Source organism: Orcinus orca, chromosome 6, assembly GCF_937001465.1.
Source record: "Orcinus orca chromosome 6, mOrcOrc1.1, whole genome shotgun sequence".
Lineage (NCBI taxonomy): Eukaryota > Metazoa > Chordata > Mammalia > Artiodactyla > Delphinidae > Orcinus > Orcinus orca.
The window spans coordinates 100,803,386-101,054,227 of record NC_064564.1 but is presented as its reverse complement, the minus strand read 5'-3'; the positions used below and the strand labels follow the sequence as shown (position 1 = coordinate 101,054,227).

At 48.3% G+C, this 250,842-nt stretch overlaps 3 protein-coding genes across 26 annotated transcripts; 2 read left to right on the top strand and 1 right to left on the bottom strand.

Moving 5' to 3' along the window:
* Positions 1–21,350: 21,350 nt before the first annotated feature.
* Positions 21,351–29,166, top strand: KIF12 (kinesin family member 12). Of its 2 annotated transcripts, none has more exons than XM_049711095.1 (18): positions 21,351–21,514; positions 21,585–21,650; positions 21,749–22,105; positions 22,199–22,274; positions 22,641–22,775; positions 22,950–23,085; positions 23,839–23,930; positions 24,112–24,259; positions 24,949–25,067; positions 25,150–25,254; positions 25,823–25,925; positions 26,008–26,098; positions 26,282–26,368; positions 27,198–27,288; positions 27,360–27,464; positions 28,097–28,197; positions 28,294–28,412; positions 28,742–29,166. In XM_049711095.1, the coding sequence occupies exons 1-18, from the start codon at positions 21,351–21,353 to the stop codon at positions 28,849–28,851; spliced, it is 2,205 nt and encodes a 734-aa protein (XP_049567052.1). In that variant the 3' UTR covers positions 28,852–29,166. The 2 variants fall into 2 exon arrangements, with proteins under 2 accessions (XP_049567052.1, XP_049567051.1); XM_049711094.1 differs by having other exon boundaries at positions 24,109–24,259.
* Positions 29,167–40,489: 11,323 nt separating this feature from the next.
* On the top strand, positions 40,490–54,730 carry AMBP (alpha-1-microglobulin/bikunin precursor). The gene is made up of 10 exons (XM_004269305.4): positions 40,490–40,927; positions 42,131–42,273; positions 43,836–43,912; positions 44,856–44,972; positions 45,451–45,552; positions 46,323–46,369; positions 51,827–51,908; positions 53,016–53,183; positions 53,510–53,683; positions 54,396–54,730. Exons 1-10 carry the CDS (start codon positions 40,811–40,813, stop codon positions 54,425–54,427), a joined length of 1,059 nt encoding a protein of 352 aa, XP_004269353.1. The 5' UTR covers positions 40,490–40,810; the 3' UTR covers positions 54,428–54,730.
* Positions 54,731–58,255: 3,525 nt separating this feature from the next.
* ZNF618 (zinc finger protein 618) lies at positions 58,256–242,626 on the bottom strand. Of its 23 annotated transcripts, XM_049711837.1 has the most exons (17): positions 242,207–242,302; positions 203,508–203,791; positions 147,218–147,261; positions 124,269–124,528; positions 111,476–111,553; positions 110,802–110,840; positions 105,878–105,967; positions 104,956–104,991; positions 104,787–104,864; positions 97,644–97,703; positions 97,013–97,102; positions 87,174–87,413; positions 83,430–83,513; positions 81,319–81,363; positions 80,268–80,345; positions 66,716–66,817; positions 58,256–66,031 (listed from the first exon to the last, which is right to left on the bottom strand). In XM_049711837.1, the coding sequence occupies exons 4-17, from the start codon at positions 124,435–124,437 to the stop codon at positions 64,515–64,517; spliced, it is 2,706 nt and encodes a 901-aa protein (XP_049567794.1). In that variant the 5' UTR covers positions 124,438–124,528; positions 147,218–147,261; positions 203,508–203,791; positions 242,207–242,302; the 3' UTR covers positions 58,256–64,514. The 23 variants fall into 23 exon arrangements, with proteins under 23 accessions (XP_049567794.1, XP_033283267.1, XP_049567779.1 ...); XM_033427376.2 differs by lacking the exon at positions 203,508–203,791 and having other exon boundaries at positions 242,207–242,626; XM_049711822.1 differs by lacking the exons at positions 124,269–124,528; positions 203,508–203,791; positions 242,207–242,302 and adding an exon at positions 155,483–160,380 and having other exon boundaries at positions 66,716–66,814.
* Positions 242,627–250,842: the final 8,216 nt, after the last annotated feature.

Here is a 250,842-nt window from a genome sequence, read left to right as displayed (position 1 = left end):
TTCAAACTACGTACGGATAAAAATGGGGGGGGGGGGTAATCAGCCAGGCCTGGCGGAGGTGAGGGGCAGCGCAAGCAGAAATCAATGACTCTTTGGCAGGGGCTTGAGGGGAAACTTCTGGCCCGGTTGGGAGACTGGATCAGAATCCAGGGCCAAGTGAGGTCTACAGATGTTGTCACACTCAGGATCCTGGCAGGAGGCAGCACACACTGCTAAAGGGGTCAACTGAGACAGCATTCAACGCTCCAGGCAAAAAGACTAGCTGATAACTAGTGATACTACTGCTAGTGACAGTGACAAAAAAAAAAAAAAATTAGAATGGAACTCCTCCTTGGAAATACTCAAAACAAGGCATCCACAGAGGACTGGGCAGGGTTGTGGGAATCGGCGGGGCTGGTGAAGAGCCGGGGGCAGTGAGAAGCTCTTGCCATCCCAGCCTGAAGGGGCAAGGGGAGGGAATGGGTTAGGGGAGCCGGGCAGGAGGTGCAGCCTTAGGAACGCAGCCATCGCAAAGCTACAGTAGCTCAGGGCAGAGAGGTTGCAAATACCCCAGCCTCTCTACCCTCCTGCCCTCTGATAGCGGTGTCCCCACAAACCAAACCCATTCAGAAGTTAGGGGGCAAGGGAGCCAAGGTGAGGCTGTGCAGCATGTAGAGGTGAGCCTCCTGGGGCACAGGGCAGGGCAAGGAAGGGCAGGGAGTGGAGGGAGGACCAGAGAGGGGGAGGAAATAACAAGATGAGACATGTTTTGATTGGTTGTTCATGTGTCCATCTTTTAAAAAAATGTCTTGGGTGGTAGGGCAATTTCCAGACGGCCACAGGCCTCAGCACTCCCAACTGCCTTACAGTTCAACCGGCCCAGTTTATATACGTTCCCACCTGGCTGCTGTAGGCAATTGAGTCTGTGAGCCCCAGGAAGAGGAACTCAGAGGTGCCTTCCAAACTCCCTCTGACTTCACGATTCTCGAGGAGGAAGGAGTTAGATGGAGAAGAGAGTCACTTGTTCAACGTGTACTGAGCCCCTCCGCTGTGTTGGGACCCAGCTGGGGTTCTGGGAAACCGGTGTTTGTCAAGACAGACTGGTTTTTAACCTCAGGGATCTTACAGTCTGATGGGGGTGACGTGAATTTGTTGAACAAGCATCTGGTAGGCATGGTTGGGTGTCGGGGACATAGCAACAAGTATTAATTCCCCCGCTCTTATGTTCCAGTTAGGGGAGACAGAAAATAGATCAGGAAACCCATGAACGTATAAGCTAATTTTATAAGTACTGTGAAAACAACCAAAGCAGGCTAAGTGGTTTGAATACGATGAGAACAATGAGATTGTTAAAGTTCCCCGTTGCTGCGTAAAAGACAATCGCAAGCTCGGTGGTTCACACAACAACCGTTTTTATGCTCACAGATTCTGTGGGTCAGGAATTTGGGCCGAGCACAGCGGGGAGGGCTTGCCTCAGCTCCTTGAGGTCTGGGGCCTCGGCTGGGAAGACTCAAATGGCCGTGGGGGGGGTGTGAGCAGGTGGGGGCTGGACTCGTCTGGAAGCATCTCCACTCCTGCGTGTGGTAGGCACAAGAGTGCCCGTTGCCCCCAACCAAAGATGTGGCATGTCCCAATGCCTGGAGCCAGTGAGCATGCTACCTTATGTGGTAAAAAGGCTCTGAAGATGTGATTAAATTCAGGATTTTGAAGGGGTGAGGGTATCCTTGGTTACTCAGACAGGGCCAACGGAATAGTAAGAGTCTTTATAAGGGAAAGAGGGAGGCAAGAAAGTCAGAGAAAGAAATGTGACAAGGGAAGCAGGGGCCATAGTCAGAGAGGTTAGAAGATGCTACTCTGTCAGCTTTGAAGGTGGAAGAGGGGCCATGAGTCAAGGAATGCAGGCGGCCTCTAGAAGCTGAAAAAAGGCAAGGATTTCCCCCAGAGCCTCCAGAAGGAACGCAGCCCAGCCAGCAGGTTGATTTTAGCCCAGTGAGATCCATTTGAGACCTGACCTCCAGAAGTGTTAAGAGAACAAATTTGCATTATCGTCAGCCACTGAGTTGGAGGTAATCTGAAAACACAGTAGCAATTAGAAGCTAATATAACATGTCTGGTGTCTTGGCTTTAGGTAACTGGAAAGTGGGCTCAGCCAGGACAGTTGACCAGATCACCCCCGTATGGCCTCCCCATGCGGCTTGGCTTTCCTCACAGCATGGCGGCCTCAGAGCGGTGGTGCTTCCCATGGTGGTTCAAGGCTCTCTTGTTCCAGCAAGAAGGCAGAAGCCCCATGGCCTGTCACAGCCTAGCCTCTGAAGTCCCGTCGTGTCACTTCCACCGTACACTATGGGTCAAAGCAGTCCCAAGCCCACCCAGAATCAAAGAGAAGGGACAGAGACCCCACCTCTTGCTAGGAAGAGGGTCAGAAAATTTGCAGCCATGTTTTTAAAATCACCACAAGCCTAGTTTAGATAGGGTGGTCAGGGGAGGCCCTTCTGAGGAGGTGACATTTGAAGAGAGCCTGGATGAGGTGAGGGAGCTGAACAGGGAGTTCCAAGGAGAGGAAACAGAAGCACCAAAGCCCAGAGGTGAGAATGGGGCAGGGAAATAACCGGGCAGTTCTGGTCCGTGTGACAAGCGATCAGTAGGGGCTCAAGGGGCTGTGGGAACACAGTTGAGGGCCCTGGAACCAGTCTGAGAAGGTTCTAGAAGGAAGGGATATGTGAGCAGAGGGCTGATGATTGGGGCTGAGACGACCCACGTTGGAGGACTTGGCAACCCCTCTTACATGCTCCCACCCCACCTTGCAGAGGACTGAGGACTGGTCCAGGCTCCTCTCACTCCGGCCCCCCAGGGACCCCCACAGGCACAAGCAGACCTTGGTAAAGGCGTCTGCTTCCTGGGCCTTGGGTCTTCTCTTTCCGTGCCCCCTGTTGCCCATCCCTTTCCTCCCAGACATCCTTCCACAGGATCCACTAGATGAAGTCTTACCTCATTAACCCAGGGCTGGACAAGTGCACTTTCTCATGAAGGTAAACACAGCCGGTGGGACACAGAGGGAGGCTGTGTGTCACAGGCAGGGAGCCTGCCTCCCAACCGATACCTCCCATGCCTGTCCCCCGCCCACCTTTCAGGGCCCAATCAAAGCTTTCTTCCCTTTGCAGCTGCAGCCAGGGAGGTGGGAGGAGGCCCAGGTCCAGCCAGTCAGAATGGAGCAGAAAACATTTCTCTGGTCTCCGGGGTCAGCACAGGAATTCCAGCCCCAGCACAGGACTTGGCATGTAGAAGATGCTCAATAAATATTCCTTGAATAAAGGAAAGAAAGAAAGAGAGAGGGAGAGGGAGAGAAAAGAAAGGGAGGGAGGGAGGGACGGAGGAAGGAAGGAAGGAAGGACAGAAGGGAGGAAAAGAGAAAAAGAGAGGAAGAGTTTTTTCTCTGACACACAAGATGGTTAAAAACACAGGCCATGTTTCTACGGTCTTGGGTTCAACTCTTAGTTCAGCCTTTTACTAATTTGCTGCAAGTCATTTTACCTTTCTGGGCCTCAGTTTCCTCATCTATAAGACGGGGATAATCATGCCAACCTTACAGAATTACTGGGATGATTAAACAGGATGGTCTCCAAAAAGTGCTGGTAGAGAAGATGATGATGGTGATGAAGAAGATGGTGGGTAACAGGCCTAAGCCCTCAGCACATGCCAGGTACGGCTCTGAGACCCCTCTAAGAATCAGTATGTTTCATCCTCACAGCAACTCAAGGAAACATTTTACAGATGAGGAAACTGAGGCACAGAGAGGTTAGGTAACTTGCCAAAGGTCACAGAGCTGATAAGTCGTATATCACGAATCCAAACCCAGGCAATGTGCCGAGCCTGTACTTGAGCTGCGTTCCACAGAGGCTGGCATGTAGTAGGTGCTCATTAAGGGGCAAGTCCTCTGCCCATTGGGTAACTGTCTTTGCTCTCATTGGGTGGTGAGCACTTAAAGGTGGGACTGCCTCCTGGTCCCCAGCCCCGGGCTGGGCCCATAGCAGTGTTGCTTGGGCATCACTCTTTTCATGCCCTTTAAAGGGATAAGAGTGCTCTGAAGTCTGGCTGTCTGGAGTTGAATGTCACCACCATTTACTGGCCCCAAGCCTCAATCTCCCTAACTCTCAGCAGGGAGAATCTGAGCACCCATGTCGCATGGTCTTGTGACTGAGACCAGGATGGACAATGCTAATCAGAATAGCAGGTGAGAGGTCAGTGGATGCTAGCTATTGTTACAATTATTTTTGTTGTTCTTCCATACTCCTGCCAAGTTTCCCAACAGGACCCTGGCTTTGCAAGGACCAGGCCATCCTCCTGGGCAAAGAACAGTTAACCAGGCTCTTTCTGGCGACAGGTAACTTAATTCCCATCTCAGATGCTGAGGCGGAGACCAACGCAGAGGTGAAGCTGGAATGTGAGATCAGCCCGGGGCCGCGTGCTCCCCAGGGAAACGGCCAGAGCTTTCACCCCAACTCTTTCTTCTCCCGCCTTCCAGAGCAGTGGTCATAGATACGGTGAAACAAGATCAGCCTCAAGTGGGACTGGGGTTGGGAGGGAGTTGGGAGCAGGTGGGTTGAGAGGGTGTAACACAAGCCCTCTCAATGTCCCTCACAGACAACACTGAATCTGCCCTTTGACTCCCCCAGAGGCCCAGAGAGGTTAAGGTCCTGGGCCAGTATCACACAGCTTATCTGGCAGCCAGTTGGACTTTCTGAACCTGGAGGTCCCTAAATTCTAAAACGCTGTGATACCCCCAGCCCAGCCCACGGTCACTTCTTAAGGGACAGAGAGTTGGAGGGTGATGATGGGGGAGTCCTTTACATGTGCCTTAGGGAGCCAGGCCAGAGCCTCCAGTGTGGGGAGGGCGGGGAGCCACCAGGCGGCAGGATCGGGTACCAGGCCCCGCTCCTTTGCTCCCCAGTGAGGGTCAGTTGCTCTGAGCCGGGGAGGAGAAGCAGGACTCCAGGGATGGAAGGCACTGGAAAGCCACTTCTCTAGCGCCGGCCGAGGGCACCCCCGGGCTCAATCTCCTTTTCTCTCTGCCTGGCTCCTGGCTCCAGCCCTCTCTGGCTGCGGTCTCTGTATTTCTCTATCCCTGTCTCTGCTGGCCTTGCTTTGCATCTCTCTGTCTCTCACTACATAGCTCCCTGTGTCTCTATATCCTGTTTCCTTCCCTTTCTTCTCTTGTCAGTCTCTCCCCATGTATCTCTCCCTGTTTCTGCCTCTCCTGCATGTCTCTCTCCTGTGCAAGGCCTCTCTCTCTCCCTGCCTGTTTCTCTCTCATTTCTCCTCTCCCTCCTCTTCCTCTCCCTCTTCCCCTTCCTCCTTCTCCATTTCCCCTCTGCCCTGTCATCCAACTCATCTGGGACAGAGAACGGATCTGGGTAGGAGAGTGACACAGCAGGGCTGGCAGGTAGGCTGGAGGAGGGGAGGGCAGGGCAAGCACACAAGAGGCTACTGCAAAGGTCCGGGCAGGCAGGGGCCAAGTCTAAGCCCCGTGAAAGCCATGGGTGGAGGAGAGGACGGTTCTGAGAACCGCTGTAAGGGAGGGGGCCTCGATGATGCTGTGGGGCCTGGGAGAAGGGCCAGTAGCCGGGAAAACTTCCAGGAGGGGAGACGAGGAAGGGAGGGCGGGGAGTGGAGTGGAGGGACAAGAAGGGGCAGATGTTGAGACCTGAGGCCAGCTTGGAGAGAGCTTTGAATGCTGACCAAGAGCCTGGGCTTCAGCCCGTGGGGCGGTGGCTTTTTATGTGAATCTGATGAAACTCCAGAACTCTCCCCTGACAAATGTGTATGCCCGATGTCTGGCACCCAGGTCAAGGCTTCTGGGACACTTTGAAGTTCTTCCATGAGCCACAGAGACCCCAGAATATGAAGCTGGTTCCAGGCACTGGGGAGCCATTGAGGGTTTTTGAGCTGAGGAGATGGCAGACATGGAGCTGCACTGTAGGAAGGTGACTCTGCAGCAGTGTGGCCTTAACTGTGCAGCAGAGAGGCCTCTGGCAGCCTGGCCCACTAGGCCTAGGGCCTCCCAGAGTGTCCCCTGCTTCCTGGAGACCCTGCAGGCTGCTTGGACCTAACACAGGGGAGTGGGTCCAAGCCCTGAGCCAGGGTAGCTGCAGCCCAGGACGCTAAGCCTCAGAGGGAGGGGCTGAGGCCCTCTCCACACTGCTGCCAAGGACCCTTGGTCCTAAGTGCCTGGGCCTGGCCCAGGGAGACGGGGCCCTCACAGCTACCCACAGTAGCCCTGCTCTGCCAGGCTCAGCCTAGTCCGGTCCCTTCGTACCCGCCCGCTCACCTGCCTCCTGTCTTGGGTTGAGTCTCTACCTCCTCAGACAATGTCCATTGAGGCAGGAAGCGGGCCCAGTGTGGGTGTCATCCTCACCCTGCCAGCTGGGCCAACCTGGAGTTTTCAGCAGCGACCTTAGTTTGCTGTTCCAACACCCGCTGCACAGATAGGGAGCCTGAGTCCAAGAGAGTGCTGAGATTTGCCACTCATTCTCCTGCAGGCTGGTGACCCAGGCAGGCCCCCAGGCTTTCAGCCCCAGGGCTCTCCTGCCTGTGCTGAAAGGACAGTCCTCCAGTCCTCCAGTGCCTGCACATCACCTTAGTGCCCCATCACCTAAAAAGCCCAGGTCCTGTCCCAGTTATGCCCTCCACTGAGGCTGCCTGAGCCACTTGGAGCGGAACTCATTGCTATTGCCATAGCTACCATTTATTAAGCTATTGCCATAGCTACCATTTATGAAGTGCCTACGATGTGCCAGACACTTGACATCATGACCCACCGTGTAGGTGACAAGTTACCACGTTGTGTAGATGAGGAAGCCGAGGCTCAGAGGAGGTGAGTAAGTTGCCTGTGCTTATCCTGCTAGTAACTGACAGAGCCGAGATCAGGACCCAGGTGTGCCCAGCTGCAAAGCCCAGGCCTTTCTTCCATGCCATATCCCTTTCTCTTCCTGTCATACAAAAGGGGCATCAATTTGGCTTCCCTAGAAACTTGGGAGACCCAGGAATCTGTCCCTAAAACCAGAGGTCCAGGCACCCTCCTGGCTCCCAGAAGACTAGCCAGGAGTCAACTTTAGCAGCCAGGGAGGTCCTCAGCTGCTCTCTTTCCTTTAGCAGAAGAACCGCAGGGGAGCAGGAGATGCCCGTGAACCTGGTCTCCAGGGTTCTAGCTCTGCCATTGACAGAGATATGTGTCATGGCCTCATTGACTCCCCTCTCGGGCTAAGCCTCTGTCTCCCCCTCTCAATCTGGAGGAGCTGGGATCACGGCTCCCAGAGGACCATGCCAGCCCAGTGCCTGCCATTCCTTGGCTAGAAGGAGGTACCTCGGTGCCCTCTGGGCAGAAGCTTTGCCAAGCTAAGGGTTTGGCATGTCATGTTTGCCTGCTCTGTTCAAAGGTCTTATTCCAGCAAGGAGCCACCCCAAGGGTGGCCCACTCCAAACCCCAGTGACTCACTTACAGAGTGAGGGGCAGGCGGGCGGGAGCGCTCTCTGTGGCTCTTGGCGTCTGGTGGAGCCCACGGTCCCACGAGCCCACGCCGGGCGGGAACTTGTGTCAACCACTGGCTCCTGTAAATCGCAGGGCTAGGACAAGGTGGGATTGTCGGCGGCCCTCAGAGAGAAAACTCAGCCTGTGTGCTCCGGGGAGCTGACCCGGGGGGACCCTGGGCCCTGCTCGGTGGCATTAACGAGCCCTCCATCTGGTACCATCGTCAACCACTAGCTGATGCTGACACAGAATTTCGGCTGCGCGAGAGAGTGCGTGTGTGTTCCAAGGCCAGCAAAGGCTCAATTCTTCCGATTCGGAAAAATCCGTTCAAAGGAAGGAAAATTGAGGATGAGGAACTGAAGATAGCTTGATTCGTGTTTCCTCAGTCTGAGACTCAGCTGGTTCACAGCAGATTATCTCCCTGGATGTCTAACAGAGGAAACCCAGGCTCAAAGAAGGCTGGGCCCCAGGAGGGAGGGCCATGGCTGGGCCAGAATGGACATGTGACCTTTTATCTCCCAGCCCAGAGCTCTGACCATCCTGCCGTCCTGCCCCCCTCAGCCAGGGGCCGGCTCTACCCTTGGCCCCGGTGGAGTGTGGACCCTGGACTCCTCTGACCTTGATTTGGACTCAACAGCTTCCCCTCTTTGAAGCACAGCATCAACAGACGCTTCTACTAGGAGGCTTCCCAGGTGGGGCACCCAGAGCCCTGCCTTCAAAGAATTTATCATCTTCCTAAGGAGACAGAAGGGAATTCAGGAGTAAAACCAGAAAAATAATAATGACCAATGCTTACATGGTACTGACTCTGCACCAGACAGTTCTGTTCTAAGGGCTTTTCATGTGTTAACTCATTTGATCCTCACAACAACCTATAAAGTATTGTCAGTCCCATTTTACAGATAAAAAAGCTGAGGCACACTGAGGTTAAGTAACTTCCCCTTGGTCACACAGCTAGAAGTCTGTGTAGCCTGTTTCTTGAGTCCACACCACCAAAGAAGATATCACGTGACAAGTTTTAGCTCCTCCTCGGTGCTAGGCACCATCCTCAGTATTGGGGACACAGTGGTGGAAAGAAGAGACAAGGATCCTGTCCTCAAGGAACTTGCCACTCTTCCTCCATTCACTCATCCATCCATCACCCATCCACCGCCCATCTATCGTCCATCCATCATCCAAATATCACCCATCCACCATCAGTCTATCATCCACTCACCCAACTGTCATCCATCCATCTGTATCTATTTTTACTCACTACAGTATCCCTCATGCTCAGCACAGTGCCTGGCACATAATCCTCAACCAATATTTGTTGAAGGAATGAAGAGATGAAGACAGATTGGGGCCATGCCCAGGAGCTCTGGGCTCCAGTCCTTTACCCTCTCTCAGTCCAGCCCAGTGGGTAGTGAACACTGCCCTACTCACCTCACAGGATTCTTGCGAGGCTCTAATGGTGAGTAGACAAGTGCTTTGCAAACTGTAAAGGGCTGTGAAGACATAGCATCAGGCTGTTGAGCTGCTGTGCGGGCGCCGAGGCCTGCAGAGCTGGGTCTCCCTCAGGTCTGGCTGGTGAGCCCTGTCAGACGCTTCCCCTTGGTCTGCCAAGAGGCCCAGAAAGGAAAGGAAATTGACATTTAACGAGCATCCGCAATGTGCCAGGGCTTCACACACTTTAACCCTCTCTTCCCTTTTCTTGTACAGATCAAAGAACTGGAAGCCCAGAGAGGTCTGTCATTTGTGTAAGGTCACACGGCCGATGAGGAGCAGAGGCCAGGTTTGAACCTGAGGCTGTGAGCCCCAAAACTTGTGCTTGTGACGGTCGCCCACACCACCTCCCTTTAAAGGGATGTTGCTGCCTCCCTGCATTCCAAATATCCTTAAGTTCCCCACTGTTCAAGGTCACAGAGCAAGCTCCTGGCAGAGTCTTTTACAAAATGTTTCCATTCAGTTTTTGCATTGATTATTTCCTTTTTGCTTTATAGGAATTTCCCCCCTTTTATTTGTAAAGAAAAGCCAATGTAAATGTTCTCCCACACATAGGTTAACTCTTGTCTGACAGAGGTGGATTCTGGGTAGCCATTTCGGAGAGGGGATGGAAGGTCAGCCTCTTGCCAGGGCTTCCTGCAGGGCCTTTTCTCAGACCCTCGCGATAGTTCACACTCAGGTGTGGCTGTGCTGCCTGACATCACCCGTGGCAGAAGCCCCTGACTCCCAATTTACCAGCTTCCTATGACCCTCAGCACGGGGCAGGCTTCTAGGACCCAAGAAGAAACCATGCCCTGAAACCTAGAGGCCAGGGAACAGTCTTCCTGGAGACTCTACTCGTGTACCGCAGGCTGGGACAGAAAAAGAAACACAGCCACTGTCCTGGGCCACCCACCGAGGGCCCGGCACAGCACCGGGCAACGCACCAACATCCTCTCTTCGTGTCTTCTCAGCAGGAGGGGTTGGTCTCAATAACCCCATTTTACAATGGAAAGGGAAGCTGAGGCTCAGAGAGGCAAAGTCATCTGCCCAAGGCCGCACAGCTGGCCAGGGGCAAATTGGGCGTAAGACAGGACCCTTGTTTATAAGTTGCTTTAAGTCAGGGGCTAAAAATAAAACATTGTGCACTTGAAATGACAAGGTACCTCCTCTGGGCCAGGCACAAACCGCAGTCCTGGGGACCTGGTGCAACAGGGAACTGGTGGAAGAAAGCCCCAGTTCTGCTAAAGACTTGCCGCGTGACCTTGAGTGGGTCACTCTCCTTCTCTGAGCCCAGCATTTGCCCTGTGTGAGTGAGTGGATTGAGGGTCTGAGTCTTTTATACTCTTTCTCATATGCTGTTTGGGTACCAATTTGCAAGGTAGAATTTAGGGGGCGGGGAAGATGGCTGTGCTTTGTGGAGCAGTGCTGCAGTACGGCTGAAAGTTACTAAAAAGCTCTCTTCCTGCCACTCAGAGACCCCATTACCAACACCCCAAGGGGCAAAATTCCCAGAGGAGTTAAGGTAGCTGGGATTAAAACACCCCATTCCTGACCCGCATCACCATGTGGGGGGCCGAACAGAAGAACTGCAAGCCCCGGGCCAGATACCAACGGGAAGCAGGGACGGCACCAGGCCTTCCACGCCAGTGGACGGTGGACGGTGGACGGTGGGTGGGATGCTCTCTGAGCTCCGCACACCAGCGGCCTCTGCCCCGCCCTTCTCCTGGACAGCCCCTCACCCCTCACCCCAAGACACATCGCCCCGCTGCCCCCAGCCCCTCAGCAGAGGCTCCTCCTGTCGTTGGCTCCAGTTCCAGCAGGCTGGCCATTTAAGGCTCCACCTCACCCCTTTAAATTCTATTTTTTCAAACCACATTCTTGAACTTGGCAGATAACGTGGCAGCCCGACAAGAGCCCTATTTACTCGGAGAGCCGTGAATGGGCCCTTTATAACAAGCTTCATTAATATTTCTACCTATTGGCCAGCTCTCCATTTCCTCCCCCTATACAAACAGATTCTCCACACAGAAAGACTTTTCAAATGCTCTTGTTGACTTTCCCCAAATAGGGAGGGCAGCCGGGCTGACCAGGGTGTGTGAGTGTGTGTGAGTATGTGTGCAGGGGAGGGGGCGTCTGTGGGCGTGCGCCCGCCAGCCTGGTGCAGGAAGGAAAGAGGCCCACTATTCATGGGCAGGGGCGGGCAGCCCGGGTGAGTCCAGGTATGCTGCGTCTCACAAAGACACACTGAGTCCAGCCTGCACCGTGAATTCCAGAGCCCTGGCCGGGGGAGCCGGACGCTCCCTCCTCAGTCCCTGCTGCCGGGCTGGGTGACTCTAGGCAAGTCCCTTACTCACTCTGGGCCTCACCGTTCCTATTTGTCAGTTGGGTCTACACCCTGTCACTCAAAGTGTGGTCCATGCACCAGAGCAGCAGCATCGCTTGAGAGATGCAGATTCTCTGGCCAGATGCGCTGGAGCAGAATCTGCATCTCGAGATCCCCGGGGGATATGCGTGCACAATGAGGTTTCAGAAGCATCAGATCTACGGCACGTGCCCCTCCGCCACCACCAGCGCTGTTCTATGGCTCACAGGCCATCACAGACCTTAAACATCATTGAGCCACCAAGGGTATTTTGTTCCCTACTTGGTGACCACAGGCCTGGCCCGTGGTTAGGGCTCAGGAAATAAATGAACGAACAGAAAAGTGCATTGTCAAAGTCCAAAGCCTTGTGCTAGTGACAGAAATTCTTCCTCTTCAGCATTTGAGAACTTGTGAAGAACAGCCTGCTCTGTCATTCGGAAGGTCACACGGCATTGAAAGGGATCGCCTAATATTGCAACGGATGGGGTGAGCTCGCTGTCTTTTGGCGATATGCAAACAGAGGCTGGAGGGTCTGTGAGGGCGCGGAGCCCCACATGTAAAGGACGTGCCTCTGGGGCTGAGGAAGAACCGCTGCAGAGAATGTGGTGCGATCACTGCGCTTGCTTACGGGGGCATGGTGGCAACTTGGAGAGAGGCAGAGCCACATCTTCAACTGATGCTGCCCCCAGTGAGGACGTGGCAAATGGCTTCACTTCCTTTCCATTTGTTCATGTGATGAATGTTTTTCCAAACTGTCTGGCTGTCTGCTGGACCTTGGGGACATGACGGTTAATAAAACAGACTTTGTCCTTGCCCTCATGGGGGAGAGAGACCATCAACAAGTAGATTAAAAATTAAATTCAAATTATGAGGAGGAAGCAGAGGAGGGTGAGAGACAAGTTGTGGGGGGGAGTGGGGGGGAGTTGGAGGGAACTTATTAGCCAGGGGAGTCAGGGAAGACATCACTGAAAGGTGAGCTTTTAAATTTAAACCTGAAGACAGAGGAGCCAACCATGTGAGGAGCTGAAGGAAGGGTGCTCTCAGCAGAGGGAACAGCACATGCTAAGGTCCTGAGGCAGGAAGTATTTAGTGCTTTGCAAGGGGTCAGGGTGGCAATAGCATTCCACATGCAAGGGGGAGAGGGATCTGTGATGGGTGGCAATTTCTCAGACCTGCTGGGAGGAAGGATGGCACAGAGTAGGTGCTCAGAGCATAACGTGTTGGCTTTTAATCGATCTTCAGGCCTCTGTGGCTGCTTCAGGCCCCTATCAGGATGGCTGCCTGCTCTTTCCATCTCTCGGGAGCAGCCCAGGAAGTACCCAGCCTGGGCCACGGCCCAGGATGGGGCCAGCTGAGCTGGAGGGGGTTGAATGAGCTGCCTGTGTGTGTCTTGGCTACCTACATCTTACCTTTTGGGGGAGGGGTGGCCTGCCCAGCTTTGGCTAGCCTAGATGGCTTGGACAGAAATCCCTGATGTCCTGCCTAGGTCTCAGCAGCAAAGGCAAGACCCTCTCAGGAACACAGAAGCCTCTGGCCAGCCCTTAAGTACCAGGCTGGAAATAACCAGTTCTCTCCGCCCCTAGGGGCCATGGGCTCACCCACCACAGGGGCCGGAGTGGCTGGACAGAGTAAGGCAGGATGGCTGCCCCGAGAGAGGCCTCTTGGATTCTCCCAGCTGGGAGGCCCCTACTCTCAGGCTCTGGGGGGTGGGGAATTCAAATCCTGGATTTGCCACTGACCCCCCAGGAGTGCTTCAAAAGCTGCCTTAGCAATCTGAGCCTCAGCTTTCTCATCCATGAAACGGAGGTGATCACTCCCTCTGAGGCTCACTGTGAGAAACAACATAATAGATGTGTGAGTTTTGTAAACTGGAAAGTGCAATGCACATCGAAGAGTTCATGGCTGGGAGGAACAGTTCACGTCATATTCGAGGTCATGAAAAGACAGTTCTGGCGTACAGTCCCAACTCTAACCTCTGGATAGATCACAGCACTTCTGAGAGTCTCAGTTTCCCCAGCTGTGACATCTGGACCCTTGTCCTGACCTCAGTGTTGTTACGAGAATCCAATTAGTTCAAACGATGTAGACACTGAGTACCTACTATGTACCTTGTTCACAGCATTCTAGATGTCTCGCAGAGGGGAAGGGCCCCTTTCCTTCTTCAACTTCAGGGAATCCTTTCCTGAGGCTTCCAGATAATCCAAGATGTACTCAGGAAACCATCAAAGGACGGGAAGAAGAAGACGTCTAGGTCTCAAACTTGGCCCCCAGAGTCAAGTTGCTGGTCAAGAACCTGTCTCATTTTCTTACTGTCCCTGTGACTTTGGCCAAGTTACTTAGCTTCTGCAAGCCTCAGTTTCCCCATCCATAAAGTAGGGAGATTATGAATACCACAGTGGCTGTTGCTGTGATGAAATTACATCAATTGAGAGCTGAGCTCCGTTCTTGGCCCATTGTGTTTGATTCATCATGTTTGCTGCTATCAAGAGTAGGAGCAAATAGAAGTTGGTTTTTGTAGTAACAGTCATAAAATAGTAGTAGTATAAATACCAGTAGTAGCAGTAGAGGTGATGATATAAGGAATAATAGTCATAGTAGTCACAGTACTGGTAGTAGCAATAGTATTAAGAAGTGCCAGTAGCACTAATAGTAGCAGTAGCAGAAGTACTGGTACTGCAAGGACTGGTAGTAGTAGTAGAAGTGCTGGTTGTACAAATAAACAGTGGTAGCAATAGTGGTAGAAGTAGTAGTGGACGTACTAGTATGATGCTAGTAATAGGAGTGCCAAAAGAGAGAGGTAAGACTGAGAGAATTCAGCCCCTTTTAATTCTGGGGAGATGGGACAGGGTGTAGTTTATGGAAATTGGAAAGGAGAAGGGTCCAGAGAGATGAGGTTGACAGAAATGAAGGGGTGCAGGGCCCCAGAAACTGGTGCTCATCAAATCCTCTTAGGCTTGGTGGGGGAATATGATTCTGTTTCAGGGACAGCGTCTTGGGGTGGGGGGCCGGGCTGTGTCTCCACCTCCCGCTCCCCCAGGGAGGCAGGGACAGTGTTTGCTCCCAGAAATCCCAGAGACCTGAAGGAAGCAGGGTCTTGGGTGCCTCTGGTCCACTGTCCTCTACACACACTGAGGCTCCGTGTGTGTGTGTGTGTGCGCGTGTGTGCGCGCACGCGTGTGTGTCTCCCTTGGGTCGCAGAGTAGGGAATGATGACTTTGTGGCCTCGGGAGACGTGCTTCCTGCTGCTCCAGCGGGCCAGCTTTGAGGGTTTGGCGGCTGGGCTTATGTGGAAGCTGCAGCTTCGCGTTCCAGCTCCTCAGCTGCCAGAGGGGCGAGTCAGCAGTGGGGCCTGGCACCCACCCAGGCAGGAACTCAGCGGCCTCATGCTGATAAGGTGGGTGGGGCTTCCTGGGAAGAGCTTGAATAATTACAAGGAGGGGCACTAGGGCATCATCCCCAGGCTCTGCTCATCTGGAAGAGTGAGTGAAGATGAGTTTCTAGCCAGAACCATTACCAGGGCTTCCATGGAAATTTCTACCTTCTGGCAGTTTGAGTATGATCCCACTAAGCAACAGTTTGCTCTTCAACTTGTCCCACTGCTGGGCCTTTGTTCGTGCTGTTCCCTTTGCCTGAAATGCTCTTCCTCTCCCTTCTGCCTGTCCCAATTTCTACCCATTTTTAAAGCCTGTCTGAATGCTACCTCCTCCAGGAAGTCCTTCCAGATTCCCCAGCCCTTGCTCTCTGGTCAGGATTCACTTTCCTCACTGGTGTTCCCATGGCATTCGGTTCCAGCTGCTATGGGTAGTTCAGTTTAAGAGACATGCCCTGATTCACCAACCAGTCCCTGCCATCAGAGAACTTAGAGTTCTCCCAGGCAGACAGATGTTGCTGCCCCATCACTACCCCCACTAGATGGGTTCAGGTCCTGGGGCTGGTAGTTGTGGGAGGGTGTGGGTCCTTAGAGGAGGGCTCCCATGCCAATCCAGGAGGACTTCCTGGGAGAGGATGCAGCTTCTCTAGGCTCAACCAAACAACACCCACGACACAGTGGATCGTTAGCACCTAGTTTGTGGCCTGGCACACAGTGGGTGCACACAGTGGGTGCTCTGAATGTGCTTAATTCACATTCAAATTGAATGTGCAGCTTCGCCTCACACACTGGACAGCTTTCTGTCACCTGTGTAGAGGAAATCTAGAAAGGAAGAAAAATCTGGAAAACTGTTAATGGATCCCACGGTCCCTGCAGGCAGGGCCTGTGGACAGTTCTGCTCTTTTCCATGAGTTCAGTGGATTCTAAGCCAAACAAAAGGGAATCTCGGGCAGCAATGAGATGGCTTATCCGGAAGTCTGGTCCCAAGAGAAGTGTAGATGTTCTAGATAAAACAGACACAAGGTCTCAAAAGGCCCATCAGATCTGAGAAATCACTCTACCAGAACATAGCCCAACACACACACTGAGTGGGATGACTTGGTCATCAAGAACAACTGAAAGCCGAAGTTGTCAATCCTGGCTGTGCATTAAAACCATCTGGAGTGCTTTGGAAACACTGATGCCTGGTTCCCACCCCCAAACCAATTAATCAGAATCTCTGTGGGTGCGGCCTGGAGTCCCCAGGTGATTTTGATGCCAGGGGAGGAGCTCCACTGCCTTAAAGTATCACTCAAGATTCCCCAGGGAAGAAGGCAGGGGGGGTATGAAAGCCCATAGGGGAGCATGTTGCAAGAGAGACGGTAAAGTTCAGACATATTGTGTAGGTAAAAGGTCAACTTCAGTCAGCCAAGTTCAGCTTTGCAGAACAGCTCACAGGAAGAGGCTGCAGAGAGTAGAGGACAGAGCACAAGTTCTGGCGACTGACAGATCCCCACTATACCACTTAGTGGGTGGAGATCCCTACTACACCACTTGGGCAAGTTACCCAACATCTCAGAGCCTCAGTTTTCTTATCTGTAAAATGGGCACAATTATAGTGCCAATCCAGAGGATTGCTTTGAAAACTACTTAAAGTAGAAAAAATAACCAGTGTTCAATAAATATTAACTCCCAGCCCTCTGACCCATGAAGGTTCCAGACACATGAGGCATCATTGTGCAAGAGAAGGTCCTTAACGCCCCTTAACTTTCTTACATATTAACATTATTGCTTTTAGGAGAAGATATCCAGCTCACAGGTAAGTCGTTTCTGGGTGAGCAGTGGGCGGACTGAGGCAGGGGAAAGCTGTTTCTGTTTCTAGGGAGAAGAGCTGAGATCCTGGAAACAACAGGAGGTTCAACAACCCTGGGTCCTTTGATTTCTCAACCACCCTTCAGGCAGTATCATTTCCTCTTGCTGGACTTTCATGCCTTCATCAGACAGACAGACAGACAGTGAGTGTGCCTCTGTGCCAGGCCCTGTGCTGGGCATGGGGATGGGATCCCTACCCTCACCAAGCTCCTTGTCTAGCAGGAAGCCTGGCATGGCTGCCGGTACCTACCACACACAGCAGAGAAGCCACGTGAGGCTTTGGAGGAGAGGAGCCAGGCATTTAAGGGGAAAGAGTGATGGCCTGGGTGTGCCAACAGGTTACTCTCTCCATCTTGTCCTAAAATCATTACTCTTGATCACGAACGCAACTGTTGCTCTAGCCCGTGCTGGCCCCCTTCAGTTTTTCCATCTGCAAAATGGGCTAGGGGGCCAGAGAGACATTCATTCAGTGATCCCTTAAGGTTCCTGTTTTGGAGAATTTTGTGAAATGAGTCCTGTGGCCCACATTGATGTTTTAATGAAAGATTACAGCAAGCTCTGTTTGGAAAATTTCACAACAGGCCTTGGACCCATCTGGCTTTTCCTCCATGGGGGATACAAGTGGAGCAATGACAGATGGGTGTCGTGTGATAAAGGGAGACCATCCTCCTCACTGATCTTCTTTATCATCTTTCTTCCACCTCAATCCAATGCAAGTCTGTCTGGCAGGGTGAGCCCCAGGCTGGGCTCAACCTCTTCCCACAGAGCCTCAGTCTCTGTACCTCACAAATGGGGACCAGCCCTCCTGTGTAATGTGTCAGGGGGAGCAGAGGGCACTGACACTCGGGCTTACCAGGGCCCCCTAGAGCCTGTCCTCCACCCTCTGCGAACTCCAAATTTGTAGCACACGGTTGGGTCCAAGAGGCTAGCTTGGGGAGAGTGTCATTCAGCTTCTGGGCACATCTGAGAGTAGCTTTGTGGCAGGAGTTGATGATCTCTATGATAAATGGGTCTCTAAATGAGTCCTTACATCATGAAGCTGAGAGTCTGTGGTTAGGAGAGGAAGGGAGGGAGGAGAGACGGAGGTCAGGGAGGGATGGAGGGATACATCCAGCAGCCCTCGCGCCAGCCTCCCTTCCTCCTTCCCGGCTCCTTCCCTTCTTCCGACCAACATCTGTTACATTCCTACTGCATGCAGGGCCCTGGCTCGGAGGCCCTAGGGATGAAGCCCACAGAGTCCCTGCTTCCCGACAGAGAGGAAGAGCAACGCAGTGTGGTCAGCACTGTAACGGGGTGGGGGAAGCCAGGAGGTTGTGAGGACACGGATGTGGTTCCAACCTGACCTCATGGGGCGGGGGGTGTGAGGGAAGGCATTCTATGGATGGGAAGGCTTGCAGGACAAATCCACCAGGGAGAAGTGAGTGCTCCTGGCAGAGGGAACAGCAGGGGCAAAGGTTTAAAGGGATCAAAGAAAAGCCTAGGAAAGCTTTGGGCTGGAGCACAGGATGCAGGCGTTGGGGGCTGTGGGGAGTGGAGACGGACAGCCAGAGGGGGCAGCTGGAGAAAGAGCCCAAATGGCCTTGAGTCTGAATGGCCTTCAGTCCCAGCCAGGGGACCTCAGACTTCATTCTGAGGCCCCAGGGATGAGGGTAGGGTTTTCTCAGGGCGGGGGATGGCTGGGGCTGAAGGGAGGACAGTGGACTGAAGGAGCTAGAACCAGGAGCAGGGTGTGTGTGGGCGGGTCCCCTGATTGCTCAATGTGGCTTTTATTCATTGCCTCGAGAAGCACTTCTTGAGGGCCTGCTCATCCCCGTGCACAGCACAAGGCCGGCCAGCCCCTCCACAGTGCACAAGCTCAGGAGAAAATGTATAGAAAGAGCGTTGACAAAGCCTCCTTTGTGATGAACCCTGGGGCCGTGTTGGCATGATGCTCTGCTGCCCTCTAGCGAGGCCTGGCGATGCACCCCTGCAGGGTCCAGCCAGCTTCTAAGATGTGCTGAGCTTCTGTACATGCCTTCTCTCTATCCCTCCCTCAACCACAGGAGTCCCACTGCTCCCTAGGAAAAGGGGCGGTCTGGAAGTGGAGGACAAGCTCAAAACAGGGTGATGAGGGGAGGTGGACACAGAGGGACTCAGTCCCAGCTGTGGGAACAGGCAGCATCAGGGTCAATGAGGGGCTTGGGGCCCAGGTACTGCATCTTGAATTTTCTCAAGTGAATAAACACAGACTACATACAATGGTAACAATGATGATGGTGGTGGAGACGGTGGTTGCAGTGACTAATGATTATGGGCACTGCTGGTTATTGGCAGTGCTGATTACGCACACTGCTGGTAGGTATTGGTGATGGGGTGATGGTGGCAGTCATGATGACAAAGACAGAGGTAGAAATAGTGGTAGCGGTGATGGAGGTGGGGGTTAAAATGACTATAAAGCTACACAGAATGTTCTTGTATATGTCTTTAGGTGGAAGTATGCACTCATTTCTATTGGGCACAGACCTAGGAGTGGAATTGCTGGGTCATAGGACAGGTATATGTTTAGCTTTAGTAGATGTTGCCAAACAGTTTTCCAAAAAATGGTCGTATTTACACTTGTCATGTGTAAGTTCCTGGTGCTCCACAAACACTTAGCGTTGTCTGTTTTGTTCCCTAGAGTATCTCAAATGCCTGGAAGCCTGGCATAGAGAGGAGGCTTAATAAAAATCTGCTGCATGAATGTTCCATGTGAGGGTGGCAGATGTTCACATTCACCATGAGAGACCAGAACCAGAACTCTGCTCCTGCTTGTAGACATCCAGTGACGGCCACATTCGGATCCAGGTTGGGAGCCTGGTGTATAAGTCCTGACCAAACAGCTCGTCACACCCCAGGTGCACATGTCCCTTGTCTCTGCACATTTCTCAAAATCCCTTCGGTGTGGCTCCCCTCACTCCAGTTTGAGGAGGAACAGCAATCTGATCAAACCAATGCACACTAAGATGAGTGACTCATAGACCTTAACCCTTGTTCACTTACTGGGTTTACGACATGAAAAAAAGGCAACCTGCCACAGCAGACAGCAAAGAACTTAGAGTTCCTGGTTTTGGATTTAAACTCTCTCAGTTGGGCCACTTACAGCTATTTTCTCCTTAGACAACTTCCCCTGCCTATCTCTATGTTCCTGTTATGTTTTATTCCGTTTTCATTTGAAAAACAGGAATGGTAATTCTTGTCTTATCCACCTCAAGGATTCAAAAAATATAATAGATTAAGGAACTTCAGAGTTGAAAAGACTCTTGGAGATCATCTAGGGATTTTAATTTTGCTTTTAAATAATTCTTTGCAATATATGAATCATTTTCAATTATAGTTTCACTGAAATCACAGAACTATATAAAATAAGGGCAGGATCATTAATCTCTTTTCGTAGGAAGGAAACAGGCTAAAAGGGGAAATGACTTGCCCAGGGCTCTGCGGTTTGTTAGTGGCAGAGCTGGAGGCAGTGGCTCGTTGCTCTACCTAATTCTCCCTGCAGATCTAGCTAGAAGGCCCTATAAAACCAAAAGGTCAAAACAAACAAACAAACAAAAAACAAAAAAAAAACCCAAAAGGTCAACTGGGCTCTTGCTTGCATGCCTCCAGTGCATGGGGAACTCACTGCCACCCAAGATAAATCATTTGCTACTTGGGTGGCTCTGATAGTTGGCTGTCATTTGTGGTGGTATAGAGCGTGTTTCGTCAAGAGGGGGTGATTATTAGAGCTTTCATTCTAATGTTTCTTTGAAGGAAGAGGAATTTACAGAAATATTCAGAGAACATGCAGAGGTAGCCAGAATGGCAATAATTATAACAATCGATACCTACTGATGGTGTCACTTCCCTGTTGGTAACCCTTCATGGGCTTCCTGATTCTCTGAGGAATGCGTCCAGATTCTTTGATGTGCCTTTCAGTGAGCTGAGTCCAGCCTCAAACCAGCTCTCAATGCCGCACACATCTCCCCACCCCATCCTGGCCTTCCTGCAGGATATGCTCCCTCTGCCTGGAACACCCTCACCCACCACTCTCACCTCCCTGCTCCTACAGGCCTCTGAATCCCACCCCCTCCTCCAAACCCCTGCACATCAGATTGCACTTACCTGTCTCCGTAGCGCGACTATGAGCTTGGAAGGGGCAGGATCTGCATGTGATTCCTCCACCCGGTGCCCTGCATGAAGAATGGCACTGAATGGGTGATTGCCCCGGCCCAGCATGTTCACAGACGTCTCTGCTGCTCTCATCAGCCAGGCCAGGAGAGAGTTAAATAGCCTCCCTGGCCTTGGATCAGCTCCGGCATTGGAGAGGCAGGTGGCCCAAAGTTTAACCAGATGCTTCAGAGCCTGTTGTCAGCTCAGCTCAAGGAATTCAGTCCAGCCACATCTTCCTGGTACTGAGACCTGGGCCCCTCCCACCCCTCTAGACCCCTTTCCCCTCCTGGGGCTCTGAGCTAGAGGAAGCTGGAACTGCTGGGGAGGGGTAAGGTGGGGAGGAAGATTACAAAACTGGAGGAGTAGGCAGAGAAAGTAGGAAGAGCCTGGTCCATGCTCTGCCCAGACTTGCTGTGTGGCCCTGGCTGAGTCCTTCCCATCCCGGCCTCAGTTTCCCCATCTGTGCACAGAGGAGGCTGGTCTGGGTGGTCCCTCCTGATGGGACTGGCCAAGGGCAAGTGATCCTCAGACTCCAGAGTCCCCTAGCTACAGACTCTCTCCACCACAGAGGTGGCTGTGGGTAAATCTTTAACTAGCTAGCCCTGGGTAGGCCCAGCCTTTCCGGATGGATGGCTGCCTGGGAAGGGGGGGATGAGGGTGGAGGATGTAAGGTGTGTATAGCCAGTCCCAGTGTGGTGAAGGGGGAGGGTACTGGGGAGGGAAAAGAACGAGACTCGGGCGGAGCTAACCCGTGTGCAAAGCAGAACATGGAGGAACGCGGGTCCCCCGACGGGTAAGTACAGATTTAGGGAGGTTCAAGGAGCCGCTGGCGCAGGGATGGTTAACTCGCGTTGCTGCCACAGGGACCCCGCGCGGAACCTGGAGCAGGGACCAGAGGGGCCAGAAACGCCCATCCAGGTGGTGCTCAGGTGGGTATAGGTTGGCTAGGAGGGGTCCAAGCGAGGAAGGCACTGACGGAGATTTCAGGATGGACCATCCACCCCCTCCCTGCCTCTTCGGACCACAGGGTGCGTCCCATGAGCGCGGCGGAGCTGCGTCGAGGGGAGCAGAGCGTGCTGCACTGCTCAGGGACCCGGACTCTGCAGGTGAGGACCTCCCACGCACTCCCCCAAAAACACCTACCGGGAAGATGCCAGGTCCCTCCAGGCCAATTTCCCCCAGGCCCCGCACTCCCCCAGGTGAGCCCCGCCCTCCCCAGAGTGCCCCGCCCCCTTCTCCACGGCCCCCTCTCCCAGGTGAGCCCCCCAGGCGGGGGCCCCGACGTGGCGTTCCGCTTCGGCGCAGTGCTGGACGGGGCGCGCACGCAAGAAGACGTGTTCCGGGCCTGCGGCGTGCGGCGCCTGGGCGACCTGGCGCTGCGTGGGTGAGTGAGGCCTGGTGACGCCCCGCCCCCACACGGCCCCGCCCCCCGCCCCCCACCCCTCCCTGGGTACAGCCACACCCCTGCGGCCCGCAGCTTCTCCTGCACCGTCTTCGCCTTCGGCCAGACCGGCTCTGGGAAGACCTACACCCTGACCGGACCTCCTCCCCAGGTGGGCCGATCGCATTCGGAGCCCGCAGGGGTCAGGGGTCGGTGGGCGAGAAGCCCTGGGGAGCCGCAGGCAGCGCAGACTCCCAGAGGGGAGCGACGTGGACGATGGGGCCCAGCCCCATTTATTTGCAGACAAGGAAACTGAGGATCAGGGAGGTGAAGGGACTTGGCCAGTCTAGAGCACCTGGGTTCAAATTGTGTCCCCTTTATTTACTAGCTCTCAGTTTCTTCATCTGTAAAATGGAAGTGATAGTACTGACTGAGAATTAAATGTGATGTTGTATGGGAATTGGGCACAGTGCTCTACAAAGGGTAATTATAACTGCGGCGGTGGTGGTAAGCCAGCCCCAGCTGTTTCTTCCCCCAGGGGGAGGGCGTGCCCGTACCCCCCAGCCTGGCCGGCATCACGCAGAGGACCTTCGCCTGGCTGTTGGACCGCGTGCAGCACCTCGGTGCCCCTGTCACTCTCCATGCCTCCTATCTGGAGATCTACAATGAGCAGGTGGGGGACTGAGAAGGCTAGAAAGACAGCCCACAAGGAAAAGGAGGCATTTCTTTCCAAGGAGGCTGGGTCAAGGGGCAGAATAGATGGGGGACTGTCGACCATGAGGTCTCGGGGTGGATGAAGCAAGAACTCAGAGAGGCCCCTCCCTCACCCTCCACCCTCCTCTCTCAGGTCCGAGACTTGCTGAGCCTAGGGGCTCCCCGGCCCCTCCCTGTTCGCTGGAACAAGACGCGGGGCTTCTACGTGGAGCATCTGCGGGTGGTGGAGTTTGGGAGTCTGGGGGCCCTGATGGAACTTCTGCAAATGGGTGCGTGCTTTTTCAGGGGAGCTTTGGGGTACGAGAGATGCCCTCGGGGCCCCAGCCTGGAGCTGTGGGTTCAGAGATGACCCTTGGGGGAGAAAAGAGCCAGCAAACCAACAATTCAGATACAGCCCAAGAATGTCCCTCACCCGTACCCCCCAGGCCTCCTGATTTTGCCTTCCAGACTCTTCCCACCCTCCTCTCCAGCCCTAGGCTTCTGCCTCAGTCAGGCCTCATTTTTCCCCCCTGGAAGGGTCTCCTCCTTTCAGTCCATGGTTCTCCATGTAGCAAACCACATCCCGCTTCCCTTCCAGACCTTTCCAGTGCCACGAGACTAAAGGCCATACCTCCTAGCCTAGCCTAAAGGCCCTTCAGTTCCACTCTCATCCATCCATTCATCAGATTTTTATTGAGCACCTACTGTGGCCGGCATCAGGGACACTGAGACCCTGGGCTCGGGCCGAGCATTGTGCTGTGCCTCCCAGCTGACCTCTTTGCCTGAGTTTCTCTCCGTCCACACAGCAGTGGGAGAGATGTTGATAAAATGTGAATCAGACTGACATTCTTCCACTCAGTTCTCTCCAGCCCCCTTTCACTGATCTGTGCTAGAGCCCGACCCAGCACCCATCATTCTACTCTCCTGCCTCTGTGCCTTTGCACTGGTTGGGCCCTCTACCAGGATGCCTTTTCTCCTTTTTCTTTGTTGGTGACCACTTGCTCTTCCTACCACGTCCAGCTCCATATGTTTTTCCCCTCTAGGTCTTAGCCGTAGAAGGAGCTCAGCTCACACCATGAACCAGGCCTCCAGCCGAAGCCATGCCCTGCTCACACTATACATCAGCCACCAAACTGTGAGTGCCCCAGCTTGGGGAAAGAGCTGGCCCAGGGCCACCCAGCAAGGGTCTGCCTCTGGCTGTATAAAACAACTTGGGCATTCACAGGAGGTAATGGTGAAAACCCTTGGCCTTGTGGCTTTGATGGGGACAGCCCCGCCCACGTCCCCATCAAGCCCTGCTCCCCCAACCCCAGCAGATGCCTCCTGTGGATCCCGGGGAGCCCCCTGCCGGGGGGAAGCTGTGCTTTGTAGACCTGGCTGGCAGTGAGAAGGTGGCGGCCACAGGATCCCGTGGGGAGCTGATGACTGAGGCCAACAGCATCAACCGCAGCCTGCTGGCCCTGGGTAAGATCTGGGGCCAGCTGGACTGACTTCCTGAATCCCTCCTCTGTGCCTTACCCATAGCTGTCCGCAGTGAGGGAAACCAGAGGAGTTGTAGGGCATGGAGGAGAGTTAAAGAGCTGTGATTCAGAAGCCACAGGCCTCCCTCCGGCCTCGGCTGGCTGTTGTCTCATGCTTTTTCCCTCTTAGAACTTTGTTTATAGATCTATAAATACTGAGGATACAGTTACATTCTAACTGAGGAGGTAGAAACACTCAAGTGCAGAGTGTGAGCCCTCAGACATTCAACCTGTCCCTTGTTGCATTTGGGAAGACTGAGGCCCAGTGAGGGGAAGGGCACTAACATGTCTTCCCTCTTCCCCATCCCCCAGGTCATTGGGCCTTGAGGTCCTTAACAGCTGGGGCCTTGGCCTTCCTCTGTGCATGCATGGGGAGACGCATAGGGAATGCCTCTTCATTTGATTTATTTGTCAGACATTTCCTGAGCCCCTGCCAGGTGCCAGGCCCTTCAGTGGGCCCTGGGGATCAGGGATGGAGCCCCGTCTGGTGGCAGAAGCCAGTCTGAACGGGTAATGAGATCACGTGGAAAGAGATATCTTAGAGACCTACAAGCCTGGGTGGAGATCCTGGCTCTGCAGAGTACCCGCTGGGTGGCCTTGGACATGAAGGGTAACCTTGCCTTCCCCACCCAGGTCACTGCATCTCCCTGCTGCTGGACCCACAGCGGAAGCAGAACCACATCCCCTTCCGGGACAGCAAGCTCACCAAGCTGCTGGCGGACTCGCTGGGGGGGCGTGGGGTGACCCTCATGGTACCTAAGGGGGACTGGCGGGGAGGGCTGGGTCCTGAGGGAGGGCTCCCAGAGAGGAACACTCAGGGGCAGTCCTCCCCAGGTGGCCTGCGTGTCCCCCTCAGCCCAGTGCCTTCCCGAGACCCTCAGCACCCTGCGATATGCAAGCCGAGCTCAGCGGATCACCACTTGGCCCCAGGCCCCCAAGGTGAGTGGAGAGAGACCCAGGCAGAGGGCTGGGCAGGGCAGAGGGTGGGGGATCAGGCAATAGCTGGGGACTGAGTTGGTGTCCCGTTGAAGTCTGGGACTGAGTCAGGGTTGGGATTAGGGTCGGAATCTTGATGATGGGGTTATGGTTGGGGGCAGCGGGGGCGGGTCACAGTCAGGGTTATGGAGGGTCTAGGGTGGGAGTCTGATTAGGAACATGATTCAGGGTCTGGCCAACATCCGAGCTGCTATCATGATAGGTCTGAGTTAAGTTGGAGTCTGACGTGGGGTCTTATTTGGGGTCAGAATCTGGGCCAAGGTTTGAACAGAGCTGAGTCTGGGGCTGGACAGGGAGTGGGGCGTAGCTTCGAGCGGGCCCTCCAGGCGCTTCAGTGCTGTTAGGACAAGGTGCCGCCTCCAGATGGATGCAGCCTCGGGCCAGGACTCAAGGCTGACGAGTGGGGCATGGGCTGGATTCTAAGCTCCACTCAGTCTGCAACCCCAGAGCCCTTGTGCAGCGTGAAATGTTTACAACCACAAGCAGCAGCTCTGGGTCTGTTTCTCTGCAGTCCCCTGTGGCAAAGCCACCCCAGCATCTGGAGACTGAGCTATTGCAGCTCCAGGAGGAGAACCATCGCCTGCGGTCCCAACTGGGCCAAATGGACCCCAAAGGTATGAGCTCCCTGGGGGTGGAGTGAGATGAGGATAGGGTCTGGGGCTCCTGGGGCTCCAGCTACCTCCCTCTTTCCTGCAGCCTCTGGACTCACTGCGGCCCGGGTGTCCTGGGCTCAGCGGAACCTCTACGGGATGCTGCAGGAGTTCATGCTGGAGAACGAGAGGCTCAGGTAGGGCCCTGCCCACCCCCGTGCCCCGCCCCTCACTGCTGGGCTTCCTCCTTTCCCTGGTCCCTGGCTCCCCTTCTGTCCCCACCTGCCTCCTGGGGCTCCTGCTGTGCTGCAGTGAAGAGAGGCTGACTGATACCCGACAGCCCTGCCTCCTGTCATGGTCCCGGGACCTGCTCTTCTTAGGAAAGAGAAGAGGCAGCTGCAGAGCAGCCGGGACCTGGCCCAAGATGAGCAGCGCATCCTAGCTCAGCAGGTCCACGAGCTGGAGAGGTGAGCGCGGCCGGAGACAAGCCTTTGGATGGAGGGCAGGTGGGAAAGGGGTGGCTCAGTGAAACGGCTAGGTCTGATCTCTGGATCCAGACCCCCTGGGTTCTGATTCCAGCTCTGCCACCAGCTGTGTGGCCTTGGGTGAGTCATTTAGCCTCTCACTGCCTGGGTTTCCTCTTCTGTAAAATGGGAATGATATAGTACTTGCCTTCCAGGGTTTTTGGGGGGTTTTTTATAAATGTTTTTTTCAGGGCACGAACCCGTGTCCCCTGCATCGGCAGGTGGACTCTCAACCACTGCGCCACCAGGGAAGCCCTATAAATTTATTTATTTATTTATTTTGGGCTGCGTTGGGTCTCTGTTGCTGCGTGCGGTTTTTCCCTGGTTGTGCTGAGCAGGGGCTACTCTTTGTTGCGGTGCGCGGGCTTCTCACTGCAGTGGCTTCTCTTGTTGCGGAGCACGGCCTCTAGGCACACGGGCTTCAGTAGTTGTAGCACGTGGGCTCAGTATTGTGGCTCGCGGGCTCTAGAGCACAGGCTTAGTCGTTGTGACTCACGGGTTTAGTTGCTCCACGGCATGTGGGATCTTCCCGGACCAGGGATCGAACCCGTGTCCCCTGCATTGGCAGGTGGATTCTTAACCCCTGCACCACCAGGGAGGTCCTCCAGGGTTGTCTTAAAGATCAGATTGAATAAGTTCATGTGTAAAGCATTGAGAACAGTGCCTGCATATAGTAAGCACTCCATGAGTGTTTGTTAAAAGCAGGACGTTGGTGCCAGCCTGCTGGTAGCATTGAGGACTACAGACAGCCAGACCCCACTGTTCTTTCCAGGCGCCTCCTCTCTGCCTGCTACCTTCACCAGCCGGGCCCTGGCCCAGCCCCACCGTGTCCCTGTGTGATGGTGCCACCTGCCCCCTGCCACGTGAGTCTCTGCCCAGCCCGGAGAGGGGAGGAGCAGGAATGTCACAGAGCCCCTGACTCAGCCTCTTGCAGGCCCTGCCGCCTCTCTGCCCCTGCCCCTGCTGCCACCTCTGCCCCCTGTGCCAAGCGCCACTGGCCCTCTGGGCCTGCCCACGGAGGGAGCTCCACCTGCCCCAGGTAGGAAAGGCCGAGGTGGGGGGAGGGAAGGCTGGCAATCTGGAGACCTGGATCTAGGGAGTCTGTAGTCTGGAAAGCTCCAGAACTCCGGGGACTCTGATGTGCCGGGCTGGGTCATAGTGGGGAGTGGCTGGCTTTGGGTTCTCTCTGCCCAGGGTTCAAAACAGCTACTTACTCTCCTGCCCCTTCTCCCCATCCTACCTTCTTTCGGGAACGTGCTCTGCTGTTTGCGTACTCATTCATTCACTTAACTTGTTACTCATTTATGCATTTACTTAATGAATGAGTTAATGGATGCATTTATGTAGTGAATGAGTGTTCACTTCCTCATTCAATAACCCTCCTTAAGCTCCTTGCTTCGTGGCAGCCCCTGTTCTGGGCACTGAGGATTCACAGACCTGACATGGTTCCTGCCCTCATGGAGTTCCTTGTCTCCAGAGAGGACATCACAAGGGCCACGCACTGCCCACAGAAAAAGTGACCATGACCCCACCCCTTTATGCCCACCTGACATTCTTAGTGCCCCATGGGGCAGGTACGGCAGGGATGGTGGTGACATGGTCGGCGCCAGGGAAGTGGGGCACAGAAGCAGGGCTGGGGTCACCCAGTGCGGGCTCTGGTCTTGCCTGCAGGTGTTTGGCTCTAAGGCCCCAGCTGACATGCCCCTGTCTGCCCGGCCCCCACCCTGGGTGCCCCCATGTAGCCCTGGCTCCGCCAAGTGTTCAAGAGAGAGGTGGGTCCAGCTCTGGGGCACTGGGGGGTGGGGGTGGGGGAGGAGGCCCGGGAACGCGAAGGCTCGCTTCCCACCACCCAACCCACCCTGGCCCAGGAGTCACAGCGACTGGATTCAGACCCAGGTCCTGGCAGAAATGCTGACCAAGGAGGAAGTGGTACCCTCTGCACCTCCCCTGCCCATGGGGCCCCTGAACACATCGCCAGTGCTTAGAGGTGAAGAAAGGAGCAGGGGAAGGGCTGCCAGTGTTTTCTGTGATCTTGGGCCAGAACCCACCTTCTCCAAACCTTAGTCCTCTCATTTCTGAAATAGGGGGCATATTAAGAGGTGAGAGTTCTAAGATCTTTCTATTTCTGGAACTTAGGATTCTCTTCCTAGGGCCACCTGCGCTCCCAGATGTATGCTGGAGCCCATGGGGTACATGGCAGGGGGAGGGGAGTGGGTGCCACCTGAGGTTTCCCCAGAGGATGTTGGGACCCTGATGGGCCTGGGTGAGGCAGGGTCCAAGGGGGTGCTGGCCTCAAGTCTCACTGTTGTCCCTCAGGTGGGGCTGCAGTTCCAAACCTGGCCCGGAGACTGGAGGCCCTCAAAGATCAAATCGGCAACTCCCTTGGACGTGGCCGGAGCCAGCCACCCCCCAGTGAAGGCACTTGAAGCCCCAGGCCGGAGCCAGCCACCCCCAGCGAAGGCACTGGAAGCCCCAGCTGGGTCCTCCCTTCCTGCTGAGGGCAAAGTGCGAACCCAGGAGACCACCATGTGACCTAGAGCTGTGCTCTGCACTCCTGGGCCTCAGTCTCCCCATCTGTTAAATGGGTTATAGCAGCTGCTGCTCCAGTTTGCAGCTGGGCTGGGCGGAAGGCAGTTCCTGAGGCATGGGGGTGGGGGCTGATGGGGCAGTCTGGGGAAGCAAAGGGAGGGTGCCAGCCTAGACCAGGAGAAATGACACCGGATTCAGGAGAAACCAGGTAGCAGTGGTGAAATAAATGAATAAAGAGAGGCATCCCCTCTAAGTCTGGTTGGTCCTGTCCTCTGACTTGCCCTTGAGGGAATCCCAGAGAGATTGGGGGGTTGGGGAGTTCTGAGGAAGAGAAGGCAAGGACTCCTGGCAGAGGTGTGTGTCCCCTTGCCCTCTGATGAGGAATATTTCAGGTTCCCATCTCCTTTCATGTATTATACAAGTTTTCATTGAGCAACTACTCTATGCCGCTGGGCAGGCACGGGGCAATTGAATGGTGAGCACTCCTCCATGGAGGAGGCCTGGGGGAAACTGATTTGGCCTTGAGCTGGGGCAGGTGGTGGACCGAGGGGCTCACACTCTCTGTCCCAGCTGCATGTGTCCTGGTGCTGGAGGGATCATGAAGCCTGAATTCTGATGCCGCAGATCGGCTCTGAGACCCTGGGCAAGCCCTGCATCCTCCCTGGACCACTTTCTGGTTTTCAGTCCATTAGACATGGCTTCCTGTCCTGTTGATCTCTAAATGAGGGTCAAGGAGGTTATGAATATCATGATTCCCAGCACAGTGCCCAATAGGATGCAGTGAGTCTACAATCAGGGGTAACTCCAGATGTGACATGAGAAACTGGGGGTGTGCGTGGGAGGACCTCAATGCAGAAAGAGCCACGAGGCTAACCTAACTCTCACATTTTATAGTTAGGGAAACTGAGACCCACATGGCTCATTCCTTTGTTTGTTCATACATTCACTCATTCATTCAGCAGACACCACTGGCAACAACTGTAAATCAAGGTGGCAAAGAAGACAGACAAGGGACAGGCTGGCTTTGCCTGGGGAGCTCACAGTCTGGTGGGGGACAGACAGACAGACACTTACAACCTCACACATGTGCTTTGATGGGGGAATCCCAGGGCAGTGGAGGCACAGAGGGTCACCCAATCAGAAATTGTCAGGGAAGGTTTGCCAAAGAGAGACATGATTAAGTTTCAGAGGGTGAACAGCATTTGGCCCAGGGCAGGTGGAGGGGCTGCAGAGGCAAAGGCTCAGAGTTCCAAAGGTTGCCTGGACCACGAAGTGCATGGCCTTGTCTGCCACATCGGGAGTTGGGGTTTGTCCCGAGGATGGCAGGGAACCACAGAAGAGTCTTAAGGAGTCACCAGCTTAGGTCTGCATTTAGGTCACACTGGCCACTGTGGCAGTTGGACTAACTGGTAAGGATGAGCTGGAGGTGGAAGACCAATGAAATGATCAGTGCAGGGAGAGGTGAGATGCCCCAACCAGTGGTACCTGAGCCAGCCTCAGGCTGGGTATCCCCAGAGACCTGGGCGCTGGGTACTGGGCTCAGACAAGACCCTAGGCGGGGACCCCTCACTACGGGCTTGGGGAGCACTGGGGAAGGGGCAGGCGGAGGCCGGAGGACAAGCCAGGGAGCCGCTGGGGAGAATCAGGGCGCCTGGGGATGCGCCTGGGGAGGGGTTGCATCCGTCATCTGGAACAGTGCTTGGACCTGCCCACAGGCCTGGCCTGAGAAAATCAACTCCGACTGCCCCCACCCCACTCCCCAGCGCCAGACCAAGCAAGAAAAGACCCAACACTCTTTTACCCACCGCTGTGGAAACTAGCCCAGGGAATGTTCCCTAATTATGCCCTATTTTCCAGGGGGAAGTAAGTAAAGACCCAAAGATAAATGCAAGGTGTCTCCAGGCTACACTTGAGTGTGCGGTGTGACCTGGGGCAGGCTCATGGGACTCTCGGAGGCTTCCCCACTCCCAGGGCCCTGACTCCTGAGCCCCTCTCTGCAGAGCTGGGCCCTGAAGCTGGTTGTGTCAGGGTCATCCCTGGCTGGAGCCCCCAGTGGCCACGGATTGAAAGGCAAAACCTGTGACTGTGAATAGAGGTGTTTGTAGAAGGCTGGAGTCCATGGAGGCAGAACCCAGGGTGGTGGGGTGACAGCCAGACACCACAGACACTGGGCCAGGCAGGGTGGGCGGGTTCAGTCCGTAGACAGAACAACACAAGTTCAAGTCTCAACATCATCACTTACCACGAGTGATCCTGGGCAGGTGACTTAACTGCGCTGGCCCGAGTCACCTCATCTGCAGAATAGATACATGAATAGTAGCCCCTCATGGGACAGTCATGAGGATTAAATCCACTGACATTTGGGAAGATTTTAGCACGAGGCTTCGCCTGTTGTGGGTAATTTAGCCAAAAGCAACTTTTAGTCGACGTGACAATTTGACAGAATTGACAATCTGGGTTCCGAAACAATTTGCTCAACAAATATTTAATTGAGAAACAACTTTGGGCCAGCACTGAACAAAGCATAGGAAGCCTTACCCTCAACACAGACAAGAAACAAGAAATTGGGCAAAACACATGGGAAGTCAGATAGTGATAAATGCCATGGAGCGAAACAGAGCAGGGAGGTCCATCTGTCAGGGCGGGTGCAGTTCTATACAGGGGGGTTAGGAAAGGTCTCACGCAGGGGACATTTTTGCAGAGACCTGAAGGGTAGAAGGAGGGCAAGCCGGACTAATGCTGTAAAGCCACTTTTTTCTGCTCTAGGTGCTTTTGATGTTACATCAGCTTGCGTGGCTCGGCAGGTTTGAGCCTGGGCTCCTCCGTTCCCCAGAGCCCTTTTCTCACTCTAATGTGGCCCTGCTTGCTGGGAGGTCTCTAGCCTCAGGCAGAGGAGGCCCCTGGCACTGAGCGTGAAAGCTTTCCTTGGCTGCCTTGGGAAGAATGGACAGGGAACACCCAGGGGGACCTTGGCTGTTGCCGGTCCATTCTTGTTTGGACGATTCCTTCTCCCACTGGAGCCACCCACGATTTTCCAGTTTCCTGGGTCCAGCTCAGCAAAATCCCTACTTGCTTTCCCAGAGATAGATTCAGGACTCAAGGTGAATAGTCCCCACTACCCCCATCCCATGAACCATGTGTCCATCTCCCAATCGGCATCCTTACTCAAGAACTGCAGCTTATCCAGAATCCCTAGCCCTGGAGGAATTCCATCGGACCCCAGTAATGTATCAAGACTCTTCAAATCCTGTGGTTTTAACTGAGAACAGTAGATTCCACAGGAAAGCTTTCTACAGAATGCCGGAATTGGAGGAATTTCTCTGGCCCCATGAAATAGGGTAGTAGTTCTCCAGGACTGTCCAACTTTGAAGAGGAGCTCTGGTACATTAGAGTTGGGGGCAGCTCTTGGAAAACCTGAAGCACTGAGGGAAATTCCCAGAATTCCAAATCTCTAGCAGAGTTCTCTGAAATTGTAAACATTTGCGTAGAAGTTGGGAGGGATTCTCCGGAATCTTTGGCTGGGGGTGAGGATGGTCACCAGTGCTTGGAAGGCCATCATTAGTTTCCAGAATGCCGACAAGTCTAGAGATCAACCTAGGTGTCTGGAAGCCTGGCTGAGTTCTCCAGATCCTTGGGGACTCCAACTCTTAGCCAGTGCAGAATGGGGAGCATGGCTGAAAGCATTACGGTAGGACAAGAGAAGCTTCAGGAAAAGCAATCCTGTGGGTGCTTGTGTTTAAGAGGCTCTAAGGTCTCCTCTCGATGACCAACCCCAAGATAAACCCCGAGAAGTGGAGAGAACATAAAAGTTTATTCCAACCAAAGATGCAACTGCCCAGAACATCTTACCCACATCCCTCTGTCTGCTTCAGCCTTCTCTCGCATCCTGCTTTCTCCCTCTCTCTGCTTCAGCCTTCTCTCGCATCCTGCTTTCTCTCACTCAAGGTCTTTCCTCCCTTTGTCTAATGACACATTTGCCCCAATTCATAGTTATTCAGTTTTGTGCACAACAGGTCGATTTCAGCCCCTTTGAGGGATATTTTGTGTCCTCTTACGTTTTCCATTGCCATCTCCTTGTTGAGCTTCCAAAGACTTGTCTTCCTTTATTTTAAGCAAACAAACGTGGCAGAGCGGGGTTGGGCAGGTGGGGGTGGTCTTGCTGTGAAACAAGGAGCAGCAGCTACTGGAACTTGTAAACAAGTTGATGCTGTGGTTGGAGACCAGGACTGGCGTCAGGAGATCTGGGTTCTAAGCCTGCTCTGCAACAGACCTACAGGTCCCCTGGCCATCACTGACATCTGTACTTGCTGGCCAACAAAGAAAGATCTTTAATAGTTGGCCATAGGTGTCTTCCTCACGAACCTTCCTTCAGCCCCTGGCTCTGATCACACTATCTCTCACTCATCACACATGAAGGTCAGGCCTGGTCTACTAGGCATGAGGACACTGGCCTGAGCTTGAGCCACTGCTCTGTTCTCCAAGAGCTTCCAGCCAAGTGGGGGAAAAGAACAATCAAAGTGACAGTTGCTCTGCAATGGAATAAATAATAACAATCAACAAATTTATCTGTCGCCAAGCATCCTTCCAGCACTGGCCATGTAGTAATGCATTCATTTCTCATAACAACTCTGTGAAGTAGGTACTACTGTTATCCTCATGTTACGGTGAGGAAACCGAGACAAGAAGAGGCTCAGAATTTTCCCAAGGTCACACAGCTAGTAAGTGGCAAAAGTTGGATTTGTTATAAGGTGGTCTGGCTCTTGAATAGATGATTTCAACCATCATGCCAAGTGCCACACAGTAGGACCACAGAGGAAGGGAAAATAGAGGAGCAGTTTTTATCCAACCAGGAACCACTGAGCAGAATAGAGCAGCATCCTTGGAGAAGTCAGTCTCCATCAAATCCCAGCACAGCCCAGCAAAGCCAGACCATACAGAGGTCTTTAGTGAGGCAGAGAAATGGACTTCCCAAGCTATTTTCCCCCATGTAAGAAACTTCACCACCTCCGAAGATAAAATAATTTTTCACAGACTACCCAATGAAGGAGGATTCTGTGCAGCCTAGCCAGAAACGAGAGAATTAGAAATGGACCCCTGAAGTCCCGCTTTTATGTGGTGCACAGGGCTCTGGGTGGTCTCCAGGCTATATAGAACCTTGTCGAACCCATCCTCTCAGCCTGTCTGCCCAGCTTACGGCTGTGGGAACCTGGGCAAGGTAGTTAACCTCTCTGAATCTCAGTCCTCCTCTGTAAAGTGGGGATACGATTGGTTTACACGACGAGAAGTTAATGTGCTCATGGGGAATGATACGAGGATTGAAAGAGTGAAACTATGTAGACTGTTTAGGACAGAGCCTGGCATGTGGTCAGTGCTAAATACATACTGGTTGTTATTACTATTTTTATTACTAATGAATGCTTTCAGCACAAACATTCTACCAGTCCTGTTTTCCAGGAGAGGAATTGCATCAATATCTGGACTCTGATTATACAGACTCATGAACTTGACATCCAGCTCTGCTGACTCCTTCCTGCAAGGTGCGCCTTCTAATACGGATTCTTCCAGGGAGAGAGTGGCCATTCAGGACTGGGTCACCCAGTGGAAAATCCAGGGAAGTGTTCCCACTGCCCTTCCAGGGAAGCTGACTGGGAGAGATTCATTTGTCTTCATTGAAGAAAGGCCAGTGGGACCTTCCAAGGAGTCTGGCTTGCCTCGTGATTTCAGAAAAGAGCTGTTTTAGTCCCTCCAAGGATATTGGGTGATGTCAACTCGGTCAGCCAGGAGTCGGGCAGGCCTCCTGAGGTCTTGCTTTAATGCAGGACAGATAAGACCAGTCTGCAAAGAGTAGGAAAACGCCTGTGTCCTCTTCCTGAATGCAGACAGGACTTTGGAAGTTTATTCCTTTGGGAGCCCTTTCTTCTGGGGTACAAAGGGAGCCAGGCTCTGGGCCACAAGCTCTGTTCCAGGGGCAGCTGGATCTCAAGAACACTGAGCTCCAAAGTGTCTCACTTTCTGGGCTGCTTCTGCAGGCTAAGCCACCCGCTTCCACATTGACAACATCTAAGGGCACCCTCCACCCTGGGCTATCACTTCTTATTTGCTGAGCTCTCTGCAAGCAGCAAGAACGTGACATGTTGCTCATCATTTAATTCTTCTACACCCCTATGAGCTCTTATTAACTCCATTTAACAGGGGAAGACTCAGGTTGAGAAAGTTGAAGTCAATTAAGATCAAACAGGCAGGAAGGGGTCACAGCCATGACTGGAACCCAGGACTGTCTGGGTGCAAAGTTCAGTTGCTCAACCATCACACTGCTGGACAAAGCCTTGGGGATCCTCCCAGCCACGATACACAGACTAATTCAAAGTCGGTGATGCAAGGGAACAGGTATCTTTGCCTTTTAAGTCGTGCCAATGAGTATCCCGGTCACTCGTTCATTTGCTCATTCATTGATCGTGATTCAAGGATTTGGCCATGGTGATTTCAATCTCCCAGTCTCCCTCAGCTGTCTTCTAGTTAGGTGGTCCTTTTTGGGGGTCTGACCTACATTTCCACTCACAGTTCTAAGTCAGTCAATTAGTATGTGGTTGTTGAGCACCTAAGTGCCCAGCACAGTGCTGGGAAAAAGGGAAGGGTCAGGTCTCATGGGAGAGACAGAGCATGCCCTTGGCCAGGGAAGGGAGAACCAGGCTCACTCCTGCTGTGAGGGGTCCAGTGAAGGGAGACACCCACCCCTCTGCTCCAGGTGTCTGAAAGAACACAGCCAAGGGCCCACTGTTTATCAGGGGACAAGGGGCTGGGAGGCCAGCAGAGTGACCTGGGTGTCAGGGAGACAGATCTGGGTTTGGATCACTACTCACTGGCTGGGTGACCATTGACACTAGGTCACCTGATCGCTCAGCCTCAGTTTCCCTATCTGCAAAGTAGGACTAGCATTGTAGTAAAATGATTGAACCTTAACGGGAGGATTCAGTAAGCCATGCTGTAGAGTGCTCAGCGTGGGGCCTGACACACAGTACGAGCTTAATCAAGTGGTTATTCGGGTTATCACCGCCCTTGCTGTCTATAGCAGCGACTCCCAATTCTGGTTCATCAGGAGAACTGAATTCACTGGGCAGCGAACGATTTTTCAAAGGGCCCTGTCTAAGCATCCAGCTCTGGGGATAGGCGAGGCAGAAGCTGAGTGTTTTACACTCACCAGGGGGGTGTAAGCAGGCTTGGGGCAAGGAAGGCTGGGTTCCAGCCCCGGTTCTACCACTTCCGTGGGCCTTTGCTCTAGGCCTCTGCCTCCTGCCTGTACGGAGGAATGGGGACAAACCCCAGTGGTCTTTCTAGAACTTCTCTGCTGCCCTCTAGTGGCCACGGGATGCCCACACCTTCTTGCGTGTAATTTCTGCTGTGTAGGGAGCCCTTACCTGGTGCCACGCGCTGGGCTAAGTGCCTGTGACGACATCGATACCTCCGGCATGTACACTGGGGAGCACTTTCACAAATGTCCCTCCTCCAGTGCTTACTTCAGCCCTGTCACATGAGTTATTTTACCTTGATTTGGAGGCCCAGATGAGGAAGATGAGGCCAGGGAGGGATAGGACTGCCCCACAGTCACCCAGCAAGTCACGAGGACCGGAACTCAAGTCTCTGGGTGGCCTGGCTCTTTGGGACCGGGGTGGGGAGTGAGGAACAAAGCCTGGACAGAGCTGGGCAGTGAGAAACACCCCTTCCCCATCACTGTCATGGCGTCTGGTTGCTACCGCCTCCAGCTTCCCCATGAAGGGATGGGGCTGTGGCTCTGAGTCTGAGGGAACTGGGCAGGGTCAGGCACTGGGGCGAGGCCCGCAGCTGGATGCCTCCTTGTGAGGAGGTGAGGTCTCCCTGCCACCCTCTTCCACCATGAGCAGAGGAAGGCCCCAACCTTGACCACGTCCACCCATGTCTTTGATGTCCCTGCTTGTCCAGTTGCTGGGTCCCAGTGTCGCGGCCCCTTCCTTCTTCCTGGCGAGTCTCTAGAGAGTTGCTTTCCTGGGCCTCCCACTTGCACAGCTTCCTCTCTCACCTCAGCCGATTTTAAAATCTGAAAGCACTTCTGTTTTTTTTTTTTTGCGGTACGTGGGCCTCTCACTGTTGTGGCCTCTCCCGTTGCGGAGCACAGGCTCTGGACGCACAGGCTCAGCGGCCATGGCTTATGGGCCCAGCTGCTCCGCGGCATGTGGGATCTTCCTGGACTGGGGCACGAACCTGTGTCCCCTGCATCGGCAGGCGGACTCTCAACCACTGTGCCACCAGGGAAGCCCTGAAAGCACTTCTGAAAACTCTCTAGGGCTCCCCACATACTCTAGATAACAAGCAAGCCCCTTGACCTGGCGTCAGAGTCCTCCCTGCTGGACCTCAGCCACCTCCCCGGCCTGGCTCTCCCCATGTGCCTCTGTCTCCCAAGCTGCAGACCTATGGTTTTGCTTGTTTGCTTGTTTTTGCATTCCAAATACACTTCTCTCTGCATCTTCCTCCACTAAGCCTTCGCAGCTGCTGTTCCCTCTGTCTGGAATACCCTCTCCTCCTCCAACCCCACCCTCGCCCCACGCATGCGCTTTTGTCTGGCTAATTTCTACTACTCAGGTCAAAGTCTCTCCCCTGGCCTCTGCTGCTTCCCCCATCACTGCAGGGACCATCCTGTCTTATTACCTTCTTCTCACTCCCCTGCCCCCCATCCTGGCAGGGAGAACTGGGGAGTCTGTCATGCTTTCCGTCCTACCCTCAGCACCGAGCATGGAGTGCATGTTTGGTGAATGAATGAGTGGATGAATAAATGATGGGGGAAAGCCTGGGCACTGCAGTCAGGCCTATTTGGCCCCCAACTCGGCCCCAAGCTGGGTGACCTTGAACAAGTCCCATTCCTTCTCTGAGCCCCAGAGTGTTCACCTGAAACAGGCCTCTATTCCTTCCTGCACACTGGGCACCTCTGAGGCTCAGCGGCCTCTTGCACAGGCAGGACCTCGCCCTCCCCTTGAAATGGTTCTGGGACCTGGCCAATTCCAGTGGACACTTGGACCCCTGGGTCCCCTAGGAGGACAGGGGCCCCAGAGCCCCGATCCTTCCACCCCGATGGCCAGAAGGGGAAGAGGGGTCAGTACCCCGGATCACTGCCGGCCTTCCATCCTTGGGCCCAGGGTTAATTTTTAAAAAGCAGCTCAAAGTCCAGGTGGGCTTTGGCAGAGTTTGCTCTCTCTGTTTGCTCTGGTTAATAATCTGAGGAGAGCAAACATCGCTGGAGGCGGGAGAAGAGATCAACATCCCGGGCCCATCCTCTGGGCCTCTTCCCACCCACCACCCCCCCCCACTGCATCCCCCCACCCTCAGGAGAGGCTGTGTGGCTGGATGAGCAATCCTATCCAAAGGAGGCCGGGATTCTTCCACACCCCCGTGGGCCTCAGGCTTCCCCTGGGGCCAATGGGATTGACAACCCTAATAACGTAGACCCTCTATGAAGATCGGTCGAGCCATCACGGTACACTGTAGGCAACCTTAGTAGGGTGGCACTGCTCCTATTCATGATTCATTGTTATTTTTTCATTCTTATATCAGGTCTGGTCTCTCCAAAGACAGACCTCCTGAGACCATCACGCAGGTGAGGCAGTGGACTGTTTACAGAGCACTTTCACACACATCGCTCACTTGACCTCTTGGCAGACGCGTCAGGGATTGTTTTCTTCCATTTACAGGTGAGGAAAGTGGGCTTCAGAGAGCGAAGGCCATACCCAAAGTCATGCAGAGCGAGTCAAGCCTTCTGGCTGCCAGTTGTCTGCACACCTCTTAATTCAGACTCTGCCTTCTTACTACCACCACGAACCAAAGCATAAAAGCCTGCGAAACTTGGTGAACAAGAGGGAAGATAAGTGTTTCAGAAATCTAAGCCAAGATACTTGCTATGATTAAATTTGTCATATGGCTTTGAGCTTCCTGGCAGCCAAAGTGAAAAGGGAATGTCATCACTAGCCAAGCTGCCAGTGACAGAGCAGAGGAAACACATTCACTTATTATGACTAGAGACACACTTGTTCCTGATACTGGAAAGATGAATGTATTGATGACTCTTACAGAGGGACATGACTCACCAGTTTTTGGGGCAACTCTGTGGGGGAACTGCCGGATCCTCACATGAGCAGGGGTCTTTCTTGTGGACCTGCCTGTCTGAAGGGGTCATTCCCAGCTGTAGCAAGGAGGCTACTGTGTGTGTGGAATGTTCTGTGCCAAGGGCAGGGAGGAAATGAAGACAGAAGTTCTGACCACTGGAGAAGGGCTCTTCCTAGAGAGGGCCTGCAGTATCACTGGCAAGAGTTTGATCTATGGAGACAAACAGACCTGGGTTTTTAAAAAATTCCCATTTAAATATTTTAATGCAATGGATACTGTCTAGTTTCCTAAGGCTGCCATTAATAAACACCACAAACTGGGTGGTATAAAACAACAGAAATGTATTTTCCTCACAGTTCTGGAGGTTACAAGTCCAATACCAAGTTGTCAGGAGGGCCGCATTCTTCCTGGAGGTTCCAGGGGAAAATCCTTCCTAGCTTCTGCCAGCAGCCCTTGGCTTACTGCTGCCTCATTCCAAGCTCTGCCTTGGTCTTCGCGTGGCCGTCTTCCTTGTGTGTCTGTGTGTCTCTGTATCAAAATCTCACCCCCCCCCCCACTTTCTCTTCTGAAGACATCAGTCCTTGGGTTTAGGTCCACCCTCCTCCAGTATGACCTCACCTGAACGAATTATGCAAATAAGGCCACGGTCTGAGGTCCCGGGTGCACATGAATTTGGGGGAGACACTATCCAACCTGTTACATACACATTCCGCTCTTACCATTGCCAGCTACTGTCCTAGTGCTTTACAAGCGTAACTCCATCAATCCTCGTGACAATGTTCTGAACCAGGAACTATTATCCCCATTTGCAGATGAGGGCACGGAGGCACTGAGAGGGAAAGTCACTCACCCAAGGCCACACAGCCAGTGAGTGGCACAGAAAGCAGTCTGGCTCCCGAGTCCACGCTCTCAGCCACCACCAGATGCTGCCTCTCCCAGCAATGCTGCTTCCCAGCTGGGAGACCCTAGGCAAGTCACTTTACCTCTTGGAGACTCAAACTCCCTACCTATAAAGGGGAGTAATAGCACCTACTTGACGAGGTTGTTGTGGGGATGATCAATTCCGTGGCCGGTGTGAAGTGCTGGTAGACAGCTGGCACACAGCAGGTGCTCACGGAATGGAAGCTGTGAACATCATCATCATCATTTCTACTATTATTTGCTAGGGCTGTGGGAAGCCACGGGTCAGAGAAGGAACTCTGGGGACAGGACGCCCGAGCTCTCGTCTCAGCTCTGCCACAGACCTCCCTATTGTCTCTGCTGAGTCACTTCCTCTCCCCGGGCCCCAGTTTTCTCATGTGAGAAATGGGCCAGTCAGGCTTGTCCTCCTGGCTCCCAGGTGGAACGACCCAGCGGGAAGGGCCAGGGGCTGCCCGTCTCTTCATCCCACCTGGGACAGGTGAGGAGTTTCTGGGGAAGCCTTCATGGGGCCTGAACCTAGCGCCCGGCTGCACCAGGACCGGGTTGCATTTGGCCAGCAGCTCCTCTGAAGCAGCCACCCTGGCCCCTCGGGACCCTGACCCCGGCCTGGGCACTACAAGGGATCGATTGGCCCTGGCCTTGGGGCCCTGATTGGTCCCGGCTGAACAGAGCAAACAGCAAGGTCATCTACAGCCACAGGCCCGTTCCCCAGCCTCAGTCCATAGCTGCCTCGTGCAGGCAGGTGGTGGCTCTTCTGTCCCCAGACGGAGCCCGTGAGTGACACCCCAGGCGGAGGAGCCCGGAGCCATGCAGAGTCTTGGGGCCCTGCTCTTGCAGCTGACCGCCTGCCTGGCGGTAAGTGCCAGCCCTGTGACGACGTTGCCCGACGACATCCAAGTGCAGGAGAACTTCGACCTGTCTAGGGTAAGGCTGGCCTCTCTGGCAGCGATGGCAGGGTGTCCGAGCGGCTGGGCCTTGCTGCGGGGGAGGGGCAAGTCCTAGGCCCCGGGCTCTCAGTCTCGCATCTGGAACTCCACGCGTGGGTCCCTCAGGGCCCTTGCTGCTGCCCAGACTCTCAGGGATCTGCTGAAGCTACAATTCTGCATGCACCGTTCTGTGGGCCTCCAGGCTGACATTCTGAGTCAAAGGTCCTCACGTCTGAACCTGCCCTCTCGGGTTCCCAGGGGAACCCATGCTCTGATTAGAACCCACCCAGAAAAGGCTCGGTGCAGACTGCTGCCCTGCAGCCCCCAGCAGCACCGAGGTTTTTGTGACCCTCCATCCCGCAGCCCTTCAACCTTCAAGTCCTCACCTCCCTCGTAGCATCTCTGTTAGCCCGTCCTGGGTGCTCCGCCCTACGTGTGGGATTATGGGGAGATGAGAAGCACGACAGAGGTCAGGCTGGTGGGATTAAGAGGCCCAGGCAGGGCGCTGTGTGTGGGGAGTCTGCCCTCCGGCCCCAGCTCTGCCCGAAGCGCTGGGTGACCTTGAACGGGGCCTGCCCCTCTACCACCATCCTGGGTTCCGTCAGACCCTTGTAGCCGTGCTGGCCTGAGGACTTTGCTTATGTTCAGGGATGAGGAAGGTTGTGGAGGAGAGGCATGAGGAGAGGGCCTCTGGTGGTCAGGGATGGCAAAAGGTCTGCGGGGACCTGAGGGCCCTTTCAGGAGAAAGAGGCGGCAGGCTTGCCCTGGGTCAGACGCAGCTTAGGGAAAGGAGATACTTTCTGACACGGAGGTATGGGCTGTGTGCAAGGCGGTGAGCAACCTGTCCCCAGAGGAGTAGAAGACAGGACTCCTGCTTTTGGGGAGCGGTGGTTGATGGTGACCTTAAGGCTTGGAGATATGGACCCCGTCCAGGTGAGCAGCCCAGATCCTACATCTCAGCAGAGTCAGGCCCTCTGCCAGTGAGGTGGGGCCCACCTGCACATCTCCGTCCTAAGCTGGCTGCAATGCCTGGAGTTCCTCCATCAGGGCTCCATCCTCCCTGGAAGCCCTGTAGCCTCCAATTACCTGTAAGACAAGGATGATCACTTAGGAGGAGAAGTCACTGAGAGGAGGGAGGGGACAGATATCCTCCAAATCTTCCTCGAGGTCCAGATCCTCAGAGCTTGTGGCTGCCTCCTAGATCTACGGGAAATGGTTCCACGTGGCCGTGGGTTCCACCTGCCCGTGGCTGAAGAGGTTCAAGGACAAGATGACCATGAGCTCGCTGGTGCTGGGAGAGGGAGCAACGGACAGGGAGATCAGCGTGACTAATACTCACTGGCGGTGAGTGGGGACCCACCTCCACCCCACCCCCTGCCCTGGCTTCAGTCACCACCCCATCCTAGAAAGTGACAGGTCTCCACTTCCAGCCAGGACTCGGCCCTGAGCTCCAGACCTCTCTGCTGCCCTCCACCAGGGCAGCCCTTTCTAGTTGCCCCACCTCCACCTCAAGGGCAACGCCCCCAACACTGTGCCTGCTTTCCAACCTGCTCTTTCTCCTTGGGTGCCCTTAGTTCAGTAAGGGCCCTTCTCCCCCGCCCCCATCTTGGAAAGCTGGGTGGGAGGCGGCTGTCCTAGACTCCTCTTTCCACTGCCACGGCCATTCGATCCATCATCAAGCCCTGTCCCTGCCCTTCCTAAATCCCTCCAGTCTGTTCACTTGTCTCCTCTTCACCGCCACCACCCTGGACCAAGCCACCACCCTTTCTTTCCTGGTTGTCTACAGTAGCCTCTCTACACTTCTCCCCACCTCTAATCGCCAACTTTCCATCCAATCCTTTCGTCACCCAGCAACCAGAAAGACCTTTCAAAAACTCAAATCTGCTTAAACCTTTCCAGAGCTCCCTATTGCCCTTGGGAATAAAATTCAACTCTTCAACGTGGCCTTTCAGCACCCCCTGCCCCCGACCCCCAAGCACTCACTGTTCCCTGCCCCACTCTCTGCCATGTACTCTGTGACCCACACAAGTGGACCTTCTTTCAGTCCCTGGCACCCTCCATCCTCTGGACCTTTGCATTGGATGTTTCTTCTCTCCGAAAACCTCTCCCCACCTCCCTGCGCTAATTCCTATGGATCCTTCAGGACTCAGGTTCTTTGTCACTTCCTCCAGGAAGTCCTCCCTGACTCCCCCCAACCCAGGTTGAGGTTACATGCCTTCTTCTGTGTTCTCGGAGCACCTCGGGCTCCACCCCGCCCCTTGTGGCAATTCTCACACTGACTGTATCTGCCCCTGGCCTGCCCACCTCACTCGATTATAAGCTCTATGAGGGGACAGGGTCTGTCCTGCCCTCCTCTGTATCCCCAGCATGTAGCACAGTGCCTGGCACATAGATGCTGCTCATTAAATATTAACAAGATAAATAATAATCATAGTAACAATAATACCTAATAAGTGCATAGTGTTTACTCTAAGCTTTTTGCATATAATATCTCAGTTGATCCTCACAACCACCATGTGAGGTAGAAGCTATCATTATCCCCATTTCTCAGATGAGGAAAATAAGAGAGACAAAAAGTAATACATGAATTAATGTGTTAATTCATCATCCTGACTTCATGGTGTCTAAGTCTGATGTGCAGATTTGCTTAAGGAAGTTGATTTTTAGTGCTGGGTTTACCAACAGGTTAGCATGGATTAGTTCCTTTTTTTCTCTGTCCCTCTGTTCCCTCATGTGAAATTTGTGTCTCCCAGGGCTGGTGTGAGAATTAAACCAGATATTTGGAAATGTTACTTTCTAAATTAAAAAAAAAAAAAAGGCATTTAGAAGGACCCTGCAGGAGAGTGGGGTGTCAGGACCATGGTCTCAGCCAGAAGTTACCTTCCTTTTGGTTTGTTCATTTCCAGGAAAGGTGTCTGTGAGGCGATCTCTGGGGCTTATGAGAAAACAGGCACTGACGGAAAGTTCCTCTATCACAAACCCAGTAAGTTGAGTCAAAGGAGACATCTACAGTTCCCTCCTTTGCTAAAAGATACCTGCTGTCTTAAGCTCTCTTTCCTTCTGCCTCAGCCCTCTCTGCCCCTACAACTTTTCCTCCCACTTTTCTGCAGTCATCTAGCCTCCCTCCAAATTTCCGCCTCCTCCTTCTCTCTCTCCTTCTTTCTTTTTCTCTCTCTATCCCTCCCCCCACCCCTGCCCTGCCATGCACGTGCTCATCCAGAATTTGAGTGATGGTGCTGAATGCTAAGGATAACATCAAGATTTCATCAGACCTCGTGTTAGGCACCTGCAGTCAGCTGATAAAAATTTGCTAGGCATCTACCATATACAGTGTGTGTGGTGCCAAGTGATAGAGGGACTTGGACATGAATTTAATCATTAATCCAGCAGATGTTTACTGAATTTGCTCTATGCATCAAATAATCATGTCAGGGGTTGAATGTTTGGGGTTGGATAAATAAATGAGTGAGAGAATTAAAAAAATGGTAAGTGAATACACGTATGATGGTAGATTAGGGGGGTAGTCAATCAATCATTTAATAGATAAATTGATGGATTAATGGATGGAGGAAAGAAGGAAGGAAAGAGGGAGGGAAGGGAGGAAGGAAAGAAGGAAAGAAGGAAAGAAAGAAAGAAAGAAAAAGAAAGAAAGAAAGAAAAAGAAGGAAAAAGAAAACGGATGAATTTATGGATTGATATATGATGAGGATGGATGGATGGAATGATGGTGGTTGAATTAATGATGAATATATGGAGGAGATGGATGGATGGAGAGGGAGAGAGTGAAGACGGATAATAAATATATGGAAGGGATGGGTGAACAGAAGGATGGATGAATAGATGATGTGTGGGTGAATAGGTGAAGGATCTCAGGCTAGAAACCTTCTGACCACTGATCTTTTTGTCTTCCTGAATCTTCCATGCAGAATGGAACATCACCATGGAGTCCTATGTGGTCCACACCAACTATGATGAGTATGCCATTTTTCTGACCAAGAAATACAGCCGCCGCCATGGACCCACCATTACTGCCAAGCTCTATGGTAAAGGCCTGGAACATGATACACTCGTTGGAGCTGGGCGTGGGAGGAGACCCGGGATTTAGGGAAATGGAGTGGGGAAGAGCAGGGAGTTTTGCTTTTTCCTTCTGACAAACCTCCAGTTAAGGGAAAGGTGAAAACATTTACTCTCCCTAGAGGAGGTAGAGCTCAGTCTCCCATTTGAGGTAGAATCCTCTTCTTTTGATCTTGAAAATTCCAGAGAATTCCAGAGCCTTCGGGTTCTTAAAAGAACCAGTGGAAAGAGAGCTGTGTGGGGAGTTGGGAGACCCAGATGGGGAGCCTGGGAGGGACACCTCATCCTCTTCTGGGGCTGAGGTTTCCATAAGGGTATCGAAGAGATGGAATTGGGCCAACAGTTTTCAAACTTCCCCGAAATGAAACTCCCTGGGCAAAATAACCTCAGGCCCTGACGGCCCAGGTACCTGTGGTTCTAGGAGTCTCCCCTGCTTCCTACTTGCAGGACGGGAGCCACAGCTTCGGGAAACCCTGCTGGAGCAGTTCAGGGAAGTTGCCCTGGGTGTGGGCATCCCTGAGGACTCCATCTTCAGGATGCCCGACAGAGGTAAGTGACACCTCCACCCCACCTCCCATTTCTGATACCCGTCTTATCCTTCATGACCCCCAGAGCACATCTTCCCAGTCCCTGGGTCTTTCCCATAACCCTCTGAGATAAGCTGAGCTACGATCCCCCTCCCCTCTTTATAGAACAGGCAGCTCAGGCCTCTGGATTTGCTCCAAGTCGCACAGAGCGTACCTGGCGAAGCTGAGAGTAGACCCAATTCAGCGTTCCCTCTGCTGCCACCTGTCTAAGTTTGGTTATAGCCAGAATCCATGGCTACCTCTTGGGAGGCAATAGAGTGTTGGGGTTAGGAGCCTGGGCTCTGGAGTTAGAGCACCAAGGTTCAGATTGAGCTGGGTGGCTTCTGGCTGGTCACCCTTCCAGAGCCTCATTTCCTCATCTGTAAAATGGGGATAATAATGCCTCCTTTAGAAGTTGCTGTGAGGAGTCAATGAAATAAAGCAATTAAATACAATAGCGCCGCACTTGGTGTCTAGCAAGTGCTCAATAGATATCAACCGTGAAATGCTGGTTGTGGGTGGAGACGATGCAGGTTGTGACAGTGGTGCAGCCACCAGTCTATCACTTTTCCAACAAGTGACCTGCAGCAAGCCATGGGGGTGGAGCCATCCACGAAGTGGGCTAATGCACAAGACAGGTCCCAGCGCACGTCCCGCCTGACACGTAGTCGTTAGCTCTATGGAACAAACAAAGCCTGCCTGGGTCTGGGATGTCTGGGTCTCATTCACTCTCTCTCCTGTCCTCTGCCCTAGGTGAGTGTGTCCCTGGGGAGCAGGAACCAGCGCCCACTCCACTCTCGGTGAGTACCTCTGCCCCCCACCCCATCCCCACCCTGCCCACTTAGGCCCTGCTGAGCTGGTAGGTGGGGTCGTTGAGAGAAGGCAGTGATGGGCATGTTCTGCCATTGGGCTAACTGCTGCCCCATCTGGATGTCACTTTCCTCATCTGCGAAACGGGGTAATTACCTTTACCTTCCAGGTGTTAGAATCCAGTGACATGTTAGAAAAGGTCTTAGCATAATGCCTAAAAGCAGTGACATACTCAATAATGAGATAATGATACTCGATATGCAATAAATGAAAATAAAGTCAATTGATCCCCCCAAAATGCAAATCCGAGAGCAAAGCAGCTTCTCAAACCAGTGAGACTCTCCTGTGCTGACTTTTGATTTGTGGGGCTTCCTTCTTCTGTTTTATTTTCCTGCCTTTTGCCATATTAAGTCTTCATTCTTTCTTTCTCTGATTATTTGGAAATTATATATCCTAATTTAGTCTACTGCTGTGTGTGTATATATCTATATATGTGTATGTGTATATAAGTACATATATACACGTAATATTTATTTTAGAAACATATTCTTGAAAATTTGAAAAAATACAAGAAAGCAAAAAAAAAAAAGACAATAATGTCCTTATTCCTACATAGAATTAACACTGCTAACACATTATTTGTTTGCTTACATATTTTTTAGAAAAAAATTACCATTGTTATTATAAAACTAACATACGATCAATATAAAGAATCAAAACAGTGCAGTATAAAGGTATAAAAAATAAGTTTTAAAAAATTCCACCACCCAACACCTACCAACAGTCACATTACTCCGGTAATTTGACCTGCATACACCTGGAGAGGGGCAGATAGAAGGAAGGTTGGATAGATAGAGGAACAGATTTAAATATGCTATTATTAAATGGAATTACATTACAGATGCTATTTCTAAATTTTAAAAGGCATTCCTTGTAGTTTTACTCGAATTTAAAAGGGCCCTGGGGAATTCCCTGGTGGTCTAGTGGTTAGGACTCCACACTTCCACTGCAGGGGACCCGGGTTCGATCCCTGGTCAGGGAACTAAGATCCCGCAAGCCGTGCGGAATGACAGGGGGAAAAAAAGCCCTGAAGTTTGAAGGTTTTAAAAAAAACTTCAAATAAATATTTATTATCCACAAGAGATTTACTCCTTAAAGACTGCTCTAGATAAAGTCAAGGTTATGAACTAATATTTAAGAGGCTGGCATCGCTATGGATACTTTTAGAGAATATCTGCTCTCTGCAAGATTTGGGAGACAGACATCCTCACTCCCAAACTTGGTTCCATCTTCTCTTCCCTTTTGCTTTTACGTTTTCCAGACTGATACCATCCCCATTCTGCTCTGTCACCATGATTCCCAGACATCTAGTAATAGTTCTATATTTTAGTGGAGTCTACATTCACCCTTAGTGAATATAACACAGCTTCTCCATTCCTGAGTTATTCTTTCTATTAATCTCTTAGTGCCATTTTTTTTTACCAAGTGCTGTTTTCAAGGAAGGTTCATGGGTGTTTTAATCCCAGAATTCTTCCCTGTTTGAGAATGTCTGCCCATTTCCTTCCTCCTTGAAGGGTATTTCGCTTGAGTGTCAAATTCTAAGGTCATGTTTTCTCACCCTCAGAAGAAGCTTTGTGTGCACTGCTCCATTGTTCTTCCACACTGATGACCGCGGCAGGGAAGCCTGAGGCCAGCCTGCTATTTCTTCTCCTTGGAAGCAATTTGTTTCTTCTTCTCAGATGCCTGGACAGACTTTCTCCTTGATAAGAAGTCAGCATCTTAACAAGGACATGTCTTGGGGTTGAGAGTCTATATCAAAACTTCCTGGAATACACCATGCTCTTTCCATCCACAGATGACATTTCTACTGTATTTCAGGAAACTCTCTCTCATGATATGGAATTCATATTCTATTCGCTTTGTTGAGTTTTGCCATCTGGCGAACACTTGTTCTCTCATCCTGGAGCATCTTTATCCTCCATCATGCACTAGCTTTTCTCAAATTGCTTTTATTTGCATCCACTGGGACTGTCTCGTCTATGACAATCTTCTATTTAGCAGCATCTATTCTTTCTGCTCCTCACTATTCCTAATTTATTCATGAGCCCTGAACCGATGTTGTTTTGCTTCTCGTTTATTTAGGCCTGGGTTCTCTCTTCGTCTTATTCTGTCAGCGTTTACCATTTCATCTTTGAATCTTGTCTTAATACATGCATGTTCTTATTATGTAATTCCATAACTCGAGGCCAAAGAGGGATTTCCTTCTGCTTCTTGAGTTATGTTTTCTTCTAGGTTGGGTTCCCTACATCAACATACATGGACGGAAGAGACAAAGGGAAGATTGGGCAGAGGCAGAAGGAGAGCTGCAGGGCCGTCACAACAATGGCTCAACCAACCCTATAGGGAGTTCTGGAACCAGGACCACCCTTGGGAGTTGTCCCATGATGGGGCCAAGGGACGGAGCCTTAATACCCTATGTTGATCAGTCTGGGAAGGGAGCATGACCTTGAATGAGAGGGCTCCCTTAGCTGAGGTGGTCTCCAACAGGGGCTGACAGTGGGTAGCTGGGAATATAAATCCATTGCTGATGGGAGGACTTGGCAGTTCATGGCCATGTCCACCACTGGACTCTTGGGCTCTTCCTCTAGTTCAGGCTACTTATTCATTCATTTCTGAAGTGGGTCTGCATAGTTTCTGTATCACTTCTTTTTCTCTGACTCCTGCTTAGTCCGTTTTAGATAGACTTTCTGTTTATTCTGATATGGTGGCGTGGAGGTTTCCTTATTCCTTGGCTCTCTTCCTGCAAATATAAGCTTAGTCCCCTCCCACCCGAACTTAGAGTAAGGGCTGGGTTTTTTGTGTTCCATCCACTTTTCTGAAGTCCAGAGCTGGCTGGAATACACTCGCTTTGCATTCTCTTTGGAAGGACTGATAAATACCCTATGGGGATTCATTCCACCTAGTCGGGGCTGGCAGCAAGGTACATCTGCCCCCAGTGACACGCCCTGGAGCATTGACTGTGTAGCCCCAGAACCTTCCCTTAGAAAGAGTCAGGCTCTAGTCTATTTTCCTCTTTTTTTCCCCAGAAGTCATTTTCACTACTCCTCTATCAGAAGAGGAAGAAGATAGGGTTCCCCACAGTTTTCTTCTCTCAGGACTTGGGAGTATTAGGGAGAGCTATCAGAAATTTGATGCCTTGCCAGGACTGGGAGTTGGAGGGCAGGTCAGGAGCTGAACCTTGCTGACCTTCCTGTTCAGCTCCAGATTAGTGGATCGAGAGCTTTAGTTTTTCCTTTAAATTGTGCCCCTTTCCTCATTTCAGTGGTCTTGAGCAATACTTGGGGGCTGGGATTTCTGAATTCATTCTTTGCTGATGGCTCGGTATTGGAGAGGGTAATTTTGAGGGAAATTTCTATCTGCCATCTTAATCCAGATCTCAGCTGAATCTGTGCTTCTTCATCCATGTCAAGAATGAAACAATAGGGCTTCCCTGGTGGCGCAGTGGTTGAGAGTCCACCTGCCGATGCAGGGGACACGGGTTGGTGCCCTGGTTCGGGAAGATCCCACGTGCCGCTGGGCCCGTGAGCCATGGCCGCCGAGCCTGCGCGTCCGGAGCCTGTGCTCCGCAACGGGAGAGGCCACAACAGTGAGAGGCCCGCGTACCAAAAAAAAAAAAAAAAAAAAAAAAAGAATGAAACAATAACTGATGACTTCCCTTGCAAAAGAGAGAAAGGCAGCTTACTTTTTATTTCTTCCTTCCAGGCTTCCCACATCCTCATTTTTGTGGATAGAATCTGAGATTGATGTTTATATTTTCCACCTTTTGTTTGGAGAATTACTTTTAACATTTACATTAAGTTGAATGACGATTTTAACAACAATTTAACCTCAACTCTCTATTTTACTGGCTTTCTAGTTTACCATCATTTCTTTTCTACCACATCATGCATCTTCTTGTATTTAGGTTCCCTTCTCAAGTGTTGGGAATATTTCTGTAAGTAATTTTTTTCTGGAAAGGTACATGGTGGAGAACTACAGGATCTTTGCATGTCTGAGAATATCTTTCTGTGTTTATATCACATGATCAACAGCCTGGTTGAGTGGAGAATCCCTGGGTTACAACCTTTACCCTCTTACAACCTTTAGATATTGCTCTGCCGCTTCTGTTATTAAATGCTCTCGTTTACTCTGAGGGCCACTGCTAGGCTCTTTATCCTTTGTCTCTAGGAAATGTCGAGATAGGACTCTTCATTAATTTTCTCTCTTTCCCTTTGAGCCCTTATAATTGAACAACTCAAGTCTCTCTTCAACTTGGAAAACTTTTCTTCTATTATTTCTATATTGTTTGCCTCTCCTTCTAGAATTCCTATTCTGTGAGTTTATTTCTCATAATCTTTAAACTGCAGTTTATTATCCCTACCGTGTGGTTAAATTTAACAAAATCCTTTTCACCTCCAGTAACTTTCTACTTCTCCCATATTATTCATCTGCATAACTGTGGGCTCCTGTTAACGTTGATGCAATGCCATCTCGAATTTCATTGATGGTTTTAGTTTTCTTCTGTTTCTTACCTACACCCTGTGTTTAGTGGAGATATTTCTCCAGCTCAGTGTGATTCTTCTGAGCAGTTGCATTATTTAATTCGTTCCATGATTTTTCTCTTTTCCTTCATCCTCACCAAGCAAGACCTATGTGCAACCAGCTTGAGATGGGTTCTGGTAGACAGTGGGAGTCCCTGATCACAGCTTCAGTTGCACCTTCAAAGGAGAAGGGAAAAGTTGAAGGTTACTACAGTTTTACCTTTTCAGATTCCAGGTCTCACCTGTGGGCAGGAAGACTGCCTGATGGCCGGCAGTGTCCCTGCTCATCCTTCTGTAACTGTCCCGGGACTGTGCCTCAGTGGACTCTACTCCCAGAGATCCTTTTGACAGCTTTGGCAGCCTGCCCTGCTCTGCAGTCCCCACCCCCACCCCCATATCTAGGAGTATTAGGGTCAATTTCGGGGTCCCTTCTTACTCTCCACATGACTTTTCCGCTGTAAGCAGTTAACGATGGTCTGGTCAGCCCTTCCTGCAAGTCACTCCCGCTCCCACTCCGTTGTGTAGAAATGCCTTTTAGTTTCTAGTATGGGAATGCTGCTCTTCCCTGGTTCCCAACTCTGGGTTAGGTTTCTTTTCCATTATTATATTCCTCTGGGCATTTCAGCTGGAAGCTGGATATGTAGGTATTGTTCTGATTTGTCATTTCAGACCAGAAATCTATCTTGTGATGCCTATTCTGGAATTCAGGTTGAAGCTTTTGGGAAAACAGGCCATTAACCAATCTAGTAGTGTTTCTGTCTACACCCTGATCCCCAAAGCAAGTGGTTTGTTTATATATTCCAGGGGTATATAGGGGAGCAGCAGTGGCTAGATCCCTGCAACGGCTTCTTCTCTTTCTTCCCCCAGAGAGCCCGGCGGGCTGTTCTGCCCCAGGAAGAGGAAGGATCAGGGGCTGGACAACTAGTAACTGATTTCGGCAAGAAAGAAGGTGATGATCACCCCCCTTTTTTTAATCCCCTTCTGCCACACTCCAGAGAGGAAGGGTCCACAGTTGGCTCACCCCAGCTGCCCTCATCACCGTGAAGTCTTTCTTATTTTTCTGCTAGAATCAAGGACTGAGCCTAGAAAGGGCAAATCCAGTACTCTGCCCTGGGCCAGCGGTTATGGGGGAAGAGAGAGGAGTGTAAGGCATGGTCCCTGAGCTTAGCAAGTCTCAGCTCCACGATGAGAAGCGAGTTCTTGGCTTGTCTGTACCACTAGGTGGCCTCCTAGACGTGGCTTTCTCATCTGTACAATGGGATAACAGCCTGCTGAGCTGCCCTTCAGGGCTGCTGGGGGAGCACATGGGCAAGAACGTGAGAATGCTTTTTGTGATTGATAAAATGATCACTCTCCAAATCTCTCAGCAAACACTGAACCCCGACCCTGCTCCACCGCAGACTCTGCGCTGGGCATTGGGGTCATGGGGATGAACCACCATCTTTTTGGACCTTCTTGTCTAGTAGAGGAGGCAGTCAAGGAAGAAAGTGAGGGACCCAAAAGGGAGGGTCAGCTAAAAGGCTGAGGGAGTTCAGAAAATGGAGGATGAGGTGATCAAGGAGGACTTCCTGGATGAAGGGGAATTCATGCTGTGTCCAGATATGGTTTTAAGAAGGAAGGCATTCTGGCATTCTAGGGGCAGGAATGACGACAGCAAAGGCACGGTGGTGGGACATAAGGCAGAGGTCAGGCTGGCTGGCATGGGTGCTGGTGAATGTACCATCAACTACTATCCTTACCGAGTCTTTGGGCAGACAAGACCAACACAGGGGGTGTTGGGTCTCTGGGTCGTTGGTAACTCCCCATGTTATGGAATGGAATGAGCATGGGTTTTTGGAATCCAGCAAATATGGCTTTGAATTTCAGCTCTATGTAACTCTGGGCAAGTCACTTTACCTCTCAGGGAGTCAATTTCCTTACCTTTAAAATGAATTGAGAATCGTTCCTCTTAATGCAGAGATGAAAACTAAATGAGATGATACCTGTTAAAGTATCCGGCCCGGTGACAGGTACACAGTCAGCATTCAGTGAGCACTGCTGTTCTGCCCCTCCCCAGATTCCTGCCAGCTGGGCTACTCACAAGGTCCTTGCCTGGGGATGATTCAGAGGTATTTCTATAACGGCTCATCCATGGCCTGCGAGACCTTCCACTATGGCGGCTGCATGGGGAACGGCAACAACTTTGTCTCAGAGAAGGAGTGTCTGCAGACCTGCCGGACCGTGGGTGAGTGTGGCCCCACCTCTCCACCTCCCCCTGCGCCCCCCAACCCTGTCCTTCAGACAGACCACCTGCCCATTGAACAGGTAGCTAAGAGAGGATGCTCCAGTGGTGGAATTCCAGGGCAGGTTTCCTGAAGTCATAGGAATTGCACACTTGGGTATGGGTGACCCTCGGCACGTATGCCTTCTTGTGGTCCCATTTCTCAATCTATAAAAAGGGGTCCAGGTGTTGTGGATGAGCAGGGTCCCTGGCTCAGGCCCTAAGATGGGTGTCTTAGGTCAGCAGTCCTAAAGACTTCCAATGCTCTGCACCTCCCTCCCCCTCCACAGAGGCCTGCAATCTCCCCATAGTCCCTGGCCCCTGCCGAGGCTCCACCCAACTCTGGGCATTTGATGCTGTCAAGGGGAAGTGCGTCCTCTTCATCTACGGGGGCTGCAAGGGCAACAGCAACCAGTTCTACTCAGAGAAGGAGTGCAAGGAGTACTGTGGCATTCCTGGTGAAGGTAGGAGGCCCGACAATGCCAGGCTGGGCCTGGGGGATATCGGGGTCCAGGTGGGGGAGCCCTGGTAGGAGGTGAGGGTCTGGAAAGCTGAGTTCTGTACTCTGTACCAGGTGACCAGCCCATCCACTCTCTGGGCCTCAGTTTCCCACCTGTAAAATGGGGCCAAGCCTGAGGCCTTACCCCAGCTGGGATGGGGCATCTGGGCCCAGGCAGAGGGAAGGCAGGACATGAGTGGGGCAGAACTGGGCTCCAATCCCGGCATTGCCACATTTGGGCTGGCCACACTGAGTGTCAATTTGAGCCTCAGTTTTCTCTTTTGTAAAATGGGACAAAGTACCTACTTCACAGAGCCTCGCACGGTCTACATCCACCTAGCGGCAGCCGTTACTAATAATGGTGGTGATGCTATAATGATAACAGGAATAGCATTCCAGGGAACAGCAGCCGTTAAAGATTTCTGTGCCTTATCTCCCCACTGGGAAAATGGTACCTAAGGTAAATCAGGAGGCAAAAAATCAGATCATTCCGTGGAACGCACTCTGGAGATAATCGAGTCACTCCGCAAGCAGAAGTTTCTGGCCTCAGGCTCCGGCTTAAGCTCAGCCCAAGCTGCCGTCCCTCCTCTATGAGGCATCCCCATCCCCTGACCGTCCCCACCCACAGACCCCTGGACGACCCCACACCTACTCCCCGAGCCTCTCTGTGTCCACAGGGGAGGAGGAGTTGCTGCGCTTCTCCAGCTGAACGGCCCACAGGCCAGAGGTCCACAGGCCACAGGGAGCGCGAGGGCCAGTGTCCGCCCCAGGGTCCCGCGGCAGGTTCCAATAAAAAGCAAATTGTAGACTCCTGAAATCCCATGTCCTGACGATTCATCACGAAGTATAATGAGATGGGGGGAGGGGAGGGGGAGACAAGCTGGGGAGCGGGCATGAGTAACCCAGCTTTCCCCACATGTGAAAAATGTATGTGTTGGCAATGTAACAGAGCCGTCTTCAGGACATGAAATTGGCTATGCAAATTATGAAACATAAATCTCAGCTCTGTATACAATGGGACTGTTTTGTCTTAATAAAGCTAGAAGAGAAAAGAGGGGAAAACTCTGGGTACTTGTTTCTGGGAGAGGTTTGACAGGGCTTATCAGAGACCCAGGGTCAGAAGAAATCACGTGCCCTAGTGTGTGCCCAACTGGGTCTGGGCAAATGCCCCACGAGCGCCTGAAAGGATTCCCCTGTCCTTGGCCGCACAGAACCAGACGCCAGCGTTTACTTTGCTCACAGCTGCATCCCCAGCAGTAGCTGCCAGGGGCTGGAAGGCCTCGGGCTGTTTCTCCACAAGGGTCCTGGAGATCCCATCTCCTGGGATCCTTGCTCTGGCCCTTTGGCCCGGAAGAATGGTCACCGCCCTTTGCGCTGTGCCCAGAACAGCCAGCTGGCCCCGGACCGGAGCTGAAAGCCCCGGGTCTGGCCCGGCTTCTGCTCCCTGGAGGAAGAGAGCAGGTAGGCTGCCCAGGGTGGCTCAGGCACCGACTTGGCCCAAGCGCACAACTCCGGGAGCCTCCAGCTCGCACACGCCCGATTTACAAACATCGGACTTGTAAACACCTCTTTCGGGCTCCATCCACCCAGAGGCCTGACAGCTGCCGCTGCAAGAGTCCAAACCCCAGCCTCCTGGGCTCTGAGGTGGAATGCTGTGTTGAGGGGACGAAACCCAGAGGCAAGGATTCGGGTGGAGAGAGCTTTGCAGCCCCCTTGGTCAGACCACATAGAGATTCCCCGCCTTACGCACCCCGGAAGTCCCAACCTTGGGGCTTCCAGGTTTCCATAGAGAGGACAGTCCTGAGGGACAGCGTTTGTGGGCCTGGCTGGGAGTCACTGGGCAGAAGTGGGTGGGGGCGGGGACACAGGGAGAAGTGACAGGCACTCCAGCCTGGAACTAACAAATGTCATCACGTCCTGCGTCCATACCTTGCCCCCTCCATGCATGATTCACACAGTGGGGCTGCCACCTATGGGAGTTGGAAGGTGCCATGCTGAAGAAAGAGATTTTGAAGGGACCTGAAGGACAAATACCTAAACCGGACAGTGCAAGCCACAGGTGGGCTGGCCAGCCTCAGCTCAGCTGGTGGATGGGAGTTTGGCTCCTAGAGTATTTTACAGTTCTGAGTTCACCATTAAAAAATGCACCTCCCGGATTTCCCTGGTGGTGCAGTGGTTGAGAATCCGCCTGCCAATGCAGGGGACGCGGGTTCGATCCCTGGTCCAGGAAGATCCCACATGCCGCGGAGCAGCTAAGCCCATGCGCCACAACTACTAAAGCCCGCGTGCCCTAGGGCCCGCGTGCCGCAACTACTGAAGCCCGGGTGCCTACAGCCCGTGCTCTGCAACAAGAGAAGCCACCACAATGAGAAGCCCGCGCACTGCAACAAAGAGTAGCCTCTGCTCGCCGCAACTAGAGAAAGCCCGGGCACAGCAACAAAGACCCAAGGCAGCCAAAAAAAAAAAAAAAAAAAAAAAATGGACCTCCCATATAAAACTCTAGGTTTCTCAATTCTCTTGAAAAATAAGTTCTGGCAGCCTTGGGCCTGCATCCTGCACCCAAGACACCCCTCCAGCTGGGGCCTCCCCTGTGGGTCACCAGCCCTGCCTGCCACCCTCCCTGGTCCTGAAGGCTTTTATCTCCATGACAGTTACTAAAACTTTCCCTACAAAATCCCTTGGATCTTGTCTTACCCCTCAAGGGTGGGATGGGGTTGAAGCACATCTGTGACCTCCAGTCAGGAGTCCACTCATCCCAGAAGGGACCAGAATCTTTCTCAGCGAAGCGGCTACCCTGATGACTCATCTGATTCTTAAACAGTCTCACCTCAAATTCTCTCTTAAAGATACTGGTCATGCTCATCTCTGTCACAAAATACATGTGGCTGCTTAATAAACAAACATGCTTTCTTTAAAAATTTTTATTTTAAAATCCAGAGGCTGGCCCTTCAGTCGTACGGAGGCTCTGGCCACGCCCTGACCTCATTGGATCCCGACGTTCCCAGCTAGCGGGGGAGTCTTCCCGCTCCAGCAGGACTCTGGACTTTTGTTTTAGAGCCAATAGAAACTCCTTGATTAAACTTCAACCGCTGGCTCAGGAATGTCCACACGGTACACCGAACAGCAGGAAACTCCCACTGAAGGGGGGTTCTGAGGGCAGGGCTGATGCCCCCGGGAGGCTGGCCCAGACTCGGCCAATGTGTGCCGTCATCCTTGCGATTGGATGGAATTTGTTCGGCTGATCGAGCAGCACGTCCTTTTGGAGGAGAGCACCCGTTTCTGGTTGAGGACAGGGATAAAGCCGGACGTGGTTCTACCTTTGAACGGCTGTTCTGGCAGGAGCAGGCCTGCTTTAGGAGAAGCTGCCACCCTCCCTGCCCACTCTGGCCACAGCTGTCTTCTGGTGGCGTCTTCTCTCCACGACTTGCCTTCAGTTCGACTCTCCAAGCCAAGTGTTGATGTGCGTGTCTGGAGTGTGAGGCTCGGGTCGAGGCCAGCAGAGGGGCAAGTCCACCCGGCTGGGCCCCCGCAGCCCACCGTGGAGGGCACTGGCTAGAGTCACGGATGCCACTGGCAAAGCCACAGATGCTCTCCCCCGGACAGACAGTACACAACACTTCAAACTTCACACACGTGACCACTGGGCAAGACGAACTTGGACGTGTGCTTTACTTAGGAGACGGGTGTGCTGACTCCAGGCAGGTGGGGCAGGAAGGCCACACCGTCTTGAAGGGAGTGGGAGAGCTGTCTGGGGTGCTGGCTCGGAGGATGGCAGCAGGTCGGTGGCCAGCAAATGGGGAGGAAGCATCAGAGAAGGGGACACTGCGGGAAAGCCACGCAGAGCTTCAGAAGGACAGAGGAAGAAGGGCACCCGAGCTACCTGGTCTGGCTGCCCGGCGGGCCCACCAGTCGCTTGGTTCACACCCACTGCGGGCATCTGAGCTTTGCCTGAACCTCTCCTGGGATGGAGAGAGCCTTTCCTCCCAAGGCAGGCTTTCCACTCTGACCTGTGTTGGGGACAGTGTGTCCAGACACTGGGCTGAAATGTGTCTCCACAGTTCCCACTAATTCTTAACTTTCTGAGTCACAGATGCCATCAGGAATTTGGCACAATCTACGGGCACTCTTCCCCAGAACACGGACGGTTGACACAACACACATCACATAAATGATGGTGGCCAAGGCGAACTTGGATGTGTCCCTTGGGCACTGGGCCTGTAGGACTCGGACCAAATCCATCCTTCCTCCGCTGGGACAGTGTTTCACAACAAGGCCCACGGAGACCACGTCTTCTTGTGGCCGTGTCCCTCCCTTATGTATCAGACACCACCCACCTGGGTCTGGTGCCTGAGGTCAGCAGGGAGCTCCGAGGAGCTGACTAACCCCAACCTCACGTAGTATCCCCTCGGGATGGACTCCAGCTCTGTCACCCCCAGGTGACATCTCTGCCTCTGTCCATCTCTACTCCCCAGTGCCCTGCTCCTACCTGGATGACATGGCCCAATGCCAACCCAAGAAATCACACCACGCACTGCCATCTTCCTAAAGGTTGTTTTATTGTAAAACCATAAATACAACACTGACATGAAATCATTTAAGCAACTGATCCTCTCTAACCATTAAAAGGATGTCTTTTTACCTTGGCATCAACCAACCAGGAAATAATGTTGCAAGAATTCGGGGGGGTAGGGGGTGCTGATTTCTGGGTGGGGGCTTTTGGCGATTTAAAGAACCAAGTGGAACCTTCCTCTTCTCCCTGGGAATGTCCCACTTTTGGACAAGAACAGACAGGTAAAAACAGCAACATTTAAACAGCTCAGTTTTAAATTTTATTACTTTGTAAAAATCTTTTTTTTTTTTTTTTTCCTGTTCCTTTCCTCCATTTGACATCAGTAAAAGTTTTAAACACCAGAAAACTGATTTGGCCGTAAATGGAGAAACGGTACCAAAACGAAATGAAACCAAAAATCCAAAGGACAAACAGAAAAGCCTAAATAAACCCTCAAGTTTGGTCTCGGGGGTTTACATATCACAAGAACTGTCAACTCAACCCCCATGCAATGTGACTCCTTGGAGAACTGTTGGGTCCACACCAACGACACAGGAGACCGCAAACAACATCTTTTGTTAATTAACACAGCAAGGGTGACACTAGGTAACTTTTTTTTTAAATACAGTACATGGTACACAGGGTCCCAAGATAACCCTGCATAAACCCCTTGTGGAAACTTGAGCCAAAGCACTGGCTGTTTATAAAAATATTGTGTTGCTACAAAAGTATAAATTAATGCTACCGGTATTAAGAAATATTAAACACATAAAACTTATAAGGATTAAGAAAAATATTCATTAATACCTGTAGAAAACTCTGGCCTAAAAAAGATATTTTTTTTGTGTTTGTTTTTTTGTAAATTTTTTTTTTTTGTATTTTTTTAAGATGACTTGAGTTTCTTGCACTCGAAGACAGAGACACAGTCAGCTGTGCCTATGGTATTGCCTAGAACGTCTTAACTACTGAGAAAGGATGAGGGTGCACACGCATGGGTACCGAGTGGGGCCTGGGAGGGAGGGGCACCAAGGCTTTCTCAAGATTTACCTGATGTGAAAGAATCACCGACGCAAAGTTACGGGGAAAAGAAAAAGGAAGGATCATCAGAAAACAACTGGAAATAATTTATGCTTTTTAAAAAATATCTCTGCTTCAGGTGGTTGTACAAAATGATTTCCTGATGCTCGGCATCTGAACGGCCCTGGACGCACTGCCCGGCGGGTCTGGGAGCCCCCAGCCCCGCAGGTCCCTCTGTCTCCAGCCCCCGTGCCAGTCCACGAGCTCGCTCACCGCTTTGGGACCCGGCCACCCTGGCTGGGTGGGAGGGAAGGGTCCCAGGCAGGGACCGGCTGGCACCTGGGTTGTGGGAGGAGCCCCCCTTTCCAGCTGGCCTCAGACCCCATGGTCTCTTGCCAAGCTGGACTTCAGGAAGCGCCACAGGGATCCCAGGCCCCTGAGGTTGCGGACCAGGCTGGGCTGTGCCCCTTTAAAAGGAACTTTGGTTCGAAGAGTCAAGGTGCCCAGTGGGACGCATGGGTGGGGAGGGCCCCTATGCTGACACCCAGCTGCAAACTCAGCAAATCCTTCTCTGTACAGCAGTTGAACCTTTAAAGCAACGCCCGTGGTGGTGGAGGGGCATGAATATTAACAGACAGCAACCCGATGCCCTTCACCCTCATCAAAGCAGGAGCAGGTGCCTCTCCGCACAGAAACTACAGGGCCCCTCCAGGGAACGGCGGGGCTCCGCGGACCACGATCCTTAAACGCAAAGGACAGAGGAAGAAATACAACGACAACAAAATTCTCCAGAAAACCCTGAAAAGGGGAAACCCGGTGGGAAACAGAAAAGGGAAAACACTGTATCATTGGTTCACCATAACTGGCCTAGCAAACGTTAGCCACAGTGAAGAGGGGGCAGGCCCCTTCCCAGTTCTCCCACTGGCCCGGCCGGATACAGGGGGGCCGAGACAGGAGCCCTCCACCCACTGTCTCCAGGGGACAGCCTGAGCCTTACTTGGCCTCTGGGTTTCATCTAAACCAGCAGCCTTTCTAGAAGCCCTCCCTCAGGTACGTCCCAGGGACAGAGGCGCTGTCGCTGTGCCCAAGGCAAGGGGCAGATCTATGAACTTGCCCGGCTCAGGGGGCAGGAGGAGACCGCCGGCCGTGCTTTGGGTGCCTCCTCTTCCTGTCTCTGCAAACACATCCATCGTCATGGCAACATCCAGGTACTGTCCCCTTCTGGGCCATGGCTCACAGGACCTCCCTTCTCCATCCGCATCCCAGGTTCATTCCAAACCTTTCTTGTGAACCTGTGGCCCCCAAGAATGCACGCTGCATCCCTGACAGCTCTTCAGGTGCCCACTTTCCAAGGAGTCTAGTCCAAGTCCAGGCGCAAGCCTAGAGGACCCCTAAAGGCAGGGGGTCTGCTTCACAGTGGAAAACACGCCTTGCAGAGTTTTTCTCTGGTGTTTCTCGAAAGTGCAGGAGAGAAAGGAGCAAACTGAAGGAGAAGACGCTTGCCAGCCTACAGAGCTGGTGTCAAAAAAAGTCCTTCCCAGACATCTGGAGACGCAGAACTTCTCAACTGTGTCATCGGACTGTCCTCTCCTCACCAGGAAACCTCAACATCCTTTTCCCAGACAAGAGCCAAACCCCGAACGCCAAGCATGAGGCTGTCAGGCAGGTTGGTGGCGAAGCGCCCTCGCCCGTGGACACAGTAGGTGGCTTCCTATGCCGTGAACCCCGAGATGAAGTGTGGCCAGAAAGGAGCTTTGCCCAGTGGCCCCTCTGTTTCGTTTCCTGGTTTCTAACTACCATCTGGAGGGAGGCCCGGCTGGTGGACCTGGGCACGGGGAAAAAGAACCATGTCGGCACAAGAGCATCCACTCACAGCGACTGGGACGGCACCGCTGCTCTTGGTGGAGCTGAGACCCCCCAGTTACTTCAAATCTGAGGGACCACCCACGAGGCTATGGTCCTTGGCTTGGGCTTTGGTGGTGAAGCCAACTGACCTCAGATGAGGGGGAAAACCCTGCAGAGTGGAGGTGTGTTTTCTCCACCTCCCCTCTGGAGTCCGTGTATGTCAACGCAAAGGCCATTTCTATCCTGGGAATCACATGGTTCAGGCAAGTTGTGTCCAAGTCAGCAGGCAACCGCCTTGAGCTGTAAAGTCCCATAGTGGTCACAGAACTGGGAGGCAGAAGACAAAAACTTTCCGAAGGTCGATGCCAGGCTAGGGGCCGGGAGATGAACTGGAAGCGCCGACCTCAATCCTTTGGCTGAACTAGAATTTGGGTAGGGTGGATATTGCTGGAGATGTGGGGCCAGTGGCTGGGCCTGTGAGATCTTTGGGTTTTATTAAGCTGTTCACTGCAACGGGCTCTGCACTATGGGAGCTGTCTGCTGTCTGAGTAAGCACATGGAGGGGGCACCTTGGTACAGCCTTTCCTGTTGGCAACGAGTTTCTGAAGAACCAGAGGCTGCAAGAGAGAAATGACTACCTGCCACCTTGTTCCCACATCTGGATGAGGCAGCCCCAGGAGACAGCTTTCCGAGACCTAGTGGCACTCACAACAGATCTGCAGAGCACGCCAAGCCCTAAGGATTGAACTGAGGTGGAAAGGAGCAACAGGACAGGAGGTGACACATATGACTAGATAACTGCAATTTAGTTAAGACTTAAATTTTTCTGAAGAGAAGAACGCTGATACCAGGGCTTGGTCCTGATGGCTCTGCAAGAAAGTGAAATGCCTATTTGCTAACTGAGTGGCCCCATAATGAGGCAACACCAGCACAGCTCCGCTCTAAGAGGGAGGATGGGCTCCAAGGCTTGGCTCCCACTGACCACACAGAACGGGTAGCTCCCATCCTCCGCGTGTGGTTCAGAGTGCCAGGTCGTGAACCCTTCCCCAGCAGCAAAGCAAAGCTGGAGGCCTTTTGCTGTAGGCATCTGTCACCCATCAGCAACCCCGCAGCCACCTTCTGGAACGCCCCCAAAAGTCTCATCGAAAAGTCTGCGGATGCTCCCATATACTCTAGGAAGCGACACGAGGTGACTGTCCAGTGCAGACGGAGGCTCTTCTGACGGTGTGACCCCAACTGGAAGTGCCGTGGAGTTAATACCCAGAACTTCTCCGGGAGAGGAAATGGCGTGGTGGTTCCTGAGACCATGGCTTGCTGGAGTGAATGGGGAAACGGCCCACTTTGATGCCTTTCAGTGTGTCCAAGACTCGGGAGGGTTAGTTCTCACGAGGCAAAGTGAGCAGGCTTGACACTTGGGACAGTGTTCTGGTCCATGATCCTAAGCCTTGAGCTTTCAAATCAACTTTACTTCCCCAACTTTACTGCCACGGACCGGGGGGAGAGGGCCGTTGTACAGTGCTTTTTGTAGTCGAGGTATCTCACAGTTGAACAATGTTTTGTTACTAGGAAGGGATGGAGTGGACGTGGTCAACCCCCAAGATGGTAGAATGTGCCCCCCACGATGGCAGGCATCCTCAGCCTTGGTGTAACTATCTCTATCCCACAGCCGTGGGCACGGGGGGATATGGGACCACCAGCACTTCATTCACTGAGAGGTGGGGTGGGAGGCTGAGCACTGATCCTGACGGAACCACCTCTTCAGAGGGGAAAGGGTCACCCTGTTGGCATTTAGGCCGTGTGTGGAATCTAAACTGCTCACAGAGAAACAAAGCCTGAAAACCTCTTTCACAGCATCAAGTTGAATGTGGCCTAATGCCATTTCACCCTCAAAACATCCATCATTTGGCCCACAAGGCACTGTGCTCAACTACTGTCCTAGAAGGAGGGCTGAGGCTCGCGTGGGGACCCCCCAGGGCTGTGGGCAGCGGACCCGCCGGAATCCCCGGGGTCCTGGGGAGAGGAGGCCGTGGGTCTGAGGTGCGATGGACGTGAACATGGATCAACTCAGGAGTCCCTGCTGAGCTGGAAGGGTCAGTGACGTGGCGAGTAGTGTAGTGCACTCTGGGTATAGAAATCAGACATTCGCAGGACCAGACACAGCGAGCCAGGAGGGCGGTCTTCCGCTTACATTCAGGAGAACTCCTAAGCCACGTGCTTCCCTATGGCTTCCACCGAGCCCCACGTCTGTGAAACCTGTGACTCCAACCTCACTCCTCGTCTCCAAACAGCACAACCAAGTTCATGGTCCTGGCTGTTCGAATACAGGAAAACTGGACTGTACAGGGAAGTCTAATGAAAACCTTAGGATACTGAATATACCACTGAGATGAGCTAGTTTACAGTGTGACTTGAGGAACAAAAAGGGCAATCAAAAAACAAACCAAAAAACCCCCTCCAAAATATAAGTTACAGACATTCAGTGCCTCCTAGCAGAGCCTAAATCAAATTTGAATAAAAAAAAGTAAAAACTGCTAAAATGTTAGGAAAAAAATTATTAAGGAGTGGAGACAGTATCTATACTTCTTTGAAAAATGTCTTTTTTTTCTATCTTATATTAAAAAGCAAAAGGTCAGCTTTATATTCTTAAAGTCTCCTTTCCTGATTTGGGGAGATAGATAGGTGTGTTTCTAAGGCGGCTGCCCCATGACACCCAAGGGTATCACAAAGGCAGCAGCTCAATGCCCTGAAGGTGAACGAGAACAAAGTCCAGTGCAGAAGCTGTCCATCTGATGCAGTTTGGAGAATCCATGGCAGGGCAGCCGGGGAGGGGTGGGGTGCAATAGGGTCAGGAAGGCTTGGGGAGGGGGACGGAGGGCAAGGGGGACCACAGAGTGAAGGACAGAGAGCGTCAAGTCACTTCAGATCTCAGCTGCCTGAACGTTTTACATCAGTTTTCTACCAACCTGCGCACCTGAACATGGAGTCTTTTAAAGCCCCCTTACTGAGAAAAGGAGGTGAAACATCTTCCCTCTTTCCCAAACACTCAGCTTTCCTGACACGCCCAGTTTAATGCACACGCGCCCACGAGCAGGCGTGCGTACATGCACCAGGGGAGTGTATGTGTGCATGCGTGTGCGACACTTCTGCGGCCACACGGATGAGCACAGAGCCGCCCACGCCCAAAGTGCGCACGCGTGCTTGTGTACACACATGCACACACACACTGAAAAAAGCACTTAAGTTTCCAGGGGGCATTTATAATGAGGTCCACAGTGTTTAGAACTTAAATTCCTTTTTCTTTGTTTGCGACAGTGTTGTGTGGTTTTTTTTTTTTTTCCTAACGTCCTCTTCTTTTTTCTTTGTTCTTTCTTTTCATCCGGAAGTCTTAAAGCATGTTGGATTTCAGAAACATGAGTTTGTTCATATCTTCTGGACTGAGCAGTCGCCTCCTTTTGATGAGAAGTGCTTGTTCACACATATTTACACACCCGCTCCTGGCCCCCACGGCCGGCACCGCGAGGAGCCAGAAGGCGAGCTTGGCGAGTTTTGTGTGCTTTTGGGTCACGCACGACCAGTACTGGAAGAGATCCGGGGTGGCCTGGAAGAGGGGTTCCTGCAGGTAATCGTACACTTCCTTCTTCCCGAGCCGGTCGTCCTCCTGGGCGGCGGGGTTCTCGCCGGGGGCGGAGCGGGGCTTCTTGGCGGCGGGCTCGAAGTCGGCCTCCTCGGTCCAGGACTCCTTGACCTCGTTGATGAGCTCGCACACCTTGCCGATGATCTCCTCGTGCTGGTAGGGCGGGACGGGCCGCAGCTTCTGCTGTGGGTCCAGGATCATGGCCACCTTGTGCGCCGGGTGCACCTTGAAGTTCTCCTTGAGCGCCTCCAGGAAGAGGTGGCAGAGCTTGCTGACGGTGCCCGCGTCATTGGCCTTGGCCGTGAACAGCTTCTCCAGCCTGACGTAGGTGGGCAGCACCAGCTGCAGGGTGGGCTGGCTCTCGTTGCTCAGCTCGATGACCGCCTGCTTCACCGGCGTCAGGATGGCGGCCAGGTTGCTGAGCAGGTGCTTGTTGAGGCTCTGGATGAGGTTCATCTTCTTGGCCCGGCTGTAGAACTCGCAGATCTGCTCGTAGCGCTCGTGCACCAGCAGCAGCGAGTCCGTGACCGAGTTCCAGCAGGGCGGCGGCGAGGTCTCCTCCAGCGAGCCGAAGGTCTCCTTGGCGAGCCCGGTAGAGCCCGCCAGGTCCTCGCACACGTTGAGCAGCTCGATGACCTCGTGCATGCTGCGGGCCTGCAGCGTCCGCTTGCTCAGCACGCTCTGCACCACCGAGTTCAAGGCACAGGCTGAGCAGCGAAGGCACATGCCGGCCTTGGAGAAGGCGGATGCGCTCACCCGGCAGTCTGTCACGTACACTGTCCTGATCTCCGACATCACGAACTCCGACAGCACATTCTGCACCCAGTGGTGCACCAGGTCGCCGCTGTCGCGAATGTCCGCGCCCTTCACGCCCAGCACGTAGCTCTTGATGTGGTTGCCCTCTGCCTGGTAGGCCGTGAGGATGTAGCAGGAGTCAGGGCCGACGCTCTGCGAGTGACAGGTGACGCCGATGCCCAGGCAGGCGTTGCTGCCCAAGGCGCACGTCACCTTCACCTTCACCTGGTTGTACATGCGCGGCAGGTGCTTCAGCGCCAGCGTGTTGAAGTTGCCCAGGATCTCGGTGACTGAGAAGGCCCCGTAGCGGGCGCCGCTGTCCACCAGCGTCTGGGCCAGCTTCAGGAACTCCTTCCCGCTCACAACGCTCAGCGCGCCCAAGTCGGCACACATGACCCGCAGCAGCCGCTCTGCGATGTTCTGCCGCTCCTTCTCGGGGATCATGCTGTTAGGTGTTAAACCACTGGTCGTGGCTGGCAGGGGACACAAAGAGAGGTGTGATTAACCCTGCCAGTCAAGGCTCCTTGGTCTGGCAGTGGCCTAATACTCAAGCATCTAGTATTAGGAATTATGAACAGATTTCATCTTCCACACAAACTGATGGTCTTGGCAGTCTTTAATATGTGACAGTCTCACAGGAATAAAGTTCTGTGATTGATTAGTAATGCCTGCCGTGAGCATGGGAATAGACTGTAGTGATACGTGTGCAAATACTTGTTGCATGTCATTCACCTTGACCTCTGAAGCCAACCAGTCTAACCTCTTCCTCAATATAGGAATGGCCTCTAACACAGGAGTCGCTAGTGAATAAGGTACACGAGGCCACAGTGTCAGGAAAAAGCAGACAAGAGAAATCGTGGAGAGTGGATTTGGATTCTAATTCTGATTGTCACTAATCTGTGTTCTCTGACCACAAACAGATCACCTCTCCCCAGGCTGCCTCTGTCCATCCCACGAGGTCAGAATTCCCACCAATGAGGTCTCAGGCATGAAAGTGCTTTGGAAACCATGATGCGTGGTCTTGCACCACCATGGGAGACACACAGGGGTGGGGATGTGGGAGCAGAGGGGAACAAGCTGGGGTTGAGGGGGGAGGCCTCTGGAGGTGGGTGTAGTAGACTTCCACCAGTCCCCGGGTCCTCCCAGGAAAGACCTACTGTTGTTGGCACTGTTCCTCTGGGCCTGGGGCTTCCACTTCTCCTCCACGACAGCAGGGGGCGATCGGGACTGGTTGGAGGCGATGTTGTTCTCGTTGTCTGCTGCGGGCACAAAGGGGACAGTGTGTTTCCCTGTAGTGCAAGAGGCCTGCCGGCTCACCAGGCGAGAAGAACTAGAGCATGCGGGTGGAGGCAAGACTGGCCTCTGGGACTCAGGCCTGGGTTCAAATCCGGGCTCCTAAGACAACTATCTGAGGCCCGCAAAGCCTCATTTTCATCACTCGGAAGAATGAAGATAATCACAAATTGCCAGAAGGACTAACAAGAGATAATACAGGAAAAGAGCTGGGTACAGTGCTCAGCACGGAGTAAGCACTCAGGGAATGGGAACCGCTGTGTCCCGAGTCTGGCTGGGAGGCACCCCCCAACACCCCCGAGCACAAAGTTCTAGCTCTGAGACCCGGGAGGGGGTGCCCATTACACTCCAAGAGGCCAAAAGCATCTCACACTCTTGCTTCTTTAAAGTGTGCCTTTTCGTCTTTTTAGTATATTTTAAACTTAAATGAACACAACAAAACCAAAGCCCTATATGACATAAAATATACAATTCTCAAACCCCTCGCTACATGTAGGAAGTGAAAACCAAAGTCTAGATACAGGAAAGGATTTGCCCAGGAAAACACAGAAAACCAGCAGCAGAGCTGGGACGGACATCCCAGGTCCCCCGGTCCCTAGCTGCCTCCTCCCCGCACTTCCCTAATTTTTGTTAACGTGTGCAGCCGTTTTCAGTTTTAAGTAATGGGCAGGTACCATCCTCTATGCACGGTTACTCCTTGACATTTCTGTAAGATCATATCTGAGTGGAAATGGTCTGAGTTACATGCCTGCCATCACAAATGGCCACACAGTCTTTTATCACACAATATTCCACAAATTGCTTAACTACACTCCAAGTCCTAAGTTTCTGGGCTGTGCCGTTTACAATATTACTATTCTGCTACGAACCTACTTGCCTAATATTCTCATATTGTTTCTCTGTGCTCTTTGGCTGTTGTTGTGGGTGTATTTCCTTGAGACATCATCTTACAGGTAGAATTCACAACCTGAGGATATGAATGGGTCAGTGGCCTCTGTTCAGGGTTGCCAGACATCCTTCTTCCATTCTTCTCAGTTAAAGGAATCAGGCCTTAGAGGTCAAGGCCACACTATTCATACCTAGAGAAGAGGCTTCCCCAACTTCTACATATTCAGTCAGCCCTGCAAGACTAGTCAAGAGACTCTGGGATGTGCACTCAAGGAATATTTTGCAGCCACTAGAAAGGTGGTCATGTAGACTGGAGCAACATGGGAAAATGCATAAGATAATGAAAAGCAAGCTCTAATCATCATGTCATATGTATTATTTATAGATACATACTTTAGACTCACAAGTCAAATAACGAACAAATCTATGCATCAAAAAAAGATGGGGAGGGGACTTTCACTTCTGCCCTCCACATGCAAACAACTGCTAATCATGATGATATATGACTGCTTTCATACAGGCAACCCAGGGTCTGATCCCAGAAAAAGAAACAAATGCGGTGAGCTCTCTGACTGTGCAACTTACTGCCCGGAAGCGGTTTTCAAGCTGCTGCATAGGACCAGGGAACTGAACAGAGCCCAGCGGTCCCCTTGAAGAGACAGAGATTAAAGTTCAGGCAGGCCCAAGACAGCTAGAATTTACAGGGAAAAGTACCAAAGAGGAGGGAGTTACAAAAAGAGAGAGCTCTGGAGATTTCAATGGGGTTCCCTGGAGCCTTTGCTGTAGCTAATCTGCCTATGCATAGGGTCAAATTCCACAGGACTAGGGCAAGAAACACTAAAATGCAGTAGGCTGATCACTCCCAGGGCTCCCACGTGGGGGAAATCATCTGCATCCCCTCCACCAGAATGGAAAGACCTCAATGCATGAGAAATACTATGGGGCTAAATTAGCCATAGACTAAGCCACTAGATCTGCCCTAATACATTGAAAGAGCAAGCCTCCAAAGTATTAAGGTGATCCCAGGTAACAAACTGTAAGCCAAGCTTAATACTCCTAAAAAATACAACATCTAGCATCTAACACCATAAAATCACAATGTCATTCATCTAATAAGTACCAGACATTCAAAATAGTAGGAAAATATGACCTATAACATAAGGAGACAAACCAATCAATAGAAACAGATCTAGAAAGGACAGAGATGATGGAATTAGCCAATAAGGAGCTTACAACAGCTGCTGAAAAAAAATCAGTGAAGCTGGAGACAGAGCAAAAAAACTACCCAATGAAAACCAGAGAGAGTAAAAGACTGAAAATAAATAAATGGAGCATGGACAATGTTAAGTAGTCTAACATAAATATAATTGGAGTCCCAGAAAAAGGGGGTGAGGCAGAAAAGATATTTGAAGAAATGGCCAGAATCTTTCCAAATTGGAGGAAAACCATAAACCCAGGTTCTAAAAGCTCAACTGACCCCCAGCAGAAATACATAAAGAAAACACCACCAAGGCACAGTATCATAATCCAATTGTTGAAAACCAATGACAAGAGAAACTCTTAAAAGCAGCCAGAGAGGGGGAAAAGTTAAGTACAGGGGAACAAAAATAAGAATAACAACAGACCCAGCAGGTAACAGAACAAACTATTAAAAGAGAATGTCAACCTAAAATTCTAAATGTCCATCAATAGATGAATGCATAAAGAAGATATTTATATTATATTTATAATCTAAATTTATATAATATAAATTATATTTATACAATGGGATATTACTCAGCCATAAAAAAGAATGAAATAGTGCCATTTGCAGCTACATGGATGGACCTAGAGATGATCATACTAAGTGAAGCGAGCCAGACAAATACCATATAATATCGCTTATATGTGGAATGTAAAATAATGATACAAATGAACTTATATATCAATACAAAACAGAAACAGACCCACAGACACAGAGAACAAACTCATGGTTACCAAAGAGGAAAGGCGGGGAGGGATCAATTAGGAGTTTGGGATTAACATATACACACTACTATATATAAAACAGACAAACAACAAGGACCCACTGTATAGCACAGGGAACTATACTTGATATTTTGTAATAACCTATAAGGGAAAAGAATCTGAAAAAAAGATATGTATGTATGTATAACTGAATCACTTTGCTGTGCACCTGAAACTAATGCAACATTATAAATCAACTATACTTCAATTTAAAAAAAACACACAAAAAAATTAAAAATAAAATAAGGGAATTCTAAATCCAGTGATACTATCTTTCACAGATGGAGGTAAAATAAGGACCAAAAAAAAAAAAAAAAATCATACCTGCAACTATAAGAAATGTTAAAGGAAGTTCTTTAGGTATTAAAAAAAAAAATGACATCACCCCCCCCAAAGAGAAAATAACATCAAATAAGAATCTGGATCTAGAGAAAGAAATAAAGAGTTCTGGAAATTGTACATGAATGGATATAAAAAGTGTTTTCCCTCATTTTTAATCTCTTTAACAAGATAACTGACTGCTCACTGGAAAAAAATAACAATGAATTGTGGTAATTATATGTAGAAATAAACCATATGTTAACAATAGAAGAAAGACTAGGGAGGGGAAATAGAAGATTGTGTTGAAAGTTTTTCACACAATATGAAAAGGATAATAGCCTTTAAATGTAGACTTGATAAGTTAGAAATGCATAGTTCAAAACCCAAATAGACTATAAAAAAAACAACAGTTATAGCAAATAAATCCATTGTAGAGATAAAAATGGAACCATAAAAAATTCTCAGTCCAAAATAAGGCAAAAAATTAGAGAAAAAGGAATAAGCAACAAGTGAAACAATTAGTAAACAAATACGAAAATGGTAGATTTAAACCCAGTAATACTGAAATCACATTAAATTTAAATGGTCTCCACATTTCAAATAAAAGTAGACTTTGTCATACTTAATAAAAAAGCAAGACCCCATGATATGCTATCTATAAGAAACCTATTTAAATATGAAGACATGGATAAGTTAAAAGTAAAAGGTTAAATAAAGGTAAAACATACAAACAGTAATGAAGAGAAAGGTGGAGATGCTTGTGACAGTATTACAGAAAGAACAGACCTCAGAACAAGAAATATGATCAGGGGTAACAAGAGACCCTACATAATGATAAAGTGGTCAAATCACCAAGAATATATACTAATCCTAAGTGTGTGTGCAAGTGATAAAAGAGCATTAAAACACATGAAGCAAAAGCTGAGAAAACTGAAAAAAGAAACAGATAAACCTAACAACTGGAAATTTCAACTGTCTTCTCTCAGTAATTGCTACTCTCATGAGAAAAGAGAAAAAAGGACTGAATATAAATGAACAGAGTGGACAACACCAAGCAGTCCCATATACATATAACTAGCTTACCAGAAAAAGGAGGTGGAACAGAAAAATACTGAAATCATATAAAGTATAGCCTCTGACCATAACTGAATTAAATTAGAAATCAACAACAAAAAGACATTTGGAGAAATTTCAACTATTTGAATATTAAACATCACAGTTGTAAATAACCCATAGGTCAGAGAAACATAAGGGAGATCAGAAAATGTTCTGAACTAAACATTAAAACATAACGTTTCAAAATTTGTGGGATACATCTAAATAAATGTTATTTATAACATTAAATAATTATATTAGAAAAGAATAAACATTTAAAATCAGTGTTATAAAGCTTCTACACTAAGAGATCTGAAGAGTAAGTTTAAAGAGTAAGTTGAGTCTAACATAAGCAGAAGAAAGGAAATAATACAGATAAAAGCAGAAATTAATGAAACAGAAGATGGATAAACACAATAGAGAAAAATCAATGAAACTAAAAGCTAATTTTTTGTAGAGATCAGTAAAATTGATAAACCTCTAACAAGAAACATTAAAAAAAGAAAAAGAGGACACAAATTATTAGTAGCAGGAGTAAAAGAAGGGGACATCACTACAGATGCTACACATATCAAAGGGATTAAAATGATTATGAATAACTTTAGGCCAATAAATTCAACAATTTAAGTGAGGCAAAAACAAACAAACAAAAAACCCCCCTAAAAAACATAAAGTACCAAAGTTCACTCCAGAAGAAACAGGTAACCTCAAATCTCTTAAGTTCTATAACTATTAAGAAATTCAGTTCATAGTTTACATAATTTCCCACAAAGAAAATTCCCATATGGGTTCACTGGAAAGTTTGACCACATATTTAAGGCAGGAATAATACAAATTCTAAACAAATTCTCCCAGAATTAGAATAGGAAAGAACATTTCCCAAATCATTTTATAAGGCTGTCACTACCCTGATCCAAAACTAGAGAAAAAAATTACAAGAAAAGAAACTACAGACCAACATCCTTCATAAACATATACACAAAAATCCTTAACAAACTATTAGCAAGCCAAATATAGTAATATATAAAAATAACAACACATCATGGGAGTTCCCTGGCAGTTTCAGTGGTTAGGACTCAGCACTTTCACAGCTGTGGCCCGGGTTCAACCCCTGGTCAGGGAACTAAGATCTCGCAAGTCATGTGGCCAAAAATAAAAAATATAAAAATAAAAAATAACATATCATGAATAAATGAAGCTTATCCCAGAAATAGAATAGTTACAGAAAACCAATCAGTGTAATTCCCTATACTAAGAGGAAAACAAAAATACGAAAAATCATCTCCATAGATATAAATGCACTTTAAAATGTGATAAAATTCAATACCCACCTATGATACAAAATCTCAGCAAACTAGGAAGAGAAGGAAACTTTCTCAACCTCATAAAGGACATCAAAAACAAAAAACAAAAAAAAAACAAGTTTACTGATCTGATAGAAATAAAAAGGATTATAAGGAAATACTATGAACAGTAGTATTCCAACAAATTAGATGACCTGGATGAAATAGACAAATTCCTAGAGAGACATAAACTACTAAAACTGATTCAAGAAGTAGAAAATCTGGATAGATCTATTAAAAAGACTGAATTAGCAGTCAAAACACCGACCATAAAAAAGAAAAGGAAAGCCCAGGCTCAGATAGCTTCATCAGTGAATTCTATAAAAAGTTAAAAGAACACTTCACAAATTCTTCTGTGAATTTGAGAGGAGGGAACACTTCTCAATTCATTCTATGAGGCAGGTATTATTCTGATACCAAAACATGACTGAGAAGTCACAAGAAAAAACAAACTATAGTCCACTATGCCTTATGAATATAGATACAAACATCCTTAATGAAACAGAGCAGACCAAATCCAGCAACATATACAACAGGTTATACACCATGATCAGGTGGTATTTATTCCAGGAATACAAGATTAGTTCAACACACAAAAATCAATACCATATTAAAAGAATAAAGGACAAAAACCACACGATAATTTCAATAGATGCAGAAAAATTATTTGACAAAAATCCAACACCCTCTCATGATAAAAACACTCAACAAACTAGGAATTGAAGGGAACTTTTTCAACTTGACAAAGGGCATCTATGAAAAACCCACTGCCAACATCATAGTTAATGGTTAAACATGAAAAACTTTCCTCTTAAGATCAGGAACAAGATAAGAATGTCCACTCTCTTTTATTCAACATGTATTAGAGGTTCTAGCCAGGTCAATGAAAGAAAAAAAAAAGAAAGAATAAAAAAGAAAAGAAAAATAAAGGGCATCCACATGAATGGAAGAAGTAAAATGATCTCTACTTACAGATTACAGATGACATGACTGTGTGTATAGAAAATCCTATGGAATACACACACACACACACACACAACTATTAAAACTTATAAATAAGTTCAGCAAGGTTTCAGGATATGACATCAATATACTAAAAAAAATCAATTATATTTCTCTACGTTAGCAATGAACACTCCAAAAATTAAATTAAGGAAATAATTCCATTTATAAAAGCTTCTAAAAGAATAAAATACTTAGGAATAAATTTACAAAAGAAGTATAAGACTTGTACACTTAAAACTAAAAACATTATTGAAAGAACTCAAAGAAGACTTAAATAAATGAAGAGGCATCCCATGTTCAAAGACTGGAAGACAATATTGTTAAAACGGCAATATTCCGCAAATTGATCTAGATTCAACACAATCCCTATCAAAAGTCCTGCTGTCTTTTTTGCAGATATTGACAAGTTGAGCCTAAAGTTTATGTGACACAGAATAGCCAAAACACTCTTGAAGAAGAACAAAGTTGGGGGGCTTAGACTTCCCGATTTCAAAGCTGTTATAAAGTCACAGTAATCCAGACAGTGTGCTTCTGGCACAAACACAGACGTACAGATCAATGAAATAGAATTCAGAATCCAGAAATAAACCCTCACATTTACAGTCAATTGATTTTTGACAAGGGTGCCAGGATAATTCAATGGGGGAACAAAGAGTCTTTTTAAAAATGGTGCTGAGATAACTGGATATCCACATGCAAAAGAATGAAGCTGGGCCCCTACCTCATACCACATACAGAAATTAACACAGAATGGAATACAGGCCTAAATGTAACAGTGAAAACTACAAAACTCTTATAAGCAAACAGAGGAGTTAAGTCTCTGTGACCCTGGGTTAGGCAATGATTTCTTACATATGACATCAAAAGCATAAACAATGAAAGAAAAAGTAGGCAGTCGTCATCAAAAATCTTTGTGCTTCAAAGGACAGCATCAAGAAAGTGAAAAGACAACCTACAGAATGGGAGAAGATATTTGTAAATCGTGTATCTATAGAGCCCTCGTATATAAAGATAAAAAGATCTCTTACAACTCAATAATAAAAAAACAAAAAAACCCAATTAAATAATGGGCAAAGGATGTGAATAGACATTTCTCCAAAGAAGATATTTAAATGGCCAATAAGCACATGGAAAAGTGTTCAACATCATTTGTCATCAGGAATACACAGATTAAAATCACAATGACATATCCCTTAATGCACTAGAAGGGCTATAATCAAAAAGTCAGATAATAACGAGCGTTATCAAGGATGTGGAGAAACCGGACCCCTCACACACTGTTGGTGGAAATGTAAACATGGTGTAGCCACTTGAGGAAACAGTATGGCAGTTCCCTAAAAGGTTAAATACAGAGTGACCAAATGACCCAGTATTTCTACTCCTAGGTATCTACCTAGTAGTTAAAAACATTGTAAAGCAATTATACTCCAATAAAGATGTTAAAAAAATTTTTTTTAAACAGGGACTTGCACTTGGGCATTCACAGCAGCTTTATTCGTAATAGCCCCAAACTGGAGACAGCCTAAATGTCCATCTGTAGGGGAATAGATAAACAAATTGTGGTATATCCAAACAATGAAATATTACTCAGAAATAAAAAGAAATACTGGTATCACAGGACAACGGGGATGAGCCTCAAAAGGATGCTAAAGTGAAAGAGGTGAGACACAAACGACTAAATATCATCTAATTCCATTTATACAGAATTCCAGTAAAGGCAAAACTATAACAGAAGAAAGCAGACAGTGGTTGCCAGGGTGGGGGCCTGGGAAAGGGACTTGCTGCAAAGGGAACTTTTTGGGTTGATGGTAACACTATACATTGTGCTTGTGATAGTGGTTAAATGACTATACGTTTATCAAAACCCATCAGACTGTACTCTTAAAATTGGTGAATTTTATTTATGTAAATTATATCTCAATAAATCTGATTTGAAAATAGACTGAAAAGAAGCCATTAAAAGAGTAACAGTTGGGCTTCCCTGGTGGTGCAGTGGTTAAGAATCTGCCTACCAATGCAGGGGACACGGGTTCGAGCCCTGGTCCGGGGGGATCCCACATACTGCAGAGTGGCTAAGCCTGCGCACCACAACTGCTGAGCCTGCGCTCTGGAGCCTGTGAGCCACAACTGCTGACCCTCGCGCCTAGAGCCCGTGCTCCTCAACAAGAGAGGCCACTGCAGTGAGGGGCCCGCGCACTGTGGCGAGGAGTGGCCCCCGCTCGCCTCAACTAGAGAAATGCCCACGCGCAGCAACGAAGACCCAGCGCAGCCAAAAATAAAAAAACAAAAAAAACATTCACTTTATAGCAGTACACCATATATATGCAATAAATATTTGTAAAAAAAAAAAGTAACAGTGGCTGACTTTGAGTAGTGAGATTATGGCTGAGTCTTCATTTTGTAATTTCTCTGCATTTTCTCAATTTCCTTTAATGAATAGACCTCACGTGTAAAAAAGAGAAACACAAATTTTAAAACGGAAACCAGCAGCATTCTTACTGACTTTCTCTGCTAGAGTACAGAGATTTGGAAGCCCGGGATTTGAACCAGGCTTTGGCTGAGTATTATAACCTTGAGTTAGGCACTTCAATTCTCTAGGGCTCAGTTTCCCCTCCTCCTTCCAAAATCCCGGGGCTGAGCAAGCTGCAGGGCGATTCCCTCATTCTCTGCCTTTCTGCAAGGCTTTGAAATTGGGATTACTCAACCTCTAATTAGATAATGATGTCTAGCATGGTTTATTAAAAAAACTTTTTTTCTCCTTATCTCACAGATAACGCTGCTAAATGGGTGAGGTACTCAGTAAATGATCTATAGCTTGAGCTGGAAACAAGGTTTACTCAGTGTGGCTAACGCTGCGTACCACAGATACACGTGCTCACACACGTACAGATACACAGACATCGGTAAAGGGCGGGATGCAAAGCTGGAATAAAGGCTGTCTCCCAAGGAGGGACCAGTTGCAGAAAGAAGAAAGCAGTTGTTTCTAGCAGGGGATGGAAAAAGAGAAAAGTGCATTATTCAGTCTTATTTTAGAACGTGCTATAGCCCTTAATACTTTACATACATCATCTCCAGAACCCTCACCCAGCCTGTGGAGAATGGTGACGAGCCTACTTTACAGATGAGAAGATCGATGCCCAGAGAGGTGAAGTAGCTCAAAGGGATCAGAAATTAAATGTGGCCATTCCCAAATCCTACCACTCTGAGTTACCAACTTGTTTGCCCCCTGGGAAAGTCCCCAGGCCTCACTTAGCTGCAGTCCCCCGACTACTTGAAAAGAGGCTAGAAGAGATGACCTCTGAGGGGGCTTCCCCCACCCCTAACCCTCCACCCCATCTACCCTGCTGAAGAGGGCGTTGTTCAGAGCACCGGCTCTGGAGTTCACGGGAGGGTCAGAATCCTGGTCTGATACTGTGGCGGCAGTGCCTTGGGGCAAGTTACTTAGCCACTTTATTTTATTTTGAAATTTACACATTTTACTAAAAGAACAAAAAATAAACAACACAGAAACAGCACACTAAAATGAACTGCATAATGCACACTTCTAAACACAAACAAGCCAAACAGCACTATAACTTGGGAAAAACCAAAGCATCTGCCCTACTGATAGCAGTTGAGGAAACGAGCTATTGCATTCTGGAGGCAAAACATTATGGAAACAGTGTATATTTCTTAAATATTATGATCATTATTTAAATCATTAATTGTTGTACAGGACTAATAATTTTCTTATTGATAAGTAATTTTTAAGTGACATTTTTCTGCCCAAAATATGTGCTTCCATTTTCTATACTTAGCCCCTTTCACCTCAGTTTCCTTATCTATAAAGGCGAGCTAATGTGGACACAACTCAGAGGGATGTTCTGAGGATCAAATGAGCTAATACGTAAGAACTCAAACGATGTGAGGTACTTTTTACGAGCCATGCAACTTTGGGCCAGCGATTATGTTCTCTGAGCCTCAGTTTCTTCATCTGTATAATGGGGATGATAATGCCAGCCAGCTTGTTGAGGAGCCCGCCCTGACACACGGTAATCGCTCACTAAGTGTTAGCTATCTTTAGTATTACTGCCGCCAAAACCTGCTCCTAAGCTGTCACCGGGGGCCAGGCAGGTTCTCCTACAGCGCAGACGGGAAGTTTATTAGCGGGAATTACCCTGTGCCATTCAGCAGCCTCTTAATGAGATTGCTGTTATTCGAGGCTGATCCCCCTTATCAGCGGCGCTGTGAACTGCGCAGATCATGACGCTTAATTTCTCTCTATGGAGTCAATCCTTTAATCCCGACTCAGCCTGGCTGGGATTCAGCCTGGCTTTGCACTGGATTGCCGGCAAGGCATTCTCTGCCAGCACTGAACCAGAACAAAGCAGCCCACAGCTCTTCTCGGAAAACAAGTTGGGATGCTTGGGGGAGGTGGGGCGCCCGCAGGCGCACCCTTGATTTGCACGTTAATGGCCTCCGCCCAACTGCCTGAGGGACAGAGAGGCACTGGCACCCAGACTCTTCCCTAATTAGGGCTCAGCTTTCAGAGCCGGCAGAGGGGCAGAGGGTTTCAGAGGAGAAGGGAGCAGAGACGGGGCCGTGGGGGTCTCGGGCCCAAGCGCTGTGCTCAGGCAGTGGTCCCCGGCATCCTTCTAACTTTGGCTACTGGTTCCCCACGGGGTCAAGTCTAAGTGCTCTGAGTGCGTTCAAGGCCTTCCCTGGTGCAGGATGGCTGACAGCAAAGGCAAGCAGGAGCTGTGAGACACGTGAAGACAGAACCCTGGTGTAAGGAGGGCAGCTGGAGATTGCAGGTCTGTGTGCCCTTGTTTTAGAATGGAGACTCAGAGTGGGGGGGCACGACAAAGCTTCCTGCCTGAGGTCACATCGGTTAGAGAGGACTGGAACTCACGTGTCATGGCAGCCAATCCAGCTCTGCACTGATTTTATTATTATTTTTAAATTTTTGGGCCGTGCTGCGCAGCATGTGGGATCTTAGTTCCCCGACCAGGGATTGAACCCGCACCCCTTGCATCAGGAAGCACATATTCTTAGCCACTGGACCACCAGGGAAGTCCCTGCACTGATTTGAATGAGTACATTAGAAATAAATTATCTCCCTCCCACCCAAAATCATGCGAGTTGGTGCCTAGTGTACAGCAGATACCCAATAGATATACGCTGCATAAATGAAGAGGGGTCACACTAACAGAACAGCACCTGCCTGGAGAGCGTCTCGCCCCGTAATACTCTGTGCTAGTCAGGCCAGACCTGGAAGGTGATATGAAAGATTCAGAAACCTAAGAGAGAGACAAGCAATAACTAACAACAACCACCACCGTGACAGCAGAAGTGACAGCAGCTAAGCGAACACTCAGTCTCTTTCCTGGTCAGCTCCTCTTTGGCCTTTACTGAGCCACCGTCTGTGTCAGGCGCTTTTCTCACATCACCTCCAATGCCTCCAGAGGATCACCCTACGGGAAGGGTGGCAGGGTCAGCGAGCTGTCTCCCCCATGTTCCCGTTTCCCTTGTCAGGCTGTCCCTGGGCAGGGCTCTGGAATTTGAGCATATATGTGTCCCTTGTGGCCTGAAGTGGTAAAGAAGGAAGTGTGCCTCTCTCCCCGCCCATCAGTCAGAGAGAGAGGACTCCGTGATCCAGGGGAGGATGGAAACACAGGAAGGAAGGAGTCTGGGTCCCTGAATCTCCACCTGGAAGGCCGCGTGCATTAGGCTGTGATGTGGCTGAGAAGGAAGTGGTTATGTCAAACCACTGAGAATTTGGGATTTACCTGTTACAGCAAACAGTGTCTGCCTGCCTAAAACAGAGATCAGATCAGAAATCAGATCAGCTCGGTGCTTTGTGACCACCTAGAGGGGTGGGAGAGGGAGGGTGGGAGGGAGGGAGACGCAAGAGGGAGGAGATACGAGGATATATGTATATGTACAGCTGATTCACTTTGTTATACAGCAGCAACTAACACACCATTGTAAAGCAATTATACTCCAATAAAGACGTTAAAAAAAAGAAAAAAAGAAATCAGTGCTACTATGACCAAAACCTAAAATTGGAGGCTGGTGGTCTAGTGAGGGAGCTGACATTGTAAGCCGGACAGATGGCAAAACAGCTGATAAAAAGGGTGTCCAGACAGCAGACTCCTAGCTGTGGCGCTACAGCAGCAGTTCTCAAAGTGTGGTCCCGGACAAGCCGGGTGTGTGTGGCCTGAGGACCTGTCAGAAATGCGAGTCCTGGGCCCCGCCCTAGACCCACGTGTCTGAAGTTCAGAGTGCGGCCTAGAAATCTGTGCTGTCACCAGCCCTCCCGGTGACTGATGCACGCTCACGTGTGAGGACTGCTGCTTCGGGGGTATGACCGCGAAAGCAATGGGGCTCGCCGCAGGCTGCCCCGGGCTGAGCCCTCTCCACTGCCCTCCCCTTCCTCCGCTCACCTGGGTCTCAAACCACACTCAACCCTCCACACGCCCACGACTCTGTCCTGCTCAGCTCCTCTTTGGCCTCTAGGCTCCGGGCAGAGGTCACAATTTCTGGAAGCCTTCTCCAGCTCCGACCCCCTCTCTGGCTACGCTGCCAGCAAGCCAGCTGCCCCCGCAGGGCACAGACCACCCTGGCTTACAACGGAGTAACCAGGGCTCCCACGTCCTGGGACTGTTTTTTGGCTGCAGGCTGGCCCTGGCCGTCCCTGCCTTTCGCAGGATCTGAGGGTGGGAGGGATAAGGGGTGGGCTTCAGTACCCCGCCCCCGTCCACCGTGGGGCCCTTACCCGCGTGGGACTGCATGTGCTCCAGCAGGTTGTTGTAGAACTGGAACTGGATTCCACAGGCGCCGCACGTGTAGGGCTCTGCAGGGAGAAACGGAGCAGCCGTTTCAGGGGCAGCACGAACCCGGATGCCTTTCTGCTGGGCCGCAGGCAGCTTTGGAACTGGGCACCCAGACACACATGGGGGCTGTGCCCTCAGGGCTCTGGGCCTGTCTGCCCCCCTGTCACTAGCTAGTGAGGGAGAGGCTGCGGGGGAAGGAGCAATGGAGAGAGGAAGACTGGCAGATCAAGACCGCCGAGTGTAGTCAAGCGGCATTTATCGAGTGTTCACTGTGTGCCACACTGTTCCGGGCGCCGGGGATAACACTAAGGGACAAGAGCTCTCTCGGGGCGGAGACCACGTCTTATTCGTTCCACAGCCCACCTCTCAGCCAGTGGAAGCACACAGACAGCACTGTTTGCTGAGTGAACAAATGAATGAACGTATGAATGAACCAAAAACAACATAATGGACGTGGAGGGCAGTAAAGAGAAGGAGAGAAGGGGTGAGAGAAAGGGTGAGAAGTGGAGAAACACAGAAGAGCTAGAGAAGCAGGGATAAGACAGGAAAGGGAAGAGAAGCGGGCCGGAGGGTGGCAAGAATGAGAGCACATAGGAACGCGAGCACGCGTGCCCAGCAGAGGGACGTGGAAGGAAAAAGAAAGAGAGAAGAGAGCAAAATCGAGTAGGGAAAAGACGGCAGGAGGATGGCGGAGATGCGCTCGGAAGAGGCGTCCTGAGGCTGCCCCCGTGAGCAGGAAAGGGTGGCTTTGTTCCTGCAGGGCTGGGGGTGGCAGAGTCAGGACGCCCATGGTCACAGCTCCACCCGACACCTGTCCAAACTCCTCCACCCGCCTGGGCTGGGTCTCCCTGTGCCTCCACCTCCTCCAACTGGGTCTACCTGGGAGGGCGGCCCAGGTCTGATGCTCTGGGGAGGTCCCGAACGTGTGGCTGGCTGAGTTCATTCCCTACCCTGCCTCGCCCTCTCCAGCCCCCCGACGGGACCATCACTTACTCTGTAGGAGAGGGAAAGGATTGGAAATCAGGGGACTTGCAGTTTCTGCAAAAGAGAAACAGTTTAGCTAAGTCTCTTCTGGTTCTGGTGCTCGGAGATGACAGTCATTACTTCTGTCCTTAAGAAGTAGTGAGCCAGATGGGCTCTCGGAGGAGGAGGGGGCAGCTGGGGTGGGGCTGGGGCACGGGCAGGGTGAGATCAGCCGGGGCCATCCCTCCAGGACACCCCCAACTTTCAAAAAGTCAGCCCACAGAGCGCCAAGGAGAAAATATCCACGTGTGGCCGCCTGGTTCAGGACAGGGAGCTGGGAGCTGCTTCTAGGTCCTGGCACCGGGGTGGTACTGTCTGGCACCAAACACCAGAGAGGCCAAGGGAGGGCTGCGCTTTGAGGGCTTTTCTGTCTGCTGGCAGCTCCCCGCGCCTCCTGGCATGGCCAGCTGAGCCTCACAGGCAGGAGGCGGCAGAACGGGGCCAGACGGACTACACCGGGAATCCTGGCTCCACCACTCACAAGCTGGGCACCTGGGGCAACAATCAACGTCACCTGAGCCTCAGTTTCCTCATCCAAAAAGTGGGGATAATAATAACACTGACCCTCACTGGGCTGTGGTAAGGATGAAAACAGGTTAAGACACATACAGCTCTGAACACGTGCCAGGCACACAGTAAGCGCTCAATAAATGGTGGCTGCCGGCGGGAGCAGCGCTTCACACCGTCATTCCCAACTCTGAACATTGGCTCTGGTGGAAGGAGAGGCAGGGGGTGCAGCCTGGCTGGCTGGGAACAAAGGCTCCTGGGAGACCGCGGTTTCAGTCCTGGCTCTGCTGCTTATTCCTGTGTGGCCTTGGGCCAGTCACTCCAGTTCTTTAAGGCTCGCCTTTTGGAGGGGCTGAGTGGGTTATAGCTTCCAAAAGGATGAAGCAGTTTGGAAAAGTCGACATGCTCTCTACGGTTTAAAGGATCGTGGCAACATTCTCGGGGCTCCCACGGCACACCTCACTCCCTTCCTCGGAGCACTTATTCATCAAATCACTTGGTTTACTTAAAAACACCACCACCTCCCAAACAGCCTACCATGTGAGTGTGTGAACTCTGCAGGGCACCCTCTGAATCCTCCCCACCACAGGGACGTGTGTGCCATGCCCATTCCACAGCAGAGGTGAGACTGAGAGGCGAGCTCAAGTCACCGGCTTGTGGATGGTGGAGCTGGGGTCGAGCCTCGGCTGGAGCGCGGATCACTGAGGAAGCTTGCATGCGCACGTCTGCGCTCCTGGATGTTTCATAAAGCCCCTGACTGGTGGTCAAGCCACGTGCATCATCTGTCTGCACCCAGGCAGTGCCCAGCACGGCGCTGACCACAGGCCAACACCTAATCTGGTGGATTAAACTTTAATTGAGCAGGAAAGTGAGTGATGGCTTACCTTAGCATAAAGGAAGTATCAAAATCTTTTTTACACCCTGCCCTGGCTGGCACTGTGTAGACCAGATTGCTGTGCCTTTCTCGGGCAGAGGCTGCTTGTTAACACGCATGGCTCCGCCAGGCTGGCCCCAGGTCTGGCTGGGGACAGTGGCTTTCGGCTGCTCTAAGGTGCTCTAGGGTTCCACTAGAGTCCTGCAGGAGGCAACCACCAGGGGGCGCCAAAACACCACTGGGAACCTCAGGCAAGCCTACTTGGGCTGGTAGGGGCTGGAAGGGAACCTTTGGATGTTCCCAGGTCCAAAAGGGGACCAGAACTTGGGGCCTCCGGCTCTTAGGCCACAGCTCTCTCTACTGTACCCGCTTTGCTTCTTCTGGAAAAAAAAAATGGCTGTGATGTTCATCCTATAAACATAGCAATGGCTCAAAGGGGGCCATCCAAGTCAGTATATCACACAGGTCATGGGGCAGGGGAGTTCCTCTCTCCATGCGGAAGAGACAAAGAGGATCCACAGTCCCGGAGATGCTCCTGAGGCCCGGAGGGATGTCCCTCCCGCTTCTGCCTGAGGGCTCTGGCCGCCCTCTAATGCTCTGCTCTCAGCCTCCTCCCGACACCCTGCCCCATCACGCACCACAAAGGTCCCGGAGCGGACTGAGGCGGCAGCACAGGGTGACTGTCACGGGGCACACTCACCGCTGGAGTTTTGGGAACTGCTATTCGTCTCTTCAAAGTGGTTTTGTGCTTTGCCTTCTACCCTCCGACTGAAAGCGCTTTCTGCTGGGTGGGGAGAGGAGAGAGCAAGGAAACACCACGGTGATGGGTCAGCAACAGGTCCAAAGGGAGGGGCATGCCAGAGGGGGCTCGGGAGGCCAGGGACGTGGGAACTGCCCCGGCCCCTGGGCTGGGTGAGTGCCTGAGGCTTTATGCTGGGGAACCAGCAGAGGGATGGGCTCCAGAACCCCAAACCCCAAACCTGCAGTTCCTCAGGCTCACCTGAATTGCCTGATACCTCGTCAGGGTCCCAGGAGGTCCCCGACAGTGCCCAGGGTGGGTGGAGGTCCAGGCACGGGGGGGATGTGTGTGGGATGTGGGCGCACTCCTGAGCTCCAACTGATCGAGTAGATGGTACACAGGCCAGGGTCTCCCATCTCTGACCCCTGGGGAGCCACACGTGACACTAAGTCATCTGGATCTGCCACTCGCGACTTGCTCTGCCCGATTCTGCTGACACAGGCCCCACCAAGGAGCAGGGAGGGTGACAGACTGCTTCCTGGGGGTGGCTCCGGCAGAGAGGAGGGCCAGAGGGTGGAAGGGGTCCCTGGGTGGCAGAGATGTCATGATAGGCTGAGCCGGGTAGCCCCACACCCTGGGAGGCCAAGACCAGGTGAGGTCTGGTTGGGGTTCACCGGGAGCAAGGGACTGGCTCCCTGAGTGATTCTGGGATGTCTCCACTGACGTGCCTTCCTGAGTGGCTCGCCTTCTCCCAGAACTCTCTGTAAACGCCGGACTCAGAGAAAGGGTCCAACCAGGTGGGAGACACCCACGTTCTGTCTCGAACGTCTGAGCCAGAAGGTGACGGCTTTTCCAAGCTGCTCAGTGGGGATGCTGGATGTGCCAGGATATAAAGGCTTCTGGGAACAAGTCAATCTGGGATGAGCAGCTGACCCAGCAGCCTTTCTTAAGGAGAAACAGCTTGCATGAGGATATCAAAGGCTCTGAGAAGTTCGACCGGAGAGAGACCCATCTAGCTTCACTGATCCCAACCTTCCCAAATAGAATCGGCCACTGAAGCCCATTTAAAAATATGAGATTCCTTAACATCCTTCGAAAATGGTGATTCTGGGAAATGCCATTGTCACCCAGGCCACCCTACGCCAGGAGGGCAAGCGCTCATACTATGGGAGCCGAGGTTCCAGACGATCACTGGGGTGATGGGAAAGGAAGCCCCAGGTGCCTCCTATAGGCCCTGCTCAATTCCCCCGCCCCCGACTCTGACAGTGCCTCCTGAGGCAGCCTCCGTTTTGCAGAGGCTGTTGACAACATCACACACAAGACCCTCTCTTCTAACTGTGTCTGTACAATGCCTGGACTGAGAGCTACACACCTGCCCACTTCAAGATACCATCTGTAAATCGGCAAAGAAAGCCCCTCAATTCTCTACCTAGGAAAAACGGGGGGACTCTTATTTACGAAGCACCTGCTATGGGCCAGGCACTGGTCCAGATGCTTTACATCCACATAATCCTCCAATCGCCCTATGAGGTCCACGCTGTCATGCCCATCTTATAGGTGAAAACCCAGAGAGAGTGAGGTTGTCAAGTTCCTGGGCCTGACTAAGCTCCTAACCCTTTAAGATGGCAGAATAAGGAGATTTCATTCTTGGGACAGATGCTTCCTTTTTAAAAAGGGCTGGGGCAGGGAAGTGGTTCCTTCTGCCATCTTAAACCTCATGCATGCAGGGGACGGTTACCCATCTATGGAGGATTTTCGTGCAGCCTGACCAACACGTTGGTACAATTCAGCACAACTAAGGTTACAAACTCTTCTAATTAGCCTCCTATGGCTCAGCTGGTAAAGCAGATTGTGATCAGCTATCCCTGCTATAGGCACCTCTGGCTGAAAACCAGCGAGCGGCTCCACAGGGGACATCCCCGCGAAGGCGCGCGCGCGCGCGCGCGCACACACACACACACACGCACAGGAGCGGCTGCCTGTTCTAGCATGACGGGGGCAGTGATGACTTCCAGCTCCAACATGCAGGCTCCGGCTCACAACCTGGTGTCCCCTGACCTGCGCAGCTAGTAGTCCAGGTGTGACACCCATCACAAGTCTTCCAGGTCACAAAAAGGCGGCCAAAGGCAAGCCCCATCGCTTGTGATGCTTACTTGGTGACTCTGGGCTCTGAGAGCTGCCATAGACCACACAGGCCCTACAGGCAGTTCTCTGCAGAAACTGCAGATGCAAAAACTCCCAGCCACAAGGTCGAGAGTAAAATCAAGATCTGAAAGCCGTGATCCCATCATTTAGTTGAGCCAGTATCTACCACCAATAAGTCCGTGACGACCAGCCTGTTTAACTGATTTATACCTACTGTTGCCAAAAAACAATGGCTACTAGCTCTTCTCTACACAGTAGCTTAACACCATTACCTTCAAAGTTGATTAACTACTTACTCTCCTTTCGGGAGATCTAAGCACTTAAGCATAGCTTCAAATATTTTTAAGAACCACATCCTTGCTCCTGGTTAGCTTTCTGAACCAGAGGAAAGGCGAGCACCACTCACCACGTGGCTGTAATTGGTCCAGCCCCCTGGCTCATCTGAGTGAGTTCTCAGTTTGATCACTTGTATATTTTTAATGGATAACTTTGGGCCTCTTGAGGGTATCTGAAAGGCCCGTAGTCCCAGAATGACCAAGTCATCACTCTACCCCACATCCCACATATCTAGGGAGAAGGCCCAAGGCTCTTTCCATCCAGGTGTGAATCAGGATTCCTGATTAGCTGGTACTCAGCACACAGTGTGTCTTATCATTCCCCGATAACTGGTAAGAAATGGCTGGTGTGCACGTTTCACTGCCTGTTCACCCTTCCAGAGTCTGAGCCCTTTCTGCGTAGACTCAGACAACACTGGAGTGGGCATCCGGTGGCTTCCCGCTGGGCTATGGCTCATGGAGGGGTTTCCTGAACAGTGAGGTAGAGGGAGGCCAAGAGAACAGAGCTCCCAGCCAAACACTCTTCTTCATGGAGAGCAGCTCTTCGTAGAAATGAGTTTTTAGACTGGGTTTTCTGAAAAATGGGGGATGCAAACTCATGCCAAGAGGGTCCAGGCAGGTGACGTAAATGGATGAACTGGGCTGGATGTGAGACAGACAACAGTGTGATCACAATGAGACATGGCACCTGCCACGTGGCCACTGTACTGGGGAGGCAGGAGGGAGTGGTGGGGACTGTGGAAAACCAGAGAGCACACGCTCTACTGAAGGAGGCAGCTGTGGCTCGGCCCCAAGGCAACTGCTACCCTGAGGAAAGTGGGCCCAGGACTGCCAGATCTGACTTTTCAATGTAAGCCAGAAATCAAAAGTTTCATATATAAATCTCCTAATGCTCAAATGTTGGCAATTAATTTGAAAGAATTTAAAACCCCTTAGGCCATGACTTGGGGAGAAAAATATTCTCCTACTTAAAAAAATTAGTTTGCAAACCATCTTGTACAACCCTCTGATTTAGGGTAAGAAAACCCAGACTCAGAGAGGCTAGGTGGCTTGCCGTGGTCACAGAGCCAGCCTGAGGCAGAGCCGGGACCCAGATTCGTCCCAGAGAGCTAGGGACCACCACCCTCGCTCTTGCAAGGGAACAATGACCCCGGGCACAGCTGTGGCAGGTGGGGAGAAGGGCGGGGAGTGGAGGAAGTGTGAGGGTAACATAGGCCATTGGTACCTGCAGTTGCCTTGCTTGCCGGAGATCCCGAATTTGGAGTGCGGAACGTCGGGGTTTGGGTGGCTGGAGGGGTGCGGTGTAAGAGGGTAGCGCATCGGACCACGGAGGCCGGAGCCTTTTTCCCCGACTGGTTCGTCTGGGTCTTCGCTGCCACGAAGCGTGGAGACGGGGAGACCTCTGGATGCGAACACTCAGACCCCGTGTCTGGATCGTCCGGTGGCTCCCACCCGGGGGCAGTACCTGAGAGGGTCACGCTCTCAGTTGCCGAGGGAGCTTGGAGCCGACCAAGTACCCCTACGCTCGAGGACCAAAACTTCTTGGTCCACAGAGAGCAAGGGCTCTGGCTCCCACCTGGAGCCTGAGAAAGTCTGGGAGTCTAGAACCTTCCCCAGCTTCTCCTCGAGGGAAGCCTGATCGCCAGCTCACACTCAGCATTACTTGGAGGCCACTGACCAGCCCACTGGCTGGGTCACCCATAACCCTTGACCAACCCAGGCTCTGCGTGTCTAAGAACTCGGCCTGTGACCCATGCTTGGGGCACTTGAATTAGTCAACCCCAGCTCAAATGCATTTTCTAAAATGCTGACTCCTGAGCCTCTTTTCCTTCCAAGGCAGGCTGGCTCAGCAGTAATGATAGACGACAGAGAGGCAGAGACGTGCAGGGTCGATTGATGGGAGAGGGGAAGAGCAGAGGGCCCAGTGTCGCCCCACGGTTTTACGGGAAGGGGCTCGTGGAACTCCTGGGCACTGCCTGGGATTGACAATCTCAGGGGACAGTGCTCGACCCAACACCTGACGCTTTATTGGAAATCAGTGCAGCAGCTCCCCGGTGGGGTTAGGGGCAGCTTGTGTCACCATTTCCCACACCTCCTGCCTCCCCTGCCCGCCTTCTCTGCAGAAACTGGAGTTACTGAGAACAGGGGTGGGGGGCCCTGACCCTCAGCGGGTCTCCAGCTCGGCTGGTATCAGGCGGCAGCCTCCTGCACGCTGCCCGGAGACGTAGTTACCGGGGTGGCAAGCCCCTGAATGTGGCCACAGTGCCACCTTCTAACCTAAAGGGGAGGCAGTGGTTTCACTCAACTGCAACTCTTCCCGGAGGGCAAGAGTGGACCAGACGGCAAGAGAAGGGACCCCTCCGGGGCTGACCGGGGGCTCACGGAAGTCACCGGCACTGGGAACATCTCAAGGGCACCACCTTGCCGCAGAGCCTGGCCGGAGCCTGGGAAGGACGCTGCCCTGCTGCCTGCCTCAGGGGCAGAGGAGAGACCTTCTTACACCCCTGCTCCCAGGGCAGTGTCCATCCTGGGCACCAGACGCTGCGCCCGCGGCTCTCATAGCCAAAATAGACGGGCGCTCCTTGACCCTCCACCTCTGCCCACTCCTGGCCGGAGGAAGCCCAGGCCCGGGGACGCAGGAGTCAGGGCCTTGTTCAAGGTCACACAGGACCCGAGGCCCTGAGGTGAGCTCAGAGGACTCAGGCTGGCCCCCCTTGTCCCTCTGGGGAGGTCACTGCCTTTCCACCTCAGTAGCAGCCAGATGCCAGGAGCTGGGGATGGGGCGTCCTTTGGTCGTGGTCCCGTAAGCAAGCCCTCACCTGCCCCCCCCAAGCCCCAGGAGGAATCCCCCGGGCTCAGTCTGTGGAGAACACAGGTGTCCCCCACCACTCCTCTTCCCCGCCACCCCACTCTCCAGATTCTCACTTTCTCAATCAGGAACTGGAGACGGGTGGGTGGGGAAGGATACTTACATATGCTCCCCCTTTCTCCCCCCCTCCCTTTCAGAGTGAAAGACCTTGAAGGTCCCGGGTTCAACCGGAAGGGTGGCTCATCTCACAGTTCTCAATTGTTTTTTTCTTAGCCACGGGATAAACCTACACATCAAACTCTGAGGGAGGCGTCCAGCGTCCCATCTCTGATTTCTCCCCTGTCTCCCTGAAGTGCAGTTTGGGGACCACAGCTTGTGGTTCACTGTTTAACGGAAGCAGCCCTGAGTGTGCGGTGAGCCTGACCCACCTCTGAATCTCAAGTCTGCCACCTCCGGCTTCCGCGGTCTTGGACCCTTTACTTCCCCTCTTGGCCTCACTTTTCCCACCTCACCTCCACTGATGAGAGCAGGACACCCATCTCTGCACTACCAGCCTCACGGGGATTTTGTCAGAATCCACACAGGTCACGGAAGCACCTTGAACGGTAAACTACTCTTCAGACGTAAACAGTTATTAATGGTATTTTTTAGGAATAAGGAAACCAAGGCCCAGAATGGTTAATAAGTTTACAGCCACACAGAAAGTTAGTGCCAGGATGGGACGGGGGCTCAAGCCTGCCAGCTTCTCATGGAGGTCTTTGCACAGGCCACGTGGTCCCCTTAGGCACTAACACACCCCCGGGCACCTGGGCACAAGGGACAGAGAATTTCTGAGCAATAAACAGAGCGTGTTGCTTCCCCTCTTAGGCCTCGTCTCCACCCGCAGAATGGTTTCTAGGAGACCCTCTGGACCAGATCTTTTCATGGTCTGCGAGCCTGCTGTCAAAATCCTGGCGTTCTGTGTGGGAGAGCCCCTCCTTCCCGTGGCAGGGAGCTCAGGACACCCAAAAGCACATGATACAGTAAACCCTTGCCTGGGGCCTGCCCACTTCTTGCCCTCTCAGTCAACCCCTCTCTCTTCCAAGTTTCATGGCCTTTGCTCATGGTATCCCCTCTGCCTGGAATGTTCTTCCCTCCAGTTTCTGCCTGGATTACTACTGCTGGTCCTACACACCTCCACCTAAACATCACTTCCTCCGGAAGCCCTCCCTGATACCCCACCTGGTCATTTATCTTCCAGTCGCCTCCCTTGTTCCCTTCCAAGATCTGACTGCCACCAATGATGACCCATGGTGTGATCTTTGATCACTGTCTCTTTCCCCATTACCCTGTATGTTCCGTGGGGGTAGGGACTCTGCCACTTTGGTCCAACCACGTACTCAGTGCCTGGCACATTCCCTAACACACAGGAAGTGCTCAACAGATACTGTGGAACCAGGAATCAAAGCACGAATGGCTCAGAACCACTCAAACAGAGCACATTAAAGATGGGATGCCCAAGAGAGGGCGAAAGAAACTTCTCACATGTTATCCTCCCGCTGGTACCAAGGGTATAAGGCAGCTAGGGACAAAGAGGCTCAGAAAGGTACGGGCACCATGCCAGGGTCACAGAGGAGATCAGTGCCGAGCCAAGATAAACTTCCCAGGCTCCTAACTCATTTCACTCAACCTTTTGCTCCATCTGTTGACTTTCTCACATGGAATGTTATCAGGCTGATATTCCTACCTGGGCTCTCACTGAGAAAGGAAGAAAGCAATTCAGACTGGCAGACTGGCCTAGTAAGAAAGGTATGAGATATTTACACATAAGAGATATTAAAAATAAGACAGCACGCGGTCTCTTCTTTCTGTAAAGCTGAAAATTTAACTGGAACAGAAATTCAGAGACTATAAGGATTCAAGAAAGGTAACCATGCAGCGGAGAGGCAGGGAAGACCAGAGGATTTCCCTGAAACCTTTAACGCAGTAGAGGGGAGTGGAAACGCATTGGAGGCAAAAGGGAATAGGGTGCTCAAAGGCTAGAGGAGGGAATGCAAGGGAGAGGTGATGCAAGAGGAATATAATTTGGGAACGACTGCTCACAGATTTTCGTCTTAGAAAGAGAACTGGAGACCTTACACTTCTGGCCATGACGGTATGTATATCTGGTACAGGACTAGCCCTCCTCTAGATTCAACTGTAAAGCTGGACAAAATGCATGGAACAAGAACTTTCAGACTCTGCATGTAGATGGTACAAGACTGTGATTCATGAAAGAAGACCTGCTCTGAGCCCCAGGATCACCCCAGCTCTCTGCTAGGATAGACCCTCTGGACCACAGCACAGAGGTAGAGCTGGAAGGATGCGCTGTAATCTCACTGATCTGAGAGACAGTGATCAGAGTTCAGGGCTTCTGAGGCAGCTGGAATTGACAGGGAAGAATAACAAAGAGGAGGCAACTGTGCAAAAAAACAACTCCAGAAACGGGCAGAGGGGCCCCCTGAAGTCTCTGGCTGAACACCAAACTGTATTTGTACAGCGGGAGCCTCTGCAAAGACTGGTAACCAACAGCTGCTTGGGGCGGGGTGGGGGGTGCGGGGAGCTGACTGAAGATTCAGGGGTGGCAAAAGGCAAGGAGATGTCTGAGTTCCACCTGCCAGAGGAGAGATCTTGCTGAATACCTCCAGCATTCAGTTGAGGCCCAGAAAAGCCATGCCTCAGAAGGATTACTCTAACCCTAGAATAAGGACTGCTCTGGAACTGCCCTAACACAGCTTTAAAACAAGGCTTTGAAGTATCGAGTTGATCTGTAAGTAGATGAACTGCCTGCCAGAAGCCAGAACAAAATTCAACACTTTTTAGAAGAAGACAACAAAATCCACACACTCAGCAACACAGCATATGCAGCCACAATGTTCAGCACAGAATAAAAACTTATTTGTTAGGGGAAGTGGGAAAATGTGAGGAATAATCAAGAGAAAAAAGATCAACAGGAACATAAAGAAATGACAGGGATGATGGCGTTAGCAGCCAAGGACCTTAACACGGCTATTATAAATATGCTCAAACACTTAAAGGATAATATGAATATAATGAAAGAAACAATGTAAAAAGGAACCAAGTGGAAATTACAGAGACGAAAAATACGATAGCTGAAATGTAAAATTCATTTGATGGACATTTCTAATGAAACAAGTAAGACCGTAGAAGAAAAGATCAGTAAACTTGTACACAGGACACTAGAAATTATCCAAATTGAAACACAGAGGGAAAACAAGGCTGGAAAACCGAACAGAGCTTCAACTGATGATCTGTAAACATCATAAAACAATCCAGTATATATGCAATTAAAGTCTCAACAGGAGAAGGAAGAGATTGGGGAAGAAAAATATTGGCAGAAATACTGGCTGAAAAATTTCCAAATCTGAGGAAAAATATAAACCCACTGATCTAAGAAGCTCAGTGAACCCCAAACAGGATAAACACGAGGAAAACTGTACATCGTAATCAAATTGCTGAAAATTAGTAATACAGAGAAATATTTAAAAGCATTCAGAGAAGAGACCCATTAAATACAGAATAACAATCAGAATGATCTCTGAATTCTCATCAGAAACAACATAAGCCAGAAGATAAAGGAATGACATTTTTAAAATGCTGAAAGAAAAATATCTCAACCTAGAATTTCATATCCAAAGAAAATATCCTTCAAAAGAAAAGGTGAAATAAAAACACTTTCAATTAAGAGAATCTTTCATCAACAGACCTACAGTATGAGAAATGTTGGGCTCCCCTGGTGACGCAGTGGTTGAGAGTCCGCCTGCCGAGGCAGGGGACGCGGGTTCGTGCCCCGGTCCGGGAGGATCCCACATGCCGCGGAGCGGCTGGGCCCGTGAGCCATGGCCGCTGAGCCTGCGCATCCGGAGCCTGTGCTCCGCAACAGGAGAGGCCACAACAGTGAGAGGCCCGCGTACCGCAAAAAAAAAAAAAAAAAAAAAAAAAAAAAAATCCATGTAATTTACCACATTATCAGAATAAAAGATAAGAATCAGAATCATAGGATCATCTCAACAGATGCAGAAAAAACACCTAACACCAATTTCTGATAAAAACTTTCAGTAAATTAGAAATAGAAGGTAACTTCCTCAACTGACAAAGGGGCATCTATGAAAACCTATTTTAGCTAACATAATACTTAATGATGGAAATGATCATACTTAACGATGAAAAACTGAACCCTATGATTGGGAACTAGGCAGAGATATCCACACATTTCATTTATTCAGCATTGAACTGGAGGGTCCTAATCAGCATAATGGGGAAGAAAGAGAATAATAAAAGGAATACAGATTAGAAAAAAAGAAGTAAGGCTGTCTTTATTAGCAGATGACATCAGTATGTACAAGAAAAATTCAGATAAATTTAGAAAAAAGCTAATAGAACTAATAAGTGAATTTAACAAAGTTGCAGGATACAAATTCAATATATACAAAAATCATAGCAACAAAAACTAGAAAATAAAAAATCACAGTAGCATCAAAAAACCCCATAAAATACTTAGATATAATTTAATGAAATATGTAAAAGACCTCTGCTCTGAAAATACAAACTATTGCTGAGAGAAATTTAAATAGACCTAAACCAATGGAGAGATATACTATGTTCATGAAGTGGAAGATCGACTATTATTATGATGTCTGTTCTCCCCAGATTGGTCGATAGATTCAGTGTAATCCTAAACAAAATCCCAGTTGGATTTTTTTGTAGCAATTGGCGATAAGACTAACATTTATATTGCAAGGCAAAGTTCCTTGTTTTAAGAAAAATATTCTTAAAAATACACAAGGTTGAAAAACTGAGAGTACCTGATTTAAGACTTACAGTAAATAAGACCATGTTGGCACCAACACAGGCAAATAGATCAGTGGAACAGAAATAAACTCACACGTACTTACGCATTCAACTGATTTTCAACAAAGGTCTCAATGCAATGTCATGGAAAAAGGACAATCTTTTCAACAAATGGTGTTGGAACAACCAGTCACATGGAATAAAGTTAATCTCAAATCAAACCTCTCATCCTTCACAAAAATTAACTTAAAATGGATCAGAGACTTAAATGTAAAAGCTGAAAGTATAAAGATTCTAAAGGATAATAAAGAAGAGTATCTTCACCACCTTGAGGTAGGCAAGGATATCCTGAGTAGAACTGAGAAAACACTAACCATAAAAAAACTGATAAATTAGACTTCATTAAAATGAAAAACTGCTCATCAAAAGATACTATATGAAAATCAACAGTCACACCAAGGACTGAGAGAAAATGTCCACAAAATATATATTTGATAAAGACCCTGGATCTAGAGCGTATAAAGAACTCCTCCAATTTAACAATAAAAAGACAAACAACCCAACCGAAAAAAATGGGCAGAAGACTTAAACAGTTTCCAAAGTAAAATATACGAATGGCTAATAAGCAAATGAAAAAGTGCTCAACATCATTAGTCATCAGGAAAATACAAATTAACACCACAATGAAATACCACTACACACTCACCAGAGTAGCTTCCTACCACCAAATTGTTGGCAAGAATTTGGAGCAAGTGCAACTCCCATCTGTGGCTGGTGGGAGTGAAAGGCGCTAGTGAAAGGCGCATTTCCCAGTCATCTTGGGAAATGGTTTGTCAGTTCTTAAAAAGGTAAACATACTCTCCCCTATGACCTATCAATTCTACTCCCTGGAATTTATCCAAGAGAAATGAACACAGAAAGCCTAGTACAAGCATTTTCACTAGCAGCTTTATTCATAATAGCCTAAAACTGGAAACAATTCAAATGAACAAGCCAATGGCTCAACAAACTGTGGTACTTGCACACAAGAGAATATTGCTCAGCAGTAAAAAAAAAAAGAATGAACTGATATATACAACATGTATGAATCTTAAAAACATTTTGCTAAGTGAAAGCAGTCAGACCCCAGAGAGTACATATTATATGACTCCATTTCGTTAGACCTCCTTCCACTCAGCCTACGTCTCTCTGGATGCTCTCAGGAGACCCAGGGTCTCTCAAGGCCTGGCCCTGAGTACCACTTGATGAAGCCATCAAGTCCAGCCCCCAATTCCACACAGAACCCATGGACATACAAACATCTAGATCCAAAGGCCACTGGAGGGGCTATTTCTTGGTCAGCTTTGGAGAATCAATCCTCTGTTGCATCTAACCTAAATCTCTCACTCTGTAATTTTAAACACAGATGATCATAGAGTCCCTAGACTTCACTAATAAAGAAGAGATGCACTCAACAAACAGATGCAGAAAGACAAAGAGAGTTCACGAGAGAGAGAACAAGAAAATGAGGAACAGAGAAAGAGTAGACAGCCTTTCAGGAGAGAAGTACCTGGATGTTAGGGAAGTAATCAGGGTACAAACGAAGCACCCCTTCCTGCTGTACCATCTGACATGTGATGCAGGAGAACTTCATGGTTAAGAGTATGGGCCTGGAGGGTGCCTGTCAGGGTTCAAGCCAAGCTCCTCCTCTTATTAACTCCATGACCTTATTCAACTTGTTCCAGCAAGAGCCATTTGGGGAAAGAGCAGAAACAGCACTGAAGGTTTTCTCCAAAGGCTGAAACCCAAGTTGCAGGATGGCTTTGTAACTAACACCTGCGTAGCATCCCCTCTGGGCACCAGGCAGCGGGGCACTTGCTGCTTCCCCGGAGAGCACAGGTAAGCAGGTACCCACACACAATTGCCCCATCCCTGCCCATGGAAAGCGGGATCCCCAGAGGGGTCTGAGCCATGGAGCTCAAGCCACAGCCCTGATGCTTCAGCACCAGCACCGTGAGTGGGTCAAATGGATGGGTTAGTGCCCACCCAGTGTAAGCTGTGGCCTCTCTCCCCCACACAGGACCTGGCCACGTGGTGGGCAATAGATAACCCATACATGCTTAGCATGGGTGGCAGGAGAGGCTCCTGTAATCGCGCCACTGCAGATGCCTGCCTGAGGGTCTCCTTATACTGGAGATGACTGGAATCCAGACCCCTGGGCTGAAGAGACCTCGAGAGCTCCCACAGGTGGGAAACCTGAGCCCAGAGAAGGGAAGTGACAGGTCCGAGGTTACCCAGCAGTCAGGGGCCGAGCAGTATGAGAACCTTAGCCCAGTATTCCACCTAAGGATGGGTGCTCCCCATCTGAGGGAGACCCCTCAGTCCTGCCGCTCTGCGCAGCAGGCAGGACTTCCTGGGGAAGCTACCTCCTCCACCACCTGAGCTCTGGACACCCCTCCCTGCCCACCTGAAAGCCCTCAGGGGCCCAGGGGCCTGTGCTGCTACTGCCAGTGCTCCAGGAGGGTTGGGCCCTCTAGGCACCTTGCACCCTGATGACCTTGCATAATCCCTTCCCCTCCCTGAACCTAAACCTTCCCATCCACAGACTGTGGAGTGGGATCCCCATAGCTCTTTTGTGACAAACAAAAGCAGGGATACTCCCAAATACCTCTTAAACACCCCGTCCTACTGCCCTGCAATGTGGTTAAGCCCCACCCTGTCTGAACTTTGGCTGAGGACTGAGGGCCCTCTTAGCTCATATACCTGGGGATCTAAGGATACAGACCCCTCTGACATCCAAAAGGGAAGCTGGGAAATCAGCCGCATGGGGAGAATGGAAGGCCAGGATGTCCCTGTGGGAAGGATCCTTAGAACCCTTTCCCTCCCAGGCCAGGGGAGGAGGGAGAGATTGGGGGCCTGCCCAAGGCCACACACATGCCTGTGCCTCCACTGGGACTAATACCCGGGGCTTCTGAGGCCGGCCTGGCACTCCTTCTGACTTCTTACCCTTTCTACCTCCAAGGGCAAAGCTGTCTTGTCTAACTGACCATCCTCTAGCCTGGGTTAGGCCCTGCACTGGTTCAGACTGAAGCTGCATTACATGGTGCTGCCTTTGGGGGTGGCGACTCAGGAACCACATGATTAAGAGGTGCTTGGAAGAGGTGAGGACAAGGCTGCTGAACGACTTGGGTGAAGGATGCCCACCCTTCCTAACCCCAAATCCACATGGGCCCAGGCCTCTGAGACCACCAGGGGAGGACTCAGACTTTCCTGGCTGAAGGGTGGGGCTTTCCCTGCTCCTGCAGTCAGGTGGCCCTAGGTCAGACCTGGACACCTAGAGGCTGACCCAGAACAAGTTCACCTTTGCTTTCACCCTCCCCTGGCAAAACTCCAGAGCCTCAGCCTATGGCTGGCCCACCCTTCCCCCAACCAGAGAAGGTACTCACTGATGGGGGCGTGTAAGGCCACGTGCTCCTGGTAGGGCGTGTAGTACTTGTACTGCTTTCCGCAGAATTCACAGGTATAATTGCCGGTTTCTGTCCAAGGAGAGGAGATTGTGGGAATGGGTGCCTGTTCCCATCCAGAAGTAGCAGCTTGCTCCCTCCCCAGAAACCCCTCCTCATTCTGGGACCACCAACTAGAATCAGGAGCCCCCTTGAGTCAGACCGCCAGGGTTCAAATCCCAGCTCCTCTATTTCAAGCTGTGTGACTTTAGGCAAATCTAATAACCTCTCCGTGCCTCAGTTTTCCTATCTGTAAAATGGGGCAATGATAGGACCACCTTATAGGATTGCTGTGAGGATTAAATTTGTATGTCACATGCTTAGAACAGTACCTGGCACACGCTGTCCTCCTCCATCGCTCCACCCCCAGGCCCCGGTGCTCAGGAAATGGGTGGTGTCCTGAGTTGACCTCCAGTGCCAACCTCTTTATCAGCCCCTTTTCAAGCCTTGCCCTCTGCAATGGCCACATGTGGGTCACCTTGTCTCCAGGGTCTTCCCTGCCCCCAAACGCCCCCCACCCCCTGGCAGAAGGGGCCACGTCTTCCTCTTGGGTCCCACCGGACTTCATCTTTACCTCTCTTTTGGCACTGCCTAACTTCTTTCTTCTTAAAAATTTCTGATGTAATATTGTTCACTGGGGGAAAATTATAAAATACTGATAAATACAAATACAAAATTTTAAATATAAGAGAAACTTCAATCATCTATAATCCCCAAAAAAGAGTAGCAGCTACCCCACAGGGTGGAGCATTCACCTGGCCACTTGCCCCAGACCCCACCCGGCACTCCCATCTCATCTCTCACTGACGTCAGCCGTCTGGCTTCTACGGGCCTTGAATTAGCCGGCCCTGATCTATATGCTCTTTGTAACCTGGCGCGTTCATTCAATCAACAATATTTTGTAGACATCTTGCTCAAATCAATAAACATCGATCTCTACTGCATTTATTGGCTGCCTGGTTACCACTGGACTTTGGAATTTGCTGAGCCAGTCTCCTAAACCAGAGGACATTGAGATTGTTTCAAAATTTTTCCCTTATAAAAAAATGCTGTGATCCATACCCTCGTAGAAATTTTTGCACATCTGCTCATTATTTTTGCACACCACTGCGAAATAAAGATTATTGTTCATAATCTTTGCACATATTTCCTCAGGATAAATTAAGGGTCTGCATTTTTAAGGCTTTTGATCACCACAGCACCAACTACTTACTGAAAGACTGGGCCAATTTTCGCTCCCATCAGAAAGATCTCAAAATGACTGTTTCCATATACTGTAGCCAGCATTAAGTACTATCATCTTCTTACTGTGCCTGATAGGGAGAAATACATTGCACTGCTGGTTTTATTTTCCATTTCTTTGAGTTCTAAGGAAGCTATTTTTGAGGATTAATGAACTACAGTTTTTCTTTTGTGACTTTCCTATTTGTGTTTACAGTCAATGTTTCTACAGGCAAGTTTACCTTTTTAAAATCGCTAAGAACTCTATAGATTAAGGGCATCAACATTTCGTTCGACATGTTACAAGTATCTTTTCTCAATTGGTTTCTTAGTCTGTTTATGTTCTTTTCTTGCAATATAGAAGCTTTAAAAATTTTGGTAGCTAAATAATTTTTGTTAACTGATTCATGACCACGGTAAAGATATATTATTGCTCTTTGTAGGCTCTGAAGTTGTTAGATCAACCGTATTAATTGTATTATTCAAACTTATATAACCTTTATTTCTCTCCTTGCTCTGTCAAAGACTAAATGTTGTGATCAATCCTTCCAATTCATTGTGTTTCTGAATTTATTTTTTATATTTAGATATAATGTTGTTTGATGCAGACAGGCTCATGAGATCAAAACCTCCACTTTGAACCATATCCTTTGTTAACATGACACTATTTTCTAACACAGCAGTTCTCAAAGCGTGGTCCCTGGGCTAGTGGCAATCAGCATCGCCTGGGAACCTGTTAGAAATGCAAATTCTCGGGACTTATTCGAAACATTCTGCAAGAAAAATCCTAAGGATGGGATCCAGTAAGCTGTGTTTTAACAGGTCCTGAAGAAAATCCTGAAGTGTTAGAAAGTTAAGAACCAACACTCTTTTTTTTTTTTTTTTTTTTGCGGTACTCGGGCCTCTCACTGTTGTGGCCTCTCCCGTTGCGGAGCACAGGCTCCGGACGCGCAGGCTCAGCAGCCATGGCTCACGGGCCCAGCCGCTCCGCCGCACGTGGGATCTTCCTGGACCGGGGCATGAACCCGTGTCTCCTGCATCGGCAGGCGGACTCTCAACCACTGCGCCACCAGGAAAGCCCCACTCTAACTTTTAATTACACTGTTTTATTAGTTTGTCTGGTATTAATATTATTAGTTCTTGATAATTACTTTGTTAGATCCTTCTACTTGTTCACATGTGCCTAAAGCCGTTTCCCTAAATTTTCTTGTACTTGCATTCATCAAACAGGTACTGTGCTAAATGCTGGCACAAAATGTTGAGCAATGGTCCCTGCCTTCAAGGAACTTACAGTCTGGAAAAGGAGAAAGAAAAAGCAAATCATCACACAAATCTAAAACTGCAACCACAATGGGTAGTCTTAAGGAGACACAGTGCTATGAAAATCTTAATAGGGAATTCAATTTAGTTAAGGGAGTAGGAAAGAGCTCCATGGGAAAGAGAAGAGTAAAAGACAAGGAATTAACTAAGTATGTCTCTAATAAACCATTCTTAATTGGATTCTTTTAAGTTAACCTGAGAATCTTTGTCTTCTAATAAAGGAAATTATGCCATTTGCTTTTATTGATATTACTGACTTGGTTTTACTTGTCTTATGATTCTTTTCTTTTCATCCTATACCCTTTCTGGTTTATTCCCTTAGTTTTCAGTTGTTTGATGTATGAACTCTTTTCTTTGCCTTTCCATTATTCTCCAATATTCCAGCGTTTTCCAATATTTTCCATTGTTCTAGACAGTATATAAGATACATTTCTCTAATTTTTATAGTCAAGCACGAAATGATATTTTCATATCTATTACCATTGAGAAAGGTAGTTTAACTCAGTGCCTCTCAAACTTTAGCCTAAATAAGAATCATCTAGAAAGATTGTTACAACACAGACACCTGAGCCCCACCTTGGAGATTCTGATTCCACAGGTCTGGTGTGGGGCCTGAGAATTTACATTTTTAATAAGCTTTTAGGAGATGCTTATGCTGCTGGTCTGGGAACCACACTATAAGCAGGACTGATTTAACCTACTTTATTGTATCCTTCACCTATTCCTTCCTTCCTGGTTTTTAACATTCATTTTTAATATTTTAGAATGATCTCTTTTTTTGCATTCAATTTTATAATCAGATTTGCAACATTTTAAACTTAAACTTACTTCTAGTTTACCTGGCTTCAGTATTCACAAGTCCTCTTTTACTATGAATTAATGCCTCATAATTGAGCCCTTAAATGTGTTCAACCACTCAGTTCATTGGAGTACATCTTCAAGTAATTTTTTGAAGTTGGGTATATAGGAGAAATAGCACGTTTTTGAGCCCTTGCTTTTTTTTTTTACACATAAAACAGTTTGTCTAGATATAAAATTCTTAGATTACACCTTTTTCCCTTCAGAACTTATTCCATGATCTTTCAGCATTTAGTATTGCAGGGAAGTCCAATGCAAGTCCACCTTGAAATCATTTGTAAGTAACTTGCTTCTTTATTTCCAGGTACCTGTATAGTTTTCCCCCTTATATTTATAGTTTAAAAAGCCACTAGTATCTACCTAGTTATGGGTCCTTTTTTATTGATTCTACCTGACATATAGGTCTTCCTTTAGCTGAGCAATTTTTTCTTCTATTGTATCTTTGGAGTATTGCTTCTGTCCCACCAATTATCTGGAACAGTTTCCCCGTTCTCCATATTTATCATGTTTTCTGCTTATTAAGCTCATCTGTTCAAGTTTGTCCTTCACATTATTAATTCCATTTCTGCAGATCAACTCTGCTCTTTACTATCTACAATGTAGGCTTTAAATCTGCTCTTATATTTTCTGCTTCTCTCCAATTCTTCTCATCTCACTCCTCTCTCTTTGCTTTTCCATCTTATCTTGTTGCTTTTTCACCATACAGCTTCCTTTTTTACAGAGGTCATGCTATGGACTGAATTGTTTCCCCCCAAAATTCAGATGATGATGTCCTGTCTCCCAATGCAATGCTATTTGGAGATGGGGCCTTTGGGAAGTAATTAGGTTAGATGAAGTCATGAGGATGGCAGTGGGGTCCCTCATGATGGGATTAGTGCCCTTATAACAAGAGGCACCAGAGAGTTTGCTCTTTTTCTTCTCACCATGTGAGAGTACAGCCAGAAAGAGGGTCATTGGACCAGAACTCAATCATACTGGCACCCTGATTTTGACTTCAGCCTCCAGAACTGTGAGAAAATAAATTTCTGTTATTTAAGTCACCCAGTCTATGGTACTTTGTTATGGCAGCCTGAGTGAACTAAGACAGGTCATATTTTCTCATACTTGACTGTGGTTGCCAAACAGCATTTCCTTCTAGACTCTGTGGTAGATCATTTTCAGAGGTATATTCTTCCTCTAAGTCTCTTAAGTTCCTTTCTTGTCATGTGGAATTTTCATAGTTCCCAAGTTTTATTTTCTTATTTTTTTTTTTACCTTTCAAGTCACTCTTCCTTATCCAGGTATAAAACTCAAGTAACCTATAAATAAATCCAGATTTACACTGTTTCAATAGACTTGAACGAATTGTCCTCAATCATCCCCCCATTATCATGGTAGACCATTACCATGGGAGTAATTCTCAGATCTGCACCCGAAGAGCACGCTGACACACAGGGCCTCTTAGACCAACTCCCTCCTTCTAGCAGGATTCCTCTGCTCTGTCCTGGCTCTGGCTTCCTCCTCCTTGAGTACTTAATTCTCCAATTTGCTCAGCTGACATGGACGTGAAAGGCATACTTCCCAGCATGCCCTGCTGCCACTGTTTCTCCTCTTCCCCTGACCTATAGAGCTCTACTTGTGGGGACTAGTCCCTCCACAGTGCACTGTACCCCTACTGGCTCCCCTTATTCTGTGCCTCATCACTATCAGGGTTCTGTGGCACTGGCCAGCTTACAAAAAGTGGCAGAAGCCCAAGAAGCAGGATTCTGATCTCACAAGGCAGCTGCTGAGTGGTAACAAGGAACAGCGTCATACTCTTATAGACATCTCAGTTCCATGGCGTCAAGCTGGGAGCCAAACTCGGTCAGTTTTCTCAATGCAATTCCCTACTCCATATAATTTGTGATAATTCCTCCTGGGTCCTAGCACCGGCTGGCTGTCAGACGTAGTTACTGATATAGAGAACAAGTTTCATCTTGCTCTGTACCTTTCTGGATAATTAATAGGTACCACTTGTTTAATGCTTTCCATGTAAATGTCAAGGACTATACTAATTCCTTTACGAATATAATCTCATCTAATCTCCATGACAATCCTGAGAGGTGAGTTTTACTGTCATTACTGTGATTAAAGAGATTACAAAACTTGCAGGACGTCACACAGGCATTAAGTATAGAGCTGGGGTTCATCTTTGGGATGGCTCTAAAGCTCTCGCTCTTGACTATCTCTCAGCAACATCGCTCATTCGTTAAGCCCTAAATACGAGCCGGGTGCTGGGCTAGACACTTGACACAGGCATCCTCCAACAGCCCTGAAGAACAGATAGATGTTCTTATTCCCAATTTATACAAGAATCAAAGGACACTCAGTGGGGGTAAGTAGTTAGTAAATTGGTGATGTCAGCATTCAAACCTGGGCTTGTCTGATTCTATCGCCTATGTTGTCTGTATTCTATTTTGATAATTATGGAAGATGGAAGGGGTGGTGCTATGCTGGGACTGCTGGCAGACAACACTGAAGCAGGAGGGGGGGAGTTTCACAGATCCCAATGTCCCTGTCCTGCACTGGTCTATGAACGTCCATCATGGAACATGTCTGATTCACATCTGGGTTCTCCCACAGTCTAACTTCTGGCAGTTTTACTGTTAAGGATTTCATCACTTTCTTCACTTCAAGACTGTTATTTTTTTGTTTTAAAGATTTGTTTTGTTTTGATGTGGACCATTTTTAAAGTCTTTCTTGAATTTGTTACAGTATTGCTTCGGTTTTATGTTTTGGTTTTTTGGGTCTGAGGCATGTGAGATCTTAGTTTCCTGACCAGGGATCGAACCCACAACCCCTGCATTGGAAGGTGAAGTCTTAACCACTGCACCGCCAGGCAAGTCCCCACTTCAAGATTATTTTAACGTTACTGTTTATTGAATGTTTACCATTGCATATGACAAGTGCTGTCATACAGACATTATTTTTACATCATATTTACAGACATGATCACATCTCCAGTTTCCTGAGTGCTTTAAGAGGTAAAGAAAAGGAGAGAATCATCTCCTACGAGGAAGGAGGAAGAACACTCAGGGGCCCATCCAATGCCTTCCAAGGGCCGGGACCAAGTCCCACCCTCTGAGGCTTGTCTCTGGCTTCACTGTTCCAGCTCCCTTGACTCTCCTTCCCTAAACTTCCTCATCCATTCAATCTATGTTTGTGTGTGTATTTTCACAAGCTGCCTTAATCCTTACTGCAACAGGTAGAGCCAATAAAGATCTCTTCTTGCTGGGTAGTAAGAGAGGCACGGAAAAATAGAGAGGAAGAGGCAAGCATGCAACTTCCTGAAGGGCTGGACGGGTCTCACTTGCGAGAACCAACCTCCACCCCGACCCAAATCCACACCCCCTGCGGCAGCCAAAATGTCTTCCTAAAACACAAACCTGATCAAGTCCCTCCTCCACTGAGTAAACTCCGGCTCATTCCCCTCAGGGTGAAATCTAACTGCCTTCTTCTGGTTTTCAAGGCTCTCTAAGACCTGAACTCAGAATCGATTTGCCTTTCAGTTCCTGGAGCAAGTGCAGCTCTGCTGCCTTCATGTGGGATACAGGGGCTCATCCCTACCCTCATCCCCATGCAGAAGCCTCATGGATTCCCAAGGCTGGTCAGTTGCCTCCCAGCCCCACTGCTCCCTGGGCTTCTATGTTGTAACTACCTGCTTACTGACCTGCTGCCCCCTCCCTGTGTGAACTACCCGAGGCAGGGCCACATCTGTCTTGCTCACTGCTGTGTTCCCACAATACTCAATACCAGTGCGTTGCGAATAGGCAGGTCAAGTGCGTGGCTCCTGCTCTCAGGGGTTTACCGGGATGAGGACGGAGCGTCTGCATGTAGCTCCCCCGGAGAGCTTCATTTGCTGATAAACCCCTTCTGACAACAGTAACGACAGTATTTTCCGAGCACCTACTATGTACCAGGCACTGTGCTAATTAAGAGGTGATTTATATCCATGATCTCATTTAATCCCCCAACAAACCTGCGGGGAAGTGTCACCCTTACTCCACAGGTGAGGAGCCAAGGCTCAGGACGGCTAACACTGGGCGCCAAGCCTGTGCTACCTTCACTGCCCTGACCTGGACCCTGTGCTGTCCTGCTGCTTCTCAAAAGCAAGTCCTAAGAGTGACTGACCCATTTGACAGGTGGGCAAAGTGAGGTACAAGGAGGCCAGTGCCTCGCTGGCCAGAGCTGCAGGATTAGCAACGCTGCCCCCTTCCAGTGGTGGGACTCGCCCTGCCGCCCTCAGCCACCCCCACCTGTCTCCCCACCCAGCCCCGGCCCCAGAGAGAGGCCTGCATACTTGGCCCGATTTTCTGGAATGGTTCCGGGGGCTCCTCCTTCACCTCGTCAGTGGCCACGACACCTTGGTCGAAGGGGTCTGTGGGAGAACACACGGCCCTTAGTGCCCTGGTAACCAGGTCTCAGAGCCCAGGTTGGGACAGGGAGGTGGGCAGCCACCGAGGACTTACCTGCCCGATTCTCAGGGGCCCCTTCCACACTAAACACTGCGCCCGGGCGGGAGGCGGCAGCCGCAGAAGGAAAGAAGCAAACAGGAACCCTGTTAGTCCCTGCCCATAGCTGCCTCTGCCCAGTGCTCCCAGCCTCTGCCCCAGCGAGCTTGCCTTTGGGGCCCAGGACAGCTGCCTCAGCCACTGCGGCTGCCCAGGAAACCAAGGGCCACAGGAGGGCACATCCCTCTATTCCTCGAGGGCCCATCCCCGGGCAGGAAGACGCTTTCGGGCTGGCCTGTTTCTGGATCACCGCCAGACGCTCGAGGGACCAGGGCAGGAGAAAAAAAGGAAGAGATGGGCGCGTGGGTAAAGAAAAAGGAGGTGAGAGGAAGGATGGACCAGAGGCGACAGGTGGTGAGACCCGGCTGTCACAGCCTGACACGGGCTTGGGGTGTGGGGCCAGAGAGGGAACCCTCCAGAGGCTTTTCCAGTCCAAGACCCTATTTCTAGGATTCTTAAGATTCCAAAACTAAATTACCTAAATTTATCGTTCTAATTTCTAACTGTATAATCTAAGATGCTAAAATATCATCGATTTAAAAAATTGGTTTAATTTCACCAGAGCGTGGGAATACTCAACATGAAATCATAAAATAAATCGGTATAAAGTTGTTGATATCCGACTGATTTTGACCCTCAAAAACGGCAATTTCACTTGGGTTACCCTCATCAGAAAGACATATGGAATATGATGGGGACCTTCTCTAGCCCAGAACCCTCGGAGGTTCATCACTCCACTCGTGGCCTGCCTGCTGCCCGACCTTCCCTGGGTAGGAAGTGGGAGGGGAAGCTGTGGGTGGTCCCTGGGCCCCATAAGCAGTCCTGGAGGGGGGGTCTCTTTGCGGGACTCCGCTCCTGAGGAGTGAGGGGCCTGACTCACCATCCACTGCGTGCAGGTCTCGGTGCTCCTGGAAACAGCTGTAGTATTTGTACTTCTTCCCGCAGATGTCACACGTGTACCTGAAGTTGTCTGCGGAGGGTGGAAAGACACGTGGTTACCAGGGCTTTAGTCACTTGGGGCTGGGGAAGGTGGTATGGACCAGACTGGGCCCAACTGGTGACTCCACGGAGAATAGTTCCTGGGGTGTTAGGAGTCTTGTACACAAGGAGACCAGGGAGCCTTGAAGTGATTTTCAAAGGCACTTCCAATCCTACCCCATGCGAGCTGAGCCCCTAAGGGCCCGGATCATGACTTCCTTCGTTATGTGAGAATAACAATCACTGCGACTACAGCTTCCTGGGTGTTGGCTGTCCTGTTGGGGGCCAGGCCAGGAGCTTCCCCAGCACTCCCTCCATTCGGCCTTGCAATCGAGGGAGGAGGTAATAACCCATTTAACACTTGAGTCTACTGAGGGGCAGAAGGGACCTGCTGCCAGCCCTACAGCAAGGGGGGCCTGGGTGAGGCCCATCACGGATGGTTCTGAATGACCCTGGTTACTGGCGTTCCTATCCTGTGCAATGTCTCGGCTGGACCCGCTGACTCGCTTCTAACAGAGACAATGCAGTAAGGTGAGGAGCAAAAGAGGGCCAGGAGGCTGGTACCCTAGCCCGGGAGCGGAGAGTGATTCATCTGGACAGAGAAGGACCACGTGCCCTGACTCAGCCACGGCTTAGCGTTAAGTGATGTCATAGGAAGACTACGACTTTGGTCTTGCTCACACCGTCTCGCTCTTGCTAGCTGCCCTGCTGCAGGCTGCCTCACATAGAGACCCACTTGGCAGCCTCTGGTGAACAGCCAGTGGGGAACTGAGGCCCTCAGCCCAACAGCTTGGGAAGGATGGCTCCTGCTGACAAACATGGGAGTACGTACAGAGGCGGTCCCTTCCCCGGCTGAGCTGTGAGATAAGACCACAGCCCCGGCCTTGACTGCAGCCTCGTGAGAGACCCAGAGCCAGAGGACCAGGTGAAGCCACGGGGAAGTGTGTGACACAGCAATAAACAATGACAGGGCCTGTGTTTGGATGACCCCCTAGGCCTCTCCAAAGTCTGAGGCTGGACTCGTACAGGACAGTGCCTTTGCCACATCGGCAGCCCCTCCAACGTTTGGACTAGCAAAGACCTTGTGTGTTTGCTCCTTGGGCCGATCTAGGGATGGCTCGTCCACCCCAGCTTCCCGAGGATGCCCAGCACAGGGAGGTTGGGCGGCTTGCTCAAGGCTGTAGAGTGGGGCAGGGAATAGCCAGGATCCAGCTTCTCACTTAACTCTAAGCCACAGCTGAGTCAGGGCACATGGTCCTTCTCTGTCCGGATGAATCACTCTCCACTCCTGGGCTGGGGTACCAGCCTCCTGGCCCGTCTTTTGCTCCTTAGCACCCAAACACAGGATGTGATGTGACTGCCCCATCCCAAGGTTGCAGTGCCAGGCGATTCTGTGGGAGGGTTTCTGGCCCCCGCTTAGCTGAACTCAGGAACACAGATGGCATTAGCCAGCTCCCCGCCTCTGCCTCCACCTTTTCCATGGCACCTGCAGTCCCTGGACATGCCTGGAAGATGCAGGGCCACAGAGACGACCTGGTCTCCAGGCGAGGTACACACAGACATTCTGAGGGTGTGGGGACCAGGAAGGGTTCAGGCGTCCACCATCCTACCAGGCCCTCCCATCTCCATGCCCCTGCCCCGACCCACCACGGAGTGGCAGGGTAGAGGTGGTGGGACATGGGGAGGAGACTCTTGGTCCCGGCCTGCCTCACCCAGACTGCCAGCAAGTGACAACCCCACCTCGGGATTCAGCAACCCCATTTCCCCCCTAGTTTGGGGAGGGGGCGTGGTGGTAGATGAGCTGATTCCCAGGGCCTCTCCCAGGCTGGCAGTTCCAGGATTCCAAGCCTGGCACAGGCTTCGATCCTTCCCCATGGCCAGCAATCCAACACAGGCAACAACCTACCCCATCATGTCCCATCTGGACCGTAATCCTTCTCAGAGCTGAATACCCGGGGAACAGAGGTGGAGAAGTCAAGCCCAACTGGGGTCTGCTGGTTCCAGATGGGGTCCTGCCCCCTGAGTCCTCTCCCATACTGGTCAGCGCTGGTCGCCCCGCAGTCGCCCACCCCACGTGTCTCATCTCTGCTAACGCTGCCTCTCCTACCAGCTGGGCCATGTACGTCCGCCACCTCCAATAAAAGGTGAACCCCCAGCTTTCTGCCACTGAGAAGTGCCCCACCCTGCTCTGTCGAATCCCACGCCACATCCTGATCTATGTCTCCTCGACGTGGACAGGACCACGTGCCCGGGCCCTCCTAAGGCAGGAGCGAATTAGGACAAGAGAGTTATCCCCAAAGGAAGAAAGGCAAAATGATTTTTTGGTCAGTGAAACCACATCTTCAGAACCCCAAGAGAGTTCAGGGACTCCAGGAATCTCTGGGGAGGCAGGCTCTGGAGGCAGGCTGCCCAAGTTCAAACTCAACTCCACCACTTACAGGTGCCATTAACGTCGGGCACGTGCACTAAACTCTCTGCTCCTCGATTTTCTCAACTGTAAAACAGGACTGATATGTTCCTTCATCTCCCAGAATTGTGATAAAGAATAAGTGAGCACAACACCTAACATACGATAAATACTTCGTAAATGTTACCTAATATTATTGTTAAACAAAGGCAAGAGAGCTCGATGCGGAGTTGATCTTCTATGTTCGTAGTTGAGAGATGGGTAACTGGGTATATGCCTCTATGTATGACTGTACTATTTTTCTAACAAATAAATGAAAGGTTCCTGGACTAGAAGGTGTGAGACTTGGTTTCTATGCCCACCTCCACCCCTAAGAAGCTGCATGACTTCTCTCTGGAACTCTCTCTGGAACTCAGTATCCTCATCTGACATTCTCCACAGGACTCCACGGCCAGGTCTTGTCGCAAGGCTGGGGTGTGAGAAGGCCAGGCTGTCTGAGCAGGTGCTGCTGGCCCAGGGCAGGGCGGGGGGGCAGGACAGAACACAGAGTCCAGCAAAGCACACTGGCCGTGGGGAGTGAAGTCCGCAGAGAGGAAGGACTAAAAATACCCCCAGTCACGAAGTCCTCCACAACTAGTGAAACTCTGGGAACAGCGGAAGCCAGATGGAGCATAACGGATCATTGAGGGGCTGCTGGAGAGGCCAGGGGCTCAGAATAGCCAAAGAAGGAAAGATAAATAGGGAAGTTCCTTAACTGTGCGGCTGACCACAGGCGGGCGATGGGAGCCGGAAGAGAAGGGAGCTATTGAGGGAGAAAGAGCCCGGGGCCAGGCAGGGGCAGCGTGGGGCTTGGGGAGGCGGCATAGGACCCTGAATTCCTCCTGCCGAGGACCCTGGGGCAGGTGCCTGGCCAACCTGAGGCTCAGATTGTCCAGAAAACGGAGGGGTAGCCTCAGCCCTGCAGGCCTTTCACGTGGTGTAAGAATCCAAAGAGAGAGTGGATGCGAAAGTGCCTTAGAAGAAATGCTGTTAGGACCCAATTGCAACTAAGGCCCTGCCTCCTCAAACTACTCGGTTTTGGATTTTTAAGGGGGGGTGGCGGGGGGTGGCTCGTGTTTATTTATTATTTTAAGAAACTTTTCATGGTGGTATACCAAACATGCAGAACAGGGGTGGCCAAACTATGGCCTGCCCACCGTCTGTTTTGATAAGGAATCCATTTCCATACTGTCTCTGGCTGTGTTCGTGCTCCACGGCAGAGCTGCGCAGCTGCGATGGAGATAACCTAGGCTGCAGAGTCTAAGATATTTTCTATCTGGTCCCCTATCAAAAAATATGCTGACCACTGATGGAGAAAAATGTACAAATCCTAAACGTTCAGCTCGTTACATTTTTGAAAACCGAAAACACCTGTAACCAGTGCCCAACTCAAATCACAGAACCCAGAAACCCCCTCCCAAGGGTAACCACGACGCTGACTTCTTGCAGCGTGAATTAGTTTCCCCTGTTCTTGTACTTTCTATACACAGATCTTAGGGGAAGCACTCTTTGTGCCGGGCTCCTTTTCCTAACGTTCTGTTTGCGGGTAACCCACGTTGCTATGTGTAGCTGTCAGCCTTTCCCTCTCACTGCTGTACTGTAGTCCTTTGTGGGACACACCACGACTCACTTCTCTATTCAACTAGCGCTAGGCACTTGGGTGGCTTCCAGTTTGAAGCCGTTACGAGTAGTGCTAAGAACACCCTAATTCCCATCTTTGGGTGGATGTGCGCACACACGCACCTGCGAGGGGAACTGCTGGGTTCCGGGGCTCAGTCAGGTTTGTTGTGCCGGCTGCCTACCAGCCCTGTGGGTTTAGACCTGGAGGCAAGGCAGGCAGGGGCCACACGTAGCCAAGCAGAACAGTATCCCCACATGCCGAGGCCCTGTACATGCCAAGTGGCGGGATGCCGCACCCCAGGGTTCGTGCCCATGCATTTCCCCAACATCAGCTACGGAGCCCCCGACCCATGAGTGGGAGTCAAAAGAACATAGGAAATGGTGTATACCCTGGACCCCTCTTGGGGATACACGTGCCTATTTTGCCGGTGAAGGGCCCTGAAAAGTCTACAGCAAAGAAACATGTTCAACTTAGCTGAACTCAAGCCTTCCCCAGGTTATCTGGCCAGAGAAGCCTTTACTGACAGAAAGCCTGTTAACTTCCCCCAGCATGCCTATGCCACGGAGCACACTTTGGGAAAGGCTGCTCTGAGGTGCTGTGTCCAAAGCCAAAGCCTGCATCATAGCAACAGGCCTCCCAGAAGCCGCCTGGGGTGGGGGTGATGGGTTGAGAGCATCACCCCCGGCCCTGGCTCTCCCTTCTCCTCCCACCCCTGGCCCTCTCAGCCCGCACAGTCCAAGAGGAGGGAAAAATACTCACTGCCTTGGGAGGCTCCCTCCCCTGAGGTGGCTTCTGTGTCTGTGAGAGAGAGAGAGAAGAAGGAGGTGAGCAGAGTGGACCAATGGAAGGGCCAGCACCAAAAGAGAGAGAAGCCGGGCAGGCGGAGGCCAGGAGAAGCCGCTACCGCGTGCCCAGGGATGCTCTCTTCCCACTCAGGATGCAGGCACAAAGCCTTCCCCGTGTTCTCTGCTGTCTGTCAGGCCCTGAGCCGGTGCCCTTCCTCCCTGCCTGCCAGGGTCAGGCTCAGGGAGGGGCAGGCACCATCCCTCCTGTCCCCGTAGCTTCAGCACCCTCATCTTCAGAATGGAGACAGCACCCCGCCCCACTCTCTGGGCTGTCATGAGCAGCACATGAGATGACACACGAGCACCTTCCCTGCAAGGACCGCTGACAGTGAACAGCACTGAAGCACCTTGGGAGGAAGCGGGCCTGTGCAGGGAAGACAGGGGGCACTGGTGGCATATCCTGCTGTACCCCACCCCACCCCCATCCCTGGGTGCTCTCCCAAGTTAAGGAGGCCTCTCCTCTCCTCTTCGGGTCCCACTCCTACTGCAGAAAGAGCTCTGAGGACCTCTGGGGTCACCCTGGAGGGGCCCAGGCGGAGGATGGGGAGGTGCGGTCCCTCAGCTCTGCCCCAAGGACATGCCACTCACCTCGGTGTGCCCGTACGTGGGTCTGGAAACAGTTGTAATATTTGTACTTCTTGCCACAGATTCCACACTCGTAGGAACCTAGAAAACAGGAAAGGAAAGGACTGGTCAGCCAGCATCCAACGTGCGCAACCACGAGGCCCCGGGACCCCTGGTGATGCCTCCAGGTAATGCTAACTCTGTGCCAATGGGCTATCGTGTCTCCCACGAGCAAAGAGGCAGCAAGGACCAGCAAAGACAGCACTGAGCTGGAGGTCAGGAGGCTGGGGTCTATTTCAGGTTTTTGTCTCTATTTTCTGAGTGACCTTGGGAGAGTCACTTCCCGCCTCTGGGCCTCAGCTTCCAAATCTAAGACAGAGAGGGTAACTTCTTAGGTAACTCACAGTTATTCCTTGAAAGGAAAAAGGAGATGAATGTAAAAGAATTTCAGGATAAGGAATAAATTGCATTCATGTAAGGAAATCATCACTTAGATGCAACAGAATAATTTCTAGCTACTGCTCTCCCCGCCAGGATGGACAGAGGTTAAGAGCACAGGCTTTAAACCATGTATCTGGGTTCTGCCACTTACCAGCAGCATGACCTTGGTAATTTCCTTAAACACACTAAGCCTCAGTCTGCTCATCTGCAAAATGGGGCTAAAAGTACCTACCTCACAGAGTTCGCCCTACGCCCCAGCAGGAAGTGCCCAGCTCTACTACAGATGTGTCTGACAAGGAGAGGGCCTCTCTTGTCTGTTGAGGTGCCGTCTTGATCCCTCAGACGTGCAGAGATCAACATGGTATGAATGTCTGACTCCAGCCCTCTGCCAGGCCCTTCTCCCAGAGGCAGGTAGACTGAAATGGCTGAGTTCCCAGCAGGCATTTCAGATAAGTCAAAGGCAGGGCCCACCCATGCAGATCATAGGGCAAAAGCCCATGGCAGGAAGGCAAGCAGAGCCCATCAGACCCAGCCTGGCAGGGGTCCCAGGAGGTAGAGGCCCTGCCCATCCCTCACACAGGCCTGCCACCACCTGGGCCCAGGCCCCATCCCTAACAGAACGACCTGGGAGCTTGCACACACACAGAGTCCCTGACCCCACCCCAGGCTAACAGTACCAGAATGGCCAGGGCCAGGGGCCTAGGAAGCTGCCTTTTCCCAAAGCGTCCACAGAGGATTCTGGTGCCCAGCAACCAGGCGTGGGAACCACTGGTTTGAAGTCAGACAGCCCTAGGATGGAGTCTCAGCTAAACCATTTACTGGCCGGGCCTCAGTCTCCTTATTGGAAAACTGTGGATAACTTAAGAGCATCTATGTGAAGACTGGATGAAGCATGAGTAGTATTCCTACCACGAGCGCGGACAGTCGGTGAGTGGGACCATCATCAACTCCCACTGCCTGCGGTCTCCGACCTCGGGCCAGAGGCCTGGCTACTGGGTGTGAACTCCAAATATCAGGTTAAGTCAGAAGAGCACTGGGCTCGGAGCCTGACCGTGAGCTCAGCTCTGCCAGCCCCTAGCTGTTTGATCGCAGGAACATTCCTTTTCCGGTCCGAGCCTCAGCTTCCTCACCTGTAAAACAGGACTATGATACCTGCATCTCATGACCAAGATCAGGATGAATGGGCTACAACCTGCGAGTCAGCGGCCCCCAGGGGGCAGCGCCACTTTGCTACTGTGGGTCACTCAAGGGAACGCTGTCCTGCAAACCAGCATGGAATTTAGCAGCCTGTTATCCAGTGGTTTTATATGTGTTACCGTTGTCTTACTGGGAAAAATATAAACCCACGGAGGGCAAAGATCAGAGTGTATATTTCCCTGTCTTCAGTCCCGTGACTAGCACACAGCGGGGGCTCAGTAAATTCATGGCGTCCTGCTGTTCTACTCATCTGTCACTGAGTAATAAAGACCTGGACTCCCTCCCTATGCCTCCAACCCACGCTTCCACAGTTTCTGCTAATTCTCCTTCAACCGATCGGGAATTTATTGAGCGTCTTCACATGCCTGGCACCGAGGCCCCAACCATAAGCAAGACGCGATCGCTGCCCTCCGTCTGATGGGAAGCAGACAGCCCACCAGGCGAGAGGACGTGCAGAGTGGCTGTGCTACGACGGCCAAGTGCAGGACCTGGTGGGCACACTGCGGGACCCTGACACGGCTATAGCAAGGGGCCGCAGTCAGGGGCCTTGAGCAGGAGAAGGGAAAGACGGGGGGACGTGTAGGGGCAGGCAGCCCAGGGAAGGGGGAGTCTCTCCCCAAAGGACCGAGGCCACAGTCTGTGATGGGGAAGACTTGTTTAGACTTGATGCACTTCTGATGAGGTCTCTAAGCCCCAGCTCTACCCCTCTCTGCCACTAGACCTGGGCCTCAGTTTCTCCAACTGCCCTCAGTACCCAAGGTCTTTCCTCAAACCATGCAGTAAGTGTAGGCTGATGGACGGAGCCTGCAGGCTGCGATGTCCCCGACTCACCCACCCAGTTGACACTGTTTATAAGCAGGTGTCCCACTGGCTTCTCCCTCAATCCACAGACAGCCAAGGGTCCATGCAGCCTTGCTCACAGGCCTCAACCCATTCAGAGAATCACAGGGGCACAGTTCGCCAGTGTCGGGCCCTCTCCTGGCCCCAGGGCAGAGCAGACCCCTTGCTTGGCACAGAGTCTCAGGACAGAGCAGTGTGTGTTGGCAGGAGGGACACCTGAGTTCAAGGTCCTGCCTCTCCCCCACTCACCCTAAGACCCCAGGCTGCAGGTGCTCCGTCTGCAGAAGGGGCTGGATGGGCAGGGAGGCTGGTGCGCGGGGAGAGTGCAACAGAGTGGCAGCCCCACAGCACAGCTGTGTCAGCAAGCCTGGGTTCAAATCCCGGCTCACCACATACCAGCCTGGGGCCCTGGACAAGTCATGGAAACACCCACACCTCAGGCTTCCTCTCTGTAAAATGGACACAGTAAAATGCTACCCACCTCATTGGCGGGGGGGGGGGGGAGGAAGGGGGGCGAGCAATAACATGAGCAGTAATACTGTGGCCACTGAGCACAGTTCCTAGTACAAGGCAAGCACTCGGTAAAGGAGAGCTGCTGTTACCGTCAGCTTTCCCCAAAGTGCGCTGGGACCCAACTTCCTAAATGCATCCCAGGGAGAGGAGCCTGTGACCAAGCAAGGGGGAGGCGCGGCCCATCGGGGGAGGCACCATGCACGGGAGCTGCGCCCGCTGGGAGAGGTCCTGCAGTAACGGAACCCAGTAGACTGTTAACCCCAGATCTCCCAACAAATTTGGCCGCTGGGAGAGGTCCTGCAGTAACGGAACCCAGCGGACTGTTAACCCCAGATCTCCCAACAAATTTGGCCACGGAACTTCTTGCTCCCCTTGGCTTGTTTCAGAGCCGCAGCCCACAGCAAGTGCTGCTGAAAAGGTCCCGACGTTCCCGGCTTCCAGATTCCTACGTGCTCTACCATCCCTCCAGCAGCACGTCTTCCCGGGCCCCGGGCAGGCTCAGATTTGCTGACCGGTGGCAGTGATGCGTGGAACAGGTGGCTCCCTGTGTCCCTGCAGAGGCTAGCAGGCCCTGTATACTCAGGGGTCTGCAGCTGACGGCTGCACTCAGCCACGCCCCCGCCCTCATGCTGGCCCCCGATCGGTCCTCCTGCCCCTCAGCCATCACGTATCAGATGCATATCTGAACGCTTGGGCCCTGAATACGGTTCGCACAGATTCACCGTGAGGGCTGCCTTCCGGCGCTCTTCCATCTGAACTAGTAAGAAATCAGAAAGAGCCCTTAAAGATGGGGCCCAGTGAAGAGGGCTCTGAGTCTAGGGCTGGCCAGTCTCCTGACCTCTCAGTGCCTCAGTCTCCCCATCCACACACGAGAGGGTTGGACAAGACCACGCTGTCTACTTTTTCACTGAAGAGCTTGTGCTGGCGAAGGGGCAGCCACACTTCCCCAGGGGAGGCTGGGGTGTGGCAGAACAGCAGCCACAGGCCCAGATTCCCCTGCAGTTTTGTTTCCTCTGTCCCGATTCATAACATGGATGTAACATAAAGTTATCCATCCCGTGGTTATAACCTAACATTTCCCCCCCCCGTAATCCTTCCAGCAAAATGACCCTCCAGGGACGATGTACCCCACGTGTGCTGTGGCCTTGTGTCTCCCTGGCCCACGGCCACCGTGTACCCCAGGTTGGTGCAGTGGGCGCTGGAGGGACCTCACCGACGGAGACTCTCCGCTCAGAAGGTCCCCCTCCCCGCTGCCTGACTCCCTGCCCCACCCGCTTCTTCACTCCACCCACCACGTTCCCGGCTACCCTCCTGTCCTTTGTCTCCATCTCTCCCAGCCTACTAAGTGCAGGCGCTGCAACTCATTTCACTTGCGCCTCTCCAACGTCTCTGCACAGGCTGGCCTCTGACCCCACCGCACCCCACTGCACAGTGCGGAAGCTGCAACTTGCCCACTTCACGCAGCCAGCTAGTGGGAGCAGGCTCTGGACTCGGGGGCTTCTCACGCATCGGCTCAGTTCATCTTCACAAATCCAGCACAGGAAGGTGATTATTATCCCCATTTTTCAGATGAGGGGGAACACATCGGGCCAGAGGTCACCTGATCTGTCCTGCTCCAGGGCTCATGTGTGTGACCACCACACAGTCAGCCCCCGGAAGGATGCCAAGAAGAGAGGGCGCCTGCTAACGGCTACCAGTTACCGAGTACACCCAGGTCTCATTTCCATCCTCCATCTTCCCAGAAGCCCTCATGTGGTTGAGACAACTCAATGGCCACTTCAACCATGAACTTGAAAGTTCTAGGGGCCAGGTGGTCCAGGGCTGGGGCCACTCAGATAGTGGCTAGTGAGGAACTGGGCTCAAAGCTGGCCTTCAGGGATCCAGAGCCATCCTACTGCCACCATGCCAGGTTACCTCCGGATGCCAAGGAACCCCCTTCAGTCATGGGGCTCCCCCTAACACTGCAGGGCAGCAGAACCCCCTACCAGGTCTGGTACCACCACAGGACCCCCAGAGCACCCTATCAAGAGCCTTGGGAGAGACTGCCTGGGATGGATGGCAGGACACGTCAGCACACAGACACAAGCCTTTTCCTCTCCCCCATCCCGTTGTCACTAGTGACACAACAAGAATCCACAGGCACTGATGAAAAGCATCTGTCTAGCATTTTCTGTAACCACCTGGCAGAGAGCCTGGCTTAAGCTCCCTTCCCAAGAGCACTGGACAGACCAAGTGAGGCCAGGTGAGAGCAGGTGGGTGGAGGTCCCGAAGCCACTGGAGGGAGAAGTGGCAAGACGGAGGTAGACGAGGAATGTGGGCGGCATGCCTGAACTCTATCACTGGCACCCAGAGAGCTCCAGATCAGCTCCACCACCTTTCAGGATACACAAAATGCAACAAGGCAGAAATCCAGAGCAGGTGAAGGAGAGAAGAAAAACACAAGGTGGGGGGACAGACACATGGCTCCTCACAACAGGCAGTCCCATATTTAGCTCAAAGAGTCTCGGGAGCCGCTGTTCACAGATCACATGCTCAGGAGCACCCTGCCCCCTTGGTCCTAAGAAGCAGCAGAGCTGGCCCAAGCACAGCCTGCTGGGGGACAGGGGGCCCGGAGAGGTAAGTCGTGGACAAGTAGGTTTCCTGAGGCTCTCTGGGGCTGGGACTCAGACCAAATGTCCTCAGGACCACGGTCTTCCAAGTAGAGTACAAATCCCCTGGGGATGTATGAGCACAGGGAATTTTAAGAGAATCCATTCCCAATGCATTTCTTCCTAAAACCAATGGGCCAGAGAACGTGGAGGGCAGGGAGGCCCCACTCAGCTGGTTCTCCTCATCGTCACCCTTCTCCACACGACAAACACAACGGTCCTTTCCCCCACCCCTAATCCCACCGTGGTGCTGTCCAAGGGGGATGAACATCTCAAGGCTCCAGGCAAAGAGATGCTGTGTTGGACTTAGAAAGTGGGTGGATCTAATGACTGGGAATAATTTCTTTTGTAAATTGGGTGATTTCTAATTCTTTGTTTTCAACAAAATTGAAGAAGAATCTAATGGAGTTGTCAGCGAAGAGACCACTGAAAATAGTATCTGACGATAGACCCCTGTGTGATTTCTGGCATACAAACTGGAAGGTGTTCAAAGAATTGAGTGACACTGATAAAACAAGACTGCCTCCACCCCTGGCTCCTTATTTATGTGATCAAGCCTTCTAAGCACTTACACTTAAGAAAATGGAGGGCTTCCCTGGTGGCACAGTGGTTTAAGAATCCGCCTACCAATGCAGGGGACACGGGTTCGAGCCCTGGTCCGGGAAGATCCCACACGCCGCGGAGCAACTAAGCCCGTGTGCCACAACTACTGAGCCCGCACTCTAGAGCCCGCGAGCCACCACTACTGAGCCTGCGTGCCACAACTACTGAAGCCCATGCGCCTAGAGCCCGTGCTCCGCAACAAGAGAAGCCACTGCAGTGGGAAGCCCGCACACTACAACGAAGAGTAGTCCCTGCCCGCGTGCAGCAATGAAGACCCAACGCAGCCAAAAATAAATAAATTAAATAAATATATTGGAAAACAAAAAAAGAAAATGGAAAAAAAGGAATTAAACGAATGCTGAATCTTGTCTCACTCAACAATAAGAAATATTAATTCACAGAAACTTGAGCCAATTGAAGAAGAAATAAAGGCTCATCTATTTCATTAAGAGGTGCATTTTCAGTAATTTTTTACTTTTACGTTTGCTATTTATCTAAATTTGTTTTTGACAAAGTGTATGCTAAGAGCAACTCCATCAGGAAAAACAAACGTTTTAAAATGTACAGCTTTCTGATCCCAACGTATTTTTTAGAAATTTCTATTTCAACTTACGTACATCTTGTTGTGGGAGATGAGTGTGAAACAGTGATTAATAAAAGACTCTCAAGCATAAAAAATACATTACATTAGGATAAAATCCTGTGAGGGAAGTGGGCTGGAAATATGAGTTCAAGGAGAAAAAGGAAAGATGTATAGCTTCTGACTGTTCAAGATGAGCCTGTTCATACGGTTTTTAAAAGGATGATGGTGGATATCAAAAGTGGTGGGGTTTGGATTCCCTTGGATACACTTAAAAGAGTGGTTCAGAGTTTTATTTCCAAAATGCCACATTTTAAAAAAAACAATACAACACGTCAGAAATTATATCCTTTGTAATTACTCCAACTTTGGATGAAAACGTTAGACGTCAACTCAAAAATGTGAAAGAGAATATAGTTTCTCAAAATTCTTTTAGGAGATATTGAAGAAAAGAAGTTTGAAGCCACTGGCCTTTCAGCTTCCTATCATTCCAGAGGTAACCCCGGATGTGTCAACGTCCAAGGCTTTGGCTAATACCACTGGTATCTGTTTTGCATTTTCTGTCCCCCTCAAAACCACTTTTATACCTATTACTTCAGTCTGACCTCAACAATCCTACTGGAAAGACAGGCAGACTTTATTACACCCACTGATCAGTGAAGACAGTATGGCTCAGAGAGGTTAAGGGAGCCTTACCATCCTGAGCCCCACAGCGGGGCAGACCCCAGGTCTTTTGGTTACAGTCCAGCAGCCCTTTCCCACGGAGACCCTCCAATCAGGAACCCCATCCCACCCTGGACCACCAGATGGAGAGTCAGCAGCTGGGATGAGACGCACCTGAGAGGGAGGCCAGAACCCTCCTTTCTGAGTGGCTGCGGCAAACAGCTGAGTGTAGGCTCTGGCAGGCTCAGGCCCAAAGCCCTGCCAACAGCGACTGAAACAGGAAACTATCAGCTGGCACTACAAAGCGGGACCTGGCACCTTCGCTGCCTGGGTTTATAAGAGACCGAAACCCATGTGTCTGTGTCTGAATGGCTGTCTGCTCTTCTGTTGCTCCTTCCAGAGCTGTGGCCAAGGCCCCGCCTCCTCTTTCCCTGCCCCTCCTCCCTGGGCAGCCCTGTGTGTGTGAAAACACCACCACCCCTGGTGCCCAAAGCTCGCTGCCTAGAAACATCCTTGCAGGATCCAGGCTCCCAGCTGACTGACTCTCCCTCCTGTACCTGGTCGTGACCCTCCTCTGCTCACCCATCTCCAGGACAGGAACTCACTCCTTCACAGGCCTGTATTCAGTTACCAAACACCTCCCATAATCACAGAGTCCTCCCTTTCATGAGCTGAAATCACCTCCTGGTGACTTTCCTGTATTGGTTGGGGCTACTTGGAATGTGTCTGCCCGGTCCCATCCCACCAAAATGCTCTAAGTCGTGAATACTTAGACCCCATCATCTCTTCTGCACCATTCTTCCAGGAAATGCTCCATGGGCTGGATGCTTTTTGGCGTAAACCCAGTTCGCCTTGTCTTCATCATCTAGGACAAGGCTGACGAGCAGGTGTCTACTTCAGATTTTTCAATTCTAGCTGACTGGCAGTGACTTCCTAGTATACTGTGTTGAGAAGGATTCTGAGGTACACTGTTGGGACAGTGTGCAGTGATCAGTTAGGGATGCCTTTCACTTCTGGTTTTATCCAACAAAGTTGTCACAGTCAGTTGTCTCTGCTCTTCTTGCTAAAAAAGGAGAGAGATACCCTTTTCTCAGTCTCTCTAGACTGAGAGATACCCTTTTCAGCACAAAGAATTTCTGGGCAGCAGGAAAGTAGCAGCAACTACTGCAAGCTTGGCAGCCAGCCTCCTGGGCACTGATGCCCCTCCCGGCTCTACAAGTCTGAGAAGCGGCCAAATGCCATCCATGTGTCCAGACCCAAAGCTCCTCCATGGGAAGTGCCTCAGATAATGTTTGTGTCACTAGGAACACTGTTTGTCTGATGGCTGTTAAAGGGCCAGTGAGGACTTCGGGGTGGGAACAGGCGGATGGAGCTCAGAGAAAAGGCAAGCGGGAGGTTCCCTCATGGCACAGCACTGGGTGACCGAACAGGAACACTATTGTATTCAGCAACAGAGCCCGGCCACAGCCCTGCGCACCCCTGCCAAGTGCCCTGGGAACATGTTCACTGCACGGCGCCCAGCCACCAGGGCACAGAAGCACACTGTGGCATAAGCTCATTTAAAGGGATGGCTCTAACCAGCATTCTGTCCCGGCCAGATCCCTGGGAATGCTTTCCTTCCTTGTTTTACTTCCAGGAGCAGGTGGGAGGTGGGTGCTGTGAGGTGGAGTGGCAAATCTCTTCCATTTCCTAGGCCTTTGTTTGTCCCTCTATAAAATAAGGGGGTCTGAATGCCGCATCTATAGCATGTGGAGCTCCTCTGCCCACTTCCATATCCATGACAGACATCAATAATCAATCATGACACCCTTTAGAATCTTCAACACAGAACTCCTAATAGCCAGCAGCAATTGCTCGGATGTGGCCCATAAGATAATATCTACTTGCGTTTTTGAGATGAGATGAGTTCAGAATGTTCAATTCTAACACTGATTTTTTTAAAAAAAGTTGCCTTTCTTTCCTGCTACTAAAAGGCCAAGCCAGATTCCTCTGAGCCTGACCCTTGGCGGAAGAAACTACACCCTCAAGGAGGTCTGCCTTGATGGATGTGAGACGCCATCATGACCAGCAGGGGGTGCCCTGGCCCTGCTTTGGTACCGGCTCCAAAATGGTGGCTCCGCTTCTAACTGTGGTTCTTACACCTTTTCCACGGAAGTCTTCCAAAAGCAGGTTACTCAGAAACTGCGTAACATCCTCAACGTCCCTGGATTCTAGGGGGGCAGTACTAGAAGAAGCTCAGGGGAGAAAACCGAGAACCAACTAGAAGCCATGTCTTCTGACACCTCAGCCAATGCCAACTTTCTTTTCTATCCTGCTTCTTCTCTACATCACACTGGCTTATTCTTCAGACCTGGGAAAAATGCAGAAACTATTACTACTCTTTCCTCTCGAAGAGGTACTTTATACTATCAATACTAGTATTACTGCTAATAACAGTGAATTATTTACTAAGTATAATGTTGAGTACTTTATACACATTATCCTATTGAATCCTCACCTAACCCCATGAATTTGCAATTGTGAGAACTGAGGCACAGAGAGGTCAAGCAGTTTGCCCAAGGTGCAACAGCCATTAAGTCAGGGAGCCTGGATCCACTCCCAGCCTGAGGAGCCGAGCTCATTCTCCTTGCACAACACTGTCCCCTTCGGTTCCCACACCTATGAGGTGGCCAGGACAGGGAGCATGTCTCCTTTAACAGAAGAGGACATTAAGGCACAGCAAGGCCAAGGAACCTATTGCTGAGTAGCAGCTGAGCTGGAAACCAGAGTCTGTGGCTGGCATGAGGCCCTGGGGCCTCTCACTGTGCAGGGAGTTGGCCCAGGGAGGACTCCCAGCATTTCCATGCATGGCCACTCCAGGCTTTCCCCACTGAATCCTGACTGCTGGCCCCGCCTCAAGGTTCAGATTCAACTACCCTTCACTGGGCATCTCCCAGTGAAGGGCATAAATAACTCCTGGGTCCAGTGAGTCTTAAAGTGAGCAGGGTAGGTCCTCTCCTCAGTTAACTAACACATGTATGAGTGGCTAACACAGTCCTAGGCCTTGGGGAGTGAACACTGGTGGAGGGAGGTCAGACGCAGGCCCCAGAAAAGACTCTTCTTTCATTCGACACTGGGCTAAGTCACTCATGCTCTTCAGCAAATACTTCTGGTTCATCCCCCCTTCTGTCACATGGGAAATGGCATTTCCCCACCTCCCTGGGGTTGGGCGGGGCCACCTGACTAACCTGGCCAATGACTGTGAAGGGAATTAACACATCTCACTTGTAGATCGCAGCTGGCACATGAGTCCCTCCAGAGCTCTTTCCCTCTGTCACTTGGCTGGCAGCATTCCAGACAATGGCTGCTTTAAGCCTGGGTCCAGAACAGAGCAGAGCCCCCAACTGGCCCACAATGGACATGTAGTGGGACTAAGAAATAAATGAACCTTTGTGGTTCTGAGCTACCAAGATCTCATTACTTTTTAGGGTCTTTTGTTACTGTGGCATAACCTAGCCCCATTCTGACAGCTATAGCAGCAATGACAACACTGCTTCCTAGAAACTAGTACCTTGCTAGGAATTGTGTGGTGGGAGTAGGGAGCACAGACACAGATCAGACAGGTCCTGGAGCTCTAATCTCCAGGAGCTGCCCATCTTGTAGCAGAGGCAGGTGCCGACAGGGCCCCTCTAATCTCAAGTGGATAATGGGAAGTGCCCCCTGAGGGGCAGGGCAGAAACAGACCACTTCTGACCAGAAGAGATCAAGGAAGGCTTCTGGGAGGAGGGGGCACTGGAGCTAGTCTTGTAAACTGGGTTGGATTTCGGCAAAGGCATTCCAGGGAGAGAGAACAGCAGGAGCAAAGGGTAGGAAATGCTGCAGAAGAGCAGACTGTGCTGGAATGAAAGGACCGGGAAGAAAGAAATAAGAAAGGGGGCTATGGGGCTCAGGTTATGGAGGACCTTGATGCTATGGCCTTGACCTTAGATACAGTGGGGAGTGACATGGTCAGTGCTTCATTTTTGTCAAGGTCCCTGGCAGCCAAAGTAGATGGCAGGTGAGGGCAGAAAGACACAGAGGCACAGCTGTTAGCAGGACGCCACAGTGACCCAGGTGGAGTGATGGTGGCCACAATCAGCCCAGGAACAGCTGGGAAAGGGAACTTGAGGCTGATCCCCAGCGGCTGGGAAGAAAAGGCAAGAGGTCTCGAGTCTAAACTTGGGGAAGCAGACACAGGGCAGCCTCCCCTGCCTGCCACACATGGGATGGGAGCCTGGAAGTCAGGAGGAGGTGGGCAGAGCTGCCCCACGAGGGACAGGCAGAGGGGAGCGAGACGGTCTCCTGAGCACAGGAATGCGGAGGAGGGCACAGATGGAAACAGAGACCTGGGAGCAGACTAGGCAAGGTCTCCGTGCCAGGCTGAGGCACATGGACTGTATTTTACAGACCGGGGCTGCAAACTGGTGGTCCATGGAGTGACTCTCACCCACAGGTATGTTTTGCTTGGCAGATTTAAAAAGTCAAATTAGTCACCAACGTTTAAAGCCAAAAGAATTTACATTCAAATTCTCATTTCCGGCATGTGTTCTGTCCAGAGATCTGGCCACCCTGAGCCCGTCTCCCCACCTAGTTACCATACGTGAGGCGTGGGCTCTCCAGCTGGACCCAGGCCCTACCACCTACCACCTGCCTGTCTGGCTCATCTCCACGATGCTAAATAAACGTATCTTTCGGGCTTTGTGGGCCTTTGCGTTTGCAAACTGGCAGGAGTGCAGGCAGCCCCTAAGGGGTATCCCCTGGCTCACGCTGTAATGTAGCAGGGAGAGATGGTTTCTAAGAAGCTCGTTTCTACTGAGCTCCTCTGAGCCTGGCCCAGACCAGAAGAGGCGGGAGAAGGTGCCAGACTGCCACCCATCTGATCCTGACTGGACAACTGGTCTGAGCAGGACCCACACTGAAAGCTGCCCCCAGAGGCCCCCGGAGAAGCCCAGGAGGAAGAAATGCAGACGGGCATTTAGGACACCGAGTGATACAGGCTGTGCTGGACCCATCTGGGGTGTGGGAGCCCCATGGTGTGAGAGATTCGCCGGGCCTGCAGAAAGTTCCAGGCATCTGACTTGAGCAAAGTCTTAAAAGGACAGGTAGGGTTTTGCCACGTCAGGTGGGAAGACAAGAGCTCAGAGCAGAGCTGAGCAGGCAAAGGCGAGTGTCAGGAGCCGAGGCCCTTCCCTGAGGGCAGCCACAGAAGGCTCTTGCAGCCGGGGAGGGACAGGGATCCCAGGCCTCCCGCCCTAGCACTCCGGCTCCACGTTCCCACCCTGGCCCCAGCCCGACCCGGCGGACGGGCGCTCACCCAGGGTCTGCTGGTTGCGGACACCGCCAATCACCACGCAGATCTCGGCAGGCACGTCGCCGGTCCCATCCTTGCTCACCCCCTTCTTCTCCTCCTTGGCCTCGCCCTGCCAGATCACCTCCTGGATGTAATCATCGGGCAGCTCCGTCTTGACCTTCACCTCCGTCATCGTTCCCTGCTCGGCGCTCAGCGAGGCCTCGGCCGGCACAGGCTCTGGCCCCTCCACCTTGGTGCTCTTCTGGTTGCGCTTCAAGCGCTCCCTGGGAAAGAAGACAGTCTGCTCAGTGTGGACCCCAGACTCGCCCCAGACCTACCTGGGCGCGCCCCAGCCAAGGGGGGGGTTGCAAAATTTTTAGCTATAGACCCACCTCTCACGTGACCCTCACCTTAAAGCACAGGTTCCCACCGCTGCCCCTGAGGGTCCTCCAGGGAACCCTGGGGCTCCAAGGAACACGGTTTGAAAATCACTGGACTAGGATGGCTCACACTGCACCCATTTTGCAGATGGAAAAGCTGGGGTCGAAATGTGACCAGTAACTCTTGTAACTGGAGTTACAGGAGACCTGCAAGAAAAGCTCTGGCTGGTTGAAATTAGTTCTTCTCAAGCTTCAGCGTGACCGTAAATCAGCTGAGAATCTTGGTAAAATGCAGAGTTGGTGCAGCAGGTCTGTGGCTTGGCCTGGGATTCTGCATCTCTAACAAGCACCCAGTGGAGACAGGCGCTGCTAGTCCTTAATGGCAGTTTGAGCAGCAGGGGTTTCAGTGGCTTGATGTACGCAGAGCACGTGGTCCCCTTCCCTTTGCTCCTTGGTGGAAGGGCTGCAGAGCTCACCCTGCTTTACACTAGGGAACATACAGGCCAAAAGGCTCACTGAGGGGGAGGCCACGGAGCCAACACTTGGCCCCCCCACAATGCGGCCTCTAGGTGGCTCTTCAAATAGGAGAAACATCCTCAAGTTAATAGGCTCAATATCGAGGGTGGGCCCTGAGGCCTAGAGCAGGGCTGTGACCTGCCCAGGGCCACACACAAGATTGGTGGCAGGCCGAGGCACGAAGCCAGGTCCCGGCCATCCACTCCTGAACTGTTCTCCTTTCAGTGAGACTCTCTGTGTTATGAGAGCCCCTTCATCCTTCTGGCAGTGGTGGGGAAGCTGAGGCATGCACAAGCTGGGGAATCAGGTCACGTTCCAGGCCTGGGGATGCTGCCCTGGCCATGCCCAGCCCTCTCCAGTGCTCCAGAGAAGCAGCTGGACCGTGAACTTCAAGGCCCAGGCTCAGGCAAGGCCGGCTAGCATACCAACTGGAGCTTAGCGCAGGTGCCCGGGCCGGGAGGCAGGACCCGGGATCTCATCCTGGATCAGCAGTGGGCTTGCTCTGTGACTCTGGACAAGACCCTTCTCCTCTCTGGGCTTCCAGCTCCATCTACCATAAGAACATGGGTTTTATCATGTCCACTGTCCCGCCCAGCTCTCAACTTTCTCCCAGGTTGGGGAACTGAGCAGAGAGAGAGAAGGCAGGCTCCAGCTGATGACGAGGGGGCAGAGAAAGGCCACTGGGGTGGTCCTATGACTGCACTGTGTCTCCCCACCCCTGCTTCACGTGGTGAAGTCCTAACACCCAACGTGACTGTATCTGGAGATAGGGCCTTCAGGACGTAATAAGATTAAATACAATCAGAACAGTAGGGCCCTTATCTGATAGGACAGTGGCCTTAGAAGAAGGAGAGAGATCTCTTTCCCCGCTATTTCTCTACCATGTGAGGACACAGAGAGGAGGCTGTCTGCAAACCACGAAGAGGGAGCAGAGGCTGCCTGATGGCCTGGCGGGAAGGAGATGCGAGGAACTGAGATGGAAAGAGCACTGGGTTGTGAATTTGGATCATCCCAGAGCCAAATCTCAGAACTGCCACTCTCTCCAGTTGTGGGTTCCTGCAAAAGTGACTTCCACCCCGAGCCTCAGTCTTCACACCCATACGATGGGGATAAACACAGCACCTACCCCACAGCACTGTGATGCAGACACAAGGCAATGTGTGCAAGGGACCTAGAACGCTGGCCCCAGTGGAGATGTTCTGGGGTACCTATCGTCTATATGGGGGGCAGGGGAAAGAAGTGTTCAGAGAATGAGAGAACGCAGGGGAAGAGTCTTACACGCGTAGATTTTAGTGCAGGGGCTGTGGAAGCAAATCAGTGGGGTTTAAAGGCAGCACTGTCATGCCAGCTTGGAACCCTGAGTGGGCCCTGACCCTCTCTGAGCCTGTTTCCGCACCCGTGAGGCAGGGAGCCCCACACTAACTCAAAGGGCCTCGTGAGGACCAACTGCAAAAATGTACAACCAGGACACTGTCTAGAGTGACTCCTAGAGTGGAGATGCTAGTGCTGAGGGAAACTGGTGACAGAAGTTGCTGAAATCCCTCCCTATTCCCTAGCTGAGACCACGTGGGTGCTACAACTGGCCAGTCCTGCCCACCCTGAGGCTCGCTGAGCACAGAGATAGAACTCAGGGACCCTGTCCGACCCTCCATGCCAGCCTGGCAAGAACACAGCCCACGGGTCCTAAGGGCTGCTGGACAGGCAGGCAGCTGAGGACTCTCCCTGGCTTGGGCCTGGCTGGTCCCGACCCCGGCTGCACATGGGGCTAAGCCCCAAGTTCAGGGCAGATGGGCTTCCCAGGGCCCGCAGAGAGGCCCACCAGAGCGGAGGTGTCCCACCTGTCAGTGTTCCCCACAGCTGACGTCACAGGATGGGAAGGACATAGAACAGCTCCCTGCCCAGAACGCCCTCCCCCCAGGGCCTGTGAGCGCTTGACCATCCTGTCTTAACAGACCTAGTGTCCCTTCCTGCCCTCAAGGACCTCATTAGCGTCTGCCATCCTGGTGGGAGGGGGGAGCTGTTGGAGTCTGACAGGTTGGGTGTCCACAAACCCCGCAACCTCTGGCCAGAGATTCCCCTCTCTGAGTCTGTTTCCCTGTCTGCTAAAGGGGGACTGTGATCCTTGCCAGTGCGGGGCGGGAGGGGAGCCAGAGAGCTGTACAGAGTGGATCTCCTTGGATGGCAGCTGCCATTATGATGACACTGGTCCATGATGACATACCTGCCTCTGGGAAGCCTTCCCTGCTTGCTCGAGATGGCGTTAGACCCCGTCTCTGAATGCCCGGTCTGCCTTGCGCAGGTGACTCTCACACCCTCTTGCCCACAAGCACAGTGGCACACAACCACCCACTCTCTTACAGGTGACACCCCTGAACCCTTGCTGCACCGAGAACACGGGGGGCTTCTCTTCCCCCGGCTTCACACTTTAGATTACAAGCCCAAGTGTTGCTTTCCTCGGATGCTTTACATTTAATTAGGCCTCCTAATAACAATGGAATTGCAGAAGCACTTATGGCACTGTGAATTAGTGCTGCAGCTCCTTCTAACTTCTTTAAGAAAATATTTTTTCATGTATCATTTTTTAAAATAGAGCTCATTATTTTAATTATATCCATTTAAATGTACAGTGGAACCCATGGATATTCTCAGCACGAATCATTAGGTATATTAGTGAAAAAGCACTTGGAATCTATCTACATGCTGACACTCCATAATCTATTCTATTTGTGTCACTGTAAAATAGATTTATATATAGATAACTACAAAATAGTTGCTTAAGATATGCTATGAATTTTATATTTAACCCGAGTCATGCTTCAACGTAAAATCCAATGTCAGGCACTAAAAGGATATTTCTCAGTAAGCCCAGGATGTCTGTGGTCACTGGTTACTGCTCATCCCAGAATGCCAGGAGAGAAGTCAGACCAAGTGGGTCCCTGCCCAAGGAATTCCCTAACAGCCCTGGCCTTTCACTAAGGCAATGGTTCTCAAAGTGTTTTCCTTAAAGGCCTAGGGGTTCCAGAGCAAAGGCCCAGAAGCACCCATGAGGCCTGGATAACAGGGTGGTGGTGACTAGACCTCCAAGAACCCCTACTTTCTCCATCTTTGCTTTTAATGGGTGGTAAATGGCGGCTCCCCTGAACGACAGGCCTACGACCTAATCCCCAGAACCTGTGAATGCAAACTCATTTGAAAAAAGGCTCTTTGTAGGTGTAATTCACTTAAGGATCTTGAGAGGAGATCATTCTAGATTATCTGGGTGGGCCCTGTATGCAATGACAAGTGTCCTCATAAGAGACATGTGGGAGATTTACAGACAGAAGAGGGAACAATACAGAGAAGAGGAGGCAGCACGACCACAGATTGGAGACACGCGGCTCTACAAGCCAAGGAATGCTGCAGCCACCCAAAACCGAAGAGGCAAAGCGCAGATCTCCCCGGAGCCTCCAGACAGCGTGTGACCCTGGCCCAAGACCTTGATTTCAGACTTCAGGCCTCCAGAACTGGGAGATCAAATTTCTTTTGTTTTAAGCTATCTAGTTTGTGGTAATTTGTTACACCAGCCACAGGAAACTAATACACTAGGCGTGACTAAATTGGAAGAAATACCTCGGAAGCAGTTAACTTTTGCAAACCACTGACCTCCACCACCCCCAAAGTTTTCTTTTGCTTCGTTCTTACTCATCCCCCGGACTGAATCTGATATGGCCAGTCCAGTGTGCCCGCAGAGCCTGCCTGGGGGAAGTTTCAGAAGCAAATCTCTTCCTCTGGGTCTTACCAGATGGTTCGGTGCTTATACTCACCCCGTCACATCTGACACTCACAAGCACCCTGTGGCCAGATGGGGAACCAGAACAGAGGACAGGGCCCATGTCTGTTCCGTCCCCATCCACATCCAGCCCTAGCCTGGGCCCTGCGGCACAGTATGAACTCAGTCAACACGGAGAATGAACGGCATGCCCAAGGGCGCAAGACTTCCAGCCATGAGCTTGTCTGAACAACTCTTGTGACTCCTATCCTGGGGCCGTTCCCACTGAGCCCTGCAGCCCAAGACAACGCAACCAAACAACTTCTCAGTGGATTGGGGGCTCAAAGACAAATTCCACTTCTGGCCATGTTGACGGAAGAGTCCCAGTGATGCCCGGTGCCTGGGAGTCAGAAAACGTTCTCTCTGAGTACAGTTTCTACATCATCCCACCGAAAATGCTAATGCTTCAAGTTCTACCAAGTCGCAGTAGTAATGAGACGTCCTCAGCACACTGGACTTCGGTCCCACCCCTGCTTGATTCTGTTTTCCCATCTGACGACAAGTGAGCTAGAGTCTAAGATGTCGAAGGCTCTGGTGGAGGCCAGACCTCTACCCCGAAAGTGTGCATGTCTCCTTGCACAGGATGGGGAGCAGGGCATCTGTCTGTGCTCCAAGACAGCCTGAGGGCCACTCCACCTCCCCCAAAGGCCACTGCTTCTTTACTCTAGTACTTTAGCCACCTGAAACAATGTTAAGGTGGGGGGGAATCTCTAATCACAGTGTGTAAGCAATGACTTGGTTAAGTCCCTCTAGAATAAAACCTCATTAAAAGACTCCAAGCAGGGCTTCCCTGGTGGCGCAATGGTTGAGAGTCCGCCTGCCGATGCAGGGGACACGGGTTCGTGCCCCGGTCCGGGAAGATCCCACATGCCGCGGAGCGGCTGGGCCCGTGAGCCAGGGCTGCTGAGCCTGCGCGTCCGGAGCCTGTGCTCCGCGACGGTAGAGGCCACAACAGTGAGAGACCCGCATATCGCAAAAAAAAAAAAGACTCCTAGCATTACGAATGAGGGTTAACTGCCCTCAAGGTGAGCTTAAATACACTCTTCATGAATGCATGGATACATGGGGTGTTAAATGAATGAACACACATCCAGCCATGATTTCAGGGGCTGTGTTTACCCTGCTGCAGAGGCTGACCACTGACCTAGGCCTCCAGCTCTATCCAGCTGCCCACCTACCGATGATCTGAGTACAAATGATTATCATTCGTAGATGTTGGCAGGCTCCTCCTTGGCAATGCTTTCTAGGTCCAATGAGGTTTTTGCCTCCCCCATTCCACCAGAGCCGTTCTTTCCAAGGCCTCCTGGGACCTCCATTCTCCTAGATCCAACAATCTCTTCTGGGTCCTCATTGAGTTCGTCCTCTATCAGCAGCCTCTAACGAGCTCCCCTCTCCTCCTCCAACCCTTTCCTCACTAAGCTCTGGGCCTGCCCGGTGGGCCTCCCACCTTCCAGCCACTCTTCACCAACCCAACCCTTATATGTCAACCTGCCCCAAGGATCAGTTCTAGAGCCTCTTCTTCTTTTTTTTTTTGCGGTACGTGGGCCTCTCACTGTCGTGGCCTCTCCTGTTGCGGAGCACAGGCTCCGGACGCGCAGGCTCAGCGGCCATGGCTCACGGGCCCAGTCGCTCCGTGGCACGTGGGATCTTCCCGGACCGGGGCACGAACCCGTGTCCCCTGCATCGGCAGGCAGACTCTCAACCACTGCGCCACCAGGGAAGCCCGAGCCTCTTCTATTTTTATCCATACTCACTTCCTACATGATCTCCCCTAGATTCATGCTTTTAAATATTAACTATGTGATGATAAATTCCCAAATCATACCTCCAACCTGGACCTCCCCCCCACCCCCGAGCTCCAGACCCGCGTGACAACTATCCACTGGACACTTCCGCCTGGACGTCTAACACGCACCCATATTTACAGGTCCAAACTGAACTGCGGCTACGCCCCTTCCCCCAAGTCAGGAAAACAATTCTTCTGACTCCAATCCCAGTGCTCTTCCCGCTAAATCCCACAGCTTAAGCCACGGTCATGAGATAGCGGCAGTCTTCTCCACTTCGGTTAGTATAATTCCGCCCCTCCAGCTCCTCAGACCCAGACTCTGGGAATCATCCTTGTCTCTTCCCTCTCACTCTCTCCGAAGCAACATATCAGCAAATCCTATCAACCCCAGCTTCAAAATATGCCCAGAACCTGACCACTCCTTACCACCCCACGGCCACCACTCTCGTCCAAGCCGCCTTCCCCTCTCTCCTGTCTTGCTGTAGCATTCTCACGGCCCGTCTCCCTGGTCCTATCCTGGCCCAACGCCCCAAAACTGACGTTCGACACAGCAGCCAGAGCCTTCCTATTCAGCTAGCTCGTGTCACTCCTCAGCCCAGCACTCATTCAGGACTCCATGTCTCACTCAGCGCAGCAGCAGAGTCGTCGCCCCGGCCCCGCAGGGCCGTCTGTGACACGCCCCACACGCCCGCGGACCGCATCTGCTCACACCGCCCCTCTCGTGCTTTCCTCGCTGGCCCCACCAGCCTGCTCGCTGTCCCCTGAGCACGAAGGCAAGCTCCCGCCTCAGGCCTGAAATGCTCTGCCCTCCTCCCCAGATGTCCCCACAGCGAGTTCTCCACTCCCCCAGGTCTCTACTCAAACATCCCAGTGCCGGCAGAGAGATCCGTGGCCGCCTGATCCCAAACGTCAGCCGTCTCCGCTGCACCCCAGCTTCAACGCTCCACACCCCTTCCCGGCTTCACGCCTTCTGCTCAGCATCCACCTTCCATTCATGTAACATGCTTGTTACTCCTCGTCCGCTTCGCTGTCTCCCCAAGTAGAATGACAGCTACAAGAGGACGGGGACTTTGTCTCCTCGGTTCACTGTCACATGCCAGCACCTACGGCGGCGCCTGGCATGGGGGAGGTGATCAATAAGCACCTGTTCGCTGAAGGAGTCAAGAATGAGCTCTGCAAAGGTCAATGCCATTGTGGCCCTCGAGGCGTCTCCCTCTACCCACCCCCCAAAAGAACTGTCGATGGTTGAACTGCTTCAGCTGGTCCCCAGGACTGAAGGCAGCAATGTCCCACCCATCTGACCCTCGGTACAAAGTGGGCTGAGGACGTTTCACAGGAGCCAACGTTCTGAATAAGTGAAGTTTATTCCTGAAGTGTCACGGTCTTCTCTCCATCCTTCCCAATGGAAATTTTCTTAAATGTAACACACTCTTCCTACTTTCTAAATTGCCAAAATGCAGCAGCCTTGGTAATGCTCTAACACCAACTCTTCTTTTCCTCCAGCTTTACTGAGATACTAGTGACATATAACATGTAAGTTCAAGGCGGACAAGGTGATGATCTGATATTACATGATGACCTCAACTCCTGAAGATGCAGGGTCACCATTATATCTTCCATTAGCAGATTCGGGCCCTCAGGCAGGCATGGGGTGTTGACACCCTGTCTCAGGGTGACAACCGCCTGGGAGCCCGCAGCCTCCACCAGTGGCTCTGGGAATGCCCCCTCTGCTTCTAACAGGTCCCAGATCCGAATCTGCCTGCCAGTTCCATGTGGTTTTGGGAGACCTTCAGAGGTAAAGGCTCTACCCCACTGCTTTGTGTATCCCTGTGCCTAGCCCCTGGCTGATGTCAGCTAACGTCTGCTGAACGATACAAACCGAAAACGGCAGGTGCAAAAATGCCAGCATACAGGGTAGAAGAGATGCCGGTGGCAATGATGCCAATAACAGGGTGAGTGAGGACAGGGCAGCTGTGACATACCAAGTGGCTAGGACGGGCCAGTCACAGTGCGGCTTCAGGCCCTATGCATGCACTGTCTCCCTGCTCTCCGCAATGCCTTACACAGCAGGTAGTTTTGCTCTACAGATAAGAACGCTGAGGACTGGAGAAACAGTGACTCATGGTCACACAGCTTTCTAGTGACAGAAGCAGGACTCAACCAGGTCCGCCTGACTCTAACCCCTGGGCTTTTTTAATCATTTGGATGATTTCTGTTTTTTCTCAAGAGAAGAGAAAATAATGAAAACACTTGTTGAATGAATGAACAAATAAATGACTAAATGACAGGAAGCTCCAAGAGATGGGGAACATGTGTATTCCCTTGTCTCCTACAGTATTCTTAGTATCTTGACCGAACAGGCACATGCTAGATGCTAAAAACAGGAACACGGAAATGCAAGAAAACAAAGCAATGGAGGGCTCCATCTCTGCCACAGAGAAAGGTGTTTGGGCTCCGTGTTCAGTGCTGACATTCAGCTCTCCTTGATGTGCCCCAGAAAGGCTGCTGTGCTCACACCTGTCCTTTGGATGTAAAGAGTCCTGTTTTTAGCCACAAGGACAGAAATCATCATGAGGACAAAGGTCGCAGCTTTACCACTAGCCTGGAAGGGCCAAAAGAGAGAAACTACAGCAAAACCCCAGTTTCCACAAACCCCAGTAACAAGGCAGCTGTATTTACGATTCCACCCATGATTCAAATCTTTACGTCATCACCCACGCCTTAATAACCCTCAGAATGATCTACTTCCGGCAGGGAGCACTGATATATTTTAATAAACAGTCAAGTAGAAAAGATGAGATTAATAGATTAAAACTAATAACCTATTAAACAACTCTTAACAGTCTAGAAATTCAAAATAACCTGCAATGTATAAATGTATCATTAGTTTGAGTTAATTCTTAGGCACTTAATTTTCTTCAATGTATGGTGTCAGTCAGCCACGACGCTGGGTAATACCGCAGCTCAGAAAGACAGCATGAAGACTTAAATATTAAGAGTTAATTCCCTGGTTAATTTAAACCTAAAATAGAGAAAAGCAGGAGTCTTGAGCAATGCTGTCAAGTCACAAACTCTGACATGTAGCAGGCAGGGCCCTCTGGGGAAAGCTGGGAGCTTCTCAAGGCTGCCATGGCACATGGAAGGTTGGCCCAGGTCAGCAGAATTACTGTTAACAGCCTCTTAAACAGATGCACTGCCTTCGTTTTCCAATGGATCTGGCCTTGGTACAATACGTATCAGCCAGCAATGCGTAGGGGGCCGTGCCCTCCACTCCTTTGGTTTTCACAGGGGCTAAACATTCCTCTCCTGCCTTCATTTATGAGTTCTCCACCCATGGCCTAAGAGCTCTCTGAAGACCCACCTTGACGCGGCTCTCCCTACACAGCTTTGGGACCCTGCAGACTCAGGAATTCTCACCCACTTAGTATGCCCTTGACAGGCAGGTGGGGAAGGGGAGGCCACAGAGGAGCCCACGCCCACAGTCCTGCATCTTCCGGGGCACCCGTGGTGGCCCACGCAGACCCCAGAGAGCAGGTAACTCAACCATGAAGAGTGAGGCCATACCTAGGTTCTCTTGCTGGCCACATAAACAGAGGATAAATACACCCTTTCTGCCGTCAGTGTTATTTCCTGCTGAGGCTGTGACTTGGCCTCGATCGCTGATGCCCAACTCCTCTGGCCACCCTCCTTGGAATGAAATGCAAAGAAGCTTCCCAATGGGACTGCTCCCCTTCCACCCTGCCCACATTGACAACCGATACCAGGAGCCGCTCAGCTGCTTAGAAAGCTCTGTCGTCCCTCCAATGTGCTCGTCCCATCCTGGCACTACCTCTGGCCTCCACCCCTCCGCTCTTCACCCACCAGCCCTTGAGATGGGCTGATGACAGACTTGAGGTCTGGAATGCACAGCCAGCTCTGTCCACACGCCCTCATGTGAGCACCTGGGCCTGGACCCTCACTGCCCAGAGGCGTGCTGTCCCCGGACACATAAACGAGACTCCTCACTACACAGTCCAGCCCTTCAAGGGGTTTGAGGATGATAAACTAGGTGCGTGGACCGTTGCCAAGCTTCCTAACCTGCCCATGCCTCTCTTTCCTGACGTGTAAGCACTAACCTCAAAGGGTTGTTTAGAAGATTAAAGCACAGGGCTTCCCTGGTGGCGCAGTGGTTAAGAATCCGCCTGCCAATGCAGGGGACATGGGTTCAAGCCCTGGTCCAGGAAGATCCCACATGCCGCGGAGCAACTAAGCCCGTGCGCCACAACTACTGAGCCTGTGCTCTAGAGTCCGCGAGCCACAACTACTGAAGCCCGCAGGCCTAGAGCCCGTGCTCCGCAACAAGAGAAGCCACCGCTATGAGAGGCCCGTGCACCACAACGAAGAGTAGCCCCTGCTCGCCGCAACTAGAGAAAGCCCGGGCACAGCAACGAAGACCCAATGCAGCCAAAAAAAAAAAAAAAGATTAAAGCACAGAGATGTTCATAAGGTGCCCAGCACAGCATCACACACATAGTGGGACTCATTACCTTTTTTTTTTTTTTACATCTTTATTGGAGTATAATTGCTTTACAATGATGTGTTAGTTTCTGCTTTATAACAAAGTGAATCAATTATACATATACATATGTTCCCATATCTCTTCCTTCTTGTGTCTCCCTCCCTCCCACCCCTCTAGGTGGCCACAAAGCACCGAGCTGATCTCCCTGTGCTATGTGGCTGCTTCCCACTAGCTATCTATTTTACGTTTGGTAGTGTATGTATGTCCATGCCACTCTCTCACTTTGTCCCAGCTTACCCTTCCCCCTCCCCATATCCTCAAGTCCATTCTCTAGTAGGTCTGTGTCTTTATTCCTGTCTTACCCCTAGGTTCTTCATGACATTTTTTTTTTCCCTCAGATTCCATGTATATGTGTTAGCTTACGGTATTTGTCTCTCTCTTTCTGACTTACTTCACTCTGTATGACAGACTCTAGGTCCATCCACCTCACTACAAATAACTCAATTTTGTTTCTTTTTAGGGACTCATTAACTGTTAGTTCTCTTCTCCTGTCCTTACCAAGCACTCGCCAGGCAAAACGTGAAAAGTTTGGTCCAACTATGAAAAAGATGAGCTCTTAGGCCATGGGTGGAGAACTCATAAATGAAGGCAGGAGAGGAATGTTTAGCCCCTGTGAAAACCAAAGGAGTGGAGGGCACGGCCCCCTACACGCAGCAGCGATGAAGAGGAGGGAGAGGTGGGGACACACGTCGGCAGGTTCACTACGCAAGGTGGGCATGACCAAGATGGTAGGCGTGACGTGCCCACACTCTTAACCATCGCGGTTTGCATCGAACCTGGAGGAAGTGGAAGCCAAGGGGTGAGGATTTTTCTCTCCTGTTGGCAGAGCCAGACAGACAGTGAGGCTGTGGATGCCTCCCGAGATACTTTCTCAGATCGAGGGCCCTTGTCATTAAGGGGCTCACGAAGCAACCAGGTCAGATCATCCTGGTTCCATTCTCAAGAATGTGCTTCTTCAGGACAAGACAAGACTTCCAGATGCTCTGACCTGGTAACTGCAGCTTCACAAGGAGAACTTGCTTAATTTGCTCAAGGAGCACAGGTGGGAAACTCGAGCTGGGTGGGTGGACTGAGCCCAGGTTCCCTAGAGGTCCCAATCACTTCCCTTTGCTGGATCACCCCAAACTCAAGAACGCAGTACCATTTGGAAAAATTACTTACCGATTTTGACGCATATGACTTGCAGTTTGCATTTCTGTGGCTGTCTCCAGAGGACAAATCCAAGGATGTCTGAATTTTCCAGAATCGGCCCTATTTGTGCAGAGGCTAGGCTTAACAGTAACTGATTAAGCAGAAAGTGAACTCTGCCCCTCCAGAAAAGCAGGGGGTCCCCTTGGAGCAAGGATATGAACCCTCAGAATCAGCCTGCAATTTATGATTTTTGTAAGCCAAACTTTGGCCCAAGCTTGGTAGGGTGAGAACACACATTTCTGGAAATCAAATGAGCTCCAATTACAGGAACATAAACCTAGAGTCAAGATGAAGATGCAGCCTGACTAAAATATACCCAGAGCTGGTTCTCAAATAATTCATTCTGCTAAGACCATACTGGTCATTGACTAGCATCAGGCCTTCTGATACTATTGAATTTTGTGCAAATAAGGTTAATTTGTTTAGGGCTACTTTAATTTTCCTGCTGAAAACCAAAACGCTAAACAAGAAGAAGATATTATTTTAAAAATAATTATGCAGCCGTACACGTGGTTATGAGATTAAACTATCCACCAGTGGAAAATCTTGGCTTAAAGGACAAGACTCAGCAAGGCCCAAAGCCATTTGATTATTTGGGTGACGGTGAACGAGTCTATTTCTCAGTTGTCTCTGAGGAGGGATGCCAATCACTGCCTCAGATGGCCCCTGGGAGGAGCAATGTGAAAACTGCAGGACACAGGATGTGGATCACGGTAGCCCCTCCACAAACACGATCTCCACTCTCACCCACCCTCATCCTCACCTCCAGCCTCTCTCCCATGTCCAGGCTCTATGAGAAATCAACTGCCCTGAGATGGCCCACACTCTGTCTGGGGAGAGTGTTTCTCTCTAAATAAAGCCACTTCTTACCTATCACTTTGTCTCTTACTGAACTCTTTCTGCGATGAGACATCAAGAACCTGAGCTTCACTAAGTCCTGAGACCAACTAGACCAACTCCCAATCTTCGTCAACACTGGTGGGGACATCTTCTGTGCCGTTTCTTTGTCACAACTTTTTGGGCACTAATACCTGTTTGGGAGACTACCTTGGAAGGGATAGCATCTAAGATCGTAAGCGCAAATCTTGACCAAATTGCGCGGTGGATTTTGACTTAAGAGTGGAATTTTGGACAGCTTGGCAGTTAGAGACTTCACCTCAGGCTTGTCTGAAAGGGGTCAGGCTGCATCCATCGCAACCAATACCCCTCTGGGCCATATAGGCTGGGATTGGGAAAGATGTGGACAACAGGAATTAAATGGGAAAAGACTTAGTAGGTTATGTAATCGGGTTTGGCCACAATATGAATTAGGACATTTAAAATGGAGTGAAGTACCCTATGTTCAAATTCTCATGGCCTTGTATCTAGGCAATGGAACCCAAAAGGAATTTAAGGTGTGCGGAGCTCGGAGGGATAACTCTAGGAAGGACACAGCGGACATTTTAACTGACCCACCCTACTGGATTCCTCCTCCCCCGAGGTACCGGCCCTTTTGGCTACGCGTTTCATAGCCCAGTCTGCCCCAGACAACAGGCGCAAAATCCAGAAGGCAGCTGCTGGTCCTCAGACTCCAGTAAATGATTTGTTCCAATTGGTTTATTTGGTTTTCAGTAATAGGGATATGGCCAAAGGTCTGAACGCACCCAGAGAAATATGCAAAAGGCCCAAATGATTGCAGTGGCTTTGTCCGCTCACAGACCACCAAAGGGGAAGCCGGCTTTTCTTGGCCAATCTGGCCCTGGCAGACCACAGGCCCTTGGATACCCATACAAGGCCAATGTACCCTGTGTGGACAAAAGGGTGACTGGAGGGAAGATTTTGATCGATGTGCCCTTTACAGCCAGGGCACTGGAAGAGGGAATGCTCCAGATGCCGGACAGCAACGGGGCCCCTCAGCCATTGATGGTTTTGCAATCAGAAGACTAAAGGGGCCCAAGGCAGAAAGTGGCTGTGCCTAGAGATACCATCTACAGAACTAATGTCGAGCCTCGGGTGGTCATTGATGTGGCAGGCCACTTGGTAGAATTTCTTATAAACACTGATGCAGCCTTCTCAGTCTTAACCCAAAGGACTGGAAACCTTTGCAATCATAAGGAATACGTAATGCGGTTGTCGGGGAAGAGACAGGGGCATACTTTCCTGGAACCCCTTTTGTGCAGGATCAATGGCCAGCTGTTTTTACATTCCTTCCTGTTTGTGCCTAACTGTCCCATTCCTTCAATGGGAAGAGATCTGTAACGAAGTTAGGGACAAGGGAACTACCCTCATCACCAAATGGTTCTAATAAAAAGCAAATAGGAACAGATAAAATCTGAAGCTAAAATAGAAGCCTTAGTAGACCCTGGAATGTGGAATACTGAGGTTCCAGGCTTGGCCAAAGATATCCAGCTGGTGATTATTAAGTAAAAAGGTTACATAGTGTCTAAATATAAGGTACAAATTTCTTAAACCTAGGGAAGATCTCAAAAATGTTTGTAAGTAGATTACCAAAATAGGAGGCCACTGGTCTGACTAAACTCACCATAGCTGATATCCAGAGCCTGACAGGAATTCTGTAAAAGGTCTTCTCCCCTAAGCTAAATGAGGAAAAGTAAAACTTTCCAATACATGTGAATGGGTATGTCAGTCCTCCAATATCACTGAGGTAACCACCCAATTCTTTGAAAAAGAAAACAAAACTGTCCTTGTTTTACAAATGCAGTCTTTACAGGACCAGAGGAGTGACTCCAAAAATAATCCAAAACCCACCAATCCTTCTACCACTCCCCAAACCTTCCCTATTTATCTTAAGAGGCTTGTAAGTATTAAACAAAGGGGAAACAAAGTCATCCTAGGAGGAACTTGCCTGTACCTTTGAGATGCAAATGTCCTATCTGGTCTTCTCAGGAACACTTATCTCTGCCATCTTTTTTTTTTTTTTTGCAGTTTTTTTTTTTTTTTTTTTTTTTTTTGCGGTAGGTATGCGGGCCTCTCACTGTTGTGGCCTCTCCCTTTGCCGAGCACAGGCTCCGGGCACGCAGGCCCAGCGGCCATGGCTCATGGGCCCAGCTGCTCCGCGGCATGTGGGATCTTCCCGGACCGGGGCACAAACCCGTGTCCCCTGCATGGGCAGGCGGACTCTCAACCACTGCGCCACCAGGGAAGCCCACTGCCATCTTTTTAAATGCAAATTTTTAAAAAAGGGAAAGGTAATTTAGAACTTGACTTGTCACAAGGATAAATAGAAATCTTAAGTGTCTTCTCTGCAAACACTAGTAAAAAGGATTTAGCCATCTAGATAGGTGACCTTGATTTGTTCCATCTGCTAGAAGCCTAATTTGAATCCAACCCCTTGTAACTGATGGCTTTTCTGTTGTACCTGACTCAGGGCTGAATTTTTGGAATGGGAACTCTGAGGCTTCTGTGTTTGTGTGTTCATATGTATCTATATGTGTGTTGTAGGTGTACGGTATTGCCAAACATTAATTCGTAAAAGAGCTCTACTTAATTGGCGTTTTAAAAATTAAGCGCTCGGGGTTTCCCTGGTGGCGCAGTGGTTGAGAGTCCGCCTGCCGATGCAGGGGACACGGGTTTGTGCCCCGGTCCAGGAAGATCCCACATGCCGCGGAGCAGCTGGGCCCGTGAGCCATGGTCGCTGAGCCTGCGCGTCGGAAACCTGTGCTCCGCAACGGGAGAGGCCACAACAGTGAGAGGCCCGCGAACCACAAAAAAAAATAAATAAATAAAATAAAATAAAATAAAAATTAATCGCTCATATAAATACTCAGAAATAGAAAATAATCTGGCCAGAATGAATTTCAGGTTCATGGCATCTGGAAAATATTCAGTACTAAACTGATATCTGGTATTGAGGGTGGCTTAAGCTTGTTGGTTTGATTAACAGAGACATGTTAAGAGTCATCAGTGTTAAGCATAATACTTCTGTTTGTTTACCTTAGTAAACAAAGGTGTGAAGAATGAAAAAACTGAAGAGTTATGCGTGATCATTAGTTGGGTAATTGGATTTTGTTAGGAATGGCCTAAAACTAGGCTGAATTTGGTTTCTCCCTCCAAAGTTTTCTTGAAATGCTGCTTGTAATAACAGATAGTATGAGTTTCTTTGCCTGTAAGTGATCTGTATTTGTTTTTGAGATCTCCTTCCCTCCTGTTTTACTTCTGATTCCCATAAGAATATGGGAGTAAAATCTCTGAGGGGGTAATGAAACAGGAGGGAAGGGGGCAGGGCACAACCGCTGAAAAAATGACATAGCCTGAGGACATGACATAAACTGATTAGAACCAAATGGGTCCAAGATGGCGGACAAATCGGACAAGTTGACTTCCACTAGACCTTGAGCCTCAGTATATGCTCACTGTAACACATCAGCAAGCTGAATGACATACCCACAGGCGCCATGACAGGTCCAAGGCCGACCATAAGGATCAAAAAGTGGGCGGTGGCCCAATTCCCGGAAATCCCGCCCCTTCCTAAAAGAGCTGGAATACTCCTCCCACTCATTAGCCTATGAAATGACCCACCCCTATAAAAACTGACAACCCCATACCCTGGTGCCTTTCTCACCTTCTGAGATGGCCCACACTCTGTCTGGGGAGTGTGTTTCTCTCTAAATAAATCCACTTCTTACCTATCACTGTCTCTCACTGAATTCTTTCAGTGATGAGACATCAAGAACCTGAGCTTCATTAAGTCCTGAAACCAGGCGTGTGATCTCAGTTGGAAGACAGTGGGTTTTGGCTGGGTTTGAGTCCCAGCCGCATGGGCTCAAGTCCCAATCTGAGGTGCACGATTTCAAAAGGGCCAGGTATATTACGTTGCTGGAGAAGGAACCTCATGGGCATCTTAAACCTAGCCACTTATTTTTTGGCTCCTAGAGGTGAACGCTAAGTGGCAATAGAACTTTGCTGACACTATGTGAAACCGAGCAGGACCCTGGGGGACCCTCCTCAATAGAAGTCCTTTCTGTGTCCCCCATTTCTTGTTTGTAGGAAAGAAGCTTCAGCCTCCTAGACCTTCCCTGAGTACCAAAGGGCAGATTCAAACAGCTGCTTGTCAGGTCAGGGAGGGAATGCAGAAACAAAGGAGGAGCAGTCAAGAAACCATAGTGCAATAATAAAGCAGGTTCTGGTTTTTCCTCAAGGAATATACATAACAATATCTTTGAGTTCTGCAGGAACTCAGGCCCCCATCCAGGTGGAGGTTGGTAACTTCAGGCTGAGTATGATGCCTGGAGCAACACCCTGTTACCTCACCACCAACCAATCAGAAGAAAATCTGCACACAGTGGAAGATAAAAGACTCTGATCCCCTCCGCAAATGATTAACTGCGATTAACTTCCCCTTTTTCCCTTTAAAAACTTTCATGGTCAAGCAGAATCTTGGGAGTTGGTTCTTGGATACGAGTCCATCTTCTCCCCAGGTTGCTGGCCTCCTGAATAAAGCAATCTTTCCTCTCCAACAAAGAAAAAAAAAAAAAAATCAATTGCCACCCACTGTTCCCTCCTCCTAGGAATGGAATTCAGCATCGTGGTGATGGTGGTGATAAAAGCAAGCATTTATTGAGCACCTACTATAGGCCAGGCATTGTGCTAAGGGTAGACATATCATTATTACTGCACTTAATCCTCACCAACACCACTACGAGGGAGGTATGAGTATAATCCCCATTTTACAGATGAGGAAACTGAGGTCAGGTAACTAGCCTAAGGTCACATAACCAGGAAGTAGATGGTGCCAGGATCTGAACTCCGGTAGTCTGGGTTCAGAGAGAGGGTGAGTTAGATGCCCAGCAGACCAGGCATGGAGAGTGGGAGCCACAGAGACCATGCTGCTCCACTCTGGGGCTCTCCCAGGACCAAGCAGGAGGCTGTGCATTTTGGATGCAGGACTTACACAATGCTTTGCTGAAATGGATTCCTCAGGCCTGAAAAAAAGGGCCTTTTGGAAACTCCCTTCCAAGTCTATCTTCTAAGGTCCTGCCTGTCCTGAACCCTTGGCAATATGTCTTATAACATCTTGCCCCCTTGCAGTTTATTCTCCTCCTGGCAGCCAGAATGATCCTTTTAAAACCAAAGCATATCATGTCACTCCTCTGCTCAAAATCCCCGGTGGCTCCCCATCTCACACAGGGTAAAAGCCAAAGTCCTGACAAAAGTCTCCAAGGCCATATATGCAGCCACATCGGCCTCCTTGCGGCCTCTTTGCGGTTGCTCCAGGAAAGCTCCTGCCCCAGGGCCTTTGCACCTATTGTTCCCTCGGCCTGGAATGCACTTCCCCCAAATGATTGCTTGGCTCAGTCCCTCATTTCCTTCAAATCCTTGTTCAAATGTCACTTTCTTGCTGATGCAATACTCCTCCTGACTCTCCCAACCCCCCTCCCTGCTTTCCCCCTACAGCACTTTTTACCAAATGCCATACAATGTGTTTTCAGTATTTATTATGTCTCCTCCATTCCCACTAGAACATCAGCTCCACAAGACCAGGGATTTCTGTTTTGCTCACCACTGTATTTCCAGAACCTCGGTCAGACCCTAGCACTTAGCAGGCACTCAGTAAGTGTTTGTGGAATGAATGAATGAGACTTGGTCTTATCACCTTCTCCCCCACTCCAATGTCCCTGTCTAGAAGATCCTGATCACTTGTTAGGGCAACTGGTACACCTGGTGAACAAGTGAGTCCCTCGGCTTCTTCTCTCCCTGGCTGTCTTATCTCCAGATGAAAGGGTTGGACCAGATTATCTACAGAGTCCTTCCAGCTCTGAAAACCTTCAACTGACAAAAAAAAAGGGCATACTTCTTCATTACAGCAAGCCTGTAGCTGCATTTACTTGATTATGAAAACTGCATTTCCTTTAGAATTTTCCACAGTTAAGGCCCCGCAGCCTCCACGCTTCTTAAAATAAGTGACGTTTGGCTGCAGCTGTGCTACGTGATCTGTAACCTGCACACTAGGTTAGCATTAACCTCAAGTGCTGGGATCACTGGTCTTGTAAAATCGATCCAGGCTGGGTTACAGGGAAGTAAACCAAACCACAGTTAGTTGTTTCCTAAGATCAGAAACACCACCTCTCCTTGTCCCCCTCAATTTGACACTCATTCCTTAGCAGCCCAGGCTGTTGGTTTTGGGGTTTAGCCAGAGGCCCTCTGGAGAAGGAACAAAATTAGGTGTTCCGGGCCAAAAGGAAGGCGCTGGGACGAAAGCAGACCCTGGTGTGATAACACAGCATGCGCGGCACAGCTGGGAGCAGGGAGCGGAGGTCAGAGGGTCACAGGTCCCTCAAGGTCAGTCCCGACCAGGGCCATCCAGCCTAACTGACTTCAGGGAGCCTCGGGTCTTTGTCTGCCCATCTGAAACAGGAACTGCATGAGTCTAACGTTCCATCAAGTATCTACAACTCTAAACCCCACCTGGCCAGTCTAACCCAAGGCCGGGGTCAAATTCACCAGTGGCGTCAGCTAAGGACTATGTTAATGTTCTCCAGACAAATGTCCAGAGACGTTTGGAATGCAGCACTTCTCACACTGAATGCTGGGTCGCTCCACAATAATGCTGCTTTGGTCCTTCAAAGATGCTCTGTTAGGTTTAAGGACAGAATCGGTATAAACTCACTTGTGAGCTCCTTTGGAGGTCCTGCCTTTTGGACAAGCCCCCAGCCTATGGCCCAGCCCTGGTCCCCTAACAGGCTCCTCTAACCTCTGTAAACTGATCACTTCCTACGGGGAAGCAGGAGGGCACAGCGGTGAGGCACCTGCATCAGAGGAGTCAGACCTGGGCAGCCATCCTGGCTGTGGAGCTCACTTCCAACTGGGCAGCCTGATGCCTGTATACCTCTCTGGGCCTCAGCTTCCTGAGCAGTAAAGTGGGAATCATAAGCGCATCCTTCACAGAGCTGTGCTAAAGATTACATCAATTAATAAATGTAAATCACTTAGCTCAGAGCCCGACTAAATGGTAGTTGTTATTATTATTATTAGAAATGTTTTCTTTACATCTCAAGTCACACACTGAGGTCTGGGCTGGCCCTTCCTGGTGTATATCCTGGCACTGTGGTAATAACATGGGGCCCCATCACTGAGTACATGCAAACCTAGGTTAAACAGGGAGAGCAAAGAGATGGCACACGTGCCACCTCCCGCCTCCCCTGACCGGGGCAAGCATCTCTAATCTATCCAGCACTCTTCTCCCTCTCACTACAGCCTTGGGCTGATAAGATTCAAAACAGAGCTTCAGGCACCTATGAGCACCGTGGGGAAACCCGCCTGCTGTCCTCTGATCACGAGGCAGAGATGCTGGTATGGGAGAGATTCATGCCTTGGAGAGTGAGGGCAAGGACCACATCCACATACAAGTTATGAGGAGTGAAGGGAAATCTGTCTCCATTCACTGCTGCAGACCCAGCACTTTGAACAGTGCCTGCCACACAGCAGATGCTCAAATATCTGCCGGATGAATAAATTAGCATCTAATCCACCTGAGTCTGGGCCTAACCTAGCAGGTGCTCAACGAACACGAGAGGGCAGTGGGGGAGGCTGGCTAGACCCTCACTTGAGCACAGCATCACCGTGTAGAGAAAGCACTGGCTTAGGCAGGGTCAAGGCCTGACACTGCCACTCACTCAGCACATGACCCTGAGCAGGGCCTTTCTTCACCATGTGTACAATGAAGGGGGTTGGGAGCGGGGAGGGGAACCTGACAAAGCCCAAGGCCCCTTCCAGTCCTGACATTCAGATCCAGAGAACTCTTCCAGGCACTGCCAGTCTAGGGACTCCCACTGCCCCGCAGGCCATAGCCTCATACACTGTTCTTACACAAGATTCCACTACCAGGGGCCCAGGAGAGAAACACAAAGGATCTGGGCCGCTGCTGGCCACGTGAGTCACTGTCCAGTTTCCCAGGCCCAAGCCCAGCCGTGCAGCCCTCCATTCCAGCCCACACTCCTGACTCCTACATCATGCATCTTCTCCCATCTCACTCACTGTACCTATCCCATAAGCACTCACTGAGCACCGGCTGGAGGCCAGCCCACAGCAGTGAACAGGACAGACGTGGCCTCCGCCTCTGGAGCTGGCAGTCAAGAGGCAGAGAAAAGTACACAAATACGTGGAATAGTTGAAGAGCATAAACTGGCCACGAGGGACACAGGCAGGGTCAGAGGGGGTCAGAAAAGGCTTCTCAGAGGGGAGGATGGAATTGAGACCTGGAGGATCAAAGGGCATGAATCATGGGAAGATCACGGAAAAGAACATCCCAGGCAAAGGAACAGCAGCTGCAAAGGCTCTCAGCCCAGGGGTTGGCAAACTACGACCACTTGTGTATTTACGTATTATCTATGGCTGCTTTCGAATTACACTGGCAGAGCTGAGAAGCTGCCACAGAGACCTATGGCCTGTGAAGTGTAAAATACTTTCCGTCTGACCCTTTCTAGGTAAAAATGGGCGACCCCTGGTTTACAGTGTTAGATAAGTAAGAGAAGGTCAGGGTAGCTAAAACAGACTGAGCAAGGGGGAGACATACGAGGAGACTGGGGAGGTGGGTGGAAGCCAGGCCATGATGGCTTGGGTGGGATACACTGACCTCCAGCCTGGTATCTCCTGCAAATGGGGACCATAGTGATCTCCCTGAAACACAGGGCTGAACACCTTACTCTTCTGCGCTCTTGGTTTCCCAAAGCACATTGCACAGAACACTGGCTCCATGGGATAAACCTCAATAAAAGCGTTCCGTAGTCTGTCTGTCTGTCTGTCTCTCTCTCTCTCGGATGCTATCAAGCAAACACACCAGCACATGAAATGCTTGGAAAAGTTCCACAGCAAAGAAATCTGTTGACTTTGTTTAACTCACCATCCTTCAAATTTATTTGGCCATAGAACCCCTATTAACATTTGAAGAACTAGTGTTCCATGTGCTAAAGGGCAAACGCCTCTGCTTGGCACACCCAGCTCCAGTAGGTAACCCCAGAGCCTGTTCTAGATTTTGAGGGTGTGGCCTGGGGAGCCGTCTCTCTAGTCTGTCCCTTGCCTTCTTGCCTCCAATGCCCTAAATAAAGGTCATCTGGCCACTGCAGCTCTGCTCTACCAAACGAACTGCAGCAGGAACACTAACATTTACACCAAGTTAAGTGCCTGCCTGCGCCCCCGGTGGTGGATGTCTACTACATGGGCCTGTCCAGCATCGCCTTCCCCCATCTTTGGTAACGACAGCCCAGCTCTCCTTTGGGGACCACCTCTCCCCCATCTCCTGCCAGCTCCAAGGGTGAGGTCTGGCTAAGCAGAATATTCCATCCTCCTGCTTTGGAGGGATGGGTTCAGGATACGAGCGCAGGACCCAAGCAGTATCGATGAATTCCAGACTAGGATGGGCGTCCCTGGAGTTCACAATGCAGCAGCCGAGATACGGGATTCAAGCCCAGGTCCTTCTGCCCAGCCTTGCACTTCACCCTAAGTCTCCCCCAACTTGAGCGGCCAAGGCCAGTTCAGCACTGAGTCATCCTTAGATTCCAGTTACAGGTGCCCAGAGAGGGCACCAGGGGGGCTGGAAAGTGCTACCCACAACCTCATATCCTCCAGGCAAGTATGGATACTTCTCAACAAACGGAGCTGGCCTGGACCATTCATCCTTTCAGGTGGAAGGTGATGACCACAGAGAGGTAGCTGTTAGTCATGAAACCAGGGCGAAGAAGACGGCGGGGGACGGGGGGGCGCGGGGGTGCAGTAGGCAGCAGGGGAGGCGGAGCATACCTGCTTGCCGTGCTTTTCCTTCCAGCTGCACTGGCTCCGTCAGCCTGCAAAAGAAACCCAGAACACCTAAATCAGCCAAGAGGAAAACACAGATTCTACCCACTGCACCCTACCAAGCTCCCGCTCAAACACCAGCCTTCAGAGGGGGTGAGCCAGCCACAACGCCCTACTCCATTCTTCCAGGCTAGAAGTCTGCCCCCAGTGGTAAGAGGGAGTTAGGACAGCCAACCCCCCCACCCCAATTTGCTTGGCCCTTTAAATCCAACTGAGCACCCACTGCCAACACAAACCCAGCAACCACAGAGCCCTGGGGACTCAGTGAAAAGTAAGTAACCAACTAAATCTGAGATTGAATTGCACCATTTTCATTTTCAGCTGGGATTTCCAGTGAAACAGTAGCTGAAGATTTATTCCTACCAACTGGAGGGGGAAAATCCTATTATGTTAAAATAGTCTGTCCCCCAACCCTGCAAGCAGGATGAGGCAAGAGAGCACTGCTTCATAATCTCTTTTATTTGGGGCTGGGTGATGGGAAGATAAGGCTGACCAAATGGAATTTTCAGAAATCATAACATTTTGGTTCAGATGGAGAGACTGAGGCCCTGGGAGAGGAGGGAGCTGCCTGATGTCTCATGAGGACTGCGTGACAAATACCCGGGGATCCTGACTCCTAGGCCAGTGCTGGGGGGACCTCGATGAGGAGGCCAAGGACATGGAAAAAACGCCTGGGTTCTCCACCACCCCTGGTTGCAGATGCATTCCCCAGCTTTGTCAAAACATTAATAATAATGGTAATCACAGTTAGAATAATGCAGGTTCAAGACTCTCGCGTACATGTGTTTCCAAATTCAGAACCTTTCCAATTTTAGAAAGGCAATGTGGCGCATGTGTTCTCTATTTTGAAATAACCCTGGCAGGGTCTGGGGAGGCCCTGGTCCTCAAGCACGTTGATATTTCTATAGTAAAACTTATGCAGTCAGCCCTAAGTGGGCTAAACGAAACCGGGCACTAGCCTCTTCTCCCTTCAGGTCAAGTTCTGCCGCCTAACCAGTTACAAAACATCTTTTTGTTTTCAAGCTTTTCGAATTTCAGGATTGCAGATGAAGGATTGAGGACCTACAACAAAAACAGCGGCAGCTACCTTTGGATGAGTGCTTTCGAGAAGCTGCAAGCTGGCAAACCCAGATGGCGGACTTCAATTTAAACAGTCAGTATATCAAAATAAAGGCATTTCACCCCCAAGAAAGCCAGATTTCAGCTTCTGAAAGCAACACGTAGTCCCACACGACTGGTCAGCTAAAGCTGACATACCTGGTTCACCACAGTCCCCACCACCCACTCTTGCCTACTTCCCACCCCACGGCCTGGCCCCTGCGGGTACCCCAGACTCGCTCCCTGAGCTAACTTCCCACCCGGCGCTAGTGTGTGGGCATTCAACACCTCTCACCGAATCCTCCTGATGGGTTCCCCAACACACATACACAATAGCCCCATTTAAGTATTTCAGGCATTTATCCAACATCCCACGGCTATAAGCCCAGGTCTGGGTCAACTCCAATGCCCACCTTCCTCAGCTCTGGAATATTCTATCTCCCTCCAGCACTCAGGAGGGACAATCGGGAAATGGGGTGAACACACACAGCCTCCACTGCCCACACGAGGGAAATGGAAAGGTGAAGGACAAACAGGGAGGTAGAAACGTGAGGCCTGGGAGGGAGCAGTTAATGGGATGCCAGTGAATTATTTCCATGGAGGAAACAAGAAAGCGGAAAATGGTTTGCAAATCATCTCACTGGGAGCAAAAGAACACGATCAATTACAGCCTCTTTCCAACATCTTGCATTCGTCAAACTTGTATGGAAAGCAAATGGGAAGAAGTTGTTCTAATGCTCATATCAGAAGAGGCAGAAGTGGTAGAGGTGGAAATTCTATCCCAGAGAGCTTAAAAAAACTGTAAAATCCCCAATGATCTCTAGCCTTTCAAATTTCAAACTGAACTCCAGGCATGTATTTCTAGAATTTTATACATTCTTTTAATGTTGTTTTAATGCTTTTTTTTTTGTCCTTTTCCTTCACAATTTCACAGAGTTGACCAGTTCAAGCGTACTGAACATGGGACTGGGTAGGGGAGAAGAGTCTGTCTTTTAGGCACATCTGACCATCTCCACCCATTTTCCCTTTCACTGTGTTTATGATATTTGAGCTTCTTATCACTGGTAGCTACATGCATTTTTGTTTTCCACCCATTTTTATAAAACAAAGACAAAATGCTGAAAATTTTCAAAGAGCTGTCCAAACAAATCCTTTTGTAGAAGCCTAGATGGTACAACTGGGGAAATGAGATGGCTGGAGGGAAGAGTTCATCCCTGCAGGGTGGGAAATGTCCGTTTATTGGCAGAGATGAGAAGCAGATATGGGAAGGGGGGTAGAGATGGACAATGGGCACAAGTGAGAGATGCCCAAGAGAGCACGTGTCAATATCACAGCACCTGTCAATCTCAGCCTTCAGGCCTGGCTGAGTCCAGACCCACCATAACAACAGGGGACAGCCTCTCGGGCCCCCCCAGCCACAGTGCTGAGGACACCCATTCTCATTGTAGAGATCCCTAAGGTGCCAGGCCAGCTTTGTCTGTGTCCTCACAAATATCTCAGAGCAAGCCCTACTGTTTGAATTAAGTTGACTTTGCCATTTTCCTAGGCCCAAATGGTCTACTACTAGCAATTTCATGCAATTCATCCCAAACCACAAACTCACCTTTACCCAGTGTAATCTGATCTGATTCTCAATTTAAACCAAAGTTCAAGAGCACAGGGCTTAGAGTCAGACAAGTCTGAGTTCAAGTCCTGGGTCTGCCATTTTCAAGCTATATAATCCTTGGCAGTTCATCTGTACTCTCTAGGCCTCAGTTTTTTCATCTGCAAAATGGCAATATGCCAATTGGGCCCAAGAAACCGAGGCACAGAAAAACAGAGTGACTTGTACAAGATTACGCAGCAGACGAGCAAGAGGCAGAGCCAGGCCTGGACTGAGCCAGGAGTCTTCCCAGCCTGTCTCCGGGCCTGATCTGAATCCTGGGCTGCAAGTCAGAAGGTCTACCAGACCCCACAGCCGTGAGGCCTTCTCCAAAGGGTTGGTCAGAATGATACTGAATGCAGTTATGTAGGTAGACTACTAAGCACAGGCCAGGGATGTGTAGTAACCACTGAAGTAACAGAAACTCTATTGCTGTTGCCACTGGACCATGTGCTCCTAAAGAGGCAGCTTCTGCCTGGCTCTGTCTGGGTCTCACTTTGAACCTTGGGCAAGCTCTTTCCTTTCCCTGGACCTGAGGTTCTCATAGGTAAAAACAGGCATGGGAGGCACGAGAGTTCAATCCGATCATCTCCCCCTCCTTTTCATCTCTGATACTCTGTGGAGCTGACCCAACCTTAACCAAACCCCTCAAGGGTAAATGAAATATGGTGGGGGAAGTGTACTCATGAGAGGTCCTCTTCCTCACTTTCACATAGCTGGGGGTAAAGGTATCCAAGCCCCCCCCTCACCCCGCCCCCACTCCCCGTAAGGGCACCTGCTTCCTCTACCAGCCCCATCCATTCCTAACACACCAGCTTCTTCTCAGGACCTGGGCAAGGCTATTTTTAGTTTCATTCGACCCTCCTCTTCCCTCCCAAATGAACGTTAAGTTGTTCTTTTCCATTCTCTTATTAAGGATTTTCTTGGAAAGAAAATATTATTCCAAACCCAGAAATTTTATTTCTAAATTTGTGCAAATGTAAGTTGTAAGACATTAGCTGCATTTCACATTTTGTGCAAATGGCAGAAACAGGCAATTCGTGTGCTACGGGATGGGGGCTGGCCAACGATTTCGATAAAATAAACCCTTTTTTAATTTAAATGCTAATGCACTGAATTAAAATTTAATAACTGAGGAAATTGAAAAGCCGAGCAGGAATATTGGAAATAAATCCAAGCAGAAACAGCTGAAATTAAAAATTCTAGAGAGTGGGAGGATAGCAGCTAAGCTGTCTTATATGATTACATTTTTTTTCAGAATGAAGCAAAAAAAAAAAAAAAAAATCCTATCTCTCGCTGGCTCTAGGGCAGTAAATCCACAGTGCTGTGATTTATTGCTCAATTTTCCTGAGGGAAAAAGGCTTTCTTTCATGCTGAAATATTTCATAAATTTCAAGCCAGCATAAATTCTTAATTTAAAAGTTATGGAGGTCACATTTAGTGCACTGGTACTGTTCCAAAATCTTAAAGGAATAGCAGCGACCAAAAAAAAAAAAAAAAAGCAAAAAGGAGGGGTAGAATTTGCTCCTTTTTTTTTTTTTTTCCTTTTTTCATTTTGGTTTTAATTTGTGAGCTGAAATTTCATTATTAAAGATTCTTCCTGGATGGATGGAACCCAAGCAAGCACATGGGGAACTGGTGTGTGCTTGGAAATCTGCTGCAAAAGATGAAGAGATAAAGACTTAATTCAATTATAAAAAGGCTTTTTTTTTTTTTTTAAAGCCACTTGAGGAATTTCTGGTAAAAATTTCCTTCCTTCATTGCCCGGGAAGGGGTGAGAGTGGGGGAGGGTGGCCAATGTAATTGCTTCTCTTAGATCGCCAATCTTTTGTGCACACTGATATATTCATTTGTTATACAGCTGTTCAGCGGCGGAAAGAATGCTGGGACGCCCATAATTCTAAGCAAATCAATCAAAAATTAATGATTTGTCATGCTTGCACAATGGAGGAAAACAGCTCCTTGGGTCCTGGCTGCCTGATCTCGAAGAATGAAATGCCTTTCTGCGATAAGAGAGCGGAGCCAGAGGCTCAGGGAGGCCGAGGGGCCACGGCAAATGTGAGGGCTCATGGACCCAGAGCTCTGAGAGGGTGGAGTGGGCATCTCCAAGATGGTGCATCAGCTAGTCAAGCCAAGGATGGACTTGAGGCAGCACATTTCCGTGGTGGTATAATTAGGATCTTGCCTTTTCCCTCCCCCACCGCAACACAAACATTGCTTCCTCTCTGGAGACTTCCAACGATTCCCCCTCCCCCCAGCAGATCTGATTAGTCCCTGTTCATTGTTCTCCCAGCACTGCTAACTCACCACCACCAGTGCCTTTCACCAGCTCTATGGGATGGGGACCACAGTTCCTGGAAGGCCTGTGCCTCCCAGACTGTGCTCCTCCTGGATAAGGACCGCATCCCACACGTGGCGATGTCTCCAGCACCCAGCTCAGGGTGTGGCACAAATATTCAGCAAATAAGGTTGAATCCGTTAATTATTATTTCTCAGGAAATACTGATACCGAGAGGTTGCTGAGATGAACGATAAACTGCACTGGCAATTATACTTGGATAAAATGTAACAACTGATCTTAAATAATCAATCACTCCTTTCTTCATTCAACAGATATTTCTTGAAAGCCTACTATATGTTAAACACTATGCTTGGCTTTGGGTGGACAGCCTCAAATCCACTACTGGACAATTCCAAATCCCCAGTGTTCACTGCTTCTCGGCTGCCTTCCACCCTTGGAAGGTAAGAGTGAACGTGAACCGGGAGAGGAGGCACGTTCTTTGCATGCTCAAACGTCTTTGAAATCTCATTTTCTTTCTTACTAATTCACGTGAATGTTATATCCACAAGTACCAAATGCATATTAGTCCAAAATATGTCTGTGTACTGCATATATATGTATGTATGTTAGTTTGAACACAAAAATTCTGTTTTAAATTTCCAACTGGTATAACTGACCCTGCAGGAAGATGCTCAGCGTCAGTGGTGAGTGAAACCAAGTGCACTTGACCTGGAGGCCTGCAGGAGGCACCAAACCTTCGAGAAGCACCTACCAGAGCCCCAGGACCTGCCCAGAAGATGATTCTATGTTCCCTACTATTTACTGAGAGGAGGACAAGTGGGTCTGAAACAACTCAAACCTTATTTATGTATCTCTTTCCTTTCCAACAGCCAGTGGATCCCCCAAATTTAACTTGAACTTTCTGTCCCATTGAGATACATGACTCAAGTCAGAAGAAAGTCATTCGCTCATCTGACAAGTATTTACTGAGCTCCTTCTATGCACCGGACACTGTTCTAGGCAGTTGGGATATATCCCTGCCTTCACTGTGATTATATGCAGAGGGGGCAGATGGTAGTATTAGGAGTAATAAATTAGTAAGATACATAGTATGCTAGAAAGTAATCCGTTCTATGGGGGGAAAAATAGAGAAGGGCAGGGGAGAATCAGAATGCTGGGCCAAGGGAGGAGCCGTGGGCTGCAATTTTAAATAAGGTGATCAGAGTAGGTGTCACTGGGTAAACAATGGAAGTTGAGGGGGTTGGCCATGTGGCGACTAGGGAAAAAGGAATGGCCAGTGGGAAGACCCAAGGGCAAGAGCGTACCTGGTGTGCTCAACGCACAAAGAGGATGCCAGTGTGTCTGCGGCAGAGTGAGGCAAGGATGAGAAGAGGTGCGGGGGGGGAAGGAAGAGCCTCACAGCCACTGAAGGGCTTTGGCTTTTACTCTGGGGAGCCACTGGAAGGTTCGGGCAGAGTCAAATGTAATTTGCCTTCCATTTTGAAAAGACCATTCTGGATGCTGTGTTGAGAACAGACCGTAGGCAAGGATGGGAAAAAAGAGCCATCTTTTTCCAGCCCAGGAAAAAGATGAAGGTGGCTGGGACCAGGGTCGTGGTAGTGAGGGAACTGAGGAAAAACACTGCGTTCTGAGTCTACTGGAAGGTAGAACCAATAGGACTTGCTGACGAACTGGAGGTGGGGTATGAAAAAAAGAATCAGGGAAGATTCCAAAAACCTTGGACCAAGAGAAATGGATGGCGTCTCTCTGGTGCATGAGAATATTAATCATCAGCACAGCACTTTATAGATTGTTACACTGCACTGAATCCTCCAATAACCCCGTGAAGAAGACACTGCAGTTTATCCCCTTTGACCAAGAATTCACCAAGCACCCAAGGGGCCAAGTGACGTACCCAAGGTCACACAGCTGGCCAATGGCATGGCCAGGGCTCACACATGTCTTCTCACCCCAAGTCCATGGCCATTTCCTCTACATACTTGGCCCTTCATCTCTAGAACAAACAAATCAAACCTGCCCCCAAACGATGTAGATAAACTGTTTTCCTATCCAACCACTGGGCCCCAACTCAAGCACAGGTAGTCCCCACTTTTACACACCAGGTGTTCATGAAACACATCCACGAAGGGTGACTGTACCAACACTGAACAGAAGCTTTGCAAGTTAAAAGAGGATTCCATTCCCAGGGAACTAAATCTGTTATAAATTCCCTAATTAGACCTTGCTTCTTAGATCGCGTTCAGTGATATGGTTCTAGCTTGTGGTACTTGGTTCCACTTTTGTATTTATTTTCCCAACTGAACATGGCTACTCAAAGCCACTGACGGAGTGGTTCCAAGCTTGAGGGGTAGAGTGGAGGCTACCAGAGAAGACTCTGGGTTAAAAGAACTGGAACCCAGGTAGCTGACACCATTTTTCGGTAGGTATTTATAGAGTTCAGACTAGATGTGTGATTCTGAGCAAGGCCTTGGGGGACTGATACTAAGATGAATCAGACATGGTTCCTTATTCATTCACCCAAATACTACCCATTAAGTGCCTACTATGTACTGGGCACCAGGGAAGTTACTGGGGACACAGCAGCAACGAGAACAGTGGGGGAGACAGGCCGCGATTATTTATTTCATGCTACCCATTTATAATTACCAACTGAGAGACATGCTCTGAAGACAAAGTCCTGGGTTCCATGAGCATCTTTAACAACAGGATCCACTGAGACTATAGGATCAGGAAGGGCTTTCTTGAGGGAGGATGCTGGAACAGGGCACACAGAGCTCCCATCCAACAGTGGGAATGCGAAATCTAATGCAAATGGAGCTAACACAAGCTGGGTGCCGGTGAGCAAGCAGAAGGATGCCATCTTGCCAAGCTGGGAAGCCTGGGTCCCTGAACCCCGCAGGGCTGGAGACTTCTCTGAGGGTCTCCACCTCTGGAGGAAGGACATGGCCAGGCTCACACAGGGAGCTCCTGACCAGACCCCAAGCCAGAGCCCAGAGGCTGAGGGAGGCCCCTCATTGACTGGCCATGTTTCCAACTACAAGGGAAACCCATGGGAAATGACCAATGTCTTTATTCCTCTAGGTTACGGGACCCCTCCCCAAGCCCTTGCTATCTGAGGACAAGTATCAAGAAATAAACCAGGCTTCCTGGGAATGGAACGAGCACATGCCTTGTCTGTTTCATACGAGTTTCCAGGTATAGGCAGGTTCTTCTCCTCTCTGGTGGGCAGCCACGTGGACTGGAGCAGGACCCTATTACTGACATCATCACCATCACCATCATCATCACCATCATCATCATCGTCGTCTTTGTTGGCGTCATCAACAGCTGGTCATTACTGAGCACCTGTAAACCAGGCTGAGGAGTTTCGGCTTTACTCCAAGGCTCACAGGCTGCCCAGAAGGCATGTGCGCCTCTGGAAGCAACTGCTGGCTGCGGTATAGAGGCAGGGAGCCCAACACGGAGGCCACTGTCATCTTCCAGGGAAGAGATGATGCTTTTGGGAACGAACCGCAGTGGAGGAGAGAAAGCCCCAGGACCTAGAGCTATTGGGAGTGACAAAGATCTCCTGCGATAGCATTTGAAAGGCACCCAGGGTGGAGCTGGCATGCAGTAGTTGCTCAGTAAGTGACAGGTTTACAAATAAATGCACCACTGCAGCTGCTGAGGAACGCTGTCAGCCTGGGATCGTGTGCAGAGGGCCAGGAGTAAAAGGTGAACCCACTTCCACCCCTGAGGCCTGACTCATGGGCCTTAGAAGAAGTGGTGGGATCCTGGCTCAGAGCGGAGGGGCAGGTGCCTCCCCTGGGCTGCCATGTGGGACTACAAGACTCGTTCTCATCCCAGGGCGCTGGATGGGACCACAATGGGAGCCCACAGTCCCTCCCCAGGACCAGCAGTCAAAAAGCCCTCAGGCTCCAGGACTGAGGAAGAGAGATGTGAAGGACCTCAGCAGCAAGGGTGGCAGTCACTGGGAACCAGGCGGGAGCACAAACTCTGCCACTTGCTAGCTGGACCCTGGGCGAGTAAATTGACCTCTCAGTGCTTCACTTCCTTCCTCTGTAAAATGGGAATGATGGGAGTGGCCACCTCACAAGCTGCTGTGAGGATGAAGTGAGCTCATCAGTCTCACACTTAGGGCGGGGCCTTTACATCCACAGGGCGTCAGCTTGTATTATTAGTCGGGCATCAGGGGCCCCGAAGGGGGATAACACCAGCGATCCCAAGAGGCCAGCATCTACTGAGCACCTCCTGTATGCCAGCCCGGGGCGCAGGCATCATGGGCACCGTCTCATTTAATCTCCTCAACCACCCTAAGCAGTAGGGACCGTTCCCAGCCCCACTGTCCAGGCGAGGACCCAGAGCTTGCAGGGTGTTGGAACAGCCGGGAAGAGGCTCAGCCGGGCTTCCAACGCAGACACTCCGATTCCGAGTTCACGTTCTCAAACCCAGTGCCATGCTGCTCCAAGGCCCAGAGGGGTGACCTTGGCGAGTGAGTTTCCCCATCTTTAGAAGAGGACACGCTCCTCTGGGTGCATAAATGCTGCTCTGTTTGTTTTCTTTTGAAAAAAGAAATGCATCTCAGTTCTTAACCATCACACAGTTAATCTCTCAATTTACAAAAGAGCAAGTCACGTGACTGGATTCCACAAAAATTCTCTCTCCAGGTTTATGATTTTACAGAAAACTCCAGGGAAAACTGCCTGGAGCGAGTTAAAACCAGATCAGCCATAAACCATGTCCTGGGTACAGCCTCACCAAGCCAAGACTCAGATTACTCATTAAATACATGATAAATATTCATTTCAGATCAGCAGGAAGTTGGGGGTGGGGGTGGGGCGTAAAAAAAGAAAAACTTTTTTGCTTCATGGGAAAAAAAACCATATTATGAATACAGAGGGTTGCAACCTTCAAATTAGTGAACTCCAGGATTGGGGAATTGGGGGACAGAGTTTTTTCAAAGTCAACCCCTTAGATATTTTTAAACAAGGCAGCAAGTAAGGGCAACTCCAAACCTCTTCAAGGGGACCAGGTAAAGGGCTTAGTGAGGCGGGCGTGCCCAGACAGTCCTCAGGGAGGAGCAGCAGTCCCCCATGCCAGGAGACCCCCTCTGACTGCTGGCAGAGGCAATGTCTGGCCCTCCATTTGCCCACCCGTCCAATGAGGCTGCTGGGCTGGCAGTGTCTCAGAAACCTTCCAACTCTGACATCTGGGGTCCAGCAGACCTGACTCCAAATTCTGCCTGGGACACTTACTAGCTCTGTGACCCGCCTCAAGTCACATCACCTCTCGCAGTCTCAGTTTTCTCCTATGTAAAACAGACAGAAAAAGCCCCACGAAACACAGCTGTTGGTTAGAATAAAAACATATAAAGTCTGTTAACATTCTCAGCTAGTGCTAAAAGTACTGTATGAGCACAGATCTGGATGATGTCATTATGATTCCACTGGTGGTGGTGAGTAAAATTAATACAGTAAAAAAAAAACAAGAACATGTTCTGATGACTCCAACAGGATTTAGTAGTTCCCAGTAGAGAATCTGGATCCGGATGGCCTAGGTTCAAATCCTGACTCCACCACTTACAAGCCATGTGACGCTGGGTAAATCACTTAACCCTCTGAGACTCAGTTTCCTCATCTGTCAAATAGGAGAAATAATAGTATTCACCTTACAAGGTTACTTAGGACTACATCAGTTAATATATTAAAGCTCTCAAAACAATGCCTGGCATATAGTGCTCTACAAGTATTAACTATAAAAATAATTATCATTTATTAAAATGATTTATCATTTATTAAACTTTAGCTATATAATTATCATTTACTAAAATTCGGGCAAGTCCCTTTCTTCCTCTGAGCCTCAGTTTCCTGAGTTATAAACGGAGAGTTCTGATCAGATGAGCTCTGAAGACCCTCCTAGTTCTGAAACTTGCTGGCCCTGTTGTTTGTTTCTCCCCACGCTGTCCCACTGCCTACACTGCATTCCCCTCTGACCGGCTGGACCCCAGGTCCTGCTCCAAGAAGCCTTCCCTGACCACAGGGACAACCTCCTACAGCACCAAGGGCGTGCCTGGGCAAACCTGGGAACATCATCGCTCTCTGCAGTCTTGCTCCCAACTAAACTGCAAGTTCCCTGAGGGTGGCTAGTTTTTTAGAGCTCCTCTGTGGCTCCACAGCGCCCAGGGCTGTGTTGCACACAGATGGAGTGTAATAAAGGTCAGTCCGTTGATTTAAAGAAGAAAGGAATCGTACTGCCAATACTTAGAGAACCATTATGTGAATGGGGTCCAGGGAATCATCTAGTCCAAGAATGGCAAACAGGCTTTCTTTTCAGCGCCAATTCTCATCTATTAGACATGGCTGCCTGGGGCAATGTGTTGAGAAAGATTCTGGGGCCGTATCAGAGCTCAGCTAGTAAGAGTGCTGTGACTGATTATTGATGTCTGCAGTGAGCGAGGTAAAGCTGGGGACAGTAGCATGCTTGCCCCCACTAATCTAGTCCAACACTCTTCTTTTACAGATAGAGAAACAGAGGTCTCCTGATCCCCAAAGCACCCATTTTCCAGTCACCACATTCTCATTTGCAAAAACATTTCCTACATGAAGAAGGAGCCATGGTCTTTTAAAATTTGGAGTAAAACGAGACACCAAAGAAGAGAGAAGACCAGATGGACTTCCCTGGTGGCACGTGGTTAAGAATCTGCCTGTCAGTGTAGGGGACACGGGTTCGAGCCCCGGTCCAGGAAGATCCCACATGTCACGGAGCAACTAAGCCCGTGAGCCACAACTACTGAGCCTGTGCTTGAGAGCCCACGTGCCACAACTACTGAGCCCACGAGCCACAACTACTGAAGCCTGTGTGCCTAGAGCTCATGCTCCACAACAAGAGAAGCCACCGCAATGAGAAGCCCGCACACTGCAATGAAGAGTAGCCCCTGCTCACCACAACTAGAGAAAGCCTGGGCGCAGCAATGAAGACCCAGCGCGGCCATAAATAAATAAATAAATAAATGTATATATATAAAAAAAAGAAGACCAGAGACAGAAGAAATACACACAAAAAAACTATGTGCAAAACACAAGGCTTACTTTGGCTGTGAAAAGAAATAACTACAGAAGGGCAAAGTAGATGCTCTAAGAAAGATTTTTTCTTTTTAAAGAAAGGAAAGTCTGGAACACATGCTCAAAGTAGAAATCTTACAAATTCCTATTGCAAAATAACTCCTGGTCAGCCAACCACGATCTCTATAAATATATCGCAAGATCAACAGCCCAGGCAAATAGGGGGAGGGGGAGAATGACTGCACGAATTTTTTTAAAAATCAAAATAGTTCTTCTCACAGTTGGAAAGGAAGGAGGCACCCATCATCCTACAAAATGAGAGGCCCACGAAGAAAAGAAAGATTGTAATTCTACACATCCCAATGGCCACCCGCGGAGAAATCTAGACAGCCAGACTATTTTGAAATTATTCTACAATTCTGTTTTCTTTGCAGGGGGAAAAAAAAATCTGGTACCTGAATTCATTAGGGCAGCCATTATCTTACCACGGCTTCCATGGGATTATTCAGGGTGGGAACAGCCAAAGGCTCTATGGGGCCTGATCTGGGTGGTACATCCTTCAGGGTCTGAGCCAGAAAAAGACAAGCCACTCTAGGTCTTTCAAGTAGAGGCAATTTAATACAGGGATTTGAGTAGAGAAGACACACAGGGGGCAGAAAGGCAACCGTGGATTAGCCCATGAGGAGCTCTGCTACCACCTCCAGGCCTGGAGAGAGAACGGTGTTACCAGAGTTGGGGCAGTTCGCAGGAGCTGCACAATGGGAGTGGTTCAGAGACGGAGGGGCTGGAGCTACACAGAAAACACCATAGGAGGTAGAGAACGAGTGGGGAGAAATACCCTGGGCTTTTCCCTTCTTCCCACCTTCCTATGTCCCTGCTGTGCATCCTTCTGGCTAAACTGTCTGAAGGCCAGAGGGCAAATACACCTGGGAAATGTAGTTCCTTGCAATTCAGAGCACACAGGGGAAAGAAAGGGATGGAGTTGAGGTCAAACCAACAAACCAACAGTTTGCAAACCAAACTGGATTCTGCAATATCCAGTAGCCACAGCTCAGGGCTGAAAGCACCCTGAATATCTGATAAATGGAAGCCTGGCCCTCCAGTCCCAGTGCCCCAACATGTGGGATGCTTGAATGGCCTTCCACCATATTTTTGCTTCTGGCCTTTGCTGAGAATCTACTATTGACAGAAAACTCATAATGTGGAAAGCTAGTTGTCCCCAATGTTACTCAGAAGACCCAAGTACCCAGTGCACACTCTAGAATCATCTCCTGACCAGATCTAGAACACTCAAGGGGACATTCAAGGGGATCAAGAGTGGAGGCTCTGAGGTGCCAAGTCTGATGCCAGCTGGGCGGGCTGCAAGGGAAACACTCTGAGCGTCCCAGGACTGTGTCCACCTCCAAGGCCACTCCAGATCCACAGTGAAACTTCATGCTGGTGGTTTTTGAACTGTATCATAAAAGACAGGAGCGTTCCTGTCTCACAGGGCACAGACTCAACCCCGTGTCCCTCTGTGTCCTGGCTGTGGCTGAAGGCTTAGTTTCACACTACATTCTGCAAAGAAAGGAAGGGCCCTTCCCTTTCACTGAAGGCTCCATTTCCTCTCTCCCCAAGACACAGGGCCGATCTCTCTCCCCTGTTTTCTTAAAGCACTTATTGCCCAAGCCATTCAAATAGTATCGATCAACTAGCCGGTACACTCAGTCATCCTTTTATGACCTGTCTTCCCAGCTGGACCATATATCTTCCCCGGGCAGGGGCCATGCCTTTGGATTCCCCAGAGCTTACCACATAGCCCATCAGGCAGAAAGCACCTACACAGTATTCTTAAAGGAGAAAATGACCCAGGCTCCCCAAATGCCGAGTGTGGGATGGGGCAGGAATACCACTTTCTATCGATGCCTCATTTTTATTTACTGATTGATGGGATGTTTACATCCATTACTTCATTTAATTATTTACAAGGTAGGAGCCACGATTTCCACTTCGGACAGGAGGGAGTGGAGGTTAAGGGACTTTGCCCAAAGTTCCTAGTTACTGGCAGGGCCGAGATTCAAACCCAAGTCTTCTTCTAGGACAAATACCAAACTCCTTCCGTCTTCTGGCTCCAGTCTTCCTTTGCAAGATCCCCTGTCTTGCTTCTCTTTCATGAAATGAACTGATTTAATGAAATCATTAAGTGACAGAAGTTAATATATGTAAGGCACTTAGAACAGTGCCCGGCACAGACTAAGTGCTATGTAAGTAACAGCTACCACTGTCTTCACCGTTACCATCATTATTATTTCTCCATCTCCATTAAACTCATTTAAAAAGGTCAACCCACCACAACATCTAGAGGCAGCAAACTTGACAGCCAAAGCAGTAGAAAACAGAAAACGCCTACATTTAATTAAAACTGGAAAACTACAGAAGCTCAAATGACTTAACAGTTAAGAGGAGGCATTCAAAGACATTGTATGATTCTCAGAAGTCTACCCAAAGCAGTCTACCTGGTACCCTGTACCAGGCAACCAGCAACACTTTATTCAAAAGTAAGCTCGAATCTTCTTTCCTGACTGACTTCACTGGGCAACACTTTCAGTGCACAAAATACAGTACTTTCTCATCCATGCACAGTCTTTAGAGCCAGAAAGCCTGTTTTACAGAGGGAAAATAAAGGCCCAGAGTGGAAGTAAAATGTGTGAGGTCACATGTACTTTAATGCAATCTGCAAGTCTCTAAAGTTAAAGTGGTAGCTTTATCGGGCCTAGTCCTTTGCTAAGCCCAATGTGGGACTCTGCAATCATGGGCACTGAATGTATGTTTTAGGCCAGGCATGTAAAAATCAGTATTTCAGCCACCAGTTCATGGCTCGGCCCAAAGTCTTTGGGCAAATAAAACAGGTCATCAGCTACCGACCCCAGCTAAGATAGAGGATGAGAAGGCGGCATTCTGCCATGTCAACTCTCCCAAATGGGATTCTTCTAAGAATCTCCAAAGCAGTGGTGTGCCCTCAGCTGTCACATCCACTGCTGCCTTTCTCTAAGTTTAACTTGGCACACTGTCGCAACCAACTTACCGGCTCTCATGTCCTTTGACCATGTTGGGGAACAAATTCTATCCATATTGTACAAAAGAAAGAAAACGATTCATGTACAAAGATGTCCACAGCATTATTTATAATAAAAACTAGGGAACGACCTATATGTACAACAATGTAAATAAATATTTCCTTACAAAGCCATTAGAATGGAGGCTTACGAATGGTGGAGAGCTACATGAAACACACTTACGTACTAAAGTGAAATGACAAGAACAGAATCAAAACTACATATATAACTACAGAAACACTGCTTGCACATATATAATATACTGAAAAGGGCTTCCCTGGTGGCGCGGTGGTTGAGAGTCCGCCTGCCGATGCAGGGGACACGGGTTTGTGCCCCGGTCCGGGAGGATCCCACATGCTGCGGAGCGGCTGGGCCCGTGGGCCATGGCCGCTGGGGCTGCGCGTCCGGAGCCTGTGCTCCGCAGCGGGAGAGGCCACAACAGTGAGAGGCCCGCGTACCGCAAAAAACAAAAACAAACAGAAAATATATATATACCGAAAAGCGCCAGCCCTGGATGGCTCAAAAATATATGATTTTTTTCCCCTCCTTTCTGATTAGCTTTCTATCATTATTGCTTTTGAGGAAAAACTCACTATACTTTAAAAGACCCATGCTGCACATCTATAAAGGCAGGTAGTCTAGACAAGGAGATTTCCTGGGATGCTACCCTTCTCCAGATTGAAGACCTGTGACTCTACAAAGACCTGCATCTACACTCTGTCCTCTGAGGATGTAGCCACTTAAGCAAACATGGTGGTTGAGCCCAGGTACACACCAATCCACTGGGAAGCACTCAGCGCATTCAAGTCCCACCTCGGAGCAAAACAAGATGACCTGGAGAGTACCTTTAAGCACTAAGCTTTTCTCTAAGAGGCTCTTGGGAGAGGTAATGTTTAAGCCTATTGCCTTTTTAATACAGTAGACCCTGAGAGTGAGGTTTTTATATTGTACGTAATTGCAGCCACAAAAACTATACGACTGCTAGTGTGTATTGAGATACTGTGCTGTGCCAGTGACTCTAAAAGGCTCATTAAATATGTGAGAAGTCATCCAACATCCTCATTAACTAGGGATTATTCATCCACTTTAGAACTGGGGAAACTGAGGTCCTGAGAGGCAAAGTGACTTGCTGTTGTAGGGAACTGGATCCAAGTGAGAATGTTCACAGATGAGTAGTCCAGCCGCACGGCACAGTCTGGAATATGAATAGAAGGCGGGCTTCTATTATAAACCATCTCATTTTGTCCTCACCACTTAAGTGTACAGTGAAGAATACTGCTGCCACTTTCCTGGGCCTTTCCAGAGTTCCTAACGCTACTGTGATTTTATAGATAAAGGAAGTGAGGCTCAGAGAGGTAAAGTTACTTGCCCAAAATCACACAGCTAGTAGGCAAATCTGTACCCAAGCTTGTCTGGCCGCAAAGCCCATACACTCAACCATCGTGCCATACCTAACTCCCCCACCAAAAATATGAAATAAGAGTCCTATAAGGAGTCAGACTGCACCACAACATAAGGAAATAATGTTTAGAGCCGCATAGCTATCCCAGAAGTGGTGAGCTCCCTGGGGGAGGTGTGTCATTAGAGGGAGGACAGCCATCTGGTGAAAAAAATAATCAGTATTACAAGCAAAAGGATGGATCAGCTCTGGGGAGAAGGGAGAAGAGGGAGAGGGGAATGAAAGGGGTGGTGCTCCTTGCCAGGATATTCCAGTCCTGGATTCCTCTGGAAGATCTCAGCCCTTCCTAACACTCCTTCAGACCAGCTCTAATCATCCAGCTTTTTCGGCCTCCATACTCAAGGGCCACCAAATATTTCATTTCCTTTTCTGCCCTTTTCCTGGCTTCACAAGTGTAGTAAAAAGTTAATGAATCTATAAATTGCTTACTGGCTTAAAAACATGAAAGAAATAGTTAATGGAAATTTCAATGAAAACACCCCATCCGCATAACTGATGGCAAACCCAGGGCCGAAATGCCTGGGATTTCATGGCCCAAACCAGGTGTCATGAAAGCTTGAAAACATTTACTGAGAGAAAGCGGGGTTCCAAGCTCATCACTGTCTGAAAGACGACCAAGTCTCCACTCCAGGCTTTGAAGGGGCACCATGCATTACATCTACCCTAAGGGAAACGCCGTCAGCACATTCCTTCATCAAACTGGGAGACCCTGTTTCTGAGAAAAGGAAAATGGCACAGAACCAGGAATCTGTTCTGAGGCAAGAGGCCAAGGCTTGGGACTCGACTCCAGAAATGAGAAAAGTCGTGATAACTGAAGAGCCATCATGTGCTGCTGGGGTTCTCCAGAGGAGTCTATCAACGTAAAATTGCCCCATTTCCCCTCCTCTGGAAACGCAAGTTAATGGGAGAGGGATATGCGTATTTCGGAAAAGTGTCCAAGGCCACGCTGGTACATCCTCCCTATTCAAAAGTACCACCTTGATGTTTATTCTATGTCAAGCACAGAGCCAGAACCTTTACAGACTTTATTTCTCATACGCCCCCTACAACGCGGAAAGGTAAATATGACCATCATTTTAATCCGGCAAGGAGACGGAGGTTCAGAGAAGTTAAAAGTCACAGAACACAGCTAGTATATCCCCATCACAGAGTGTAGACACTTGGGGAGTCAGCACTCAAGAAGAATCATCCAGGCTTTCTTCAAAAGCCTCTAACGGGGCTCCAGCCTCCATTCAAGGTCCTCCAATCCAACAACCTCCACCTGTAGCCCGCAGAGTTTTTATAAGATAGAAATAGGACCCTGTCGCTCCCGTTTAAACCCTTCACAGGCTCCCCTTCTCCTGCCAAGGCAAACACTACACTCCGTCCCAGCTCCCGCCACCGCAATCCTCACGCCGAATGCTCCAGCTACACCGGGGTTCCTGCAGCTGCCCCCCCACCCCCGATGTTCACTGCCCGGCTAATTCTCCTCCCCATCCTTCAAGTCTCATCTTAGACATCACCTCCACCCGGAAACTTCTCAACATCCCCACCCTGCCCTACTCCACCTCCCATCTCCCTGCAGCCACCCAAGGCAGGGCTGGATCCCCTCTGATGTACACTCTTCCCAATGGCCCCACTGCTCAATTACCTACCTGCCTGCCTCCTTCCCCAGGCCATGGGCGGCCCCCAGGCACAGACCAACGCTTGTTCACCTCTGAGCACAGGGCCTGGCCCGGAGAAAAGACCCGGAAAATGCTGAGAACGGGCAGGGTGGCAGGTGATGCCGCTCTACAGCATCCTTGTCACGCAGTAGGTTCAAATCCTGAACCAGGTCCAGCTCCGCCCAGCCTTCCCCTGCTTCCCCAAGGGAGAATCACACGGACTAGCGGCCCACAGTTACTGGGGACATTGGAGCGTTGGCAAGAGCAGGAAGAAATGTCATTTCCCCCAAATCTTCAACCTCCTCGCCTGTTCATTCTTTTCTCAGCGGCTCTAAGAGTATAAAAATGGTCGAGATAGAGTCAGAGAAATGAGAGCCAGAGGGAGCAGAGGGGGACAGGAAAGCACAGGAGGACAGGAACAGGATGCCACAAGCGCGTGCAAAGGAGAGTGGAAACAGGCCGGAGTTTGCCCTAAGGGTGATCTGGGTCAAAGGCAGAGCTACTGGACATCCAGCCCGCCAGCAACCAGGGCTCTCAAAGAAGCACGCAGGGACGAGAAATACCTGGAAATTGTAACAGCTGCTTTCAGTTTGCAGAGGTTTTGAAGCCTCTTTCTCTTTGTTTTTCCCCTAAACCAGTTACAATTAGCGTTGAGGGATATAATTACGTTGTTAGTCTAATTGCCTGTTTGAAGCAGGATCTACGGGGGTTTAATGGAAGATTTGAGGGGGAGGGCAGATAAAATAAAAAGTCAGGATAATCACAGAAGAGATGTGTAATGTGACTTTCTTCCCAGGTAGAGACAAGGCCTGAACCGTGCCAGAGGCCAGGGAATTGTCTTCTGCGCCAGCTCCCTCGCCCGGCTGGGCGGGGAACGGCGCTACCAGGCGGCGCGACTTCACTGGAAATTGATTTTGGAGACGCTGACCTAATTAATCAGGAAACGATCCTAGAAAGGCCCTCGGATTTGGAGCCTTTGCACTATTATTGGCAGTGACACACTTACACGTCAGTGGGCAGTATTTTCCCCAGTGGAAGCCAGCATGGTGGTGGCTGACAGAGCTGGGCTGTGTGAGGCCAGAGACCTGCCTTCGCTACAGTAGGGTGGTCCTGTGCAGGGGGAACACACAGTTCTGTGGCCCTGGGGACAGAAGTCAGAGGGAGGCAGCTCTGAGCTCAGGATGAAGAGGGAAAGAGGGCAATTGAGAGGTAGTGAGCACCCTGACAACAGAGGCATTCAAGTTAGATGACCTTGTGATGGGGATGCAGAGAAATCAGCTAGGAGGAAGAACCAAATGGCTTTGAGGGACTGTACAAACCACTCCTGTCTCCAGACCACAGAGGGGAAAGGGGTCTGCAGGGACAGTGAGGGAGAGAAAGGTTCTCTTCACATCAGAGGACCCTTCCTGCCTTCTATGGGACTTCACTGTGAAGACCCAGCCCTCATATCTGGGTGGCAATGGAACTGCTCCTCTAATGATTTTCTTCCAAATACAGGCAGCAATTTGCAGTAACCAAAAGCTACCTCCATGTGGAAAAGTGAAGGTCCGATGCAGAAGTCAAAAGCGAGGCACCTCATGTGCAGTCATGGCCACTGCAGTGGCCTAGCTCTGTTCCAGGGCCTCTTCCTCCATCATTCCATCTAATACAAGCAAAACACCTGGACTGGGAACCAGAGAGCCTGCATTCAAGCCTGATCTTGCCACTCTGAGGTTAAGAACATAGGCAGAGATCAATTGCCCCACGGTCCTCCAGTTTCCCATCTTGGGGAGAAGGGGGAAAATGGATCATCTCATAGCAACCGCCCCTAGTTCCAGAATGTAGAAAAACAGCACACTTCCCTATCCAAGCCAGTAAGTGCAGAGATAACTCCACTACACACAGCTGACTCTGTATACACACTTTATCCATAAGAGGGCACTGCCTTCTGAAGTCGTTAACACCTGTAATTGCCACAAGGCCAGGGGCTCCCATCTGCTCACCTCAGCACATCTGGCTCCTAGCACAGTGCCTGGCACAGAGCACAAAATTAGGTGGATAGACCATTGGCACTTAAGTGGCAACCACAGTTGATGAAATGGCATGTGTCCTTTTAATCCAGTAAGTTGTTGTCTGAAAACATCTCAGCTTCAGGGTGAGAGGAGAGGGCTTTCAGATTCCTTCTAGAACCTTCCAATTCCCAAGGCTACACGCCTTCTCAGATCCCTCTTCTGATCTGACAACGGCAAAGCCGTGAGGTCCAGGGGGCCTCAGCAATTCTCTTTAAAGCCCTGAAACATTCCACAGAAAAGTGTGAGGATTTGGGTCTGCAGGCAAAGGCTGCCACTCGAGTGCCATGGGGTTGGGAAAAAGGCAGTGTCTGCTTTCCTTCCCCACTCCACTTCCTGACTAGCTTGTGCCTACAAGACAAGAATGGTCATATTCCAAATCTCAGGGCTGCCTGGGACAAGTGAGTTCTGCTGGGTTTTCTGCACTTTCCCCACTCAGGGTTGACGACGGCGCTGGAGTGTGCTTGAGGCCCTCTGTACAAAGGGAGCCGTAAGTTCCACTGCACCATTTATGAGGTTGCACTGCACATATGACCCAGAGCAGAAAGACCCATTGAAATCCAATAAAGATGAGGGGCAGGGGAGGCTGCTCTTCCTGGACAGGCCACAGCATCTCCTTCCACGCAAGCTGCCCGGCTCTGCCACTGGCTGAGAGGAAGACAAATGGCCGTTTGTCTTTGCTCTTTGTCAAGGGCAACAAGATGGCGGCCAACAGGGCATCCTGGACTCACCCTTTTCCCCCACATTGTTCCAGGGCTCCCATTTAAAGGCCTTCAAAAGTTGGAGGCAGCTGTGGGTTTTTATAGCAGGGGGGCAAGGGGCAGGAGGAGGAGTAAAAGTTTCACTTATAATAAAACAAAAACAGAGCCATGGCGCTTGTTTTTCTAGTGCAGACAATCATTGGCTGTTTTCACTTTGTAAAAGGCTGGGAGACCTTGTACCTGCTCAAAAGTCTCCACATCAGGGCTGGTTCCAGCCACAGAGAGCAGCCAGGGAGACGTGGCAGGCCTGGTCCCAAACCAGGGATGTGACCCTGAGCTTTGTAACACAGGCCATAACTCTCCATTCAGTTCAGTTCTGTTCAACAGTCAATAATCAGAGGCGGCATGTGGCCATGGGAACTGGAAGGTTCTAGAAGGAGTCTATGTGTCAAGTCCTGTGCTGGACTTGATGGACACCTCAAGGAACTTGCTACTGAGGAAGGCCAAGATGGCGTCCCCCGGAAATCACGTCAGTGCTGTGACGGTACGGTAATCCCTGGCGCCACAGTGTTCACTGTGTGCGTGCCCGCTGACTGAGTACTTTACACACATCACCTCTTTTAATCCTGACAGTAATGCTGCAGGGTAGGTATTCTGCATCTGAACTGTCCAGATGAGGAAACAGAGAACTACTAAGATTAAGTATCTTGCTCAGGTGGAGAAGCCCAGGTTCAAATCCAGCTCTGATTCCCAAATTCCATGGATGATCCCAACCCACCAGTAGATAAGGATTCACTAAAAGGCCCCAGGACAGAGAGCCCCATGGGCACGAGCTTGCTTCCTTCCTTCACTCTACAAACCGTCTCTGAGCCCCTCTTCTGAATCAGACACTCTACCTACATGGTTTGAGTGAAGGGCAAGGTGGGAAAACTGCAGGTCCACTTGGAAGAGCAAAGGAGAGATTAATCCCCCAAACGGTACAAGGATTAGAGCACCATGGACAGGAGGGAGCAGGTCTTCCCAGAGCCATGCAAAACAGAATGAACGGGTTGCAGGGAAGAATCGGGTGCGACCCATCACCGGAAACGGGAAGGACCACCTGGCTGGGGATCCCGTCTCAGGGACAGGCCTCTGAGATTGTCCCCCTGGATAACCAAATGACCGCCGGTGTCTCCCTTTCAGCTCTGTGATACAGACGAGTCTAAGAGCGTGAGACGCCCCCCGGCTTGCACTCTGCCACTTACACAGCACGTGAGCACACACTCTCCCACCCACCTGGTCCCCATCACACCCCTGCAAGGGGTACTTTCATACCCCGCTGCAGAGAGGAGGAAACGAAAGCATATAGATCCTCACTCCTTGGCCCACAATCGCTAGAGAAATGTACGGGGCTATGATGATGATTAACATCCCAGCTTGCCCTCCACCTCGCGGAAGTAATTACACACTGGGTCAGGTCTGGAGTAGACATAATCCCTCTAGGTACTGTGTCTGCAATCACGTGAATGATGGTGGGGGGCATCTTGAAGGAGCGAAGGGCTGTCTGTCTCTGAACTCACATGAAGTCCCAGCACTCCTTGTTTCCTTGGAAAACAGTTTCTAGACTTGTCACCTATAAATTGCCTGCATCCTTTTTTCTGGGGAAGGTTTCCCCTACTTCACTAATTGCTTTCACTGCCTTTTTCTCTATACATTTAATTAACCTGCTATGTGACCATGGGTTAGGCAAGCTTCCACCCCTCTTCAAACTCAGTTTCCCCTTCTGTAAGATGAGAGTGGGCTCTAATCTCTCAGAGCCCTGACAGCTCGACAGGATTCTGGGATCAGGCTCGGGCTAAGCACGTGACCTTGATGTTCCTGGCTGCTTCGACGGCCGGGAGCTCACGGGAGCACCAAGGCCATTCTGCTCTGAACGGCTCCCAGCCCTGACTCAGTGGCACCAGCTCTCACGGCCTGGCATTATCCTCGACGAAAAGGCAGGACGGCCTAACTTGGCTAAGTCCCTCTGTCCCTGATGGACCCCCAAAGCTCAAATTTGCGCCTGGCATTTCAGTGGAGCTGCCAGTCCCCGGGTGTAGGAGAAACTCCAGATGAGGGGCTGGATCAAAAGCATAAGTGTGAGGCTGAAATTGTAATAATAATAACTGACATTTATATCACGCTTTTCATCCCCAAATCCCAAATTAATTAACTTTTTACGAGACATTTTTAAACTAGTGCCATTTAATAAAATTCTATTAGGAGAAGTCTTTTTTTTTTTTTCCCCAGCCCTATATTTTTATTAACAGCCACCAGAAATATAATTTACAGGCAACCAAAAGCTAGTCAAGAGAGGGACAGGGAGTGGTGGATTCTGTCGGTGAGAAAGCAAGAGATTCTGCACTGACCACAGGGGCTGACCCCTGGCCTCATTGTTAGGGGGCCTGGGCCCTCTGGGGGGTCCACGGGTCCTGGTTACTCTACAACACTGAATCTCAGCCTTGCATCATTCATCTCGTATTTACTGATCATCGATTTTCTGCAGCCACCACGGGAGCTGCTGTGCATAAAAGGAGCAAGCAAAGCGCTCAAGGTCCTTGCATTCTTGGGGCACGCAACCTAATGGGGTAGAGGAATGTTCAACGATTATCTCACTGATTACTAGATAATTATGGTTGTGCTACGTGCTGAGAAGAAAGAGACCCCTCTTTCCCCTAATGACAGCATCAAATAGGGACACATAATCTAGCCTGGAGTTAGGGGCTGGGAGGATCAAGAAAGACCTCCCTGAAAATTGACATTACTCAAGGCTCAAGTAGGGAAGAAGCATGATCATACGTGTCCTTTTAAATAACTGGTTCACAGCTGGCTTGTATTCTCTTTTGTGTCTGTGGAATATCACCTTCTTAGGTGCACCTGTCACAGACACAATGTCCAACACGATGGCCGCCAGCCACGTGTGACTGAGCATTTGATACGTGACGAATCCAAAGTGATACGGGCTGTATGTGGAAAATACCAATTTCAAAGACTCTGTACAAAATTCAAAAATGTATAATAGCTTTTTTTTTTTAGTAAACTTTTTATTGACGTCCAATACACTGTCCCACTATTGTGCTGGTAACAGGTTTGAGTGGCAATCAAACTCATAAGACACAGTAGCATTTGATCCAGCACTTAGTTTGCTTAGCTTTTTAGAAGGATTCAGGACAGGAAAGAGCATGCATGGACCTTCAGTCTCAGCGGAAGCCAGCAATTCTCCACGTGCATCGATGCTTCGGTCCCTCCTCTCTTGCCTAGAGACTTGTGTATAGTTGCTGGTGATGAGGCCGTGGGGTGTGGGGTTCATCTTCCAAAATGTATAATAGCTTAATAAGAATTTTTATATTGGCTACATGTTGAAACGATAACATTTTGGAAATACTGGGCTAAATAAATGATATTACTAACATTAATTTCAACCGTTTCTTTTCCCTTTATTGTGGCTACTAGAACATTTAAAGTTACACATGTGGCTTACATTATATTTCTATTGGACACCTCTGTGTTGTGTCTTGAAGAACAAAGAATTTTAAATAAAATATTTATTCATCTACTTCAGGGGGCAGATGAGCGTGCATGGCTATGGTGGCTGGTTCAGGCCCAAGAGTGCATTTATCTGGCCCTCATTCCATCGTCCAACAGAACAGAAGAGGAGGGTGGAAAGGGTAGAAATTCCACATGGGATCAGAACTGCTCAGGGCAGGAGCAGGGGGCAAGAGGAGGCCAGAAATTCTAAGAGGCAAACCAGCCCCATCACATTCCCCATCCAGCTTTAGCAAGGGGAAAAAAAAGGAGTTAAAAGGAGAAAACCTAAAAACCTAAAACTTGTTGACTCCCACTCCCTGAGTCAAAGTAAAGTAAGGTCAGGGGAAGATCAAGTTTCTCCAGAGTCACCTGGACTTTGTTTCAAAACTCAAGGCCAAGCTCTCTTTCCTGACACTGGCAATGCACGGGACACGGGTCAGGGGGGCCCGAGTCCCTCACCATCCTTGTTTCTCTCCACCCCCTAAACAGGTTTCACAAACTAGTGGTCTGGAATGAGTTTTAGGGGTTTTACATTATTTTAAAATTTTCTTCAATGAGTTGCCATAAGTTGAAAGTTAGGAAATTTTACAGAAAACTCTAGATTTAGAGCTTCTCTGTAAGGAAAAAAAAAAAAAAAGTCGGAAGCTCTGGCCACACTGGGCCTATGTTCTGACAAGGCCACGGTCAGCTGTAGCTGAGCGGCAATGGCTCCCCCTTAGATGGAACACAGGGGCTCCCAGCCGTTCTGCATGTGGGTCTGTGCCCTGCCCAGACACACTTGACACTCTCACTCCACTTGCTTGGGAACCTCTGTTCATGCAGTGACCACTGCCCAGAACGCCCCCCTCTCTCATCCATGGCTAGCCCCTCCTTAGCCAATACTGTCCTCCCAGCCTCCAGCTCTCCTGACCCCTCCAGCTCTCCTGAGTCGGGTGCAGAGTTTGCGCTTACCACACTCTACTGCAATAATTCAGTCCCATCCTGCTTCCCTCTCCTGTCTCATCAATGCCAGGGAGAAAAAAATGTTTACTTTGTGAACCATGGCAAGAAAGCAAAGAAAACATGCTGGAAATCATACCCTACCCTTGTCTCCTCCCCAGCTGGACTTCTGCTGTGATGTTTCCAGATGCGCCTGGAACAGTCCTCAGCTTGGTGAAACCAACCTAGAACACTCCTGTAAATAAACTACACTTTCACCAATTACCTTACAGGCCAAAAAAGCCATTAGAAGTTGAAAATTATATGTAGTTTGGAGTGAATCTGAACCCATGTAACCACCCTAAATAGTTCTTTCTGTTGAGCAAACAAGAATTTCTTGATCGCCCTTTTTGAAGTTGCCAAAGCCCTGTCTTCTTGCTATTAAAATGGAGTTTCACAATGGTCCTAAACCAGTTCTTCTTGTTTTCCTGAATGAACTGTCTGTCATTCAATCACAAATAAAATCTTTTATAAAACAGCAAATGCAAGGGCACCTGCCCAGTGAAGTGAGAAGCAATGATTTCTCCACACAGGAAAAATGGAGCACTGATTCATCACCTGCTCCGTAAGCATTTCCTGAACACCTACTGTATGCAAGACCTGGGGACATGCTGGTCAGTTTGTAGCCCAGAAGAGTGGCAACAGATAAAGAGGAAACAGAGGGCCTGTCAGAAACAGACCATGCACAAGGACATCCAACTTTTCATTCAGTCCATTAAAACAGGCTCTGGTAGGCAAGTCCGCAGTCCTTTCTCTTCAGCAAATTAAAGGTTCTTTGAACCCCTGGATTCTGCCTTTAATTAGGTCACATTAACCAGAAAGACCAAATAATGATGGAAAAAAAGGAAAGAAGAGCAAGAGAGAAAGGAGAGAGAGAGGGGAAAGAAGTGACTTAAGATTCCAAAGAAAGAAATGATCTCCCATCAAGCCACTCCTCTGTGTCAAACTAGGAAAAAAAAAAAAAAAAAAAAAGATAACTATTACCTGTAAACTTATCAAGCTCCATCATTTTGAGCAGAGAGATTGTGGCTCAGAGAAGGTCCTAACCTGTCCATTCTTCAAAGTCCAGCTCAAAAGCCCACTCCTTCCTCCATCTCTGATGCCTCCAGGGAATTACAGAAAGAGCAGCTCCCACTACTGACTACTTATTCTGTGCAGACACTCCCAAATGTTTTTCTAGCTATGTCCTATTTCATTTCCCAAAACCCTATGTGACAAGAGCTATTCTCACTGCCTTTTCCAGATGAGAAATGGGTGGTTTGTAGAGGGTCGACCAGCTCTCCAGCTGCACTTGCATCCCAAGCCATCTGATGGCAGGGCCTCACTGTCTCTCTACCCTGGAGACCCAATATTGACCCAGTATTCACTCCTCTCTCCAGAGTGAAGAACAAAACAGAAATAAAGCCTGGAGTTTTCAGAGCACAACAGTCAAGTGCTGAGGAGGAGGAATGAAACAAGACACTCAGACACACCCTGATGAAATTTCCCGACTCCAAGAACAAAGAAGAATCCTTAAATGCCTCCACAGAGGAAAAAAAACCTATAGAGAAACAAGACTCAGTCTAGCATCAGACTTCCCATCTGCAAGATCAAGGGCTGAAGACAAGAGTGCAAAGGCTACAAAGTTCTGAGAAATAGGACTTTGAACCTAGAACTCAACTGCAAACCAACCCATCATTCAAGTGTAAGGAAAAAGAATGACCTCTTCAGATATACAAAGGTGCCATCCCAGCACCTCTTCTTAAAAACATTAAGGAAAATAAAGCCAAGAAAGAAGACATCAAATAGAATTTTAAAAAGAAGAGAAAGAAACTCAACAAAATAGAGTGAAGTCTATAAAGAGTGACTGAAAATGTAGCTGTGAAGCTTAAGGCAGCTCTTACATAATTCCCAAAAACACAACGCAGAATTTTTTTAAGCTGGAAATAAAATTCCGTATCATATTAACCAAGAACAGATTATAGAGAGAAGGTAAGGAAAGCATAAGTACATTTAAAGGTCAAATATTTGTGTGTGGGCGGGGAATCTTTGAGGGTAATTAGAGATACTAATTTATTCTTATCCAAGTTTAAATATGTTTGTTAAAAATTTGAGCATAGGTAAGAAATGAGAAATAAGATTATGACTCTAAATTAGTAAGAATGAGGGTGGGGGTAGGGTCCAAGCAGGAGGGTTAGAAAGGAAAAAGGCAGAAATAAGGAAAAATGGAGACTAAAGAAAACTTTGGCAATCCAACAATAAGCAGGGAAAAACATCATGGGAAACCAAAAACAAATTAAGGTGGCAGAAGGAAGTTGAAACTTCAACAAGCAAACATGATAAATATGGATGGTATATAAATTCCCCCATTAAAAAACATGGTATCACAGATGGGGGGATGCAGGGTAGGCCAGAAGCTAAAACAAAAAGACCCAGAAAGGCTAAAATAGAAAGGACTATAATGACATGAGACACTATCAATGAGGAAAAGCTAGGTGAAGGGTACGTGGGAACTATCTGCGTTCTAGCTGCAACTCTTCATGAAGTCTTAAATTATTTTAAAACAAAACGTTTTGTTTTTTTTAAATAAGGAATTAACAGAATGACACCAGGCACACGGCAGTAAAAAGGAGAAATGGTAACAGACTCCAAGGCAAAAAAAAGAAAAAAGAATTACAACGGACAAAAAGATATTTTAAATCAATACAAAATTCAACCACTAAAAAGATATTACTATATCCATTAAATATACAGATCAAAAATTGTTGAAAATACAAGGAGAAATGTAAAACAAATCAGTTATAATACAAGACTGCAGCATACTCCCCAGAAAGGGACAGATCATGAGGGTTTAAAGGGGGCGGGGGGGAGGCAATAAAGGATTTGAAAAACACAATTAGTTTGATATATTTTTGTATGTATTTATAAAACAATGCACATCTTTTCAAAAATCCATGGAACAATTACAAACTGATCATGTGATGGGCCACAAAGAAAACCTCAATAAATTTTTTTTAAGTTAGAAATTACACAGGCTATATTCTCTGACCACGAAGCAATAAAGCTAAAAATGAAACAAAAAGAGCCACAAAAAATTTAACCACTTGGAAATGTAACCCAAAGGCTATCTAGAGGAGTATATTTTAAAAAGAAATTAAAACAAACTGCAGACTGTTTAAAAATGAACAATGAGAGTACTATATAGCAAAACCCATGGGATACTTCCAAACAGTCACTCAAAAAGGAAGCGAAGAAGAAAAAAATGGAAATTGACCGAAAGTCAAAAATGAATAAAAATAATCAAAAGTTAAAGAAACAGAAAACAAAAGACTTGACAATAAAAGCAAGGGCAAGTCGTTTGAAATTATGAATAAAAAAAATAGCTAACCCTGCCTGCCCCTCAATGTGTCTGGCCAAGAAAATAAAAAAATAAATTTAAAATATTAAGAAATGAGAATGTGGCTGTAACTACAAAATCAGAAGGATGGATAGAAAGAGGGAAAGAAGAAGGAAGGATGACTTTTTATTTATACATATTTTAAAATGCATACAAAATAGATCTGTTTCTAAATAATAAAAATTACCCAAAATTGACTCAAGAGGAAATAGAAAATTTGAATAGACCAAGAATTAGAGGAAGAAATTTGAATTATAAAATTATTGGGAATATTCAAATAATTTTACTGGCAAATTCTACTAAATCCTCAATAAACAGATTATACCTATATTTTCTAAATTGTTGGGGGGAGGGCAGCATCCCAATTCTTCCTACAAAGTCAACATACTTCTATTAAAACTGGGTAAAGATCATTTAAAAGAGAAAATTATAGATAAATCTTAAATAAATACAGACCCCAAATTCCTACATAAACATCAGCAAGTAAGACATGGCACTAAATTACAAAAGTAATACAACTCTAGGGGTTTCCCTGGTGGCGCAGTGGTTGAGAGTCCGCCTGCCGATGCAGGGGACACAGGTTCGTGCCCCGGTCCGGGAAGATCCCACATGCTGTGGAGTGGCTGGGCCCGTAAGCCATGGCCGTTGAGCCTGTGCGTCCGGAGCCTGTGCTCCACAGTGGGAGAAGCCACAGCAGTGAGAAGCCCGCATACCACACACACACACAAAAAAGTAATACAACTCTAAAAATAAGCATCGACCTAGGTCTTCTGGATTTTGAGGGTTTTTTTTTAAATGAGCAACATAATTCACTAGGAATTTTTTTTAAACCTCCACATGAAGGGTATCTCTCTAAAACCCTCCTTAAACACTTAATATAATGCCAAAGCTACTCCAATTAAAGTCAGGAATAACCAAGAATGCCCAATATCCTTATCATATTATTCAAAATTATTCTGGAGATCCTAGCTAATGTAAAAAAGCTAGAAAAAAGAAAACAGAAGTGTAAGTATAGGAAAGGAACAGACAAACCTACCGTTATTTACAGATACGATTGTCTATATTAAAAAAAAAATCCAAGAGAATTAATTGAAAAACTATTAGAATAAAAGAGAATTCAGCCAAGTAGCCAGATACAGGATACATATTCACAAGTCAGTGGCTTTCCAACACATCACCAATAATCAATTAGAAAATATAATAGGAGGAAGAATCCCATTCCTATGAGTAACATAAGTTACAAAACACCAAGAAGCAAACCTATACAGTTCGAAGGTATAGCAATTAAAACAGCTGGGGGAAAAAATGGCACAGAATTAGGTAAACTGATCAATTTAAAAGAATAACAAGTCCACAGACAGACTTATGTAGATGTGAGAATTTAGACAATTGTGAACGTGTCATTTCAAATCAGTAAGAAAAGGACAGACTATTCACTAACAATAATAATGCCTCCTGATATTACGCACTGAGAAGGAAGGCCACACCTTCACTTCCAGGTATTCCTGCAAAAACTGCTTGACCTGAATCTAATAACAAGGAAACATCAGACAAACCCAAATGGAAGGATAGTCTACAAAATAACCAGCCCATACTCAAAAAAAAAGTCGAGGTCATAAAAGACAGAAGGAAGACTGAAATAGTGATCCAGATGTAAAAAGAGTAAAGAGACAGGACAATGGAATTCAGCTTGTGAACCAGGGTTTTCTTTTCCTATAGAGGACATTATTGAAACAGATGATGAAACAGGAATCAGGTTTCTAGATTTGCTAATAGTATTCCACCAGTGTTAATTTCCTGATTTTGATCGCTGAACTGTGGTTATGTAAGCAAATGTCCTTGTTTTTAGGAAATACACCCCGAAGTATTTAAGGGTCAAGGGGTATCATGCCTGCAGTTTTGTCTCAAATGGTTTAGGAAAAGGATTTACTAGAGAGTTGGGGGAGGAGAAGGGAGGGGAGCGGGGGGGAGAGAGTGAGGGAGAGGGAAAGCAAACATGGAAATGTTAACCTTTGGGGAACTGGGGTGAAAGTGATACAGGAATTCTTTGTACTAGTCTTACAACTTTTCTGTAAGCCTGAAATTATGACAAAATATATTTTTAAAAAGAAAAATGTAAGTTGCAAGAATCCCTTGGGGTAGTTGTGGTTTCATCCGTATACAGCATTATTATAAATACGTCTGGGAATTATAAACACCAAATTCTAGACTGCTGGTACCTCTGGAGAGGGAGGGGACTGACGCTGGAAAACGGGATCCCAACTCTGTCAAGTTTTGTTAAATAAAATCAGATGTGGCAAAAAAAAATAAAATTTAGAAATAGATAAGAGTGGGACACCTGGAAAAATACACAAAAATAAATGCCAGATGGATTAAACAGCAAAACAGGAAAGAAACACACTAAAAAATACTAAATACAGGAGAATTTTTAAAAAAATAATATTGGAATGAAGAGGTATTTCTAAGCATCTTCAGAAAACAAAGTACAACAAGGACGAAAATTAGTAATTCTTACCAGTATGCCAGGTTCTAAGCATTTCATACACATATTATCTCAATTGATCCTTAGAACAACACAATGATACAGGTTCTATTATTCCCAGTACACAGATGCGGTTCAGAGAGAATGTTTGGTCACAGGTCCAAGACACCTCCCAAATTCTGCACCAATCCCCATTCTATGCGCTCATGGCAGAAAGTCCCCCATTTTTTGCAATTCCCATGCAGCAAACCGAAGAAAATCCAGGAGAAGCCAGATTCCAGAAGGTTCTAGAGGATTCCCGTTCATTCTTTCAACAAATATTTACCAATCATTAAAAAAAAAAATTATCTTTTTCTATTGGCTCCGTAATAGGCATGTCACTTACTTGATTTAATCCTTAGACCACCATCATGAGGTAGGTTTTTCTATTCCTATTTTCGAGCTGAGATAACTGAGGCTCAGACTCTGGGAGAGGGATATTCAAGGTAACAGTTGGTCCAGCAGAGCTGGGATTTGAACCCAGGCCTGTCTGCCTCTGGAGCCTGGTCCCTGACCACCCAGCTGTACCGCCTTTTCTATAGAGTGCTCCATGTGCAAGATTCTGCATGAGAGACTTTCCCTGGAGTAGGAGAAAGAAACCCGGCCCGTGGTTTCAAGACAACCACCCCCTTCCCTGGGATTTTAGGAAGAACGGGCCCCATCCGCTTCTGCTCCAACAGCTGAGCCCCCGAGTATGAAGCGCCCAGAGCCGCAAGTAAGCCTGAATGCCATCCGTTCAGCGAACATTTGTGGAGCAGCTGTTATGTGCCAGCTGCTGGGACACGCTGGGGAGTAAGAGAGGCTTCACCCCATCCTCAAAGAGCTTGCAGTCCAGAGAACTGAATATCCAGCCATAATTAAGGATGAAACCAATCAAGACTGACTGGGGTAGGGGGAGAAGGGAGGAGGTAAGGGGGCCTCACAGAGGCCCCAACACCCCCTCTTCTTTCAGAAGCAACACAGAGGCCCAGAAAGAATTCTGTGTTCAGAGGTGATGCAGCCAGGAAGTGAGAGACTGAAATTCAAGGTTCCCAACCCCCGTCCTAGGGCGGTGCTCCTTCTCTGTGGTCAGTCGACATGAAGACATGCTCTGGGCACAGCGCTGGGTGTTTCCAGAGCCAGGTAGACAGCAGGTGGTGCTTCTGTCCCTGCAAATAGCTCTCATCCCAACGCGGCCTTGTGGGAAGCCAGACAGAGGACGTTGGCTGTGCTGTGCCCTCTCCTGGACCTGCCCCCGGACTGGCAGCTCCCACCTGAGCTCCTAAAATGACTGGCCTTCGTGAACCTGCCACAGTTGGCCATGGTGTAGTGTGGGAGGAAAAGTCCGCCTGCTTCCACAGGGGGCGCTGGCCGCCAAGGTCAGAGTAGCCACAGCGAGCCTCCCCATCCCGGGGTCTGGGCCACGAAGCAGCTTCCCACCAGGCAGGGGACGCTGGCTGCAGCCCCACACCAGCCAGAGGGGCTCCAGCCACGCCACCCGGACACACGACCAGCCAGCCAATCGGCCTCGTGGCCATTCGTAAAACCATGTCCTGCATCTGAGGCCACTCACACCCGTACTTGGGGAGGGCTGGGTTTGTGAGGCATCCTGAGCGTAGCTCAACCGTTCTGAGCCCCATTCTCCTCTTCATCCTGCCACGGCTCTTTCACGGAGGTGCCGTAGCAAATGAGCTTATAAAGGGCTCTACAAATAGGATATCCTGGCGGCCCCAGCCTCTCCACGCTCAGGCCAAGGCCAGGAGCATCCTCACAGCCAAGGTCTCCCTGACTCCTCTTGTCTGCCCGAGTCACACACTGCTCAGGAATTAACCTAATCCAGCTTGTATCATTATCTACACCCTGTGCCTAAAAAGCGATGCTTCACCGACGGGCCTGAATGCGTATGATCTTCAAAGTACCCTTGGGAGGCTGTGTTCTCATTCCAACAATCCCACTTTGGGGAACACATCCACAAATCCGTCTCTGGGAACAAATCTTCCTCATTTAAGGACGGTTCTGTTTTGGTGAAAAGAGTTACCAGTCTCTGGGCACTTACTACAAACCGAGCACTGGGCTTAACCGTGTTCCGTGTATTCTGTCCATTTAATCCTTGCAACGGGTGGACGAGGCTGGTGCAATTATTATCCCCCTTTTTAAGATGAGGAAGTCACCTGCCCAATGGCAAACACTGGTGCAGAGCCAAGGCTGGGCCTGGCGTGGGCTGGCTCGGCCTGTGGGCGTCCTTCTCGCTCTGCCAGCTCCGGGGCATTTCTCCTCCTCCTTTGAAAACGGCAGCAACGCTGAACACACGGCCCAGGCAACCCGAGCCACCAGCCTTCCTAGTGGCGTCATCTACAGACACCTTGCGCTGAAGAGGTCAGCCCAGGCTGCCTGTCTTCCCTCCACCGTTATCTTCAGAACAGCTCCTGTGATTCCAACAGTTCTTTAATCTCTTTTGCTCCAGTGGCCTTCCTTTCACCTCCCACCACCAGCCCAATTCCCCACTCCCACTTCACACCTAGACCTTGTCCTCGCCAGTGACACCCCACACCAGTAGTCTCAACCTCCAGCATCCTGGGCCCAGACTCCCAGACCGGGCCCCCAGTCCTCGACCCAGGGGGACCTCCCACCCGCCGCCGTGTCTCCCCTTCCCTCCCTCCTCCCCCACTGCCATCCTTCCCCAGTCAAGACCAGACCCATCGTGATCGACCCCCTTGGCAAATCATCTTTCAACTCTCGAGCTCCCTCTAGCCTTTTACTCCCTGGCAAACCCCACGTCAACCCCGTGCCTACCCTGCGCTGGAGAAACACACACAACCATGCAGGATTGTCTCACTGTATATTTACGACCACAAACCTCAAGTGGGCCCTTACTGCAGCCCAACCTTTTCCCTCCTCAATTCACTCTCCCAGATGAATATCTGAGACTTTCCCCCTTCTCCTCAAACCTCAAACAACCTGCTCGCTCTCCACTGACGGCTACTTTCCCTGAGAAAAGAAAAGCCATCAGAAGAAAACGACTCATCTTTCCATCCCAGGCTGCTCCACCTGTACTGAAGAGTCCCCCTTCCTGCCTGTAACACCGGCCCAAGCCTACCTCTCCCATCCAAGCTGAGCCCTCACTCGACGCTGGGTCCCATCCCCTCTTCCCAGCCCGAGGTCACTGCTCTGGCAATCCCCCTCTCTCCTGGGACGGTTCTTCCTTCTCCACCAGCTCCTTCCCACGGCACAGAACAGGCTGTCACAGCGGCACCGGGGCTCACGTCCCCCTCCACCTAACTCTGCCCCCCTTTGGAGAAAAATTCCTCACACTGGTCTATGCTCTCCAACTCCACCTCCTCGCTCCCATTCTTTGGAGTCCACTCCACTCAATGAGCCAACCTGCCCCCCAGCACACCACTGGAATCACTCTCCCCAAGGTCACCAGTCACTGACCCTCCTGCTGCCAAACACAACAGACATTTCTCAGTCCTCATCTTGGCTAACACAGTTGACCTCTCCTTCCTTCCTAAAACTCTTTCCTTGGATTTGGAGACCCCCTCACCCTCATGGGTCGTCCCCTGGGCTGGTTCTGCCGTCCGTTCCCGAGACGGAGGCTCGGGAGGTGCTTTGGGACTCCTCTCTCCCTATACTCACTTCGTAGGTGACCTCAGCAGGCCCCACAGAGTTCAATGCCATCTACATGCTGACGACTCACCGATTTAATATTCAGTTCTGAGCACTGCTCACCTGAGCTCCGGACTCACCTCAGACCACTTACTTATCTCAGAGGCATCTTAAACTTCACAGGTCTAAAGGGTCCCATTTCCCAGCCCCACCCCACCAGGACCTGCTCCTCCCTGAGTCTCACCCCATCTGGCAGTGGTGCTACCAAGCACACGGGGCTCCAGCTAACATCTAGGCTGGAGTCAGCCTTGATTCATTCCGCTTTCCCTCCCACTGCACATCCAACCCGGTGCTAAGTTCCGTTGTCTCTGACATCGAGAGTCATCCCACCTCTGATCCTTCCTCAGCATCTCTCCATCACCTCTCCCCCACCCTCCCAACCAGCATCTCCTCTTACCTAGGCTACCTCTCAGTTTCCCATCCAGTCTTCTCATTTTCATTCTTTCCCCTCCCAGCAGCCTGGGGGATCCTTTAAAAATGTGAATCAGATCCCGTGAACACCCAAGCCCAAAACCTTATAAAATCTTCCACCCCATTCACGGTGGCCTGCTAGACTCTCCAGGATCCGGTTGACTCTGCCTATCTGGCTGCATCATCTCACTGCTTCCCTCACTTTCTCCAACTAGCCACAGTGGCCTTTTACTGTTTCTCCAACACACCACACTCATTCCTACCCCAGGGCCTTTGCACTCACTGTTCCCTCCACCTAGAGTGCTTTTCCCCATCAATCACAAGGTTTGTTTCCTCATTCCATTCAAGCCTCTGCTTATCAGTGGCCTTTCCTGACTCCCAAACTCAAAGAGCCCTAGACCTCATTTCCTGTATATTACCACTATGTCCCAACCACGTTTCATTATCTTCACATCACTGAACATTATCTGAATTCCACTACTTATTTAGATGTTAAGTCTCTGTGAGGGCAGGAGCCTTGCCTTATTTACTCTTGTATTCCCAATGTCCACAACAATCCCTGGCCCATAGTAGGTGATCTATGAATAGATATAAATGTGCTGAATAAATGAATTCACAAACAAATGAATCAATCACTACACTAAACAGCCTCCCATCAGCCCGGAAAGTGGAGAACAGCGCTGTCCGACGGAAATATAATGTGAAACTCACATGTGATTTTAAATCTTCTAGTAGGCACATTTTACAAAGAAACTGCAAAATTAATTCTAATGATATATTTTTTATTTAACGCAATACATCCAAAATGTTATTTCAACATGACATCAATATTGAAAGAACTATTCATGAGCTGTTTTACTCTCTTTCATACTAAGCTTCTGAAAACAGGTGTGTATCTTATACTTAGAGCACATCTCAACTTGGACTATAGCCACGTTCTGGGGGCTCAACAGCCGCATGTGGCAAGTGGCTGCCGTGCCAGCCAGCACAGATCTAAAACATGAGCCTGACCAGGTCGCTCCTGAGCCCAAACTCCTTCCTGACACCTCACGGCTCTCGGGATAAAGTCCTAGCTCCTCTGCGAGGCACGAAAGGTGTCTTAACGACCTGCCCCTCTGGGCTCTAAACACCCGCCTGTACCAGCCACACCTTCAGATCTCTGAATGTGCCGTCTGCTCACTTGCCTCTGAGCTTTAGCACATGCTGTTCCTGCTGCCTCGAAGGCTGCTTTCCTATTCATCTGAAACCTCCTACTCAATCTTCAATGCCCCTTCACCTAGGAAGCCCTCGCTGCCACCCTAAGTTTGGGGGAGGGGCCCTCCTTTGTGCTCCCAAACTGCCCATCGCCTCGACTTGTGTGTGGTCCCCGAAGGCAGGGACCACCTTGCTCATCTGTGCTGAGCACACAGCAGGTGCTATGTGACTACTTGTTGAATTAATGACTGAACAGGACTCCCCTGCCAATCAGCGCGTAACTGATGCCACTTCCGTTCACTCCATCTCCCAACATCTCTCTGCCCTTACTCACAGCATAAAAACGGAGCCAGAGTCATGGTCCCAACTCCACAACCGTCCCTATTCCTTCTAAACCCAATAATTTTTATTGAATTTTATCCTAAGAAAGCAAAATTCCATATTTCCCCCAGGACTGTGATTTGCTGGGGGAGGATGAACATACATTTTAATGTCAAATATGTGCCTGTGCTTATCGGGACTTTACTTCCCTTTCCTACCCAAACAAGACTAAAATCCAGGCAGGAGAAATAACTGTATGCGAAAACTGCTCCTGTCGGGTCAGCATCCATCCTCAGCCTGGGAAATCAGCAGTTCAATACCAACACCAGAGACACTGGCAGGTACCACTGTTGCCCAAAGGCGAGAAAGATGAGAGGTCTGAGCCAGGAAGGCAAGGAATCAGAGCCTGCTCTGCTTGTGGGCATCTTCTTGTCGAGTTTTGATGGACAGAAATGTAGGCATGTTACTACACTCAATGATTCACTCCACAACATCAATGAGCACTTCCCCTTTGCAGGCATCATGCCAGGTGCTGGGATACAGGATGAAAATTACGCCTCCGAGTTTGTTCTGCTAAGATGGCAATAATGTCTTGTCCATTCAAGGACCAACCTGCTTCTTTTGAACAAGTTTAAAAAAAAATAGGAGACCTCTGAACCTACGAAGCTCACCATCATAAGGTTCAACACATGTCCAAAATTTTTTAAATTTTAGAAGGAAATTCATAGAGTAGAATTGAGATAATGACTTAAACTAACTGTAGTTTTAAATGCATAAACCTTTATATGAGCAAGCAGAACATATGCAATGCTTTTCCCACCCCCAAATGAGTTAAGTGACATCATATCTAAGAAAATGAACAAAAGTTAACCCCAACATGTATTTCCATCCCCCCCCCCAAATTTCAGTTTTCCAAGAGGAAAGCAATTTCCCCAAGTTTTGGCTTCAGAACCTGCAGAGAATGTGTTAACACTGGGTCTCCTGTGCTCACAAGGAGGAATGAATGAAGGCCACTAGTTTATCACACCCTGGAAACACCCTATTCCTCTCACAAGGCGTGGAAGCCCCGTAAGCCAGGCCTGTTATCAGAGGAAATGCTTTTTAAAAAACATACCCATCATGGGAAGAAAAGTCCAAGATAAACATGCTCTGCGTTACTGGTTATTCATTCACCCACATGTGACTGCTATTCCCACTCTTCCTATTAGGAAGCTTTTTTATTATTTAACAGTAATACCAAAGGCAAAGCTGGCATCTGGAAACACTTCCATAAAACACACACTCATTACAAAATCATTCCCTCATCTCTGGCAACGTATCAACTAAAGGTGGTGTTATTCTCGCAAGAGCATGCTATGTTGGAAGGGGTTCTACCCCCTCCCCACTGCACAGGTGGAAAAACTGAGGCCCAGAGAGCACAGATCGGACCTGAACGCAGGACTCTCAGCCCTGCTTGGTTCACCCTCACTTGTCCCCCAAATGAGAGGCAGAAGTACTAGCCAAACCATGGACTGTGATCTGTCTGGCCAGGCCAGGCAGGGCCAAGAGGAAGAGGGGAGGCAGCAGCGTTATGACATGCCCAGGCCCTGGCTGTGTCCCCATCTCCCAGAAAGCTGAAGGGCACCAAGCCCTCCAGCACAATCATGAAATAAGAGAACATCAAAATACACGAGGCGAGGACTTCCAGTTTTGGCTTCCACATGTAAAGAGCATGGAAGTCATCACTCCCTTCCTTATAACAAGAAAAAAGCTGAACAAACTGAAAATACACAACTTTCTTTGATTGGAGAGTTGAGGTCACAGAGCAAACCATCACCCTGATGACTGGAGAGACAGGCAAATGCAGAGAAGTATAGCTTACTGGGAACAGTGGCACAGCTGGAGCCAGTACGCTGGTAGGAACACTCAAACCATACCTGCCTAACTGCTGGAAGCTGAGGGTCCACTGGCTTGGGACTCCTGAGGGCCCAGTCTTAGGGGAGTCCCCACACTCTGTGGGAACCTCAACAGGTTGATGCTTTGGGGAGAGGGGTAACCATTTTGAAACACCACAGAGAACAAAAGCCAGAACAAAAGCCTGTCCTCGAGAGAGAACGTGCTTCTCATAGTCTTATCTGACCTGGGGGAAGGGCAATTGGACCGTGCCAGGCCCTTGAGCCTCCCTGTCTCACATAAGGGGAGAGAAAGAAAAGGCTCAGAAATGCTTCTGTAGGTCACAGCCCAGGGACTCAGGCCCACTTAAAAAATGAGAGAGATTTAATCCTAAAATGTAATCCTCTCCCTAACATTTTACCACCACATCAAAAAGACTAGAGTATAGCAATAGTGGATTACAACTGAGACCTGGAAGACACAAATTCTATTTAAGGAGTTCTTAGGTAAACCCAAAGACAATAGGAAAAGGGGAGGGGGGGGGACAGACAAGGAGGAAATTGAAACCTGACATCTACACGTACAGCAAACATTAAATGTGGCCCAGTAACATCACATAGTCAGAGAAACAAAGCTTCACACTAAAATCCTCACAACCTCAGTTCCTGTTACTAAATACATTATGTCTGGCTTTTAACAAAAAATTACAAGGCATGCTAGAAGGCAAGAAAAAACAGTCTGGAGAGACGAAGTAAGCAAGCATCAGAACCAGATTCAGATATGACACAGATTTTGGAATATAATTTAAAATAACTACGATTAATATGTTAAGGGCTCAAACAGAAAAATCAGACGATATGTAAAAATAAATGGGTAACATAAAAAGAGAGTTGAAACTCTAAGGAAAAAATGCTAGAAATCAAATACACAGCAACAAAAATGATGAATGCCTTTGATACGCTCCTCAGCGGACACAGCTGAGAAAAGAATCACTGAGGTGGAAGGTAGGTTATAGAATAGAAACTACCCAAACCAAAATACAAAGAGATAAAAGAATGAGATAATACTTCAACTTGTTCACAACAAGAGAAAAAGCAGGACAAACTGAAAAATCAGTAACTTGTCTTAGACCATCAGAGAATTGAGATCACAGGACCCTGTAAGTGGAGAGACAGGTGAATAGAGAGACTCATAGCCTACCAGGAACTGAAGCTGCCCCCTAAAGCCAGGAGCTGGTAGGAACATTTGGGGTAACTGTGGAGACTGAGCAGAGATGAGCTTGCGAGAGAAAAACTGCTGGGGGCGTCACTCTTTCCTGAGTTTTATCTCCAGGAGTCTTACCAGCTTCTCAGGGTTTTAAGATGGAAAAAAAGTTCTCCTCTTGGTTCCAGCAGGGGGAGGGGAAAAGTAACAATTCTGAATTACACCCAGAACATTCTGTCCTATTCAACAAAGGCCTACCCTCAAGGGAAAATATTGATGGAGTCTAACCAAAGTGAGTTTTTACAAGGAATTAACTGACATAAGGGAAGGGAAATACCTGACTCAAGTCCCTTCTGGACTTCCTGTCTGACCTAAAAGAGGAAAAGAAAAAATTAGAGAAGCACTTGTTAAGGTCACAGCCCAGGGATCCAGGCCCACTAAAAGACTTAAAACTAATCATAAGAGTCTAAAATGCTTCTTCTCCCCCCACACCTTACCACCACATCAGTAGGGCTCCTGAACAATTAACAGAAGATTATAGCTAAAAGACCTGCAAGGCTCAGACTCTATTTAAGGAGTCTCACAGGAAATCCAAAGACTACAGAGAAGACAAAAACAAGAACACCAGAGGAAATTTTAGCCTCTGACACCTACAGTTATAGCAAACTGTTAACACAGGCTAACTCCTAACCAGATAAACATAAAACCTCAAACTAAAATGCTGATTACTTCAGTTCTAGTTATATCATGTATGGCTTTCAACCAAAAATTACAGGGCATGATAAAAGACAAGTCTAAAGAGACACAGCAGGGGGACTTCCCTGGTGGTGATTAAGAATACGCCTGCCAATGCAGGTTCGACATGGGTTCAAGACCTGGTCCGGGAAGATCCCACATGCCGTGGAGCAACGAAGCCTGTGTGCCACAACTATTGAGCCTGTGCTCTGCAGCCTGCGAGCCACAACTACTAAGCCCACGTGCCACAACTACTGAAGCTCACGCACCTAGAGCCCCTGCTCCACAACAAAAGAAGCCACTGCGATGAGAAGCCCACACACTGCCATGAAGAGTAGCCCCTGCTAGCTGCAACTAGAGAAAGCCAGAGCACAGCAACAAAGACCCAACACAGCCAAAAATAAATTAATTAATTAATTAAAAAATAAGAGAGAAAAAAAAAAAAATAAGAGAGAGACACAGCAGGCATCATAGCCAGACTCAGATATGACACAGATTTTGGAATTATTAAGCCAGGAATTTAAAATAACTATGATTAATATGCTAAGGGCTCTAACGGAAAAGGTGGACAACATACAAGAACAGATAGTAATGTAAGCAGAGAGATGGAACCTCTACCAAAGAATCAAAAGGAAATGCCACAAACTGAAACTTCTCAAAATGATGAATCAAAGAGACTAAAGAAGGTAAAAAACAGAACTGAATGTCCAAGAACTACAGGACAATTACAAAAGGTGTAACATATACATAATGAGAATATCAAGAAAAGAAAGAAAAAAGGAACAGAAGAAATATTTGAAATAATAATGACTGAGAATTCTCCAAAATGAATGACGAGACACCAAACCACCACAGATCCAGAAAGCTCAGAGAGCACCAAGCAAATAACAAAAAATCTACACCTAGGCATATCATGTTCAAGCTACAGAAAAATCAAAGACCAAGAGGAAATCTTGAAAGAAGCCAGAAGAGATTAAAAAAAAAAAAAAGTTCACCTATAGAGTAACAAAGATAAGAATCACATTGAAGTTCTCTCCAAAAACCATGCAAGCAAGAAGACAGTGAAGTGAAATATTTCAAGTGTTGAAAGAAAAAAACTATCAACTTAGAAATCTGTATCCAGTAAGATTCCCCTTTAAAAGTAAAGGAGAGGGCTCCCCTGGTGGCGCAGTGGTTGGGAGTCCGCCTGCCGATGCAGGGGACACGGATTCGTGCCCCGGTCCGGGAAGATCCCACATGCTGCAGAGCGGCTGGGCCCGTGAGCCATGGCCGCTGGGCCTGCGAGTCCGGAGCCTGTGCTCCGCAGCGGGAGAGGCCACAGCAGTGACAGGCCTGCGTACCGCAAAAACAAAAACAAAACAAACAAAAAAAAAAGTGAAGGAGAAATACAGACAAAATTGAACGAAATCTGTCACCAGTAGATCTCTGCAAGAAATGTTTAAAAGTTCTTCAGAGAGAAGGAAAATAACAGGGCAGAAACTCAATATACATAAAGAAAGGAATGGTGGGCTTCCCTGGTGGCGCAGTGGTTGAGAGTCCGTCTGCCGATGCAGGGGACACGGGTTCGTGCCCCGGTCTGGGAAGATCCCACATGCCACGGAGCGGCTGGGCCCGTGAGCCATGGCCTCTGAGCCTGCGCATCCGGAGCCTGTGCTCCGCAATGGGAGAGGCCATGGCAGTGAGAGGCCCGCGTACCGCAAAAAAAAAAAAAAAAAAAAGAAAAAAAGAAAGGAATGGTTTGGGAGAAGGAATAAATGAAAGTAAAACAAAATTTTTATTTTTCTTATTCTTAAGCCATGTAGTAGATAACACTTTGTTCAAACTAATAAGAACAACAACATATTGATGATTATAGCTTATGGATTAGTAAATGAATGACAGCAGTTTCATAACAGATGGAAGGGAACCACTGGGAATACTCTGTTATAAGGTACCTGTACTACCTGTGAAGCAGTATAATGTTATTTGAAAATGGACTTAGATTAATTGTAAATGTATATTGCAAAGTCTAGGGTAATCACTAAAAAAAAATTTTTTTAAGACTTGAGATGCTATGAGAGGGAAGAAAATGGAATCATATAAAATGCTCAATTAAAGCCAAGAAAGGCAGGAAAAAAGTAGAAGAGAACAAGGACAACAAGTAGAAAACAGTTCCAAATATGGTAGATATTAATACAACTATATTAAAAGTCACTTAAAATATGAATGGTCTAAATACACCAATTAAAAGACAGAGACTATCAGAGCAGATTAAAAAAAAAACCAAGATCCAGCTATACGTTTTGAATCAAAAAAATAAAATCCACTTAAAATATAAAGACACAGATATATTTGGTTTAAAAGTAAACATATAGAGAAAGATATACCATGCTAATACAAATTAAAACAAATCTAGAGTAGCTACATTAATTTCAGATAAAGCAGAAATCAGAACAAGAAAAACTGTCAGGGATAAAGAGGAGCATTACATGATGATGAAGAGGTCAATTCTCCAAGAAGACGTTAACAATTTTTAATGTGTATGCACCTAACAACACATCATCAAAATACATGAGGCAACACTGAGAGAACTGCAAAGTGAAGCCAAACATCAGTAAGGATATAGTTAAACTGAACAGCATCATCAATCAACTATATATAACTGACATTTATAGAGTATGTCATCCAACAAGAGCAGAATACACATTCTTCTCAAGCTCACATAAAACATTCACCAAAACAGAGCACATTCTAGGCTATAAAACACACCTTAACAAGCCTAAAAGAACAGAAACCATACAAAATATGCTGTAGGACCACAATGGATTTAACTAGAAATAAATAACAGAAAATTGTGGTTAAATTTCAAAATATTTGCTGGAAAACTTAAATTTGGGGATTAAACAAAAGACTTTAAATAACACATGGGTCAAAATGGAAATCTCAAGAGAAATTTTAAAATATTTTGAACTAAATGAAAATGAAAATACAATTATCAAAATTTGTGGAAAGCAGTGAATGCAGTGCTTGGAAGGAATTTTATAGAACTGAATACATATATTAGAAAAAAGGTAGATCTAAAATCAATAATCTATGCATCAACCTTAGGAAACTAGATAAAGTAGAGTAATATAAGCTTAAAACAATCATAAGAAAAGAAATAATAAAAATTAGGGCAGCAATCAATGCAATTGCAAACTGGAAATCAATAGAGAACATTAGTGAAACTAAAGACTGGTTGTTTGAAAAGATCAATGAAACCGATAAAACTCTAGCCAAGGTAACCAAGACAAAAAAACAGAAACTCAAATTACTAACATCAGAATTGGAAAAGAGGCCATCACCACTGACCCCATGGACATTAAAAGAATAAAGGAATATTATGAACTCTTTGCACATAAATTTGATAACTTAGATGAAATGGACCAATTCCTTGAAAGATACAATCTACTAAAACTCACATAAGGAGAAATAGATAATCTAAATATGTATATATGTGCGTGTTTATATATATATATATATATATGTATATGAAACTGAATCAATAATTAATAGCCTTTCAAAAAAGAAAGTACCATGCCCAGATGGTTTCAGTGGTGAATTCTAGAAAACATTTAGGGATGAAATGATACCAATTCTCTACAATCTCTTCCAAGAAATAGAAGCATAGGGGACACTTTTAACTTGTTATATGAGGTCAGCATTACTCTAACACCAAGACCAGATAAAGACATTACAAGAAAGGAAAACAACAAACAATTATCTCTCTTGAACACTGATGCATAAATCACCAATAAAATATTAGCAAACTGAATCAAACAATGTATAAAAATAAGTATACACCACAACCAAATGAGATTTATTCCAGGTATGCAAGGCTGGCTCAAAATTGAAAAATCATATAATCCATCACATCAACAGGCTAAAGAAGAAAAATCACATTATCATATCAATAGATGTGCATCTGACAAGATCCAACACCTGTTCATGATAAAAACTCTCAGAAAACTAGGAATAGAGGAGAACTTCCTCAACTTGATGAAGAATATGTACCAAAAGACCTACAGCTAACATCATACTTAATGGTGAGAAACTAGATGCCTTCCCCCTAAGACTGGGAACAAGGCAAGGATGTCCCCTTCTCCACTCCTATTTAACATCATACTGGAAGTCCTGCTAATGCAACAAGACAAGAAAAGGAAATTAAAAGTATATAGATTGGGAAGGAAGACATAAAATTGTCTTTATTCACAGATAACATGACTATTATGTAGAAAATCCAAAGAAAAACTGTTATTAAAAAAAACTGGAGGGCTTCCCTGGTGGCGCAGTGGTTGAGAGTCCGCCTGCCGATGCAGGGGACACGGGTTCGTGCCCCGGTCTGGGAAGATCCCACATGCCGCGGAGCGGCCGGGCCCGTGAGCCATGGCCGCTGAGCCTGTGCGTCCGGAGCCTGTGCTCCGCAATGCGAGAGGCCACAGCAGTGAGAGGCCCGCGTACCACCAAAAAAAAAAAAAAAAAAAAAAAAACTGGAATAAGTAATTATAAGAAGGTTGCAGGATCCCAGGTTAATATTTTAAAAAGTCAACTGCTTTCATATATACAATGTGTAAATGGAATTTGAAATTTAAAAAACAATACCACTTATATTGGCACCAGTAAAAGAGAGAATTACTTAGGTATAAATCTAACAAAATATGTAAAGGATATATGAAAACGGCAAAACTCGAAAGAAATTAACAGAAGTCTAAATAAATGAAGAGATATTCCATATTCATGGAAGGAAAGATCAATATTGTTAAAATATTGATTCTTGCCAACCTGATCTATAGAATCAACACAATCTCAATCAAAATTCCAGAGTTATTTTGCAAATATTGACAAACTTATGTTAAAGTATATATGGAAAGACAGAAGACCCAGAGTAGCCAGCACAACGCTGAATTAGAACAAAGTCAGAAAACTCACAGTATCTGACTTTGAGACTTACTATAAAACTATGATAATCAAGTATGTGGTATCAGTGAAAGAGTAGACAAATAGATCAATGGAACAGAACAGAGAGCTCAGAAAAAGACCCAAAAATACATTCAACTAATCTTTGAAAAAGGCAATTCAATGGAGAAAGGATAGTCTTTCAACAAATGGTATTAGAACAACTAGACAGCCACGTGCAAAAAAAGCAAACAAACAAAAACCATCTCAGTCCTGTCCTTGTTCCCCAGTATACAGACACCAAACACCACCACTTTCTTTGGGCAGTATGTGTCAGCTCTCCTGGCAGATGCCCCCCCATCCAGCCCATTTCATGCCCAACCCCTCCCGAGTCAGGTCAAAACTCTCAGAACTCATGACAACTTTTACTATCAATGTCAGGTCTTTCCTCAACGTCAGGTCTTTCCACTTCAATTTTTTCCCTTGCTTTTGTCTACATAAATTGCTTCCTGGAGGAACTGTATCTATTTTTTGCTCCCTGGTTTCTCCCCAACACTATGCACAGGGTAGAAGCTAAAAAAATAGCTTACTTACAACTGGGTTGGCCAAAAGTGCCTTCGGTTTTTAAGTAAAAATAAAAGACACATTTTTTTCATTTTCACCAAGAACTTTATTGAACAACGTTTCACCCTTTTGTTCTAGTATCTTCTGCCATTTTTCAGGCAACTTCATAATTCCATCTTCCCAAAACTCTTTATCTTTTTTGAGCAAAGAACTGTTCCAGGTGCCTTTTACATTCTTCCAGGGAATTGAAATTTTTCCGTTAGGAGAATTTTGTAAAGACCGAAATAAATGGAAACCTGAAGGTGCAATGTCTACTGAATATGGCAGATGAATCGGAACTTGCCAGCCAAGCTGTAACAGTTTTTGCCTGGTCATCAAAGAAACCATGCGGTCTTGCGTTATCCTGATGGAAGATTATATGTTTTCTGTTGACTAATTCTGGATGCTTTTCATCCAGTGCTGCTTTCAGTTGGTCTAATTGGGAGCAGTACTTGTTGGAATTAATCGTTTGGTTTTCCGGAAGGAGCTCATAATAGAGGAGTCCCCTCCAATCCCACCATATACACAACATCACCTTCTTTGGATGAAGACTGGCCTTTGGTGTGGTTGGTGGTGGTTCACTTCGCTTGCCCCACGATCTCTTCTGTTCCACATTATTGTACAGTATCCACTTTTCATCGCCCGTCACAATATGTTTTAAAAACGGAACGTTTTCATTACGTTTAAGTAGAGAATCTCATACGGAAATATGGTCAAGAAGGTTATTTTCGCGTAACTTACGTGTAACCCAAACATCAAAGCGACGAACATAACCAAGCTGGTGCAAATGATTTTCAACACTTGATTTGGATATTTTGAGTATGTCGGCTATCTCCCATGTGGTATAACGTTGACTGTTCTCAGTTAATGTCTCGATTTGATCGCTATCAACTTCAGCTGGTCTACGTGACCATGGAGCAACGTCCAGCAAGAAATCTCCAGCACGAAAATTTGCAAACCACTTTGGATACGTTCAATCAGTCACAGCACCTTCTCCATACACTGCACAAATCCTCTTTTGCGTTTTGGTTGCATTTTTACCTTGCTTGAAATAATAAAGCATAACATGCCGAAAATGTTGTTTTTCTTCCGTCTTCAACATTAAAATGGCTACATAAAAATTCACCAATTGTGATGTCTTTTTTAAAATGCACGCTGATATGACAGCTGTCATACACAATCTAACAAAATTGTTTCGAATGAAGTTAAAGACAACTAAGTGCTACTAGAGCCATCTTACGGAAAAAACCAAACGAATCTTTTGGCCAACCCAATACTTCCTAAATGGGTGAGCTTTTCTACACATGTCATATGTCTCTTGATACATCAAAATATCAATGCATCAAATATCAACATCCAGAGTGATTATCTCCGGGTTCTGGGAAGGTTATAGGCGACTTTGACTTTTTTATTCCTTTTTTGCTCACCTGGATTTCCTAACATTTCAACAGTGAACATATATTCCTTTGGTTAATTCAAATAATAATAGAAGCAAAAAAAAAAAAAGCAAGAAAACACAACATAAGAAAGGTCGGGTTTATATAAAGGAAACACCAGGAGTGATGATTCACTTTAGGAGGTACTTTTTGCTTTGTAAAAAACTTTGTCATAAAAATCTTTTATGCAGGGAATAGTCCAAAAAAGGATTTGGCTAGCGGGAAACTTTTCAGGATGATGTGAAGTTCAGAAAGTCCTGTCTCCCCTGCGGGGAATGAAGAAGTTGTTCCTTCTTCCTTCCTTCCAGCCATGTGCTGTTTCCTTCTCTTCTCCTCAAAGGAGGTCACAGCACATCCCAATTCATCAGTTCTGAGCTCGGTGACCTCTGACCCCATCAGCCTCTGAGGTTTCTCCTTCAGAGGCGGATGTCTTGTGACTCCGGAAAAACAGACTGGATCCTCAGCTGCTATAACCAGGAAGAAACCTTTGACCGACTGGATGGAGACAGAACATCCTCAGCCTGACAGGCAAAAGGCCAGAGCAATTCTCTGGCCTCAGAGCAGAATCTAGGTACATAACACTCACCTACTTTGAGAGATGAGGAAACAGACCAGAAAGGTGAAGTAACTTACCTTACCCAGCCATTGAAAAGAAGAAACAGGACTCAGGATTCCAATCTCAGTCTGACAGATAAATGAAGCTTTATGTTCAAGGAACTTTTAAAAATGGCAAAAGAGGGGCTTCCCTGGTGGCGCAGTGGTTGAGAGTCCACCTGCCAATGCAGGGGACACGGGTTCAAGCCCTGGTCACAGAAGATCCCACATGCTGTGGAGCAACTAGGCCCATGCACCACAACTACTGAGCCTGTGCTCTGGAGCCCATGAGCCACAGCTACTGAGCCCACGTGCCACAACTACTGAAGCCCGCACGCCTAGAGCCCGTGCTCCACAACAAGAGAGGCTACCGCAGTGGGAAGCCTGCACGCCGCAACAAAGAGTGGCCCCTGCTTGCCACAACTAGAGAAAAGCCCACACGCAGTAGCGAGGACCCAATGCAGTCAAAAATAGATAAATAAATAAATAAATTTATTTAAATCTAAAAATGGCAAAAGAACTAAGTGCCTGATCTGTGCTGGGTTCTGAGCCAGGACCACCAAGAGGAGAGCCACTGGCCCTGCCCCAGTGGAGCTCACAGGCAAGCAAGGGAAACCCATCACACAACTCCTAATAACCACAGAACTGCTCGTAACCATACAACTGACTTCCGCCTGTGAAATGGGCTACCCAGGGAGAGCTCATGCCCTCAACCACGTGAATGGAAACACAGCTAAGCAAAACTACAACCAGCCACACGGCAAACTGCAGAAACTCACCACAAAATCCTATTTGTACTACTACGAACTGTCATTGTGGCTCCTCTCATGTGCACTTCACATCCAGTGCTTCACTTAGTCCTCACTACCACCCTATGACGTGAGCTCATTTATCCCCATTTTACAGGTAAGTAAACCGAAACTCTGAAAATAAGTGAGAAATAAAGATCTCCTTCTCTCGTCTTAGAGTACCCTCTCCTAGCACTGCAGAGAACGGCCCCTGGCACGGGATGCACCCTGCAGAACGGCCCCCACGCCTTGCCACACACACACACACACACACACATCACAGCTGAGGGGGTCTCCTAGCCTCCAAGGAGCTCCACACTAACGGCTTCTCTTGAGGCAAAGTTCTCAGAGACCAGGTGACTTCTGCATCACCATGGCAACTGGCTGAGTGAGGCCTGTCAGGAACGCGGGGGTACAAAGGCCTGAGGGTACCAGAAGGCTTGTTACCCTTGACAGGTGGTCTTCCAACACCTGCTGGGGTCTCTCCATGTCCTTGCCCCAGTAGGCATCATATAAGTGCTTGATAGATACAGATTCGAGGAAGCTGACACTGCCCTCTCCCTCCCAGGTGACCTGCTCCAAGCAAGTCCAACTCTCCCTCCTGCTCCCCCCATGTCTCCTTCACCCACATAAACCTCTGCTGTGTTACCCCAACCCAGGAGAGCCCTGAGGTGTCGGCAGTTAGTAGTGTCCAGGTATCCCCTGCAGCTCCACCTGGGTATTGTGACATTTTTTAATTTGTCATGATTTCCAGACCCCTTAGCACTACGGAGAGGCAGCCACTTCCTTTTCCTGGGCCTCAGTTTCTCCGTCTGCAAACTGAGACAACCATCCTCACCTGGCCTGCTTCCCAGAACCACCCTGCAGAATCAGTGAGAAGACAGACGCTGAGGCACTCTGCAAACCTGAACTGCTGAGTCAAGGCGGGAGTGGAGAAGGTTCCCCCTGTGAAGGAGCCAGCGCCATTCTCAGGGGTCACCGGCAACGGCAACACAGAAGCCAGCCGGGCCTCCCCTGACTCTGAAAAGGCTACCACTTGCCAAGGATGCTCCCGGCATAGAAGTCTGCCAGAATGGTCGGCAAGAAAGCCCGGCAGCCAGTTTTCCTCTTCGGGGGCGCGTGCACAATCACACACACACAATCCAACCCATAAATAAAAGTCTGATTATCACAAGCTTTTCCAAAGCCAATGTGACTGAGTTTTAATCTTTTATGAAGAAAAACTCACAGAATACTCAAGCGAGGCCTGTGCGCCTCAGGAGACCAGAAGTGGCTCTCGGCAGCCCCCAGCTACAGACACACCAGTGAGGGTCCCGGGACCTCTGCCGTCAACCGCTGCAGCATCCCGCCCGCCACAGCTGGTGTTCAACCAAGAAATCAGCAGTGAGCGGGTGCGGCTCTGCCAGCCCCAGCTAACTCTCCAGCCAGCCCGCTCCTCTTGGCTGCTGTCCCCGCCTTTGGCTCTTTCTACTCTACAAGATGTTTCTACAAGATCAGGGATGCCCTGGGATCCTTTTCAGACTGCGCGGCACTGGGAACAGGCTGAAAAGGATAAGACGGGACTGTCAAAGCCCCCAAGGCACACAGGAGAGGAAACAGAAAAGACCCCTCCCTTTCTAAATCATTAATTCAGGCTCGCCAGGAGGAGGCTACGCAAAGTATGAATTGTAGCCTCTGGCCTATGGAATCTTTCTTTCCAGGATTCATCTACTCATCCATTCATCCAAAAATTATTTGATGTGACCCTACTATGTGCCAGATGCTGTGAGTACTAGGAATGCAACAAAATGAGGGATACAGACAGAAAGCCTTGCCCTCCTTCACAGAGTAAGGGTTGTTTCCAGGGCTGGGGCGGGGACAGCACAGGATGAGCCTGGAATACCTTGCAGAGTATGAGGACATGCTCAAAGAATAATGGACACTTGTCCAAAGGACAGAGGAGCCTGCATGAAGGGGCTGCCACTGGCCAAATCTGAAACAATTTGAGCAACAGAATGAGAGTAACGGATTACAGCCCATAAAACAAACAGCCAGGAGTTAAACTGGTATAAATAAATAAGTGAATAAATGGGGGAGAAAGGAGAGCTCTTTCTACAGCAGAATTCCAATTAACAAAAGCAGAAGGAATGACAGAAATAGGAAATCACTATTTGGCAAACCCCACAGCAATAACGGTTGCAGGCAGGAATCACCAAAGGATGCTAAAATTCGCAGGCGAAAAGTATGATGAGAATCAAGATATTTGCATAGGCGCAAAGTACCTCCCATAAGATACTTATTAATACAATAGGTAAGAGAGTAACTTGGGAAACCAGGCAGACACCACCTAACTGGAACCACGTGTTCAAAGTTCACATCCCCAGTGATAAATCATATCAACATCCTGTACCTCCTGCTGTGATGCACTGAGGAGGGGGCACCACTGCTTCTGGGCGTACTACTGCCAGAAACACATAACCTGAATCAGCGATCTAGCAAACATCTGGCAAACCTACGAGGAGCATTCTACAAAATAACTAGTCAGGACTCTTTAAAGGGGTCAAGGGCATAGAATTCAAAGCAAGGCCAACGACCTGTCCCAGACTGGTGAAAATTGAGGAGACATGACAACTAAATGCAACGGGGGATCCTGGATTGGATCCTGGACCATTAGTGGGACCACTGGTGAAATCTGAATAAGGTCTGTGGGTTAGTTAGTTCATAGGACTGGATTACTATTACCTTCCTGTGCTAATATGAATTTCATAATATAACTGGAGCATTATACTATGGTTATATAAGGTGCTAACATTTGAGGAAGCTGGCTAAAGGACACATGGAAACTCTCTGCATTATTTTGCATAATTTTATGTCTAAAATGCTTTCAAAATGAGAAGGGTTTTTTAAGCCCTGCCCTCATAAAGTTTACATTCTTGGGAAAGAGAAGGAGGGAGACAGGAAGTATGACTTCTTTCTAGAGGTAAAATATATACTGTTCGATGGTAATAATATCAATACTATGGAGAAAAATGGAGCATAAAAGGAGGATGGATGGCAGGAGGGTATAACTTTAAATATCACGGTCAGAGAAGGCTTGCTGAGAAGAATTATATCAAAATGAGAGAATGAGCCAAGAAAGTAACTGGAGAATGCATTCTGCGCAGAGGAACAGCAAGTGCAAAGGCCCTGTGGTTGCAGTGCCTAGTGTGAGAGGAAAAACACGGCCGAGTGAGCCAGGGCAATCTCTCAGCTCCATCCCTGCTTCCAGGGGAACTGGCCACTCCATTCCACCCTCTCCACACGTCCCAGTCCCTCCTGAACAAGCTGCCGGATCAGCCACCTACAGGCAGCGCAAGGTTAAGTCTTAAAGCCAGTACATAAACCTGGAATCTTACCGTTTAAACTTCCAATCAACTACTCCTCAGGAAGGCATCACACTGAAGACTGTTTTCCCATTTTTCCAGAAATCCAATGGCCAATTTGCCCTCCAGAGTTGGAAAAGAGCAACGCTTTTCTGGTTGAGCACCAGATGAAGATGTTGGCTTGCATTAAAGGACCATGTTGTATGACACACATCTTGCAACACAACAATCACAGTCAGCGGGGCAAGATACTCTCACTCTGAGAGGGACTAAGAGAACAGCAGTTCTCAACACCTAGTCATCTGACCCTGGGACACCAGCCACCTGCACAACTCGTATTCTCAAGTTAAGTGCATTTCTGCTGAGATGTCATGACACCTGCTCATCAAATCATGTCCCTGCATCAAAACCTTCCCATGGGACAGTTTTCAGGCTAGACTGGTACCCTTTACATCTACAACTAAACAACACTGGGCATTTCTTAATTGCAGGAGAACTGCAAACTGAATTCGGTGTTCATTTTTTCTTCTATAAATTTTCTACTGGGACCTGTTACCTCCTATCTGCAACGGAGCTCATCACTGGCACCATGAAGAAACAAACAGCAAACTAACACTGGCAGAAAGACACGGAGTCAACGAGTTCCGCCTACACTGTCAGCTTGCTTCGTTTTCTGGGCCTGCGCTCATGGCTGTGATTTTTTGATTGCAGCCATATAATGTGGTCATGTTTTCCGCTAGTAAAACTGTCCTTCGGTCATACAATGGAATCAAATGGATCAACATCTCACGGTGCTGCAACAACAAAAAAATCTTTCTGGTGTCCTGGTGCTTCCCCCCAACACCATAATACACACACACACACACACACACACACACACACACACACGTGCGCACGCGCGCGCGCACACACACACACACACACACACACACACACACACACCCCCTGAGAATGGTCCATCTTCATTGGTTCAAGGGGATAATAATATCTTTTCATAGGGTTGCCGTAAAGATAAATGTGATAAATACCGACCAGGTACCTTCATTCACTCACTCACCTAACATTTAGTAAGCATTTACTATGCCAGGTCCTTGCTGGCAACTGAGGACACAGTGATGAATAAGGCAGACATAGACTGTGCCCTCATGGGCCTTAAGGCTGGTTATATATATTTCCTTAGCTAGCAAAATTCTTCAGCTGGTTTTCAGGGGCCTCCAGCAGATAGCTGGTATCTATCTGTCCATCTACCTCTCTCTTTCTCTTCCTCCCCCTCCAACCCCACACCCTTATCACTACCCAAACACTCTCTGTTCAAGTAGACCACCTGCTATTTTCAGTCTCCCTCAAAAGATATTTTTAAGCATTTTCAAATACCATTTGCATATAAAGCCTCTGCTAATTCCACCTCTTCATTAGAGCCTGGGATGGTCTCTCCTTTCCCCTCTGCCCATCTCAATGTTAACCACACCACAAGGTCACACACCTCCTCCGGTAGGTGTCCATGACCCCCTACCAACCAGCCCCCCTCCCCTCCCCCCAACACACCTCACATCCCCGAAGCTCAAAGGGAGCCCACAGCCTAACTTCTCAGGAGTTCACATCACCCTTCATCTCATCTCTCTACAAAGGCAGGGCAAGGGCAAGGACCTTTTCCACCGTTTGAGAAGCCTCTGCCCCAATTCAGGGCACACAGGACACAAGCTCTGGGTGACGCCTGGCTGGCAGCCGCACAGCAGCTCCAATGAACTCTGCCACAGCCAGCAGGCTCTGGAGAGGCAGGGAGACTTTTCTCAACCCTAAATTCCAGCACCCTGCACAGAGCCTGATGCCTAGTAGATGCTCAATAAAAAATGCTTGGTTGTTCTTGACACTGTTTATCTTTGAAAGTTTTGCTGAACAAGGCAGAGGACTTCCTCTACTGTTAGTGGAGAGGAAATCAGCAATTATATGCTAATTATGCTCTTAAAATACTGGGGAGAACTGTTAGAAAGGCAGGAGTGTAAATTTCAAGGGGTCAGGGCAGTGCAGGTCATTCCCACAAGTAAGCCAGGCTGGGGTCCAGAGCTGGGAAGGTAAGGAAGCCACTCCCATCTGTTCCTGTTGACCGCTGGCGAGCAGGAGCTCCTGTCCACTGCTGCCTGGGCATCCAGGTTGTCAAAACAAGTGGGAAACCTGAATTTTTAAAGATGAGCAACTAAATCTACTAGTATGGGCAGACAGTGTTTAATCTCTGGTTTAACCTCTGTTCAAATACTCCTTCCCTCCTCCACCCAACTCCCATCTTGTTTACCGCAGTTTTGAACAGAAAAGGTGTTTTTATAATTAGCATAGTGTTTATGTTCCAACGGGAGCTTTCAAAAGGCTTAAAAATAGGCTGATTCCTTACACACCTTAACAGTTCTTCCCCTTGTTTACACTAGCATTTTCCTTAGCAAGCCTTCTTCGGGGAAGTTCAGCTGCAGTTCACAAATTCTTAAACAGGCAGCTCTGGATTACTGGGACTTCGTGGTACACATTTAGGCAACTTCCAAGCCCCACCAATGGGTTCCTCTGCCTTGTGGTGTGAAGTGGGAAGGAGGGTTTCCCCGAAACACCAAATTCTATAGCTAATGCTCACAAAGGGAACCCTGAATAGAGTATATTCCAGATCTTGAGGGCCTGGCTACTCGAGGGCTCTAGGAAATAAGAGAAGCTCCTGGAACCTGGCAGGACTCTGGGATCCTAGAATAAACATGGACTTCAGTTTAAGAAAACCCAACTTAAGGGAGTTAGTCACCACCTTGCTAAAGGCTGGTTTATCCAATTTTCAGAAAGGATGTTCTCATGACAAAAAGAACCACCTCAAAAAGCCACTCTCGGGCTTCCCTGGTGGCGCAGTGGTTGACAGTCCGCCTGCCGATGCAGGGGACGCGGGTTCGTGCCCCGGTCTGGGAAGATCCCACGTGCCGCGGAGCGGCTGGGCCCGTGAGCCATGGCCGCTGAGCCTGTGCGTCCGGAGCCTGTGCTCCACAATGGGAGAGGCCACAACAGTGAGAGGCCCACGTACCACAAAAAAAAAAAAAAAAAAAAGCCACTCTCTCTAGGGTAGTATTTAAGTCTTCATGTCTATTCAGGTCATTAAACAAAAGGTGTGCTTGGAGAGGGAAAGAGTGGCCTGGTTGAGGGAGGCTGGGTAAACAAAATTAATCTCCTTTCTTTACTGCAGGACTTTTCAGAGACTTTAAAGGTCCAATGGTTGCTTTGTATCTCTAAGATTGCATATGCTCCATTCGCAAGTGTATCTGGCCCTGAACTCATCCTCCTCCTTATTCCTCCTCTCCCTATGGGCCACCCATGCAGCATACTGCCTGAGTCGCCTTTCAGAGATGTTAGGGGAACAAACCTAAACTTCTAGGATTCGGAGAGGAAGGGACTTGCCAAAGATCCACAAGGTTAATTTAAGACAGAGGCTTCCCTCGAACCCAGGACCACAGCCACCCTCAAGACCAGCACTGCCTAGCCTACTGGTTTGGCTGAACAAGATCTGATCTGACAGAAGACAAGACAGTAACCCCAGAGCCCATGCACCAGGGAGCAATTCTTGCTGAATTCCCAGCCTGCTCATAGCACAAACTGCCAAAAAAGTATCAACCAACAGGTAGGACCAGAGCTGCAGGATCTTGTTTCTAAGAGGTCTATCTGAGCCGTCAGCCAACCATGACTTACATACCTCTAGGGACTGGGATGTCACTCCCTCTCCTCGGTTCCTCACATCTGGATACTAACTAGAGAAAAAGAACATTTCGGTGTTTTCTTTCCCGTGAATGCAATGTTGCACGTTGTAGGGTTTGGCCAGGGGATGCAGCTGTATTTTAAATTCGTCTGTAGAGGAAAGCAGTCAGCCACGGGGACTTTGAGGCACGGCAGCCCTGAATTCAAATCTCAACTCCACCAGGTACTCGTGGGTAGGTCGCTCGGAGTCCTGTGAGCCTCCATTTCCTCACCTGTAAGAGCCTGCGGAGGGGGTGCTGAATGAGAACCTGCGAGCAGCCCCTGACTGGCACAAGGGTTAGGGGTTAGGTGAAGTCCACTCTCTCACTCTCTCTCCAGAGCCTGCACCTCCCCTTTGGGTCACTGTCCCCACAGCCTCCCCTAGAAACTGCCCAGATGAGCCTGATGAGAAGGAAGGGCAGAGATGGGGCAGCGCATCTGTAGCAACAGCTGCCTCTGACCAAAGGGACTGGAAAATCCTCATAACTCTGGTGCCGACAGGGTGTTCAACAGCCAGTCCATCACTCAACTGTGCAGATAGGAAACCAAAGCTCAGGGGGGTGGGACCGGCCTCAGCACACACAGTAGGTTGGCAGGGGTACCAGACAGGGCGTCCGCACCCACAGCAGGAAGGAAGCTACAGCATCCCCAAACCCTCATCACGTACCACTGATTTTTTAATCGACTTTAATAATTTACTGACACCAGTGGAGCTTATGAAGTAGTTTAATTGAATTAATTAGGCAGTCATGACTTACTCCTGAGTTCCCCCTTTGGCTCCGGGGAGGCTGTACCAGCTGCCTGTTTAACCCCTCGCATCCTAGAGGGGCTGTCACTCACTCTCGTTTAAAATGTATCACCACAGTCTCCGCCAGTTTCTTTCCTAAACTAGTTCTTACCCTGGTCCCACCTGTATCCCAACACTAAGCTCACATCTGCACCCAGCATCTGCCTGCCCTGAGTGGCTGAAACACTTCGATGGAGGAGATCCCCTCATGTGGATGAATGCTGCGTTCTCCTGCAGGTTCCCCAGGCAGCAGGGGCAGCAAGGCATGGGGATCCGTGACCCAGCGTGGAAACCACCAACTGGCCGGGCCCAGGCAATGGTCACCCATCACCCACTCTTCCCAGCTCGTAGGCCTCAACTTCCCTCACCACCCAGGGGAGGCTGGTTGATGCTACTTGGAGTGTGGTCCACATCCAAGCACCATCAGCACCACCTGGAAGCTTGTTAGGACGCAAGACTCTCGGGCACCACCCTCACCCACTGAATCAGAACCTCTGGGGGTGAGGCCCAGGGAGCTGCATTTGAACAAGCCCCCCTGGTGATGCTCACACACACTAAAGATGGAGAAGTGGTCTGGGCAATCACTAAGACTCCTTCTAGATGACAAAGTCTGGGAAACAATCCAAAACACGAAAACCAATTCACTTATAAGATATTCTTCACAGCATTATTTACAATAGGGGAAGACCGGAAATAGCAAAATATCCCCCAAACAGGGCACTGCTGGGTAAACTAGGATACGGCCACTTCATGGAACACCCTACAGCCAAAACCGCAGGGTTTACAATAAAGCTGGGAAAGGCTAATCTTATAAGCTGAGCTTTTTCCTTCTAAGCAGGAGAGAAATTGTATCTATTGCACCCATTGGTTAAAAAAGAAAACAAAGAAACAGAAGGTCAAAACGTCAAAGGTGTAAGCATCCGGTAGGGACCTAGAGGTGATTTTCTTTCTTCCTCAGACTTTTCTGTGTTTTCCAATTTTTTCAACTAAGAACATTTGCTACTTTTTATAATGAAGTAAAACAAACTTTGTTTTAAACAAAACAGAAAGATTCTGGGAGAAGATGCTGCTTAGAAAGCAGGAAGTTCTGCACTAATTTGGAATTCACTCAGCATCGGGCTTCCTATCTCTCCCACTGGACCGTGAGCTCCCTGGTGGCTGGGATAGGAGGGAGGGAGGGAGCGAGGGAGGGACGGACGGACGGATGGAGAAAAGTGATTTCAGATGAACAGCCCTATGAAACTGACTTTTCCCTTGACGCATAATCGGATGAGTTATTTAAGTAAAAACGTAATGGCGAGAGAGGAAACAGCCCTGAAGGTCCAGACTCGAGAGAAAGGAAAATTCATCCAGTGTCCACGAAGATGTCCTGTCCAGCACCTCACGCACTCATGCTTTCTCCTGGACACACCTGGCTGGCAGACACACGCTCATTAGGCGAGTAATAAGTCACTGTTTCCAGGAACTTCCAAGCTCGACGGCAAGTCCTCCCAGCTGGCTCACGGTAAGTGGACGCGGCAGGAATCAATAATTACAAAGTGCAGAGCAGGAGCCAGGTGAGCAAATACCAGGCGTGGATTAGAAGCTGGCCGGGCAGCATGCTCCCCCACTTAGAGGCCAGGACGGGGACTCACCTCGCACCAACTCTCTCTCTGTGGTCTGGGAAGCCATCGCACCAACTGCCCTGGCAGCAGCGACAGCGTGCCCCTGGCGCGGAGGTGAGAAACCATGGGTGTGTCCAGGAGAGCCGTCTAATGTGGCAGGGACAAGGGGCAGCATGGAGGGTCATAAGGATAGGCTGGGCCATAAGTACCAGGGGCGGGGAAAGGGGTGCATCCCTCTTCCAAGCACCACCGACTAGGAGAGGCTGGATGAGGAGGGGTAGAAAAGGAACCTTCCCACTGTGCTGAACTGCTGCTCATTTCTGAGCAAGCCCAGGCTTTGGGGCCAGGAAGCCCCAGGGAGGAAAGCACGTCACCGTCCTCATTCTCCTCTCCCCCAACCAGAGCGGGCAAGCACACAGCACCATGAGGCACTGTGGGGTGGCCAAATGTTCTGAAACCTCAGGAGAAAAACCTCAATCAGCAGCCGACTAGGGGACCAGGAGTGGAGTGGTCATCCTGAACCACCCGACCCTTCCCTTCCTCCGCAGATTTTCTCCTGTGGTTTAACAGTGCCCCTCCTGGAACCAGGGGGACAGGGACATACAGAGTCTCTGGCCCTTGAACTCCAAGCAAGAGCCAACAAGCTCTCTACATCCCAGAAGAACCTGGGCTGCAAGCAATCCCTGCCCAGGACGAGCCTTAGTCTCCCTCTAGCATCACACGATAGCGATACGTGCAAGGACCATCACGTCCAAATGAGGCATCTCAGGCTCAATGAGGGAGAGTGTCCTTGCTCGGCTCACACAGCAGTGGAGGGGCAAAAGCTGCACCTCAAACCCCAGACTCCTACCCCACCTCAGCAATGGCGTGGGCACTACAGGATCCACTGGCTTAGGGGATAAATGGTGATCAACCCAGGGGCTTGCTGGGTACCGTGAAGTCTTATGGAATTGGACCAGAAAGAACCCAAACACAGTAATGAGCTCCCTGTCCCTACAGGGGTTCAAGCAGAGGCTGGGGAGATGATCTCTTCGTAGGAATGATGCTTTAGAGACTGAAGGACAAGACCTGGGTTTTTTGGGGGGGAAGGAGGAGAATGACTTTGACATTCCATCCTTATTGTGATATGTTATGGTTCTTCCACAGTGAGGTAGACCGGTGTCTACCGGTACAAGTGATGAGTCTGTGCCATGGTCCTCCAACTGGGTTCCTCTCCTCCAGCCTGCTTCAGGGGCCAACCAGGAGGTGGTCAGGCCAGGACCTGTCTCGTCAGGGCCGACTTCCCCACCAGGCAAAGGAGTCACAGTGCTTGGGCCCACAAAAGTGCTTTAATTTCTTTAAAATCAAAATAAAGAAACTGAATTTTTAGGTCAGAGAAAATATTTACCAGATAATATTAATACACTCATCTTTATAGCAATGCAGTCATAAAATGTAATTTTTAATATTTTTATGAAGGAAGGAGCCCACAAAGGCAAGAGTATCTGGGGCCCACGAAAGTCATAACATGGCCCTCCCTCCCCAATTAAAAAAAATTGCTTTTACCTATTTAATAGATTGAGCTCCTCTGTAAGACTTCCTTTGTGAAAGGGTTCTTTGGCTAAAGAGATTTTTGAAAGCTTGAAGTAAGTAAATGTAATATTTTACTCAACCAAGTGTTAGGGTCTTAACTTATGAACCAATGAAATGTGGTGTCGTATTAATCACTGAGCTTTCCCAAGCCAAAGGCTCCAGCACGTCTGTGACTCCCAGTTCTTGTGACCAATCCTGATGTGCCACTGGCTTTAGGCGTCAGCGTTTCTTACTAAGAATGTAGACTCACTGTGCGCTATCCGCTCTTTTCATGTCATTTCCAATGGATGTCTTGAGACTCAGAAAGTACTAGATGGAAAACAATAATGCTGATCTCTTCTAAAATGGATTCCTCACTTCAGACTCACTCCCAAGCCCCAACAGTGATACCTCCTTACTCTGAAAGGAGCAGTTCAGATCTGAACAAGGGCAATCCCTCAAATTGGATAAACGAGGTGAATAGTTCCATCAGGAGAAAGGAGAATCCAAGAAAAACCTAAGGCAGGGGAAACTCAGCCAATTCAAAGACAGTCATCTACCAGAGGACCTCAACCCGCAGTGTGTGACGGCACTGCCTGGGTGGGGAGTTTGTTAAAATCTCTGATTCTTCACCGCCCCTGCCCCCCGAGATTCAGAAACAGCAGGGGGAAGCTGAATTCGCCAGCTGCTTTGGCAAAGGAGGTCTCAGACCATCCTTGGAAAAGTGCTCATTTACTAATGATGAAAGAGAGAGTTTGGGGGAGTCCCCAGCCTGTTGGGCCCTTGTTTCCTGGTGCCAATTACGGGGTAAGGCTCTCTCGACATGCAACCTCCCCCCCCCACACACACACAATTCCTCTGCTCTCCCAGCTTTACCTTCCCCAGGAGCACCTCACCCCCACCCTGGGGCTGAAGAACAGGGGCTCCAGCACTGAAAAGTCGAGGCCTGACATCTCCCCGCATCCGTTCAATGCCTGGGCAAGAGTTGACTCCGCCAAGAGAGAGTGAGAGCCAGGAAGCCTCACTTGTCCCAGGTGGTGAGAGAGAACAACTGACGGTTAGAACCTGGGAGGGGGGAACGCTATTGTCAAACCAAGGCCAGACAAGAGATGTTGCTCAGCAGGTGGCAAGTAGACCAAGGGAGCACCATGGATGACGGAGCTTCAAGGGCCAGAGGGATGCGGTTCACACTTTTGTTTCTGCCTATTTGGCATTCTTTCTTCCAATAAAGAACCATCTTGTCCTTTCAGGAACCCACAATCCCAGTCCCCAACTCCAAGAGGACCAAATGACCCACGTCCATCCAATCAGAACAGCACACCCTCCTGCACTGTGATTGGCTCACGGATAAGCCTGTGACCCAAGCTGGGCCAATAGGAGCCTTTCTTGGGACTTTGGTTGAAACCCTTGGGAAACAGGTTCTCTCTTTCCACCGGGACTACTCCACTGGGGTGAGAAATAAGCCTGGAGACACTACAGCCATTTCTGCCACCACTTGGGGAAGGCCTGCATAAAGAATAAGTCAACAAAAGGAAACAAGAGCTGAATGGAAAGCAACACATTTCTGATAACCCCACCTAAGTTACCCGAGTCCAGTCCTGGACTTTACCTCACCTAAGCTACCTGAGTCCAGCCCTGACGTACCTCCGTAGGTACGTCAACAAATGTCGCTTTTCGCATAAGCAAGTTTTAGATGAATTTCTATCACTTGCAGCCTAAAGGGTCTTGACTAAAATGGACAGTCTGTTGTATGAGCCAGCAGATTAGGTTTAAAGGCAGAAAGAATCCTCACTTTCCTGGAAATTAGCTGTGTGACCTTGGACAAGCCATGACACCTCTCTCAGTCTCCATTTCATCCCAAGCTCCCAAGGTTGTGGTGGAGATTTAAATTATATCACAATGACTACATGAAGCAATTGGGACATTATTTAGCATTTGCAGGTGCTCAACAGATGTCAGGAAAGAAAGTAGCAGCCTAAAAGAAGATCCCCCAAGGCATCCCCATTTGTTAAGGAAATTATATTAGTCCTACAATGCCCAGCTGAAGGACAGCATGGCAGAGCAAAATGGCCACCAGGGACTCAAGTCGAAAGAGAAACAGCTAAGAGAAGCCCTTTATTTATTTTTTTAATTTATTTATTTTTTTGAGATGAAAAACAAGTTGTTTTAATGTTTTGGGGGCTCTCAATATCAACGGTCCTGATATAATTATGAGGTCATTGTGAAGTTCAAATGAGTGAATACACACAAAGCACATACAACAGTATGTGACATATAATAAATGCTCAATAAATTTTGGTTATTACTATCACCATTAGTTCCAGATAGAAGTAGTGCTTATTACATGGAAAAGAGAGGCAGAAAAAAATCCACTGAGATATGCAACTACGTATTTTTTCTTTCATTTTTCTATCCTTTCTACATTTATATACTCCTTGGACGCCACTTTAATTATTGCAGTGAAAGTATTATTTTATTTATTTATTTTTTAAAACATCTTTATTGGAGTATAATTGCTTTACAATGGTGTGTTAGTTTCTGCTGTATAACCAAGTGAATCAGCTATATGTACACACATATCCCCATATCCCCTCCCTCTTGCGTCTCCCTCCCACCTTCCGTATCCCACCCCTCTAGGTGGTCACAAATCACCGAGCTGATCTCCCTGTGTGATGCAGCTGCTTCCCACTAGCTATCTATTTTACATTTAGTAGCGTATGTATGTCAATGCTACTCTCTCACTGCGTCCCAGCTTACCCTTCCCCCTCCCCGTGTCCTCAAGTCCATTCTCTACGTCTGCGTCTTTATTCTTGTCCTGCCCCTAGGTTCTTCAGAATTTTTTTTTTTTTAGATTCCACATATATGTGTTATCATACGGTATTTGTTTTTCTCTTTCTGACTTACTTCACTCTGTATGACAGACTCTAGGTCCATCTACCTCATTACAAGTAACTCAATTTTGTTTCTTTTTATGGCTGAGTAATATTTCATTGTATATATGCACCACATCGAGAAGCCCCTTCTTAAGAACTGTAAACCCTGGCATGTTCCCAGCACTTTACAGAGCTCAAAGCAGTTTCATATCATCATCTGTCCCCACAACCTCTGCTATTAGAATGAGACTCTCAAAGTATAAAGTGGCACAGCCTTTACAAGGGCTAATTTGGTAATATTGTTAAAATGCACAGTCTCTGAGCCCCCGATGCCTCTTCCAGGAGTACCCTCATAAATATAAAATAATATTGACATGAGAAGCGCTGGTGGCTTCTAGTCATGAGGAGTAAGAGGGACCAGATTTACTACCCACCTTAAACAACTAAGAAACCGGACAAAACACTTGAAACAATTATTTCTAGACACTGGGCAACAGGCTTACAGAGCAGCAACCCGTAAGAGAGGAAAAGCAAACATGCTGGTCCTACAATTGTCCCAGCTAACTGCCTGGAGAATTTCTAAGCTGCAGTGCAGGGAGGAAGAGCGCAAGCAGAGTTCAAGAGTTCCCCCCCCACCCCGCCACCAAGTTGAGCAGACAGTTTAAAATGGGGGAGGGCCAAGGAAACTAGAGAGGGTAGAGAGTCAGAGCAGACAGAGGTGCCCAATGAGCTCCAATTCTCCAGCTGTTTTAGTGCTGATCAGCACGTGCATATAAGGAAACTGCCTAAGCCTGGAACAAGAACCAGAGAGAACCTAGCAGAACAATTCTCAGAGCTCACACAGGGCTGAGAATAGTTCATATTCCCACCAGCCAAAGTGGGCAAATCTCCTAGTATACAAAGGCATCAGGGAGGGTACTCAGAAAGGTATGGCCTCAATAGTGGGGAAAAATTAGCACTAGACCAGGAATCAGAACACCTTTTCTATGAAGGTCCAGAAAGTCAATATTTCAGGCTTTGTGGGTCATCGCAGAATGAAAGCAACCACAGACAATACATAAACCAATGAGCACAGCTGTGTTCCAATGAAATTTTATTTACAAAAACAGGCCAGATTTGCCCCATGGACTACACAGTCTGCCAAACTCTGCTCTAGAGACAGCTCTGGTCCCACACAACAATGTAACTGCTGTGGTAGGCAGAATAGTGGCCTCCCAAAGATGTCCACATCCTAACCCCCAGAAGCTGTGAATTTCTGAGGATACATGCAAAGGAAATTGAGCTTGCTAATCAGATGAACGTGAGATGGAGAGATTATCCTGGATGGATTCTAGATGGATAATCCTGGATGGATTATCTGTGTGGGCCCGATGAAGAGTCCTTCTAAACAGAAAAGGGAAGCAGAAGCGATGGCAGCATAAGAAGGACTCTGTCCAACATTTCCGGCTTTGAAGATGGAGAAATGGAGCCACAGGCCAAGAAATGCAGGTAGCCTCTAGAAGATGGAAAAGGAAACCGTTTCACTCTTAGAGCTTCCAGAAGGAGCACAGCCCTGCCAACACCTGGATTTTAGCCCAGTGAAAGCCATCCTGGACTTCTGACCCCTAGAACTATAAGATAATAAGTCTCTGTGGCTTTCAGCCACTAAAACTGTGATAATTTGTTACAGCAGCAGTAGTAAACTAATACAGAAACAGTAACAGAATAAAGTACAAAATATTTAAAGGAATGCTAACACATCCAGCACTTAACAATGTAAAAGTCACAATATCTGTCGATCAAAAATTACTAGGCATGAAAGAAGCAGAAAAATCAATTAATAGGAAGAGACCCAGAAATAACATAGATACAGACTTTAAGGACATTGAGGCAGCTATCATAAACATACTCCATAAATTCAAGAAGGTAGGGGAAAACATGAGCACGTTAGAGAGACAAGGGCAATATTTTAAAAGAAGCAAATCAAACTTCTAGAGACGAAGAATACAGCACCTGGCATGAAGAACAGATTAGATACTAAAGAAGAAAAAGCCTGACAAACTTGAAGACACAACCACAGAAACTAATACTAATAAAACACAGAGAGAAAAAAGATAGACAGAAATAAACAGGGCATCCACATGCTGTGGGACTTCAAAAGGCCTAATACATATGCAGTTGAAGTCCCTAAAAAAGTGAGGGGCAGGAGTGAGGAGAGAAAAAATATCTTTAGAAATAATGGCCCAAAGTTTCCAATTACAGACTACTATAAACCTACAGAACTCAGAAATTCAGAAGAAGAAACAAAGGAAACTACGCTCAGGTATATCACAATCAAAGTGCCTAAAACCAAAGATAAAGAGAACTTCTAAAAAGTCAGAAATTTTTAAAGATATAACATACAGAGGAATGAAGATAAGAATTACAGCCAACCTCTCATCAGAAACGATTAAAACAGAAGGCAGTAGAACAACATCTTTAAGGTACTGAAAAAAGAAAAGAAAAAAAAAGTCTGTCAACTGGAATTCAATACCTAGCAAAAGTAGCTTTCAAAAATAAAGATGTACAAAAGCTAAAGGAATTCATCACCAGCAGACTAACGCCAAAAGAAGCGCTGGTTCTGTCATTATATAGCCAGAAAACTGGCTATACCCAAAATGCCCATCAGAAGGGGACTAGTTACATAAACTATGGCAGAACCTTAAAATGAAATACGGAGCACTGATAAAAACTGAAGCAGATCTGCTGGGGCCAACACGGAATGGCCTTACGACATCCTATTAAGCGAGAAAAGTTAAACTGTAAAACATTATGTAAGGTTCACATTTGTGCCTGTAAATATGTAAGACCTAACATAAGCTATTCCACTGTCACCGTGCTTAACTCCTAGAAATGGGGCTTAGGAGGCTGGGGAGCAATGTGAAGGGGCCCTTTACATTTTTAGTCTTTCTTCTACTTATTTCTGTGTCATCTAAATTGTTTTCAAAGAACACATATTCATACGATTTCCGTTAAAAATTTTAAAAACAGAAGTCCTTAGCTGGGATATAGAGCAAGCCCAATAGACAGTCAACTTCTTAACTGGCCGCCAACTGCTGTTCTGATTTACTCAATTCAGGGCATGGAAACATCCACTCCTTTTGCTTCCTTCAAATGCTCTCCATTTCATTCTATACCAAATTCCACTCCTGGGTACACATCATAACAAAGGTCTTACGGAGATCCACGTGGGAGCATGCATAAGGAGGCTGGCTGCAGCTTTATCTGGGGTCGGGGGGAGTTAAGGCAACCTGGCTGTCCATCAGTGAGAGGTGGATGGGTAAAATGTGGCAGCTGCACCCACCGGCTAGAAGTAACGTGACTGTTTTCAAACACTCAGAGCTGAGGGACAAAAGTGAGAGACAGAATGAGATCCAGATACTAAGGCACTGATGTCAACTTTTGAAACATGCGCACGAAACAACAGCACACGTTTTGTAAGACTCTATATAAACCCCCAAAAAAAGCATGTTAAATACACAAAGTGAATGGCTTAGAGATAGGGGAGAAGCAGAAGGGGGAAATAAGGATAAAAAGAAATAACAAACAAAGCAAGAAAGGGCTGTAATGAGCCGAAAATGATCATGCACCCTAAACTGAGTATATAATTAACTTCACCTGCTGCTCATGAGCTTAAAAAGGAGGGCAGGGCTTCCCTGGTGGTGCAGTGGTTGAGAGTCCGCCTGCCGATGCAGGGGACGCGGGTTCGTGCCCCGGTCCGGGAAGATCCCACGTGCCGCGGAGCGGCTGCGCCCGTGAGCCATGGCCGCTGAGCCTGCGCGTCCGGAGCCTGTGCTCCGCAACGGGAGAGGCCACAACAGTGAGAGGCCCGCGTACCGCAAAAAAAAAAAAAAAAAAAAAAAAAGGAGGGCATAAAAACAGGTAACATTTGAGTGCTCGTTGTGTGCCCGTGCTTTATATGTATTAACTCATTTAATTTTCACAATTAACTTTCATGGGGTTTTCTGATCTCCAGTTTATAAAGAGGAAACTGAGACCCAGAGAGGTGCAGCAACTTGCCCAAGGTCACACAGGGAGGAAGTAACTGGCAAGACTTGAATCCAGGCTGGCTGGCCAGCCCTGGAATCTGTGCTCTTCACCCCCACCTAGGCAGCTGACTCTACCTACCCTGCTTACAATGAGGAAATGGAAGCTCTGCCTTTCCTTCTCAGTACCACAGGAAGTTAGAATTAGAGCCTATATTACACCTCTTATATTATAAGACCTCTTATCCGAATGCAAAAAAACAGACCCCAAAAGGCATGCTAGGAGGCACCTGGAGGCCAAGAAAACCCAAGCCAATGTCCCTCCCTCTGTGGCACACTTAGTCCCGCTGCTTCCAGACTAGATAGAAACAAAACAAAAATGGTTGGAAAAAGAGTAACTTGGAACAAAAGACATGAAGGGTTAGGCACCAAGGGAGCGACAAGAGAGAGGACAAAACCTGCTTCCAGGCTTGTGACCCAGCCCCAAAGACAACAAGAAAGCCTGGGGTTCAGCCACTACAAGGCGGCGTTTATGAGCAACAAGACCCTGTGAGGACCCTGCACCTTGGCTGGGCCTGCCTCTCAGCTGGGATGGGGACTCCAGCCAGGGAACAAGGGGCTTTGCTGGGCCTGGTTTCCTCACGTCCCGGAAAAGCCCATGAGGCCCTGGCACGGGTGCTGATGTATCAGCTAATATCTCATTCAAGTTGTCAGCGTTCTGTTAGAGCCAATTCAGTGGGTAATTAAGGAAAAAGTTGGGACCAGATGGGAAAGCAGATGCTAGCTCAGCCGCAAGTACAGTTCCCTGCAACTGTCTGGAAAAGCGCTGGGCTGGCTAAGCCCAGGAGAGTAGGGCTGAAGCGACAGCAGCCCAGAGGGGAGTGGGAGAAAGGAGGTGCCCATTTTAAAGATAAAGAAACTGAGGTCCAGAGAGGCAAGAAGACTTGGGGGCTGCTGGAAGGATGAAAGAGAATGAGAATAAAAGGAAAACCAGAAGCTTGGAATAAAGGGGGTGATCTCCCCTGTGGCAGAACTGGACACAAGGCAGGACCCCCCAAAGCAGAACAAAGGACCTCTAGAAACAGCGAGAAAGGACGGTGCTGTTCCAGCCTCAGCTCCGTCACTTCCTTGCTGCCTCACCTCAGGTAAGTCACTTTTCCCTTCTGTGCCTCAGTTTACTCATCTGTAAGATGGAGGAAAGGACCCCTGTGCAGCCCACTCAAAGGAATGATGAAGTTAATTACCGTGCCTAAGTGTTGGGGATAGGAGCCAGAATGCCTGGGTTTGGCTCCTGGCCTCCCTGCTCACCAAATGTGTGACTAATTTCACTTGGCCTCAATTTCTCCACCTGTAAAATGGGAGGAACAGTACATACCTCACAGGTATGCTGTGAGGATCCAATGAGTTAATAAGACTTAGTACAGTGCAAGACACAGTGTAAGTGCTCAAATGACAGCCCCTACTACAGCAAGTACAGAGCCAATAAAAAAGGACCACTGTTACGTTCATGGAGCTAGCTAGAAAAACACTGACGTTTCAGTGTTAAGTGAAAAAAGCAGGATATAAAATTGTATGCACTATGATGACAGTTATATCACACAACAGAAAAGAAGTACATCTAGAAAAAAGACAAACCTAATGAAGAGAACCGCTAATCATGATTACAAAGTGATACAACAATCATGGATTTATTTTCCTTTAATTCTCTATATTTCAAGTTTTTAATATATGAATAACTGCTTTTATAACAAAAAGGGGAGTTAAATACAGTGAGTTTTAAATGTTGGGGAAATGGCTGGGCTTTTTCATTGGGTTCCTAAGTTATAACAGTAGCTGGGGCTTTTTCATTGGGTTCCTAAGTTGTAACACTAGCAGGACAGAAGAAAAACAAAAACCAAAGGCAGTGGTTACCTAACCTGACACTGAACCCCAAACCTGCAAAAAGATGAAAGAGCAGAGTCCTGTAAGGAAGGGGACACAGGGAGCACCAACACCCCACAGACTGACCACAGGAATATAAAAACAGGAGGTGCTATTTATATAAATTTTACATCTAGACCAGGTGAACTAGTCTAACATGAAGACAATCAGAACAGCGGTTGCCTCTGGGAGAGGAGGTGGCAACTGACAAAGGACACAAGGAGAGCTTCCAAGAGGCAGAAAGGTTCCATAGTGCAGTAGGGATATGAGTTACACAGGTATATCCGTTTATCAAAACCTTCAGCTACAACTGTCCATTTTACTTATGCAAGTTCTTCTTGAAACAGCTCTAATAATTTAATAACCACCACCATCATCGACTGGGGAGAGCAGGTGGAGGTATAGATGATGAAAGACTAGCAACATACTGATGACCGTTGAAGCTGGACAATGGAACATGAAGGGTCATTATACAACCTTGTTTACTCTGCATACTTTTGAAACTTTCCATAATCATTTTTTTAAATAGGAGGAAAACAGTATGCTAGTTTTCTCAAAAAGTTAAACACGGAATTACTATATGATCCAGCAATACCACTTCTGGGTATATACCCAAAAGAACTGAAAGCAGAATCTCGAAGAGATAATAGTATACTCATGTTCACTGAAGCATTATTCATGATAGCCAAAATGTGGAAGCGACCCAAGTGTCCACTGACAGATAAACAGATAAAATGTGGTATATACACACAATGGGAGATTATTCAGCCTTAAAAAGGAAGGAAATTCTGACACATGCTACTATGTGAATGAACTTTGAGAACATTATGCTAAGTAAAATAAGCCAGTCACAAAAAGACAAATACTGTATGATTCCTTTCATATGAGATACTTAGTCAAATTCATAGACAGACATAGAATGGGGGTCGCCAGGGGCCAGGGGAAGTGGGTCATGGGGAGTTGTTTAATGAATAGAGTTTCAGTTTTGCAAGATGAGAAAGTTCTGGAGATGGACAGCACAGCAGCATGAATGTACTTAACACTACTAAACTGTACACATAAAAATGGTGAAGATGATAAATTTTATGTGTATTTTACCACAATTAAAAACTAAAAGGAGGTCCTAAAAGTTAGAAGAGGATTTCACACACAAGTCGCCTACTGAAGACTTGGTGCTAGATGTCAGGGACAACAGGAACAAACCAAGAGGCATCACAGTGGAGCATCTCACAGCCACGCTCCTCGAGATTCCGACACAGAATTGTTAAGGCGAAAACAAAAGGCAGCTGGGGGTGAGATGGAGGGGCTGTGACAGGACCTAGAGAGACCGCCCCCCCTCCCCTTTATGGAATTTCCACATAGAAATCCCAGTGGCAGCTAAGCTTCTTCCAGGCAGAGCTTTTCAGTTCAACCCCGAGCCCATCAGGAAAGAATCTGAGCATGGCCTGCTGGGTATATCACAGTGTTGCTTTACTGAACCAAACTAACGATGGAACCCAGACTGAGAAAACCTACAGCCGCATCAAGTTCAGGCTGCTGCATCACTCATCCATCATATCAACTTCTAACATCTGGCCCTCCCCTTTCTAGATCTGAACAAGTGGCTACTGATATCATTTTAATACCAGACCAAAACATACCTTTCCTTATTTAGAATGAGTAAAGGACGCAAATAGGGGGAGGGCAAATGAAACAAAATTGTGTAACCAAAAAAAAGGAGATAAGCCTTCCACTCAAGATGCAGAGAAGGGACATACAAAACATAGCTTTCACTCTAGGAAACTGAAATCAATGTTAGACACACTCTCCTTTGCCCTCTCAATAAAACTAAATGAGAGCAGAGTGAAATGAAAAGGAAGCTCAAGAAATTAAGGAGAACAAGGAACCAAATAAGGCCGCTGCAGAATTAACAGCAGCATCAGAAGCAGTAAGCAGCAGAACTGTCAGAATAAAACACTGAGTATGTAACGCAAAGGATAAGCTTGAGAAGCACTCATAAAACTCAGAGGAAATAAATAAAAAGAGATTAAAATAATCAAAAGAAGAGATAATTATGGAAAACAAATAATAGGGATATATGGATATAAATGATTAAATGCCATTCCAAAAAGAGATGAGACCAGTGGAACACACGGAACAAAAATTTCTCTATTATTAAGAGCTAAATCTACAGACCGAAAGTACATACCATGTACCTAGCAAACGAATTACAAGACACCAAACATAAGATACTGCCTGGAATAATCCTGGGATTTCATGGGGGAAAAAGAATATGACAGGCGTTCAGGAAGGATGGTGATGGGGTGCAGGAATCAACCACAAAAGTATAATACCATGTGGCCTCTGACCTACCTTCTTCCATATTAACAACCTAAGACTCCAGAACATCTATAGAGTACTGAGAGAGAAAATGTTTAACCCAAAATGCTCTATTCATCCAAGATGACATTTACATAAGAAGGAATCAAAAATATCTTCTTGGGCTTCCCTGGTGGCGCAGTGGTTGAGAGTCCACCAGCCGATGCAGGGGACGCGGGTTCGTGCCCCCATCCAGGAAGATCCCACGTGCCGTGGAGCGGCTAGGCCCGTGAGCCATGACCGCTGAGCCTGTGCGTCCAGAGCCTGTGCTCCGCAACGGGCGAGGCCGCAGCAGTGAGGGCCCGCGTACCGCAAAAAAAAAAAAAAAAAAAAAAAAAAAAATTCTTCTTAGTTATACAAGTACTTAGAAAAAAAGAAAACTATAATTAGATGAAAGAAGTAAAAAAAACAAAACAAACAAACAAAACACATTAGGTATTATAATAAATATAAACAGGGGTAAGTTCCAAAGACACAGATACTCAAAACTCCTGGTTTTTAAATATAAAAAACTACATGCCATCTGAAAGAAATATAGCAATTTTTTAAAGGGCATAGAAAGGTTAAAAGTGAAATAAATATATAAAATTTTATCAGGTAAGTTCCAACAACATGAAGTAGGAAGTGCTTTATAAAAATCACTGGAACTAAAGGTGAAAGCAGAAAACATTATAAAAATTAGAAAAACTATAACTGAAAGTAGAAAGCATAAAATAGGTCAAGGAGGGCCTATTTTTACAGATGAAGGGTACAACCCGTAATAAAATGTAGTAAGCAGGTAAATTTCTGTTAAATAACCTAGCAACAAAATATATACAGTAAAATGTAAAGAGCAAAAGGAATACAGTATGGGAAGACATAGTAAAGAAACATAGTATGGTAAGACATTAACAGACTCTCAAATTCTTGAAATAATAAATGAAAAAGCAATATGACTGGAGCCCTATAGGGAATCTGAAAAATGTAATTAATAATGATAATGATATATAAAATTGGGAAATATATGTATATAGCAAATAATAAACTCTAAAAGAGGAAATTACTACTTCTGCAAGCAAATGAAACATTTACACAAATTAATATTTAAAGAGGAATCCAAAAATGCCTATAAATCACCAAAAGCAGAACTATCACTGGCAACATTCTCTTAAAATAAACTAAAAATGAATAAAAATAAACACTAATGTTAAAAAGGGAATCACACAAAAATTTAAATTATATTTTGAAATAATCTGTAGGCTAAAGAGAGCATCAAAACTAAAATTACAGAATATTTAGAGGAGAAAACAGTAACAATACTTCACAGTAAGGTTTATGAGATGTGACCAAAAATGTACTCAGAGGAAAATTCATTGATTAAGCACCTTTATTACTAAACAGAAAAACATAAAGAGCTAAGGATTCCATTTTTAAAAAATCTAAAGAAAGCAGAAGGGTAGATTTATTTAACATATATATAATAATTTGGAAATTTTAGGTAGTTAGAATTGATAAATAACTTTAAAATTTTAAGAGGTGGGGTACAAAAGTAATAAATTGGCCTGGATATTAGCATTCAACCAAAAAATAAACAGAAAAAAATACAACTACAAGAAAATCAGATTAGGAAATACAACCAGAGGCATTTAAAATATAATATATATGTATATATTTTTTCTGTTGTTCTATGCAAATACAATTCAAATTCTTGATGAAAAGAATTTCTAAGAGGGCTTCCCTGGTGGTACAGTGGTTGAGAGTCCACCTGCCAATGCAGGGGACACGGGTTCATGCCCCGGTCCGGGAAGATCCCACATGCCACGGAGCGGCTGGGCCCGTGAGCCATGGCCACTGAGCCTGCGCATCTGGAGCCTGTGCTCCACAACGGGAGAGGCCACAACAGTGAGAGGCCCACGTACCGCAAAAAAAAAAAAAAAAAACTAAGAAAATATAAATGACCAAAACTATTTCAACAAGAGCAAAAGCCAAAAAATTATTAAATTACAAAAGCCAAATTATTATTAAAAATTATTAAATAAAAAATTATTATAACAGTGGAAAATAATTATCTCCAAAGCCTAAAAAGATAGAGAGTTTTAAAGACAAGTCCTTTTAAACTTTCAAAAGATAGATAATTCCCATGCAATATAAATCATTCCTGGCAGGGACTACAAATAAACATGTGGCACGCATGCTTAAACTCTCATTTCCTAGACTCTTCCAAAACACTAAATTGTTTACACATGACAGGGCCTCAGAATCCTTCTCAACACAGCAATCTCGGCAGTCACCACCAATAGGGATGCAATCTGAAATGCATCTATCCTCCTGTTCCAGATCATTGAAAATGATGGAAAGCTTTCCAATTTACAACCCACTGTACTAGCAAAACCCCCATAAAAAAATGCCAAAAACAGCACACTAAAAATAAAACTGCAGGACAATCTCACCAGTGAGTACAGTCACAAACCTCTGTTAAATGGACTCAGGATGTATTAAAATAATGAAACACCATGAACAAAATGGGTTCCTTCTAGGATGGTTTAATATTAGGAAACCTATTAATATAATTCATCACATCAGCAGATCAAAGTAAGAAAAACATATGGCCAAATGGGTACATAATGAAAGGGCATTTGTTAAAAATCCATCATCCTTTTCCCCCCTCTTATTACTAGATAGCTTTATGGTGGGGGAGGGGACGATTCACACTCCTTGCAAAAGAAAAATTCAAACACAGAAAAGTAAAAATCATTCCTAAATCATACCACTCACCTGCATCTTGATAAAATTTAAAAAAGAAAAGAAAAGAAAGAAACGAAGGAACAAACGGGGAGAAAGAAAGGGAAAAATACTCAGAACGATACTTACTCAATGATAAAGAATACATATCGAAAACCAAAATAAACTTCATACTTGATTACAAAATACTAGAATGGCTCCCACTAAAATAAGAAACAATACAAGAGTATTTGTTATTCCCACTATTATTCAAATGGCTCTAGAAGGTCTAGTCAACCCATACTATACGGGGTAAAAGGGACAATATTGAGGAAGAAGAAGGGAAATGAGTATTGTTTGCATGTATTACCACCTACCTAGAAACCCAAACAAACTACTGGAACTACGAAGACAATATAGTATGCTATCCACTACAACAATAACAAAAAACCAACACATAAAAACGGGTAGCTTTTCTATGTACTTGCACTAATTAGGCAAAATACACAATGAGGGAAATTATCCCACTTACAATTGCAGTCAAAAATATCAAATACCTAGGAATATACTTAGAAAGAAATGTCCAGAACATATGTGGAAAACTACAGAATTTTACTGAGGGTCATATAAGGGAACATGAATAAGAGACAGACCACATTACTGGGCAGAAAAACAGTATTGTGAGTATGTCCTTCCTACTCAATTCAATGCATACATTTATTGAATGTGGTTAAAGTCACAAGGCAATTTTTACATTGAAAAAAGTGATTCTAAAGTTCATCTGGTAGAATATATGAGCGAGGCGAATGAGAATTTTGAAAACAGAATAATCGGGAGAGATGTTTATCAAATATTAAAATACCTTAAGAGCAACATTAACAGAAATAGGGTGGTACTAGAACTAAAGTTAATACATGGCAGGATCCACTGGGTCTGTTTCTGCACTGTAATCTATTCCATTTATCTGCCTGTCCATGCCTATGCCAGTTCCACCCACATTCAGTTATTGTAGATTTAAGATATTTTAATGTATACATTTGGAAAATACGACCTCCCACTTCCTGGTTACAGTGCTACACAGCCAACTCCTCAATCCTTTCATAATCTTAGAACCACCCAGCCATGGATTAGGTGGGGCCTGGAAGCCATGCAGCCCTGGGGTAGCAAAAGTGAGACATCACAAATCAATCTTGGCATCTCTTTCCCACTATGGGCTAGCCACAGAACCCATAACCAACCACAGATAGAACGCATAATAAAACTCCTGGACATCTCAAAAGTCCAATCTCTTCATTTTACGGATTTTTTATCCTCATGACAATTCTGCAAGGCAGAGCAGAAAAAACTCGCTATCTCATACTCTAGACAACAATGTTTCCAAGAGGGAAAATAACACCCCAAACTCAGCTAAGGCCTGATAAGGGGGAGAGCCCTCAACACTTGGTCTTTCGCATCCAGTCCTACGGTCCTTCCACTCTCTATGTCCTATACCCCAAATGGACTCAGACGACAAGTGGGCCTACATGAAGTTTCCATCTTCTGTGCAAGAAAAAAATTCAGATGGAATTAGCCAAGCTAGGCCTCACGTAGGACTTACTATGTGTCAAGCACTGTTCTAGTGCTTTTAATATTTCCTCATCTAATTCTCACTATACCCATTTTGTAGATGATGAAACTGACATAAAGAGAGGTTAAGTAATTTTCCCAGAGTCATGTAGTCTAGAAGGGGCAGATCTGGGTTTTGCATGCAGATAAGTCTGACTATAAAGTGTACATCCTTAGTCATTCTGCTATACTGCTTCTCAGAGCAGTCATCCAATGACTGTTTCTCCTGGGGCCAGAGCAGCACCACGAGCCCCAGCACTTGGTCCCACAACGCATACTCCTACCAGACCTCATGCTGGCCTTCTGTAAACTTACACTGTCATGAATATCTTCGTACATAAAATATTTTGATATTTTAAAATCTTCTCCTTTGTATATATTCCCAAAGAGGGATTACTGGGTCGAGGATAGATATTAGTTTAACACATTTCCATAACACACACACACACACACACACACACACACACACACACACACACACATATTGATTCTAAGCTTTGGGAACCTCTGTTGATTTGGAAAAGAAATATAGTAAATTCTTCAAAAAGTGTTTTGTTGACTCACTTATTATTATGAAAGAGGTTCAAGTTCAATAAAGAAAACTTAGAATATATACACAAAAGAGAAAAAAAAAAGACCTATAATCCTATACCTCTCTGAGATAATCTCCATTAATGATTTTGCTCCTTGCGGCTCATTGGAACCCCTGAGCCTTCTAATCACTTGTGGGAAACTGGTCCAAGCTTATCTGCAAGCTCAGCTCCCCAACTCAGGAACTCCACAGCTGCCTGCTTCATGCATTCACATCTTCAATGGGAAGTGACAAAGATCAATATTCATCACGAGGATGGGGGAGCCAGGCAGGCAGGACATACCTGATCTATTCCTCACCTGCTAGACAGGAGGGGGAAAGGAGCTCTGGGTTCTGCCTCCTCAGGACAGCTGGGAGGTCCTGACAGGAGAATCCGACGCCAAGCTTTCAGGGGCCTCCAGGCTAGCAGTTTTCAAACAGCAGGTCATGACCCACTGTTGGGTCTTGAAATCAATTTAATGAGTCACAGCCAGCATTTTTTAAAAATAAAATAGAAGAGAATAGGAAGTATCACAATGCATGCAAGTGGTTACGTGTAAATACTGTTCCCTGCTTTTGCTTTATTTATAAAATGTATTTCTTCCTGTGGGTCAGTCACGAAAGTTTGAGAGCCACTGCCGAGCACCGCTCCTCCCTTGCAAATGCCACTTCCTCCAGGAAGTTGCCCTGGATTTTCTTTACCAGGATTCAACTTTCCCTCCACCGAACACCCTTGGCAATCAGTCTTAGAGCACCAAACACTTTCCATGGCACATTACAGATGGCTGTGAACAGAATCCACATTGATTAAGCACCTTGACAACTATCAACGGTTGTCACCCATAGTTGAAACAAATATTTAATGGATGGGTGATGGATGGATAAATTCAGAAAGTGTTTAGGATCTCAAAAGACAAAGGATCATCATCCAAAAATGGTTTATCAACATAAATGCAGAAAAATGAATTATTAGAGAATTCCAGCTAATAAAATGAAATTTAAAATAATTTACTGAAAAATAAATACTGAAATAAATAAATAATGCAAGGATAGACACAAAATTACCAGAGGTCATCTTGGAAAAGTGTGGAATTATGGAATCTTTTCTTTTTTTGCATATATATTCTAGGTTTCCTCATTGAACAGGAATTCCTTTCATAATAACAAAGTTGATGAAACATTCTTTAAAGAACTCACTATAGTTCTTTTCCAAATCAACACAGGTTCCCAAAGCTTAGTAACAAATGCCCAAAACTAGTATCTCCCCTTGACCCAGTAATCTCTCTGGGAATATATCCAAAGGGGATGGCTTTAAAATATCAGAATAGGGACTTCCCTGGTGGCACAGTGATTAAGAATCCGCCTGCCAATTCAGGGGACACAGGTTCAATCCCTGGTCCAGGAAGATCCCATATGCCACAGAGCAACTAAGTCCATAAGCCACAACTACTGAGCCCGCGCTCTAGAGCCCGTGAGCCCCGACTACTGAGCCCGCACGCCTAGAGCCCAGGCTCCACAACAAGAGAAGCCACCACAATGAGAAGCCCACACACCGTAACGAAGAAATAGCCCCCACTCGCTGCAACTAGAGAAAGCTCTCGCGCAGCAATGAAGACCTAACGCATCCAAAAACAAATTAATTAAATTTTTAAAAAACAGAATATTTAATATAAGAAGATGTTCATTACTGTGTAATTTTAAAAAAGAGAAAAATCAGGACCAACCTAAATGTTCACCAACAGAGTATGGGTTAAATAAACTATGTTTGTTCTCTTCTGTGAATATTGTGCAATCTTGAAAAATGATGTTTATGAAGACGAAAAATGGGGGAAGGAAAAGATAGGAGACAAAACTCTAACACATTATGATTCAAACAATAAAAATATGCTTATCCAATAACAGGAAGGAAATGCACCAAAAGAGTGAATATAAGGGGGCTAGAATATATTTAGCACAATTTTATTTCTCTATTTTCTGATTTCTCTGTAATATCATTAGGTTACCTTAATTATTTAAAAATTAACTTATTAAAACAAATGTTACCATACATCTAACTGCCGCCAGGGAATAATCTGTTTAATAATATCCATTTTGGATAAGCCATGAATTGCTTCCCTTCCAATTCAAGAAACGCACACTAGCACCATTCTGTGCCAGGCATGGTGGGGATCAACGTACGTATGGTCTCTAAGGAAAGATATCCGGGCATCCATGACACACAGCATGTTGTTAAAGGAACTCCACAGGCTCTGAGCTTGTTCAGACCCAGGCTCCAATCTCCACTCTGCCACTTCCCAGATGTGAATGAGAGCACAAACTACGTACCTATGGCAAGTTACCTAACCTCACTGAACCTCAGTTTCCATTATCTATAATGGCACTGATGCCAGTGTGGGTACCAAGGAGAGTGTGTCTGGTGAAGGAGCCCACCAGAAAGCTGCCCCAACGTGGTAAGCACTGCAGGTGGTAATTTATATGCTAGTTTATAAGTCTGTTCTTAAGATATGATTACAGTTTATTTTAAAGTGATCAGATTAAAATAGTGTGATACCTGTACACCCAAAGTACATAACAGAGTCCAGAAATAGACCTAAGTATATGGAAATTTAATATAAGATTAAAATGGCATTTCAGATCAGGGAGGAAAAGCTCGATCACTCAATTATTGATGTTGCAGCAAGGAGCTCACCATTTGGAAAGAAAACAAGAGCCTGATCCCTTTGCCCCTCCTTTAAAGCAAATACATTCCAGATGGATAAACAATTTAAATGTAAGAAAACAAAACCTATATAAAATAATAGAAGAAATAAGGGTGACTATTTCTAGAAATTCTTTTTGTGTTGTTTCCAGGTATCTGATCTTACAAACAGTTCTACTGTGAGCACTGGTGCACATTTCCAATGGTATACAGGCACAAGTATTTCTTGTGTGTACGTTCCAACAAGACAAATTGCTAATTTGTTAACTTAAATAAATGTTAAATTTTTCTTAAAACCATCTTAAACATTTTAAAGTGTGCAGTTCAGCAGTGCTAAGTACATTCCCAGTGTTGTGCAACAGATCTCTAGAACGTTTTCAACTTGCAAAACTGAAACTCTATACCCACTCAACGTCCCCTCCCCATCTCCCCCTTCCCCCTGCCCCTGTCAACCACCATTCTACTTTCTGTTTCTATGAGCTCCACTACTTGAGATATCTCACATGAGTGGAATCATACAGTATTTGTTTTTTTGAGGCTGGCTTATTTCCTTTAGCATAATGTCCTCAAGGTTTATCCATATTGTAGCATATGACAGGATTTCCTTCTTTTTTAAGGCTGAATAATATTCCATTGTATGTCTATACCACATTTTATTTATCCATTCATGAAAGGACAAATGAGTTACTTCCTTGTATTGGCAATACAAGGTGATGGCCACAATGTGTAAAACGAGCACTGCCAATCTCCTGGTAGAAATGTAACTGATACCACCTGTAGAATGTGACTATGCTGTGATTCAGCATATTTGAGGGATGCCGAGGAGATCACCATACAAATGAATGTAAAATCACATGTAAAAAGATTAGAAATAACCAAAATCCTACAGGCGCTAAATTTGAGGACACACACACACGGCGGAAATACAACGCAGTCAGTAAAATACTAAACAAATTTACTGATGAAAAAAGATATCAATGAGTTTAAAAAGAAAAAAGCAGGCTACTGAACAGCATGAAGAATATAGTCCCATTTCTATAAATATTTACATATATATTTAAATATGCAGAGAGATGACTTGAATAATGTCCATCAAAATATGAACAGCGGTAGGATTGGGGGTGATTTTTTAAAGAATAATCACGTTTTTCTAAACTGCTTGTTTTTATAATGATTTTTTTTTATAATCAGGAAACAAAAGAACCTATTTTCACTTAGAAAAAAAATAGAAGCGTAGAACCAACTCTTGGACAGCCATTTCATACTCAGAAACAGAATGGAGATAAGCAGGGACAGTGTGATCAGGAAGTCCTGAGTTTCCATTCTGGCTCTGACACTAATTAGCTGAATGACCCTGGGCAAGTTACTTCTCTGTGCCTTGGGTTCCTCACCAGTAAATAAAGATGATAATAATTCTATGTTACGGAGTTATTTTGGGGATAAAAAGACTAACACTGAGTAGGGTCTCAATAAACATTAGTTTCATTCTCCCCTTGAGTTTGTTACTGAAAGCACCTAGCTGTCCCTGGCTCATATCAGATGCTCAAAATGTGCTGGGTGACTGAATGGTATGCATGGATAAGCAGATAGTCATGAGGAAGGACAGATGTCCAAAGGAAGGAAAGATGAAATGGGTGGATGAGTGGGTCAGTAGAGAGAAGGATGAATATGTGAAGAGCTAGCTAGACAGATGGGTTGGTGAGTAGACAAATGGAATGTCAGCCTGTGTTTTCCAAAGAGCCACATCAATATATATTCTATCCTACATACTCAACGTGACGTTGACACAACTCCATGGAGAGGTGGAGTTTATGTCTCTCCCCTTGAACTGGGGCACACTTTTATAATTGCCTCAACCAACAGACTGACGTGGAAGTTGTGCTGCATGATGTCTCAGGTTAAATCATTCCAGGAGATGCTGCATCTGTTTGGCGCTATGTCTTCATAGGACATGAGCCTTCAGAGCCTCAAGGTGCCATGTAGAAGTCCAGCCAAGTATCTCTATGCTGGAGAGACCACATGGAGATAAATGGAAAGACAGGTGGATTAGATAAACAGATAGATTAGATAGATGTAGATTAGATACACAGATGGACAGATTGGATAGATATAGGTATATCAAGTAGATAGATGGATAGAAAAATAGATAGATACATAAATAGATACACAGATAGATAAATAAATGGGTGGGGAGGTTGATGGATGATGGATGGATGCGTGCTCCAGGAGCCCCATCTGTTTGAGTCTTCCAAGCCCTGGCTCCAAACAAGAGAGTGGGGAAGCCTTTAAGATGACCCCTGCCCCAGCCACCATCTGGCCACAACTACAGAGAGACCCTGAACCAGACTGACCAGCTGAGTCACTCCCAAATTCCCAACCCACAGAAACCACGAGAGACAAGAAATGATTATTGTTGTTTTAAGCCACTAAGTTCTGGGGTGATGTGTATACAGTAATAGATATCTAATACAGATGGTGAGATGAGTATATGTGGGTAGGAGGAGGGACTGGTGCAGAATAAATAACTTCTCTATGTGGAGCCCTGGAAATTAGCAACATCTTGTCTAGATACCAGGCCTTGTCTTGTATACCCCTCCCTGTGTTCCAACAGCCTCCTGCTTACCTACCTATTACAAGCCTTTCTCACCTCAACTGTTAATACTCCCAAAAGCCAGCACTCCAAGTTCTGACTCTCTAATTAATAGGGAAGGGAAGGTCAGGGAATGGGAGGGGAGGGGAGGACGGGGCGGGGGAGGGAAGGACCACCTAGTCTAAGCCCTTATATTGTATAGTAGGGGAAACTGAGACCCAATGAGGGAAAAGAGATTCCCCAAACCACAGCAGAGTTAGAAGCAGGGCTCAGACTAGAGCCCATGGTTCCTGCCCTAAAGCCCAGGGCTATTTCTCCTCCAAAAGCCTGTGGGCTCCAGGTATCCCCAAGTTTGAGTCCTGCCTCCACCACTCACTGCCTGTGACAGTAGTCCCATCAGGGCAGCAAGCGATGTTGCAGGCCCTGGCTGGGATGTGCCAGAGCTCTTGGCTCCAAGCATACCTTACATCTGTCTGGGCATAAATTTGCATTCTGAATCCAGGAGGCCCCGATTCCAAGTATGTCAAATGTAATTAATTAGAGCAAACCTTCTGCAACTGTTTTCAAATGCGGTGTTAAAGGCTCTGTGTGCATGAAACACATAGACCGGGTCCGCCGAGGCGCGCTGGGAGCTGAGGAACGGGAGACAGCAAGTGCTGTACCCAGGTCCTCAGAGTGGGGAGGGCAAGTTCCCATGACACAGCAGTTCAGGACAACCCCCTCACGGTGAGGTTTAGAGCAGGGCATGGGCAGCGCATCTAAGGAGCTGGATTCAGGGCGCAGCCAATCACCAACTCCACATCTTGGTTACTTCACTTTCCTCAAAGGGCTGTTGAGAGCCTGGAACTTGGCAACCATCTGAATTTGAATCCAACTGCCCCCTACAAGCTGTGTGCCCTTGGGCAATTCCATTCACCTCTGAACCTCAATTCTCTCGAAAAAGGGGAGGGAAGGGGGAGGGGAGGGGAGGGGAGGGGAGGGGAGGGGAGAAGAGAAGAGAAGAGAAGAGAAGAGAAGAGAAGAGAAGAGAAGAGAAGAGGGAAGAAAAGAAAAAAGAAAAGAAAAGAAAAGAAAAATCCCTACTTTCCAGGGTGATTGTATTAAATGAGATAACAGATGTTAAACGCTTAGCCCAGTGCCTGGCATATAACAAGCCAACAAATGTGCAATGATTATAGTTCAAGACAGACAAATTCTACTTTGCAAAAATCAAATGAGATAAATAAGAATGCTAAACTTCAGTCTTTTGACAGAAAGAGTTCCTGATTAAAGAAAAAAAAATTGTCAGGCTGAATTTCCAACACATAGCTCAAGCTCCTTTCAAACCACTAAGAGCAGGAGTACGAGGCTGGGAAGTTAGACCTGGGTTCAAGTTTAGCTTTGCCGCTCCCTGCAAGGTTAGTCACCCTCCTCCAGGTCTCTCCGCCAGGGGAGCTAGGTAACCTCCCCACCCTGCCAACTCTGTCCACTCTGGTTATATGCCCTCTGGGTTTTCTAGAAGCCTTGCTTCCCAAATCATTACAGGGAGCAGACCTGTCTTCGTAAAAGAATGGCTTCCAGCCCCCCAGGACCCAAAATCCATAGCCCCTATGGATTTAAAATTTTATGGGTTTAAAAACCCATAAATACCTGGGTTTTTATCCCCATACCAGCCCTGAACTGTACTGATTCAAAAAGACCCTAGTTAAAGACTCAAAAGACTGAAATTTTTTGGCAATCAGAGAAATTGTCAGGGGTAATCTTTTAGATTTGTTTTTGCTCATCTTGTTAGGTTTACTTTCTTCCAAAGTGTTTAATTAATGTTTAGGGGAATGGATAAGCAAAGTGGGAAGCAGTTTAATTTTTTTCCCCGTGAATTACTAGTACCTCTCTCTCTCTGTCTCTGTCCCTCTCAAGTTCCCCATTACCCCTCCATTTTAACCACCTAGTTATGATGATACCTACACCACTACATCATCTTTCCTTCTCAATCCCAAACTCTTGATTCTTGTAGTCTGTCCAGTGACCTGATGAAGCTGCCCTGTGACCTGACCCTGAGCAAGCTACTCCCCCTCTCTGGGGGATGCAGGTTGCCTTAGATCAGCACAGTCCAACAGGAATGTAATATAAACCACATAGGTAATTTCAAATTTTCTAGTAGCCACATTGTAAAAAATGAAAATAAAAGCAAGCAAAATTAATTTTAATAACATACCTTATTTAACACAATATATAAAATGCTATCATTTCAACCTGTAAACCGTATTTTAAAAATAATGACTGAGGGCTTCCCTGGTGGCGCAGTGGTTGAGAGTCCGCCTGCCGATGCAGGGGACACGGGTTCGTGCCCCGGTCCGGGAAGATCCCACATGCCGCGAAGCGGCTGGGCCCGTGAGCCATGGCCGCTGAGCCTGCGCGTCCGGAGCCTGTGCTCCGCAACGGGAGAGACCACAACAGTGAGAGGCCCGCGTACCGCAAACTGAGATCTTCTACAGTCATTTTTTTCCTACTAAGTCTTTAAGATCCAGACCTAGAGAAGACATAATTATAATTCAATAAAAAGTAAATAAAAAAAATAAAACCCAGTGTGAATCTTACACTTAACAGTGCAACTCAATTTAGGCTAACCACATTACAAGTGCCCAACAGCCACATGCGGCTAGTGGTCACCAATACATACTGGATGGTACAGACTTAATAATCTCCATGAGCCCTTTTAGCTCTAGACTCCTCTGATGCAAAAAGACTAGCCTCAAGACAAATTCCACCTCAAGCTAGTAGCACTCCAGGGAAGTTTTCCTTCCCTGAGGCCTCATTTCAGGCCAGTTTTAGTTTTACTTCAGATCAGTTTCACTTTCTGCTTTTCCAGCATACATTGTAAGAAACGCCCACATAATGTACTTACATTTTTATAGTTATTTTTCCCCAGTTGATGAAATTAAAAAAAAAAAAATCTCCAGCATCCAAAAATGTCTTCATCTATTCTCTCCGGGTATTCCAAGGGCTCTGGCTATGTTCACTTGTCTCGCAAAATTCTGAGCCCAAAATAAAACAGAACACAAACTCCCTGCAAAATTTCACCTGATAAAAATTCCCATTCTCAATTCTCTGTAAGAATGTTGGGGCTGGTGAGAATTTGTCCAGGAGGAGGCTCAAAGCTGAGAGGTAGAATGGCTAGCCCCTCAGGCATGCTGTCTTGGACAATAACACATCCAGAAAGGGAGCCAAAACAGTTTCTGACTTCTAATGTTACCAGCAAACTGCAAGCCAGGGGCTTGCTGAGGGATACTCAGACTTCCTCCACTTGGTAGGAGTCATTTCCACCCATGGGGGAGATATGAGATTTCGTTTCTCCCTGGATCCCCCCCAGGACCAGGGCTGGCCCCTGGGAATCAGAGACTCCATCCCTGAAACAGAACTCGCTTCACTAGAAAGCAAGTGTTCCTGTGTTTTCTATAGCAGACTGGGGAGCGGAGTATCACCTGACTCCATTTTTTCTCTTTAGCTTATATGTGAAGCCTCCTTCTGCTTTGTCAGCCAAAATATTTATATCATTTTTCTGTTGACTCAATACCATCCTCACCTCAGCCTCCCTCCTTTCCTTTTTAAGAAAAGAAAGGAGTTGTCACCAACACGTTTCTCCAGCTCTGCCCTGTTTATGAAGCATTTTTGAGTCCGTTAACACATGGGATGCTTGCAAGAAGCCTGTGAGGGGTATACAAATAGGTTGTTCTCCCACTTCGCAGATTAACAAACAGAGGGTACACCGGGGTGGGCAGACCCCAGTGCCTTCTAGGGCGCAGCAGGTCACATACAGGATCGAAATCAGAGGAGGTTGGAAACTGACTCAAAACAGGAGAACACATACACTGCAAACGCTGAAAAGTTCTGAACTTTTTAAACCTTAGGCCAGCAAATCAAATAAAATAAAAAAGATAAGGGGCCAATTCACCTTGTGGGCACCCATCTGTGACTCTGGGTTTATACAATCTACCCAACAGGGCACTAATAATTAGTGATTAACGCTAGTTATAAAAATTAACACATATAAAATAAAAATAAAACAAAATAACCCACATGTAGGGCTTCAGAGTTTAAAAAGCATTTTTAAATATGCTGTCTCATTTCACTCCTTTGAAGATTATGTCCATCTCAGGTCCCAGATGTAGAAATTAAGATGCCCAGGGACTGAGGAACCCGATTATGGTCTTAGAGTGTAACCTGTCATAAACCCACGTGGTCATCCAGGAACCCCAGGGCCTGCCCTGCCCCTCTGCCACGTCACCTATAGCACAGGAGTGAGAGAGCGGGCAACACCAACCAACCCAGTGGCCCAGCCACTGCATCTCCCCTTTGATCACTCAGGGATCAGACACAGAAGCAGGTTATCCAGCCCTGCTTTGATGACAACCCCAAGGGTATCTAATTATAACAGGGAAGGGAGGAGTCAAGATCCTCTCACTATTTCTCAAGAACAAATTAATTCCTTTTGACATAGTATATATGCAAAGAGTAGGAAAAGCACTGGTTGAGGAATTAAGAAATCTGAGGCTTGAAGTAGCTCCGCCTATGCACTGAGGTTCTGGGCAAGTAACTCCACCTCTCTTCCCAGGTACGTGTATTTGTGTATGTGTGTGTGTGTGTGTGTGTATGACTAGATCAGAAATGACAAATTGGCTTCATGTGGTAGCATCATAGTAAGAAGGGCTCTGAGGCCACTGGCCAGATTCAATGGAAAAGACTGCCATGATTGATTAGCAATATCTGCCACAGGCTTAAAAATGGGGAGTGGCGGCATGCATATTACTTATTTACCATCCCTGGATTAGATGTACAAATAACATGCTGCAAGTGAAAAGCACTTTGCCCTTTACAAAGCTTATTTTCTCCCATCCCTCGCAACTTTTCACAAGAACCCTGTGCCACACTTACTATCTTCATCATCATCATTATCATCATCACCACCTTACAGATACGGAAAACAAAGTGTTAATACTTTGACAAAGATCACAATATGACTAAGTAGTGGAGCAGAGAGGGGAGCGGAGCCTTGTCCCTTCAACTTCAATCGCTTTGTTCTACCCTTGGAAATGTCCAGCTGGTGTTCTGCCACTGGTAGGACAGCTCATCCATGTGACCATACAGAAGGGACCACCTGTTCACAAGGCTTCACCTCCCTCCCACTGGTTACTTCTGCCTTATAGAGAAGGGGCCCCAGCAAGACACAAAAGGAAAGGGGTGCTAATTCAGAGTTCCGGATGCTTCTTCCCAAGGCGAAGTTCCGGCCTCACTGTACAGGTGGAGAAGCCAAACCCAGAGATAAGTGAGGTTAAAAAAAAAGGGCAGAGGGACTTCCCTGGTGGCTCAGTGGTTAAGAATCTGCCTGCCAACACAGGGGACATGGGTTCAAGCCCTGGTCCGGGAAGATCCCACATGCCGCAGAGCAACTAAGCCCGTGCGCCACAACTATTGAGCCTGCGCTCTAGAGCCCACGAGCCACAACTACTGAGCCTGCGTGCCTAGAGCCCGTGCACTGCAACAGATAAGTCACCGCAGTGAGAAGCCCGCACATGGCAACGAAGAATAGCTCCGGCTCGCCACAACTAGAGAAAGCCCACACGTAGCAATGAAGACCCAACGCAGCCAATAAATAGATAAATAGACAGATAGATACATAAATAAATAAATAAAAATTCTAAAAAGAAAAAGGGCAGAATTGGAAGTCCCTAATGTCACAGTCCACCCCACCAGGAACAGGACGCTCTATATCCTCAATTCCAAGGTGCCTTAGACTGTTAGATACACCATCGATTTTATAATAGCTTTTTGAGACAAAAAAAAAAAAGAGGGAGAAATAGTGCTCTAACAGAACACATCTACTGTAAAACACATGCCAATTTCAGAAATATGAAAATGTGGGAACTTGACCATTGAGGAAATACGGGATCCTGTGCTCACCTGCTGAGCTGGGCCATAAAGTGTTAACGATGACAGCATTTTCAAAAACTTACAGAAAAAAAAATTAAGCAAATAAACGGAACATTCTCAGTTTTTTCCCATAAATTTTCCCTGAATCTTTGGCACGTGCAAACGGGAATCCGACCAAAGGTGGGGTCTGGTTGAACATCAAATCACACATTCAGCTACTTCACATCTAAGGGGCCCATGTGACCAGCTGTTCTGCAAACAGCCCCCTGAAGTCCAATTCCAGGGCCCATGGCCAAGACCAGCTCCTAGAGCAAGGACGGGGTATTGTCAAGTCCCTCCACCTCAAGGTACACCCCCCTTTTCCACCTCCTTAGACATGCTGGGTCCCATTTGCCATACCTGCAAATCTGGATGATAACCCCAGATGCCCCCCAACTATTTTAAGGAAATGGTTTACACAACAGGAGCGAAGGGGGATGAGGAACTTTTAAAAAATTCTCCACAGCATGTAAAGTCAAAGGAGCCATCCAAGGAGCCCTCTCTGATTTATTATTCCAAGGGAGCCGTGGGCTTCAGAGCCGGCTCTAAGAAAATCCATTTTCTTAGATAAAGAAAACAAAACACTGGTGTTGACCAAATGGCCAAACCCAAAACTGGTCACCTACTCTTCACTAGACCCAAATCTAGATGATCTGAGCTTTTTCCAAAAAATCAAATTAAGTCATCAAACAGTTATTGAGCTGCTGCTCCGTGCCAGACCCTAAAATGAGTAACCCATGACCTCTGCCCTCAAGGAACTCACAAGCCGGCGGGCGAGACAGAAATGCGAACAACCGACTCTCATCTGTGGGCCCAGAGTATCTGCAAAGTACTGCAGTTTGGGGAAGCTCGGGGAGTCTCCACAGAAGGGGACATGCAGGTAGGTCTCAAGGGGGGTAGGGGGGTCTGGTTTCTCATGGAGCAGAGACAAAGGAGGGAAAGGGCCCAAGAGACAGAAGGCCCAGTATGAGCAGAAGCTCAATGGTAGACAGTTCACGACAAATTAAGATTTGTCCCTTTAAACACTGTGCCACAGGCTTTGAAACAAATCCAGAAATACTTGGAGGAGCCAGAGCATCCCTGAAATGAAAGCATTGAGGCCACTTTTGACAAGAAAGATGTGTACGGTCCAAGGGATGTCTCTTCCTAGTCTGTTCTAAAATAAAGCAACAACCAAAAAAGTGTACATTTTCTGTTGTTACCTAACTCTGCCTATTAAAGATAAGTCATCAGGTTTCCAGAACTACCAAAACTCTTGTCACTGGGACTCAATCTCCCCAAATGGAGACCACTGGGTCAGGCATTACTGACATGTACTGACCACCCTTCTAAGGACAACCTTCTAAGGACTGGCTGGATGCAACACATGAATTGCTTCATTTAATCACAGAACAACCTTTCAAGGTCAAGATTATTACCCCCCCTTTTTCCAGATGCAGAAGCTGTGGCTCCAAACCCGGAGGTGACTTTCCCAAAGTAACATAACGCCAACCACACGATGAGGCTGGATTTTAAACTCTGGTCTGGCTGACCTCAAAACCACCTTTCCATTTCACCAATTGGGGGAGGTGTCAGAAATTTCCTATGCTTCTAACTTAAGGCCTATCCTACGGGGATTTCATGGTGGGTTTTGCCCCTGGATCTCCCCCCACCCCGTGGACCCCAACCCTGGTCCTACCCACCTGCTGTCTTCTTCCATCTTAATCCTTCTTTCAGGCAATACTTTATTAAAACCCACCTCTTACGACAGCCTCCTGTACTTCTTGACTTCAACGGCACACATGCTGAGACACAACATTCTGGAGTTGCTAGTCATCATCTGTCACTTTTAACTAAAGCGTTCTGGCCTAACCTTGGCAGAAGACTGCTTTGAGACAAATAAAAGGGAGGCGTGGACCACTTTAGCCAGAAGAGGCTAAATGGATGGAACGTATCACCTCTACGGGCTGAAATGCCTCAGAGCATCGAGGGTTCAGGAACGAAGTCCCACCAGCAAACACCAAGAGCTTTCAAAGATGTGTCATAACCTTTTGAGGCCACCCAGTGACAACAACGAGATGGAACATTGGTCTGGCCCTGTGCTATCCAATATAGAAGCCACTAGCCACATGTGGCTACTGAGCTCATGAAATATGGCTAGTCAGAAAAGACTTAATATCCCCCCAAAGAAAGAATGTAAAATAGCACATTAATAATTTTTATGCTAATGAAGACTGAAATGATAGCATTGCAGATATACTTTGGGTTAAATAAACTATGTTATTAAAATTAATTTCACCTGCTTCTTTTTAGTTTTTTTAAAGTGTTACCAGAAAATTTTATTTATTTTTGTTGTTTTTTGTTTTGTTTTGGCCATGCCGCACGGCATGCAGGATCTTAGTTCCCAGACCAGGGATTGAACCCGTGCCCCCTGCAGTGGAAGCACAGAGTCCCTCCAGGGAATTCCCCAGAAAATTTTAAATGACATATGTGACTCACATTTGTGGCTCAAATTATATTTCGATTGGACAGTGCTGGCCTGACACATTTAAAAGATGAGGAGACCAAGACAGCAATTCGAGAGTTTTTAGGAAGGGCACACACACAAAAATATAGACATTTGCTCAGAGTCTGATTGGACTTTAAATATAGCACAAACATGAACTCTTTAACTCCACAAAAATTCCTCTGGCAATCTGAAGTAAAAGTGAGGAATGAAAGTAACTGGGGCTGCTTCTCCCTCCCACCAAGACAGGGATCCCACGCTACTAAAGTCTCCATTCCAGCCACAGAATCTGGCAAAGATGCTGTTTCACTGTGGAAGGACAGAGCACCTGTCCTTCCCGTCTCATTCAAGGCCAACAAGCTGAGGTGTGTGCCTGACTGCCATGTAGCTGAGACTTCTTCACAGCTGGCCCTTCAGGCAGGCTCAACCAGGGGACAAAACATGTGGCCCAGGGCACCTACCCCACAGGGTTCATGTGAAAGTCAACTGGGATAATAAATAAGAAGATAAAGTATAAACAGCAACGTGCGATGTTCTTGGAGCACATCACTGTCGATCATCTAGACCAGTATCTGTCAAACTCTTTTAACCGTGACTCACGGTAGGACTTACATTTGTCATGCACATACATTGGCATATGTAAATAAAACTGAAGTTTCATGAGACAACACTTACCTTCAATACATAGCTATGCCTCTGCTAGTTCGTGTTCCCCTGTATTCTATTCTATTCTTTTTTTTTTTAATGCTGATTGTGACCCACTAAATTGATTTTACAACCCACCTGGGTATGGTGAATAAGAGGTACACTCCCCACTCTGTGATGGACACTGCTATTTGATCACTGCACCCCACTCTCCAGAATATGGGAGTCCAGATGTGACCTCAGAATCCTTCTCAACACAGTGATCCAGGCAGCTGTAGCCCATTGCTTGGAGTCAGAATCAGAGAAGAAAACTATTTATTAATATCTTTGTTTTGATCCAAAGCTCTCATATGACAAACGCAAAAACTGAGGCTCAGGAGGAAAAAGTGGTTTGTCCAAGGTCATACAGCAAGACTTTGGGAGAGCTAGGGCACCTGTGTACCCACAAAGCCACTTCACCTGCCATCACCAGGGAGGAGACGCATGAAAAAATTTCCAAATTTCACCATGACCATGAAAAGTCAGCCTATACATCCAGTGAAACACACAAGGAAATTCTCATCACCCCACCAAGGAGAAGACATGAGGATTCTGAGGTCAGAGGAAGCAGCAAGCCCAGAGCTGAGTCAAAGGTGGGGGCAGTGGGCGGGGAAATTGTGTCTGACAATGGGGGAGTTTTTAAACTCTGTTTCTCAAACGAAACAAACCACTGGCTATTTATTTTCTAGGACCAGAGAGAGGTCACACTTACACTGACCAGCCATCTTTGTTGCTTTCCTTCTGCAAAAGCAAGAGCCCTTGTTCAAGTTCACCTCTGTGCAGGGCTGAAAGTATAAGCAAACCCTTCTTCTTAGCTTGGTCCAAAGTCAAGCTATAAAGCAAGCCCTTGAAATTTCAAACCTTATTAGAAAAAAAAAAAAACCTCCTTAGGCAGAAAAGCAAAACATTAATAAGAGTCTCCTCTGTGAAACTGAGCATAAATGATCTTTCACCAAAATAACCCGGCCCATCATCAAATTACCACCCCTCAAGTCCAATCTGTCAGATTTTTTGCCCAATATTAAAAAAGAGTTTGGTGAACAGACATGGCCTAACAAAAAAATCGGCTGAAATATCCATTTCTGGTCACACTTCCATCCATGATAGGAGGTGAGAGAGGTATGGCCCAGGTCAGGTCTCAATCCTGAGAGACGCCAATAGAAACAAAAGAAAGCTGACCCCGCCCCCAACAGTGCCATCATGCACCTCTATTTCCTTAACAACAAACATGATCCGAATAACCAATTAAGAAAAAAAAAAAGAAAGAAAGAAAAAACAGGCCTACAAAACAGAGATGATTTTCAATTTCCAGCCAGGAGTTCCCTTTAAACCGTAGACAACACAACAAAATTTCAATAGAATGGAATGAAGGAATCTGAGTTGTGTGTCAGGAGATCCAGGACACACAAAGGGACGTGCTGCAATATTTTTATTCCTTGCACCAGAAATAACCTGTTATCTACAACCCTGACTTTTTCTCAGATGCCCGGTAAGGGTGCCCAACCCACCCCTCCCCAGTCCAGGGCACAGCTCTCCTCCATCACTTGCTAAGCTGGCCCTACTGTCTCATGAGGCCTCCAGAGCCCTTGGAAATTATAAATTCTTTGACCGTCCTAGGCATCGGCCTAAATAATTCAACAGAGAAAAAATTTTTAATTACGCTCTGTTTAAAAAAAAAAAAAAAAAAAAAAGCTCATTCCAAATGTCAGAATGTGGCCAGTCAGCCCTGAAGGATTTTGTTACTAAAAAAGTAAAAATCTCCCAAATGCAATGGTGCTGATGGGTAATGTCGAACCTCTGTCACTGTCAAATACATTTCACATAATTTGTATCCCCTTAGAAAACTGAATTTCCAAAAAACTGGGATGGGAATCCATGGACTGGGGCCATCATTTCTTCTAAGACCAACTGGTGACTGGTGAAAGGGGAGAGGGTTTCCTGTCCCAGCCCTGTGTGACCCATCATCAGGTCCCATCAAGATCCCACTCCACAAATGCTAACAATATTTTCCCCTCCTTTTGGACAGAAAAATTAGAACTTTTTTTTTTTTTTTTGGTGCAAAATCCCCAGCAAGTTCAGATACTAATTTATCACAAATAACCCTTCAACTTTGGGTAGGTACCTTATTTTCCTCTGTTAAATTTCAATTCAGTCAGTGTTTGTCTTCCCAAAGAAAAAAAAGAAATTGGGGTGTGGGGGGGGTTCACCTTATTTGATTCTTTTGAAGGCCAAAAAACTACATCAAATACTATTTGCACATACGCTTTCATGTTCCAAAGACAAGTACCTTTGGGTTTGGCTTTTGTTTATATTTTGATTTTTTTCCTTGAAAAAAAAATTAAATTTTGATGCTAGAATCAGCTGAATTGGTGTGTTACCCCAGTTTTTCAGCAAAGTAAGTATTCCACTAGAGAAGATGGATAAAAATAAGAATTTTAATCTCCTCTGTTCTTCCCTCTTTTATCTTTCCTTCTTAAGTCAGTAAAATTTGTGTTTTAAAAAAAAAAAAATCACAGACCCCCCCCCAAATGATCAAGATTAATGGATTTCCCCCCCATTTGAAAGTAATCAAATTTGTGAAAAATACCAAATGTTAATAAACTACCAACCCCACATCACAATCAAAGAGGCTGAAACCAATCCGGCTATTTTTTTTTTTCAATAATAAAATTTTCAAATTGGAAGACTGAGCAAGCACACAGAAAGGAAAATTTTCTTCCTACCAAGGATTCCTCAACCCTTGTATTTATCAACTGATTCAGTTGCATGTCATAAAAAATGAGCTTCTGTGAATCCACTGTTAGTTTTTTCATAATAATGTTAATTATGCATATCTTATTTTAATGGCGGTCTCTCCTACAAATCTGTGGGCTACTCAGTTTGTATAATGTAATGAATTTACATTTTTTTTCCACTGACCATTGCTCAGAAAAGGTTTCTGACATTTTCTGGATAAAACAACAACAAAAAAAGAAAAGCCTAGACCTTTCAGGAAACAAAATCAGAAAACAGTCTTAATTATTCCATCAAAACAAAAAAAAATAACACAAAACCCAACAAATGCAGGGAAAAAAAGACAGGATTTCACTCTAACTTTTCCAGTTTCTGTTTTTCTTTAGAACCTTGAGATTCAATTGCAGTAAAACATAAATGAAAAATTTTCTAAAAAACCTACAATTTTTGGGTGTGTCCAAAGCCAACATTTTAGGGTCTATTTTCTCTTTTAAATCCTTCCTTCTTGGAAATAGAAAAACTTTAAATATTGCCAAATGGCAAAATTAGTCTTTTTTGCCCGCTGAGCTAAACAAGTTCCAAATTACAATGAAGTACAATTTCTAATTGCTTCAATAAAGCCAATTCTCCCAGTTTCCCCTAAACTCAACAATTTCCCTCCTTTCCTCAACCCAAATAGTTTTTTTCTCAAACTAAAATGAGTTGGGCAGCCAAATTGACTTTGGTTTTAGAAGGCTTTTTGCTTTCTCCCCTTCAAAAACTGAATTCATTCCAATTCCAGCTTAATTTTCATTTACATATTATCTGGATTTAGCTTCAGAAATAAAAATTGTCTCTATACTCCTGGAAAGATCAAAGTGAAAATTGTCACCCCCAAAAAGAAAAAAAAAGAATCTCTTTCCCCTCCACTGTCTTATAGAGCAAACTTTTGAAAAAATAAGAAATAAAAAATATTTCTCTCCAATTTTAATTTCTTTTTTTATTTACAAAATAGTATCCTCTAGGTGGCGTCGTTTTAATGGGAAAAAACTACCGTTTGAAGAAAAATTAGAAAAAAAATTGAGAAAGGGAAATATGGCCTAAAAAAAAAAAGACTGTTGCAAAGACAGAGGACCAGGGGGGAAAGACCTCCCGGGGGGTCATCAGGGACCCCGAGCGCACAGAGGGTCGGGGGAAATTGCAAATTTAGGGGGGAGGGGGGAGAGCTGGAAGGGGTTGTATTTTTGCAAAATGTGAATTGTCCAAACTGAAATGGCTGCTCTGTTCTCTCGCCGCTTTGTTTTCTGGGCTCCGGTCCGAGCCCGGGGCTGGAGGGGGCGCCGGGTGGGGGCCCGAAAAGACCCCCCCGTCACCCCCACCCTCCTCACACCCCGCGGCGCCCGGGGGGGCTCTCCAGACCCCGACCCTCCTGTTTGCGCCCACAAAAAAGCCCGCAAACGTGCCCAGGCACTTTGCATTTTGCAAATCTTGCAATGAAGTGGCGCAGCGCCCCGGGCCCCGGCCCCCCGGGGTCCCCAGCGCCGTGCATGCCCCCGGCCCCCCGTCGTACCTGCGGAGCCGCCGCGCCGCCCGGCTGGTTCATGGGTCCGTGCGGGAGGAGGCGGCCCCGTCGCGTCCTGCTCCTCCCGGGCCGGGCTGCTGGTGCGCGCACAATGCCGCCGCCGCTGCCGCCGCCGCCGCCGCCGCCGCCGCCGCCGCTCCCTCCTCCGCCCGCCCCGCTCAGGCCGGGGGGGCGGGGGCGCTGGGGGCGCGCAGGGGGGGCGCCCGGCCCTCGCCCCCACCCCCGGCCCGCACCCGCCGCCGCCGCCGCAGCCGCCGAGCCGCCCCTCGCGGGCCCGCGGCCGCCCCCCGCCGCCCTGCCCGCCCCCGGGCCGGCCTCGCCGCGCGGCCCGCGAGCTCCGGGCCTCGGCCTCGGCCTCCGCGCCGCCGGCCTCCGCGTCGCACACAAAGCCGGCCGGCCCCCGGGCGCGCCGCTCCCGCCCGCCAGCCTGCCCCCGGGCCGCGGCGCACCCGCCCCCCAAACTTTCCCGCGCCGCGCCCAGCTCTCCCCGCGCCTCCCGCACCCGCCCCCCAGCGCCCTCCTGCCCTGCCCCCGCTCTCCAGCCCCTCGGAGAGGTCATTTTCACGTTGGAAGAAAAGTTTGGGGAGCCGCCCCTGGACGGAACACAAGGGGTTAATGGGAACTACTCGGCGCCCCCCTCCACCCCCCAAAAAATCAGATTGATTTTTTAAATAAAGTTTGAAGAACTGGCCTTATGGAAGAATCGGAAGGCTCAATGGGGATATTCCTATTGCCCCTGCACCCCTCCAAAAAAATCTAATGTAATCGAAAAATAAAAGTTTGAAGAACTAGCCCTATGTCAGACAGGAGGGGTTAAGGGGACTCTTTCTAGCCCCCCCAATCAGAATGAATTTAAAAATAAATATTTGAGGAGCTGCTTTTATGTGAAATGCGGGATAAAGAGAATGTTTCTCTCTACTCCTGTCAATTTTTTTTAAAGAACGTATTTATTTTTAAAATAAAAGTTTGAAGAACTGGCCCCATGTAAGATCAGAAGGGCAAAAGGTTAAGGGGGGGTTAGACGCCCCACCCACATCCCCCAATCAAGTTGATTTCAAAAAGAAAAATGTGCAAAACTGTGTAATAAACAAGAATATTTTTATCCAACACCCTAAAAAATCAGATTATTTTTAAATTTGGGAACTGCCTTCTTGTAACTTGGGAAGGTTTAAGGGGGATTTTTCCCCCGTTTCCTCCTCACCCTCCAAAAAAATCAGATTTTTTAAAAAAATTAAAAGTGTGAAGGACCTGCCCCATATAGGGATGGGAGGGATTACTGGAGATCCTACGTCTCCCACAACTGATAGATTTTTAGAATAAAAATTTGAAGAACTGCGTATATATGAGATGAGAGAAATCTTTCTTTACCCCTCCCCAAGAGAAAAATAGAAGGATAGTTTTTTAAAAGAAAAACATTGGAAATTAAGGGTAAACAGGTATCTCTTCTCTGCCCTGACCTTAAAAACTCAAATGTGTGTATGTGTGTGTGTGTGTGTGTGTGTGTGTGTGTGTGTGTTTTGTTTTGTTTTGTCTTGTTTGATGTTTAAGAAGTCGGGTCGATATGAGACAGGAAGAGTTACAGAAATTTTTTCCCTGCACCCTCTAGAAAAGTTATTTTTTAAATGTCCGGAAACTAAGGGATTGTATAGAAGACACTGTCTCTCCCTAAAGAGTGAACATGTGAGAAATTTATCCCTACACAGGAGGCAAAGAATTAAGAGACACACACTTCTCCAGACCAAACACACACGAGAGTGAGAGGAATCTCTGAACAATTCCCCCACTACCCCCAAAGCTGGAAAGTCGTTGAAAATAAAAAGTGGCCATTTTTCTCCCTGCCAGCCTGGCAAGCGTGTCCCTGGCAAAGGTTTGGCAGCCTGTGCCAAGGCTAGTGTAGGGCAGGCGCCGAGGGGAGCAGGGCAGCCTGTGGAGCTTGGCAGTGTTGGGCTCCTGTGAGCCCGGGACACACGTGCAGGCCAGGCAGCCCCCAGCCTGTCTGCCCCTCAGCCACCAGATGGCTGAGGCCCTGTTACCCAGGGAAATGCTCCATGTGTGATGTCTCTCTGGCTCCATCCCTCTGTGAAGGTTTCTAAGCACCTGTCTCAAGACCAGACCCCCTGCTCTGCCTAGCGGAGCCACACCTGACTTAAGGCCCTGGAGCAGAAAAAAACTGGATCCAAAACAACACTGAGTCTCGGTCACCACGGCTGAGAGCCATGCGGTACCATGGGAAAAAATCCTGCCCTGGGAGTCAGGAAAACGTGATGCAATAAATAGTCGTTGAACACTTAACTATGTGCCAGGCATGTTGTGTCTAGTAGGGCAGCTGCGCCACGGAAAAGAGGATTGCAGCAGCCCTTCTCAAACTTGAGCGATTCTTAGAATCGCACCGAGGGCCTGTTCCAACACTGATCGCCGAGCCCCACCCAGACTTCTGATTTAACCAGTCAGGGGTAGGGACCAAGAATTTGCATTTCTAACAAGTCCTCAGGTGATGCTGATGCTGGTGGTCTAAGGACCAAATTTGAAAAGCCATTGTCATACAGTGCCAACAGCAAAATGCACAGGCATAGGGGAAAGAGAAAGGACCCAACCTAGCCACAACGGGGTCGGTGAAGATTCCAAGCGGAATAACACCCTGCAGGAAGGCTGGGTGGAAGCATCCTTCCTCCCTGGGTCTTAATCAGATGGCAGAGTCTCCTTAGATCAGGGATGCTTAAATAGGTTTGGGGATCCATGAATTAAGAAATTGTATGCTTTAAATAAATGTATCTCTACATGTGCATTCTGGGGAAGAAAATCTCTGACTTTCACCAATTTCGCAAAAGGGTCAGTGACCCCAACCTGGAATGATTTTTCAGGCACCTTCGGCCTGGAAAATACTCACGGGACCTTCTCAGCCTTCTCTTTCTGGAATGACCACAAGCCTTTTCTGCTTCTCTAGTACCCACAGTCACAGGAACTGGGCCTTCTCTTCCATGAGGCACATCCCGACAGAGAGCCTAGAGTGCATTTAACACCACTGAGGGGAGGGAGGTGTGTCCTCCATCAAGGTCCTGGCCCTGGAGGGTCTGTCCCTTCTTCACTCTGTCCCTCCTGGGCCACGAAGGGTATGTGCTCAGGGGACGAAGACTGGGCTTGATATCTTCCTGACAAAATCCGGTTTCTGAATGAACGCACACATGTCCCAAACCATAGTGGAAACATCGCAGTCACACAGAGCTGTGATTTATCGCCGTTCTGGAAGTTAACTAAGAGTAGACTCGCCACAAGCAGGGATGGGGCTGGGGGAGGACAGGGAGTATTTAGTGAGAGCCCGGGGGCAGGACAAGACCTGCTCAGTGATGGGACAGGCACCACGATATCACAGGGACAGGATGACCATAGGTCAGAGCTTCTGGGAACAGACACTTACATTAGGTGGATACGTAGTCAAGTAGGGACCTCCAAGGGCTTACCTATACTCTAAGGGTCCATGATTCAGCTTGACATACCTGTGTTTATCAAATTCTAGAAACTTCTGACCCCTTCCATCCCCAGCCCACTTCCCCCAGAACCAGCACTGCTTTAATTACTAAGAGCCCAGGCTGTGGAGTCAACAGCCTGGGTCCCACCCAGCCCTGGCTCTGGCCCTCGAATGCTACCTGATCTTGAGCAGACAGCTCAATCTCCCTTATCTCTGTAGTGCTGACAGTAGGGGTGCTTTGAGGATGAAATGAGATAATACACATAAAGCTTTTAGAAAGTGCCTAGTATAAAGAAAACACTCCATACACGTCAGCTATTGGAATCAGAGAAACGAGTTTCCAGCCTCTGCCACTGACTGGCTGTGTGACCCTGGGCTCCTGACTTAATCGCTATGCCTTAGTTTCTGTCTCTGTAAAATGGGGGTAAGCCTACCAGTCTTATCAACACTCTTTTAGTTGTAACCAGTAGGAACAAAATCTTGCTTAACAAAAAAGTGTTATTTTATTAAATTAAATCATGGTACCCAAGGGCAGGAAATGAAATGAAACCTCCAGAGGTTTGGAGCCAGGAACTACAATATCATCAGGAACCAGGCTTGCTCTCTCCGTCACTCTGTGCAACAGGTCTCCGGACATCTCAGCTCTAATTCATTGTCTGTCTCTCTGCCCCACTTCCTTCCCACCTCTCTCCAGGTGGGTGCTCTCTGCCTCTCTGGGCACACAGTCAAAATGACCTCAGTGCCAACAGGTGCTGACTGGTACCTCTGTGTTCCAGTCCAACTTCTTGGGACAGAGAATGTGGTTGGCCAAGCTCATCGGCTCAGATGCCACCAGGAGCCAATCACTGATGAGCAAGGGGAATGCCATCACATAACACACAGAGACTTCAGACACCCATCCCTGAGGGAAGGGGGTGTAGTAGGCTGGGCAGGGTGGTAATCAGATATTGAGAATGGTGAGATTTTGAGATTTTGTCAAGTGAGAGTGCAAGGTAGATATCAAGCTTGTGTCACAGGCTGATGAGGGGAACGGAGAGACAGCAGTTGCCCCAGAAATAGCCTTTGGGTCTGAAACAGAACCTGGGTCTTAGCTAAGATCTTGTGGGTTGATCTTGGTGAAGAAGATGCCTTTAGAGTGAAACAGTAGGTTCTCAAGAGTGTGGAACAGAATGAAGGCAGGGACTTCACAAAATGATGTCTTCTTCCTCAAGCCGAGTTTCTTTTTTAAGCCTACATAATGCTCTTTTGTGAAACCCCTGCCCGGGAGACTCAGGCTGCGTAAGTCTCTACATGATGGGAGTGAACCACGCAATCCAGTCTTATACGATTTCTTAGCAATTTACTAAACAAGATGGCAGCATTTTCTTATTCGATCCACTACATCTCTGAGATGGGCAGAGAAGGTACAATCACCCCTATTTTAAAGGTGAGGGATTTGAGGCTCAAGTCCTTGCCCAAACCAGCCCGTGGCAGCCCAGTCTGACTCTCAGGCCGGGCTCTGCCCACAGCGCTCTGGCTGCCCCCATGGAAATTTCTGGTGATTGGAATAAAAATCGACAGGTTCGGGAATTCCCTGGTGATCCAGTGGTTAGGACTCAGTGCTTTCACTGCCAGGGCCTGAGATCAATTGTTGGTGCAGGAACCAAGATCCAACAAGCCGCACAACGTGGCCGAAAAACCTCCTGCCCCAAAAGACCAAGATCGACAGATTCAGTAAATCGTCTTGATTTGACCGTGGAATTTTCTTCTTTTCCTACCTTACCCACTTCTTCCTCCCCTCCCCCACAAAGAAAGAAGTTGGGAAGGTGTGGCATCAACTTATTTCCTTAAGAGAGGTCCTTGCAAGTCATGGTGAAGTCTCCAGAGAGACAGGGACTTGAGGCCTTAGCAGTCCCCCAGGGAAGAAAAGCCAGAAAGAATGAAGGCCCAGGACACAAGGCTGGCAAATCAAAAGAGAGGGGATCAAGCTGATGGCCCAGAGCAAATATCAGAATTAAGGCCAAATCTGAGAAACCCATCCATAGCTTCAACAGCAGGTGCAGTAAAATGTGCCACATGTTTCAAAAACCTATTCCATATACCTGCCATCCTATGAAGCCTAGAGAAAGTCTAGCATCCAGGTGAAGATCTCATCCAGTCTTGGCAATTAGATCTGGTAGGAATCCCTGCTCTGTACTCACCATATTGTGACCTTAGCTACCATAAAAGCCCCAGTTTTCTCATCTGCAAAATGGGCAAAATATGGTACCTAACATACAGGGTAATTTAAAGCATTAATTCATGTTATGCACTCAGCACAAGGTAGTTATTATTTCTAGTCCCAGCTCATTTCCACTTTAACGTACATAGGGAAATTCAGGCCCCTGGGTGGGGGTGGGATGGAGTCACCTCGTTTGAGCAGCATCATCTAGCCAGAAGGGAACAAAGTCAGCTTTGGAGGCAGCTGCCCCATGTCCAGCAGGCTACGCCCCCAACTACAGCAACAATCCTGACCTTAGTTCTTCTGTATCTCAGAAGGGAGTAGAACCCAGGCCAGGGGAAGGAGGGAGAGGAACGAAGATGGCAGGAGGTGGTCCATCTTGTTTTTTCTCATTATGCCATCTGGAGGTCCTCAAAGGAGGCTTTAATCTGTCCTTTCTGCCATGAGGTACACTTGTGAATGGGATTAGCTGACAGTGTGGCATGGTGCAGGGCTCAGGCTCTGGACCAGACCAGACTGGGCTCAAATCCCAGCTCAGCCCCTTTCCAGCCATGAGAGCTGGAGCACATCACACTACTGTCTCTGAGCCTCAGTTTCCTGAACTGTCAAATGGGAATAATAATATACATATTCATATTTTGTATGAAGGTTAGAAAAAATGTTGAGTGCCAGAACACATTAGGTATCCTAGATGTTAGTAATGATCAAAACTAATCATGACGTGATCTCAGTGGCTTGTATTTGCAAAACTGTCCAGTGGGTGGAGCATGTCTGAAATGACCGCCCAGCCATAGCACTGTTCAGTTATGCTCCTGAGTTATCTCCACGAACAGATGAGGAGAGTGAGGCACAGAGGTAAAAACGGGATCTATCTTTCACCAGTTAATGGACAAATGGACATGATGTACCTCTACGTGAGGCAGCAAGAACCAACGGCACTCACGTAGAATTCCTGCCAAAAAATGCATAACCCAAATCTAGCCATGAGGAAACATCAGACAAACCCAGATTGAGGGGGTTCTACTAAACAACTGGCCTGTATTCTTCAATGTCAATGTTATGAAAGACAAAGAAAGGCTGAGGAGCTGTTTCAAATTAAAGGAGACTAAAGAAATATGACCACTAAAGGCAGAGTGATCTGGAATCGGACCCTAAATCAGAGTGAAAAAAAAATGCTATAGAGGACATTATGGGCACAATTGGTGAAATCTGAATATGCTAGGATATTAGATAATAGTATTTATTCATGTTAAATGTCTGACTTGATAGATGTTCTGGGTTGTATAAGATGAAAGAAATTATTTCTACATATGTTCCTATATGCATACATACATCACATATATATGAGATAAAGCAGTAATACGTGACTGCATGTTAACGATTATGAAACTTGGTAAAGGGTATGCAAGAGTTATTTGTACTATTCTTTCAACTCTTCCATATAACTTTGAAATTATTTCAAAATAAAAAATTAAGAAAAGTAATAGATCTGAAATGTTCAAAAAAGATAGAAGTCTACACTGACATTTCTTTCATCAGAATTATCTCATTTCAATGTATGTTTGACAACAAAATTTGATTCATTGATCAGTGGTTTGTCCCCATCAAAAATTGCTGATTTTTTTCCTAACAACGTGAGTTTTCTTTTGTGATTCTTATTCCTACCAGGTTCAATTTTCCCAGGCAAATTTTGTGATCTAGATTTTGTCAAGAAGATTTAGGGTCTTCCATCCATTTTTAGTCAATAACAATCTTTACTATGTGCAGCATTCGTCTTTGTCAGTTTCACTTTCTGTTGCTTATTTCTACCAAGTAAAATGTTTTCAATTTTCAATGTTACCAATTCTTCAAACAGTTTTTTTTCTCTAATATTAATCTGTGTATAGTTTAGAGGGATTTTCAACCTGGCTATACATCTGAATCACCTATGAGGCTTGTGAAAAAGACAGGTTTCCCACCCCCAACACCTCCAAGATTCTGAATTAATAGGTCTGGAAAGGCACCTATCTGTAGTTGTAACACACCTCTCAAGTTCTGTAACAGTTATTGGCCATGGCTTTATGTGGAGCCCAAGTTGCCTTGTATTATAGGTAACACAATATTGTAAACTCTCAGGGCCTTGCTATCCTCATGATTTTTTTTTCTTTTTTTTTTTTTCTGCGGTACGCGGGCCTCTCACTGTTGTGGGCTCTCCTGTTGCAGAGCACAGGCTCCGGACGCGCAGGCTCAGCGGCCATGGCTTACGGGCCCAGCCGCTCCGCGACCTGTGGGATCTTCCCAGACCGGGGCACGAACCCGTGTCCCCTGCATCGACAGGCGGACTTCCAACCACTGTGCCACCAGGGAAGCCCTATCCTCATGATTTTAATATTCCAGTTCCCCGACTTGACTATGAGGTTCACGAGGAGAGGACCAAGTTCCTGTTTTCCATATGGCCAGCACACCCATATGTTAACGTTAGGCAGCAAAAAAATTAGCTGATTGGCTGTTGGCTCAATCAAAACCTCGAATATCAATGTCAAGGGAAGGAACGTCTTTTTCTTATTGTGGTAAAATGTACAAACCTAAAATTTACTATTTGAACCATTTTTAAGTGTACAGTTCAGTGACATTAAGTACATTCACATTGTTGTGAATCACGACTATTCATCTCGAGAATTTTTCATCATCGCAAAATGACACTGTACCCATTAAACAATAACTCTCTATTACCTCTTCCCAGCCCCTGGTAACCAGCATTCTACTTTCTGCCACTGTGAATTTAACTATTCTAGGGACCTCATATAAGTGGGATTCATATAATATTTGTCCTTTTTTGTCCTTCTGATTTCACTTAGTATAATGTCTTCAAGGTTCATTCATGATGTAGCATTTATCAGAATTTCATTCCTTTTTAAGGCTAAATTATATTCTGTTGTATAGATGTACCACATTTTGTTTATCCATTTATCCATCGAC

Coding starts and splice junctions, on each gene's coding strand:
- KIF12 (XM_049711094.1), top strand. CDS start 21,351: ATGGCTGCCTGGGAAGGGGGGGATGAGGGTGGAGGATGTAAGGTGTGT. Junction 27,465..28,096: donor GGGAGCTCCACCTGCCCCAG/GTAGGAAAGGCC, acceptor TCTTGCCTGCAG/GTGTTTGGCTCTAAGGCCCC. Junction 28,413..28,741: donor CACATCGCCAGTGCTTAGAG/GTGAAGAAAGGA, acceptor GTTGTCCCTCAG/GTGGGGCTGCAGTTCCAAAC.
- ZNF618 (XM_049711820.1), bottom strand. CDS start 155,922: ATGCCAGCTCCACCCTGGGTGCCTTTCAAATGCTATCGCAGGAGATCT. Junction 81,364..83,429: donor CAGTTCCCAAAACTCCAGCG/GTGAGTGTGCCC, acceptor TCTCTTTTGCAG/AAACTGCAAGTCCCCTGATT. Junction 66,032..66,715: donor GAGGAACAGTGCCAACAACA/GTAGGTCTTTCC, acceptor GTCCCCTGCCAG/CCACGACCAGTGGTTTAACA.
- AMBP (XM_004269305.4), top strand. CDS start 40,811: ATGCAGAGTCTTGGGGCCCTGCTCTTGCAGCTGACCGCCTGCCTGGCG. Junction 42,274..43,835: donor GTGACTAATACTCACTGGCG/GTGAGTGGGGAC, acceptor GTTCATTTCCAG/GAAAGGTGTCTGTGAGGCGA. Junction 46,370..51,826: donor CAGCGCCCACTCCACTCTCG/GTGAGTACCTCT, acceptor TTCTTCCCCCAG/AGAGCCCGGCGGGCTGTTCT.